At 38.7% G+C, this 288,358-nt stretch overlaps 4 protein-coding genes across 10 annotated transcripts; 2 read left to right on the top strand and 2 right to left on the bottom strand.

Annotated features, from left to right (window-relative positions):
* Nucleotides 1-185,192: 185,192 nt before the first annotated feature.
* On the bottom strand, nt 185,193-189,821 carry DNAJB9 (DnaJ heat shock protein family (Hsp40) member B9). The gene is made up of 3 exons (XM_055283709.2): nt 189,464-189,821; nt 187,645-187,871; nt 185,193-186,690 (listed from the first exon to the last, which is right to left on the bottom strand). The coding sequence occupies exons 2-3, from the start codon at nt 187,859-187,861 to the stop codon at nt 186,239-186,241; spliced, it is 669 nt and encodes a 222-aa protein (XP_055139684.1). The 5' UTR covers nt 187,862-187,871; nt 189,464-189,821; the 3' UTR covers nt 185,193-186,238.
* Nucleotides 189,822-189,864: 43 nt separating this feature from the next.
* On the top strand, nt 189,865-197,003 carry THAP5 (THAP domain containing 5). Of its 4 annotated transcripts, none has more exons than XM_055283704.2 (3): nt 189,865-190,074; nt 193,542-193,734; nt 194,446-197,003. In XM_055283704.2, the coding sequence occupies exons 1-3, from the start codon at nt 189,995-189,997 to the stop codon at nt 195,358-195,360; spliced, it is 1,188 nt and encodes a 395-aa protein (XP_055139679.1). In that variant the 5' UTR covers nt 189,865-189,994; the 3' UTR covers nt 195,361-197,003. The 4 variants fall into 4 exon arrangements, with proteins under 4 accessions (XP_055139679.1, XP_063498189.1, XP_055139680.1 ...); XM_063642119.1 differs by having other exon boundaries at nt 189,921-190,522; XM_055283705.2 differs by lacking the exon at nt 189,865-190,074 and adding an exon at nt 191,119-191,281.
* Nucleotides 197,004-206,006: 9,003 nt separating this feature from the next.
* PNPLA8 (patatin like phospholipase domain containing 8) lies at nt 206,007-285,971 on the top strand. Of its 4 annotated transcripts, XM_063642118.1 has the most exons (11): nt 206,007-206,091; nt 207,102-207,356; nt 243,439-244,577; nt 244,720-244,869; nt 253,398-253,549; nt 258,461-258,555; nt 259,264-259,435; nt 264,624-264,681; nt 268,065-268,259; nt 277,472-277,667; nt 284,919-285,971. In XM_063642118.1, exons 3-11 carry the CDS (start codon nt 243,522-243,524, stop codon nt 285,191-285,193), a joined length of 2,349 nt encoding a protein of 782 aa, XP_063498188.1. In that variant the 5' UTR covers nt 206,007-206,091; nt 207,102-207,356; nt 243,439-243,521; the 3' UTR covers nt 285,194-285,971. The 4 variants fall into 4 exon arrangements, with proteins under 4 accessions (XP_063498188.1, XP_055139676.1, XP_055139675.1 ...); XM_055283700.2 differs by lacking the exons at nt 206,007-206,091; nt 207,102-207,356 and adding an exon at nt 234,870-235,020; XM_055283699.2 differs by lacking the exons at nt 206,007-206,091; nt 207,102-207,356 and adding an exon at nt 234,870-235,020 and having other exon boundaries at nt 258,428-258,555.
* Nucleotides 280,219-282,183, bottom strand: LOC129484890 (protein cornichon homolog 1-like). The gene has a single exon (XM_055283702.2). It carries the CDS (start codon nt 281,643-281,645, stop codon nt 281,115-281,117), a length of 531 nt encoding a protein of 176 aa, XP_055139677.2. The 5' UTR covers nt 281,646-282,183; the 3' UTR covers nt 280,219-281,114.
* Nucleotides 285,972-288,358: the final 2,387 nt, after the last annotated feature.

The following is a 288,358-nucleotide window of genomic DNA, read 5'->3' as shown; positions in this document are numbered from 1 at the left end:
AAACTAAAAGTCAGATAAGGAAGCCCTCATAAGACAGAATGGAGAAAATCCTGTGAAAAGAGAGAAAGCCAAGACAAGAGAGAGACTGGCCCACCCAGAGACAAATACAGAATGAGGGGCACAGGTTGAGTTATACCCACAAAGATTCCTAAGGGCAGAGAAAAGTCTGAAAGAATGTATATTAAAAGATTAATCGTGATTGAGTCTGACTGGAGAGATTATAAGTAATTTCCAATTTCCAATATACTTCCGTGTTACCTGACTTTTCACAATGAAATGTACAACTTTAGTAACCTGAAATAATAAAATATAAAGCTACTTACCAAAAAAAAAGATCATTGGAACTCAGAGAATGACATGGACACACTGCAAACGTGGAAATAAACAAATAAAATCCTCAAATTCTAAGACGCTAAAATGTAATGAAAACTTCAATTATTCTTTAAAGTCCTAGAAGTATTAGACTCTAGTTAATAATGTATCTTAGTGTAGTTATGAGGAAAAACGTGAAGCCTGTGTTTCAAGTGCTTTTTAATTTATTCTTTAAGACCCAGTGTATGCCAACAAAGAAGTATATTTCTCATTCAGAATATCATTTCCATATGAAAACAGCACATACATATTTGCATTTCATCTTTTCGTTAAATCTCAGAACTTCAAAGCCTTGAAGCAATTTCAGCATGTCTAGGTAGGAACAAAGGTAATCACCATCATGTCATCCAGAATCAGATACAGAAGAAAGTTTTTCAGGGAGTAACAGAATTCTCGATCAGAATTATATATTTCTTAAAAGTAGCTTCAGAGACAGATCTAAACGTAAGGAAAAGTTTGAAATGGCACCCAATTTTTGCGTTAGAAAAGATCATAAAACACACAACTTCAGCAAAGCATAAAACGTCATTCTATGTGCCCCAGAAGTATTCACCAAATTATGATTTTTAATTCCTTTACTACACTGCGAGGAATTCGTAAGTCCACAAAACAAAGATAATCTTCTTTTTTAGTATAAAAAGGATTGGTATAGAATAAGTTTTGTTTCTGAGTTTAAAAATGAGTAACTTTTAATTCACTAGAGAAACTGGAAATCAATTTATAGAAAAAAATAATAATTTTCTGCTTAAACTTTATTGCAGATAAACATAGCTGTGTGAGTTAAAATAATAATAATAAATGTCAAATTTCTCAATATTAGACAAAATTAATGCTTAGAATGATACAGATTAGAGTTTTCATTTTAACCAAAACTTTTAGTAAGCCTCATTTAGAATCATATTACACTAAATATGTTCATTCCAAACACATGAGTAGAATAATTCTGAGTCACTAGAATTTTGTTACTAATTATTATTTACAGGAACCAGAATAATATTCTTAAAATACATCATTCACAGCATTGCTACTTGCTCAAAATGATTCCGTGGTATTTCATTGCATTCAAAATAAAATTCCGAAATTAAGTGCCTCCCATGATTTTTCCAAATAATTGTCCACAATTCCTTATCTTTATTCATGAGATTCATTCACAGTAATCTTTTTTTTTGCCATTCACACATTTTTATTGTCATGTAAGTTTAACTATAATATAAATAATCAAGTAGATATCTGATATTAAAATATAAATTAACTGTGTACTCAGAAAGAAAGCTGTACAAAATATACAGCAATCTCCAGGCCTCACTGTCAGGGAGTCTGATTTAGTAAATCAAGAGTAGGGCCCAGGGCCACGCATCCAAAATTTCAAAAGTACCTCAGAAGATCCTGATGCAGCAGGGTTATTAAAGGAATTCGGAAACTGTTCTAGATCTTTGCACTGATTACATCACCTCATGTTGTCATATTATACTTCACAGTTTTCAGAGTGCTTTATATAAATTAACCTACTTGACTTATGTCTCATTCAATCCAAGGGTCTTTGCACTGCCACTTTTTAGCATATTCTCTTTCTCCTTTGAACTCCACTTATTTAATAAACAAAATACTTTGGCATGATTTTATGTAGAGCCCTGAACAACTCTGTGAATATCTTGACGTACATGTGTATTCTCTCCCTAACTCCATGAGGTAGAGATGTTGTCTTGCATCCCTCTGGTTCTTTTTCCTCTCCTGTCCACTCCTCACAATGTGGTCCTACCTGCTTCCACATCCAGACCACTCCTTCCCTTCACCAGCCCTCTTTCATTCTCTCACAGATAACCTCCCACTCAACCCTTTCCAATTCTGGAGCTCCCAATTCTAGCACCAACATTATTCCCCTACCTCCTTAATGACTGTAGGATGCTCCTCCCATCCCCATGCTTAAATAAAAACAGAGGTCTCTTAGGATATAGCTTTTCTTACAACTCTTCTGAATGGAAGCTTCCCTGACCCATGTACGCTAGGGAAAGGAGATGGGATATGCATTTTCTTGGCTTCCCATGGGCACTTCCAAATCAATTCACTCCACCGAAGTATGAAAAGAACACACTCCTCCTTTGATTGCCATATCATCAAACTATACTAACTTCTTCCCTTTCCAGTGGGGTCATTTCAAATGTTTGTTTGTTTGTTTGTTTTAAGTTCAGCGGTACATGTGCAGGTTTGTTATACAGGTAAATTTGTGTCACAGGGGTTTTTGTACAGATTATTTCATCACACACGTATTAAGCCTAGTATCCATTAGTTGTTATTCCCGATCCTCTCCCTCCTCCCACCCTCGACCCTCCAATAAGCCCCAGTGTGTGTTTTGCCCCTCTATGTGTCCACGTGTTCTCAATATTTAGCTCCCACTTATAACTGAGAACAAGCACTATTTGGTTTTCTGTTCCTGCATTAGTTTACCGAAAATAATGGCCTCCAGCTCCATCCATGTCCCTGCAAATAACAGGATCTTGTACTTTTTTATGCCTGCATAGTATTCTGTAGTTGATATGTACCATGTTTTCTTTTTTTTTTTTTTTTTTAAGAAGGAGTCTTGCTCTGTTGCCCAGGCTGGAGTGCAGTGGCGGGATCTCAGCTCACTGCAACCTCTGCCTTCCGGGTTCACACCATTCTCCTGCCTCAGACTCCCGAGTAGCTGGGACTACAGATGCCCACCACCACGCCTGGTTCATTTTTGTATTTCTTTTTTTTTTGTATATTTAGTAGAGACGGGGTTTCAGCGTGTTAGCCACGATGGTCTGGATCTCCTGACATCATGACCCGCCCAACTTGGCCTCCCAAAGTGCTGGGATTACAGGCATGAGCCACTGTGCCCGGCCAATATGTACCATGTTTTCTTTATCCAGTGTATCACTGATGGACATTTAGGTTGATTCCATGTCTTTGCTATTGTGAATCATGCTGCAATGAACATACATGTGCATGTGTTTTTATAATAGAACGATTTATATTCCTTTGAGTATGTATCCAGGAATGGGATTGCCAGGTCGAATGGTATTTCTGTTTTTAGGTCTTTGAGGAATCACCACACTGTCTTCCACAATGGTTGAACTAATTTACACTCCCACCAAGAGTGTACAAGTGTTTCCTTTTCTCCACGACCTCACTAGTATCATTATTTTTGACTTATTAACAATAGCCATTCTGACTGGTGTGAAATGATATTTCATTGTGGTTTTGATTTGTATTTTTCGAATGATGAGTGATACTGAGCTTTTTTTCATATGCTTGTTGGCTGCATATATGTTTTTTTTTTTTTTTGTAAGTGTCTGTCCATGTCCCTTGCCCACTTTTTAGTAGAGTCATTTGGTTTTTTCACGTAAATTTGTTTAAGTTCCCTACAGATGCTGGACATTTGACCTTTGTCAAATGCATAATTTGCAAAAATTTTTTCCCATTCTGTAGGTTGCCTGCTCAGTTGATAGTTTCCTTTGCTGTGCAGTAGCTCTTAAGTTTAATTAGGTCCCATTTGTCAATTTTTGCTTTTGTTGCAACTGCCTTTGGTGTCTTTGTCATGAAGTATTTGCCTGTGCATTGCCTAGGTTGTCTTCCAGGATTGTCACAGTTTGGGATTTTGCATTTAAGACTTTAATCCATCTTGAGTTAATTTTTGTATATGATATAAGAAAGGGGTCCAGTTTCAATCTCCTGCATATAACTAGCCTGTTATCCCACCACCATTTATCCAACAGAGAATCCTTTCCGCGTTGCTTGTTTTTGTCAGTTTTGTCGAAGATCAGATAGTTGTAGGTGTGCAGCCTCATTTCTGGATGCTCAATTCCATTCCATTGGGCTATGTGTCTGCTTTTGTACCAGTACCATGCTGTTTTGCTTACTGTAGCCCTGTAATACAGTTGGGGTCAGGTAGGATAATGGCTCCAGCTTTGTTCTTTTTGCTTAGGATTGCCTTGGCTATTCAGGCTTTTTTTTTTTTTTTTGGTTCCATGTGAATTTTAAAATAGCTTTTTCTAGTTCTATGAAAAATCCCAATCATAGTTTAATAGGAGTAACATTGAATCTATTAACTGCTTTGGGCAGTATGGCCACTTTTACAATATTGATTCTTCCTATACTTGAGCATGGAATGTTTTTCCATTTGTTTGTGTCATCTCTGATTTTCTTGAGCAGTGGTTTGTAGTTCTTGTAGAGGTCTTTCACCTCCCTATTTAGCTATATTTCTAGGTATTTTATTCTTTTGTGGCAATTGTGAATGGGATTGTGTTCCTAATTTGGCTCTTGGTTTGGCTGTTGTTAGTGTATAGGAATGCTAGTAATTTTTGTACATTGGTTTTGTATCCTGAAAGTTTGTTGAAGTTGTTATCAGCTGAAGAAAATTTGGGGCTGAGATGATGGAATTTTCTAATATAGGATTATGTCATCTGCAAACAGGGATAGTTTGACTTCCTGTCTTCCTATTTGGGTGCCCTTCATTTCTTTCTCTTGCCCAGTTGCCTTGGCCAGGGCTTTCAATATTACGTTGAATAGGAGTGGAGAGGGCATCCTTGTCTTGTACTGGTTTTCAAGGGAAATGCATCCAGCTTTCACCCATTCAGTGTGATGTTGGCTGTGGGTTTGTCATTGATGGCTCTTATTATTTTGAGGTATGTTCCTTCAATACCTAGTTTACTGAGAGCTTTTAACATGAAGTGGTGTTGAATTTTATCAAAAGCCTTTTGTACGTCTATTGAGTTAATCATCTGATTTTCGTCTTTAGTTCTGTTTAGTGATGAACCACATTCATTGACTTGCATATGTTGAACCAACCTTGCATCCCAGGGATAAAGCCTACTTTATCATGGTGGACAGGCTTTTTGATGTGCTGCTGGATACAATTTGTCAGTATTTTGTTGAGAATTTTTGCATTGATGTTCATCAAGGATATTGGCCTGAAGTTTTCTTTTTATGTTGTGTCTCTGCCAGGTTTTGGTATCCAGATAATGCTTGCCTCATAGAATGACTTAGGGAGGATTCCTTCCTCCTAAATTTTTTGGAATAGTTTCCATAGGAATGGTACCAGGTCTTCTTTGTACATCTGTTAGAATTTAGCTGTGAATCCATCTGATCCTGGGCCTTTTGTTTTTTGTGTGTTTTTTTTTTTTTTGTTTTTTTTTTTGGTTGGTAAGCTATATTTGTTACTGCCTCAGTTTCAGAGTTCACTATTGGTCTATTCAGGGATTCAGTTTCTTCCTGGTTTAGTCTTGGCAGGGCATATGTGTCCAGAAATTTATTCATTTCTTCTAGGTTTTTTTGTTTATGTTCATAATATTCTCTTATTTTTGTTAGTAATTTTGTGGGGTCAGTGGTAATATCTCTCTTGTCATTTCTGATTGTGTTTATTTTCATCTTCTCTCTTTTTTCTTTATTAATCTAGCTAGCATTCTATCTATTATTTTTTCAAAAACCAGCTCCTGGATTTGCTGATCTTTTCAATGGATTTTCATGTCTCTGTCTCCTTCTGTTCAGCTGTGATTCTGGCTATTTCTTGTCTTCTGCTAGCTTTGAGATTTGTTTGCTCTTGGTGCTCTAATTCTTTTAATTGTGATGATAGGTTGTTAAAATGAGATCTTTCTAATATTTTGATGTGGGCATTTAGTGCTATAAATTTGCCTCTTAACACTGCCTTAGGTGCTTTACAGGGATTCTTGTATGCTGTGTCTTTACTCTCATTGGTTTCAAAGAACTTCTCAATATATGCCTTAATTTTGTTTTTTACCCAGAAGTCATTCAGGAGCAGGTTATTCAATTTCCATGTAATTGTATGTTTTCAAGTGAATTTTTTAAGTCTTGATTTCTAATTTGTTTGCCCTGTGGTCCAATAGACTGTTTATTATTATCTCAGTTCTTTTGCATTTGCTGAGGAGTGTTCTACTTCTGATTATGTGATCTTTTTTTTTTTTTTTTTTGAGGAGTCTCACTCAGCCACCCAGGCTGGAGTGCAGTGGTGCCATCTTGGCTCACTGCAACCTCTGCCCCCCAGGTTCAAGCAATTCTTCTTCCTCAGCCTCCCAAGTAGCTGGGACTACAGGCATGTGCCACCACACCCAGCTAATTTTTTTGTATTTTTAGTAGAGACAGGGTTTCCCCATGTTGGCAAGGATGGTCTCAATCTCTTGACCTCGTGATCCACCTGCCCCGGCCTCCCAAAGTGCTGGGATTACAGGCATGAGCCACAAGTCCCAGCCATATGTGATTAATTTTAGAGTATGTGCCATGTGGCAATAAGAAGAATGTATATTCTGTTGTTTTTGGGTGGAGAATTCTGTACATATCTATCAGGTCCATTTGATCCAGGGCCAAGTTCAGGTCCTGAATATCCTTGTTAATTTTCTGTCTAATATTATCAGTGGGGTGTTAAAGTCTCCCACTGTTATTGTGTGGGAGTCTAAGTCTCTCTGAAGGTCTCTAAGGACTTGCTTTAGTCTTACTGGGTGCTACTGTGTTGGGTAGCTACTGTGTTGGGTGCATATATATTTAGGATAGTTAGAGCTTCTTGTTGAATTGAACGTTTTACCATTATGTAATGTTCTTTGTATTTTTTTATCTTTGTTGGTTTAAAGTCTGTTTTTTCAGAAACTAGGGTTGCAACCCCTGCTTTATTTCTGTTTTTCATTTGCTTTGTAGATTTCTCTCCAATCCTTTATTTTGAGCCTATATACGTCACTGCATGTGAGGTGTGTCTCTTGAAGACAGCATACCAATGGGTCTTGGTTCTTTATCCAGACATGTAGCCCATTTACATTTAAGGTTAATATTGATATGTGTGGATTTTATCCTGTCATCATGATGTTAGCTGGTTATTTTGCAGACTTATGTGATTGCATTACAGTGTCACTGGTCTATATACTTCAGTATGCTTTTCTAATGGTTGATAATGGTCTTTCCTTTCCATATTTAGTGGTTCCTTCAGAAGCTCTTGTAAGGCAGGTCTGGTAGTAACAAATTCCCTCAGCTTTTTTTTTTTTTTTCTGAAAAAGATCTTATTTCTGCTTCACTTATGAAGCTTAGCTTGGCTAAATATGAAATTTTAGGTTGGAATTTCTTTGCTTTAAGAATGTTGAATATTGGCCCCCAGTTTCTTCAGGGTTTCAGCTGAGAGTTTCATTGTTAGTCTGATGGGTTTCACTTTGTAGATGACCTGGCCTTTCTCTCTAGCTGCCTTTAACATTCTTTCTTTCATTTCAGCCTTGGAGAATCTGATGATTATGTGTCTTGGGGATGACCTTCTTGTGAATTATTTTACAGGGGTTCTCTGCATTTCCTGAATTTGAATGTTGGCCTCTGTAGCTAGATTGAAGAATTTCTCGTGGATGATAAACTGAAATATGTTTTCCAAGTTGGTTCCTTTCTCCACATCTCTTTCAGAGACATCAATTAGTCATAGATTCTGTCTGTTTACATAATCCCTTATTTCTTGGAGGTTTTGTTCATTCCTTTAGATTCTTTTTTCTCTGTTCTTGTCTGACTGTTTTATTTCTGAAAGCCAGTTTTTAAACTCTGAGATTCTTTCCTCTGTTTGGTCTATTGTCCTATTAATGCTTGTGATTGCATTATGAAATTCTTGTAGTGTGTTTTTCAGCTCTATTTGGTTGGTTACATTATTTTCTATACTGGCTATTTTGTGTCTCAGCTCCTGCATTGTTTTATCATGATTTTTAGCTTCCTTGCATTGGGTTTCAACATATTCCTGTAGCTCAATGATCTTCATTCCTAGCCATATTCTGAAATCTACTTCTGCCATTTTAGCCATCTCATCAAATTCAGAACCCTTGCTGAAGAGGTGATGTGGTCATGTGGAGGACAAAGGGCATGCTGGCTTCTTGAGTTTTCCGCATTTTTGAACTGATTCTTTCTCATCTTTGTAGCCTTATCTACCTACAATCTTTGAGGTTGCTGACCTTCAGATTTTTTTTTTCTTTTATCCTGTTTGATGACTTCAAGGGTTTGATTGTGGTATAAGGCCAATTCAGCCAATTGGCTTCATTTCTGGGAGATTTTAGGGGACCAGCACTGAGCTTCCAACTCCTGGCCTGCCTGCTGTAACTCTGTGGAACTTGTATTGGGCCCTGACTTTGTTCTCTGACTCCTCCAGGTATAGAATCCACTGCTGTTGTGAGGGCTAAGGTGTGCCAGCTGTGGCAGAGTGTTAGTGGGTGCTGGAGTGCCTGCCTCCCTGTGGGCATTCACTAAGGTGGTGGAGACAATGCAGCTGGTCAGCGGTCAGGGGGCCCCTGCTGAAGACTCTGTGTGTGGTTGTGCTGGAGATGGTGTTGGCGAGGGGGTGAGGTGCTGGCAGATGCAGGTCTGGGTGCCTTCTCTGTACCCTGTAAGCAGGAATGATTGCTCAGGGTATGGGAGGATCCCATGTTCTCTAGCCAGTGTTAGCACAAGGGTAGGGCACTGGCAGGGGCAGGGTTTGCTCGCTCTGTGCCTGCTAAGGCTGTATCTGCAATGGTGGTCAGCAGGGGAAGGGGGTGGGTGTGGACTGCACTCTGCATACTGGTGGGGCAAATAAAGAAAAACCCACCTGTGCAGACATGTGCCAGCAAAGTGATGCGGGTAGTTGCCTGTGGACTTGGGGGGAAGTTGCAGTATGGGGAGGGAGGGTACGGGCTGGTATGTGGCTGTAGGGACTGCATTGTTGGAGCCCTCCACTGGTCAGGCATAATCTGCCATCACAGAAGCTATGGTGTGGGCCCCCAGGCACCTGAGACTGCCCTGCAAGCAGGCATGGCCAGGCTGGGGCCCCAGGAGAGGCCAGCAGACCAAGGGGTAATCAGGTTGAACCAGCCATGGTTCAACCTTGCAAATCTCGGGTCCAACAGTTCCCCTAGAGCTAAGTTATCTTATAGGAGCAAGTTGAGCCTAGGAGGATTGCTGTCCCTGGCCATGCTGTGCTGCAGATGCTCCTGCACCAGATCCTTTAGGCTCCACATCAGCTGGTTTGCTGATGTGAAGGAATGTAATCCATTCCATCCAAAACAGTTCTTCCTTATTTAGACTTTATAAACCATTATGGTATGATAGGAGTAACTGCTAAGGAGGCAGCCACCATCTATTTGAAAAACCCAGGTACTGTCTACTTTTCTTCTAGCCATTGATAGATAAAGCCAATTGATGCCTATTAACTACCAAATAAAGCATCCTAAAAGTGACTTTAAGGAGAGGCATAGGTGCCTCTCCCACAGGGAGGCAACTTTAGTGCCCCTACCACTTCTCTAAGCAGCCCTTCCTGATACCTCGAGTGTCCGTGGTGGCTGAGGGGTCCCCTCCTGTCAGGGTTCCAGAGGCCCATGGTAATAGCAGATTGATCCTTGCCAGTACAAGTCACCCAAAGTCACCCATTCTCCTGGAGCGGTTGTGATCCAAAAATGAGTCCCGGTGCATGGTAGCCCCATGCAGGGTTCCCAGCTTTCTTTCCCTACAGCCCAGCTTCTGTGTCTTCCCTCTGTTTACTCTCAGTGCCTTCCTTCTGAAGATCTGTTAATAGCATGCCAGTCATCTCAGTCCCTCCGTGGGAGCTGTTCCATTTGTCTACATTTAGTCAGCCATCTTGTCCTCTCCCCTATAATTTCAAATTTATTCTACATTCATTGCAGATGTTAGCATCTGGATCACTCAAATTACTTCCAGCCTTTATCCAGAAGGACATCAATATTAATGGAGATCCTCATAATCTCTTCAACTGCTCAGCTGCCATTACCTTTACCTTCATTCCTCTTGTATATTCCACTTTCAAGACTGTAATGTGAACCTTATCATCAGTCAGAAACCTCATGCCTCTGAAATAAGGTATTCCAACAGCCTACTCCCTGGTCTCACTGTCTTAAACAGCAGTGGTCTTCAGGCCTTGACTCCACCACAGACTTTTTCTCTTGACTCATTATTCTTTAGGTAATCTCAGACATGCCCATAGATTTACCTTCCTCTTATATTCTGATAACTACTAAATATGTCTTTCTAACCCAGAATTGTCCCCTAAACTATCAGACTGTATAGTTAGCCCTGCCAGAAAACTATTAAAATGCCTCACAAACACTTTAAACTCATAATAAAAGCCCAAATCCAAATCTTCTCTTCCATATTCAAATCCACTCCTTTCTTTAGGTTTCAATTTATTAACGTAATGCTACTATCATCTACCAAGCAGCCAAACACCTGAGAATTACCCTAGCCTCTTCTCACTCCCATGGCCCTGCTGCACAACCTTCCAATTCTGTATATTTTGCCAACCAAATATCTCTCTAACCTCTCTTTTCTATGATCCCCCTCCCCTGGTTTAGAATTGAGACCTCAATTCTCACCTCATAGCAACAGTAGCTTCCAAACTTAGTGGTTCTAAAAGTTTGTTTACATAAGAATTACGTTATGTGCATGTTTAAAATGAAGATTTATCAGGCCCCATCCTCAGAAATGTTTTTCAGTTACCTGGAAGCTTCATTATTAACAAACTATTTCACTATTTGCAGGAGATTCCAGTCCTGGTGACCCATTCAACCACACTTTGGGAAACACTGAACTGTCTTGTCTCCCTGCCTCTGATTATCCCTTTTCATTCCATTGTCCTGCTGGTCACAACCTAATCTCCTATTACATTCAGAGGTCACATCACAATCCAGTTCCAAATTCTTTCAAGGTACTTATGTTAATCCAGAGTCTTCAGTTGCAAATAGGAGAAACCCAACTCATATTAGCTTAAAAAATAACCACATGTGAGTTTGTAAATAAACTATGGGGCAGAAGGATAGAGTTTGTTTTTAGATACCAAAAGGAAAGCTCTCAAACACTGTCAAAACATTATTTTTCCATCTCTTGTTTCCACTTCTCTCTTTAGGTCACTTCCTTCTCTAAAACAATCTTTTCCAAAAGGCAATTGACTGGTAGCTAAAAATCCTGGCTCACATCCTAACAGCCTCTGACTAACAAGGAAAGAATATTCATCATCAAAATATAATGAGAAAAATTCTAGTCTGGACCATAATCCCATCCTTGGAAAAATCACTATAAGAGAGGAGCTGGGAAAACGATTGCCCCAGCTCATAAGAAAAGTCTACTCATCCACGAATCCCTGTAGTCAGAAGGATGTCATCCCATTGAATGCCCATGGCTAAAGATGCAAGAGGAATAATTCTCTGAAAGGAGGTAAGTATTTCTCTGAGGAGAATAAAGGGTATTGGACAAGCAAAGCATCAGTTTCTTATTAGACTAAAGTTTTAACTCCTCTATGGAGTATGAGAGACCCTTCATAATCTTATCCTTGCCATTGTCCTTAGTGCAACTCTGTGTTCCAGTCATGCTGGTTTAAGAGCTCCTGCTGCTGTATCTCCGTTGCACCTTATCTGTATCTCCTCTTTAATGCTTACCACATTGAATTCTATTTCTTTGAGGGAAGGAGAAGTGGTATGTTTGACTAGAAAACTACTAGACATTTTAAGTCTTTCTTGTCTTTTTACCTTCAGTGTCTCACAATGCTTGGCTTAAAGTAAGTACTCTATAATTAATTAAGAGCTATATACAGATCATACAAATAAGTTTCAAATAAAAAATATAAACACAAGATACTGGGGTCTCTGATCCAGGCCTCATCACTAGTGACTTAAACTGGAAAAATTATTTCTCCCTTTGGCTGCCAAGCCAGTCAAAGTGAATAATTCCTAGATCCTTCTGCTAGAGCTGCAGCAGGAAAAAATATATCCCTGGTATTCCAAAGTAGAAATTTGTTGTTTCATTAAAAATACATCATTATACAGAAATCATAATTTCTAAAATAGCTTTCAGAGAGTATATTTTCAACAGCTTGTATAATAAATTTTGGTTGTTTTTAACCTAATACACAACATGATTTCTATGAAGGTGAAAGAATGTGCTTTAAATTGCAACTCAACATCATATACCTGAACACAATTTTCCATAAAATGAAGATTTCCTTCTGAATATGCTCATTTATTTGGTTATGCTTACTGGATTCTCTTAGCATATAAAAATGATATTTATAATATATATTACTCTTAAGAGGAATGTAATCCATTCCAGAACAATTCTTTTTTTTTTTTTTGAGATAGAGTCGCTCTGTCACCCAAGCTGGAGTGCAGTGGCACGATCTCGGCCCACTGCAACCTCCACCACCTGGGTTCAACTGATTCTCCTACCACAGCCTCCTGAGTAGCTGTGATTACAGGGAGACAGGGTTTCACCATATTGGCCAGGCTGGTCTCGAACCCCTGACCTCTAGTGATCCGACTGCCTCGGCCTCCCAAAGTGCTGGGATTACAGGCGTGAGGCAAGGCACCCAGCCATAACAGTTCATTCTTATTTAGGCTTTATAAACCATTATGGTAAGCTAGCAAGTAACTGCAAAGGCAGCCACAATCTATTTGAACAACACAGGTACTGTCTACTTCTCTCCTAGCCATTGATAGATACAACAATTGATGCCTATTAACTACCAAATAAAACACCCTTAAAGTAACTTTAAGAACATTTCAGGAAGTATTGCTTTCACCGTTTGTTACTGTAATAAGTATTCCTTTCTGTATCAGTCAGGGTTCTCCAGAGAAACAGAACACATAGGATATACATACGTAAGGAGATTAATTTTAAAGAATTGGCTCAAGCAATTATGGGGGCTGGCAAGTCCAAAACTCATAGAGCAAGCCAGCAGCCTGGAAACTCAGGCAAATGTTGGTACTGCAGTCTTAAGGCAAAATGTCTTTCTCTTTTGGATACTTTGGTTTTTAGTTTTATGGCCTTCAAATGACTAAATGAGGCCCATTCACACTATAGAGTATAATCTTCTTTTTTAAAAGTCAACTGACTGAAAATGTTAATCACATTTACAAAATATCTTCACGGCAATACCTAGACTAATGTTTGATTAAATAAGTGGGTATTATAGACTAGCCCAGTTAACATGTAAAATTAACCCTTACATCATCAGTAGGACATAAATCTGGAAAATTTTTAGTATTTAACATTTTGTCCTCTGAGTTATTTATTTTGATGTGTTGTTATTAACAGAATACATTTATTCTGTCTTAAAAATGTCCCTCTTGCTAACCTATCTTTTACCCCAAGAAACTTCACTTTTTAGTTATTAGGGACTTTATAACTTCAGTGAAAAGGGCAAAAGAATCTATACCAAGTTATCAGACTGCTAAGTGAGGAGGTGGAAGAGGAGAAAGAGAATATGACAAAGAAGAGAAGGAAGGCAATGAAACTGACTAAGAAAAAGAAAGGAGTATGAGGAGGAGAGGAAGGAGGAATGGGAGGTGGAGAGAGGGGAGAAGAAGAAATTGGATCCTTTAGAGAAGAATAAAGAATTTCAAAACCTTGTGATCATAAATAATTTCTTGCTTATTTATATACTTACAAATTTGTAAAATATAACATGATATGCACAGCTGCTATTAAATTTGGACTTTTATCCAGATGCCTCAGTCATATTCCAAAACCAGAAACTGTCTTTGTTCACTGCACCATGATTATTATTTGATGGTGGTGATGTAAGTGTGAATGTGTGTGTGTGTGTGTGTGTTGGGGGTGTTGGGGGTAAGGGCTGTAAGTAAACTTTTTTTTTCGTTGGGCCTTCTTATCTTTTAAAACCCCACATAGAAACAAGACCAAACCATGTGTTTTTAGATGTACTAAAACAAAATAGATATGCAAACTGAAAATATCAAAATACTATTTAAATGAAAACAAGATTGTTTCATTTGGTGCCCATCTTTGATCCTAGATATGTAAACCTGGAAACCTGGATAAGATACAAGCTTCATTCAAGCTGTGTGCTTCATTCATGCTTCTCTACAGGAGGAAAATCCCACCTACAACATTCATTTATTTAGCAAAGAGGTATTGAAGGGACCAGTGTTAGTAGTCACTGTGTCAGGTGTCACATGGTAGGGAGATATGAGAGAATGTATTTGGGTTCAACAAGCCTATAGCCTAGTGGTGCAGACAAGCACGTAAACAACTAAGCATTACAAAGGGCAGAATGAAATAAAGGCTGTAAATAGAGGCCTAAGTACATTTCTGCCACTGCACAAAAGAAATAGCATTTTAAATGAAAAAGGACAGATTTCAAGGAGCAATTTTTGTAGAGCCTTTAAGAAAAGTTCTTGTTAAGGGGTAGAGATGTGGGGCAGTTGATGGGTTTAGTGGGACAGGAGAGAGACTGCACATATGTTCAGAGAATAGTAAATACTCCAATGTGAATAGGGTTATTTGTCAGCAGAAGCCCTAACTAACCTCTTCTCTCCATTGTAGTTAGATGTTCATTGTCCAGAATTATCTGTTCATACCCCTGGACCCCACCCCCTTAAACTAATTCTTCTGGAGTACAGAAAATTTGATTTTATAAAAAATATTCTCCCAAGTATATTATATAGTGATATACTTTTTCTTAAGCAACATTTCTCATAAATAACTCACATGAAAACATGCAAAATTGTTCACAAACTTCAAGGCCAAATGGTACAGACTGCCTCAGACATCCCTACCTAGAAGTGAAGCAAGCCCATAAGGGTCCTATGAAGTGCACAGCAGAGGTCCACATTGCCAAGACAATAAGCAGCTGGAAATGTGGAAAGGATTATTCCAGAAAGGAAGTTAAACCTTTACCAAGAAATGTGGGTTTATGAAATAAAAAGCCAGGAATTGAGGTCTCAGATACTGGAAAAAATTATCATTCTACCTCACCTGTCTTCTAATATCTCAGTTTGGAAAGCAAACTTGGATTCAATCTTCAAGAAGCCCTCAGAGAATCCCTTTGCTCTCCTCGCTCCTCCATTGTAGAGAATATCTGTGGTTTTCTCTCCCAGAATCAATTTTCACCTTGTTCTAGGAGCATCCCCTGGATTGCCTTTTAGGCAGGCACCTCTGGAGGTTTAGAAACATATGACAAAATGAAATCAGTGCTTGGCTGGGGACTAAAAAAAGAGTGTGTATCAACTGCTTTAAGGCATGATGTGAGCTTAAGGGTCAGTGGCTTGCTGGAGAAATACATAGTTACACATGATTTTTTGCTTTACATTATAGAGTTACTAATCTGTTTTTATCCTGCCAGAGATTTATCACGGTTATTAATAGGATAGCCCTTCGAAAACAATTCTGAGTAGCCAAAAGACTGATATGACCTGCAAGAGGAAACAAGGAACTGTTTTCTCCTCTTTTCAATAAGCCTGCTGTTCAGGTTAAAATGGAGGCACAACCACCTACATGAGACACACCTCTTAGCTGCCCCCTTCACACTATTTCTCCCAAGATCGTTTCACACCACATTGTTAACCCTATGACTTTGACCTCAGAATGACGACCATCATATTTTGATAAAATGTCTTGTTAAAGTATCTACTATTCAACCCGTGGTAAAGGCTTTTTTAAAGCACACATTCTTGTCTCTCATAATGGTAAAAAAAAAAAAAAAAAAATACAAAAATAAGTTTTTTAAAGCTATCCTAGGCTCATTTTCCATATCTGTAAGATGAGATAATAGACAAGGCAATTTATAAAGGTTTTTGGCTCTAACAAGCCATGATTTGAAAAGCACTAAGCATTTGAGTTGGTGGCAAACTACGGTGGAATGACCTCTCACTCTGGGTTACCATTTAAAGACAACAATAGCTGTGGTTCAAAGTGTGGCACGAGACAAGCTGACATTGTCTCACCAGGATATGCCGATAGGAAACCAAAGTCTGAGATCACAGTGTCGAAATGAGGATTTCTGGAGCAAAAGCATCAGGATTTACAAGCATGGGATGGGAGGGGGTTGATGTCTCACCTATAAATGTTAAGCAGTTCTTACAAATTCCATTTAGCAAAAAGACATAACTGTAATGACATTTTCCAGGAATCCTATAAAAGACAGAAAGCACAACCAGCCTTTGTCAATGTCTTCTATTATGATATGAGTGATTTAACGAAATTTGGAGTTGACAGTAATAATCTCATAATGTGACATACATTAAATCAATTTAACAAAGGTGAAACATAATAAAAATCTAGAACATATGCCTGGCATTTTAAAAGTACATACTTACAACCTATCACAGGAGTTCAATTATTCTGAGACATTCTGTTCACATATATTAGTGTATGTAAAATATGCACAAAATAAAGATTTCAACCTCAGTCATGCAGTAAGGGCTAAATATGAGCCAATCACCAGGGACAGTAGAGCAAAGACTCTTCATGCCATTACTTAATTATATTCACCAAGGGATGTAAAGAAAACTCCATTTTCTTCAAATGGAGTGGGTTGTATTTCAAAATGTTTCCAAAATTCAACCACATTTATTTTCCCAATTTCTATAGCTGCCATCCTGGACAAACATTATCTCTTCTCATCTGATTATTATGACAGCTTACTACTTGGACACCCTCCTTCTACCCTGGTCGCCTACTTCTATTTGCTGGACAATAACCACAGTCATGCTTTTAAAATGTAAGTCACTCCTTCACTCTCTTGCATCCCTTCGTTCTCATATTGGTCAACAAAAGCCCAAGTATTTCCCATGACCTCAAATGCCCTACAACTGCATCATCCATAACACCTAAGAGTTTGCTAGAAATGTTCTCAGGCCCTACTCCCCATCTACTGAATTATAAACAAGTCCTTCTGATGACTCAAATGAAGGCTAACGTTTGAAGACCAATGCCTTAGAGGACCTTACATCCTACCTCTCACTACCTCTCTGACTCATCTCCTTCTGTTTTCCCTTTTCCCTACTTTGCTCAGCTCCAGCTAAAAAACCTTAAATGTACCAAGCCTGTCCCAAGTTCAAGCTCTTTGTATATGTTTCTCTTCTGCCCAGAAAACTTTTTCCAGTGATATCCATGTAGCTTATTCTTTCACATCTTTTAGATGTCTGTACAAATGTCATCTTATATAGCGGCCTTCCCTGACTGTCCTATATAAAATAGTAAGCCCTGAATCCAGAACTTCCTTTCCTTCTTACCTTCTTTATGTTTCTTTATTGCATGTATTATCTCCTGATATATAACATTTATCTGTTGATAGCCTGTCTCATCCACTAGAATGTAAACCCATGAGGATGGAGTCTTTGTTATTAACAAATAACCAGTGTCAAGAACATTTTCTAACACAGAGCAGACCCTCCATAAATATTTACTGAATAAATGAATGAATGAATTCACCTCCCAGGTCTGAAAAGGAGGACATAGAGGCCAGATCAACATGTGACTGTAACACAAATGTCTAGAAAATGCTCTCCTTTCTAAAAGTGTATTCCTCTACAGCTTTCCTATAGCATAGATCCTTGTAGCATTAAGAATTGAGCCTCCCTAAGGAGTTTATTAAGGGAAAATGCATTTACCTAGTTAAAGCAATAACAGAAATATGTTTTTCCTAATTAAACTCATTATCATTCATGTCACATAGGACATAGAATATGTGCCATATAGCACATGAGCTTTTTTTTTGGAGAAGGTAAGGGGATGATTGAAGGGTTGCAGAAAATGCTGAGAACTCATGGTATATACCATGCTGAAGAAGTTATTAGTAGTAGTCAAGAAAAAATTATTAGCAGTAGTCAAGAAAAAAGTAGTCATCAAGAGCTACCCAATAGAGGAAGTTTATTAAGCTACACATACAGTTCTTTCATGGGTACTGCTGTGGGTATCATGAACCTGGGGTGGACAGTTAATATATTAGGTGCCAGAATCAGACTCCCAAGTGAATGGACAACAGACAAAACATAATCTGAAATTAAGAAATAAAAAGTGTAAAAGGAGTGGAATGTGGTTTAACAGTTTTATAAGGTTATGTTTTGTGGCAATGCCAATAAAGACCTTGGACACGCTTAGGATACGTGATCCACTGGATTAAAAGAGTCATTCCAAATCTGACACAAAAGGACACTTTCACCTACAAAACTTAAATTGTTGGAATTATGGTGCCAAAAAAATTTCAATTATATTTAAGGCATAAATATAATAACATCTTTAAAATTTCAAGGATCATTAGAGAGGTGACACTAAAATCAGAGTTGCACATTATGGACAAAAGCACTGTTCAAAAATAATTTTGCCAGGGGGTTGGCCAAGAAGGCCAACTAAAAGCAACTAGTCTGCACTGCTCTTACAGACAGAAATGGAAGAGATAAGTAAATACAGCACCTTCAACAGAAACATCCAGCTACTCGCATTGGGACTCACCAAGGAAACAACTTGACCCATGGAAAACAGAGAAAAGCAAGGCAGGACAACTGCCCTCCCAGGAGCAAAACAGAGCCAGGTGAACCTCCTCCACCCAGGGAAGCAGGAGTTCGAGGCAACTAGGTACTGGGGCAATCCCCCAGCACAGTCCAGCTCTATGGAGAAGCAGTAAGACTGCTTATTCACACAGATCCTAAATCCCATTTCTCTTGAATCTCCACCTGGGATCTCCTGTCACCCATGCTAGTATTTTCCAGCCAACAGAGGTTTTACACCTCCCTGGGATGGAGCTTCCAGAGAGAGTGGCAGGCTGTCTTCTTTGTTGTTTGGCAGTCTTAGCCATCCTTGCCTTCAGGCTTTGGAAAGCCTGAGGCGACTGGGGGCTGGAGCAGACCCCCAGCACAGCACAGCTACTGTACGAAAAAGTAGCCAGACTATTTTTGTAAATGGGTCCTCATTCCCAATTCTTCTGGGCAGGATCTCCTGACCAGGGTCTCCAGCCACTTCTGCCAGTGTGCTCCAGCCAACAGAGGTTTCAAACCTCTCTGAGACGGAGCTCCCAGAGGAGGCAACCTGCCATCTTTGCTGTTTAGCAGTCTTAGCCATTCTTTCCTCTGGGCTCTGGAGAGCCCGAGGCAACTGGGGGCTGGAGCAAACCCCCAGCACAGCACAGCTGCTCTATGAAAAAGTGGCTAGACTACTTTTTTACATGGGTCCCTGATCCCGTTCCTCCTCATTGGGTGGGATCTCCCACTTGGGATCTCCAACCACCTTCTGCAGGTGCATTCAGATAAGCTCAGCTCCATACCTCCCTGAGACAGTGCTCCAAGGAGGAAGGATAGGCTGCCATCTTTGCTGTTTCACAGCCTTCACTGTTGGTACCTTCAGGTAATGGAAAATCCAAGATGACTAGGGACTAGAGCAGACCCCCAACATACTGCAGCAGCCCCATAGAAAAGTGAAAGGAAATCCAAATAGGAAGAGAGAAAGTCAAACTCTTCCTGTTTGTAGACATCATGATTCTATACCTAGAAAACTCTATAGTCTCAGCCCAAAAGTTCCTTCAGCTGATAAACAACTTCAGCAAAGTTTCAGGACACAAAATTAATGTACAAAAATCACTAGCATTTCTATACACCAACAACAGCCAAGCTGAGAGCCAAATCAGGAAGGCAATCTTATTCACAATTTCCACAAAAAGAATAAGATCCCTAGGAATACAGCTAACTAGGGAGGGAAATATCTCTAAAAAACACTGTCCAAAGAAATCAGAGATGACACAAACATACAGAAAAACATTCCATGCTCATGGATGGGAGCAAAAGCAGTATCATAAAATGGCCAAACTGCCCAAAACAATTTACAGATTCAATTCTATTCCTATCAAACTACCAATGGCATTCTTCACAAAATTGGAAAAAAAGTATTTTAAAATTCATATGGAACCAAAAAAGAGCCTAAATAGTCAAGGCAATCAAAAGCAAAAAGAACAAAGCTGGAGGCATCACATTACCCATCTTCAAACTATACTACAGGGTTACGGTAGTAACCAAAACAGCAGTGTACCGTTACAAGAACAGATGCATAGACCAATGGAAGAGAACACAGGGCCCAGAAATAAGTCCGCACACCTAAAACCATCTGATCTTCAGAAAAGCAGACACACAGAAGCAATGGGGAAAGGATTCCCTATTCTATAAATGGTGCTATGATAATTGTCTAGCCGTATGCAGAAAATGGAAACTGAATCCTTTCCTTACACCATATACAAAAATCAACTCAAGATGGATTAAAAACTTAAATGTAATGCCCAAAACAATAAAAACTCTGGGCGATAACATTCAGGACATAGGAACAGGCAAAAATTTCGTGATGAAGATGGCAAAAGGCAATTGCAACAAAAGCAGAAATTGACAAATGGGATCTAATAACTAAAAATGCTTCTGCACAGCAAAAGAAACTATCAACAAAGTAAATAGACAACTACAGAATGGGAGAAAATATTTGCAAGTTACGCCTCTGACAAAGGTCTAAAATCCAACATCTATAAGGATCTTAAAGAAATTTACAAGATAAAAGCAAAAAAAAAACCCTTAAAAAGTAGGCAAAAGACATGAACAGACACTTTTAAAAAGAAGACACACATGTGGCCAAAAAGCATATGAAAAAAAAGGTCAATATCACTAATCATTAGAGAAATGCAAATCAAAACCACAATGAGATACCATCACACACCAATCAGAATAGCTATTATTAAAAAGTTAAAAAATAACTGGTGAGGATCTGGAGAAAATAGACCACTTATACACTGTCTTGGGGAGTGTAATTTAGTTCAATGATTGTGAAAAGCAGTGTGGCAAGTCCTCAAAGAGCTAAAAACAGAACTACCATTGAACCAACAATCCCATTACTGGGAATATACCAAAAGGAATATAAACCGTTCTACCATTAAGACACATGCATACAAATGTTCACTGAAGCACTATTCACAATAGCAAAGACATGGAATCAACCTAAGTGCGCATCAACTACAGACTGGCTAAAGAAAATGTGGTACATATACAACATGGAATACTATGCAGGCCTAAGATAGAACGAGATCATGTATTTTGCAGGAACATGGATGGAGTTGGAGGCAATCATTTGCATGAACTAATGCCAGAACAGAGAAACAAATACGACATATTCTCACTTTTAAGTGGGAGCTAAATTATGAGAATGTATGGATACAAAGAGGGGAACAACAGACACTGGGGTCCACCAGAGGGTGGAGGGAGAGAATCAGAAAAAATAACTAATTGGTACTAGGCTTACTACCTGGGTGACCAAACAATCTGTATAACAAATCTTCATGAGACGAGTTTACCTATATAACAAACCTGCACATGCACCCCTGAGCCTAAAATAAAAGTTTAAAAAAGACTAAACTTAAAAAATAAAATAAAACAAAATAGTAATTTTTCCAGCCAGAGAATCAAACATCATAGGTCTAATGCACAGAGGATATCTACATACTAAGACAGTAGCAAATTTCAAATTCGTTTTTACTCCAACATGGTTATACATGTTGTTTCTTAAAAGATGAAGTCAGTTTTGGACACTGAGAGGAAATAGATGTCAGCTTGGTCTGCTTGAAAACACTGCATGTCTCTAAGGACAAAGTCCCGATCCCAAGGGACTTGATGGTGGCTATTGTACCTACATCAGACAGGTGTTGGAACTGCTGAGACATATACTTCCCACCAGAAACTTGAGACAGTTATAGACTATTCCAGAGTCTAGAAAAGAGACCTTTAAATCATGGTTAGAGAATACCATAGACAAAGCTTTGGGACAGATAAGAAGGAGAGGTATGCCTCACTTACAGGACTGTTTGCAAGTCTCTGTCCCAAGAGCTGTTGATAGACTCAAAGCCATAAAAATAAACATATCCATGTAGCAGGATCCCACTGCCCTAAAACAAAGCTATGCTACCATGAAAAGTTACTGAACTTATATGCCAAATTTATCACCAAATGTCAATGAACAGGGAAGCATTTACTTTGTCTTCTCACATTATCTGAGAAAGGACTATAATTTGTGATCCATTTGGAACTACAAACTGAGACCTGAAAGTCCGTAATTGTCTGAGTAGGGTCTACAGATTGTCTGTCATTAATAATCAATAATAGACTTCAGCCGGGCGCAGTGGCTCATCCCTATAATCCCAGCACTTTGGGAGGCTGAGGCGGGCGGATCACAAGGTCAGGAGGTCGAGACCATCCTGGCTAACACAGTGAAACCCCGTCTCTACTAAAAATACAAAAATTAGCCGGGCGTGGTGGCGGGTGCCTGTAGTCCCAGCTACTCGGGAGGCTGAGGCAGGAGAATCGCATGAACCCGGGACACGGAGCTTGCAGTGAGCCAAGATCACGCCACTGCACTCCATCCAGCCTGGGCAACAAAGCGAGACTCCATCTCAAAAAAAAAAAAAAAAAAAAAAAATATATATATATATATATATATATATATAGACTTCATTGCTTTCCCAAAAAGCTACCCAAATTTTCCTCAATACTGAATCTAATAAGGACTGAGGAGATAACTGGCTGATCTCTGGCCAGACAGACTAATGAGACTCAGATATAACACTCTTTGAGTGGTCTTGGAAAGCTAGAAGCAAAGGAGATGTATCTCTTTCCCTTGAAGATAAATTCCAACAGCAGGTAGAAAAAGGCTGATTTCTGCCATCACGGCCAGGCAGCCCTCAAGAGCAATCCAGGAGTCCTTGATGAAGATTGTGTCTCTTAATTTATAAATTGGAGTGAGGCATAAGTGGAAATAATGTAGCTATTTCACCATTCCTTCCCAGGAGGTGTGCACATCCAGCATTGTGGGGATATATTTGTCACGACAGCCTTTGTTTCTTGCTTTACTGTGTCAAAGACGTTTTCCCAAGCTCCTTTCTCTTTTCCAGAGTTAAAACACTGGAAAGGAGACCAAATGCCTAAAATGCACGTTTGCTCTTTGGGAAGCTAATCAGTCCTCAACCTCAAGGTTTTCAAGAAGGGACGGCAATGAATTCACATAAAGTCTACTTTGCAGCACCTACAGAGGAAACTGAAAGATGTATACATGCCCAATAGGAAAAAAAAGAGTGGAGACACTGAACTGTAAACAGAGCTCTACTAATAGAGCAGGTAGGCTGGGAACTTGAGATGAAGACATGTAGGTGTTCTGGACTAATATTTTGCAAACTTTATAAAGACTGACCCAGCATGAGTGAAACTGGACAATTATTAACACATGAAAATTCCCATAACCACAGCTAAGGATGTACATTCTACAGGATTCTTTCCTTTTTAAAAGGCAAAAGATCAACCTAAACTAGCTGAAGAAAAAAAGATGGGATTTATTAGTTCATGCACTTGGATGAATATAGAGGGACATCAACTATCAACACTGTTGGACCTACAGACTCATATTGTCCACTGTTTGCTGGTTTCTCCATTTTCTAGTTATGTTCTCCTCTTTTAGCAACTTTATTCTGCTGGCAGCTTGTTGCATCCAACCAAAGAAATGGATTCTGGCAGTTCCACACTGTGTGATCCTTACAGCTTGTGATAGACAAAGGAAGAAAGAGGTTCACTCTTTCCTGGAGTCCATATATCCAATCTCCTGGAGACCCTCGGATTGACTCCATTTAGGACATCAGCATGTCCTTGAACCAGTCACCTTGGCCAGGAGAATGAAGAAGTCTGATGGCCAGTCCTGAAGCATCTCTATCCCTGTGACGGGTGGAGGGTGAAATAAGTTCCTAAAACCACCTGAACATGTTCCCCCTAACAGGAAGCTCTATAGTGGATAAAAGTGAAGGGAAACAGTGGGGAAAACCACACTACAGCTATCACAGATCCCTGAAGGAACCTTTTATCTTTGCTGGCTTAGAGTCGTTTTCTCTTCTGTACTCAGACATTGATTTTCCCCTAGTTCTTTCAGATTTTGTTTTACAGAATTAGAACACAAGAGAGGGTGGGGAGGAAGAAGAAAGAGAGACACAAAATGTACAGTAGCGTGACATGGGAAATTTTGAAGAGAGAGGCACCAGATTTGGGAGTGTGTGAGGAAAATGGATGAGAGAGAAAGGATGTGTTTAAAGTATTACTTTAGATTATATTATGCCTTTCATGTGGTTAAGCAAAAAGTAAGAGAGCTATTCTGAATTACTTTGGGGTTTCTAAATTATTCCTTTGCCCACTTCAATAAGATTAGATCCATTATTGTACAAATACTATATTCTATTACTGTTTACACATCTATTCTTGTACTACATCAAAGTCTCCTTGAATATAGTGGGGTTATGTCTCACACATTTCTATAGTGCTGTGTACCCAGAAAGGACTCCGAATTGTATTTGTTGAATGAATGACAAGTTCTTGATGTATGATTTTTCTACCCTCAAAGCGCTCCAAGAGAGTGGGTCCTTCAGATTTTTAGATAGTTTCATGGCCTCCAATCATAACTCTGCCTTTAAGTAAGCAAGAATTTTCTTTGTACCTTTCAGACATTCATTCTAAGGCATTTTCTCTTTTCATCTAAACTCAAGATAGCTAAGTCAATAATAATCTTTCAACATCATAGAATTAAAGTAATTCAGACTTAGAAAAGAGCTTGAAACATTGAAACCAACTCCTCCATTTTACCAAGAAACAAATGGGACTCTTTGTAGTTAAGTTGTTTATTTACCATATAGAGTTATTCAGTGACTAAAACAAGGACTTGGGTTTCTCAAATTCAGTTTCAAAACTATTTCCATGCATCTCCTTCCCTCCTAAACATTATACGTTCTTAAAGATATGTTCAGTTCTCTCCTCTTCAGACTAAATAAGCACAATTGCCCTTACCTTTCCCTTAGTTCCCCATATGCAAAATGTGGGAATGACATGAAGTGGTACAATGGACTGAATGTTTGTGTCCCCCTAAAAGTCATAGGTTGAAAGCCTAACCCCGACTTCTATAGTATTAGGAGGTGAGGCCTTTGAGAGGTTATTGGGTCATGAGGGTTGAGGCCTCATAAATGGAATTAGCACCCTTATAAAATTGACCCCAGAGAGCTACCTTGCTGTCTTTCCACCATGTGATGACATGATGAGAAGAAAGTAGTCTGCCTCCCCAAAAAGGGGCCTCACCAGAACCCGACTATGTTCAGACCCTGACCTCAGGCTTGAATACTCCACAACTGTGAGAAATAAATTTCTGTTGTTTAAGCCTCTCAGTCTATGGTAATTTATTATAGCAGTCTGAACTGATACAGACTGATAGTATAAAAACATAGCTTTACAGTCTGAGAGGTCTTGAGTCTGCTTCTTTAATGCTGTATGATTTGGCATTGGCAAAAGTTTGCTTATCTAAAAAATGAGTATGATACTACTCATAGGTACTGGACACCTATAAGGTATGGAGTTGTGAGCATTGAAGAGATAAAACACCTAACACATCATAGGCCCTGAACAAGTACTGGGTTTTTTCCCAAGCCCACACCTCTTTCCATAGTAAAATAATATTTATGAAATACTCTGAGACATATAGAAGCCTATGCTGAAATTTACAATTTTAACTCAATGAAGCAGATTTTGTTGGAAGTTGCGATATCTAGAGATTTAGATACTCTATGCCAAATTAACAATTATTGTTAGTTAATAATACTGCTTGGCTAACTCATAGTCCCATAATACTAATGAAATGAAACATTCCTTTTATTGATTTTTATCATGAGAATTTAATAGCATCAAACATGTGCAGTAGCCCAGACTGCAAAGTACTCAATGGGGTCTTACTGGATTTACTTAAAAGATAAAGTTATTTTGTCAGCAATAGAAATAGAGATTAGAAACTAGTAACAAACTCCCCTTTTCAAAATTAGCACCTAATTTACAATACCATGGCAGCAAGCAGAGCAGTTTTGTAGATAAAAAGTAAATTGATAAAATAATGGCTGCCATTTTTCTACTGCAATTGGTCTACAACATAATTTATAGGAACCATATTTAACCTCTTCCTGATGACAGGTACTGGAAAAAATTTCAGCAGCAAACATTTATAGCATGCTAAGAACATTTGGATCAGTACAACTAAGTCATTTTTAACTGTTCCCTCAATTTTTTTACAAGTTTTACTCCATTTAATCAAAAAAAGGACAAAGGTTGATTATTTTTGAAATCTTTGCTCAAAGCTGAGATTTTTAGATTAAAATAGCAATAAAATTATTATGACCCTATATTGTAAGGATATTGGTTCATCTGCTACATTGAGATGTTCATAAATTAGTCTACAGTTTATCACCATGAACATTAAAAGTATGCAATACAAAATTACACATGCAGCAATTCTGAAATGTGACTCACAGAGTTTTGTTTTAATTAACATCATGTCCTATTTGTTTCAAATAAATTCTGAATATCTTTAAAGATATCACAGAATGTGAAGTATGATATTTAAGAATAAAAGTCATATAGACCATCTAAAGCATGCAGAAGAAATATGACTTTTAAGCTCCTGAGTTGAGTTGATTAAATGTCTTGAATCCTAAATTTAGCTCTTACGTTTCTGGAATCAAAGAATAAAAATAATAGACAATTGCAGTAACTGTCATTTTTAGCTGCTCACACCATCCCTTCACTCATATTTTGTATGGATCCTAAATTTTCCTTACTACTTCAATTACTCGTTTTCTCATCTTGCTTTTGGAATTATGAGGATAATAATAAGAAGTGGATAATTTAGACCTTTGATCTTGAATTTGTTTTACTACTGATAGGGATCACATCACTAGTGTAATGTGATAGGCTGTCACATCTCTATGCAAGATAATAGAAAAGAGACCATTTAAACACCAAAAGTTAGAAGTTTAAACTATTGAATAAGTTCAGAAGTGACAATTATATTGTGTAAATATGTAGTAGACAACTCAAGTTGTGCTATCACTGTGCTATTAAGGTTCAGCTGTTCCAGAATAAATCTAGCCATTAAAATTAACTTCTCAGAAATTGCTCCCAGAAAAAGACAACATGCCGTGTATTGAGCATAGTCAAAGAAGTTGGCATCATTTTTCTACAGCTGAAGAACACCTATGCATTCCATCTAAAGACACTATTCCAGAATATTTAGATAAAGATCCATATATTCATTCTCTCAATAATACTCAGTAGAGAACTTCAGCGTTCTAAGCACCATTCTTGAAGCAGGAGGGTCAGTTGAAAGTGACTTGTGTGGCATTTCCTTTCATTCTGGTAGAGAATATGGACAGAAGGAGGGGCTATGCAATATAAGGGTAAGTGCTCTGAAGCAAAATAAAGCAACATGGAGAAGAGAGAGGTGCAGGTAATTTTCCATTTGAGAAAATTTAGATTAATATTTTCCAGGATAATTACATTTTAGAAAATTTAGATTAATATTTTCCAGGATAATTAGAGAAAGCATCTTTAAGGAAAAGACTTTGGAGCAACAATCTAAATGTAAATATCTAGGGAAAGAGCATGCCAGGCAGACATAACAGCATGCCCCAAGGTCTTGAGGCAGGATATTACAAAGAAATGTCAAGGAATAAACCAGAGTAATGCTAATTAAAAATAGAACGCCATATAGTTTTATATTCTTCCTCTCTTTATTTGGGTTTTGACAGCAACGTTTTAAAACAGACTGAAGAAATAGGTAGTTTGGATCAATTTCCTGGGCACAATTAGGCCAATATATAGGTCCTGAATGTTGAAGAAAAGGATTCTGATAGGCCAACTAATCATTAAATAGCCTGTAATTATCCTTGGCCACTTTTACAATAAAATGAAATTGCTTTGTGCATTGACCAATAATAAAAAACTTGTACTCTTAAATTCTTCTTCTCATATAAAACATAATTTGGGGAAATGATGATTCAATTGTCTCTAAGCTAATAGAGTTTGAAATGTGTCTTTCAAACTTTGGCCATAATTTGGAAGTAATAAAAGGATAACCATCATGAGAGAGGCATAAAAAGAGAATTAATTCATCTTAATAACTTGACAAAGATCACGGTGTACCGCTCAAGAAAAACATTGTGTGGTTTTTCTGCAGTGAGATCTTCCCTTGGAGTTCTGTTTAATTTGACCTGTGAGAAACTCAGGGAAATGAGGCTGAACTTGGCTAACTATGCTAGAGGTGCTGATGGACGGCTATATAAAGAGACAAAGCCTGTCATGTACATTTCTCAGCAAAGCTCTCCAGGCTTTCTAGAGAATTTGTCAATAACTAAAACTGTTTCCTCTGGCACCCTAGTTTGCCATCTCAAGGGAAAAATTTCCAGACTGACTTTTCTACTAGCAGGTAGACCAAAAAATATGCTAATAAAATTTATTATACTTCATCCAATAAATATACTAATAAGATTTTCTAATCTCAAATTAACTATAGTTTTTTAAATCCCCTTCAGCCCCTCTCTTTCAATTCTGTTTTTACCTTTGTCATTTGACTCAGTCTACAACTAACTTTCTAACATTGGAGTGAACAATTTTCATTCAAACTAACTGTGAGAGTGCAAAAGTACCCAACTAAATGTCTGAGTTATTCTTTAGTTTATCTAAACTTTGAAACATTGTTCTTAATCTCAATTGATCCATCAAGAATCTGATAAAAGTTATTGAGTCTCTCCCCAAAAACGCAACACATCCAACCACACCAAATTTTACAGATTCACAGGCTTCCTGAAGTGTCCCGTTGTGTCTGCATTCCCCAAGGTAAGAAGCCCTGGCTGATGGGAACTTACAAACTTTTCCAGGACATCCAGAAAAAGCTTTAGAGACGTTTACAGGTGAGACAGAAATTTACCCTCAAAGTCATTTGCAAATATTAGCCCTTCTCATTCTTTCTAGCACAAAACCAAACAACAGGCAAGATATCTCCACACCTGCCCTGAGCCTTTCTTGAATACCTGATAAGATCCACCTCAGAGAATGCAATGTGTCTAAATTGTTATATGAGATGACTAAGCCTTTGAATGACTTCTATTGACATGCTTATGACATTTCCCGATAGTTTTGCCTAATAGTTCTAGTTTCCTATGGGACTTTGCCAAATAATAAAGTCAATATTATCAGCTTTGTTTCTTTAATCAAATCTAACTATGGCATATCTACTTTTTGTTACATATAATTAGAATTGCTTCTTTCAGACAACACATGAGAAATGTTATCAAAGCCCAAGAAATTCTCCAATGAAAGGGCAAGATTCTCACTGCACTTTGGCAGCCTTCTCTCTCCCAGCCTTACCTCTCAATTTTAGCACAGGCCCAGCTTCATGACAAGATACATAACATTTAAATTGGAAATGATCATTTTTTTGTGCTCAACAGTATCAATATACCTTATTGAAGTTCAATAACTTATCATATGTGAATCTACACTGTGAATATTTGCCTATAGTGAAGTTGAGATTAACTTCAAAAAGCAGAATCCTACTTTTCTTGGTCATTCACCTTGAAAAAGTAAGTAACTTTAGTGCTTTCTAATGCTTATAATGCATCCTATTTGTTAAAATTGAATAAATGGTAAGTAATTGATGTGTGTGTTCTAAATGCTGTTCATTGTCAAACTGAGTCTGGCCCTTATTTAAAGACATCCTGCGTAAGTAATTGCATCCCTCGATACCTGATTTTAAAAAAGTAGTTGAAGTAACCACAGTCCAAAAGACCTCAGCCAGTTCATTATTAAAGCTTAGCGTTGAGGAGCTATTCTCCAGAGAGGTTCAACATGTCTTGTGACAGTTTTCATCTGGACTATCTTCCCCAAGAATGATTATATAGTGAACATATTGGAAGTTAAAGATAGTGTCTCCCTCTGGGGCAGAGAGCAGAATTTTTTTTAGTGACAAGAATAATTTTTTAAGTCTCCTTTCAGAACAAAGTTTTGGCAAATTGGCCAGAAGTTTCTTTATAAGACTGGGGCTCAGGGATCTTCAGCTGTGATGCAGACCCACTGTGTGAACACCATTCATCTAGGCCACTCCACATATCCTCATAGGACTTGGAGGACAAGAGGAACAAATGGGACATGAAGCTCAAGTTCTTTGTTGTGCCATGAGCAATATATCCTTTTTCTCTGATCCAGGTGTCTCATGTCTTCTGCCAGCACTGTAACTGGGGCAGACTTACTCGTTAGTTTGCAAGCAGGGCACAGTTCTTGACACTAAGCTAAATAAGCAAAGACAATCAGGATAGAAAATAATATCTAGGGACTTCAACATCTGGCCAAGATGAAGTAATGGGCCAAATTTATCTTCATGCCTGGAACATTGGGAAAAAAATATATGAAGGCAATGGTTGTTAGACATTGGACATCAGGTGGTATAAGACAGTGCTCTCTGCAAGAAGGGAAATAAAGGGCCTGTAAGAGTGTCCAGGATGAATGGAGAAGAACCCAGAGAGATCCCAACAATCTCCCTAAGTTAAGGACATAGAGTTGAGAACCAAGGGAGGGAGGGCAATTAGAGTGTGCAAGGCAGAGTAGAGGGGAAGAGATTGCTGCACAAAGACAGAAATCTAGATATCTGCAGAGGATTTGTCTCAAGTCATCAAATGAGTCCTGATCCATGCATTTGTGTGAAGAAACTACCAAAGGCAGAAAGAAGAACCACCTTCCTACAGTGATTGTCTATGCCTCTCTCTCTCTCTCTCTCTCTCTCATATTGTGTATCTTCCTCTTTCTATTCTGGGAGATTTTCTACTCTACTCTTTGACTTTAATTTCTGACCTATTTACCATGTTCTCGTTGTTAGTTTTGAAATAATATCCTTAGTTTTTAAGAGTTCTTTCTTGGTTTCGCTTTTATGAGATATTGACCTTGTTTTCTCAGTCTTTATCTTCTTTATCCTGAAGCTCACACAGGACAAGGATAACAGCCAGATTGAAAAATTCATAATGGTTAGAGTCTCTGGTAGAGTACTCAGAAGAGAATTGCCTTAGTAATGGAGTAAAATAAGTCCTAAATTAACAATGCTCTGGACCTACCTAACAAAGTTTAAACACAAGCCTCAAAAGGCTTGAATTATTTCCAAGCAGCTTAGCTGCATCCCAGAACAAAGCTCAAGAATATTTATAAGAATATACAAAATCCAGCATCCAACAAGGTAACACTCTGGCATCCAATCAAATGTAACCAAGCATGCAAAGAATCAGGAAAATACAACTCATAAAGCAGCAGCTAGGGAAATCCAGGAATATCCTTCCTACTCAAAATATGGTTCACAGATCAGTAGCATTAGCATCACCTGGGAGCTTGTTAGAAATGCAGAAAATCTTGGGCCCTGCCTCAGTGCTGCTGAATCAGAATTTGCATTTTATTAAGATCCTCTAGGTGAAAGTACACACATTAAAGTTTGAGAGTCAAAGAACTAAAACTTGGAAGTCATGGAGTCACTCTAAGGAGTGACTTAGAAGAACCATTTGCTCAGAGACTTCTATAAAGAATGAGGATGTGGGAAAAAAAAACATATTTTTCAAGTACATTCTAGGGTGGATTTCTTTAAGTTTCTTAGTTAAAGTCCTAAAAGTCTATCGTAAGTCGAAATTACAATCCAAAGCAGAAGCCTGAGAAGCATGCTAAGCTCACACTGAAATCAGTAAAACAGGGGAAGCATGTCATTCCAAGACAGTACAAAAAACCCTTTTATACTCTGCCACGTGTTCAGAAAGGAAGAATAACACATTATAGGACAAAATGGAAATGTTATCTGACTTCTTTTTAAGTCTGGATAGATTTGGTCTTTAAACAGATTTCAAAAAATCATCATGCTGTTTCTACAACAAAAGAGTAGACCATATTGTTGATAGCATATAATATCACTAAAAAACAGAGAGAATGTGTGGTGATTAATCACCCAGAATTTGGCAAATACATCCTGATTCTTTTTTATGTGCTAAAAAAAACTCATGGGCCCTGTCATGCCTCGTCAGTTTTCTACATCAACTTGACTTGCAAGGGTAAGCCAGTTTCATGGCTTGAACTAGTTCTCATCTCCAGGATTGAATATTCGCTTACAAAACTGTTCTGTGTTAGACCATAATTGTAACTGCCTCTGTGCTACCAGATTATCAGCATTGACGTGAAATTTGTGCTGGCTAGAAATAATGCTTCATTTTTGCCACTTGAGCAGTTCAGTTCCTTCATTAAACAGAAGGATAATTAAAGGAAGGCATACAAGAATGAAACATGTCCAGAGCAAGTGCCTCCTTGCCAAGATTAGACTGTATTAGGAACACATCAGCCAGCTGAGTAATTTAGAATCACATTCTGAGACACAGTTCACAAATGCAAACCCTAAACCTCTTTCCCAATTACTATAAGCTGCATATACACTCAGCTCAGAGAGTGTGAAAATGCAAGTCGCCTGTCTGAAAGGAGGGGCAATGGCTCAGCACAATCCAGCACCACTCCTGGAAAACATATTCCAGATGTGCGCCATAATTTCTGTCAAACTAGGAAGGGAATATACTTGGGGACATTCTTATTTCATATTCAGGTTCAGATCACAAAGGCTGACATGTGTATACAACACTTCCCCAAAGAATCAGGCATGCCTAAACAAAAATATTGTTTATGGTAGTCAAATGATTTACTCACTCACCACCTCCTTTCCACATCTGGAGACCTAAGAAGAATTTTTACTTTTCTTATAATTTGAATAGAAAAGCACATTTTTATTCAGTAGCCAAAACACTGGTCTTCCTCGGGTCTCGAGAGCCATCATTAAAACTGACACTAATTGGCGTTATTGCTGACAGCACAGAGTGACAGGGTAAGTTCTGCAGATGGAGCACCGTTCATTCCCGGTTGTACATGTAGCTCACTCATGGATGGGGAGATTCAGGGAACTCTACAGCTGAGCCTGCCCTTGTCATTCATGCTCTGTCAAGACAAAGGATGACAGGACTTTTGATCCAGCACTTCCTCCAAACACTATTTACTGTCTTTGCCTCTGTGCACTTTGCTTCCCTTCCCAAGCTGAACTGAAGGGTTGGAATTCAAAGGCACTGAAAGCTTGGCTCTAATCAGTGATCCATGCATGGCAGGTGCTGAGAGGCCCACGGCTGCACTCACAGCTGCATTTGGGCTTTATGACAGCAGCTCAAGACTGTGACGCTAATGAGCTCCATATAACAGAATGCATCTTCCAGCCCAAAGAATCACCACCCACCTGAGTGATAGGAATCTTCTTGGGCTGTATTGTTGCTCGTTCGTGGTGTACATAGCAAACTCATCCCATTGCTGATTCTGTTTTATTTACACCCTTCTTATCTGCTTCTGAAATAAAACTCAGCTTCTTTCCACTGTAGTTCTCATATTCCATACCTTTGTGACTGTGTTTGAATTGTAGTATTGTATCAGAAAATTTACATGATAAATCCAAAAGAACATAGACTCTTTGCCTGGGCTTTTCTTGCACCTACTCACAAGAAGAGCAGAATTTGTTCTTGTCAGGGCATGATCTTAAGACAATATATCTATAGATATACTTATTAATAAAACAAATATAGAAAAAAATAGCTTTGAAAAACATTTTATGTAAATAACGAAGATTTGTGAAATAAGGAGAATAATTTCAAAATCAAGTACTGAGCAGTCACTAAAAAATAGATATGCATGGAAATCCATAACAAATGCATAAATATAGTACCTCGAAGGTATAATGCACTTGTATGTACTTGGGTTTCTTTTGTCTTATCTGTCGTTTACCTGTACTGAGCTCATAGAACAGCAAAGATTTCATGAGTCATTTCAGAAGTCCTTCTAGTCATCCCACTGCCTTCATATATAATATGGCAGGTGAGGGGAACAGGGAAATCTCAGTAGAAACCCAGTGTTTATCACATGTTTCTAGTCTACTACACATAGCTAATCACATTTAGAAGAGTATTTTACCTTCTGATAATTGCCAGGCTTAGGATCATGCTAAATCCAGAGAAGAAGAGACAGTCATATTGAATATGTGTTTCTTGAGCTCACCCACTTAAAGTCAATGAATGAGGGAGAAGTCAGACCAACATATAAATTCACCACCCAAATAAAATAAAGTAACGAGAATGGTTAGGAATGCTTTCAGCCAAACTCATAATTAAAAGACACAGTGGAACTTTACATCAAAAAAAAAAAATTCATATAAAAAAAAAGACTGTTGCTGAGAGAAATGTATCTGACACTCTACATGCAACTGTAGAGTGCAAGTGATTTTTCAAACATGGTTATCAGCAGAGCTAAAGTAGACATTCTGGATTACTCAGTAACAGATGAAAGTTAACATCCCAACACCCAAAACAAAGTCAGCCAACATTTTATCAAACGTTTAGGCAAAAATGAGGAAGAAAAGACACAGGAAGTGAGATGTTAAGTACACTTTTGTAAGTTAGCATCCCACATAGCATCTTCCACATTATTTCATTGATTCTTGTTGATTAATAATAAAGACCTTAGAAAGGCACAAAAAGCTTTATCAAGAAATCTAAAATGATTTACCCCAAGGTGAGGAAAATGGTTAATTCTAAGGTTGAGATTAAATCCTAGAGATCAAAATTCAACTTCTCATTTTTCTTATTGAAAAATTTGGGTCTTGAGTGGCAAAGGACCTTCCCCAAGGTCATTCAGTTACTTAGCTTGCCAGAAATGTGCAGTTTCTTCAGAGATTCAAGGTTTCTTTTGCTCTTGCTATATACCAGGACTCAGCAAGGTACTGCAAATACTAAGGTGGTATTCTTGCCTTCATGAGGAGTATAATCTTTGCGGAGGACATTGAAAATAGCTACAGCAATGGATAGTTACAGAGAGTGGACTTCAGTACAGATCCCAAAGAGAGCACATGCCATGACGGCAGTGACACAGAGAGAGGACATCCACCTGGTGGGGGACAGAATTGGTTAGGAAGGAGAGGACTTCAAGGGAGCAAGGAGAAGGAAAGCTGAGACAAACTACCCAATCTCAAAACCAGCCTCAAATGAAGCACAAATTGAGATGCATCCTATTGAAATCATTAAATACTTTATTGGTGACATGAATATTTATTGAGTGATTTCTCTGGGCCAACAACCTGCAGGTACTAGGGATTAGCAGTGAATAACTAAATGCAGCCTCTCTCCTAAGTGTTTCAGAGCAACAGGGAAAGCTAATCTGAAACAAATAGAAAAGCAACTGGATTGCCATTGACTCTAGTGTTCCCTGAGAAACCAATGAATTCTACAGAATGGCTATAAAATCTGTCTCTACTCATCTTCTTCTATGCTTCATCCCCTAATGGCAAGAACCTCTGACAGTTTTACAGACTTCTGTTGCAAGTTTCCTGACAACATCACCTTTGAGGAAAGGGGACTAATTGAGCCACTATTTATAGGAATCCATGGATGAGATCTGGGGTCACGAACAAAGTCTTTCTGTATACATATGACCAACCAGGCTGGTCACTGCTTATAGCCAGGCAATCAGTGAGTGCAATTCCAGGATTGGTGGCTCATCTCTCTACTTCTCAGTCAAGGAAGTTCAGAATAATATTGTCTTCAAGATCTCCAAAGGAGAGCTCTCTAGAAAATCACCTGTAGAGTGGAATTCTTGCTGGATACAAGCCATATGTCATCATTGAATGCATCTGGCAAAGGCTACCAAGTTGACTAGCATCTACAAAACCCTTTCTGATTGGGCCCTAGTGTTTGAAGGGTAGGATCTAAGAATCATCTCTGATGACTATGTCTTTAATAAATGCAGACATCCAGAAGGCGAAGGTGAATATCAAGAATGTGTTTCAATATTGCAACATGCGGCCTCTGGCATTTTCAATGCTCAAAGTCAATCTGTGAATGTTAAGCTCTTAATAACCCATAAATTTTGTCTAGAAAGAGCCCTAAAGACCTTTGGGAAATTCATAGAGGGTTTAAAGCTAAAATCCATGCCCAAGTGCAACTCCAATAGCCAAAATGTCTGATGTTCTGCTCTCAATCTTACCCTCTCAGCATTTCAGAGACAGATGCCTGGGCAGGGTAGCCTCTGATTAAGAAATTCCTAATGAGTGGTAAAAAATAAATTAATATAATACATTAAAACCAGAGGGCCCTATACAGAAGAGGTGGTGCGCCTTAAAAACAAAATTAGGGATGGCTTTGGAAAACTTGTAGCCGGGATAACATGTTCATTCAGAGCAAAGTTCAACAAAGGAAGACAAACCAGGCAGAGTCTACAAAATCCCCATCTTCCTAGCATGCCTGAGTCAAGTAAGGAGAGAAATGTGCTATTGCTATTAGGATTCTTGGCTTTACCATATCTGTGGCCAGGAGGGGATGTGAGAGGAGGAGTGGCGAGTTGTCAAAAGACAAGTTCATTAAGTTTTATCTGACCTAGAGGTCAATTTTAATGGAAACTCATACCCCAGGGTCTCAGATGGGAAGCTGTCTGTGGTTTTGAGCACTTTTTGATTTGAATATAAAAGAAGACTAAGAGAAGAGACAAGACTGTATGGAAAAATAAAAGAATTCTATATTAATTTAGACCAGACTTTTCTTTCCCTGAATGTAGAAATAAGTTGCCAGGAACCCTGTCAAAATAAAAGTGGAATAAGAATTATGATAAGAAAAGTATAGTGAGCTCTGCAAATATACCACAGGGGGGTCTTCCAAGACATAAAGTCATCCCTGAAGAGATAAAATTTAAACTAGGTCCTAAAGATGAGGAGGAATTAGTCTTTTGAAGAGAGAGTGCAAAGTGGTAATATCCCAGGCAGAGGAAACACCATGCAGAAAGGCCCTGAGGTAAGATAAAACAGAGCACATTCAAGGCATGAAAAAGTTCAATGTGATAAACGTGAGAGACCGAAAAGAGATGAGGTCAACTATCTGGACAGGGTGCAGGTGGCAGAACTTCCATGCCAAATTAAAAGATCTTGACTTTATCTCAAGGCAAAGAGAACCAACAAAAGCATTTTAAGTATAAAATTTAAATTATGACATTTTATAATGTAGCCCTAACTAAAGAATGGAGAGTGAATTTAGGAGGAACATGATTGGAACCAGAAAGGCGAGTCAGTGGCTACTGCAGAACTCCAGAGGAGAGATGATAACCAGGATGAGAGAAGTGGCAGTGGGGTTCTGAAGAAAGGGATAACTCATGTATTTAACCACATACTTGACATCTGCTTGAATAGGTCAATCTTGGTGTCTTCTGACACAAAGCATATCCAAAACCCTAATAATGAGCATCAGTCTTCCCAAGTTCCATGAAAAGCATCATCCTCCTAGATGTGGAGGTCAGAAACCTTAGAGACATAGAAGATTCTTCCCTTTTCTTTATTTTGGCCGCCATACCCTTCCCCCTCTGATCTGTTCACAAATCCCATTAATTCTACCTCCAAAACTGATTTTGCATTCTCTTGGTTCAAATTGGAAACAGAGTCAGAGAGATTTGCATGCAAGAGGTTTACTGGGGTGTACTCAGGAGAACATATGTAAGGGAACAGGAAAGCAGGATGACAGCAGGAGCAGCTGAACTGCAATGCAGTGGCGACACGGGCCTCAACTGATTCCACAGGAAGCTATGGAGCTAAGATGGTCTTTCAGGGTTGTCCTAAATTAAGGCAAGGGCCTTTGTACTTCCTTCTCACTGAGCAGTTAATAGGGGTGGCCAACCCAGAGGCATGATGGATGAGGCACTTCCCTTAGGAAAGGACAAGTCTTGGAGGTAGACTAAGCTCTGGGTTGTTGGCAGCCTACTCTCCCCAGTGCTGAGGGAACGAGCGTCTCAGTCCTGAGGGGAATCTGGGATGGACAGCACAGCTTCTACCACATCAAAATATATCTGCCTCCTTCTTTACTGCTACCTACATTATTCAAGTCATTATTATCTCTCACCTTGAAAATGTGTGATAGCCTCTGAACTGGTTTTCTCTGCCTCCACTAATGATGCCCTCAAAGCCATTTACTACTAAACAACCAGAACTATCTTTTTGAAATGTGAGACTAATCATGTCACTTTCCAAAATTCAATAACCTCACTGCAATGAAAATGAAATCCAAACTCCTAATCCTGCCTATGTCTACTACTTACTGATGTGCCTTAAAGCCAACTTCTCTCTTAACAGGCAATTCCATTAGCTTTGAGTTACCTGTATCAGCAAACACATTGATTCCACTTGCTTTCTTAAGCTACACCTTGACCAACTCTTGAGACCCTTCAGCCTCAACTACATGCCAAATTATGCCTGATATTGGGGAAAAAGAAGGAGAATTAGACAAAAATGTAGAATTTAAAAGAAGAATATGAAGTTGGATATGGGAAGGGACATAAAAGGGGGAGAAGAGCAATCTAAGAGGAAAATAAATCCTTGCCCCATGAAGAGTAAGAGACGAAGACTCAATTCTGTTTTGAGGGTACAGACCCCATGGGAAGCAGCCAATGACTTCACTAATGTTATCTTTGACCATCCACAGATGCTGATTTTTTTTTTTTTTTTTTTTTTTTGAGACGGAGTCTCACTCTGTCACCCAGGCTGGAGTGCAGTGGCGCGATCTCGGCTCACTGCAAGCTCCGCCTCCCGGGTTCACGCCATTCTCCTGCCTCAGCCTCTCCGAGTAGCTGGGACTACAGGCACCCACCACCGCACCCGGCTAATTTTTTGTATTTTTAGTAGAGACGGGGTTTCACCGTGGTCTCGATCTCCTGACCTCGTGATCCGCCCGCCTCGGCCTCCCAAAGTGCTGGGATTACAAGCGTGAGCCACCGCACCCAGCCCACAGATGCTGATTTGCAAGCATATGTTGTAAGAGTAGCATAAAAACATTGCCATTCTGCAGTACTGGAATTCCAGCAATCCCTCATGCTTCATGTTTTCATTGGTTCCAAATGCATACATTTAATTTCATATCATAAGACTATAACAGACTGTTTACACAAAAGACATCTGTGTTTATGTCAACTTGCAACTAACCTTGTTTGCTTTAAGTGTGATATTATGGATAATCCTAAGCAGTGGTAAAACTACATTCACAAATACATGACTTTTATTATTAAATTGTTGGCTGTGGATTTGCCTTTTTTTTTTACACTTTTATATTTTATTAGAAATTAAGAAATCAAAAATCCTACACAATGATCTGTAGTTATAAGAAAACAATAAAAAATATAATACCCAAATGATATATAATATAAAAATGTGCTTCTGAATTGGTATAGAAATACCGTCTAGTTCAGAATAATATCAATATGGATACTTCCTTTTATATTAAATTCACAAAATCTGAGTTAATGGGTGCAGCAAAACAACATGGCACATGGATACATATGTAACAAACCTGCACATTGTGCACATGTACCCTAAAACCTAAAGTATAATAATAAAAAATAAATAAATAAAAAATAAAAATAAAAAAATAAATTCACAAAATCTAGCAGTTTTCTATGGTATTTTACATTTTCTTAGATTGTTTTAAAATTTCTTCATTCTTTCTTTGGTTTTGGATAAACTAACAGGCATTTTAATTAATGTAATTAAATTAGTATAAAATTCACTAATCTGAATTTAAAAATCTATCTCAGAAGTAGTTCAATTTATCTTTTTTATTTATTTTTTATTATACTTTAAGTTTTAGGGTACATGTGCACAACGTGCAGGTTTGTTACATATGTATACATGTGCCATGTTGGTGTGCTGCACCCATTAACTCATCATTTTACATTAGGTATATCTCCTAATACTATCCCTCCCCCCTCCCCGCACCCCACAACAGGCCCCGGTGTGTGTTGTTCCCCTTCCTGTGTCCATGTGTTCTCATTGTTCAATTCCCACCTATGAGTGAGAACATGCGGTGTTAGGTTTTTTGTCCTTGCGATAGTTTGCTGAGAATGATGGTTTCCAGCTTCATCCATGTCCCCTACAAAGGACATGAACTCATCATTTTTTATGGATTTGCCTTTCTTAAGTAAATATTCTAGAAGTCATCTGTGATTCACTTGTGGTTACAATGATGCTTACAAGTTTTGGCAATAAATAATCTTTTTTATATTACAAATGAGAAAACAGAAGTCCACAGAGTCACAGTAACTCACCTGAGTCACATGGAGCCAGAATTCACAATTCCCAATGCCCTGTTCAACGCGCTCAATAGGAGAACGAACCAAAACTGCATGCATGGGATATTTCTCATGACCCAGTGATTTCCAGTCTAAGATAACTGAAATGCTATTGGTGGCTTTTTTGACATTACCCCCGCAAGATGACTTAAACCATTCTTTAGAAAAATTTTAAAACTCTTTCAGATAACTGGGAGAATTTCAAGGTATGTTATAATATCTGAGAATGATGGAGTGTGCAGTTATTGTTCATTTAGTGGCCTAAATTTATTGTCAGCTCTTCTCCTCTCTGCTTTGTCACTGGGAGACTGGACCAACTGGTTCACATCATCTGAGCTCCTTTGCGGCCTGGCTTAAGTAGGACTTGGCTAATGGGCGTCATCAGAAGGAAGCCAGAGCTGGGGAAAAGAACGAGATCAGTATATTTCTTCTCCTTGCACTCTATGCTTTGGACTACCTTTCCGCCAAGTTATATTCCTCCAGGACTACAACTAATATTAAGCTAATTCCTTCTCCAAAGCATCAATTCTCACCAGGCTTAAATAATGCCATTTTCCCTTCAACCCTAGGAGCTGTAACGGCTTCCCTTGCTGCTAGTTTCTGGATGCCTCCACATCCCATGTTGGTTTCCTTAATATTAATCCTCTCGGGGTGGGGGCGGGGGTTCTTAAACTAAATGATTCGCTTTTTTTCCCCTGGAACCTGCCTGACCCATACATATGGAAGCTGATTATTTGTGTGAAGGTGACTCAAATGTTCAACCTTGAAGCTGCAAAGGTATATACATAACCATAATTAGCTGAATCTTTACTAGAAATGCCAAGTGAAAATAGCTTTAAGTTTACTTAGGAGATATTGCCTGTGCTTTTCATCATAATAAGTGCCAGCAGTAGGTCTATGAAGACTCGTTCAGGTGAGAAAGAAAAAAACAGAGAGAAACAAATTCAGATGTGAAAGTATCACCTCTCTCCTTAATCTGGGACTTACGAAGTCATTGCAGTTCACATCTCAGAAACACCAGCCAAATAGCACTAGTATTAATTATATATAAAACACGATGTTATCAGAAAACACCAGAACGCTGTCTGAAAAATTGCTACATTCCTGCAAATCCCTGACAGCTCAATTCGATGCGAAGGTGTTTTCAACCAAAACAATGGGTTAATCACTCCATTACCAGCAATATTGCTGTATTAGCTGATAAGGCTTATGGAGTACTATCCCTTATCCCTGGCAGCAGCATATAGGTCGACCTATGAAAGGGTGACTCCCAAGAATGTATATCATAAATCCATGCTTAGAGAAATGTCCAGCTTCAGCACTTCCTGCATTTCTCAGTGACTGCACTCACTTGAAGATTGGGAGACAAAACATTGATATTTTACGTATCATTTAGGGGCACTTATAAGCCAGCACTGCCACCACTGTGTCATCTTCTAGAATGCACAACTTATGAAACTGCCTATATTTGAAACACTTTTTTTTTTAGAATGCCAAGAAATGACCATGTTAAAGACTTCTAAGCCTTACTCATGCAGGCTGCTTGTATTTTATATGCATTTCTTTCACATTTCATCACCTAAAAATTATATGACTTAGTTGTCATTCCCTATCTGGTTATTATTTGTTTGTCTGTTTACTTGTTTGTTTGTTGGAATTATGGAAATTAAGGCTCAGAATAGTTAAGAGCTTGCCCTAGGTCAAACACAGCCTAAAGGAAAGCCTGGGTAAAGAAAGATCTTCAGACTCAAAGCCCAGTACTCTTTCCCTTCCACCACAGCCATTTGTGTTTGCTCAGACTGTGTTTATTCAAAAGCACATGATCTCTTATAACAGAAAAATAAATCCTTTAATTATACTTCAAAACATGTCCCTTATGAGATTCCTCATTTTCTCCATTCCTATTACCCTATTCCCCACTACCATCCTCTCTCTCCTGGACTCCTCCAATTGCCCCTTAATTCTTCTCCCTGCTTCCACCCTCACCTACCCTTACTCCCATGGCCCAGAAGCCACTCAGCAACAAGATATTATTTTAAACTTAGATTGCGTCACTACCCTGAGTTGAAAGCCCAGTGTTTTCCCATTGCAATAAGATCCAAACTCCTTGCCTGGCATACACTCCCCTGTGTGATCTGGCTGCTGCCTGCTCTGAACTCCTGTCTAGTCACCACTATTGGCCAGGCTTCAGCCACTTTGGTCTACTTTCCAGCCTGGGAGTAAGTCAAGCTCATTCACACCACAGGGTCCTTGCCCTTATTGCTGCTGAGGTCCAGAATGCCTATTCCCCGGGCCTCATGTGACTTGCTCTTGCTCACCATTTAGATCTCAAGTCCAAAGTCACATCACCTCTTCCCTGGTCACTTTATCTAAAGAAATTTCTTGCTCTATCCCCAGGTACTCTATCCCATTACCTGGCTTTATTTTCTTTCAATACACATTACTCTTGAAGATCCTACTCTTACATACTTTTTGTTTATTTTTTGAGGTAGACTGGCTGATATTCAGCAAAGAATCAGTCTTTCCCACAGCACTCCCAATGGGAAGTGTGTACTTCCTCAGTCCCTTGAGACTTGGTCATGTGACTTGCTTTGGCCAGCGAAATATGGTTGGAAGTGACCATGAACCTCGATGGGCATGGTAAGTCTCCACAGCTCTCTTGTGCTCCTGAAACCCTTCCCCGACAATGAGAAGAGTTTGTCTGAGGTAACCACTGCCGCTTCAACAGAGCTGCTGGAATTGCAAGCGCATGGCGCAGGTCAGAAACCACCCAAAGCATCAAATAGATTAACCCCAGCTGATCCCAGATCTGCAAGTAGGAAATCAATCTTGTTCCTTTAAGCCACTGAGAATTTGCTGTTCTTTATTGCCATAGCAAAAGCATAGATCATTTATCAGTCTAAGGATCATTTACTGATTTGTTTATTGGGTAAATGTCTATCTCCCTCACTGGAACTTAAGCTGCATGAGGGGCAGAGACATTGTCACATTTATAGCACTCGAAATGGCAATTTGGTATATAGTTGGTACTCAATGATTACTTGTTAAAACTTATTAGCGTGCCTGATACAATCTAAACCTATAGAAAATTTAAAATTCATTAGACAATATGAGACTTTAAGATGTAATATTTAAATGTTAAAATAGGGGACAATTTCCTAAATTTTTATTTTCATTGATAGAAACTGGGGTTGTTATATTGTCTAAAGTAAGACCCATTGAAAATTAAAACAATTAAAATGTAAATATATTAAGCGGCAACAAAACATGCTTGAATTATTTTTCCAAAAATAAACGAGTTGCTATGTGCTAAGAGTGTTTCTCGGTCAAAACCTAGAGTAACAGTCCAGGCCTCGACCTTTCTTCCACCCAGACCCTCCAGCTACACCCTCACTCATCCTCTCCTTTCCTGCCTCTGTATTCTCGCTCACATACCTCTTTTATCCAGAACACCCTTGCCCAACATCTCCACATTTTGAAGTTACAGCTATTCTTCAGATGCTACACTGCTACCCTCTGTAAAGCATTTTCAGCCTTTGCCATACAGAATTAATCTTCTCCTTGGAACTCAGGGAGGCTATTTGTACCTCCTGTGTAACATTTATCACATCCTGCTTTCTGGGTGGAATGAGAGCTTCTAATAAGCTATGTGAGGACAGGAATCATGTCTTACTCGTTGCACACTGCCCTGAAAATGCTATATTTTCAACAAAATACTAAAGTTTTCAAACATCCGTTACCACCACGGTATGCGTTAGGGCTGGAGAAAAGGTAATAACCCACATTACTAACCAAACTTTCTCATAATATGAGATTGTTGCGAGGGTAGAAATGGAGGTCAAAATGTAAACCAGCTTCTTGTAAGTTCAACTATACATGAAGAGCTGAGATTTTGCCCTTATGCCTGACCTCCACAGATAAGAATCACCCTACTTGATTTTGAAATGCTTTGTACATCTTTCACTTTGCCAGTAAATAATATTAAGTTTATTGCTTCTTTTACAAATGGATCAACTTGAACAGTTAGACATTCAAGCAAGGCTGATTTGTAGGAAAGGGAATTGGCATGCGCATTATTTGATGATTAGAAAAATATCAAGATGCACTACCCACTAAATGCAATGCATCATTCAAGCTTCATTCCTTAGGGTAATAAGTATCCTCTTATAAAATTTAGATACTCTTGAGACAGTTCACAGATTAAGTTAAATAACAGTATTCATACACTAATTAAATTAATGTAATGAGGTTTCTTTCCTCTTGGTAGTCAGTAATAAACGGTGGCCCTGGAAAAAGGGTGGACTGAAAGTCAGAGAGTGTAGAGAGGAAACCTTGTAACAAGTGAAATTGCCCTGGAGCACAGAGTGCTCTGAGCCTCAGCCGACCCTAACAGCAGCTGTAGAGTATTAGGAATCTGAGTGGCAGGGGGACAAAAAAATAAAGCCAGAGATGAAAGGGGAACAAAAGAGAAGATACACCAGGTACTAATGTAATTTCCAAAACTTTATCTAAGAGTGCCCTAGGACAATGCTGCATGTAAGCTGAGTTTACATGATACCAAGCAAGTCCTTTGAGTTCATTTAATTGTGTTGAAAGTAGCAGGGGCAGGGAATCAACACTATTTTCTGTTTTAACTGTCATATTCCCTGTGTAGATTCACATTAAGAAACTTCCCCCAAAGTGACCCAGAGATTGTGTTTACATGATGACAAAAACATATACATTAAATATATATCAAAAGGCCTCCAGAACAAATGTCTAGATGCCCAGCTGAATCTAAAACCAACATTAGAATGAATATTTGGCATCACTCAAGAAGATATTTAGATAAACTTCTTTCCTCACCATTTCAATTCAAACATTTGAAGCCCTGATATGCTCCAGAAATTGGATTAGAAACAAAAATAAATAAGATGCATTTGCTGTTTTCAAAGAGCTAGCAGTCTACTAAGACAGAAACATAGAGAGAGATGCTCCAGAAAACGTGAAAGGATTGGCTGGGCAGGACAATGCACATGCAGCTGGGCTCATGCAGAGCCAGCAGCTGAGCGTGCTGTTTGGGGAACCACAGTTTGGTTCTGCCTAAACTATGAAGTGGCAAGATTGGGCTTGGCACACATGTGGGTGACAGAACTCAGACAGCATTCCCTGGTATGCTGAGCAACTTAGAGGAGCTCTTTTCTAAGGAATGAAAATCTACAAAGAGTTTTATGCAAGGTAGTGAAACAGTAAATTTGTGGTAATATGCTTTGTGGATTAACATGGACATACTGGGGCACTGAAGTCTATCATGAGGCTATAGCAATAAAGTGAGATACAATGGGGGCATGAACTAGGGCAGGGATAAGAAGGGCCAAAAAGGATGGCAAAATGCTAATAATGTTCTGGATCTTGGAAAAGTTCTAGGTTTACCGGTGTTCACTGTATCATTATAACAAGCACACATACATAACTATATACTTTCACTGCATTAACTAATATAAAGGACAATTAAGCAGAGAAGAAAAAGGTGTTGCAGATTACAGGATATTTGTGTGTTGAAAATTGATCGTATGTGAGTTAGAAAGTAGAATAATGCAGAATGAGGATTGTTCCATAGTTATGCATGTCATGTGCTGAACAAGGATCAGCAGGGGAGGGGAAGTGAGGACTAAAATTCAACATAAGCTTTGCTTATCAGGTAGGATCTGTATGCCCAAAAGGTCAACTCTTTCTAACTTCCACAAAAGCACTACAAGGGCAAGCAGCAGCCCCGTCCAGGAAAACTCCCAGTTTTCTATCTTGAGCAAGTGAATGAATGGTGATGTCATTAACAGTGACTGGAATACTGGGAAAAAAGACTGTTCTTGGATAGCAGTGGGGGAAAGGAAGAAGGGTGGAATATTAATTTAAGATCATGTAGGGCATCCATGTGAAGATGTTCAATGAGAATGTGTATCTATGATTCTCAAGGTCAGGGGAAAAATCAAGGCTCAATACAGAGATCAATGGCAGACATAGGAAATTAAAGCATAAAAGTTATAGAAAGTAGTAAGTATAAAACTGAGCTCACTTAATCTAGCAAAGATGAACCCAAGAAAATGATTTTTGGGCCTATTGCTCTGACCCAAGATTTAACATTCCCTAATACTTCATTTCAATGACATCTTATTGCACTTACAATTTTCCTGAAAACTTAAACCTCTTTTTCTACAGAAAACCCATTTCATCCCCTAAAGCACCAGCAAGCCCATTTCTCATCAACATTAAGGCTTTTAACTATGTCCTTATCTCTTCTTGAGAAACAACTGATTGCCTGTCATTGGCTTATAATTTTCAAGATGGATTCTGTAAAAGGTATTTTATCTTACACATTGCCTTAGTCGACCAAGGATGTATTGCCTCTTGTTTCAAGATACATTTAATTCAAAACAGAAATTTAAGTCTCTGTCTTTAGCACTTTGTCCTTTTGCCCCCATGGGAAATGAAATTTTTATATAATATTTTTGGTGACATTCTTGCCATTCAAATGGCCCAAACATTGTTTAAAGCAACATTGCACTATAACACCTTATTAAGGGAAGGGAATGATATCTGAAATGGATTTCTGAAGAAATCTGAAGTGCTTCCACTCAAACAATCACAAAGATCTTAATGGGTGGGTTCTTAGCCAAAAAAACTAGGTTATCTGATTAACAAAGGTTTAACTATTATTAGTTACACTTTCCTGTGAAGAGAGAATGAGGCCATACTTTGTGTTAAGCCCCTACCTTTCACCATATACAACAACAAACTCAAGATGAATTAAAGACTTAAATGTAAGACCTCAAAATATAAAAATCCTAGATGAAAACCTAGGAAACACCATTCTGGACACTGGCATTGAGAAGTAATTTATGACTAATTTCTCAAAAGCAATTGCAACAAAAACAAAAATTGACAAGTGAGACCTAACTAAACTAAAGAGCTTTTGCACAGAAAAAGAAACTATCAACAGAGTAAATAGACAATCTACAGAATGGGAGAAAATATTCACAAACTATGCATCCAACAAAGGTCTAATATTCAGAATCCATAAGGAACTTAAATAATTCAACAAACAAAAAAAAATAACCTCATCAAAAAGTGGGAAAAAACATGAACAGACACTTCTCAAAAGAAGACATACAAGCAGCCAACTAACATATGAAAAAAATGCCCCACGTTGCTAATCATCAGAGAAATGCAAATCAAAACCACAGAGATACCACTTCATACTAGTCAGAATGGCTATTCTTAAAAAGTCAAAATGGCAGATGCTGGTGAGGCTGCAGAGAAAAGGAAAAAGGTTATACACTGTTGGTGGGAACGTAAATTATTCAGCCACTGTGAAAACCAGTTTAGAGATTTCTCAAAGAACTTAAAACAGAAATACAATTTGACCTAGCAATTCCATTACTGGATCTATATCTGAAAGAAAGCAGTGTTCTACCAAAGACAGATGCGCTCACATATTTGTTGCAGCACTATTCACACTAGCAAAGACACAAAATCAACCTAGGTGCATGTCAGTGGTGGATTGAATAAAGAAAATGTTGTACATATAAACTGTGGAATACTATGCAGCCATAAAAATGAATGAAATCATATCTTTTGCACCAACATGGATGCATCTGGAGGCCATTATCCTAAGAGAATTAATGCAAGAAGAGAGAACCACATGTTCTCACTTATAAGTGAGAACTATTGAGTACTCATGGACATAAAGATGGCAACAATAGAAACTGGGGACTTCTGGGCGGAGAGGGAGAGAGGGGAGAAATTGGTTGAAAAACTAACTATTGGGTACTGTGCTTAGTACGTGAGTGATGGGATCATTTGTGCCCCAAACCTCAGCATCAAGCAACATACCCAGGTAACAAACCTGTATATGTACCCCCTGAATCTAAAATAAACATTGAAAAAAGGGACTTAGGAATTCAAAGAAGAATGCCACGTAAAAACAGATATCACATGTTCTTACTCACGTGCAGGAGCTAAAAAAGTGAGTCTCATGAAGATAGAAAGCAGAGTTCTGAGTACCAGAATCCAGAGGTTGGGATCATGGGAATGAAGGGGTTGGGGGAATAATATAAATGTATTTAAACTCTACACTTAAAATTGGTAAAGATAGCAAATTATGTATGTATATTTTTACCTCAAAAAAATTTTAAAAATAAAAGGTTGTTTGGGTAACACATTATCCCTACCCTTTAGAAACTTAATCTAGCAGATTATCAGGAGTAAAATATCCCAGATCATCAACTGACAACTTCCCCAGTTCTAATTATATGAGAAAATATGAAGATTATAATTAAAATTTTATTTTAATTTTACTATTATAAAATATGTTACTTCATAATCCAATTCATTCCCTTTCTTCTATTGTACCCTTTCTTCTTTAAGTTTTTAATTTTAAAATTCCAGAATAAAACAGGCTTATCTGACTTATTATTTATGATAGTCTAATACACTTATCACTATTCAAGGTAAATGTCATATGAAAGGAAATAAATTATGTATCCAGGAAGGCTGCAGTTCATAATTCCTTGCCTCTTTAATGTCGGTGTGTTCTGGACAGGTTTTCAGGGTCAAACTAGCAGTTAATGTAGATTATGTAGATTCAGCCCTGACTATCATTTAATGACCCAGAAACTCCTGAGTTTCCAAGTCTGAATTACAAATCAATTTGGTATCACAATTATTTTTATTTTACTCACCTGATTATACCCTGAAAAGTAAAATAAAATGTCCAAGACAGTGTCTCATGTCATTTATTCTCCTCGGAACTAACAGAACATGTACCTTGTCTACTCAGCCAACAAATAATTGAGTACATATATTGTTCCAGGCACTGCATTAGTTAGGAATGGTATCTACATTGGTAAGTAATATAATCTCTTACTTCTTAGAAACATATTTTTCCATGTCATAGTATATTTCTATCACATTTCTTTTATATATAGAGAGAGAGAGAGAGTGCACAGGGCAGTGAGAGAGACAGGGTCTCACTATCCTGCCCAGGCTGGTCTTGAACTCCTGGCCTCAAGCAACTCTCCCACCTCAGCCTCCCAAAGTGCTGGGATTACAGGCATGTGCCACCACACCCAGCCCTATCACATTTCTTTATGAGTCTGTGAACTCCCAAAAACACACTAGTTGAGTATCTCTTAAAATGATGTCTAAGAGGGGAAAAAGAAACTCTAGAAGTCAGAGCTATTTCTCAGGATGTAAATTATCCTAACTGGAGTTCCTTTAAATGAAGTCACATCACATGACATAACATAAACACCTGAAGAAGATTACACAGAAGAACCCTATCTATAATTCAATTCAAAATGATCTTATTATATATTTCGATAGTTATCACGATATGGTTCAAGAACTAGAGAATCCACAATCAATTTGTGTGATAAATACAAAAGTGACAAGCATTAGGAAGTTGAGCAGTATTAAAGGGGTAGACCATCTTCCCAACAAAAAATGCAACATATTTTAGATTTTTCTTTCTAGTCCTATTCCCTACACCACTCTTGCCATTCCCTTTAAAGAAAGGAAGAGAATAATTCATCGCAGGTTTTCTTCTCCCTTCTCAAACCGTGTCTAAATGTATTATTGCCCTTAGATTTTCAACAACTCCCATAGAGATCCTCTACAAATTGTTCTGGATCTCAAAAGAGCTTCCAAATCTGTGACTTGTTTCTGTCTTTTCTGGGAAATGGGGGTATTCTCAAATTATTTCCTCAGATTCTAGTTTTCTAGTCCTGAGAACACATTTCCCTTAATACCTCGAAATATTTTCCTTCTCCTCCTACACCTAGACACACACACACACACACACTTGCATTTATTTGTCTTCTCTTCCTCTACCTAGTAGTCAAAAGAATCTGAATTAAAGATACAACATAGATTGCCAAAATAAGATAAACCAAGGACAAAAACAGACTCCACAGACACTTAGTTGGATAAAACATCTGATACAGGCTTATAGTCAGTAGCCATCTCAAGTAGGTCTTGTCCTATTCATAACGGATTGGCCCATTCATTAAATCAACCTATAAGCTGGCTTCTTTTTGGCAACCATCATCTACAAGGAGTCAGACTTTAAAAGGTCATTTTTTTTTTTGCATCTTATATTTGGCACACACTGGCTGGAACAAAGCATTAATCCACATTTAGTCACTCTTTCGTACAGACCATGGAAAGAAAGCAAATGCCACTCTAGCATATTACATAAACAAAAGGTTAATATGAAGACTAAGGTTTTTTTGAGTCGACTTTCATTTTACAAAAAGAGAAATAAACAATGCCATTATTGTGTTTTAGGACCTAAGTTGTTGGTGTGACCCAAAATTCCATAGTAATTCATGGCCCAGTAAAAAAAAAAAAAAAAAAAAAAAAAAAATACACATACACAGAGAGAGAGAGAGAGAGAGAGAGAGGCAGGTATATACATATATATATAAATATATATGAATATATATATTTATAGCAGTACTAGAGATGGATATATATTCTCTTTTAGTCTTTTCCTTCCTATATTACTTTTTTTTAACTTTCATTTTATGTTCATATGCAGGTTATATAGGTAAACTCATGTCACAGGTGTAGTTGTATAGATTATTTCATCACTGTACTAAGCCCAGTACCCAATAGTTTTTGTTTGTTTGTTCGTTTGTTTGTTTTTTCTGATCCTCTCCCTCCTCTCATCTTCTGCTTTCAGGTAAGTGCCTTCTACCTTCAGGTTAAGTGCCAGTGTCTGATGTTCCCTTCTGTGTGTCCATGTGTTCTCATTATTTAGCTCCCACTTAGTAGTGAGAACATGTGGTTTTTGGTTTTCTGTTCCTGAGTTAATTTGCTAAGGATAATGGTCTCCAGCTCCCTTTATATTCCTGAAAAGAATATAAATGTTCTTTTCTCCCTTTATATTCCTGAAAAGAACATGATCTCATTCATTTTTACGGCTGCATAGTATTCAGTGGTGTATATGTACCACATTTTCTTTATCCAGTCTATCATTGATGATAGATTTACATTGATTCCATGCCTTTGCTGCTGTGAATAGTGCTGCAATTAACATATGCATGCATGTGTCTTTATGATAGAACAATTTATATTTGTTTGGGTATATTCCCTGTAATGGGATTGCTGGATCAAATGGTAGTTCTTTTTTATCTCTTTGAGGAATCACCAACCGGCTTCCAGAATGGTTGAACTAATTTACACTCCCACTAACAGTGTATAGGTATTCCCTTTTCTCCACAACTTCACCAGCATCTGTTATTTTTTTACTTTTTAATAGTAGCCATTCTGACTGGTGTGAGATAGTAGCTCATTGTGGTTTCAATTTGCATTTCTCTAATGATTAGTGATATTGAGCTCTTTTTCATGTGCTTGTTGGCCACATGTATGTCTTCTTTTGAGAAGTGTCTGTTCATGTCCTTTGCCCACTTTTTAAGGAGGTCTTTTTTTTTCTTGTAAATTTGTTTAAGTTCCTTATAGATGCTGGATTTTAGGCCTTTGTGAGAGACGTAGCTTGCAAACATTTTCTCCCATTCTGTAGGTTATCTGTTCACTCTGGCAATAGTTTATTTTGCTTTGCAGAAGCTCTTTATAGATCCCATTTGTCAATTTTTGCTTTTGTTGCAAATGCTTTTGGCATTTTTGTTGTGAAATCTTTGCCCCTTCCTACATCCAGAATGGTATTACCTAGGTTGTCTTCCAGGGTTTTTTTAGTTTGGGGTTTTACACTGAAGTCTTTAATGCGCCTTGAGTTTATTTTTGTATGTGATGTAACAAAGGGGTCCAGTTTCAATCTTCTGCATATGACTAGTCAATCATCCCAGCACGATTTATTGGATAGGGAGTCCTTTCCCCATTGCTTGTTTGTGTCAGCTTTGTCAAAGATCAAGTGGTTGCAGGTGTGCAGCTTTATTTCTGGTCTCTCTATTCTGTTCCATTGGTCTATGTGTCTGTTCTTGTAACAGTACAATACTGTTTTGGTTACTGTAACCCTGGAGTATAGTTTGAAGATGGGTATGTGACACCTCCAGCTTTGTTCTTTTTGCTTAGGATTGCCTTAGCTATTTGTGCTCTTTTTTGGTTCCAAGAGATTTTTAAAATACTTTTCTCTAGTTCTGTGAATAATGTCATTGCTAGTTAGATAGGAATAACATTGAATCTGTAATTGCTTTGAGCAGGTTGGCCATTTTAATGATATTGATTCTTCCCATCCATCTGTACGGGATATTTTTCCATTTGTTTGTGTCATCTCTGATTTCTTTGAGCAATGTTTTGTAATTCTCATTGGAGAGATCTTTCACCTCCCTGGTTATCTGTATTCCTAAGTATTTTATTCTTTCTGTGGCAATTGTGAATGGGATTGCATTCCTGATTTGGCTCTTGGCTTGGGCAGTTGTATAGAAATGCTAGTGATTGCTGTATACTGATTTTGTATCCTGAAACTCTGCTGAAGTTTTTTATCAGCTTAAGGAGCTTTTGGGCAAAGACTATAGAGTTATCTATATATAGAATCATGTCATCTGCAAACAGGAATAGTTTGACTTCCTCTCTTCCTATTTGGATGTTCTTTATTTATTTCTCTTACCTAATTGCTCTGGCCAGGACTTCCAATACTACATTGAATAGGAGTGGTGAGAGAGGGCATCCTTGTCTTATACTGATTTTCAAGGGAAATGCTTCCAGCTTTTGCCCATTCAGTATGATGTTGCCCGTGGGTTTGTAATACATGGCTCTTATTATCTTGAGGTATATTCCTTCAATACCTAGTTTATTGTATTCTCTCTTTTTAAGTAATATATCCATGCCCCATTCCCATAGAGTATACTGTCACATCCCAAACTGACACCTTGGCCAAAGCTAACCAGAAGAAAATTTTCTAGCTGAACCAATTATATTGTCTCACACTGATTGTATTTGAGTTCACTGAGAGAACTCAGTCACTAAGTATTTGGGCTTCGAGGTAATTTAAAGGGAATTAGAATGGTCATTATTCGACTTATGCAAAATGACAAGAAAGTCAGTTAACAGAAAAAGTAACAGAATGAAGCAAATGCAAGAGAATTGCAGAGATGGGGATTTTGAGGACAGGAGAGGCAGAGAGAGTGACTGCCTTGAATTTGGATGATTTTTTTACAACTAATGGCAATGCCTCCTGTGGTTAAACTGCACCTCCTGCCTTTAGGTTCTATAACCCAAATCTTTTTGGCTCGGCATATTTTTAATAGGCTTTATTTGTTATAGTCAAGTCATCTTTGATCAAGACATTGATTTCTTTTAAGTACAGAGGTAAAAACAAGGTGCCAGACATTGTCAGAAGGCCTGACTCTCATCTTGTCTTAAAATTAGTATCTACTGAGCATATGTCATTGTTTAAAACAACCGTGTGATCCTAGGAAAGTCATGTTAATTCTGAGTCTGTTTTCTTACCTTTGAAATAAAAGTAGAAGGATTTCTGTACTTGACAGTATGGCAGATTAGATACCCTGAACAATCCTTTCGAATAAGATGTCAGGTAAAATTTTTTAAAGTATTTTTTAAATGAATCACTGAGCTAACACAAAAGCAATGAAGACATCAAGCTTCAAAAGTAAAGTAACCTGGAAAGTCTAGGAGATAAAAGAGTGTCAAGGCTGACTTTTGATCTGAAGACTATTACTAAAGTTGGAAGGCCTTGAGCTTCCACTCTGACACTTGCTCAGAAGGTAGGGAATGTGACATAAATCCCAGGCCTCCTCAAGGATGTGTAATCTAAGTGATTCCTGCTATACCCATGATGAGGTGTGGGTGAGACATAGGCTCCATAGCACAGAATGGAACAGAAAAGAAACTCACCTATTTCATCTATGTTCCCTTGAAGACGAAAAAATTTATATTTACTCTGGTAATGTAGAGCTATGAGCCATTCTTATAGCATGTTTGCAACCTGAAGCCATACTATTTGTGTGATTTGAAGAAGAAAAAAAAAAAACCTTAAGAGGAAATTTTAATTTATGGTGGTTCCAGCTTGGTAGCAGCCTCAGAGAACTGGCAGAGTAAATGCAAATCTTACTTTGAGGTGTATTGATCACCAACTAATTAAACAAAGAATAACTCAGAAAGTAAATGTAATGCAGTACTGTTTTCTAAATACAAAACTGAACCACGTCACCCCATTGCTTGAAATATTTCATGGCCTTTCAAAAGTTGAGCTCAATTCAACGTCTTCCCAATAACACAATTTTCTACTTATGATGCACTTTATCTCCAAAATTACATATCTGAGTTGTTTGGGAGTTTTAAAACACATGGGAGTGGAAGGAATTTCTCCAACAGAGCACCCAGCAATTATCTGCTGAAATGAAAGTTATGAGTACTACTTGACTGTTTAGAGATCTTTATACCACTGGGAAAAGAAGCAAAAGGAGGTGTTACAGTGTTGACCGCTATGTTGAAGGAGCTGCTGCTATTATATAGGATCAGGGAGAATGGCTGGAATTCAGGTAATTCCCTGGACCCCTTCTTTTACAACTATGCTTAAAACGTGGTTAAAAACAAATATGTAGTAGAAACTAAAGAAGGACCAGCAAGGTTTCAGATATTTAAAGAATGAATATTTGGAGCGTATCCCTGGGCAAAGGGTTTCAGATATTTAAAGAATGAATATTTGGAGTGTATCACTGGGCAAACAACCCCTACCAAGGGCAAGGGAACTGGAAAAGGTAATGCAGAAGAAATCATAAATGCCTGAGATGAAACTCTAACCCTGCTCATATTCCCTTCATTGCTGAGTCATTTTTCTTTTAGTAATTTCCTTTCTCTTTCACATTGCCCTCCACCAATATTGAAAATGGCATTTAGTGATGGTTATTAACCTTGCCACTTAGCCCATAATGTGAGTATTATGAGGACAAAATTGATCTCAACGAAACCACACAAGGAATAAACATTGCCCAGATATCCCCATACTTGGTGCAAGATGCAGGAACCGATCACAATTTTAGTCTATTTCCATTTGGGAAAGGGGTGAGTATAGTTTAGGTTGGTTGTAGATAACGTAAGAGGTAGAAATATTTGTGAAACTCCATATCAGGGTTTCTCAATCTTTTATTATTACCTCCCTCAGAAAGAAAAATCCAATTCAATTCAAATCTCCCTAATGAAGATTTTTGTCATGTAGAGTTAAACTTTGGAGGACCACAGACCTTTGAAATACTGTATTTGTTTCCTATTCCTGCTAGAACAAATTACCACAATCTAGCATCTTAAGGCATAATTTTTTTCTCTTATAATTCTGGAGGTCAGAAGCTCAAAATCAGGCTGACTGGGCTAAAACCAAAGTGTTAACAGATCTCTTCAATATATTCCATTTTTGCTTGAGTTAGCCAGTGCTTTCTTTTGCGTATATCCAAATAACTCTAACTCATTCAGAATAAGATAATTTCAGATACTAATCTAATACTTTCGGGGTCCAGGATTTCAAGAAAAAAAAAAAATCATCACAAAAGTCATTTCACTTCCACTTTGAGTCAAAAGAAAGGAAAGAAGTTAGGCAATTAACAATTAAATAACTAGAGTAGCACTATCCAACAGAATTATCTGTAATGATGTCAATGTCCTCTATTTCTGCTGCCCAGTACAGCAGCTACTCGCCTCATGAAGTGAGTGAGCACTAAGGAACTAAATATATAATTTTATTTAATTTGTATGTATCTTGATTTAAATGGTCGCATGTACCATACTGGACAGAGACAAATTCAAATGCTTATATTTTTGCGATTAAAGATAGTCTTACATATGAAAGAGCACCTTAAATAAGTGATTAGATCTTTAAACATGAACATGAATACTAATTACTCTAACTTTTTTTAAGACAACATCTCACACTATTACCAAGGAAGGAGTGCAGTGGTGCATTCATAATCACAATTCACTGCAGCCTCATTCACTGTAGCCTCAATCTCTTGGGCTCAAGTGATCCTCGTGTCTCAGCCTCCCAAGTAGCTAGGACTACAGGTGTGCATCACTGCACCTAGCTAATTTTTTTTTTTTTTTTACTCTTTGTAGAGATAGGGGTCTTATTATGTTGCCCAGCTGGTCTCAAACTCCTGGCCTCAGGTGATCCTCCCACCACAATCACCCAAAACTCTGGGATTATAGGCATGAGCCACTGTGCCTGGCCTACTTTAATTTTTACAAATACTCTGTATTAGTCTGCTCTTGCATTGCTATGAAGAAACGCTTCAGATTGAGTAATTTATAAAGAAAAGAGGTTCAACTGCCTTACACTTCCACAGACTGTACAAGCATGGCTCCAGCATCTGCTTCTGGTGAGGCCTCAGGCAGCTTCCAATCACGGCAAAACGTCAAAAGAGAGAAGGCAATATCATGTAGCAAGAGAGGAAGTAAGAGAGAGAGAGAAGGGGAGGTCCCAGACTTTTAAACAACCAGATCTCCTGTAAACTAACTGAGTGAGAATTCACTATCACTAAGGAGATAGTGCTAAACCATACATAAGGGATCCACCCCTATGATCCAATCACCTCCCCCCAGGCCCCATCACACTGGGAATCACATTTCAACATGAGATTTGGAGGAAACAAACATCCAAACCATATCACTCTTAAATTTTATAACAAAGATCCATGATCAGTAGGCTGGATATTTTGTTGCTCATATAGATCAAGACTCTTTCTCTTCACTACTCAAGGGCCCTTGGGCTGACATGTATAGATTAAGAAAATGGACTCCCTTGCCCTCTAGCTTCTATTTTGGGGTTAGTTTCTGGGAATTTCCTGCAGAAAGATGGAAGAGAGGAATGAAGTTAGATTATTTATCTCCAAGGCCGCTGTGGGCTACCAATTTCCCTCAACCACAGGCCACATTTCCTTTCCCACAGCCTTCTCCAAATGCCCTTTCTGTTTCATGCTTCTGGTAACTACTCCTCCATTTTTGCCTCTTCGGGCCTACAGATCATGATGGTGTCCCACTATTACTAATTCCCAGGTCCTTACTGTGCTATGGCTTTGCTGGTATGCCTCCACATACCCTGTCCTTATTTACTACCCTGTGTATTTATTACTCAGTTTGAGTATCCCATCTGTTTCCCCCCGACTGAAAAAAACAGTCAACATTTCCTTTTACTAATGATTGAGAATTAGGCTTAAGACCATAAGCTAACAAATTAATAGATTTTACCATCGAGCTAAAAGAGGACCCTAATCAAATATTTTACTGATGATTGCTATAGATATTCATCATTATACACACACACACACACACAAATATACACAGACAGAGTTAGGAATAAAATTTAACTAAAAACTCAAAGGGGAAGTAACAATGTTTCTAGTATTCAAAGTAGATAGCAAGGTTCTTCTACAAAAGTGTTTACAAATATATTGACATGAATACTAGATTGCACTTCGGTCAGACTCCTGGGAAGTTGAGGTTTTCAAATGCACTTGAAAAACAAGATAAAATGTCATTGGATTCCCATTCATTCAGTCTAGTTAGGTCACTATTAATCAAAAAAAGAAAGTGGAAATAGAATTTAGTGTTGTCAACCACACACGGTTGGAAACAAAATATGGAAAAACTTATTTTCTTTCCAAGATGAGAGTATGCTATATCCCAAAGAAACTTTAGAGCTCACCTAATCCAAGATGTTCCAGATTGTGCTGTGAGTGGTCCTGGGGTCCCTACAATGCTTCTACAGAGGATTCATTAGTCTGATAGGATTCAGCCCTTCACCCACCACCCTTATTTCAAGAGAAGCAATTCCAATTCTGATGTTAATCCCCAAATGTTTTAATTCGAATAAATAAGTCATTGTTAGACAAAAACAAAAGAAAAATATAAAAGCCATTTCTGATTCAAACCCATTTATTTACTTCCCATTAACTAACGGAGTTCTATCTAAGTAAGAAATTTCCTATCAAATACTTTGCTCCTCAACTTAGGTCCTAGAGTACCTTCCAATTGTTCTTACTGTCATATTACAGTCATTCTAATGAAAACATCAATGATTTCCTTTTACACACACACACATGCACACACGCGTGTATATATATATTAAACATGTATGTTAAGATCTAGATAATGTGTATTATATATATGCTTATTTATTTATAAAATTTTTAAGGATCTCTATTAGGATGTATGGTCCAAAGTTTAGTTGCTGGCTAGAGTAGTTAAAGTAACACTAGCTTCTCTAACAAATAAATCCAAAATATATTTTGCCTCAAACTCAATGGGATTTTATTTCTCGCTGGAAAGGTGATCAGCTCAGTGGAGCTGTCCTCCTTACAGTCATTCAAAGACCTAAAGTGACAGAGGCTTTGCCACCTTCAATATGTAGGGACCAAGGCCATGATGGTCATTTCCCTCCCAGCCAGGCCTAATGGGAAAGTAACACGGAAGACCACATCTGGAAGATTTTTCGAGGCCAGGAAAATGTGACATATATCACTTCTACTCACATTCCGTGAGCTAAAACTCAAGTTACATAGCCACCAAACTGCAACTGAGAATGGGAAGAAAGTCTAGACGTGTGCTCATGTAGGAAAGGACAGGGACTTGGAGACTATCTAGCAGCTCTGTCACAATGGCATTGAACCTCTCTTTCTTTCGATTCCCAAAACATATACCTAGGACACTGGAAGAAAGAGTCATCCCCATTTTCTAAATGGGAAAGCTCAAAGCACAATGTGCTGGCAGGAGAGGCCTCTCCCCTCTCTTAGGCCTAAGTCTTGTATTAAGTGTTCCAAACTGTCCTGATTATGCTAGGGAGAGGAGTCCATAGAAATGAGACCTAGCTCCACCACTGGCTCAGAGAATAACACTGGCTTCATTCGTTGCTTTATTTCCCAGCACACCATCTATGAAATTCACCGCCCTCTACAGGAGACATTTATCCTATTGACTTATGTCAGAAAACTATACACGTACTGCTTATTTCTCAAGTAGTGGTCTGTGGCTAAACCCTCTACCATAGTTATCAAAATGTACAGTAGTTATTTAAGATAACATCGGCTGCTTTCGAGAAATCCTGAAATCTCAGTGGCTTACCATATAATAAATGTATCTCTCATTCATATAAAGAAAAATAAGTGTTCCTGATCTGCTGCCAGTTCTCCTCTGAACATTAATTCAAGATCCAGCCTCCATTCAATTTACTGCTTTTCTGTTTTCAACATGTGGTTTCCAAGGTTACCCCAGGGATGTTCATCCAGACAGCCAGTGAGAAAAAGAGAGGATGGAGAAGGTGTGTCTCATTCTTGACCCTCTCTTCCTGCAAATGACACATAAATCACCACTGCTCACATTTTACTGACAAAGCTATTAGTATAGCCATGCCTAAACGTAAGGGAGACTGGGAAAATAGTTATTTCCCAGCAAGAGTTCTATGCTATAATAAGAAAGGCATAAGTTTTTGATGAAGAGCTAGCTCTCTGTGTTACAACTCACTAGGAGCCAGTAGAAAGAATCCCTTTACTTGGCTAGTTGTTATCAGTGCCACAAACAGTTCTATTTGCATAAATAATCACTTCCAGAGGGTTTTCTTTAGCCTGGTGTGGCCAAGCTTTCAACGTTAAGAGAACACTTTGAAATGTAAGCAAATTTTTATGAACAGGTATGCACTGCATTCTTAAAGGATCCATAGCTTTTACATTAGATTTTCAGAGGGCTTTAAGATCCACCAAACATTTTTTTAAAAAATCATTGCCATAGTAGGGTTTTTTTGGTTTGTTTTTGGTTTGTTTGTTTGTTTGTTTCGAGACAGAGTCTTGCCGTCGCCAGGCTGGAGTGCAGTGGCACGATCTCGGCTCACTACAACCTCTTCCGCCTCCCAGGTTCAAGCAATTCTCCTGTCTCAGCCTCCTGAGTAGTTGGGACTACAAGCACCCAAGCACCCGCCACCACTCCCAGCAAATTTTTTTTCTTTTTTCTTTTTTTTTTTTTTTTTTTGTATTTTTAGTAGAGACAGGGTTTCACCACGTTAGCCAGGATGGTCTCGATCTCCTGACCTCGTGATCCACCCACCTCAGCCTCCTAAAGTGCTGGGATTACAGGTATGAGCCACCAGGCCCAGCAGTAGGGTATTTTTTTTAAGTAGCTCTGCCCTTCTAGGCACCATTCCCTAACCCAGTGGTTCCCGTCATCAGACCCACTGAAGATCACTTTGAATGCACAGATTTCAAGACACTAACCAGTCCTATTTATTAACAATTAAGTTGGGCAGAGGGAATGACATTAGGCATCCTGGAAATACGTATTTTTTTTACAACTCTTCAAGGAGTCATTGTCCTTACTCCTTGGGCTAATCTAAACAGATGCATCGTTTATTGCAGAGAGGTGAGGATGCTTACTCCTCACTAATGCCAGCGATTAGCTGCCCGACTCAGAGCACATCTGTGTTCCCTACAGCCTCTTCAATGTTCCCAGATTGTTTCTAACATAAGCAACTTTCAGTACATTTATCAGACCCACTTTCCATTTCATACATCTCTTGAGTGCGCCTTTTTAATTATAATGACTGACATTGATTAACTATCTCTCATGTGCTGGGCATCATGCTTTTCACTCTATGTTTCATTTAAAATTCACAGCAACCCATTTACAGGGGTTTATAGACATGTATAACTTATGTGACATCACAGGGCTAAGGGCCTAAACCTATATTCAAACCTCGCTGCCTGATTCCAATCCATTTGTCTTATTCAAAAACCTACTTTTTTTTAAGAGACAGGGTCTTGCTATGTTGCTCAGGCTGGTCTCTAACTCCTGAGCTAGAGTAATCCTCTTGCTTTGGCCTCCCAAAGTTCTAGGATTACAGGCATGAGCCATCACATCTTGCCCTCAAGAACCTACTTTTAATCTCTCCTCTCCTCTTCTTTAGAAAATTGCAGGAATTTTTCATGGTTTTATTATTTGCTTCTCTAACCCTCAGCAGATTTTGCTTTCTCTCTCTGCTACTACTTTAGGTTCTTATCTTTCCTAGTTTAAAATTTTAATTCTGAGTAGTCTATGTGTAAAACAGGGAACCTTTATAAGTTTCTTAGTGGTAACAATGCATGTATAATTCTTCATCAATTTTTCAAGTCAGAAGCACCAAATGAAGTCGATGTGAAACATTCTGGGTCTTACCGGAATTCCAGGTAGAGCTACAAAGTCCTTTTTTCTGTTTTAACAGAAAGAGGAAAATGTTAGCTGCTATAAATCCACAGATATCCTTAGAGCTTTGATCACAACATGCATAGCTGAGTGAGGCTGTTAATGACAAACACTTCAAAAAATAATTAACTGTCATATCTGACTTGATGTCTCAAGGAATTCAAGATGTGATATCAAGAACTTGTGTTGAAACTCTAAATTATTTTGCAGCAGATGGCACATGGTTACATTTCCTTAATTCATTCTGTATAAATGCCCCACACTGGGAAGCGGCACAGCAAGATGGCAGAATAGAAAGTGCCACGGATCTTCCCCTTCACAAGAACACCAAGTTAACAACAATCTACACAAGAAAACACCATCATAAGAAATAAAAATCAGGTGAGCACTCATAGTACCTGGTTTTAACTTCATATCACTGAAAGAGCCACTGAACTGAAAAGATAGGGAAAACAGTCCTGAATCTCCAATGCCACCCCCATCCCACATTGGCTGCATGGTGCTAACAGCGGCTCTGGTGCTGGGGGAGGGAGAAGACTGCAATTGTTAGGCTTTGAACTCAGTGCTGTCTTGTTAGAGCAGAAAGGAAAACCAGTCCAAACTCAGCTGATACCCACCCACAGAGGGAGCATTTAAACAAACCCCAGCCAGAGGAGAATCGCTGGTCCCTGTGGTCCAAACTTGAGTGCCTGCAAACCTCGCCACCAAGGGCTACAACACTCTGTGTCTCCAAGTGAACTTGAAAGACAGTCTAGACCATAAGGACTGAAACTCAGGTGAGTCTTAGTGCTGAACTAGACCCAAGACAGTGGACTTGGGGGGTGTGACATGAGACATACTGAGACACCAGCTGAAGCAGCCAAGGGAGTGCTGGCATCACCCTCCCCTAACCCCAGATGGCACAGCTTGCAGCTCCAAAAGAGACACCTTCCTTCCTCTTGAGGCAAGGATAGGGAAGAGTGGGGAGTACTTTGTCCTACATCTAGGATACCAGCTCAGCCATAGCAGGATAGGGCACCAGTCAGAGCCACAAGACCCCCATTCAAGGCCCTAGCTCCCAGATTACATTTCTAGACATGCCCTGAGCCAGAAGGGAACCTGCTGCCTTGAAGGAAAGGACCCAGTTCTGGCAGCATTCATTACCTGCTAGCTGAAGAGCCCTTGGGCCTTGAACAACTAGCAGTGATACCCAGGTACTACATCAAGAGCCTTGGGAGAGCCTCTGAGACTTGCAGGCTTCAGGTAAGACTCAGCACATTACCAGCTGTGGTGACTACGGGGCAAAACTTCTTCCACTTGAGAAAATCAGAGGGAAAAGTAAAGGAGACTTTGTCTTGCACAGCCACAGGTAGGTAGAGCACCAAGTGAGCTTTTGAGGGCACTGATTCCAGGACTTGATTTGTGGATGGCATTTGTGGACCTCCCCTGGGCCAGAAGGGAGCCCACTTCCCTGAAGGGTAAGTCCCAGGACAGACAGCATTCACAAGCTGACTTAAGAGACCTTGGGCCTTAAGGGAACATCAGCAGTAGTCTGGCAATACTCCTCATGGCCTGGGGTGGCAGTGGCTACAGGATGAGGCTCCTATGCCTTTGCAAAGGGGAGGGAAGAATGGAAAGGACTGAATCATGTGGTTGGAGTTCCAGCTAAGCTGCAGTACAAGAGAGCACCAGATAGACTTCTAAGGTTTTTGACGCTAGTACCTGAATTCCAGACAGCACTTCTGGACCGACCCAGGGCCCCATCATCCATTCCCTGAAGGGAAGGATGCAGGCCTAAATGGCCTTGCAACCCGCATATTGTAGAGCCCTGGGGCCTTGAGTGAACATAAGTGGTCAACAGGGAGTAGTTTCAGCCAGCCTTGGGTGAGACCAAGTGCCATGCTGGCTTCAGGTCTGATGCAGTACATCATAGTGGTGGTGGCAACAGGTCACATGTGTCACTCCAGCTGCAGCTTTAGGTAGTTCAGAATAGAGCGCAAGATACTCTGTATGTTTGGAAGAAAGCAAGGGAAGAGAACAAGAGTTTCTGGCTGGTAACCCAGAGAATTCTCCCAAATCTTGTCCAAGACCATCAAAGTGGTATACCTCTATAAGCCTGCAAGAACCACAGCGTTCCTGGGCTTGGGGTGCCCCCTAAAGCAGATATAGTTGAGGTCACAACACTCAAGTCCTTTCAAATATCTGGAAAGCCTTCCCAAGAAGAATGGCCACAAATAAGCCCAGACAGTACAGACTACAATAAATACCTAACACTTCAATGCCCAGATGCTAAAGAACATCTATTAGCATCAACACCATGCAGGAAACCATGACCTCACCAAATGAACTAAACGAGGCACCAGGGACCAATCCTGGAGAAACAGAAATATGTGACCTTTTAGACAGAGAATTCAAAATAAATGTGTTGAGGAAACTCAAAGAAATTCGGGATAACACAAAGAAAGAAAACAGAATTCTGTCAGATAAATTTAACAAAGAGATTGAAGTAATTAAAAAGAATCAAGCAAATTCTAGAGCTGAAAAATGTAATTGGTATACTGAAGAACGCATCAGGATCCTTTAATAGCAGAATGGAGTAGGCAGAAGAAAGAATTGGTGAGGTTGAAGATAGGCTTTTAAAAAATACACAGAGGAGACAAAAGAAAAGAGAATTAAAAACAAGGAAGCAGACCTACAGGATCTAGATAAAAGCGCAAAAGGGCAAACTTAAGAGTTATTGACCTTTAAGAGGAGGTAGAGAAAGAGATGGGGGTAGAAAGTTTATTCAAAGGGATAATAATAGAGAACGTCTCAAACCTACAGAAAGATATCAATATTCAAGTACAAGAAGGTTATAGAACACTGAGGAGATTCAACCCAAAGAAGAATACCTCAAGGCATTTAATAATCAAACTCCCAGAGATCAAGGAGAAAGAAAGGATCTTAAAAGCAGCAAGAAAAAAGAAACTGCCTACAATGGAGCTCCAATACATCTGGCAGCAAACTTTTCAGTGGAAACCTTACAGGCCAGGAGAGAATGGCATGACATTTTTAAAGAGCTGAAGGAAAAAAAGTTTTATGCTAAAATAGTATATCTGGTAAAAAAAAAAAAATCCTTCAAACATGAAAGAGAAATAAAGACTCCCAGACAAACAAAAGCTGAGGGATTTCATCAATACCACACCTGTCCTACAATAAATGCTAAAGGGAGTACTTCAGTCAGAAAGAAAAGGACGTTAGTAACCGTAAATATTCACCTGGAGGTACAAAACTCACTGCTAATAGTACACAGAATATTATAACAGTGTAACTGTGGTATGTTAACTACTCTTAAGTGGAAAGACTAAATGATGAACCAATCAAAAGTAATAACTACAATAGCTTTTCAAGACACAATACAATAAGATACAAATAGAAACAACAAAAGTTAAAAAGCAGGGGGACAAAATTAAGGCATAGAGTTTTTATTAGTTTTCTTTTTGCTTGTTTATACAAACAGTGTTAAGTTGTTATCAGGTTAAAATAATGGGTTATAAGCTAGTATTTGCAAGCCTCATGGTAACCTCAGACCAAAAACTCTACAATGGGTAAACAAAAAAATGAAAAGCAAAAAACTAAATCATATCACCAGAGAAAACCACCTTTAATAGAAGACAGAAAGGAAAGAAGACCATAAGACAACCAGAAAACAAATAAAACAAAGTGACAGAAGTAAGGACTCACTTATCAACAATAGCATTGAATATAAATGGACTAAACTTTCCAACAAAAAGACATAGAATGGCTAAATGCATGAAGAAGACCCACTGATCTGTTGCCTACAAGAAACACACTTCACCTATAAGGACATATATAGCATAAAAATAAAGGGATGTAAAAAAATATTCCATGCCATTGGAAACAAAAAAAGAGCAGGAGTCACTATACTTACATCAGACAAAATAGATTTCAAAAACAAAACTATAAGAAGAGACAAAGAAGGTCACTATATAATGATAAAGGGGTCAATTCAGCCAGAGGATGTAACAATTTTAAAAATATATTCACCTAACACTGGAGCACCCAGATATCTATAACAAGTATTATTAGAGATAAAGAGAAAGACAGGCCGAAATACAATAATAACTGGAGACTTCAGCACCCCACTTCAGCAATGGACAGATCTCCAGACAGAAAATCAACAAAGAAACATCAGACTTAATCTGCACTATAGACAAAATGGATCTAATAGGTCCAGAACATTTTATCTAAGACCTGCAGAATACACATTCTTTTCCTCAGCACATGGATTATTCTCAAGTATACACCATATGTTAAGCCACAAAACAAGACTTAAAATATTTGAAAAAAATTGAAATAATATCAATGAGCACAATGACCACAATGGAATAAAACTAGAAATAAGTAACCAGAGGGATTTTGGAAACTATATAAATACATGGAAATTAAACAATATGTTCCTAATGACCACTGGGTCAATGAAGAAATGAAGAAGAAAACTGAAAATTTTTTTAAACAAATGGTAATGGAAACACAATATACCAAAACCTATGAGATACAACAAAAGCAGTACTCAGTAGGAAGTTTATAGCTATAAATGCCTATATCAGAAAAGAGGAAAAACTTCAAATAATCAATCTAATGATGCATCTTAAAGAACTAGAAAAACAAGAGCAAACCAAACCCAAAATTAGTAGAAGAAATAATAATCAGAGCAGAAATGAAATTGAAGTAAAAAAATACAAAAGATCAATGAAAAAAATGACTGACTTTTTGAAAAGTTAGAAAAAATTGACAAACCTTTAGCCACACTAAGAAAAAATGAGAGAAGATCCAAATAAATAAAATCAGAGATGAAAATGAGATGTTACAACTAATACTGCAGAAATTCAGAAGATTATTAATGGCTACTATGAGCAACTATGTGCCAATAAATTGCAAAATCTAAAGGAAATGTACAAATTCCTAGTTACATACCACCTACCAAGATTGAAGAAATCCAAAACCTGAACAGTCCAATAAAAAATAACAAGATTAAAGCCATAATAAAAAATCTTCCAGTAAAGAAAACCCGGGACCTGATGGCTTCACTGCGGAATTCGACCAGACATTTAAAGAAGAATGAATACTAATTCTACTCAAACTATTCCAAAAAACAAAGAGGAGGAGGAAAGGCTCCCAAACTAATTTTATGAGACCAGTATTACCCTGATACCAAAACCAAAGACATATCAAAAAAAAAAAAACTGCAGGCCAATAACTCTGATGAATGTTGATGCAAAAATCCTCAACAAAATACTAGCAAACCAAATTCAACAATACATTGGAAAGATCATTCATCATGACCAAGTGGGATTTATTCCTGGGATGCAAGGATAGTTCAACATATGCAAATCAATCAATGTGATACATCATATCAATAGAATGAAGGACAAAAACCATATGATCATTTCAATTGATGTTGGAAAATAATTTGATAAAATTAAACATCCCTTCATCATTTAAAAAACCCTTAAAAAGCTTGAGATAGCAGAAACATACCTCAATATAATAAAAGCCATATATGACAGACCCACAGCTGGTATCATACTGAATGGGGAAAACCTGATAGCCTTTCCTATAAGATCCGAAAGAGGACAAGGATGCCCACTGTCACTACTGTTATTCAACATAGTACTGGAAGTTATAGCCAGAGTTGCTAAAATGTCCATACTACCAAAAAATCCACAGATTCAGTGCAATGCCTCTCAAAATACTGATGACATTTTTCACAAAAATTTACAAAATCTAAAATTTATATGGAACCATGAAAGACCCAGAATAGCCAAAGTTATTCTAAGCAAAAAGAACAAAACTGAAAGAATCACACTATCTAACTTCAAATTACACTACAGAGCCATAATAAAAAAACAGCACAGTACTGGCATAAAAACAGACACATAGACCAATAGAACAGAATACAGAAACCAGAAACATGTCCACACATCTACAGTGAACTCGTTTTTTACAAAGATGCCAAGAACAAACACTGGGGAAAAAACAGCTTCTTCAATAAATGGTGCTGGGAAAACTGGAAATCCATAAGCAGAAGAATGAAACTAGACCTCTGTCTCTCATCATATACAAAAATCAAATCAAAATAGATTAAAGACTTAAATTTAAGATCTAAAACTATGAAACTACTACAAGAAAACTTTGAGGAAAATCTCCAGGACATAGGCCTGGGCAAAATTTCTTGAGCAATACCCCAAAAGCACACGCAACCAAAGCAGAAATGGACAAATGAGATCACATTAAGTTAAAAAGCTTTTGCACAGCAAAGGACACACAACAAAGTGAAGAGAGAATGCACTTTTGCACAACAAAGTGAAGAGAGAATGCACAGAATATTTGCAAACTGAGAAATGAGAAAATATTTGCAAACTATCCACCTGACAAGGGATTATTAACCAGAATATGTAAGGAATTCAAACAACTCTATAGGAAAAAATCAATCCAATCAAAAGATGGGCAAAAGATTTGAATAGACATTTCTCAAAAGAAGACATACAAGTGGCAAACAGGCATATGAAAAGGTGCCAAACATCACTGATCATCAGAGACATGCAAATCAAATTTACAATGAGATACCATCTCACCCCAGTTAAAATGGCTTATATCCAAAAGACAGGCAATAACAAATGCTGGTGATGATGTGGAGAAAAGGTAACACTTCTATATTGTTGGTGGGAATGTAAATTAGTACAACCACTATGGAGAACAGTCTGGAGGTTCCTCAAAAATCTAAAATTTGAGCTACCATATGATCCAACAATGCCACTGCTGGGTATATACCCAAAGAAATCAGTATATTGAAGCAATATCTGCCCTCTTATATTTGTTGCAGCACTGCTTACAATAGCTAAGATCTGGAAGCAACCTAAGCGTCCACCAACAGATAAATGGATGATGAAAATGTGGCACATATACACAATGGAGTACTATTCAGCCATAAAAAAGAATAAGATCCAATCATTTGCAACAGCATGGATGGACTGGAGATCATTATGTTAAATGAAATAAGCCAGGCACAGAAAGACAAACATCACATCTTCTCACTTATTTGAAGGATCTAAAAATCAAAACAATTGAACTTAACGGACACAGAGAGTAGAAAGATGGTTATCAGAGGCTAGGAAGAGTAGTAGGGGGCTGGGGAGCAGGTGGGGTTGGTTAATGAGTATAAAAAATAGAAAGAATGAATAAGATCTAGTATTTAATAGCACAACAGGGTGAATATAGTCAATACTAACTGTACATTTTAAAATAGCTTAAAGACTATAATTCAATTATTTGTAACTCAAAGTATAAATGCTTGAGGGGATGAATCCCCGTTCTCCATGACATGCTTATTTCACATTACATGCCAGTATCAAAACATCTCACGTACTACACAAATATATAACATTGTGTACTAGAAGAATTAAAAATTTTTTAAGTAAAATTAAAATGTCCCATGTTACATCTTTCTGAGTCCCTGTCTCTGATTTCTGGCCCTGCTGACCTGGTATGACTAAGCTCCGTTAGCATCTGAAAGGCAAGTCTAGAATCACCAGTACCATAAGGAAGTAGTTACAACTGTTGAAATGGCACAAAGCTCCTAATCATAAAAATTTACTTTAATTTTCCCATTGAGTAAGCCACTTCCATCACTTGATTGGCATTAGGAGATATGAGTGATGTTTGTTAGTTTTTTTCTATTATTTTTCATGGGAGTAAGTAGGAAAGGAAAGGAAAGGAGAATAAAGCATACGTCAGTCAATGACACTATGTTTTGCATTTCATTAATAGATCAAAATGGTTAAAAGGTTAAAAATGGTTTATAATGAATTTTTCAAGGATTTTAGTTGTTTCTGCTATTTCTAAACACCATAATAGCCAAGATAAAGAAAAGGAATATATCGCCTACACATTATATCACCTGTAATAAGAGATCAGAGACAGAAAGACTTGAGTACATATGTCAATGGTTTAATACATTAATTTAAAAATTCATTAAACATTGTACCTTACATACATAGATACTTCATAGTTACTTCTGGCAGCCAGCACAGTTTTAACTGTAACAGGCCAGCAGCTACCTATCAATGCAGAATCTTCCTCCACATCATCTTTCTCTTGGCTTTGTTTATACCATAACTTTTAATCCTTTGGTCTTCTTGTACCCTCCAGTCTTTTACCCTGAGCTAATAAATATATTTAAATTTCTTCTATCCTAAAAGGATATCCCTTTCATTGGCCCAGGCCCTATCTTTAACTCTGTGCTTAATTTCCTTCTATGTTCAGCTGCTTTGGAAGAATATTCTACTCTAGTTAATTCTACATCCTCACTTCCCATTTCCCACTCTCCACCAACCATGAAAAGCTGGTTTTCACCTCCCACCTACCCACCACACACTTGCTTCAACTCTAAAACTTGCTCTGCAAATGGCCACCACCTATCTTCATATGTCAAATTTGCTCATTGTCTGTTATTACAGTGTTAGTCCCCTGTGTTCTACTTGGGAATGCTAGAGGCTCACTTCTTTCTAAAATTATATATCATTGGTTTCCATGGGATTATTCTCTCCCGGGTTTACCTCTACTCTGACTGTTCTGCTATCTCCTGCATGACTATTTTTGCTTCTCCTCCGCCTGTCTCTTGATTGCTGGTGTTCTACACGGTTTTATTTTCTCCTCACTTTTTCTGCACATTGCTCTTCTCTGTATATATTTTTCTCAGGTGATATCATTTGAGCTAATGATTTGAACTCTCACCTATGTGCTAATGGCAAACAAAGCAAGTTCCACAGCCCTGCCCTCTGCCCTGACCTTCAGATGCAATTAACCAAATGTCTTCTAGATATATTCACCTGAATATCTAGTTATCTCTGTTTAATACAAGCAAATCTGAATATAACATCTTCTCCTCCTAAGACAATAGAAGCTCTCCAGATTCATTCCTCCTTGGTTCCCAGTAACATTTGTGGTAACAATGTCTTTGGGGATAATATCTGAGCTAGACTACCAAGGAGTCATTTTTTATCCACAGCCCTCGCTGTGTGGATGGTAGGCCATTGGTTCTCTCTGCCCTACAGTTGGTTGGAGCAGGAGACAGAAAGATGCAGGCTTTTGTGGTGCAGCTGAGTCTCAGGAATGGCTCAACACAAGAGGAAAGATGCATGAGCTCCTGACACTAAGACTCAAGGGTGGCCTTGAATCCAGAACCACCACACCTGTGAAACCCAGACCTCTTTTGACTCCTAATCTTAGAAGAGAGTTATCTTACGCTCCACACAATTGAGAAGGGTCTGTTTCTTGCAACAAAAATAATCTTGACTAATAATATAATTTAAAAAACACTTGTATCTTTAAATCAAAGGACCTCAACACCTAAACAGGACAACAGTGCAATTTCTATACTATACAATGTCTCTCCCGCCTACAGGCCCCCATTGCTAAAAAACCCCCAAATTGACTCTAATTATCCATATAATTTATCTAGCTAAGTAAAATCTTAGGCAACACACTAGCTCTATTCCAATTCTCTTCTCATTCAGCAGCTCAGAGTCTAAAATGTCGAATATAAATTATTAAAGAATGCATTTAAAAAGTCATTTCTGTAGGTTTCCAGAATTTCTGAGGCTGCACTTTTGCTAGCTGTTTTAATAATCCTTCTTTAACTTCCATTTGTTAAATTATCTTTAATCAACAAAAGTGCTGTTGCATGAGGTATACAAATGGGAAAGAACAAAACGTTCCTCAAGGTGCCTTCTCTTGGAATGAGCCAAAGAAGTGACTCTTAAGTCGTGCTGATTTTAAGAAAAGGTACACTCTGAGTTCTAGCATGAAATGACAGATTCCATCATAAAAGGAATCCAGATGGTCTAGGTACTGCCTGACATCTAATGATAATATTCATAATTGTTAAGTTTAAAAGCGTTTCACGTGTAATCACTTCTTTCAGGAATAAAATGGAGTCCTGTCTGAGATAAGCCTGGGCTTAGCTATTTTTTAGTGAGTCAGAAGCATTACAAAATATCTAAAGGTGAAAGCGATTTGTCACAGTAACATGTAATAATTGAAAGTTTTTAACTCTTGCATTCTGAATGGATGTTTTCCTTAAAAACACGCTCTGATATTATTTGACAGCAACTAAGTAGCTCACAGTAGACATTTGAAATAGAGGCAGTACCAGCTCCCCTGACAAAATTTTAGAAGGAATAAATACAATCTTCCAGTCTAACTAATTTTCAGAAGTCTTAACTGATTTTTTTTTTTTTTTTTTTTTTGAGACGGAGTCTCACTCTGTTGCCAGGCTGGAGTGCAGTGGCACGATCTTAGCTAACTGCAATCTCTGCCTCCTGAGTTCAAGCGATTCTCCTGCCTCAGCCTCCCAAGTAGCTGGGACTACAGGTGCCCACCACCATGCCCAATGAACTTTTTGTATTTTTAGAGAGACGGGGTTTCACCATGTTGGCCAGGATGGTCTCGATCTCCTGACCTCGTGATTCACCTGCCTCGGCCCCACAAAGTGCTGGGATTACAGGCATGGGCCATTGCGCCCAGCCTTAACTGATTATTTTATTAGGGCTTCCATCCCAGAAAAGTGATAAATATATCCAGCCTCTATAATGCAAACTATAAATAGTTAATCCTGTAGTTTTCCAAACAACTATGACTCACCATGAATCATGGTGAAGGAAGGGGAAATAAAGGAAAAGGAAGGGGGAAAGAAAACACGATGTTGAGCTGTATTTTCTCATTCAACACCTGGGTTATTCATTAGGCTTTTTTTAATATCTCTGTAGTCATATCCCTAAAAGCTTAATTCTGTATGCAGAGCAAAAATTAAAAGTGAGACATGATTCAACAAAGGTTTGTTAAACTTTTCCCTTACACTTACCAGGAATCCTATTGTCCAAGTCATCATTTGAATTCATTTAAGCTCAGCTGAAATCTGCAGGCAATTATTTTCACTAAAAGGCTACAGTCTTATTTTTTCCACTTATGAACTCAGAGTGTCATAATCTTGGCTTTCAATTTTGGGATATAAGAACTTATTATCATACAGTAAAATCACCAGCCTAGCTAATCTAGGATATCACTCTAGCAATTAAAAGATCCACATTGGCCAGGCACGATGGCTCACACCTGTAATCCCAGCAATTTGGGAGGCGGAGGCGGGCAGATCATCTGAGGTCAGGAGTTCGAGACTAGCCCAGCCAACATGGCGAAACCCCGTCTCTACTAAAAATACAAAAATTAGCCATGCGTGGTGGCACACACCTTTGTCCCAGCTGCTCCAGGGGCTGAGGCAGGAGAATCACTTGAACCTGGGAGGCAGAGGTTGCATTGAGCCGAGATGGTGCCATTGCACTCCAGCCTGGGAGACAAAAGCGAAACTCTGTCTCAAAAATAATAAAAAATAAAAGATACACATTGATGATACATATTAATAAATTTTAATAAAATCATAAGCCTCTGATCATCCTGAGTGAAAAAATAAATTCATGAAAAATGGCTACCAATAACATGAGATAATTAAATCAACTTTCCCTCTACTGTTTAATATGCTGCTTTGGAATTTCAGCAAACTCAAATTATGTATATATTTATTTGTGCACACACACACACACATACTAATGAACATACACACACATAGGTCCACATTCTCCAATACACCTTGTACCAAAAATAACAGATTAGGATTACCAAATCATAAACAATATGGATTATATCCTACCAATGTTGAAATATGTTTAAGCAATCTAGGAGAAGAATGGTTCATTACAGGTATGGTAAACTAGTAAACTACTATTTATCTAAAATATTTATGTATATCAGAGGTAATTTAATAAATTATATTTAAAAACTCGTTGAAGAAATACCCCCATAAGCACATGGAGTGTACTTTCAATTTAGAAAGACAAAAAATACAAAGATGTGAAAATATATTGAATGCAAAAGGAATTTGGCAAAGAGACAATTCAGGTGAGCTGGATAAATCAAGAGAATTTTTAAAGCAGTGGTTCTCAACCTTGGCTACACATCAGAATTACCTTGGGTTCTATTTATTTAGGTTCTGATTTATTTGGTCTTAGTTGTAGGCTTGGCATTGGAAGTATTTTAACTCTCCAGATAATGGTAATATGCAGCCAAAGTTAAGAATCACTGCTCTAACTGATACAAGCTGTGAAACTGTCTCTCCGACAGGACTGGAATGAGTAGAAGAAAGTGCATCAAGAAAAGGGAATGGGTAATGTAAAATCAGGCACCGTCATTCAAAGGAGAGATAACCTGAGAAGGAAATACTGTTGGCAAAAGCTCGAGCCACACTGTATCTCAGCCAGAGCACTCTATAATGGCATTTACTTAGTGAGGGCCTAACAGCTCAGAGCACAGACTTCAGTATACACATTGAGAATATCAATTAACAGATGATCAGTCTCTCAGAGACTTTTCTCAATAATTGGACTCACAAAATATTAAGATATCAGTCAGAACGCCAAAGCATGCCTTTATAATAAGAGACCTAACAGTCCCGTGGATTGTATGTCATATTGACACTGGGACAAAGCTATATGAGAAGCCAAATTATAATCAGAAGGTAGTGTAAAGAATCAGAATAAGGGCAACCAATTGTATGGTTTCAGTACCTAATACAGCAAGTATGGAGAGCAGGAGGCTTCCACTCCACTACATACACATTCCTGATTCATGGACCAGATACTCATGCAATTTTGGAGCAACTTTTCTCTAAGATGGTGCCCTTACTCCTCGTTTGTCTCTGCTTTCATGCTACTGCCTGCCTCCATTGGTATCTCCTTCCTTTATCAATGTTCATGCCATAGATTATATTACAATTAAGCTTGATTTATTCTTCCAGATTTGGACCTGGAAGCATAATATCTCTAATCATTATATTTGGATTTTATTTTTCTAAGTCTCAGATATCTGAAGAAAACTTAGATTCTGAGTTTTTGCTACCTCTAAGAGAGAATTGGGAATGAGAAGGCAGAGAATTGAAGCCAAGGGGACATATTCAGCAGCAATGAGAAGTCAGTTTGTACAGATCTGGTAAGGACAATAAACATGATGTACTATGCATAGGTTGAGTATCCTTTATCCAAAATGCTTGGGGCCAGAAATCTTTTGGACTTTGGATTTTTTTATTATATTTACTGGTTGAGCAGTCCAAATCTGAAAATCTACAGTTCAAAATGCTCCAATGACCATTTCCTTTGAGTGTCATGTCAGCACTCAGAAACTTTGGATTTTGGAGCATTTTGAATTTTGAATTTTCAGATTAGAGATATTCAACCTGTATTCATTTGTTTATACCTTCTTCTTTCTCTATCAAAATGTTGAGCATAAACAAGAATTATCAATTATTATTTGGACATTTGAATGTTATGTGTGAATATATATACAAGTATTACATATATACACATATATATTATTTAACTCAACAAGAGCTTATTTATTTGCCTTTGCTTCTTCTTAGAAAATCAGTTGGATAGTGAGTAGGGCTCCCTTCTTTCCTTCTTGCAACTATTATTTGTAAAGGAACTCTTCTCACTGTAGTGCTGTCCCAACACTCCAGATCAGATTGGCTTTGGAATCACAGTGTTTATGCTATTTCATGATTAATCTCTTTTTCATTTCAAAAAAAGTTACTGTTAAAAGATGAAGTCAACACTTTGGTTTTGAAAAATTCAAATAAGAAGAAAATATCATAACTTACCTAGATATCATCTATGAGTATTGCTCCTGAAATATAAAAAGGATGGAAATATAATTTCTAATCACTGAACTTTAAAAGTAAATTAGTTATTTTAGCTCATCTACTGGGTGGAATTGAAGCCTTGGTTCATTTTTTTAAAGTGAAAACAGAGATTTAGACATCATATACACTTAATGTTGTATTAGAATTAGTTAACTTGTAGGTGACACTTGACTTTTTGTCATTTTATATTTAAGCTTAGTTACAACTCACAGCATCTCTGGAAGGTTAGCATGTAATATGATTTGGCTCTGTGTCTCTATCCAAATCTTATCTCAAATAGTAATCCCCACATATCAAGGGAGGGACCTGGTGGAAGGTGATTGGATCATGAGGGTGGTTTCTCCCATGCTGTTCTCATGATAGTGCGTGAGTTCTCACAACATCTGATTGTTTGTATGTGGTGCGGTCCCTCTCTCTCTCATTCTCACTCTCCCGCCTCCATGTAAGACATGCCTTGCTTCCTCTTCACCTTCCACCATGATTGTAAGTTTCCTGAAGCTTCCCCAGCCATGTGGAACTGTGAGTCAATTAAACTTCTTTTCATTATAAATTATCCAGTCTCAAGTAGTTCTTTATAGCGGTATGAAAACGAACTAATACAGCAGGATTCATCCAAACCTCAACTAAGAAATTTATTCAGAGGAGCTACACTCATAAGTTCATACTCTAGGTTCCAAGTTCTATCCTTAGCCTATTGCCCAGGTTAAAATCATGCTGCAAGACTGAGTTTACCCTCAGATAATTCTGACTGATCAACTCTCTGGTTGGATGCTCTTTTCCGCTGTTAACTCTGATGCCCACTCAAGAGTTACCACTGACCTTGATCACTTTGGTTTGCCTTTATTCCATTGAGGACCTCACTTTAACAGACACAATTAGTATTCATACCCAAAACGTTCTGCTTGTTCTCTTCCCTACTCCAATGCTTGGCATCTACCAGACACATCATAAACTAATGGTAACACCCTTTCAATCTTTTCCCTACTTGATCCTCAAACCAAAGATATGTAATCTTAAACTTGATCTCCTTATTTCCAATTTCCAACACTTGCTAATCCTATCTCCTCAGAATATATGAATTGAATGTGCTTAATGTCCTAGGTTGATTCCAAGGAAGAAACCAACATCCATTTCTCCTCTACACTTGTAAATATAAGAAATATTGATGGTTTCAAAAAGTTTTCAAGTGTATTCAACATTTTTTACAGAAATCAGTTGTGCAGGGTATGATTAAATATATTTATTAAAACACATTTTTGAGCTATCACTTCAAGGAAAATCGATATTTCAATTTCCATCAAATATTTAAGTAATTCAGGAGGCTTAAGTGAATACATTCTGCATTCTAAAAATAATCTTTCTTTTCAGTGGACATTTTCAAATTCTATAAGAATTTTCATCTGAATTAATACAAATCACTATTAGATCATTAACAGTAATTAAGGATATTCTATTTTAGTCTTTTTTCTGAGTTTTTTTCTTTCTTTTTTATAACTAATATAATTCTGATATAGTCATGCTGGAGAACTTCAGCCAAAGAATTCTCAGTCAGAAAAACAAAGTCATAAGATACAAGGGAGAGAGAGATAGAGATAAAGAGAGAGAGAGAGGTTAAAATGAAGTACACGCATGTTTCTAAGACCAGAACAGCACGGTAAATTCACACTCCTTAGTTAACTTCTTTCACACCCCAAATTCTCTGTAGACCTTCCCAACATATCAAGAACAAAAAAGAATCACTTTTTTGCATCTTTCCATTTCCGCAAAACTCTAGGGTAACAGGTCTTGTTCATACTTTTACAGACACATCATTTTTTAGCTCCCTTCTTGCTGAGAAAATTGGTGAAGTTAAAAACCTGCTGGGATTCTGATTTGAAATAAGAGGTACCACCATAATTCAAAAAGTAAGACTTAATTTGTAAAGCTTCAACCACATTTGCAAGAAATCAGTTGTCCTGTCCGTTTCTCCATCTGTAAAACAAGGATAATAGCACCTACCATGGTTATTGTGAAGCATGAATGAAAAGCCTGGTGCAGAGAAGGCAGCTGTTGGAGTTGTTACTTCTGGGTGATGCTTTTAGATGTGAAACTGAGGGAAACTTTTGTCTCTAGTGCTGCCTTGAGCAAACAATCACTTTGCCAAGTAATGAATTCAACCAGAATTTATACTCCCTATATATGGCAGAGTTGAGAAAAGCTCACAAATACTCTAATGCTTCAGGAGAGGTGGTGGCTTTGTGCATATATTTTCTTTTCTTTATGGTATAATGTATATGGCAATCTTATTCTTCAAGTTAAATATTATTTTGAATCATTAACAATATCTACTATGTATTGTTTCATAAAATAATGAGCTCTAGTGTATATGTTAGAGTTCAGCAAGCTCAGATGTGTGTGTACAGACTTTCTTAAGGCAATTTTCTCTGTATGTCATCTCAACAATTACATCCTGTATATGACAGGCACAGATATCCTCTCAGAAACAAGCAGTGTTTGGTCTAAAAGATTAAACATGCCTGAAAATGTGTCCAAGGCTGACTCTTGAAAATCTGATTACAAAACAGTACATTTCTTCATTGTTCTAAAGACAAAAAAAATGGGAGGATACTTTAGAGAAAATGTGTAATCCCACTTCTGAACATATATCAAAGACAATGAAATTGTATCCCAAAAAGATATCTGCACTCCCATGTTCTTTGCAGCATTATTTAGAATAGCCAAATGTGAAAATAACCTAAGAGCCTGAAAATTGATGAATGAACAAAGAAATTATGGTGTGTGTATACACAATTACATACATAATGTACATATGTATACACACACACCATAATTTTTTTGCCAATTGATTCGTGTGTATGTGTGTGTGTGTGTGTGTGCGTGATGTAGAAGGAACATGAAAAACCTGGCTGAGGCATGTCCCAAACCTCATGCTTTTGGCAAGCTTTTGGCATTACAATTCTTTAAACCAACCTAGCTCAACCACATTAAATACCTGCTCTGCTTCCATAATAAATGGCCTCAAAAATCCATACTTCAACTCTAAAATTCACCCATACCATTCTCACTGGGCTACACTATATCATTGATCTCTTCAACACAGCTTCCCACCAGCCACAACAATTTTAAGTCCCAATTTTGCTCCATGCTTCAGCTATGCTTTCCTGACAAATAAAATTGATTGATAGCTTGTTTTGATCCGCAGTCTTATCTTTTTGATACTAACACTTTCCTAAAGCCAGTCACCATTTAGAGGAACCCAGACTAGGGACAGGAAGTCCCCAGGCTGGAACCTTACCCCAGGATCCTGAAGGAACAACTGTCTTACCGCAGATCCTGAAGGACCAACTGGCCAGATCCACTGCTCACCAGGAGCTCCCCCGCAAGAAGTCTGATGGAACGTTCCTCAGAAGAGGAAACAGAAATTATGGAGTGGATCACCCGAGCAGTAGAAAGTGCTCAGCAGTGCTTTTGGAAGTGGGAGTTATCCCTGGATGTTGAACTATTTATTCAGTTGTCACACAAATATTTATTGAGTCTTTTGTGTTCTAGGCACTGTTCTATACACTAAGGATAAAGGAGTGACCAAGTCAGAGAATGTTTCTTTTCTCCTGGAGCTAGTATACTACTTGGGGGAGGCAGACACCAAACAAACAAACAAAAATACTACATACATAAATACATAACTAAAACCATGATAGTGCAAAGCAAACCACCAGGTGAGTGAAGGGACCTCATTATATTGGACAGTCAGGAAAGTCCTCTGGTGATATATAACACCTGGGCTTAATCTAAATGTGATGAAAAAGATAGTAATCAACAAAGTGAAGAGACAACTCATAGAATGGGAGAAAATATTTGTAAACTACTCATCTGACAAAGATTAATAACCAGAATATATATAAAGGTCCAACAATTCCATAGGAAAAAAATGAATAATCAAATTTAGAAATGGACAAAAGATATGAATAGATATTTCTCAAAAGAAGACATACAAATGGCAAACAGGCAGATGAAAAGGTGCCAAACATCACTGATCAGAAACATACAAATCAAAACTACAATGAGATATCATCTCACCCCAGTTAAAATGGTTTATATCCAACAGACAGGCAATAACAAATGCTGGAAAGGATGTGGAGAAAAGAGAATCCTTGTACACTGTGATGGAAATATAACTTAGTATAACCACTGTGGAGAACAGTTTGGAAGTTCCTCAAAAAACTAAAAATTGAGATACTATATAATCTAGCAATTCCACTCCTGGGTATATACTTAAAAGAAAGGAAATCAGTATATTGAAGAGATATCTGTATTCCCATGTTTGTTGCAGCACTGTTCACTATAGCTAAGATTTGGAAGCAGCCTAAGTGTCCAACAACAGATGAATGGATAAAGAAAATATGGTACATATACTCAATGATGGATAAAGAAAATGTGGTACATATACTCAATGGAGTACTACTCAGCCATAGAAAAGGATGAGATCCTGTCATTCGCAACCACATGGATCGACTGGAGGTCATTGTGTTACGCGAAATAAACCAGGCACAGAAAGACAGACATCACGTGTTTCCACTCGTGGGATGGTTACCAGAAGGATGGTTACCAGAGGTTAGGAAGGGTGGAGTGGGGAGGGGGGATCGTTAATGGATGCAAAAGAATAAAAAGAATGAATAACATATAGTATTTGATAGCACAACCAGGGCGATTATAGTCAATAATAATTTAATTGTACATTTTTAAATAACAAAAAGAGTATAATTGGATGGTTTGTAACACAAAGGATAAATGCCTAAGGAGATGGTTACCCAATTTTCCATGATGTGATTGTTGCACATTACAAGCCTATATCAAAATATCTCATGTAGCCCATAAATATATATATATACATTATAAATATAGCAGTTTATTAAGTATTAACTTACATGATCACAAGTTCCCACAATAGGCTGTCTGCAAGCTTGAGGAGTAAGGAGAGCCAGTCCGAGTCTCCAAATGGAAGAACTTGGAGTCCGATGTTTGAGGGCAGGTAGCATCCAGCGTGGGAGAAAGATGTAGCCTGAGAGGTTAGGCCCGTCTCTCCTTTTTCACGTTTTTCTGCCTCCTTTATGTTCACTGGAAGCTGATTAGATTGTGTCCACCAGATTAAGGGTGGATCTGCCTTTTTCCACCCACTGACTCAAATCTTAATCTCTTTTGGCAACACCCACACAGACACACCCAGGACCAATAGTTTGTGTCCCTCAATCCAAGCAAGTTGACACTCAGTATTAACCATCACAAGTCTACCCCTTGTCAACTTGAACCCATACACACCTCCTGAGATAATACATAATCTTCAAATAAAGACAATAATGAGGTCATAATTATGCCTAACATAATACAACTATCCTTTGTACAACCGGAAACGCACCAATCCCCAACCCAAATACTATTACATAAAATTAACAATACTTAAATGCTGATATGAAGTCAATAAATCTTATGCCATATAATAAAGGAAAAGGAAATAAAATGAAGGTTTTTTTTAGTACAGGTGTATACATGCACAAACATGTTTTTAACAAAAGAAGGAAGAAATACTCATGACAGAGTCCTCATTTCTGCAGCTGGTCACATGGTTATAGTTAGTATTGATGACTACCTTCTTCTACTACCGATTCTGTATTCCATTTGCCTTCAGCAAGCACCTCAGCAGTCATGGCTTTTTTTCTGACAGAGTGACCAAAACCTTCATTCCTGAAGGGTCTGGGTCATTTGTAGTCCTGCCTGGATTGGCTGTTGTAGTTTCCCATTGATCTTAATCACAGGGCATGGTAATACTAAGAGACGCCCTAATGGATCTCCTGTATTCCATGTGTACTCTTCCTTACCTCTGTGTGGAGCGGTAGACTGATTTCATCTTGATAGTCTGGGTCAATCACCCCAGCCAACACTGTAACTCCCTTCTTAGCCTGTTGACTTAAAGGTAGGAGGAGGTCAAAGTATCCAGGTGGCAATCTTAACTTCCAGTTTAATGGAATCATTGTCGTGTCTCCTGGTGGCAGTGTTCCTCCATCTGGAACTAAGACCTCTAGGCCAGCAGAACGTAACATCGTGGGAATAGGAAGCACAAATTTTGCTAGTGGATCACTAGGGGTGATGGTGAGTGGTACTATTTCCACTTCCACCCCTTGATTCCTGGACCCAGGAATCCTGGCTATGGGAGAAACAGTACCATATATTGGATGCTGATTCAGAGCACATATGGCCTTCTGGAGAACTTTGCCCCAGCCCTGCAAGGTATTGTCACCTAGTTGGCATTGTAATTGTGACTTCAAAAGGCCATTCTGCTGTTCTATCAGTGCAGCTGCTTCAGGATGATAGGGGAACATGGTAAGACCAGCAAATTCCATGAGCATGAGCCCACTGCTGCACTTCTCTAGCCATGAAGTGAGTTGAGTGCCTTGGTCAGATGCAATGCTATGTGGAATATCATGATGGCGGATAAGGCATTCCGTGAGTCCACAGATGGTAGTCTTGGCAGAAGCAAGCATTGCATGCAGGATAGGAAAACCCATATCCAGTGCAAGTGTCTGTTACAGTGAGGACAAACCTCTGCCCTTTCCATGATGGAAGAGGTCCAATATAATCAACCTGCCACCAGGTAGCTGGCTGATCACCCCGAGGAATGGTACCATATTAAGGGCTCAGTGTTGGTCTCTGCTGCTGGCAAATTGGGCACTCAGCAGTGGCCACAGCCAGGTCAGCCTTGGTGAGTGGACGTCCATGTTGCTGAGCCCATGCATAACCTCCATCTCTGCCTGCCACCATGGCCACTTTGTTCATGGGTCCATTGGGCAATGACAGGGATGGCTGGGGAAAGAGGCTGAGGAGTGTCCACAGAACGGGTCATCCAATCCACTTGATTATTAAACTCCTCTTCCACTGAGGTCACCCATTGGTGAGCACTCACATGGGTTACAAATATCTTCACAGTTTTTGACCACTCAGAGAGGTCCATCCACGTACTTCTTCCCAAAATTTCTTTGTCACCAATTTTCCAATCATGCTTCTTCCAAGTCCCTGACCATCCAGCCAAACCATTGGCTACAGCCCATGAATCGGTATATAATTGCATATCTGGCCATTTCTGCTTCCATGCAAAGTGCACAACCAGGCACACTGCTCGAAGTTCTGCCTGCTCGGAAGATCTCCCTTCACCGCTGTCTTTCAGGGATGTCCTAGAAAGGGGCTATAGTGCTGCAGCTGTCCACTTTCGACTGGTGCCTGCATATCGTGCAGAACCATCTGTGAACCAGGCCCTAGTCTTCTCTTCCTCTGTCAGCTGATTTTAGGGACCTCCCCATGAGGCCATCGATGCAGGTTGGGGGAGAGAAGGGTGGCAGGAGTGGAGATAATGGGCATTTGAGTCACTTCCTCATGTAACTTGCTTGTGACTTCAGGACCTGCTCGAGCCTGATCACGTGTATACCACTTCCATTTGATGATGAAATGCTACGATGCATGACCCAGTTTATGCTAGATGGGTCAGAAAGTACCCAGTTCATGATAGGCAGTTCAGGTCACATGGTGACTTGATGACCCATAGTCAAACGTTCGGTTTCCACCAAAGCCCAGTAACAGGCCAAGATCTGACTCTCAAAAGGAGAGTAGTTATCTGCGGAAGATGGAGGGACCTTGCTTTAAAATACAAGGGGCCTCCACTATGATTCACCTATGGGGGTCTGCCAAAGACTCCAAACAACATCCTGTCTGCCACTGACACCTCAAGCACCACTGGATCTGCTGAGTCACACAGCCCAAGTGGGAGAGCAGCTTGCACAGCAACCTGGGCCTGTTGCAGAGCCTTCTCCTGTTCTGGACTGCATTCAAAACTGGCAGTCTTTTGGGTCACTCAATAAATGGGTTGGAGTAACACACCCAAATGAGGAATGTGTTGCCTCCAAAATCCAAATATGCCCACTAGGTGTTGTGCCCCTTTCTTGCTTGTAGGAAGGGCCTAATGCAGCAACTTATCCTTTACCTTAGAAGGACTATCTCAACAGGCCCCACATCACTGGACCTCTAGAAATTTTACTGAGGTAGAAGGTCCCTGAATTTTAGTCAGATTTATTTCCCATCCTCTGGCACACAAATGTCTCACCAATAAGTCCAGTGTGTTTGCTACTTCTTGCACACTGGATCCAATTAGCATAACATCACCAATGTAATGGAACAGTTTGATATCTGGTGGAAACAAAATGCAATGAAGTTCCCTCCAAATAAGATTATGACACAAAGCCAGAGAGTTGAAATACCCCTGAGGTAGGACAGTAAAGGTATATTGCTGGCTTTGCCAGTTGAAGTCAAATTGCTTCTGGTGGGTCTTATGGACAGGAATGGAGAAAAAGGCATTTGCCAAGTCAATAGCTATGTACCAGGTACCAGTGTCAATTTGCTCAAGCAATGAAACCACATCTGGTACAGCAGCTGCATTTGGAGTCACCACTTGGTTAAGCTTACAATAATACACTGGCATTCTTCAAGATCCATCCATCTTCTGCACAGGCCAAATGCGAGATTTGAACGGGGATGTGGTGGGAATCACAACCCCTGCATCTTTCAAGTCCTTGATGGTGGCACTAATCTCTGCAATTCCTCCAGGGGTGCAATACTGCAATTATGGCCCAGGGGCCATAATTCTCTGTTGTCGTTTTTTTCTTTTTCTTTTTTTTTTTTTTTTTTTTTGAGACAGAACTTCACTCTTGTTACCCAGGTTGGAGTGCAATGGTGCGATCTCAGCTCACTGCAACCTCAGCCTCCCTGGTTCAAGTGATGATTCTCCTGCCTCAGCGTCCAGAGTAGCTGGGATTACAGGCACCCACCACCACGCCAGGCTAATTTTTTGTATTGTTAGTAGAGATGGGGTTTCACCATGTTGGCCAGGCTGATCTCAAACTCTTGACTTCAGGTGATCCACTAGCCTCAGCCTCCCAAAGTGCTGGGATTACAAGCGTTAGCCACCACGCCCAGAAATTCTGTTTTTATCAATCAAATTAGTCTTTTGTCCATTTGACCTAGAAGTTTTCTATTTGTATAATTAAGTAGGATTGCAGTAGGCTTTCTATCAATATCACTTCTAGGAACACTGCAATTAATTAGCCAATGCCAGGGCTCTGTATACACAAGTCAGACTATTCTGATTGCTGCTTTGCTTCAGCTGTCCATTATGGTTGCTATGTCCACCTTGCCTTTGATGATTGAGTGCTGCCATTTGGCCCCTGCCACCTTGGGATCCAATTATTCCCATCGTATTTAAATTTTGTAGTGGAGTGACTGTGGTTCCCACCGTTAGATCTGACATACAGAGAAGAGCAATTACAAGGCTCTTCAAAGACGCAGGTGTTGCCCTTACAAATTTATTTCACAAGGCATTGGTCAACAGTATATCTTCTGGACCTTCCCAGCTTGGATGCGTAGTTTTAAAGTGACTAATCCATTCCACCATCCTAACCTCTCTAAGCCTTTGGATCCATTCCTCTACATTAAACTAAGGGAGGTCAGGCATTTCCAGCTCACTCACAGTGGGGCACCTTTTAATCCATATTTCAGCTAACCAAGCAAATAAGCTATTAGAACTTTTTTAACTCCCTGAGCTACAACATTAAAAGCAGAGTCCCTACTTAGTGGGCCCAAATCAATAAATTCAGCCTGATCCAATTCTATGTCCCTTCCATCATTACTTCCATACCTTAATATCCATTCCCATGCCTGTTCTCCAGATTGATGTTTATATAAATTAGAGCAGTCAAAGAGTTCTTTTCAAGTGTAGTGCACCTCCTCATGGGTCACACTCTCAAGCTCACCTCCAGGGTCCCACCGGTACTTTAGTTATAGGTCTAAAAGCAAACAGGGGTGTTGGAGGTGGCTCCTGAGGAGAATCAACATTATTTTGCATGGAAACTGCCTCGGGCAGGCCATTACTGTTGCCTCAGGCAGTGCAGTGTTTATCTCCTCAGACAAAGGTGGAAAGGCTGATGGCAGCATGGGTTGGGGAGGGGATGTTGCCACTACTGGGGATGGGGAAGCTGTTCCTTCTGGCGAAAAAGGTTTATCAGAGTTTACAAACTCAGTGTCCCCAGCTTCATCAGGGTCCTCCCACACATCCTTATTCCAAGTTTCAGGGTCCCATTCTTTTCCAATCAAAGCCCTCACTTTAACAATAGATACCTGGCAAGGTTGGGCATGCATCTTTCCTTGCAGGTCAGCCACTCCCATGATAAGAGCTTGTGTCTCTTTTTCTTAAATTTCAGCTGTTTCTCTACAGGAGATAAGACTCTCACTCAGGGCAATCTCAGCAGATTTGAGAATCAGTATCTGCTTCTGAAGCCTGGAGGTCAAATCCCTGAATTCATCATTTTCTGTCATCACTTTATCTACTGAACTTAGGAGAAACCCACCAGCTTCATTATGTTCCTTGGTTCTCCACACATGGTCAAAGGTATTATGTATAGAGTCACGAAACTCCTTGCCTCTCAAGAGTGGTGAATCAGGAGTGTCAAATGCATTTATTTTGCCTAACTCTCTAAACAGTTCATGCCAAGGACTATCAGTGTTCTCCATACTATTAGAGGTAGAGTCCTTAGCAATTTTGGGTTGAATCATATTAAGCAGACAACTCCAGAAACCCCAAAACAAACAAAAGAGCTCCATCCTTAATATTCTGTTTCTCTAGAACCACTCCTGGTACCAAAATCTGTATTAGTCAGGGTTCTCTTAGAGGGACAGAGAATTCATGAAGTATTAACTTATATTATCACAAGGTCCCACAATAGGCTGTCTACAAGCTGAGGCACAAGGAGAGCCAGTCTGAGTACCAAAACTGAAGAACTTGGAGTCCAATGTTTGAGAGCAGGAAGCACCCAGCATGAGAGAAGGATGTAGGCTGGGAGGCTAGGCCTGTCTCTCCTTTTTCAGTTTTCTACCTGCTTTTAATTCACTGGAAGCTGATGAGATTGTACCCACCAGATCAAGGATGGATATGCCTTCCCCAGCCCACTGACTCAAGTGTTAATCTCTTTTGGCAACACCCACACAGACACACCCAGGATTAATACTTTGTATCCCTCAATCCAATCAAGTTAACCCTCAGTATTAACCATCACAGTATCCACAAAATTTTTTTTTATTTTTTTAAAAAGATAGTCATGGGGGAAATATAGGATAAAAGGATTCTAGGCAAAAGAGATGGCAAAGGATATATAGAGTCTGCTGAGTATATTAATTTGACTAGGTTAACAAACAGAAAGACATTCAGTGTGGCCGGAGCACAGCAAATGAAAGTAGTGGATAATGACAGAAACATTAGTGGGGCCAGGATATATAGGACTTTGTAAAAGCATGATAAAGTGTTTGGATTTTGTGCTAAGAGCTATGAGAAGCAATTAGAGGGTTTTATGTAGGATAACACATGATGTGATTTATATTTTAAGACCTCTCTGGCTTCAAAATGTAGCATCCATTACAGGGGTCGAAAAGTGGAAGCAGGAACGCGTAAGAAGACTTGTCCAGAAAAGAGAGGATGGTGGCTTGAGTTAGGGTTTGTAGGCAATAGCAAAGAATACAAGTCAAAAGAATCAGAATGCATACATTTTTAATGGAGCATGAGACTAACTGATGCGCTGAATGCAAGTTGCAGAGTGAAGTATGAGGAGAAGTAGGGAAGGAACTGCAACCCCACACCAAGGAGGAATGTAAAAATGTCCCACCAGCTTCAGGGGAGTGAAAGAGGCAGAGGGGAAAACTGCAGCCAGATGACCATTTTGAAAAGGTGTCTGAGCATCCCCAGATAAAGCAGCCCCTCAAAGCTTTGCATTTCAGCTCAGTAACTTGGGCTGCAGAAAAGGTCCCCTGCCCCCACATTTTGCTCTAAAAGGCTTACCCCATACAACACTAGCAACATTTCAGCTCATGCTACCCTGAAATGAAAGGTATTGCTAGATCTGGCACATATAGCCCCATCTTTGGGATTCAAACCAAGTCTATTTGGTTTGACAGGAGAGATGGTAGGGACAGATGACAATGATAGCTAGCCACAGAGGAGAGGAGTTTTGTGACAATGAAAGTGATTCTGGCTCAGAACACATAGGTGTTCATCGAAACAACTGCAGCACTAATGTCATCTGCCATGAGGTGATAGAAAGGAGAAAGAAGAAGAAAAGAGAGGAGAGAGAAGAGGAGAGAGAAGAAGTGGAGAAAGAGAAGACCTACCAGCACTACTACCACAACTAGTTTTGTATGGCTACCATTTATAGTGCATACTCAGCGAGGCATTTTTAGATGTTGAGAAGTGTTATGATGAGCTAGGCACTGTGTTAGGTGTTTTATATTGTCTTTAATTCACACAGCAATCCTAAAAGTTCGATGTTGTTTTCTTACTTACACGGGTGAGAAAACTGAGGATCAAAGAGAGCAAAGGATTTGCTCATGGACACAGAGGCACTAGCAAAGCCAAGATTCAAACCAAGGCTATTTAGCTTCAAGGCCTGTAGATGCTGTGGGCAGAGAGTGGAGGAACTTGGGAGACAGCATCTGCCAATGAAATCTGCCTGGCCTGGCTTGCCGAGCAGCAGTGGACACAGTCAAGAGCCATAGCATGAACAACAGGGACAGCATCTGAGACTCTTCCCAGGAGGGACACAACATACAGACCATGGAAGATGCAACATTTGACTGATAGGTAGAGATTATGAAGATATTCTTTGATGTTGCTGCTTTTATTGTGACCCTGATGCCTGTCCCTTTGGGTTAGAAATACTGCTACAAAACTGCATAATTCTGGAGCTAAATAAGTGCAGTGTAACTTCCCACCCTGCTCCCAAGTTGCTGCAGCTAGAAAGAAGAAAAGGCTTATCTCTGTGTGCACAATTAAATCTCTACAGAGGGCCATGTTAGTCCTACTCAAAGACATCCGCATTCCCCTCGTTTTATGAAAGAATTATGAAAGTGTTCCTTGCTGAGTTGAGTTACGTCCTGAAATCTTTGAAGAAAACTTAAGTCTCTCTGGACTTGCATAACTCTCTTGAAGTCTGTAAAACCAGAAGGAAAGATAAGGTTTCATAAGCTCCAATTCTTTTCTTTTCTTTTCAAACATCCACAACTTTATGCACATAAGAGCAAGAGTAGCTCTCATTATTACTTGCTTACAATGCAAACATTGATAATGTTTCAAAATGGGTTTTTCACAGAAGGAAGATATTTTCATACCTTCAAAATTTCACATTTTCCTATTTAAAAAGTTGTTCTTAATGAAAAATATGTTCTCTGGCTTCTCTTTTCACCAAACTCAACAAGCTACCAGTTTTTCATCTCTAATACTTCTTCCCACCATTAGTCACCCCAAAAGGAATGAGACAAGAGCCACTAGGCCTACCATACACCAAAATCAACTCAAAAATTGATTTAACTTTTATATTTGTGGCAATGAAAGTGATTCCAGCTCAGAACACAAAGGTGTTCATTGAAACATATGCAGCACTGATGTTATCTGCCATGAGGTGATAGAAGGGAGAAGGAAGAAGAAAGGAGAGAAGAGAGAAGAAGAAGAGAGGGAAGAAGGGAAGAAAAAGAAGAGTTAACAAATGTAGAAGACCTAAATGTAAAAGCAAAAGCTATACGGTTTTTAGAAGAAAACTGTCACGACCTTAGGTTCATGAGAAACAAAATTTCTTAGAAAAGAACAACAAAATCATGATCTACAAAAGAGAAAATTTATAAACTAGACTTAATAAAAATTAAAGTATTTTGCATCAAAATACTTAAATAAGAAAATGAAAAGCCAAAACAAAGACTAGAAAATATTTGCAAATTATATATATAATAAAGGATTTGTACCTAGTATATAAAACAACTCAATAGAAAAATATAACCCAATCTTAAAATGAGCAGATTTGAATATGTATTTTACAAATGAGATATATGAATGAAAAGTTGCTCGATATCATTCGTCATTAGAGAAGTCATCATTAAAACCACAATGAGATGCCACTGTTGATCCACTAGAATGGATCCACTATAATCAAAAAGACTGACAACACTATAATCAAAAAGACTGACAACATTGGGGGGATGTGGAGAAATGAAACCTTCATATACTGCTAATAGGAATGTTAAATGAAGCAGCTATTTGGGAAAATAGTGTAGCAGTTTCTTTAAAAAGGGAAATGTAATTCATTAATTTCACTTCTAGAAATTTATTCAAGAGAAATAAAAACATATGCCTCTGTAAAGGCATGTACACAAATATTTGTACCTGCATTATTCATAATAACCAAAAAGTAGAAACAATTCAAATTTTCAACAACTTGTGAATGGATAAACAAAATGTGGAATTATTCATATAATCAAATACTATTCATCATTAAAAAGGAACTGATTGGTGCTAAAACATTGATGAATCTCAAAACCATCATGCTCAAAACCATGAAGTCAGATTTGAAAAACTACAGATGGTATGGTTCCATTTATATAAAATGTATTGAAATGATGAATATACAGAAACAGAAAGCAGATTAGTGGTTGCCTGGGGCTGAGGGTGGGAATGAGGATTATCTGCAAGTGAGGATGAGAGAACTTTGGGGGATTGCTCTAAAATTGATGGGATTGCTTCAAAAGTGAATTATTGTGATGGTTGCAGAGCTCTTTAAATTTACTAAAAAATATGAAATTATATACCTATAAAGAAAGAATTGCATGCTACATGATTATACCTCAAAAAAAGCTGTTCAAAAAAACTTTATAAAGAACGAGACATTAGGTCCCCAAGGGCCAACGAGATGTATCTATGGCTTTAAAAACAGAATGAATTGCTTCCCTGATAAAAGATACTTTAAGACATCTATCAGATTGGCCAAAAGCTTACAGCCGGACAATACCATATGGTGGTGGGCATATTAGTCAGGATTTGTTATGTTATATTGCATAACAACCCCAGGATCTCAGTGGTTTGAAACAAGGGTCAGCAAAGTTTTTCATCAAAGGGCTAAATAGTAGGTATTTTCAACTTTATAGGCTACATGGTTTCTGTCTCAACTACTCAATTCTGCCTAAATGATATATAAACAAACAGGTAATGAGCCAGATTTGGCCAGTAGGCTATAGTTTGCCAACCCCTGGTATAAAACCTCAGTAATTTATTTATAGCTCATGCCTAATCTTTATTGCAAGTCAACTGGAGACTTTACTCCATGTCATCCTCACTGAGACCCCATTCGATGAAGTCATCGTATGGATCGTTAAAGTTCACTGAGGCAGAGGCAAAGAAGGAATGTGGCAAATTCCTCCCTGCCTCTGAAGGCTGTGCTCATATTTCATTGCCCAAAACAAATCAAATGGCTACACCTAACTTCAAGGCGATTGGAAGAATACAATTCTACCATGTGCTTAGAAGGCAGAGCGCTAGAAGTAGTAGCAAAATTAAACATACTGTACAAACCAAAATTTCTACTCTTAGATGGGTGCCCTAGAGTAGCTCCCACATAAGTGCACTAAAAAAATGCATACGAGGATGTTCACTGCAGCGTAGTTTATAATATCGAAAAAATTGAATACAACTTCAATGTCTATCAATAGTGAAAGATAAATTATGGCATTTTTTACTAAATGGCATCATGCATGGCATTCCAAATGAATAATGTACAGATCAATAAAAATAAATTACTATATAAGTATAGATATATCTATAGAAACTAATTTTGAGTTTAAAAAAGGAAATCTGCAAAAGAATACATACACAATGACTTTATATATGTAAGTTGTTAAAAACACATTTTTGTGGAGACATAATATAAAGAAATGGGCATACATTAACTTTAAAACAGTGCTCATCCTTGAGGAGACTGAAGGATTGAGGAAAATTCTAATGTATTTTGCAACGTTTAAGATAAAATATCTGAAGAAGTTATGGCAAAATGTTAATGTGCATTAAATCTGGATGGTGGATAATGTGGGTATGTTTTCTCTTTCTCCTGTTCTTAGGTGTATGCTTGAAATATTTTTAAATTAAAAAGAAAAATAATTACTGCAACTAGAGTATGATTTTCAGCAGAGCGAAGTGACATTAAATGACACTAATGATCCAGGATGAGCTGAGAGCAAGACAATGAGTTGCCCTTACAAGCGTCCAGCTATCAAAAATGAGCCAAGAAAGAGAATGACCTAATATCACTAACTGAGCAGTCTCAAAGAAAAACTGTCAAGACTCATCTCTCTGATCTAGGGAAAGTTAACAGTGAATAAAATCTTCAAAAAATAAAGTCTATCTTTTCATGCCCTTTAATAATACACTGTGGTCTTTGAAGAGACAATTGTTAGGACTTTCATGATATAAAGATTGCTGTGTCTTCTACATTGTAAAAGTGTTCTCACATAGCAGAAACAAAATGGAAGAAGAGAGAGTGGAGGAAAAAGAATGGAAAGAATTGGAGAAAGAGAATGAGAGAAATTTTGAATGAAGCAAAGGACGGAGGGCCCATACTCAATTCTGGGAACTGAGTTCCCATCCTCGCACTGTTACTAAATCTGTCTTGAGCAAGTAACTCCAGTTCTGTGAGTCTCAATTTCCTCTTCCCTAATAGGAGGACAATGGCCTCCATTGAAGCTCAACATTCTATGAACCTTGAAATATCCACTGGGGGTCATGTTTGGAGAAGAGGTATTATCCTGGAACTAAAACCCTCAGCATCTGTCTGATTCAGTGAACAACACAGAAGAATAAAAAGTCAGGGTGACAATTCAGCATGAAGGTCAAAGCCACATATCATTCCTCAGGGCAGTCAGTTGTGCTAATGACAACTGGGAGACTGCTGGGCTTCCTATTCCACTGATAACAAGCAGGATTCCATCCCATCAAGGTGGCCCAACAGAGAGGTGTGAGAAGAATCAAAGATCTATGCCTACTTCCATCTTTTCAGGATTCCAGAACAACATAAACCCAGGAGACCCTGGTATACTGAAACCTTTCATTTTCTCCTAAATTTAGTGTAAAAAGATAAAAATTATAGGATATGGGACAAAGCCTCACCAGAGTGGTTTCTAGAACACCAACTGTGTGCCAAACACTGCACTAACAAAAACAAAAACAAAAAACAAACAAACAAAAAAAAGAGCCACATCTGTTCTTTTCCTATTACCCGTTCCTCCCCATCACCATCCCTGTGGCACCTTAGCCCCTTTCTTCAGAAGGCATAATGACTCCTAGGATTTCTCTCCAGCCTAAGCCCTTTGCCTTTTAAGTGGGATTAGGCCACATGAAGTCATTTCCCTATGACTATCCATAAGAAATCATCCATAATTTAAAGCAGTGAAGGCAGCATACAGGACCTGTGAACTAGTGAGGCTCCCTTGGGAAGCAGAATGTCACTGGATTAAAACAAATTTTCTTCAGAATTACAGACAGACATTCTCAGAGGAAAGTTTTCCAAGCAATCTGACTATCTCTACTTTACATTTGGTATGATGTCATCACAAACCAGGATGTTTCCATTAAAGTGTCAACACTCAGATTTATACAACAGACAAAAAATAAAAGCTAAACACTAAGGCAAAGAACGTTAATGGAAGTTATGTACATGCATTAAGGAGAAAATGCACCTCTGAGTGCTGTTTATGTAAAAGGCCGTTTGCAAGTTTGATCTTGCATTTCCTCTGACATTTTTTGAAAGTGTCTATTTTACTGGTGTGCTAGAAACATTTCTTACATTTTAATTATGTTGTGTAACATGTTGATTCCAATCAACACATTGAGGACAGTTTTAAAGTCTATGAGCAAGAAAGAACCGCCATTCATAACAGAGTCCAGGCCTTTATTCATACAGATATGAATATACAGTTAGTACCTACTATGTGCTAGTGTCTGCATTAGACACAGCAATTTAGATACTACTCTCTCTCTCTCTGCTGCACGAACAATAGGTTTCCCCTTTGTGCTCCGAAGTTTGCATTAGGACAATAGTTTTTGTGCAGCAGAGAGAATCAATAGGCGGCACAGTGAGGCAAGCAGGGTCCAGGTCATCAAACCCCACATAACCTTGAAAGCTATAAAAAATATGGAATATTTTTAATCTGAGGAAGTATGGAATCAGACTTGCATTTGTAAAAAAAAAAAAAAAAAATCATTCTGGCCAAAGTAAAAAGAACAACGTACAATCAGGGGCAAGGAGATTGGTTCGGGGCCCCTGTGGTAATTAAGGGCTTGCATGTGGAAGAAGTTTTAATATGTACGTTGATACGATTTGATAACCAAATGAATTGGAGGTGAAGGATTGAAGGCAAGGATAGCTCATTATTTCCTGGCTTTGGCTTCTAGACAAGAAATGGTACCATTGGCTTAAAGAAGGAATAGGAAAAAAAAAAGCAGGTTTGCAAGAAGGTGAGAGATGACGAGTTCAATTTTGAACATATTAAGTCTGAGGTACATTGGAACAGTCCAGCTGGCTATGTCTAGAAAGCCCCAGGAGATGTACCTAAGGCTCAGAAAAGATGTTCAGGGGATAGTGGAGACTTTAGATGCAAATAAGTTACTGCAAAGAAAGTCTATGGTGGAAGAGGTTAATAACAACAATAATGATGCTAATGGCCAAGTTTGAAAGAGTATTTCCCATGTGTCAGACTCTATTCTAAGCCCTTTACATATATTAACTCATCTTTTCCTCACAGAAATCCAATGAGGGTGGGCATTATCACTCTTCCCATTTTGCAGATCATAAAACTAAGGGACAGAGAATTTAAGCAACTTACCCAAAGTCACACAGTAGCTAGTCATTACTGGAGCTGAGATTGTAAACCAGACAAAATGTCTCCGGTCCATGCTTTTAATCTCTATACAACACATCCTTCCTAAGACAGCAGGGCCACAGAGGTGACCCTGGACAGCAATGACATGGGAGGAAGAAAGGATTGCTTGAAGAACATTGAGAATGGGAAGCTAAAAAGGGTAATGAGAAAACTAAGGAAAGAAATAGCTTTACGAATTAGGGAGGAGTCAGGAATGCCAAAGATTGAAAATATCATTGGCTGATGATACCATTTGTTAACTCACAGGAGGAGAAAGGAAAGTGTTCTGAAAAGAAACTAAATAAAATTTACAAGTGATCCAGTAACAATGTTGCAAAAATTTTCATGGAATGATAAAGGATTTCTGTCCCCACTGACCACATAAACATGAGGAGGTCAGGCAATTAATATGGATCTCAAGGTACAAATAGACACTATTTAGAATCAAGCTTCCCTCTGTTCCTCCTGTATACAGTTACCTGCAGTTCCGCCTTGCCTTTTGATAGGTAAAGGCTCCTGAAAACCAAAATGATGTATTCTGCTGCCACATCTTGCCCAAAGGAGGCAATGAAACTAGTGAGGCCACTTCCCAGCAAGGACTATAAACTCAATTTGGGCAGCACTAACTCTCTACTGCCACTGCCAAGAAAATGAAAAGGAGAGATACAGCAAAGGTAGCTTTGTAATCCATCCTTGAAAGAACCATAATCAGATCAAAACCAAACAAACAAAAATCCTTTAAGCTTTTAGATAGGCTCATTGAGGTTGTCGATGCATCCTAAACCTTGACATGTCATGCATATTCCAGCAGTCTGCAAATAACTGAGCATCTCTAAATCTAATCTCCCATCCCAAAAGAAAATTGTAAAGCCTATCCTTTTCTCATTTTCAACTGGAGAAATACACTCAAATATTCTGCTCTGAAAAATTAGGAATTGAGATCTCATTAGCTCCCTTCTCTGCTTCAATGGCAATATATCCCCCTCTTGTGGATTTTTAGGATATTTCCACCCGAGAGCCCTTTCCAATTTATACCCCCACCCCCGCTTAATCATTAGGTTCCATTTCATAACTGTAAGCATTAATAAAAGATAGGTTACTCCACCATAACCTTCTACTAACTCAAGTACTAGAGTACATACCCTGGCAATTCACATACATTCTCCTGGGAATGAAATCACTGTTAACAAACTGTGACCATGCATCAAATATTTATTGGGCTATTATGAAGAGCATGGACACAGAGCACTTGAAAAGGCAGAGCTGGTTTCTACAAAAATTTACAACCTAAAAGAGACCAAATAGGCTGCTGAAAACTGTGAATCAGTTGTTCTGGTGGGAAAGTTGGACTTAGATGAGGACAGCTGCACAGGTGGACTTCCCCACCTGTGACAAATAGTGCCAAACACCTGGATTCTAGAAGATCATTGAAGTGGGTAAAGTATGCTGATGTCCTGTGACTAGGAAAGTAACATTTTTTCCTCTATGCACCAAAATTCAATACAGGAATTAAATTTCATGAGTGTTTGTAGAGATAACACCATCAGACAGAAACACTACTGACTTCTTGTACTTCGACCTTAAAATGTGGCAATGTGTAGGCCTAACTTTCCCTCGTTTCAGAAAAGAAGGTGTCATTCCTTCCCAAGATTGACACATTTACTTTCTCGGGTTCATTCTCCTCTTTTGGATCCTTTCCCTCCACCTCTGATATTGTTCAGGTCTCTTTTATCCCATACTCTGATACTTTGAATCATGAGAAGTGAATGAACCTAATTTATTTCAAATAAAGCTATGACATAATTTACTACCTAACAGAACCTACTTGAAAAATGAAATGACACAAAGCAACTTATACCCATTCAAACACATCGCTTGTTGTTCTATTCTCTGTCTAGTGGTCATTTGTCTCCATTTGATGTTTAGAACAAATAAAAATCTGATGTGGTCTCCCTCAGGAAAGGCAAAGGAACAAATGAATGAGGTATTTACAACCTCTATCTCAAGACTCCAAAATAAAGGATACTGTTGATGAACTAAAACGTATTTCATTTTTAAATACCGAACAGTGGTGTTTCTCAACCTATCATGGTCTAATTATGCAAGAATTCTATCCTAGAGGAACACAAGTGCCAGGGAGCTACATGGTTTATTATCTTTCCACACATCCACTTCTCTAGAATGTGGGATTCCCAAAGGAATAGATACAATTTCCTGACAGCCCCTAAGCATAAAATTATTATAGAGGGTAAAAGAAATTTTGCTATGGAGATTCAGAGCTGATTAATGTAAGCCATACCCGTCAGTCACTCTCTGGAAGCCAATTAAGCGAAGTACTCAGATGTAACACTTTAACACCATAAATTAAAGTGGGCAAAAAGTTTAAATTCTATCATAAAATTAACCATTGTAAGTGAAGTAGCTTTGAAAACGTACCTTGTAAAAATAAAGTATATTAACGCCTCAATTGCTATGCAAATAAAGGAAAATTTTATTATGAATCAGCCAAAATGACCTCATCAATCTTTTCTAGCCTTCCATTTGGAGAAAAGAGGATCTTTGCACCAAGAGGTATGCGAAATTAATCTTCTTCAAGAGTAAGATTCTGTAGAACCTTGTGAAAAACTTCATATAGAGTCCCTTAAAAGTAAGAATGGACAACTCACCAGATGCCATCTTCCTTCTCTGCTAACTCATGAAGTTGACCCATGGCTGCATCGTGGTCAGAGCAGAAGGAAAAGGGTAGATGGCCTGACTTCTTTCTCTCACATTAAATTGTTTGGGCACTTTTTTAATCCTCTATGAAATTTATTTGAGGTAAGAGACAGTGCCTCCCTCCACACCTTCATACAATAAAGAAATTGATTGATAATTAGATAAGATAAAGTACTCCTGTAACTCTCGGTCTTATATACATGCTCTCAATACATGATTTTTGTTTGTTTTTTGCTTTTAACTTAATTGTTAAACAATTGGCTACTGAACCGTGGCTTTTATGACATAATCAGGAAAAAGTCATTATGATTAGGGAAGAATAGTACTGTGTTCTGAACCTGAAGCACCCAGAAACAAAGAACCCTGATTAATTGCTTATGCCAGGTGACTCTAACATTACATATTACCTCAAACACCGACACCACGGCGTCCTAATTCCATGCCCTGGGTTCTTCAAGCATCAGCTAATACCACTCTTCTGCCTTTTCCACACTATCCTTGACAAGAAGAGGAAGGTTTCCAAACTTCATGTGCTACAGATAAAACCCCACTTTTCTTGTTCACTACACCAACTCTCACTACCTTTCTATCTACTATAAAACTTGAACAGACTTATCTCTTAATTCCTGACTTATTGATCACCTCAAGAAGCTCAGCTTCTCACCTTCCTCGCTTCCTCTCCCACCCCGTATGCCTTCATCCTCAGACTCTTATTAGATAGCTGCCTACTTTCCCGTTTATGAACTCATCTCCCACACATCCCAATACCTGAAACAATTTCAGTGTGCTCTATGAAATCCACACTCGATCATCAGCAGGATGCCCTGTATCTTTAATGTCCTCAACTTGACCTGAATCTCCTGACAAGATATAGTTTCCATTTATCTCATCAGACCATCAACCCACTACCCTCCCTCCCTTGTTGTAATTATCTACACACCTGGGTCCTTTCCCTCACTCCCTGAAGAACTGAGTTCCTTATTCACTGCACGTCCAGCACACTACTGACCATCGTTTTTGGTGACTTAAATATCCAGCCTGGATGATCCTTCCTATACACCTGAACTTATCTCCTCTAATGCTCTTGTCTTCCACCTAACCTAGCCACCTACAACAGCAATTCCTCTATAGGCTCAATATCAAGCATTCCACTCTCCCACCACCACCCCTTGTCCTTCCAGCACTTTCCCTCTACTATCCCAAGCCCAACTAGGACCTATCAGTTTTTCCCACATCCTATTTATGTATTCACTTCCATTTTTACCTATTTTTAAATCCATAGCCCATCCTTTCTCTTTTACATAAACCTCAATTCTTTATCCTCTTACTTCGTGGTTCTAACTTGGCAAAACTGTAATCATGGTTAAATCCAACTCTCCACATGTTCTGTCCTAGCACCCATGAAGCTGAAGGTAGCTAGTAGCTAGAGAAAAAGAGTTTTTCTATATGTTTAAATCATAATAACTAATCTCAAAGAGACTTTTAGTGCTGCCCAGAGAATGAACTGTATTTCTCTACTTATTCTCTTTCTCCTAGAAAATTCTTTTGTATCTCTTCTTCCACCCCAAAATACCATCACCTCATCTTCACTCTCAATTAATTACTTTCCTTCCTACATCTCTTAGAAAAAAGTAGTTCTAGAAATTACTGCCACCACCTCTATCTACCCAGCTGCAAGTATTGCACCTTCCTGTCTGTTAACTACAGGTGATTTTTGCATGGCTTCATCTAGACCCAACTCCTCTATTTGAGCACTGGATCCCATAATCTCTCATCAAATAAATTATATTGCTCCAAAAATTTTTCCTCTTACTCTTTCCTAATTTAAAAAAAAAAAAATCTCTACTAAATCATTTTGTTAAGACACAATCATCAGTTCACCAAAGCTGTTGTCAAGGTTACCTCCAGGTTACTAAATTAGGTCTCCATTTTTCACCTACATGACAAAGCTGCAATATTTGACTTAGCTGATCACACCCTCCTCCTCAAAAGACTTTTTACACTTGTTTTCCAGGACCGCACATTCTTCTAGTTTTTCCCCTATCCACGGGCCACTCTTCAGGTTTTTGGGGGAGTGTTTTGTTTTGTTTTGTTTTTTGCGAGCCCCTCCTCCCCTTTATGACAACTTCACAGTGGAGAGTCCCAGGGCTCATTCTTGGGATCTCCTCTATCTTCACTCATTTCCTTGGTGATCTGTCAATCTACAAGCTGACAACTCCCAGATTTATATTTTTAGCATTGACTTCTCCCATAAACTCCAACCTCAAATATCTAAGAGCATTCATCATGTTTCTGCTTTAATAACATTGTAACAAACAACTCACAAGTTCAGTGGCTTATGATTTTAAAAAATACTTAATTTTTGCTCATTTATCTGCAGGTTTGCCCAGGCTTCTCTACCTCAGGTTACAGGTTTAGTTCAGGTCTGCTTCACCTCTCTCTCATTCTGGTTCCAATAGCTCTTCAAGGGCATGCTTTTCTCATGGCAGAGAGTAAAATCTTCAAAGGAGCTGTCACATTTTTGCCATAGTATTTATGCCTCAGCCAAGTGTGCACACTATCACTTCCATTCACGTTTAATGGGCCAAAACAAGTAATGTGGCCAAGCCCAGAACCAATGAGGCAGAGAAACATACTGCACCCAATGGAAGCCATGACAAGGATGAGGATGGGGAAAGAAAGAGCTGTGAACAAATATTATAGTCTACAACACCAGCTCCCTACTCAATGTCTTCACTTAGATGGTCAATGAAAATCTCAAAACGTCATGAGCAAAACTGATTTTTACCCCCAAACCTGCTTATCCTGCAATCTTCCTCATATCTGCAATGGGCAGCTCCATCATTCCAGCTGTTTCAAAAGCTTTGAAGTCGTCATTGACTTTCTTTCTGTCATGCACCCATACAATCCTATTGGCTCCGCCTTCAAAATAAATCTAGAATCTATCCCCTTTTTATCACCTCTGTTGTTACCACCGTGATTCAAGTCATCAACATTTCTTGTCAGGAGTATAATCACAGTCTCCTAACCAACCTCCATGTTTACACCCTCAACCCCCTATGGTCTATTGTCAATATGACAACTAGAATAATCCTTTAAAAGTTAGATTGGAGCATGTCTCTCCTTTGCTTAGTCTACCACTGATTCCTTTCACCACTCTGACCTCATCTCCTACTATTCTTCCCCTCATTCTATTCCCACCACACTTGTCTACTGCTAATCCTTGAACACAACAGGTAGGTACATTTTTTCCTAGTGCCTTTGCATCTGCTTTTATCTCTTCCTAGAATATCCTTCCTCAGATATCTATATGGCTCTCTCCTTTGCCTCTTTTGGGACATTTATTCAAGTGTCACCCTCTCAGTAAAGCCTCTCTGAACACCCTAATTGCATAGTGCAACGATAGGTGCCAAGATGAAGTAAGCAAAGTAAGCATGAACTAAGTGGGAACCCTAAAGGGCACCCAGTCTTGACTATGAGTCAATATATTAAGTCCCTGTTTAATAGGGAGGTACCAATGAAGAGCAGTGGATCATTATGCCATGTGTAACTCTGAAATTCATTACCAAGAGATACGTGGTTGCTATCCTGATTCTGGAGGAGGTGTGTACTCTGACCCATTGAGGTTGAACTAAGCCATGCGATTTTCTTTGGCCAGTGGGTTGTGTAAGGGGACATTATGCAAGCAGAGGCTTTATATGTGCTGTGGTGGTTTGGCTTAAACACTTGTGCTTTCATCATCTTCCTTGAAAAGAGCATACCTGGGATTGGACCTGGTCACTGAATGAGAATCATGTAGATCAAAGCTGAACCAACCCACAGACAGCACCCAAGCCCAGGCAAGCCCAACAGAGTCCAGCAAGTAAGATCTAACCTCCAACCCCGTTAGAAAAAAACACTTGCTGCTGAAAGCCACTAGGCTTTGAGGGTGTTTGCTATGCAGCATTATCGCAGCAAAATCCTTAAACTATTTTTATATATAGCATCAATAACATCTAGAAAGATTTCTGCAACCATTTCTCCATTAATTTTTTTTACCATATCCCATAAAGGCTTTCATCCTTTCTCTACTACCCAGCTACCACCCTCACTCTTTCTTCTTCAGTGATAATTTCTTGAAGCAATATCCTACACATTCGTCTCCTCTTCCTCATTTATTCACCCACTTTAACCCCTCCAACATGTTTGAGGCAGGAGAATAGAGTCTGGAGGCAGAGAACCTAAGGCCAATTCATGCTGACTTCCTAGAACTAAATCAAAAGGAAAGCCCCAACTTTCCACATCCAAGTAACAAAAGTACCAAAAGTACCAGAGTTGACTCCCTTGACAACCGCGCCGGTGCCCCCATTTTCTGCCTGGCAGATGAAAAATTAAAAGTACCTCTGACTCTGATTGGTCCCCTCCCACAACAAATCAGACTGCTCGTGGGCCACTTTTTACATAGGGTGTATACCAAGTAACCAATGGGAAACCTCTAGAGGATATTTAAACCCCAGAAAACTCTGTAACCAGGCTCTTGAACCCCTTGCTCAGGCCAACTCACTCCCTATGGAGCATTCTTTTGTTTTCAATAAATCTGTGCTTTTGTTGCTTCATCCTTACCTTGGTTTGTTTGTGCATTTTGTTCAATTCTTTGTTGAAGATGCCAAGAACCTAGACACCCTCTAGCAGTAACATGTTTACACCTTGACACAGAGCCATTTTTTCAGACATCACTTGTTTCTGTTCCAAAGGGTAAACACGGGCAGATAAGACACAAAGCTGGGCCCGTAGCAGTCATGACAACTGAGTCCATCAATAGTGACAAGTAAGAGGTGGTTGTGTCAGCGTGGAAAGCATAACGCAAGCTGAGAAGCACTTTTGCTCGGTACATTGAGGTTTGTTTCCTACCCTTCCCTTTCAATTTTATATTAAAATAATTTATTTTATAAATGAGAAACTAATCCGTTTTCTAAACTAGTTTGGTAATGTTATGTATTGTCACAGAACATCTCTGGAGCCTGGTATTTTATCAATTTATAAAGTTACTACTCTTCAAGCAGAAATGCCCAAGAAATTTTCAAAATTCATGTAACCGATGACTGCATACTCCTCCATCTAATTCTGGGCAGGGCAAGGTTTAGCAGTCTAAAAATGCTCAGCAATTAATTGCTTATCTTTTCAAGCCCCCTTGAACATCTCCTGCCATACATGCACACTGGCCATTCAGGACCACTGAGCTAGATGTTCTCCAACATTGCCTTGAATACTTGGTAGGTGTCTTTATTGCCTATGGAATATGGTCTGAATTCACTAAATGAAAAAATGTTGTGTATTTCTAAAGCAAATTATGTCATCTAATGAATATAATCTTTTTTTCTTTTATAATCTCCATCAAAGCACTAAGTGTTAATAAATACCTTCCCAAGCCTCCAAAATACCAAATATGCAAGGCCTCTCATACCAAGCCAGCAACTTTGCAGTAACATATAATAATTTCTTCATATAACCCATAGCATAGAGGCTAAGAAAAAAAACTTGAAAACTAGTATGATTAGGATTTACATATGTTAGATATAAATTTTTTCCACCACATAAACATTTGAAAGAATTTCAATAATTGAATGTTTTTCTTCTCTTCTTTATATCCTTATTCTGAAAAAAAAAGGTCAGATACTTTTAATTTAATTTGAGGTTTTAGGACACAAATGCATTTCCCTTTTCTATACTAATCTTCAGTCATTTCAATATGAATTCACAGACATACACATGCACCCAACTTCTAAATCTGTAAATGTACAGACAGACATCAAGCAGTTTCCAAGGGAACATTGCTTCAAGGCAATGATCCTATTAAAAAGACCCTTTTGAGAACAAATATCCATTCCCCTCACTATCATTCAGAAGCATTAAATTAGAGCCACTCCTCTTGAAATGAAAAGAACAATCCCGTAGTTAACGATCATAGGGTAGCAGAGAATTTTCCTCTTAAAAGCATAATTATTCTACAGGGTGGCAGTACTGGTATGGACCATTAGCTCTGACAGTGAAAAGCTTCCAATTCCTCTACAATTGAAAAGCTGCTTGAGATGACAAGAGATCTACAGATCATGATAATCTTAAAATCAGAGAATTAGGCCATGTAGTTGAAAGGGCCCTCCAGAGAACTGACGTTCAAGTCCTCTGGCTTAGGCAGGGAAAACAGCCAGAAACTAGACTTGTTGAGTAGTCTTTAAGGGGTGCTGCTTGCCTAGTGTTAGCCCTTGGAGCATAAGAATGCCCTTAAAAATAGTTATTTTTAGTATTTTTCTCATTATACAACAATAAAATTTAGAAAACAAAGAAAAGCACACAGAAAAATTAAAATCAACCATACCCCTATCACCAAGAGAAACACTGTTAACATTTTAGGGCATAGTTCTAAACTTATTCTGTGATTTTATATTTACTTTTTAGAGACCCAAGCAAGGTCATAGCCTATGTACTATTTCATAAGGTACTTTTTTCAAAGAACACTTTATTGTAAACATCTTCTCTACATTACCACATATTCCAATAAAGATTTTTAATGACTGCAGTGAATTCCAGATTACCATAATGAAACTCATTTAACATATACTTATTTAGGACACTCAGATTGTTTCTGATTTTTTACCCTTAGAGCTAATAGGGTGCTAGACATCCTCATACATAAATCTTTATGCACATCTGTGATAATTTCTACAGGACACATTCCTAGAAAAATTGCTGAGTCATAGAACACAAGTATGTTATGAGTGTTTATACAGTTTGCCAAAGCATTGCACAGAAAATTCATAACAATTGAAAGTCTGCCATCAGTGTATGAGAATGGACAACAGAAATGGCGCTGTAATTGCCTGACAAGGTCCACCTGGGACAGTTATACCTGTACATAGCAATGACTAAGAGGGATTCTGCCACCTCCTCAAGGGCCAAAAATTAATTCACTGAGAAATATTAGATGTACACTAAAAAACAAGAAGTAGGGTTTACTAATAATGTTAATTTATATATACTTCTAAGCATCTGTGAATATTCCACAGTGAGATTCTGGCACAAGTTCCAGTTTCTCCTCAAGAATGGGAATACCGAGAGAGAGTTAAAGGAGGGGTCTCTCTTGGATTTCATCAGGATACTTCCACCTGGCTTAACAGAGCCTCCTGTTAGGGCTCCGCCTCACTCTTTGCTTATACATCTCTAATGGTATAAAAGGACTTTTAATACAAATAGCTGATTATCAGGGAACATAAATTCGATCACCTGCAAAGACCAGAAAGCTATATAAAGATATAAACCTTCACAGTTTCAAAGCATTAGGGAGTTAGTGGAGCCTGTAACAAACTGAGTGATAACTGTCTTGCCTAAAGTAATTCACATTCATTTTTTAAAACCATCCTGGCAGTCAAGCAAAACACATTGCAGGGCAAATGTCACTCATGGACCTCCAGATTGCAACCCTGGTTTATTTGTTTGTATTACTCCTTGTAGATTATTCTGTCTCTGATTAATGATTATTCAAATATGTTTTGGGCAACAAACATTCGTTTGCTCCAACGTGCTCCTTAAAAAGAAGTATTCAGACCAAATCTGTGACACTTATTTTCTAAAACGGAAATGGAGATTTCTTCCTAATGTGCACATCCTTCCTGTGTTGTCTGTGTTCTGCCTTGCTGTAGCAACTGGGGCTCTGAATACCCTTGCAAATGAAAAATCATTATAAGGTATTTTTTTTTTAGTAATAATAATATTAGGTAGTATTTATTAAGTACTTACTGGAGGCAGGTCAACTGGCTTCATCTAAGCTGAAAAGGCCTTTCCTCATTACCCATCTCCCCCTAGCAGCTCTTGGAGATGTTTCTTTTAACCGTTTTACCCACAAAAATATAGAGCCTATCCTTATCGTAAGAATGAAGTAACTCAACTCTAAGAGATGAAGTGAATCACCCAAAGTTAAATGATGCTCTTTACCTTGGGATACTGCCGCACACTCCTGTCACTAATTATAGAGTTTAAATTGTTACAAGTCTATACACAGATACAAGAGAGTGTGCTTAGTCCCAAGGTCTCCTAAAATGAGTAAAAGCATAGGCAAGGAAGGAAAGGTGGCATAGGAAAGGAAATGTAACTGGAAGCGCTTGTAAAGTTTGATTTTGAGTTGGCGAGGCTAAAGTCCCAGGAGAGTAGAATGCTATTTAAGCCTAATGTTTTAGGAGTGGTGAATTTATTGAACTCACAGGCTGAAACAATCTCAAGAGGGTTGTTTATTCAGAGGAGGCATATTAATCCATTAAGCTAATGCTTTTACATAAACGTCCAGGCTTATTACATTAGCTTCGGTGACCCAAGTGATTTGACCTATTTAAATAAAATAACCTTTGGTGTGAGCAATATTTTTTTGTTAAAAAAAAAAAGCATCAAATTCCATCGTGTGTGTGTGTGTGTGTGTGTGTGTGTGTGTGTGTGTGTTCCATCTGTTAAGTTAAATTTCTAGACTGGGCTTTTAGATTACTCTGAAAATCACAAACTCTTCCATACTTTGAAACGTGCATCAGACCTAAAAAAGAAATTGCAACCAAAGGCCTGTACTCACCTACATAAATTGAAAGTTTTATGAATGTGTTTAAAGGAAAAATGCTGCATAAAGGGAAAAATACATTGTGACAGCTTGGGGCTCCAAAATAATAATGAAATGAAATTATATATTAATTATAATTAGAAAGGTTAGGTAAGTTCTGAAATGTGAGTAAACCATTTATGCTTTCAACAAAGTTTGCATCTTAAATGTGTTTAAATATAATTTTCACTAAATCTTAATAAATCATTTGTGGCAGATGTTAAGTGTATCAATATAACAGGATCATGCAAAGAAGTTAGAAAATTCCATCCTACTAATAGCATAAAGCAAAACAAATGTGCATGATTAACAGCGACAGTTTGAGAGAATAGCTTCAAGCAATTTAAAGACCCAGCAACCAAAAGGATCAAAAGAAACAAGTTACTTTCATTGGATGAATAGAAGTAACTCTAAAATTGAGATTGTTGTAAGATACCACTTAAAATGAGCTACAGGAAAGAAATGAAAGAGGACTTATTCTATTCTCAAAAAGCCTATTCTGTCAAGGTTGTTGGAGAACCAATTATTCTTAGGAGTTCGTCAAATAAACACCTCACAGCCTGTCTCAAGCTAAAAAATTACATACAAGCATTTAGCATGTATTAGTTTGACCCTGTGAGCTGACCTCATTCATGATATTTCAACAGAGTTGTGGAAAAATACTTCAACATACTAGCACACCTTAATTGAACATGGCACATATTATAGCAAAGGGTATAATGTGGGAAATTGCACAAAATGAGAGTGAAAAAAGAAATTAATTTAATGCTGTTCTATATCCCTGTGCCATTCTAGAATTTAACAAAGAACACAAACCATATAACCACTAAATTCTCGTTGCATCGATCCAAATCTCCTCCAAGTCACCCAACCCAACCACCCACTTGTCTTGTTTTAAATATTTATGAACACAGCTTTTATCTGTAATGACTATCAATCACTAATTGTTATATTAATAATAGAAAATTAAAATTCAACACTGAAACAGATGGTCTCCCTTCTACTCCACTTCAGTCTTTTTATCTTACTAAAAAAAAAAACCCTAAAAGCCAAAAACGGCTAATCAGTTAGATGAGTTTTATAATATGTTATTACTCAAGATGGGGTGTCAGTGAAAGCTTTTCTTACTGAAAGGCAATTATTTTGATCTGGAAAAAGTTCAGAGCATGTTTGATAATCAACGTTCACCTAAACATAAATATTTTCTCTTTTTTTTTTTCATTTAGCATTGACTCTTGTACCCTCCAATCTCTTACTCTTCAGTGTTTTATGAATTGTTAATCTGGTAAATATTTATCTGATACTCAGTGAAAATGGAGATGGTACATTCACATAAATTTGAGAAAGTATCTCTTTAGTGTGGCTTGTTTGGGGTTTTTATCTATGTGACCTTCTCTCTCCCTTCAGTAATCCCTTTCTGGCTGACCATGCCTCCCTCACAAAATAGACCTATGATCCTATTTGGGGCTCCAGATACTTTCTCAATTAAGTCATCCTCATCCACACATTATAAGCTGCATGACTGAATGCCAATAAAAGCCCTTCCAACTCTAAAGTATTGTATATTACAAGTTTAAAAATTATAACAAAGATATAAACACAAGTTTGATTTTCTTTTACTTTTTTCTTTTTTCTTTTTTTTTGTTTTTTGAGACAGAGTCTTGCTCTGTCACCCAGGCTGGAGTGCAATGGAGTGATCTCGGCTCACTGCAACCTCTGCCTCCTGGGTTCAAGTGATTCTCCTGCTTCAGCCTCCCGAGTAGCTGGGATTACAGGAGCCCATCACCACACCTGGCTAACTTTTGTATTTTTTCAGTAGAGACGAGGTTTCACCATGTTGACCAGGCTGGTCTCAAACTCCTGACCTCAGGTGACCTGCCTGCCTCAGCCTCCCAAAGTGCTGGGTTTACAGGCATCAGCCACCGCACCCAGCCACAAGTTTGGTTTTTCAAGGCCTACATTATGCATTTTACAGCACCACTTTGTTTCAACATTAAATTCATATTCTGTGTACATAAAAAAATTGAATTCTTATTATTTTCATCCAAAAGCTAATCAAAACTAAGTTCTTATAAAATAACTGGCTCTAAAGCCCTTCTGACTCAACAGGTAAATTATAAATATTTTAGTTATATTATATTAAGGTAAATAACAGTAAAGTCAATTACTGTTGCTTAAATGCTTAAAATGCATTTATTCTGGATATTTTCTGTAACTACAAACATTAAGAAGTATTTTAATAAGATAAATGTTATTTATATGAACAATATTTTTGCTTCCTTTCATTAACCAATTGCATTTTTGCATAGAAACATTAAAATTAGGATAGCCAGCTCACCTCAAACATTGTTTATTTATTAATAGACTAAGCTATCAGGCAGGAAATAATGCTTTCCTGCTTTTTCAAATTCTAAACCATTTTTCAACTGAAAATAATTTAACAAACTAAAAATATTCTTTCTAAACCATTCTGTTACTAAAAACTTAATTGTCTCTACAGCACTCCCATGATACCTTTCTAGGGAAAATCTGCAAATGAGACAAAAGATTTATACAGAGTTTTGCCTCTAAGAACCATGGTTGGCCTTGGCTCTGGTTCTGTAGAACCTCAGTCCTGGCACTCAGGAAACTGAGCCCCTTTGGACAAGTTTAGCCTGTCCCCATGTGTTGGGAACAAGCCCCCCCAAAATATGGCCATAAACTGGCCCCAAAACTGGCCATAAACAAAATCTCTGCAGCACTATGACATGTTCATGACGGCCACAACGCCCACGCTGGAAGGTTGTGGGTTTACCGGAATGAGGACAAGGAACACCTGGCCCACCCAGGGTGGAAAACCACTTAAAGGCATTCTTAAGCCACAAACAATAGCATGAGAGATCTGTGCCTTAAGGACATGATCCTGCTGCAGTTAACTAGTCCAACCTATTACTTTAATTCGACCCATCCCTTCATTTCCATAAGGGATACTTTTAGTTAATTTAAGATCTATAGAAACAATGCTAATGACTGGCTTGCTGTTAATAAATACGTGGGTAAATCTCTGTTTGGGGCTTTCACCTCTGAAGGCTGTGAGACCCCTGATTTTCCACTTCACACCTCTATATTTCTGTGTGTGTGTGTCTTTAATTCCTCTAGCACCACTAGGTTAGGGTCTCCCCAGCCGAGCTGGTCTTGGCACCCATGCTTTGGGCCAGCTGTGCCTATAGTGAAGGTGAATTTTAAAGCACCAGACAGGTATCAAATCAGCATTACTTCTAGTTTCACTCTGAACAGATGCCCTGATTCTAGTAGAACTCTTGATATCTTTTTCCATGGTAGCTTATGGCAACAAGGACAAAGGGGGATTCTCAATAATAGTTAGAGTAGGGCAAAAGAAATCAAAGCCAGAGAGGCAGTGCTGAGCATAATGTGGGAAGGTTAAAGAGAGGCCGTGGCTATGATGATCAATCATAAATCAAAGCATGAGGGATAAGACTAAGACTGACTATGGTGCCTCAGATGGGCAAAGGTAAAACCATGGTTTTAAGGATGAAAATCATGACCAGTATAAGGGTGTGCTCTGTGATAGAAGCTGTGTGACATGGCAGAGGGCTCCATGGCTCAAAGGACAACATAAGACTGAACATAGGCATAGGTTCTATTCTGTAGGCGAGAGGAATCTATTTAAAATTATGAACAGGAAAATGACATGACCCGATACATGTTTTAGAAATCTCACTCTAGTGTCAGTGTGATAGATTAGAAAAGAAAAGGTGGAAGGTAGCAAGAACATAAGGAAACAAGAAATGACAAAGGTGTAAATTAGGGCACTGGAACTGGAGTATGTTTGAAAGATATTGAAGAAATACAATTGATAGCAATTGATAAGCAGTTGGCAGCTGGATCTGGGTAAGGGCAAATTGTGGTATTTTGGGATCATTCCCAGGTCTGGCTTGGCAAATGTGTGGATGGTGATTCTATTCACAAAGATAGGAAAATTCACAAAGAAGAGCAGATTTTTGAGTAAAGATAATGAAATCATTTTCAAAGACTCCTTTAAGCCAGCTAAAAGTATCCAGACCAAATCAAAGAGAGAGCATTCCTTCAGCTACTCTGGATTGGTATCCCAACCTCAAGGAGTAACTAGAACTTGCTGCCAACATCTCACTGTGGGGTATTCAGAGCTGCTTAGAAGTATTTAAAAATAGACATCATTAGTAAACCTTATTTAGTTTTTACTTTTTAGTGTAAATCTAATATTTCTTAATTTCTGGCCTTTGAAGAGGTGACAATCTTTCCTGTTATTGCTATGTCTATATATAACTGTCTTGGGTGGACTCGCCAGATGATTACAGTGTGATTTTCAGTGTTCATTCTCATACACTGATGGTGGACTTTCAGTTGCTGTTACCTTTCTGTGCAATGCTTTGAAAAAAGTGTCCCAAAAGTCTTAACATACTTATATTCTATGACTCAGCAATTCTTTTAAGAATTTGTCCTGTGGAAAGTATCAGAGATGTTCACGAAGATTTATGTAAGGGGATGTCTAGTACACTATTAGTCATAAGAGTAAAAAATCTAAAGGGTAACAAATAGAATTGGTCACAAGCAACTGGAAATAAGCTGACTCCTTACTAGTCCAGTTTTCTCCAGTTGTATGGGTATACTTAATCTGCAGATCCCGCTTTTTCTTTATCTCTTCCATCCTCCCCCAACCCAGATCTTAATCCTATTGTCGTGCTGCTTCATGTGTATTTCATGTTTGGTTCAGTCCTGCCGTTTCCAAGACTATTCATTCTGCACTCTAAATGTTACCTGCCCTTTCTTCATCTAGCCTTCACAACTCTGTTCTTCTCTAGATAATAGACTGTTAATCTGAAACTTAAGTGCATATAACAATACAGGGAAGGCCAAGCCCATTATATGTTCTCAACTCTTCTCCACAATGAGATGTTTATTTTAGCACTAATCTTCTAAACCCATGCCCTGCATTTCTTGGGTTCACAGAGGATGGGAATTCCAAACAAAGCAGAAAACAGGAATGCTGTGCCAGTGAGTCAGACAAACGCTCTAGAAAATGAAGTTTCCTGGCATTTTGCTTCTGTTTGGGCATTTATTCCTATCCACGATTGGGTTCATCCTGGCCTCTGATAATATTTGAGGGATGCTGATGTACTGCTTTTCTGGAAAGTTAAACTAAATCAATGTTTCCAAGACATATTTCACTTGAAAAGAGTTACCATTATCCCTGAGGTAGATGGAAATCATTATAAAAGGATGTTTATTGAATGTATTCACACAGCTAATATTTCCTCCACAGTTAATGACTAACAATACCAAGAACTGAAAACACTGACAAGAATTTACCTTTACATAGTTAATAAACTGTAAAAGGGATGTATAAAACCTTGTAAAACTGCACGAAGCCCCCCAGGGGAGCCACAGCACATTTACAAAAGTGCCACAGGATGTTTAGTTTTCAGGAGAAACACAGTGACATCTGTAGGACACCACACAAACTACTAGCTCCAAGATGGTTCAGTGTCAGCATTAGATGAATTTACAGTCCTTGTGATGACATCATATCATTCTGAAACATTTTCAACAGCGATAAAAAGTACCAAATGAAAATCAGTGTGGAACAAGAAATGAGAGCAATAATGTTCATCTGTTTCCAAGGTTTGAGAACTTCCTCAGTGACCAGTAGATAGTTGTAGTTATTTCAAAATGACATGCGAGTTTTCTCTGCCTTTATATAAATTATTTTTCAAAATAGCATTCATGTTTTAGGATATAAATAGTTACTAAGTTGTTTGAGCCTAACTACTTAATAAACAGATCCACTGGGTATTTCTTTGGCCTAGAGACTCTGTAAAAAAAATTACTAGACACTAAAGGTACTGAGGCTAGAGAAAGTTAAAGAACCTCTGCCTAAATGCTATGAAATGAGATATAAACTACACATTGTTATTATATATTGGCCCTTTTGCAAAATTCAAATGAAAAACTTTCTATAAAGATTTATGACCAAGCACGGTGGCTCACACCTATAATCCCAGCACTTTGTGAGGCCGAGGTGGGTGGATCATGAGGTCAAGAGATCGAGACCATCCTGGCCAACATGGTGAAACCCCGTCTCTACTAAAAATACAAAAATTAGCCGGGCATGGAGGCACACGCCTGTAGTCCTAGCTGCTTGGGAGGCTGAGGCAGGAGAATGGCATGAACTGGGAGGCGGAGCTTGCAGTGAGCTGAGATCGCACCACTGCAGTCCAGCCTGGGCTACAGAGTGAGACTCTGTCTAAAAAAAGAAAAAAAAATTATTTTGGTATTACAAAAAGTATTTAACCTCCAAATACAAAGAAATTCTTTGTTTTTTATCTTTATGGAACTAAATATTGGCAGCCATAGTGTAGGATTTTATAAAGGTAAACACTAAGTCTTTAGTTTCAGAAGAATTAATTTTTTCTACTATCTTTGATTTCACATTTCTGTAATTTAAGGCAGTACAAACTTTTAGGCAAAGTGCCCAGTAATTAGTTGCCAAAGGATTTATTTGTGTGGAAATCTCTCTTTAGCTCTTTTCACTGACGCACAAAAGTAGTAAGGAAACTTTAACCTCACTGATATCGGAAGAAACACCTGAGGCAGTGCCAATCAAGTCAAATTCTTTTACAAAATTGCAGGTGCACATTTTGTTTTTAATATTCAAACCAACACCAGTTATTCAAATCAGCTTACTTTATGTAAATTAGTCCCTTCAAAAAGCCTCCTTAATGCAGGCAGTTATTAAATGAAATGGGATTTACTTTAACTAATGTCTGCACAAAGAGGTAAAAATGCATCAGAGAAATCCTTTCATAGCTTGGATTTACTGGGCTCACCCTTGTTTACTTACAACCCCTCCTCTGGCAAGAACAAAGAACAGAGTGTAATTACTTTCTTGACTGTCATTTTTACAGTTCCAACTTGACCCTGCATTTAAGGAGAAGAGGACCCTGCATTTAAGGAGAAGAGGAGAGGCATACAAACACAGAGCCCTTTTTCCTCTACCAGTCTGGCTTAATGATTAGGAAAAGGAGACATCAATTTTGCCATTAATTTCCAAAGGGACATATTTAAGGAAGCCTGTACCATTGTGCTTGGAAAATGCAGTAGACTGCTTTTCCAAATGTCCTGTCTTATTGCTCAAAATCAAAATTATTTTTATTAAAAAATAGACTTCCATTTAGAAGGAAATAGGTTGTATTTAAAAAAAGAAGAAAGAGGAAGCAGGGAAGGAAGGAAGGAGAGGGGAGAGGAGGGGAGAGAAGGGAAGGGAAACAGGAAGGAAGGAAGGAAGGAAGGAAGGAAGGAAGGAAGGAAGGAAGGAAGGAAGGAACGAAGGAGGGAAGGGAGGGAGGAAGAAAGAAAGAGAGAAAGAAAGAAGAAAGAAAGAAAGAAGAAAGAAAGAAAGAAAGAAAGAAAGAAAGAAAGAAAGAAAGAAAGAAAGGAAGAAAGGAGGGAAGGAAGGAAGCAGGGAAGGGAGGGAGGAAGAAAGAAAGAGAGAAAGAAGAAAGAAAGAAAGAAAGAAAGAAAGAAAGAAAGAAAGAAAGAAAGGAAGGAGGGAAGGAAGGAAGGAAGGTAGGAAGAAAGAAAGAAGAAAAAAGAAAGAAAGAAAGAAAGAAAGAAAGAAAGAAAGAAAGAAAGAAAGAAAGAAAGAAAGAGAGGCAGGGAGGGAGGGAGGGAGGGAGGGAGGGAGGAAGGAAGGGAGGGAGGGAGGGAGGAAGGAAGGAAGGAAGGAAGGAAGGAAAGAAGGAAGGAAGGAAGGAAAAAGAGAAAGAAGGGAATAAGAAAGAAGAAGGGAAAGGAAGAAAGGAATGAAGGAGAGGAAGAAAGAAAGAAAGAAAGAAGAAAGAAAGAAAGAAAGAAAGAAAGAAAGAAAGAAAGAAAGAAAGAAAGAAAGAAAGAAAGAAAGAGGGAGGGAGGAAGGAAGGGAGAGAGGGAGGGAGGGAGGGAGGGAGGAAGGAAGGAAGGAAGGAAGGAAGGAAGGAAGGAAGGAAGGAAAGAAGGAAGGAAGGAGAAAAGAAAAGAAAAGAAAAGAGACTTCCAGCAGGATGGATGTTTTTTGTTGCATTAAACAGCTATGTACAAAAATATATATATAAGACATCTCAAGATTTATAATCTTGAGACATGAATCAAGCATGAGTTTAAAAGTATCAAACTGAAGTTTAACTAGGAGATGAAGGTGAGTTTTAAGGTCTCTCTTTTTTTAATTTTTCAATTGCTATTTATCATTATTAAAGAATAGCTTGAGAGAAACCCACTAAAGTTTGGAGCCAAATCCACAGTCATTGGTTACATTGTTTTGTCTTAGTGTCATTCTTTTGTAACTAAAGAAATGTTGATTGTAAATTAGCATCATAAACTGTTTTGTTTTAGTTATATTCTTTTGTTCAGACATTGCATTTATTAATGTAATACTGATAAGCCAAAACCTTGTCACTTAGAAAGCTGGGAAAATTTCTTCTCACGGTGTCTTTTTGAAGGTAGCAGCTCACATTCCATACTCAATAGAAAGTGACACAATTTGGCAGATCCTGGTTTTAGGAACCCAAGAGAATAAAACTGTTCTGGTAACATAGGTATACAATGGAGGCTGAGCCAGGGTGAAATTCACTTTGCCAAAGTGTCATAAACTACCTAAGTTGGGGACAGGGGTGGGGTTGGTACAAGACGGATTTTGAGGGAAACCATGGAATTTATGTTTTTATAATTAGCTGTATTTATATAAGACTTCCATTTTGTCAAGGGACTTATTTTTATTTAATATATTTGACACCTTCATTTCAGATCCTAAATAATCAGTATAGAATAAGCTCCAAAGACCGAGAGTCACTCCCAAAAGTTGGAAACAAAATCAGAAAAGTCATCCTCTAAAACTGAAGTTAATTAACGTAGGATGTGATTAGCCTTCTCCAAAAGCGACCCACAACAGGCGCTTTGAAGTGAGTAGTGCAGGAGACTGATGTGTCTCTAACTCTCTTCAGGGGGCTAAGTCACTATAACCTGAGCTTTGACTTTGAATAATCTGGAAGACCACATTTTACTCATAAATGCTAACAAAATGACCTGGCAATCTGCATGAAGTTTAGAAAACAGTATTGAAAAATAAAATAACCATTTGTTAGAGTTTATCCAGAGACCTGGAATCTAGATAATAAAAGATACATACTCCGTGGTAAAGCAGGCATAATTCTTCAATTTCTGCCATAACTCAAAAGAAATATCCATCAAGCCTACTCAGTTTATTTTACCATGATTTCATATATTCATGTTTGCCTCACAATTTCTTGGTTAGCAACCTGGATTCCAGGAAAGCCTGATAATGGGAAGGGCTACATGAGATAAGGTTTTCTAGTGACAAGAAAAGCAAATCCCCACTGAATATTAATGTTGGCACTTGTTTATACATCAGTCCATGTGCCTTGTTAGCCTGAAGTCAATCCCCAGAAGCTCATTATTCCTAAGGGAACTGATAGCAATAAGGGTCTTGAAACTGGATTCTGAACCTACAGAGATTTCATCAGTCTGCAAAAGAACTCTGCCTGAGCAAATGTGTGAAATGGTAAAAAGTAATACACAGGATACACCCTGATGCCTTTTTGCAAACCCCTGGAATCTACAGCACTGAGAATGAGCCCTAATGTAAACTAGGAACCCTAGATGATAATGATATGTCAATGCAGGTTCACTGGTTTTAACCAATGTACCACTGCTGTGGGGGATGCTGACAGAGAGCTGTGCATGTTGGGGTGTATGGCAGCTCTTTATACAGTACTTTTCATTCAATTATGCAGTGAACCTAAAACTCTTCTAGAAATATGAAATCAATTTTCTGTAGAGGTTCAGCACCACTTTATTAATGAATTTCAGCCACCTTAGAAAGACCAACATAAAGGGTAGCTGGGCTGGGCACTGATGAAGAGATGTCTCTGGTCTGCAAGTTTATAATAAAGAGTTTGACTCCATTTTTGATGTTTCCCCATCTGGGCAAGCTAATAGGAAAGCCCAAATGTTCCCTCCTTTGACACCACGGCAACCTGGAGTTCAAAGCACACACTTTGGCATGAAAGACAACCTAGTGAAAATCCTGACGTGCTCCTCCTTGGGCGACATCCGGTAGTTCATTTATCCTCTCTGAGCCTCAGCTTCTTTATCTGTAAAATGGAGGCAATAAATATATACCTTCAATGCTGTGAGAGTTAAATGAAATAACATACGGAAAGCATATGTCAAGGTGCCCGACACATAGACTTAATACAGTAATGGCCATACTCTGCCCAAAGTGAATCCTGTGATGTTGGACCTGATTTAGATGCTATTCTTCATGCCAAAAAGAATATATCTTCCCTGACTTCTCAGAGGGTCTAAAGTACACAGAAATAAGCGCAAGAGATGGCAGACTACAAGACGAGGCCCTTGGATTTTAAAAAGGCATTCCCAAGTAATAAGTTGTTAGGGTCAAAAATTTTGTAAAGCATATTGGCTGTATCAAGTTTTCTTATTAATACAATTGATATAAACTTCATTAATTTGACTCTAAACATCAATCATTGTGTATATCAGAAGACCATGAAATTTCTGCAATTAATAATAAATGTGATAATATAAGAAAGTTATTATTGCAGCAAATACCAAATGAGGACACAAAACAACAATGGAACACAAAAAAGAAGGTCAAGCAGAATTTGGATAAGGAAAGAAAAACTTGACAGAGATAACGCTTATAACGAAATCTAGGTAAGGTGTTTGTTAATTCATTGATGCAGAACAATGGTAGTTAATATCGGCTTACATCAAGCCATTATACTAAACAGCACAATGAAATTAAATGTTATATTAACTGTAGGATGTCGTTGAGGGCGTCAATCACTACATCAAAAATGGTCCTATTGTCACAGAATCAGAAAGAGTTGTACTTTTCCTAAATGGTCTGTTTGTGGGTGCCTTAAGGGCCCTGTGAATATAATGGTTGTGTTTTCTTCTTCATGATGGCTGCTAGAGAAAACTTGTTGACTACCCCTTGCAAAGATCTATGATATCATAATTAGCATTTGTATATTCTGGAATTCCTCTACTTCTATTGTACATATTCCCTTTGTCCAAATTCCCCAATTATTTTTAATTTATTCCAACATGATATAATGTATGTATTTTTGCAAACCATCTTTTAATAATAATATGAGGTAAAAACAAATTTTTGAATGTAATAAGCAAGAAACTCTCAGGATGCGATCCAAAAAATGAAATAGATGCTATGTGGATGGCTAGGTCTTGTTAACATAGCTTTCAGACTTGTAAGTGTTTGTTTGTTTTTTTTTTTTCTTTCTGTTGCTGGTCTTGTGTCTCATCTCACCTATACCACAATTCAGGGCCCATAGCACAGTATTACATGGTATGACTCTTGCATTTGTTAAGGAAAAGAGAAATCAGGAGAAGCCAGAAGGAAAGGAAAGTCCTGGGTCCCACCGTTTCTGCCCTTACATCAGAAGGATGCATACTTAGGCAATGGCCCTGCTGGGCCCACAGCCGGGGTTTGCATTCCCATGGGCCTTGCCACATGTTATTCTATCTTCTTTATTGAGCCAACTGAGAAAATAGCCTTGTCACTGGGGAGTACACAGGTGGCTTGCCCCAGGTAGTCTGTTTTGGGGAGCCAGCCCTTACAGTGTTTGTCTGGAAACACCAACTGCCCAGCTTCTGGAGACTTTGGAGCACATGAGATGTTGCCATCCACCTGCTGGAGAGAAGTACCTGGCCCATGGAAAGTTGTGTCTGGTACAGCCTCACTCTCACTGCACACTGGGAAAAGGGTTCTTCCAGGACATGGCTGGTTTGTTTTCTAGGCCATCCTGAATGAGAAACCAACCCTGACAGCACCTTGAAGGGCCACTTGCAGCCACTTCTGCTTGTTGCCCCCGTCATCTGTGGGTAAATGTTTAAGCGCAGGTCTCCAGTGGAGAGAACAGGAAAGCTCAGGTTTGTAGTGTTTGCCAGTTTCCATCCTATTTCAAGCTGCTAAGGTAACAACCCTGCACACACATTTGGAAGGAGCTATGCAGCCTCCCACCATTAGGTTTATTCCTTTGGGCAGACACAGCAAATGTAAACAACCCCAGGATTATTAATAATCATGAAATGCAGTGCAGTAATTAGAAAATGATATGTTCTGAGTAATAACCTGTGCTTTAAATTTAATTTTTTAATTGTAAGTTTATATCATTTAGTTTTTAATAATAGTTGTGCTTAATATTAGGCTCATAAAATTCATAAAAATATAACAATTGGCTCTCACAAGCCAGTGCAAACTGGTTCCAACAGAACACATTTTGGTTTGTCGTTGTTTAAGCTTTGTTGAGATGTAATTGATATACAAAAATTGCACATATTTATTGTATACAATTTAGTTTGGACATACACATATACCTGTGATGTCATCACACAATCAAGGTACTAAACATATATGTCACCTCCAAAATGGTATTGTGTTCTTTTGTGTGCAGGTGTGTGTGTGTTGGTAAAATTTAACATAAGATCCATTGTCTTAGCATATTTTGAAGTGCACAATACTGTATTGTTCATTGTAGGTATCATGTTGTACAGCAGATCTCTACAACTTAATCATCCTGTATAACTGAAATTCACCACACCTTGTTTCATAAAGCTTCCCTAAAAGTTCATGGATTGCTTGGTGCCTCTTGGCAATTTTTTAAATCTTTCTTTATTTGTTTATTTCTTACAAGGATTCAGGACAGAAGGAAGACATCAATACCAGATTGCAAGGAATGGCATGCATTACGTTTATTGTTGATGACATTTAACATAGAAAACCTGGGAGAGTTCCACAAATTTTCATGTGAAGCAACTGAAATATAAATATGAGATGATCTTATGTCACTATTTTTTGAAAAGCCTGGGAAGAAACAGCTACAGAAGTTGAAGAAAAATGACAATCATATTTTTTATTCCCTAAAATACAGATTTCAATATGTGTTAATTACTTCTGCAGTCAATAGTAAGAACTATTATTTCTGGACCTTGTAGTCTAGCAAGAAGTCTTCACTAATTCACAATAAGAAGTCATCGAATGAGTGCTTTTGTTGATGTGAGTAACCAATATTTTAATAGTATTTTGTAGTCTACATATACTCTCCTATTTACCCTTCCCTAAAAACCTGAGAAGGTGGTCTTATTTTCATCTGCATTGTGTCCATTAAGAAATAGAGGCATCTGGGCAGGGCACGGTGGTTTACGCCTGTAATCCCAGCACTTTGGGAGACTGAGGAGGGTGGATCACGAGGTCAAGAGATCGAGACCATCCTGGCCAAATGGTGAAACCCCGTCTCTACTAAAAATACAAAAACTAGCCAGGTGTGGTAGCATGCACCTGTAGTTCCAGCTACTTGGGAGGCTGAGGCAGGAGAATCACTTGAACCCAGGAGGTGGAGGTTGCAGTGAGCCAAGATTGTGCCACTGCACTCTAGCCTGGCAACAGAATAAGACTCGGTTTCAAAAAAAAAAAAAGAAAGAAAGAAAGAAACAGAGGCATCTTCAGTGATTTGCCCAAGACCACACGATACAGTAAGTAGAAAAGATAAATCTCTTCTCCTTCCTGTCTTTCTTCTTTCCTTTATTCCTTTATAAAGATTTAGTGGGTAGTGTATTAGTCTGTTAGTGCTGCCATAACAAAATACCACAGACTGGGTGGCTTAACCAACAGAAATTTATTTTCTCACAGTTGTGAAGTCGGGGAGAAGTCCAAGATCAAGATGCTTTGGGGTTGGTTTCTGTTGAGGCTTCTCTTCCTGGCTTATAGACACTGCCTTATTGCTGTATCCTCACATGGCCATTCCTTTGTGCATGAGCAAGAGAGAGAGAGAGAGGGAGATCCGATCTCTCTTCTGCTTCTTAAAAAGACACTACTCCTATCAGATTAGGGCCCCACACTCTGACCTCACTTAACCTTAGTTAACTCCCTAAAGGCCCTATCTCCAAATAAGGTCACGTTGGAGGTTAGGGCTTCAACATATGAATTTTATGAGGACACAATTCAGTCTGTAATATATAGCTATTACATGGCAGACACTAAACTAGAGCTGGAAATGCAGTGACAGACAAGAAAGACCTGGTCGCCGATTTCATGGCATTTGCAATGCAGAACAGACACTGAATGCATCCACATTTTCTCACACACAGCATTATCTATAGAAGACACAATGTTCACCCCGGTCTTCTTCATACTATGATTTTACCCAAAAAAATTCTTTTTGTATACCTATAAAGGATAAACTTCAGACCACCTTTTGTCTCATTCATCTGTCTTTAAATTTGTGGAGGCTGACTTAATACAATTTGCTTGGAAATGGAAGGAAAGAGGAAGAGGAAGTAGGGTCCTCCCTGAAAACAGAGGCAGCGTTAGGCCAAGACTTGTCAACAGGAATGCTGTGTTGCCATCATGAAAGACAAGGAATGTTTTTGTGAATTCTGTGCAGGCAGATGCTTTGCCTTCTTATCCTACCTAGACCAGTGAAGAGCAGAAAAGCTTTCTCTTTTCATGAGTCCCAAAATTCAACAGGTACTATATCTAAGAAGTCTCTGCTGTTAAGCTGAAGCAAATTCACAAGTGATTCAGAAGTTTTTTTTAAAGAACAAGAAGAACTGGACTCAACAACATCACAGCCCTTTGAGTCCATGATTCTGCATCATCTTTCTGCAGTGCAAATGGTAGTTTAAAAAAAAATGGGAGAAAAGAAAAAACGTTATAAGACCTTCTGTTTAATGATATGCAAATGAAACAGCTACTAGGTAACCAAGCACCATGGATTCTCATGGATTCTAACTCTGCAGTGTTTTCCGAATCCAGCTCTGCTTCCCAGCTGGTGAAAGCTTATATTGAATCAGATATAATATTGGCTATGAGTCAAACAAATCTGGCTTCAGCTTCTGTCTCTAGTCTCATGGTTACTAGTTCTATGAGCTTGAGCAAAACACCTAGTCTCGAGGAGCCTTGGTTTCCTCACCTTAAAAATCATAATAAAAATAATAGTGCTATCCTAGGCTCTCTCAAGGAAGAAACACACATTTCTAGCTATCTCAGGATATTATCAAGATATTACATATGATAGAAAAATGTTCTGCACAGCAAAGGAAACAACAGTGTGCAGAGGCAACCTATGGATTGAAGAAAAATATTTGCAAGCTGTACATTTGATAAGGGGTTAATATCCAAAATATATAAGGGGCCCAACGAACTCAATAGGATAAAAACAAACAAAATAAACCCAATTAAGAAATGGGCAAGGGACTGAAATAGACTTTCTCAAAGGAAGACATAGAAATGGTCAACAGGCATATGAAAAAAATGTTCAACATTGCCAATCAATAGGGAAATGCAAATTAAAACTACAATGAGATATGTCTCACACCTGTCAGAATGACTATTATCAAAAAGACAAAAGATAACAAGTGTTGGCGAGGATATAAAGAAAAGTGAACCCTTGTACACTGTTAGTGGGAATGTAAATTAGTCCAGTCATTACATAAAACAGTACGCAGTTTTCTCAAAAAACCAAAAATAGAATCACCATATGAGTCAGTAATGCCACTTCTGGATATTTAACGAAAAGATTTGAAATTAGTTTGTCGAAGAAATGTTTGCACTCCCATGTTCATTGCAGCAGTATTCACAATAACCAAATTATGGAATCAACCTAGATGATCATCAATGAATTGGTGAATGAATAAAGAAAATGTGGTATACTTACACAATGGAATAATATATTTGGCCTTAAAAAAGAAAGAAATTCTGTCATTTCCAACAAAATAGATGGAATTGGAAAGCATTGTGCTAAATGAAATAAGCCAAGCACAGAAAGACAAACACCTCATATTCTCATTTATATGTGGAATAAAAACAATCTAACTCATAGAAACAGAGAGGAGAATGGTGGTTAGAGTGGCAAGGCCGTGGGAGGAATGGGGACATGATGGTCAAAGGCTACAAAATCTCAGATGGGAGAAATATGATTTATTTTAGTTCTATTGCACAGTGTGGTGAATGTAATTATTAATAGACTGTTGTGCATTTCAAGATTGCTAAGAGAGATTTCTAAACTTCTCATCACAAAAACTGTCAAGTATTTGCGGTAATGGATATGTTAACTAGCTTGATTTAATTATTGTACACATCGTACTAAAAAATTATAATATCACTCGGACCCCATAAATTTAACAATTATAAATTTACAATTTTAAAAATATAAATAAACAGGAAGAAAAGGAAACAGTCACCACCCAGATGACCAGGATGTCATTGATCATGATTCAAAACAGGGCAGGTGTGGCTCTGATGACCCTGCAGGACCAAAATTCATCTGTTTAAAAATGAGAGTTTGTTACTCCCTACACTAGCAGCTCTGCCTAAATGGTGACTAGTCCCTTTCTCTCTCTCTGCTTTTCTTATACCTGCTCCCTTCTATTCTACGCCAACTAACTTCCCTCTGCTCTTAGTGTTATGACTCCTGCTAACGTCCTTCTCCTATTGCCTTCCTTCTATTGCCTTTTCTATATGTATTTTTCTTCTGCTTCCACTACCCACTGCACTCTTTTTGTGTGTTTCATTTTTAAGCTGTCTGAAGACAGGGTCAGATCTGATTACTACTCCATATAGAATTCTGTCTTTGGGACAGAGCTCGGTGCTGTCTCTTGTAGGCACTGGCCAGCCTATGGATGGCTGTCTTGGAGATTGATGATGCTTATCCTCAATACACTCAAGTGTGGCTAAAGTGCTGAGGCCACACAGGACAAAGCATTGTTACATCTGAACAGAGAACTTGCTAAAAGAGAGCTGGTAACAGGCAGGTGCTCTGGGGTTTATCAGAAAGGGATAGTGTAGCTGAACACTAGCTTACATGACCTGCCCAGTACAGGTGTTTGTGAGAATAGGATAAGACTTATAGCAAGTTGTCTAGTGTCGGGCCTATAACAGATGCTCAGTAAATCTTAGCCCCTCCTTTTGATCATCATTGCCACTATGCCACTACAAGCCTAAGTCTTCTCTTAAAACTGCAATAGGTTCCCACAAGTCTCCTTGCCTCCACGGTCTTCTCAAATTCATCTCCCACAACTCTACCATAGTTATTTGTAGAACCCAGGTAGAATTATTCATTTGTTTAATATATTTAAGATAAATCACATCCTTGCTATGTGCTAGACACTGTCTTAGATAACAGGAATAAAGAAATTTACAAGGTATGTATTCTATTCTCAAGAGGCTCAAAGAACAGTAAAGAAAACCAGTCATCATAAATATATATTATAAAAGGTTCATTAGAGAAAAAAAGAAACAAATAGTTCCCTGGTTAGAAAATGAAGATATTTCTAAAGAGAAGGCAGAAAGTGAGTCTGGAGGAATACAGCAGCTCAGAAAATGCTTAAGGGGAAGTTCGTTTCACAAAGATGACCAGATCATGGAGAATTTCAACTCCCATGCAAAGAATCCAAGTATTCTGAGACAAAGTGGAAAACTAATTTTAAGGGATATTAATGATGGTCAATGTAAAAAAAAAAAAAACAAAACTATTTCATAATCCATTTGTCCAGGAAATGCTGGGTTAAATGAAGAAAACAATGATAACAGGTTTCTTTAGGATTTCTTAAAGCTTTTAATAGGCAAATGCATATTGTGAATCTCCAAGAACTTGATGAAGGAGAATTTAATGTAGGACATTTTCCAAACCTATATGACCAGGAACTTCTTTTTTTTCCCCATGGGACACCGGGCAGGACATGCTACGACATTCCAGTGTATATTAAGTTGTTGTCTAAGAGGAGTCATTGAGGAGTTTCAGCAGAAGAGTGAGGTGAAAAAAATCCACTCGTGGACCTCAATATCCTGTAGAATGAAGTGCAAACTCTTTGTGCTGCCCTCCCAGCTTGGCCTCATCCTGCCTTTTCATCTCCAGCTCCTGGCTTCTTCCCTCCATGGTTTTAAACCCCAGACAAACTGGACATTTTGGTTTTGCATATGTGTATTCCCTTGCTTCTGAGCTCTTGCACAATCTCCTTTTGAAATTCTACGCTGCATCTCAAAGACATCTCTATCTTCAATAGAGTTTTCCATGAGTCCCAACACAATGTCAGTAGTAACTTCTGCACACTCTGTTGCTTATATTCCTAGTTAGCCCTATTTCATTCCATTTTCTCTAATAGACGGCAGTGTTCATGTGTAATGGGGGGAAGTTGCAGGTGGAAACGCTGGTCACTGCTTGCCAGAACCTCCATGTACCAATTCTAATTTTTCCCTTGTATGTTCCTACTTCCTCTTTGTATTTTGAGACGAACCCTCCTCCCACCTATCCCCACTACACAAACATACCACACACAGCAGAGGCTTCCAAAATTTCTCTCACTTCACACAAATGTGCAGAAGAAATTCAGCTTCTTTATTTTGTCTGTAAGCAATCTAATCTTTCTCATTAGCACCCACCTACTGAGTGGTGACAAAAACTGAGTTCATTTCTCTCTTGTAAAGTAATCTATTTCTCTCTAGAGAGCTCAGTCTTTTTTGGCTAGATGTTCTCTGTCTTTTCTTCCCCAAGGGGACATCTGGGTATATGAAGCATGGTTTCTGTATCCTCCTGACAGTAGGGAGTGGAGGTCTTGGATTAACATTTTCCATCCTTATGCTTCTCTCTGGACAGGCCATCATGGAAGTGCCACTGAGCCTGTTTCTGGTCATTGTACTGGCAACTGCTGTTAAACTTGGCAGCTGGTAGGATTCATGGCCTGTCCTTTTCCAGTTTCATTAAGACCCTGCGGTCTGATTTAAGTCTATCTTATGTCTCACTGAGGCAGTTGGTCTTGGCTCAGGAGGATTATCCTGCCACTCTCAGCTACAGAGCCATCCCACTCTGCCACAGCAGCCCTCTCCATGCCAGAATCCCAGCTCATTTTCTCTTTCCCTTTCCTCTCCAGGGCCTTCAAGAAAATCTGGGGCTCTGTCCAAGTAGGACTGGAATGAAAGACCACCTGGGAGAGCTAAAGCCAGTATATAAGGCACAAGACAGTTAGTTGCTCAATAAAAATTTGAATGGAGGGCTCCAAGAGGAAAAAATAATTTTTATGAATTTTAATTTTATCAGTGCCTATGATGGCTTGTTTTCAAGAAGCTATGACATAAATGATCATATACTCTTTATCCAAAGATTTTAATGTTTCTTATAACCATTTTAACACATTAAAAAAATTGATTTCTTTCTTCTTTTAGCTTATTATCACCATCCAAGAACATCATTTCAGCAGAAGGAAGTCCTCTACCCTCACATACTTTAAATTCTAAGAAAAATAATCATGGTATAAAACGAAACAAGCAAAAGCATCATTTTAGTAGGAGCAAGGACCCTATTCTAGATATTTTAAATTTTAAGAAAAATAATCTTAATACAAGATATACAATGCAGAATAAGCAGACAAGAATTCTTGAACAAAGTATTACCTTTTTTTTTTTTTTTTTGAGACAGAGTCTTGCTCTGTCACTCAGGCTAGAGTGGAGTGGCATGATCTTGGTTCACTGAAACCTCTGCCTCACGGGTTCAAGTGATTCTCCTGCCTCAGCCTCCCGAGTAGCTGGGATTACAGCACCCACTACCATGCCCAGCTAATTTTTGTATTTTTAGTAGAGACGGGGTTTCGCCATGTTGGCCAGGCTGTTCTTGAACTCCTGACCTCCAGTGTACCTCCCGCCTTAGCCTCCCAAAGCACTAGGATTACAGGTGTGAGCCACTGTGCCTGGCCAAAATGTTACTTTTAAATTGGAAAACAAACTGAGGACCTCACAGACAAATCAGTGGGCAGGCTGAGAGACAGAAAGTCTAAAAGTGAGATGATGGAAGAAAGAGCATGAGAGAGGTGGACTTTGGAATTTGTGAAATGAATAATCAGAACATTTCTCTCATTAATTATGCTCCATAAAGGTAACAGTACAATATTATTCAGGTGAAAATAGTATCTCTAAGGAGGACTATCTGTAATAAATGGATTCCAAATTAATAGAATCTTTTAAATAGTTTTCTAAAACATAGGTTCAGAATAAAGATAGTTGAAGAATAAAGAACGCTGAACCCTGATTAATAGGTTGATTGCATCTGTTCTTATTCTTCTGTATTAGTTCACTGGTCAGAGACTGGCTTACAGCTTCCTGTTAATTGTGACATTAGCAAAATGCCACACTTGCTATTTAAGGAGAGAGAGAAATCCAGACAGCTTTTAGCATATGAGTAATCGGCCATTTAGTGGGCAGCACTAAAGGTTGGATGTGAGGAAGGGTGAATTAGATATCCTTTTAATAGTGGGTCAAAGGAAAGTAGAAGCTTTAGATATCATTTTCCTTCATGGGAATATTCTGGAAGTTTTGATTTAAAAAAAAAAAGGTACTTTATATCAAATACAGAGTCATGAGTTCACTGGTTTATTTCTTTTCATTTCTCTTTTTAAGTAAAGCCTTCCTGGAAGATTGCTGCAGCATGTAAGTGTGAAGCCAAGCATTGACTATTCCATCACACCAAATATCATCTCTTTTCCTGTGGAAGGTGTTGAAAGGTTCATTTAATCCAATGACTCAATTGGAACCTTTTATAATGCATTTTATATGACACACAATTTATCTAGGTTTTAAAAATGCATTGGAAGAATACCTTTGTATATTTCAATGACCCTGAGAGAGCCTTGGTTACTTTAGATTATATGGATATTGTGCTATGACCTGCCTGCTTAACGGTAAACTTTTATCTCCAATTAACTTCTGCCTATGATCTATTTAAACCCTCAGAGAAGCAGAGAGAGGTAGAGAGTCAGATAGAGGCAAAGGGTGAAACTGCCTTTGGGAAACTATGACTGAGACAGTGAAAAAACCTAACTTAACCACCTCCGTCTTGCTTCCAACCTCCAAGCCATACTTATTCATCCCTGGGTGTAGGCTGAACTAACTTTGGGATAAACTTAACTTATAATTTATAGTCTAAACAAAGACAGTAACAGACCTTTCCCAAAGCAGGCATCCTTCTTGCCTGGGGACTAGACTGCTTTTGTAGGACTAACATTAGCCACAAGATTAGAAATTATGGTTTAGGAGTCATGCAGCTAGAGGCTACAAGCTTCTCACCCTCCCTAAACTGCTACTAAGATCAGTGGTTGAAATATTTTGCAGACCCTGCCCCGATAGATCAGCTGGCACCACCCAGATCAATAAACTGGCTCATTTCATCCTGTGGCCCCAACCCAGGAACTGACTCAGCACAAGAAGATAGCTTTGACTACCTATGATTTCACCCCTGACCAATCATCATGCCTGGCTCACTGGCTTCCCCTCATCCACCAAGTTATCCTTAAAAACTCTGCTCCCTGAATGCTCAGGGAGACTGATCTGAGTAATAACAAAACTAAACTAGGGTCTCCCACACAGCTGGCTCTGCATGAATTACTCTTTCTCTCTTGCAATTCCCGTCTTGATGAATTGGCTCTGTCTAGGCAATTGCCAAGGTGAACCCCTTGGGTAGTTATAAATTTGGGGGCTCATCCTGGATTGCCCTTATGGCTATCTATCCATAGTTCAGTGGCCCCCCACTCCAGCAATGGATCCAGAAGCCAGCCCAAGTGGCCGCCTAGCTATCTTGGACTGGGGGCTGACTCTGGTACTCTCTCTACTGGTGGGGCACTGCCGACCCAATGTGAATAGATTTAATTGCAATGGAGAAATAGTCCTTGGGAGATGTTGCTTAACCGCAGCCCCATCACAGAGTATCTGTCTGTAGCCGCATGGTAGGGTGTCTGTCTGTAGCCCCATTGTAGGATGTCTGAATTGGTGAGTATCCTAGGCACTGCCAATGCTTCCTTCCTTCTCCCGACTGGTTCTGTAGCCCTGTGGTAGGGTACCTGCAGCCCCATTGTGGGGTGTCTGTAGCTCCACCATGGGATATCTGTGTCTGTAGCCTCATTGCAGTGTGTTTGTTCAGCTCCTGGGAGGTCTCAGTTGGCTCTTTCTAACTAATAGGAAGAGTCCTGGTTTGGGAGACTTCTCCTAAATCAGGAAGATTTTGAAGAGGTTTCTCAGACGGAGAATAGGAGGATAGTTTGGAAGGGATACTTTTGGAGTTCTTGGTTAGGGATCTAATTTGGAAGGCCTTCTGTCTGACTCGTCTTTGTGTGTGTTTGTATATATGGAAGAGGTCTCAGAGGGGATGCTGATGGAAGTCCAGAAGGCCTAACTCAGGGAACCCTCTTTATTTTTCTGGTCACATTCAATGAGCCCTAAAGAAGGCTAAACAGGCCTGTCTCTCAGGGTGACTATCTGCTCTTCCCCTTGCCCAGAGACCCCATTGTGAACTACAGTTCAGAGGTCGCCTGTCCCCACCTGGAGTGGATCAAAGACAACAGGGACCAACGGGAAAAAGTCTGAGTTTTGCCAGGCTGATATTGGGTGTAGCTAAACAAGTGACTAATGTTTGTTTTGTTACGTGTATTTTGCTGGTTGGAAAATGTTAATTCGATTCCCCATGCAGCCCATTGGGCAGCATCTTGCAAATTAAGAATCTTGTCTGTGTTTCCAGAAAATAGTAAAGGGTGATTTTCTCTTGTAAAGTGGATTGAACTCCACAGCTATAGCACAAGTCAGCAAGGACATTAGAAGCCACTCTGTTCTTCTGGAAGCTGCAGAGAAAGGGAATCCAGAAACCTGGCATGCCAGCAGAAAGGGTAAGAAATTCTTACCAGCCAAGTTTCTGTTCTCTCTCTTTCTCTTTCTCTGTCTGGGTAAAACAGTAAACTATTGGTCTCCTCTGCAAGAGTTTGACGAATAGAAAAAGAGACTAGTCTTAGTCTCTTTTTTTAGAAAAAAAGTGAGTCTTAGGGACTTGTGAGTCTTAGACTAGACTTGTGAGACTAGTCTTAGGCTGCAGCAAATCTGGTGTACTTTGTGCTAAGAATTTGTCTTTCTGTGTTCCGTAATGGAGAAAGGGGTATCACAGGCTAGAACATGGGTTTAGACCCCTATAAGCCTGCTTTTCAAGCCAGCTTGGCAGGCTGGTCATTTACAAACTTTGCTACGGATCCCTGAAACCAATACGGTACGAAATGCCTCTGTCTTGTTTTGTGTCTTTAAGAGCTTAACCTTGTGACCATGTGGGGATACTTTCTTTTGGTTTCCACCATCCAGAGGACAGGAATTTGGGGGTTCATGTCATAGTTAGTCCTAAAAATTTTTCTTGAGCAGTTAAAAGCCTAGCAAGCTTGAAATTGGCTTCTCTAGGCTCCTTCTGGGAAAAGTAATAGAAAACTGCTCAACGCTGTTTAGCTCAGTAGCTAAGTCTTTATCTTTTGACAGTGGTGGCTTGGGTTCAATTGTTGGCTTCTGGATTGATTCCTTTCTGGTTTGTTATTTGTGTAACTTGGCCATTTATTGAGTTTTTCCCCCCATAGTTAGCTTCTGATTTCCTCTCTTGAATTTTCCTTTCTCTGAACTACCTTGTGGAGATTCTAAATCTTATAAAAAAGAAACTGCTTACCATGTCTTTGAAGCATGTAAGAGGTTACCTTTGGTAAAGTTCAGAAACTAGAAATATTGGCTGCTTGGCATGGCTAAAGTCGGGTAAGAAGAGATCTGAAAGCATTTCTTTTTTAAAGAGCACTATCGTTAAAAGTCGGCTTAATTAAAAGTGGATAAACAAGCTATAGATATATTTTTAAAACCTTTATGTTTTTCTCTTCTTGGAACTTGTTTTTCTGGAAAAAGTTTTTTCTTCTCAGTCGGCTGAATTATTTTTCTCCATTTTTTTTTTTTTTTGTCTTGCCACTCTTAATGCACATGAAAGGCCCTAAGATAAATTCTGGTAGCCTGGGACTCATTGGGAAAAACAGAGGAAGTGCCAAAAACCCCGTTTGGGGAAAAAACCCTCTGTTTTCCTCACGAAATCCCAGGAATTAAAAGCGGATAGATCTCTCTCAAAATCAAAGGCCCCGTTCTGTTTTGCATTGTGTTATCTGATGGTTTTGAGTTTTGAGGGTATCAGAAATTACTTTGCATTATGAGAGAGCTTTGGTATGTAATAACTAGGTAGGAAATATACTTTAAGGGATGGCTAATAGTTATTATGGAGGGGTACTTGATTCTTTGCACACTTGAATCAGAGAAGCACGCTCTTGGCCACCTGGAAGGAAACATCCCCACCTGCCCAGGGAGATGAGACTCCCATGAAGATGGGCTGATTATAAAATGGGCTGATTGGCTTTGGTCTGCCTTTCAATGAAACGCAGGGTAGAAGCTCTGCACTGTCCTCTCCCATAGTATTTCCCTCTTTTGGGGAGCCAGGATCCAGTATAAAATGACACCCTTAATTGTGAGGATCTGTCTTTGCCTTCAACTGCTTATTTGCTGCTTATTTGACCCTAGACATGCATGCTTTCCTGGCCCCATTCCCCCAAGGGCTCCACCCTGAAGCCAGTAATCCAATTAAGAATCTGGCAAATGAAAAATTTTACAAGTGCTGAATCTTCTGTCTGTCCATATATTTATATGTGTTGTATGTTTATATATAATAGCTCCGATTAATTGGCTTAGAAAAATAAGCAGGATCAAAGGACAAGGAGGCCAATAAAAGCTGCAAAAAGGAGGAGGATCTTGCCTTTATTCAGCCTCCACTGAACCTGGGTGGGCATGAGCTGGCAGGTTGAACTGATAATAGAAACATGCCAAGTTAGCAAAGCAACACAGAGAAGAGCCTGGACAGTTCTCCCCAGACCCTACAAACACTGGCTCCATGTGGCCACTGGGATTCAGGATCAGAAGATCCAAACCACAGAGGGGCATTCATTTGCAGAAATGAGGACAGAGACAGAAATAAAATCCTAGAGTCAGTACAAGGGTGTGCACATCAGTTGGAGGAAGGCAGTATCAAAAAGGCAATGAACAGTTGATCCCATAGGAAGAGAGTCAAGGTCAGCAACAAGCGAAGCCAAAGAAACAGTAGCAGACAAGATGTCACCTCCAAAAATGACCTGAGTCCACAGTGCTTGTAGATCAGCAGCACGCTTTTACCAAAGTGAAGAACTTCCCTTAGTATGCCCACAAGGACGTGATTCCTTCTACCACATCTTATTAATGATGTGGACATTTGAAACACTAAATTCCACAACAATTTAATTGGCACCTGCAGCCCTGAATTACCCTTCTGGAAAGATCTTGTCAGCCCGCACTGAATGCTTCTTCTGAATTGCCAAATAGCACTTAGAAGTGTGGGAAAATGGTCTGCTGCCCTCCACTAAGTCATGTCATGCTTTCTTCTTCATGTTGCCCCATGGTCCGCTGCATCCTGGCCTCCTGTTTACAATAGACATAAAGAAGATATCCAGCAATTTCAGGTCATAGTTCCTCACCAAAGAGTTAATGATCTGGTTGAGGCTGAAACCCCTGCTGTACATTGGAATCACCTGGGGACCTCTCGCAAAACAGCGTGTAGAGTCCAGTGGATATGGGTAAATTTTGTAAACTCCCCAGAAAAGTCTAATATCCATCCAGGGTTGTAAATGACTGTCCAACTCAAGGCATTACACATAAGCAGCAAACAAATGCAAGGCCACAGAGAGCACAAGCACAGTGTACCACAGATCAACGTCATTGCTGTTGCAAGTCAACCACACTAAAGCATGCACAGAGTCATTTTGTTCTTTGTTTAATAAAATGGCAAACCTGAAAAGCCAAAAATAAACTTAAGTTTACAGTCAGTTGGAAAGTAACTGGGATAAGTCAGTTGGCTTCAGCCTGACTACAGTTCTCCATGAACGGCATTGCTCAGGGACTGTCAGTCAATTCCTTGGCATAGAGGCTAGCTTATGCTGTGGTAACAAACAAATCCAAAATTCCTCAGCAGCTTAAAGCAACAAGTTACTTCTCACTAATGCCTCACATCTGTTACAGTTCAACTGAGGGCTTTGCTTCTTCATCGTTAGTTCAGGACCCATTTCCCAGGAATGTCCCAGATAACAGAGCAGCCGTTATCTGGGACATTCCTGGGAAAGACAGCATGATGTGCCACGTGAACACTTTTAAAGCTTCTGCTGAGATGTACCACACCTCATTTCTCCTATTTCATTAACCAAAGGAAGTCAGGTGATCACACCTAACAAGAATCCTACTATGTACCAAAACAAAAAGCCAGAAAGACTTGGTGAACAGAAAAACTGACTACTTAATGCACTAGATAGGTATGGACAAAGCAAAGCAACATAGACAAACCCATCTCTATTGTGTAATTTTTGTATTTCCTAATGATAGCTAAAATGTATTGAGCACTTATTATGTGCAATGGACTGCAATAAGGACAGACAAGCACTATTTAAGATTCATAACAACTCTACAGTAGATACCCTTAACATGACCACTTTATAGATGAGTAAACTAAGACTAAAAAGAAGTGAAATAATTTTTCCAAGCTCACAGAGCTCGGGGCAAGCTGTTGAGTTGGGGTTGAGTAGCTCCAGAGCTAGCCTACTGGTAAAGCAGTCCAGTTTGCTCAAGACTAAGAGGTTTCCTGAGGGGTTTTCAATGCGAAATCCAAGACCATCCTGAGTATTACAGGTATTAATCACATTACCATCTTATTGATCAGGTTTATAGTGAATGACAGTGCTTACTGTTTTCCACACCGGGGAAGAGCTCTGAAATCTGCTAATCCCTGTGCATAATAACAACACAGCATAATTCATGCCCTCCAGAAAAATCATTCCAAGTCTCATGTTTTTATTTTGATTTGTGTCTGTTTGTTGGGTTACTGTAGTGGTGATGATAGTATTAACATATCAGCATCCTATCATGAATATGCCTAAGAATCTCCCACCAAGATATCCTCAGTGTTATGTGTTCATTTAACCCAGGCTTCTGTGAACCACATAGACTTTCAGACCAACATTACCGTGGCCTTGGGGATTATCACAATATGACTGATTCTATCCCAAATATCCCCATTCTGTCCTCTGGTTCCCTGGAAGTTCCAAGTGGCTCACATCCTTCCTTAACAATCATTTCCATTTTTAAGCAGCCACTGTCATAGTTGTCAATTCTCCTACCGCTGCCAGAATGGAAGCCTAATGACATAATTCTGTTTATTGACCAGTCCCTACATATCAAGCCAGAGGCTGCTGCCGTTACACATTGTTTCATGTCATCCCTGACCAATCAGGTTGGGTTATTAACCTTCTGACATACCCAAATAGTTCACTCTACTTTCTGACAAGAGCTTCTCTTCCTTCCCAGATCTGGTGATTGCCTGTTTTCTTGCCTGTATATCTCATGTATGCAGCATGAGAGGAAGTCTATGTTTTAAGCCATCATTCTATTCCCAACAATCCCTCTTTCTCCCTTTAGTACAAAGCAGGACACTCTTAGGGGCAGCCCTCCAAGAGACAATCTTCTAAGAAGCACCCTGACACTGAACCAAACTACCTGACTTCAAATCCTGACTCTGTTACCTACTAGCTATGGAACCCTGGACAAGTTTCCTAACCTCTTTAAGCAAGCATTTCCTCATCTGCAAAATAGACATAATAATAGTACCTACCTCACAGGGTTGTTGTGAATATTAAATGTGTTAACAAATATAAAGCTTTAAAACAGAACCTGGCATCAAACACCAACGTTCTGGCTTGCCTGGGACTTAAGGGCTTCAAGGATGCAGGACTTTCAGTACTGAAACTAGAAAAGTCCCACGCAAAGCAGGTAACTCCACCTGGCACATAGTAAGCAATGTTTCTATGTAAGCTTTTGTTGAAGAAGTGGTTGGTGATACATGGAAAGATAGTACCCTCTTTTGAACCATAACTAGATTATTACGTATCTCCAATTTCTGTTTCTTTTCTGAATTATGTCATCTGAGCAAGCAGCATGCATACACACCTCCTAAACTAAGCACCCAGCTTATGGGCTCCTAAACTAGGCACCCAGCTCATGGGCTCTTTTGTCTTCAAATATATCATCCTAAGCAGAGGCCCAATCATCTCTGGTCCATCTCTCCCAAGGTTTTTACATTAGAATCACAGGTTCACATCTCATTCATTTATTTACTCCTAAGGTCTGCTTAGGAGAAGCAGAAATGGGGCTTTCTTCTTATTGGCTCATTTGTTTGATCTTGTTTAATGAGGCAAATTTTTATAACACTAGGATGTGAAATATTATTACTGTCAACAGTGCCCGATATTATTTGGCTTTCCAATCACAGTGATTGCTGTGCATAAACAAATGACATTTGTTCACCTATCCTCAGCTCTCACAACTACATAATCACTAACAGAATGTTAAATATATCTCTGATGCACTGGCCCAAACTTACATAGGTATGTACATGGTCAACATAATTAAAAACTATTGTAAATTTTCACAAGCACAACAGGACTTGTAATTCCAAAATGATATTGTCACCTTGAATGGAGATGACAGCTGTAGAAGAAAAAATTAAAATTTAGTCCCAGATAACTCCCAAGTCTACACTAGTTTAAAGAGACCTTAAATTACTTAAACATTTTAAGTCTATTTCCTCATCTGAATAACATGAATAACACCTGCTTTATAGGACTTTGTGAAGATTAAATGAAACTAATGCATATCAGTCACCCAGCTTACTCCTTCCCAATTTTAAATCTAAGTTATCCTGGGGTAGGAGAAGAGGCACATAGCCAATCCAGAGAGAGTGATGTTGCACAAAATATTTGGACTTCCTTGCACCATATCCTTGTAAGTTTCTAAACACAAAAATTCACTCCAAGTGAAGCTTGGTGAATAAAGTGCCCCAGCAAGGCAACACCATCTGTAACAAAAATGTAATTCTAAAGTGATAAGGAGACGCAGATGAAAAACTAACTCTGAGGAAATTCCAAAAGAAGAGTTTCAAAAACATTTTGAGAAATGGTAGAATATTTCAAATTAGTTCAGAGCTTCTCAAGGTGACTCCTTGAAATAGCAACCCTGACCTGAATGGTTGCATCTATGTTTATTTTTTTAATCACATTTATTTTCATTTCTCTTATATAATTAAAATTAATCCTGATTTCAAACATCAATTTAGATATTCTAATCACTGTCTATGCTTGAAAGCACCCTGATATGTCATAAATCAAAGTTGAAAATTTTTTCTTGTTGTGCAAACTTCAGGGTTGGTGTAAGAAGGAATAAAGTTGTGTGTGTTACACATATGGTACTCCTGCAGATGGCCACGTGGAGGGCAGATTTCCATAGCCAGAATGTAGAATAGATTGTGTTTCCCATCCTAACATTTACAATAAAAACACCCACATAAGTTGGTTAAAAATATTTTGGTTTCAGCATGATTAAATAATATGTTTGCAATTAATATCTATTCACTTTGCTGTGAACTCTTTTTTTTTTTTTTATTATTATACTTTAGGTTTTAGGGTACATGTGCACAATGTGCAGGTTTGTTACGTATGTATCCATGTGCCATGTTGATTTCCTGCACCCATTAACTCGTCATTTAGCATTAGGTGTATCTCCTAATGCTGTCCCTCCCCCCTCCCCCCACCCCACAACAGTCCCCGGAGTGTGATGTTCCCCTTCCTGTGTCCATGAGTTCTCATTGTTCAATTCCCACCTATGAGTGAGAAGATACGGTATTTGGTTTTTTGTCCTTGCGATAGTTTACTGAGAATGATGTTTTCCAGTTTCATCCATGTCCCTACAAAGGACATGAACTCATCATTTTTTATGGCTGCATAGTATTCCATGGTGTATATGTGCCACATTTTCTTAATCCAGTCTATCGTTGTTGGACATTTGGGTTGGTTCCAACTCTTTGCTATTGTGAATAGTGCCGCAATAAACATACGTGTGCATGTGTCTTTATAGCAGCATGATTTATAGACCTTTGGGTATATACCCAGTAATGGGATGGCTGGGTCAAATGGTATTTCTAGTTCTAGATCCCTGAGGAATCGCCACACTGACTTCCACAATGGTTGAACTAGTTTACAGTCCCACCAGCAGTGTAGAAGTGTTCCTATTTCTCCACATCCTCTCCAGCACCTGTTGTTTCCTGCTTTTTTAATGATGGCCATTCTAACTGGTGTGAGATGGTATCTCACTGTGGTTTTGATTTGCATTTCTCTGATGGCCAGTGATGAGGAGCATTTCTTCATGTGTTTTTTGGCTGCATAAATGTCTTCTTTTGAGAAGTGTCTGTTCATGTCCTTTGCCCACTTTTTGATGGGGTTGTTTGGTTTTTTCTTGTAAATTTGTTTGAGTTCATTGTAGATTCTGGATATTAGCCCCTTGTCAGATGAGTAGGTTGCAAAAATTTTCTCCCATTCTGTAGGTTGCCTGTTCACTCTGATGGTAGTTTCTTTTGCTGTGCAGAAGCTCTTTAGTTTAATTAGATCCCATTTGTCAATTTTGGCTTTTGTTGCCATTGCTTTTGGTGTTTTAGACATGAAGTCCTTGCCCACGCCTATGGCCTGAATGGTATTGCCTAGGTTTTCTTGTAGGATTTTAATGGTTTTAGCTCTAACATGTAAGTCTTTAATCCATCTTGAATTAATTTTTGTATAAGGTGCAAGGAAGGGATCCAGTTTCAGCTTTCTACATATGGCTAGCCAGTTTTCCCAGCACCATTTATTAAATAGGGAATCCTTTCCCCATTGCTTGTTTTTGTCAGGTTTGTCAAAGATCAGATAGTTGTAGCTATGCGGCATCATTTCTGAGGGCTCTGTTCTGTTCCATTGATCTATGTCTCTGTTGTGGTACCAGTACCATGCTGTTTTGGTTACTGTAGCCTTGTAGTATAGTTTGAAGTCAGGTAGCGTGATGCCTCCAGCTTTGTTCTTTTGGCTTAGGATTGACTTGGCGATGCGGGCTCTTTTTTGGTTCCATGTGAACTTTAAAGTAGTTTTTTCCAATTCTGTGAAGAAAGTCATTGGTAGCTTGATGGGGATGGCATTGAATCTATAAATGACTTTGGGCAGTATGGCCATTTTCACGATATTGATTCTTCCAACCCATGAGCATGGAATGTTCTTCCATTTGTTTGTATCCTCTTTAATTTCATTGAGCAGTGGTTTGTAGTTCTCCTTGAAGAGATCCTTCACATCCCTTGTAAGCTGGATTCCTAGGTATTTTATTCTCTTTGAAGCAATTGTGAATGGGAGTTCACTCATGATTTGGCTCTCTGTTTGTCTGTGATTGGTGTACAAGAATGCTTGTGATTTTTGTACATTGATTTTGTATCCTGAGACTTTGCTGAAGTTGCTAATCAGCTTAAGGAGATTTTGGGCTGAGACAATGGGATTTTCTAGATATACAATCATGTCATCTGCAAACAGGGACAGTGTGACTTCCTCTTTTCCTAATTGAATACCCTTTATTTCCTTCTCCTGCCTGATTGCTCTGGCCAGAACTTCCAGCACCATGTTGAATAGGAGTGGTGAGAGAGGGCATCCCTGTCTTGTGCCAGTTTTCAGAGGGAATACTTCCAGTTTTTGCCCATTCAGTATGATATTGGCTGTGGGTTTGTCATAGATAGCTCTTATTATTTTGAGATACATCCCATCAATACCAAATTTATTGAGAGTTTTTAGCATGAAGGGTTGTTGAATTTTGTCAAAGGCCTTTTCTGCATCTATTGAGATAATCATGTGGTTTTTGTCTTTGGTTCTGTTTATATGCTGGATTACATTTATTGATTTGCATATGTTGAACCAGCCTTGCATCCCAGGGATGAAGCCCACTTGATCATGGTGTATAAGCTTTTTGATGTGCTGCTGGATTCGGTTTGCCAGTATTTTATTGAGGATTTTTGCGTCAATGTTCATCAAGGATATTGTTCTGAAATTCTCTTTTTTGGTTGTGTCTCTGCCTGGCTTTGGTATCCGGACGATGCTGGCTTCATAAAATGTGTTAGGGAGGATTCCCTCTTTTTCTATCGATTGGAATAGTTTCAGAAGGAATGGTACCAGTTCCTCCTTGTACCTCTGGTAGAATTCAGCTGTGAATCCATCAGGTCCTGGACTCTTTTTGGTTGGTAAGCTATTGATTATTGCCTCAATTTCAGAACCTGTTATTGGTCTATTCAGAGATTCGACTTCTTCCTGGTTTAGTCTTGGGAGGGTGTATTTGTCGAGGAATTTATCCATTTCTTCTAGATTTTCTAGTTTATTTGCATAGAGGTGTTTGTAGTATTCTCTGATGGTAGATTGTATTTCTGTGGGATCGGTGGTGATATCCCCTTTTTCATTTTTTATTGCATCTATTTGATTCTTCTCTCTTTTCTTCTTTATTAGTCTTGCTAGCGGTCCATCAATTTTGTTGATCTTTTCAAAAAACCAGCTCCTGGATTCATTAATTTTTTGAAGGGTTTTTTGTGTCTCTATTTCCTTCAGTTCTGCTCTGATTTTAGTTATTTCTAGCCTTCTGCTAGCTTTTGAATGTGTTTACTCTTGCTTTTCTAGTTCTTTTAGTTGTGATGTTAGGGTGTCAATTTTGGATCTTTCCTGCTTTCTCTTGTGGGCATTTAGTGCTATAAATTTCCCTCTACACACTGCTTTGAATGTGTCCCAGAGATTCTGGTATGTTGTGTCTTTGTTCTTGTTGGTTTCAAAGAACATCTTTATTTCTGCCTTCATTTCATTATGTACCCAATAGTCATTCAGGAGCAGGTTGTTCAGTTTCCATGTAGTTGAGCAGTTTTGAGTCAGTTTTTTAATCCTGAGTTCTAGTTTGATTGCACTGTGGTCTGAGAGACAGTTTGTTATAATTTCTGTTCTTTTCCATTTGCTGAGGAGAGCTTTACTTCCAACTATGTGGTCAATTTTGGAATAGGTGTGGTGTGGTGCTGAAAAAAATGTATACTCTGTTGATTTGGGGTGGAGAGTTCTGTAGATGTCTATTAGGTCCACTTTGTTTAGAGCTGAGTTCAATTCCTGGATATCCTTGTTAACTTTCTGTCTTGTTGATCTGTCTAATGTTGACAGTGGGGTGTTAAAATCTCCCATTATTATTGTGTGGGAGTTTAAGTCCCTTTGTAGGTCACTCAGGACTTGCTTTATGAATCTGGGTGCTCCTGTGTTGGGTGCATATATATTTAGGATAGTTAGCTCTTCTTGTTGAATTGATCCCTTTACCATTATGTAATGGCCTTCTTTGTCTCTTTTGATCTTTGTTGGTTTAAAGTCTATGTTATCAGAGACTAGGATTGCAACCCCTGCCTTTTTTTGTTTTCCATTTGCTTGATAGATCTTCCTCCATCCCTTTATTTTGAGTCTATGTGTGTCTCTGCACGTGAGATGGGTTTCCTGAATACAGCACACTGATAGGTCCTGACTCCTTATCCAGTTTGCCAGTCTGTGTCTTTTAATTGGAGCATTTAGCCCATTTACATTTAATGTTAATATTGTTATGTGTGAATCTGATCCTGTCATTATGATGTTAGTTGGTTATTTTGCTCATTAGTTGATGCAGTTTCTTCCTAGCCTCGATGATCTTTACAATTTGGCATGTTTTTGCAGTGGCTGGTACCGGTTGTTCCTTTCCATGTTTACTGCTTCCTTCAGGAGCTCTTTTAGGGCAGGCCTGGTGGTGACAAAATCACTCAGCGTTTGCTTGTCTGTAAAGTATTTTATTTCTCCTTCACTTATGAAGCTTAGTTTGGCTGGATAGGAAATTCTGGGTTGAAAATTCTTTTCTTTAAGAATGTTGAATATCGGCCCCCACTCTCTTCTGGCTTGTAGAGTTTCTGCCGAGAGATCAGCTGTTAGTCTGATGGGCTTCCCTTTGTGGGTAACCCGACCTTTCTCTCTGGCTGCCCTTAACATTTTTTCCTTCATTTCAACTTTGGTGAATCTGACAATTATGTGTCTTGGAGTTGCTCTTCTCGAGGAGTATCTTTGTGGCGTTCTCTGTATTTCCTGAATCTGAATGTTGGCCTGCCTTGCTAGATTGGGGAAGTTCTCCTGGATAATATCTTGCAGAGTGTTTTCCAACTTGGTTCCATTCTCCCCGTCATTTTCAGGTACACCAATCAAACGTAGGTTTGGTCTTTTCACGTAGTCCTAAATTTCTTGGAGGTTTTGTTCATTTCTTTTTATTCTTTTTTCTCTAGACTTCCCTTCTCGCTTCATTTCATTCATTTCATCTTCCATCAGCGATACCCTTTCTTCCAGTTGATCGCATCTGCTACTGAGGCTTCTGCAATCTTCACGTAGTTCTCGAAACTTGGCTTTCAGCTCCATCATCTCCTTTAAGCCCTTCTCTCCATTGGTTATTCTAGTTATCCATTCTTCTAATTTTTTTCAAAGTTTTTAACTTCTTTGCTATTGTTTTGAATTTCCTCCCATAGCTCAGAGTAGTTTGATCGTCTGAAGCCTTCTTCTCTCAACTCGTCAAAGTCATCCTCCATCCAGCTTTTTTCCGTTGCTGGTGAGGAACTGCATTCCTTTGGAGGAGGAGAGGTGCTCTGCTTTTTAGAGTTTCCAGTTTTTCTGCTCTGTTTTTTCCCCATCTTTGCAGTTTTATATACTTTTGGGCTTTGATGATGGTGATGTACAGATGGGTTTTTGGTGTGGATGTCCTTTCTGTTTGTTAGTTTTCCTTCTACCAGACAGGACCCTTAGCTGCAGGTCTGTTGGAGTTTACTAGAGGTCCACTCCAGACCCTGTTTGGCTGGGTGTCAGCAGTGGTGGCTGCAGAACAGCGGATTTTCGTGAGACCACAAATTCAGCTGTCTGATAGTTCCTCTGGAAGTTTTGTCTCAGAGGAGTACCAGGCCCAGTGAGGTGTCAGTCTTTCCCTACCGGGGGGTGCCTCCCAGTTAGGCTGCTCAGGGGTGAGGGACCCACTTTAGGAGGCAGACTGTCCGTTCTCAGATCTCCAGCTGCGTGCTGGGAGAACCACTACTCTCTTCAAAGCTGTCAGTCAGACAGGGACATTTAAGTCTCTGGAGATTCCTGCTGACTTTTTGTTTGTCTGTGCCCTGCCCCCAGAGGTGGAGCCTACAGAGGCAGGCAGGCCTCCTTGAGCTGTGGTGGGCTCCACCCAGTTCGAGCTTCCTGGCTGCTTTGTTTACCTGAGCAAGCCTGGGCAATGGCGGGCGCCCCTCCCCCAGCCTCGCTGCCGCCTTGCAGCTTGATCTCAGACTGCTGTGCTAGCAATCAGCAAGACTCTGTGGGCATAGGACCCTCCGAGCCAGGTGCGGGACACAATCTCCTAGTGTGCCGTTTTCCAGGCCCGTTGGGAAAGCGCAGTATGAGGGTGGGACTGACCCGATATTCCAGGTGCCGTCTGTTACCCCTTACTTTGACTAGGAAAGGGAACTCCCCGACCCCTTGCGCTTCCCGAGTGAGTCAGTGCCTCGCCCTGCTTCGGCTCACGCACAGTGCGCTTCACCGACTGTCCTGCACCCACTGTTTGGCACTCCCTAGTGAGATGAAACAGGTACCTCAAGCAGAAATGCAGAAATCACCAGTCTTCTGTGTCGCTCGGGCTGGGAGCTGGAGACCGAAGCTGTTCCTATTCGGCCATCTTGGCTCCACCTCTGCTGTGAACTCTTGGCCCCAGTGTGCATTATCAGAAACAGTAAGACATGCTCCCCAATTCTCTGATTTCTCAAAGCAAGAGGTTTTTCTTCTAGTACTGACTGCCATAACTGTCTCAAAGAAAAAAAAATATGTCCCTGGCCACAAAGTTAAATTACAGGAGAATTTTTTTTAAGTTAGGTTTGCTGATTTAAAAGGCCCTTGGTGAGCTTTCAGATCTCAATTAAGGCTGTGATTTGAGAAAAAGAAAATGAATTTTCCAAGCAATTAGGTGGTAATAGATCTAATGGCTTTGGGGGAGAGAAATGGGTATATTTCACTTTGACAAGTGGCTGCCGTGCATGTGTTATATAACCTCTTTTGATAAGTTTTTTTGCTCCATAGACCAAATACCTTTTTTAATTATCTGAAAACGTCTTTCACAGGGAATTATAAAGAGTAACAACCACAAAGCAGACAGGCATCCTGCCCTACTGAGTCAATAGCATTCACTTTTCTAAAAACATCTCACGTTAATTTCATAATACTCATTTTAAAAGGTCTAAAAATATGTGCTTACTGATAAACCATATGGTCTCAGAAGGATATTTTACAAGAAAATGTGTCAGCTTTCATAAACTTCCACAGGGGACCCTTTTCCTTTTGAAAGAAAAAAAACTGACACTGAAAACACTGTGGAATTTGAACATGAAAAGACTTTTTAGCAGCATGAGAAGGTAATAGAACCCAACAAAATCAGTATATTTCATATTAAAGTAAGGCCCTGTCTTCAGCTCATTTGTGGGACAAAAGAACATACCATTGGTTACAGTGATGTAGCACAGGTATTCAAAATAAATGGAGGTTTAGATGTTTCATTGATTTGTTATTAAAGGATAGGCTAAGACTGATTCATCTAAAAACAGAGCTGCTTTTCTATGGCTAATTCTATAGGTAAAAACCCCTTTAAAGCTTTTTTGTTTATAGTGTGCTATTTTCTTGATTATTTAACTCTACTTTTTTCTTTGCCAGTTCTTCAGAGAACCAAACTGTGTTCTACAAGGTCTTACAAGGGAGGAAATTCTCCACCCAGCTGCTGTGTACGAGCAGGAAATAAATTCTGTGAGTTTTTGTTGCTTTCCTCTTTCAGGCCCCAGAAGGCTAACCTCTAACCTACAGGACAACAAAAATACTTGGCTTTTGGGTGACGGTAAATATTTCAAGCTAATGACTGAATGAGAGTTCCCTAAAAGACGGCATACACAATTAAAACAAGTCATGGTCAACCTAAAACATGGCTGGAAACAAAAGAACTTGAATATCCACATTGCTGGCATTAGAATCATTGCCCATGGCATGAATTCTGCAGGCATACCTTCAATTAATCAATGAGTGATGAATAGAGCCATAGTAGCCAAGCGAGTCCCACCAATGATGAACATGGATTTCTAAAGTTGAATCATTCAGGAGGTGATCTATAGTGTTTATTCAGATGACAAAACCAACAGGTCAGTTCCACTGGTAACCTGATCTCTTACCTGGTAAGATCTGAAGGGTGTTTGCTATTGCCTGAGATTGAAGAGCAATGATACTGAAGCAGCTCTCCTAACCCCCGGGAACCCTCTGCTTCCAGGAGTGGAACTGAGGGAGAGAAGCAGAGGGTACACTCAGATTGAAGAAAGCTAGGACAGGACATTGTGCCACAGAATTAAGCAGAAGACAGCAACACCAGGTCACAGAGCCACAGTAGCGTAAGGTCAAGCTAAAAGCAAAAGCACCCTAAAAAAAGTAATAATAATAATAATAACAACAACTGGCATGTATTAAGCATGAATATTTACCAGAAATTGTGCTTATCTCAGTGAATATTGACAACAACATTCTGAGATGGGTTCTATCCCTGTTTTAGGGAGAAGGAAGCTGAGACTCAGAGAGCAAGCAATAGAACAGGAAATAAACCCAGGCAACCTGACTTCAGAGTACATGCTTTTGCCAGAAACTTTAGAAAGCACCAACTAGAAGTGAGGAAAATAGCCAAATTGAGAATGAAACTGAAATGAATCAGGGAAGCAGTGAGGGAGATACAAATGGAGTCAGATGGGCATACATTCAAGGGGCAGAGCCCAAAGCCAGGATGAGCAGGTGGCTGTGTGATGCGACTTTTAGAGCCTGTGCTCGGCCTCATCCAGAACCTACGATCTGTTTATCTTTAAGCATTTACAATTATAAGCCACCATCAGACAGGTACAACTGGACATAGCCATCTTAGTAAGTATAGATAATTCAAATGCAAATTCTGCAAGTCAAATAAAATTCTTTCATTTCTCCTCACTTTGTTTTTTTTTTAATCTCTTTCTCTCCACACTTTTAGAAAAAAAAATTATTATTTTGTAATCTATTTGAAAATCTCACCTGAAAAGAGTGTGTCATGTATTTTATTTGAGGAGCTCAAAACATTTCATGAACACTCTCCCCACAGCCATTATAAAATTAAATAAATACTAGTGCTTATTATTCAGTGCCTCGAAGCTATGGTTAAAGTACTAGAAAAGAATGCAGTGTCTTTCCATGGCCCTGTGGGTATTCTGCACTTTCACCTAAGGTAGAGAGGAGACTATGATGATTTAGAAATTGGAATTTCTCTGATTGTTTTATAGAAATTACACGTACTTAGGAATGAGGGAATCAGTGGCAGAGCCTGTAGGGCATACCAGATTGTTATGCCTGAGTTGATTTGTTAAATAATTAGAACATGTATCATATAAAGTCTTTCACTCACTATGCCATGCTAGTAAACAGCCAGCTTTAATCTTCAGTATCTTTAAATGGTTGCCATTATATTATAATGTCCTCAGTGGATCCATGCATTTCTGCTTACACTTCTTTTATTTCTAGAAGTGTGGTTTATAAAGAAATATATCTGACCAGTAAAAGCCATGATATGGAAATGATTGTCTTTATTAAATGTATCTATAGCACTTCATGTTTACAAGAGTTTTTGTTGTTGTGGATGCTAGTTGAATTTGTCAATGGATCTGTTTAGGTGAGCATGGCTATTTTCATCTTACTCCTGAAGATTAAAGGAGATCACATTGCTACAATTCACCCACCAAACTGATGACCAAAACAGTTAGAAGTCATATGGGGCCACCCGGAACAGTGTTGGCCCATTTTTTCTTTTATTGAGGCAAAAGGTAGAGGAATTTGGACAATGAACCAATTTCCATTTAACTAATGATTATATATATATAATGTGATGGTTTTTTGTCAACTTGACTAGGATGTGCAGTACCCAGGCATTAGGTCAAGCATAATTCTGGGTGTGTCTGTAAGGGTGTTTTTGGATGAGATTAACATATGAATGCACAGACTGAGGAAAGCAGATTGCCTTCCCTAATGCATGTGGCCCTTATCCAATGAGTTGAAGGCCTAAATAGAACAAAAAGGCTGATTCTTTGTAAGAGGGCACTCCTCCTGCCTGATACTTGAGCTGAGACATCGGTCTTTTCCTGCCTTTAGACGCAAACTGAAACATCAGTTCTTCTTGGATCTTGAATTTGGCATCTTTTGGACTGAAATTTACACTATCATCTCTCCTGGTTCTCAGGGCTTTGGACTTGGACTGGAACAACACCATCAGCTCTCCTTAGTCTCCAGCTAGCTGACTGCAGATGCTAGGGACTTCTCAGCCTCTGTGATTGTGTGAGCCAGTTCCTTCTCATAAACCTCCTTCTCTCTCTCTCTTTCTGTCCCTTTCTCTCTCTCCCTCCCTGTCTCTCTGTCCCTGCACTGCCACCACCATCACCACACACACACACACACACACAAACACACACCCTATTGATTCTATTTCTCTAGAGAACCATGACTTACACATATGAATTGAGTTATTCAGGCCAAATCCTTCCCTAATCCTAACACTTATTTTACATCAGTACTAGTATTTCTGGCAAAAATTACTCACTAAAATAGCACGTATACTGAAAGATTAGTCTTCAGTGATTAAGGACTGATCGCCCCTTCAGTGATTAAGGACTGACTGCTGGAGACTGCTAGCTCCGTGGAAGAGTAAGGACAAACAGGGACAAAAGGCCCAGGCCCACCTCAAGTGACAATGCACTTAGAAAGAGACAACATGTACCCATAAAATATCCTGAGAAACCAATGTAACCAAAATGTGAGACAATATTCAGCTCAAATTCTAATAAATAAATCCAACCACAGCGCTACAAAGAAAACAGTTTCTGAGCCACAATCAACAGCCATTCAGTTTCAAATAATATTTAGCAAAGCCAAACTCAGTATAACAAACAAATAAGGAGCATTCTTTGGACTTTGCTGTGATAGTAGTTGATTGCATAAGCTGGGTGAATACACGCTAAAACAGTGGCTCTCAAAGTGTGTTTCTAGACCAGCAACATTAGCATTGCCTGGGAGCTTGTTAGAAGTACATATCCCAGACCTTCTCCAGACCTGCAAAATCAGCAACTCTTGGGGTGGGGCCTAACATTTTGTGTTTTTACAACTTCTCCATAGGATTCTGCTACACATTACAGAGGCACGGGCTTCAGGTGGAATGAGATCATGAGTGTTTTCCTGAAAGAAAAGAATCCCGAGTTAGACTTGAAATAGAAGACTGGCCTGATTTTCTCTCTTGATTAAAGGCTCTATAAACAAGACCAGAAAGACAGATTAAATATTTACCTTTTCATGTAAGTTTAGACTCTGTCTAAATGGTTAACCACATGCAACTACTTTGCCCAACCTATTTTCTACTGATCTTCAAGCCTCAAAAATATACGTTCCCCAGCCAGACGGCCAGACAGCCAACCATCTTGAGAAAATTCATAATCACTCCCAAAACACTTGAGACCTCACATATTACCGCTCAAGATGAAATGTGTAGTATTTCCCTTCACTGGCAATTGTTTCTTTTCTTTGTCCATTTTGTAAACCCTGTATTTAGTTTGAAGGTGAAATTTGTAGAAAATTTACAAACTATAAAGAGGCTGAAATTAATGTGAACATGAGGACACAAAGATTACTAATTTTTAGTAGACTTTTTAAAATTCTTTTTTCTTATTTCTTGCTAGAGTATGGTTTTTCTTAACACAAATATGTGACACCTTTTCATGAGGGCCATTTCAAAGCACTTTTGGTGTTCTACTCCCACCTTGTGGAGAAAATTAGAATTTCTCTCTTTCTGAACTCTAAAGGCTGACAGTGAACAGCAAAGGCTTTAATATCCAGTGTGAAGTTTAAATAAAGATTGACAAATTCCATCGATCATTTCATTGATTTTTCTATATCATCCAAATTCAGATATTTTTGAAATATCTGATGGTTGGTAGAGTTTGTTCTCTGTCATTCAAGTGTATAGTACTATCTAGAGGCAGACAAAAACAACCTGTGGAAGTGGCCTGCACATTTTTCTCCAACATTCAACTGTTTACTTTTTTAGGGTGACTGAAAACAGAATTGCAAGATAATGCAATTATTACTGTTAAATATAGAGTCGCTAATGACTACACAGAAGGATTTGTAGTGGGTTTTTCACCATTCATTTTCTACATACTGTGCTAGTTCATAGAATAAATACCACTATTTTTAAAAAGCCCAGTTTAATCAAAATTTCATTATAAATCTAAAACTTACAGCCCTAGAATTGACTTATCACTGGTGCCAGATTAAGTGTCACCACAGCAATAAATTTTAGTCAGTTATCAGAATGTACTTCAAGTTGAATTACTAGGGCTATGAATGTAATGCTGCTATGATTTGAATGCATCCCCAAAGTTCATGTGTTGGAAATGTAATCTCCAGTGCAACCATGTTTAGAGGTGAGACCTTTAAGAGGTGATTAGGTCATGATGACTCTGCCCTCATGAGTGGACTAATATCATTATGGCAGGAGTGGGTTTGTTAAACAGTAAGTTTGCCCTACTTTTGCTCTTTCTCATGCTCTCTTGCCCTTCTGCCTTCCACTGTGGGATGACACAAAACAAAGGCACTTGCCAGATGTGAGCCCCTTGACCTTGGACTTCCAAGCCTCTAGAACTGTAAAAACTAAATCTCTATTCTCAAATATTCTGCTATAGCAGCACAAAACAGACTAAGACAAGTGTCAAGGTCAAAAACTTAAAAATATAAAACCCTCCAATGGAAAAAAGTAGGAGAGATGATCATTTCAACAGCTAATTTAGTATTCATCATATGCCAAGCTTCCACTCCCATGTCCTATGTAGGGTCCATGTGATAATCTCAGGAACATGGACGATTTATAGGAGTCTAGTGATGCCACACCAGGTAGGGGTCTGAATGAGAAATGGGTCTACCTCAATCCAGGCAGAAAATGGAAAAACAACAATGGACTTAAATTTCAAGGAATTCTAGTTTCCTCTATCTTTGAGGTTATTAGGCAATGACATTTATTAAGGGTTTGCTGTATTCAGGATGCCAAGCTAATGAGATACTGAGAAACCGTCTTGTCCTCCAAGGCTGAGCTCAAATGCCAGTGTGTCTCTAAAGCCAGACAGAATTAATTTTTTCTACTCTCAATGATACAATGGCCTTTTATTGCTACAACTAGGAATGGACTTCACATTATTTTGTAACTATTGTGTGCCCATAATTTCCATCTTCTCCACTAGGTTCTGTGTTCTTTCAAGACAAGAACCACATGTTAATGATTTAGAATCTCCAACATCCAGCACGGCATCTGGCACATAGAAGATGCTCAGAGAATGTTTGCTAAATGCATTGAATGAATTAGGCTGAATGGTGTGATACAAAGGCATTGAAAGCATAATCATTGCCTTCAGTTAGTTTACGGTTTATCTGTCAACGCTCCTGAGTCAATTTCTGTCGCTTCTTCTTATACCCTAGTGTATATTGGTTTAGCTTTTTGTAGAATTGTAAAAAGCTCAAGAACATGGAAGGGCATCCTCTGGGTTTAAATGCATCTGAGAGAGGGTTTAAATGCTCTGTTGGCTAAATGCCCTCTGAATCAACTTTTCTGTGGCTCCTTCCACAAGCTCCTCCCTGAAGGCACAGAACTTGTTATGCAGCTTGATCACTTTTCGTGCTTCACATTATTTTCCTCTCTCCACAGTAGCTTGGAAATGCCCCACAGCAAGGTAAGTTCGGTAGCACATGGGAGGAATTAGGAAGTGGTCAAGATCCTGTGTTTTGTAAGGATATGAAGTCCCCTGTTATCCAACAATATGTTCCCCCACAATTATGGTAACTAAAAATCCCTCCAGAAGGATTAATTTCATTGTTTTATAAATCATCCTAACCTCTGTCAAAGGAAATTTCTCTTTGAAGGGGCAGCCCATGCAGTTCCTAACACCTTCATGTATGTTTATGAGACTACCTCCCATCTGCTCTAACAAGAACTGAGAGAGAAAGCGCAAGGATTCTGGGCACTTAATAAGGGAAGCTATGCGAGGTGGGATGAGAATGAACAGAAATGCTCTGCCAGTGAGGCAAGGAAGCCCTGCCATCCTAAAGCCCTGCACTCCTGGGGCTGCTCAGGGACCCATCCAGGTGGCCTTCCTGTACATTCTGCACTTTCTCCTGTGCACCCACAGTTTCTCACTGCTATGCCCCCCTCTTCAGAGCAGATTCAGGGTTAATTTGAGAAAAGATATTCTTCATACTATATAAACCCTCAGAATCTTCTTTCCCTCTCAAGTAGCATGTGATAGCCTACATGGTGTGGGCATGCTCTGGTTAAACCAAAATGGCCTGAGCTTAGCCTCCGTGCAAAAGTGGCCATTTCCAACAAGAAGGACTAGAAGCCCTTATCATCTAGCCTTGAAGAAGAGTAGCCTCATTGTCCCACGAGAGACAGCCAGCTGAGAGCACACAGACCCCAGGGCAGGATGAAGAGAGAGGGACTCGCACAGTCATGTTTCCTCCAAAACTCGTGCAGCAGGCATCCAGCAGCTTCCAAAGGGTCCTGGAAGGACACTGTACCCTGCAAATTAGCTGATGGTAATTCTGTACTTTAAACTCGCTCTGAGCAGAGCATAAATAAAGGCTAACCACGCTCTGTGATAAATGGCAACAGGTAGACATCTTCTTTCAGATAGGGGGTGCCAAAAACAGCCTACTAGGGCCAGGCACAGTGGCTCATGCCTGTAATCCCAGCACTTTGAAAGGCTGAATAGGGAGGATTGCTTGAGGACAAGAGTTTGAGACCAGCCTGGGCAAAATAGTAAGACCCCTGTCTCTACAAAAAATAAAAAAGTAGCCAGGCAGGTGACATGCCTGTAATCCCAGCTACTCAAGGGCTGAGGTGGTGGGATTGCTTGAGCCTAGGAATTTGAGGCTGTAGTGAGTGTGACTGTGCCACTGTACTCCTGCCTGGGTGACAGAGTGAGACCCTGTCTCTAAAAGGAAACAAATGTAATTGAACTTAAAACATCCTAAGACAAACTGGAGAGGAGCCACCCTCATCAGATCACCAAATCAGAAACAAGGAGTTAAAATTCAGTGGACATTTCTTGCTATTATTTTTGTCATTGTTGTTGTTACTGTTTGGCCAACCAAGATTGCTTCCTTCTTCCTAGTATTATATCAAGTCCTTTTTGGGAGAATTACTTCTCCACCTCTCCATGCAGCCTTAGTCAAACTGTACCTTACCCTAACCAGAGATTTGTCACCAAGTCATGGAATGAGATTCTCCCTCCCTGGACTTTGAACACAGAGAGAAGTGATACAAGGATAGTTTTTTAAAAATTAAGTTTAGGGCACATTCATTGCAGGAGCAGAGCCTGTAAAAGATGGTCAGATAATTTCCACTGCCTAGAGATCTGCCAAACTATTCTGATTTCTATTATTGTTCTGTGATAGCATGGAAGCCAACATATTTCTAAGCTTATACATTCTATGGTGAATACCTCCAATAAAGTTTCTTTTTGCTAGCGTTAACAAGAATTAGCTTAGGTTACTTATAACTAAAGAATCCTGGTTGACATACTTTATAGCCTTTAGAGATTATGGCAGATCAACAGATGATATATAGTTAGATAGACACACATACAAACACATGCATACACATACACATATATGATTAAATAATAAGTCTAGACATTACTATATTTGAATACCTATACCAGCTATCTTAGCTGCTTAATTGAAGATGCCCATGGTAGGCAAAACCAGGTAAGCCAGACACAATTCTTAGCACAATTGTGCTGGATATGCCATGTGCTACATTTTAATTTTATCAGCTTACTTCCAGCCTCTCATTGTGAATGATCCCTTAGTGAGCCAGGAGAGGTAAAGCAAAGATAAAATGTTGAACACAACTCTCTTGACCTCATCACATGGGCCTATTGAACTGAGAATTCTATTCCAATCTCTTGAAAGGGTGAAAGAGGTTAAACTTTAGATCAAGGAAAGGAATCAATAGACACCAAGCCTTTAGTCTATCTCATCTCCAACTCTCCCACTCCCAAAGAAGGTAATTCTTGTGGTTGGGATGTTCCACCCTCAAGGTACATGTGGCTGGCAGCAGGTTCACATTAAAGGGATTTTTTTTGGATTGTCCCTGGACTGAGTCACCACTAAGGCTCCCATGCAAGAGTTGAAGAGGCCAGTCAGCTTCTCCAAATGGCAGAAACACAGCAGTACCAGGTTAAGACTCAAGCTCAGTTTTCTGGTCCATCTTCTCCAAATTACCTTCTGCCCCCAAAAAAGCAGGGTTCATTTTTATTGGCTTATTTAACCATAAGCTTCACTCAGAAAAATTGGAGTTTAATAATTATGAGATTAATACTTCATTTTGCTTAAGAGAATGAAGTTTATTAATTAATAAAAACATTTTTTTAGCCACACTTTGCTGGCTTGCACATTTTGATACCTTTTTTTTAATCACTGCATTTGCAGTTTAAAACAGGATAACACTTACTCCTTTTTCTTCATATCTACAGATGAGATCAGCACAAACATGGTTTGCTCCAACAAAGATTTAAGGCACCTCTAAAAACATCCAAACAATAGAACAAGGTAAATGTATTTGTTTGCTAGGGCTATATGTTAGTCCACTAGGGCCAACACAAAATACCACAGTCTAGGTGGATTAAATAACAGAAATTTATCTTCACACAGTTCTGGAGGCTGAAAGTCCAAGGTCGAAGTGCCATTGGGACAGGTTTCTAGTGAGGACTCTCTTCCTAGCTTGTAAACAGCTGCCTTCATACTGTGTCCTCTCCTGGCTTCTTCTCTACATGGAAAGAGGGAGCTCCCTCGGTGTTTCTTCCTCTTCTTCTTACGTCACCAGTCCTATCAGATTAGGGACCCACCTTTCTTAATTACCTCCCTAAAGTCCCTATCCCCAAATTCAGTCTACACTGGAGGTTAGGGTTTCAATATATGAATTTTGGGGGAACATAATTTAGTCCATAACAGGCTGCCATAATAACATACCATAGACTGAGAGGCTCAAACAAGAGAAATTTATTTTCTCACAATTTCGGAGGCTATAAGTCCAAGACCAAGGTGCCATTGGGGTTGATTTCCAGTGAGGCCTCTCTTTCTGCCTTATAGATAGCTGCTTTCTCCCTGTGTCCTCACATGGTCTTTTTTTCTGTGTATCTGTTTCCTAATCTCTCCTTATAAGACACCACCAGTCATACTGGATTAGAGCCTGCCCTAATGACCTCACTTTAACTTCATTACCTCTTTAAAGATCCTATTTCCAAATACAGTCACATTCTGAAATACCAGGGGTTATGACTTTGACATATGAATCTTAAAGAGAAACAATTCAGAATATACCAGTAAAACAGTAAGTCAAGAAATTGGGCAAATGGGCCGGGCGCGGTGGCTCACTCCTATAATCCCAACACTTTGGGAGGCCGAGGCAGGCAGATCACCTGAGATCAGGAGTTCAAGACTAGCCTGGCCAACATGGTGAAACCCCGTCTATGCTAAAAATAAAAAAATTAGCCGGGCTTAGTAGCAGGTGCCTGTAATCCCAGCTACTCAGGAGGCTGAGGCAGGAGAATCACTGGAACCTGGGAGGCAGAGTCTGCAGTGAGCTGAGATCACGCCGCTGCACTCTAACCTGGGTGACAAAGTAAGACTCCATCTCAAAAAAAAAGAAAAGAAAGAAACTGGGCAAATGATAAGGATAGGAGAGATGTTAAGACAATAAAGGGTGATGATATACTTACTAGGACTGGGTCACAACTCTGGCTCGGAGGCTCATAGCTGCCAATGCACAGAGGGAAATTTGATCAGTTACAAGACTCATCCTACGTTGAGTTTGGATTTAAACAATGATCCTCCAGAGGCAGTATGCTTTTGTTGTCTAAAAAAAATAGTGACTTTACTTGTAGGAGACTTTGGCCAGAGAGGAAAAAAGAAGAGCACAATGGCAGCCCAGTGAGAAATGTATTCGGATATAATCATAATCTTATGTATTCCTTAAAAGCACAGTAATTGGGGCAACCATCTATGCTTCGAGATTCTGGGGAGACAAATAGTGTCCCCAAAGAAATGAATGTTTTGTAAGTAACATGTAGTATAGTTATATATGTTTACACAGAGAATTTTCAAAAATTATCTACTGTGGTCACTTTAAACATTCTCCTAAAATTAACTGCAGTTCTAATTTCTCAATCAAATCACAAAAGTCATAAGCAATTCTTAGCTCTATATAGGCTCCTCATAGTCTTCAGCATGTCTGTGTCTCTCCATTACCACTCCAGGTCAATGGGCCAAAGATGATGGATGTCCAGGTGCTGGAGCACAAAATATAACGTGAGACCCCATGTCCCCATGTCCTGCAGGCCACACAGATTACCTTTAAGGGGGAAGTGGATATTTGGAAGTGAGTAGACAGGAAGATATAGTCCCAGATGAATGGTAGAGGCTGGGGATATCTCACTGGCCCTTCTAGTCTCATTCACAGATCAAGTCTATCCTCCAAACTAAAGGGACTTATCTAGTTAGCTTCTTTTCTGCCACAGACAGGGAGTCTAGTGTAGTGCTAAAGGAGCATGAACTCTGGAGATCCTCTGCCTGGGTTTGAATCCCTGAATCACCATTTATTCATGTGTGACCTTAGGAAGGTCGTTAAGCTCTCTGTAACTTGGATTCTTCATCTACTGAAAGTGGGGAGACAATTGCACCTATTGAGGGGGCTTGTTATGAGGATTTATTTACTTAAATATATAAAGTGTTTACAAAAGTGTCCAAAACATAGTAAATGTGATTGTTATTAAATAGTTCTTTACAATCTGAAAATTACAGTTTGGGATAAACAAGTTTCTATAAAATTATTTGACTAGAAATGATAGTTGGAGTTAGAACAGTTTCAGCTACATTTTGCGTATTCACAAATCTCAAAATGCATTGTATATTGTGGGCACGGTTCATTTATTCAGATATGTAATGAGGATCTCATTGTGTTTGCAAAGAGACATGAAATCCTTTATCAAGGTTTCATAATGAGACACCTCTGCGTTTAAAACCATAGAAGGGAATTCTCACCTTTCTGAGCTGTTGTAATCCCCTGCAACTCAAAATTTTTCTATCTGCTTTTACTCCAGGTCCAGGCTTGACACATTTTTTTCTCCATCTGAGTATCTTTATTTAAGATTACTTTCCCCAGATGTGTTTGTGTTCACTTTTCTCAGCTGAATATTGTTAATCTTTTTTTTTTTTCTCTCAAATATCTGAGCTGCATTAAGCCTTTGTAAACTATCTCGGTCTGTGGTGTCGTCATCACCAACCTTCAGAGCTATACGGTAAGCCCTGCTGGCACATCTTCTCCTGCCAAATCATTCAAGATCATTTCAATATTTACTCCCAAGGCTTTTCTGAGTCTTTTTCTTGCATCCCATATGTGTTTCACTAGAAAATGTCACTGGCAGACTGGTTCTATTCTTTTTTTCATTCTCGTTGATTCTCTCACTTATTCTCCCCCTTTTCTTTGTTCCTTTAAGAATTAAGAGAAACTTTGTTACTGAGAGTCCCCAGCTAAATTGGGGTTCCAGCACGAGGGCAGCTAGCAATCCTGCCCTAATGGGAAATGTAGGGAAGCTCTATGTGGGTGTTTGCAGTGGGCCTTTCAGGGGATGCTTCTTTTACTTGGCTGATGACCTAGTGCCTAGTAGTCTGATCAGTGACCAAAAGTGGGTAGAGAGATGGTCCCTCACGTGGGAAACTTGTTTAAGCCAGCAGATGCCCTATGGCTTTTGTCTGACCTGCATCCAGGTTATACCTGCCCAACCATTGCCCTGGCACTGGGAGCCCAACCTTGAGCTCTCCCTGGCTTCCTGGGAGAAACCCAGCCTGGGGCAGCCCCTGGTTCCTCAGATGGAAGGTGCAAATCCAATATACCACCACCATCATAGGAAACAAGTTCCAAGATTTTTATTTACAGACACTGAGTAGGGAGAGCACAATGAGTCAAGAACAGTCTTCATCCCTGGGTCACATCAGGCAAGAACGAAGAGTCAGGCAGAGAGAGACAGAGAGGGCAGCCAGCAGTATATGTAAAGGAATAGGGTGTGGGGCACTTTCAGTTCACAGGCAAATGCCTGACTGGTTCATTTAAAGGAATCAATGAGAAAGCAGGGAGCCCTGGTATGCAGAAGAGATGCCTCTAGGTTCTTATCTCTGGCCACGTCTTGAGCCATTTGGGTGTGGTGTAGAACCAGAAACTGTGTCAAGGGTGATCGAACTCTGCTTCTGGTATAACAAACTTAAATTTGTATTCAAAATGGATGCCAAGACAACATAAAATTATAAGAATTCACTGCAATTACCCAAATCGGCCCTGTTCTTCCAAGATGGCTTTTCTCTTAGTGTACTCAGTGTAAATGCGTAATTACTATAGAACATATTCAAATGGGATAATTTGTTTTTTAAATCACAGCCATAGGCTCATCTGGTTTTGCGTTCTTTCTCTTTTCCTTACTATCTAAGGTAATCAGATTTACACTGCCGCGTATATTGACTCCTGTTGTTCTTGTGAGATGTGTGACATCTGTTATTTTACGGTACTTAACTCATGTGCACTGACAGCCAGACACCTACTGGAAATAACAATTAAAGGCATAAATAACACACATCTGCATGTGTTCTGGCACTCGCCCACATATTAACACTGCTTACCACTTTACAGATTTACTTCTCTTCGGCAGTGTGATAAGCATTTTGTTTTAAAGAGTTTAGCTTTCCTTCCTGTGGAGATTTTGGCATATATTTTATATAATTGTCTATTTTTGTGAGTTGGGCATGTGTGGTTGTGTGTATACCCACGCGAGCGTGCACTTCAATAACTGAACATTCAGGAAAGGGAGGCACTCCCCACCCTATTCTCTTATTGCAGCGCCTGCCTGCCTACCTGCATAGTTTTTACAACATGAAGCATGACTCATTGGTAATCCCCGCTGATATAAAATTCATAGGCCCCTGTGCTTCCTTCTGAAGGCAGCAATTTGCATTTCTATAGAGCTTTGAAAGAATAGGAGAGAGTTATTAACTGTTATTATTTGCTGACCACCCACAGCACTCACAGTGGGGTACAACAGACAAGAAGGGGGAAGGTCAGCTCTTTAATATGTATGTGTAACTAGCTCAGAGTCGCTGGAAGCATCTTGGTGGCACTTTAATTAGCAGCTTCCAGGGTCAGAGGACTCTAGAAAGCTTCGCAACATCTACTCTGAGCCCATGGAAACTGTCACTTCACAGACTCATGAGACATGAGGACTGGCGGAGAACAGCTGTGAATCCCTCTGCTTCTCTGTGAAACAGGATGGTTAGCTCTACCTCACCCCTACTTTGTAGAGCTTGGGACTGGGACTCTCCATGAATACTATTGGCATCTGCTGAGCATCACACATAAGTATTAAATGCTTGTTTCCGGCCAGGTACAGTGGCTCACGCCTATAATCCCAGCACTTTGGGATGCCGAGGCAGGTGAATCATCTGAGGTCGGGAGTTTGAGACCAGCCTGGCCAACATGGTGAAACCCCATCTCTACTAAAAATACAAAAATTAGCCAGTCATGGTGGTGCATGCCTGCAGTTCCAGCTACTTGGGAGGCTGAGGCAGGAAAATCGCTTGAATCTGGGAGGTGGAGGTTGCCGTGAGCTGAGATCACACCACTGCACTCCAGCCTGAGCAACAGAGCAAGACTCTGTCTAAAAAAAGAAAAAAAAATTCTTATTTCCTCTCAAGAAAATAGAAGTGAGGGAGGAAAGGATGAACTCACTGATTGAAGAGATGGTGCTGCAGTGGATGGCATTATAATGGCAGGGAGAGAATGGAGCCGGAACAGAAGCCTGAGCAAGAAGCTCCTGTGGTAGTGAAGTCAGACTGGAATCGAAAGCCAGCACTTGATAGAACTAGGAAGAGAACAAAAAGATGTTTTTCCTTTGTTTTGTTTTGTTATTTTAAAAAAGCATAGCTTCTAACATGTATTTAGAACATCCTAATTTTTTTTTTCTAAAAACCTTTCAAATATTTCTAAATGGCAGAGCATGAGGTCACAGAGTTTTCTGTTGATTTTTTGGAGGATAATAGATGAATGAGCAGGTTGCAACAGGTTATAAAAAACTACTCTTTCCAAACAATACCCAGGATTCTAGCATTAGAGATAAGAGTAAAGCCTTCCATACTAAGATACATCACAACATGATCATATTAAAACAAAAAATCTAGGCCAGCCATGGTGGTTCACACCCCAGCACTGTGGGAGGCTGTGGTGGAAGGATTACTGAGTCCACGAGTTGGAGACCGGCCTGGGCAACATAGTAAGACCTCGTCTCTACAAAAAGTAAACAAAATTAATCTGGGCATAGTGGGGTGCACCTGTAGTCTCAGCTACTCAGGAGGCTGAAGTGGGAAAATCTTGTGCCCTAGAGGTCAAGGCTGCAGTGAGCCAAGATCCCACCAGTGCACTCCAGCTGTGTGACAGAGTGAAACCCTGTCTAAATAAATAAATAAATAAACATCTAGATATCTACATGTCCAATGACAGGGAAATGTTTAGTGATATCTATATGATGGGATTATTAGACAACCATAGAATTATGCTTTCAAGTCATTTTAATGAATTAGGGAAATGCTTGCTATATAATGTTAAGTAAATGCTTGCTATATAATGTTAAGTAAAAGAATCATGATAGAAAACTGTACCTGCAGTTTGATTTTATTTATATCTATGCACGTACACTCATACTGGAAGGAAACACATCAAATTGTCGATAACATATCTCCCAATGGGGAAGTTATGGATGATTTTAATTTTCTTCTTAAAGAAAGATTATTTTTCTAATCTTTCCATGATGAATGCATTGTACTATGAAAATCAGAAAATACAAAAAAAATTTAAATTCCAGGCCAGGCACTGTGGCTCAGGCCTGTAATCCCAACACTTTGGGAGGCCAAGTCAGGTGGATCACTGGAGGTCAGGAGTTTGAGATCAGCCTGGCCAACATGGTGAAACACTGTCTCTACTAAAAATACAAAAATTAGCTGGGTGTGGTTATTGTGACTGTAATCCCAGCTACTGGGGAGACTGAGGCAGGGGAATCACCTGAACCCAGGAGGTGGAGGTTGCAGTGAGCCGAGTTTGTGCCACTGCACTCCAGCCTGGGCAACTAAGTGAGACTCCATCTCAAAAAAAACAAAATTAAATGTCTGGCCTACTGTGAAGAGATGATTCAACCCATCAGCAGAACAAACATTCACTTGGATGATAGAAATTCCAGGTTTTATAAAAGTCCATCTTACCCAAAAATCACTTCCACCAGTATCCTGCAGGTACCCAAAATTCCCACAATTAGAGATTTACCCCACAACAGATTTTGAGCAGACCGTGTATATTGTATAATCCTATTTTTTGTTGTTTTTTTATAGGAGCGTGTATTTTCATGTCTGTTTATTATTTATTCATCTTACTATACATACGTTTGAAACTGACCCAAATCAATTTGTGCACAATCCTCAGATTGTTCTTGACAGCTGTTGCCTGTAACAATTAGAAGTGGGGAATAGTTATGATGTCTTCTCCTACAACTCCTCACGAGGCAGTGCAATGAAAGCAGGTCTCAGACAGACTTTTGCTGAGGGAACAAAAATTTTATTAGCAGGCAGGCACAAACATAGTCACCATCTCCCCTTGTAAGACCAAGTGCCAGTTCTCTGTTCCTTTAGACACTCCAACTGACCTTGTATTAAAGGTTCATCAGAGGCAGATGTGACAATAGTCTACCTACAGTACTCAGTAAACCTAGTTGGAAGTAAATGATATAATTCTCCCTTTTAAATGCACAGAGGACAGAACGGACTCTTAGACCTAACATGCTATGCAAAGTGTACAGAATTGGACTTAACTAGACTCTTGTTCCCTATTCACCAAGGACAGGAGTGCCTATATAATATTTCTAGCCAATTCACCCATCTTAATCTCTAGTAATTTTACTAAGGAAAAAAATCTCTAGTATCCATTATACTAAATAAATTAAAAAAATAACTGGAAAGCTTGCAGTGTGTTCTAGGTTCTTCTAGAGTGTGGCCTTCTAATTAGTTTTTTATTGGTAACTAATCATCTCTGGAGTATTTGCCTTGACTAGGGCATGTCAAAGGTTAACTAATCAGCCCTAAGGTATTGATTAAAGCTAAAATACAGATATTAAGTATTTTAGAATAAATTATAGACTGTATAATGACATGCATTTTTTAAAGTCTAAAAGAATAACCAGCTAATTATTATTAGTGGTTATCTCTAAAAGAATGGAATTAAGAAGACAGAACATTTCTCTTGGCACTCTTTGGTGTTATTTGAAGAAAAAAAGCAAATATTACCTTTGTGATATAAACATACTAATAAAAGTTGTTAAAGGCTAGGATCAATAATAAATGGAGATTTATTTGTTTGAATTAAAGGTTTACCTCTGCCCACCTTCAGAAGAACACAGCAGTGTGCCAGGTGTGTTGCAAAAGCACAGGATGAATAAGGCATGTCTTTCTACAAAGTGAATTTTGCTAGAAATTTTAGAAGGGTCAGGCCAAGTAATTTAAAGGGTAGGCAATTTAAAACAGATTTTAAGAACTTTCCCTCAAGACTTCTTTCCCCAAAGTCTTCTTTCCCCCAGACTTACTCCCTTACCTCCTGGTATGGCTGTGTCAGATTTTGGCTGTGTCCCCACCCAAAATCTCATCTTGAATTATAATACCCATAATCCTCACATGTCAAGGATGGGACCAGGTGGAGGTAATTGGATCATGGCAGCAGTTTCCCCCTTGCTGTTCTTGTGATATTAAGTGAGTCTCACGAGATCTGATGGTTTTATAAGCTTCTGGCATTTCCCCTGCTTGCACCCATTCTCTCTCCTGCCACCCTGTGAAGAGGTGCCTTCTGCAGTTACGATTGTAAGTTTCCTAAGACCTCCCAAGCCATGCAGAACTGTGAGTCAATTAAATCTCTTTTCTTTGTAAATCACCCAGTCTTGGGTATTTCTTTATAGCAGCATGAGAACTGACTAATACACCTTCCATCCTACCTCCCTGAGCCCCTTTAGAGATACTCATTCACTTTTTTCTATCATTAGAGGATTTTAGTGGGAATGTTTGAAGAACAATGCTCAATTTTATTATTTTCTATTAATACTTGTGAATTAGCAGACTCTCAGAAATTATTATCAATCATTTACCTACAAGGGCCAGAGAATAACTGAAAAAGATGAGTAACTGGTGGCAGTTGGTGGTTGGGGGAGTTGAGAAGGAAATGCTTGAAGGAGAGGAAGAAAGAATAGCCTGAAATTCACGTAAACTGAGAAGGGGTACCCTGAACCCTGGGGACAGCCAAGCCATTAGCCCTCTGGGGACTAGAGCTCTGAAAAGTTGCACAGAAGGAATGAAACAGAGAAGGAGGAAGTGGAGCCAAGAGGTCAGGGAGCATTAACACCAATTAATTTTCCTTCCCAATCTTATCCTTTCCCAGGAAAAATATAGACATACGTTTAGCGGCAGTCGGGGCCATGTCAGTTATAAGATTTGCTGCCAATGATACACATCTGTCAGCTTATTTGCATCAAGCAAAAGAGCTGAAGCTACAATTTGTGTTCATGATAAATGAATATTTGGAAGACATTTGCTTTCCCCCATCTTTTGCTTACTTAAGCACCATGCAGATACAAAAGACACTGCCAGAATTTGCTTAGACAACACTGAACATGGGGGTAGGCGCGAGAAGGAAGGGAGAAAATCACTATGAAATATTGCCACTTTCACTGCAATTCTGGACCCATCATTTTAAATTGTGAAATGCCTGCTGCTGCACGCGAGAAGCAGGAGCCCTTCCTGATTTGAAGGCATTGGCAGGAGGCTTCATTTGTCAGGGAAGGAAAAATGCATAATTCAAAGCGAAAGTCACCTGGCCCTGATAACCTGAAACAAATGAAGCAAAACTTCATTCTTTGGTTCAACGCCAAGGAACCAATCCTGTACCTCCAGATAGGGCAAGTTTTTCCCCCATTTCTTACTCCCTGTTAGGTGCTCTAAGCACCTAATGAAGGAAGAGAGATGAGAGTTGACATCAGAACATCATCAGCATAACTGCTTTTGTGTATTTGACTCCAGTGGTCTTAGGGTTTCCATCTGTTTCACTCGCACTTGCCCTCTCTCCCTCTTCCTCTGCACAAAGGCAGATTTAATTCTGTGTCCCTGTGTCTGAATGATTATAAGCCACTCCAGAATGTTTGCTTGCTTCTCTGATATTCCTCTCTTTCCCCTGCCTTTTCTTTGCTTCATCACAATTTCTGTCCCAATACCCCCCACCCCCTGCCACCACAAATCCAAAGTTTAATTCAGGTAGCGAGCACATGACAATGAATCACCATTCATCCATCCCCCATCTTTTTTACAAATATTTATTTACAGCCTCTTATGGATGAGATGCTTAAGAAGGGAGAAAAAGCACTCCCTGCCCCCACCCCCATTTTTGCAATCTATATTCCTAAGAGATTCTGAAAACTCTGCCCCTAAAGTGACTATAAGCTGTTCACAGTTGTTATCTGTATAGATTTATAAGGAGAAGGTATTACATAAAAATTACAAATCTATTCTTACAATGCTCAGTGATCCCTGGCTGAATGCGACTCTCCTCCTTCAGCAGCTAAGTAAAATGAGCCAGCTGAGCAAACAGAATCTGGTGCCCATGGCAACATGCATTTACTGCTTTGAACTTGTCAATCTGTCACAAGGAAATCACATTAATGGGATGTTTTTCTGCTACAAATAGCTTTTGTTTTCACATTTTAATTACAGGGCTAGATTTTTCTTGATTTCTAAATTCTTCAAAGACCTAGGCAAAAAGGAAAATAAAAAGTAAAGTTGTATCAAAAAATGTCTTTGAAATTCCAAGCAGCCTTTTAGTTGGGAGAAGGAGGGGTAAAAGGGAGAGACCATGTATATTTGTCCCCATGCTTCCAGCGACATGACTAGAAAGCCAAAGGCTTAAGCAGATACTTTACCATTTTTCTTCTTTTGGATAGTTTCCTCATCTGAACAACAACAACAAAAAAGACATCTTCCCCACGAGAGTGTTATGAGGTTTAATTAAGGATAACTGCTAAGGATTATCAATTAATATTGCTAGTTAGTGCTGGATAGGGGAGCCTCCCTTTCCCCATAGGCCCTGAGCTACTTTATTCAGTCATTATAGGCCAGAAAAAAATGTTCTTTTTTTACATCTTTAATTGCTTAAGGGTAGTCCGTGGTTGTAGAAGTTTATGAACACATTTTCTGAACAAATTAGTAAGTTCATTAAAAGGGCTAAATTAGAATTAATTTCCACTACTGAGAAAGCTGGGGAACCAGGAGGTGGCAACTATGTACTGCTGTGTTTTCCAAGGGAAACTCCAAGGAAGAAAGAGTTGGACAAGATAGAAAGAAACCACGAACATTTCTTTTAAGTTGCAAATCTTAGTACTCTTCCTTCTGACTTCAAAACTAGCTATACGTTAAAAGGCGGGGAGGAACCACTCTGATTAAAAAAAAGACAGTTGGTAAACTGAGTTATGAAAGTCTATCTCTGTAACTCTTTCTAAATCTTATCATTCTGATTTCTGAAATGTGTGAAAAGAATAAATCTATGCAAAATGTTTTAAATTCACTCCCAGGCCCTGGATTTACTCACTTTGCCCACCAGCAGGTGTTTGATTGAGATATAGATACACAAAGAACTGTATATGCTGAGTGAGTGCAGTTGGATGAGTCTGGACATCTGCACTAACCCATGATACCAGGACTGCAATAAAGGTAGTAGACAGACGCAGCACCTCCCATAGATTTTCCTTAGGACATTGTTGCCAGAGGAAATCAAACCAGCCTCAGCTACTTCCTAACAGTCAATGCCTCCTGAATAGTGCCTCCCAGTAGAACAAAACCTTTACAGGGTTCAGAATTCATTGTTGGACGAACTGGACCCATGGGTCCAGTTTGGTCATGTCGTGGGAAGTATGGGGACAAACATACATGGTCTCTCCTTTCTACCCCACCTCTCCCAACTAACAGGCTGCTTGGAATTTCAAGGACATTTTTTGAAACAACATTATTTTTTATTTTCCCTTTTGCCCAGGTCTTTGAATAATTTAGAAATCAAGAAAAATCTAGCCCTGTAATTAAAATGTGAAAACAAAAGCTATTTGTAGCAGAAAAACATCCCATTAATGTGATTTCCTTGTGACAGATTGACAAGTTCAAAGAGTGCAAGCAGAGGACAGCCATTCCTGCTCCCCTCAGTGACTCACACTGGCTCTCACAGCTTGCTCTTCTGTGTCCTTGAAGGAAACCCTAAGCAGGCCCTGTATATTTTCAGGTCAGTCTCAGGTAATTTAAAGCCCTCTGAGCATTTTAGGCAATAAAATATCTGACCAAATTTACTACTAACACTTTAGTCTTTTATCCAGTTTTGCTCTCTTCTTCCTTCCTCAGGCCAAAAATCCTGCAGTGGAGAAGTGCAGAACGTCCCACTTCTTTCTCATCCTTGCTATACTTAGTATGACACTCTGGGACCTCTGGATGGAGCCACAGTGAGAGAAGAAGGAGGAGTGAGAAGGTCCCAAAAGGCTTTACACCTGGGTACAGTTGTAATCTTGCCTTGGGGCCCACTGGGCTGAGAAAATGGCCCAAGAGAACTCTCATGGAGGACTTCAGTAGTATCTTTAGAGGCTACTCCCCATGACTCAAAGGATCTCTTCTCTGTAGTTCCTTTGATGCTGGGGGACTCCTCCAGCAGGTGCTGTTCAACTTCCTGCTCAGCCCCCAGTACTCTGCTCTTATGTTGGGGTGACTTTGACCTGCAAAGCATTCCTCTAGGATGAAGACCCTCTCAAGGCAACCCAGTCCAGTTGCCTTCCACAGTATCCATATCTAGCCAGATACTGATGCACCCCTGCTCCCCAAACCCTGGAAGAAGAGGCCATCCCCAGCACAGTCCTGTCTCCTTCCCCGAAGTCCTGGGGCAGCTCTAGCCATACCTTCTCCCATGAGATCTTTCAACAGCGGTCAGATTTCAGTTTTCCTGAAGTGCACGTTGGGTGGGGACAACAGAGCCAGGTTAAGTGTCTACAAAGTCATCCTCACTCTGCATCTTCCTTGCTTCTCTTCTGTAGACCTGAGGTGGTCATTGGAACAATGGCGGCAGAACCAGAGGTCGCATGTCTTTGCATGTCTGGTCCATTGCTTTAGACTGCGGAGTACTTGACACCGCTGTATTGCTCCCAGCCTTGTGGCCTCGGCCTTCCTCTGACACAACAGGAAGTGTTGCATTTAGTATCCTGTTACAAGAAGTTGTTTTTGCTTGTTTGGGGCTTTTGATAATAAGATATCCAATGATGCAGAAATACAATAAATAATATACATGTATATGATGGGGGTTGTGGCAAAGTGAGACTTCTGAAGTGTCCTGAAGGATATGAACAAATTTGCACAAGTAGCTCAGAGGCCTTCTAAGAAAGAAAGGATCAAGGCCGGGCGCAGTGGCTCACGCCTGTAATCCCAGCACTTTGGGAGGCCGAGGCAGGTGGATCACAAGGTCAGGAGATCAAGACTGGCCTGGCCAACATGGTGAAACCCTGTCTCTACTAAAAAATACAAAAATTAGCCGGGTGTGGTGGCGGGTGCCTGTAGTCCCAGCTACTCGTGAGGCTGAGGCAGGAGAATCACTTGAACCCGGGAGGCGGAGGTTGCAGTGAGCTGAGATCATGCCACTGCACTCCAGCCTGGGTGACAGAGTGAGACTCAAAAAAAAAAAAAAAGAAAGAAAGAAAGGATCAAAACTCCAATACTTTATATCAAGATTCACCACTGAAATCTGTGAACTGCATTGGTACCAACCAAACTTAAGGGGCAAAGAAGGCCGAAAAGCCCCTTGATTTAAAAACAAAAAAAGAAGAAGAAAGAAAGAAAGAGAGAGGGAGGGAGGGAGGGGGGGAGGAAGGAAGGAAGGAAGGAAGGAAGGAAGGAAGGAAGGGAGGGAGGGAAAGAGAAAGAAAGAAGGAAAGAGAAGGAAGGAAGGAAGGAAGGAAGGAAGGAAGGAAGGAAGGAAGAAAGAAAAAGAAAGAAAGAAAGAAAGAAAGAAAGAAAGAAAGAAAGAAAGAAAGAAAGAAAGAAAAAGAAAAGAAAGAGAAAGAAAGAAAGAGGGAAAGAAAGAAAGAAAGAGAAAGAGAGAGAGAGAGAAAGAAAAGAAAAGAAAAAGAAAATAACCAAGAGAGAGGAAAAGAGCCTGTGAGCTAAGCCTAGCATCAAGTCAGGCAGTCAGTGAGGGTACTGATGTTAGGTCTTATCTGAAGATGACTCCAGCATTTCTAGGGCAGAGTTCCAAAGATCCTTGTCCTTGGAGAATTTGGAAACTCACAGTTTTATTTTCCTCATCTCGATAAGCCTCAATGTGAAACGGAGTATTTGATTTACTGAAACATGGCTGTTTAATAGCTCACACAATTCAGCCCTTAGATGAGAAAGTATATGTTAATATCCATGATTTCCAATAAATATAGCCATTAGATTCAGGACAACCTGGGACAACTGAAAGCCATAATCCATAATCTAGGAATTGACATTAGAGGAGAAGAACTTTCCAGGTAATGCCAGTCATTAAACCTGATGAAGTACTAGAAGATACTGACCTCCTAATATATATGCTATGAAAAGTGACACAAGGCCAGCCATAGTGACTCATGCCTGTAATCCCAGCATTTTGGGAGGCCGAGGCAGGCAGATCACCTGAGGTCAGGATTTCAAGACCGGCCTGGCCAACATGGTGAAACCCCATCTCTATAAAAATACAAAAAAAAAAAAAAAGCCAGGCATGGTGATGTGTGCCCGTAATCCCAGCTACTCAGGAGGCTGAAGCAGGAGAATCTCTTGAGCCTGGGAGGTGGAGGATGCAGTGAGCCAAGATTACATCATTGCACTCCAGCCTGGGCAACAGAGTGAGACTCAGTCTCAAAAAAAAAAGAAAGAAAAAGAGAGAGAGAAGAAGGAAGGAAGAAAGGAAGGAAGGAAGGAAGGAAGGGAGGGAGGGAGGGAGGGAGAAGAAACAAAGAAAGAAAGAAAGAAAGAAAGAAAGAAAGAAAGAAAGAAAGAAAGAAAGAAAGAAAGAGAAAGAAAGAGAGAGGAAAGAAAGAAAGAAAGAAAGAAAGAAAGAAAGAAAGAAAGAAAGAAAGAAAAGAAGGAAGGAAGAAAGGAAGAAAGAAAGAGAAAGAAAGAAAGAAAGAAAGAAAGAGAAAGAAAGAAGAAGAAAGAAAGAAAGAAGAAGAAAGAAAGAAAGAAAGAAAGAAAGAAAGAAAGAAAGAAAGAAAGGAAAGAAGGAAGGAAGAAAGGAAGAAAGAAAGAAAGAAAGAAAGAAAGAAAGAAAGAGAAAGAAAGAAGAAGAAAGAAAGAAAGAAAGAAGAAAGAAAGAAAGAAAGAAAGAAAGAAAGAAAGAAAGAAAGAAAGAAGAAAGAAAGAAAACAAAAGTGACACAATAAAGATGCCATCGTTGGTTGCTTCCATCCTACTTCCTGCCAAGAAGATTGACAATTCACCTGCTATTCTGGGGATTTGGCTCCCTGCTGATCTCTTTCTTCCCTGTAAGTGCTGTGAAGATGCTGGCTAGAACTAGCAGTATTCTGAGTAGCATTTTTAATGGGAACATTTGATCTTCCAGAAGAATGTTTGTTCTATATTAGGACGTCCGTAGACACCACAGACACCTAAGGAAGAGTTTTGCATCCAAAGGTAGTAGAAATATCATTAATGGGATGAGTGACAGGGTGAGGACTTTCAATGGCCATTAGTCACTGTTAAAGAATCAGGGAAGTCCTACAATAAATAGGCCTTTTTAATAATGCCTGTCCCCACATACTCTGAATTTATTGGGCCACAATATTGAAATATTGTGGAAATGTTCACAAGCATGCCAATTTAGAAGACATGTTTAGCATATTACCTTTCCAGAATAGCTAACTGCCACCTGGCTGAAAAATGGATCATAACCTCAGCTCCACAGAATTGTGAGAATGAGATGGCTGATGTGAAAATGCTTGGCACTGTACCTAATACATAAAAGCTGCTCAATGAGCACAGTATTTGATGAACCCAAATAGGAATCCAAATCTATGTGAGGAAACAGGACACTGCAAAGGTATATTTCAAAATATACCAGGTGCACCCAAGAAAGACAGGCCCCAGGCAACCAGGCACAACCGTACACCCAAAAGCAAGGCAGGGGAAACCAGTGAGGAAAATAGAAGGAAAATCTCAGCCTTTCCACAGTGGAACTTAGGCTAGCACTCGTTCTACCCTCTGGTCCCTCCTTCTAATTTAATCCTCTCTTTTATGGCCCACTCCAAAGGGCAAAAGCATGCATGAGGCACAAATAATAGCTAACAATAGAAAGACAGCAACAGAACATAGAAGGAAAAGAAAAAATCTGTAGATCATTTTACACCACACTGCAGCATCCAGGCTCTACACAGCTTTACAGCAAAGCACGGCCCCCATCTAGTGGGGAAGCAGAGGTGTCTAACATTGGTATTTGCAAATGTGAACCCCTCCTCCACCCTCCATATTAAATTTGGCAGCTGTTCCAAAGCTATACACCAACCAAATCATGCTTGACAATCATATTTGTTTCTGGCTACTTAATTCATTCATTTAGTCCAGTAATAGATATTAACAACATTATATTCCCTACAGCAATGCAAACAATTACAGACATTTGTAATGTTCCAGCTTCTGCTGTGTCACAAATGCTAATACATCAGTGAAATTAAATGAAAAAAACCCTGTCCCTCAGGCAGTAAGTTAAATAGAATAAGGGTGATTTTATCTTCTTTCCTAGTAATAGTGAAAAAAAATAAAGAATTTGACAATTTTGAAAAAAAGTTTTCACCCTTGGGCAACATATTTTTTAATCCAGCTGATTAAAACAAATGCTACATCTTAAACTGCAATTAGGACAATATATACCAAGTGATTTTTATAAGAAATAATAGCACTAAGACTGCAAAGTTACTCTTTACATGGTAGTTTATTATAGAAAATACTTCAACATAAGTGAAAAACAGCAACCGACCACCCAGTCGCAGTCAACAAATAAAATTAAGTATCTGAGACTTTAGTCTACAGTTTCTCATCACTACTCAGAGTAAATGGAAAAATAAAAGAGACTTTGGCAAACATGTGACTACATACCACCAATACAAGAGCTTTCGAGCCAATTAGTAGTATGCTCCTTTCTGAAATGAAATTGAATGTAATGTTTCTGCATTTTTATTATGCAGCAGCAACTATATAAACTGTTACAAATCAACTTCTAATTAAAAGCTTTAGGCTATCAATAACAAAATGATAATCATTTTTAATAATGTGGTGCTTATAATTCAGTGGAAAAGTAGTAGGAAGAAAGTAAAGTCAGAGACTAATAAAAAGAAAGCTTTAAACAAACTGCAACAACAGAGTTTAGAGAGTAAGAAGTTTGGTTATAACCATAATAAAGAATAAATTCATAGTCTTTTATGATGTTCTGTGCCTTTAAGATAGCAAGACCACACAACGTCCTCAGAAATGAGAATGGAAAGAGGGATGAGGAGACTTTGAGCCTAAAGACATTCATGCAAGTAGGAGGGGTGGTCAATAATAGGAGAAGAGATGAGTTTTGTAGTTAATTGAGTGCTGCTCAAAGTGGAAGCAAGTTGAAAAAGAGATCACCAAAGTTTAGTGACAATCAACACAGATGAAGTAGTGTTATTGCTGCTGAGAATAACATCAAATGGGAGAAGTGCATAAAATTCAAGTAGTAGAAATTCTCCAGAAAAAAAGACAGACACATTTGTAAAGACATGATATTCAGTCTGGGAGTGGTTGCTCACACCTGTAATTCCAGCAATTTGGGAGGCCAAGGCGGACGGATCACTTGAGGCCAGGAGTTTGAGACCAGCCCGGCCAACATGGCAAAACCCTGTCTCTACTAAAAATACAAAAATTAGCTAGGCATGGTGGTACACGCCTGTAATCCCCATGACTCAGGAGGCTGAGACATGAGAATCGCTTGAACTAGGGACGCAGAGGTTGCAGTGAGCCAAGATCACACCACTGCACTCCAGCCTGGGCAACAGCGTGAGATCCTGTCTCAAAAGAAAAAAAAAAGACATGATATTGGTAATTGGTTCAAAAAGTGACTTCAAGAGAGTATGAGTGAATAAGATTCAAAATTGATGTTACATAATTGATAAGGCATATTATTGGGTATAAATTTGTTCCATGACATTCTGGTCCAAGAACCTAACTTTCCAAATCAACTTAAATCTGGTTTGGATCTCCCTCCTACCTGCTGATGGATGGTCAACATCACCATTATGGATGCACCTGCCATCCCTCTGAGAAATCTACAGGAATCCTAGGACTAACACAATAATAGCAAAATTGGGCAGGCCTGGCCCTTAGTCCACATCTGTCATCATTGTTACTGATCCTCTTGCTGTTGCCTGCATTGCCATCAAGCACAGAACTTCCATCCATAGGACACTTTATGAGTTTCCTATTGCAGCTGTAACAATGTGCCACATACTTAGTGGACAAAAACAACACAAATTTATTAATTAGAGTTCCAAAGGTCAGAAGTCCACAGTGGGCCTCAGTGGTCTAAAGTCAAGGTGTCAGGAAGGCCCATGTTCCTTTCTAGAGACCATGGGAGAGAATTCATTTTCTTACCTTTTCCAGCTTCAAGAGGCTGCCTGTATTCCCCAGTTAGTGGCCCCTTCCTCCATCTTCAAAGCCAGCAAGGGCAGCTCCCGTCTTTCTCAGGATGATGCCATCTCCCAGAGATTCTAACTCTTCTGCTTCCCTCTTTCCCATTTAAAAACCCTTGTGATTACACTGGGTCCACACGGATAATCCAGAATAATCTCCTTATTTTGAAGCCATCTGATTAAACAAACTTAATTCTATCTGCCACCTTAATTCCCCCTTTCCAGGTAACCCAACATATTAGCAGGTTCTAGGAATTAGGACATGGACATCTTTGGAGGATGACGATTTGCCTACTACAAGCTCTACGATAGAAACCTCACATGGCAATCTTCTTCTAGTGCTTTCCAATCTCTTTTTTTACATCAGGGAATACAGTAAAAATGAAAAAAATTTTACAGCACACTGAGGCAACTGGATAACCCTGTCAGGCCATGGCACAATATTTTGGGAGCCCTATACCCTACACTGACCACAGGATTGGTCACAGGCGTTACTACTGCTCTTAAGGCTGAGGCACTTAAGGAACAAATCACAGGCATGCATGTGCCATCTCTATGGAATCCTCCAGGGTAGCTGAGTAGGAGGAAAGCCCTGCCATTTATTAATCAGATACCCTGCGTCCTTCCAACCTCAGGGGATTTTTCTCTCCACCTGGGCAGCAGTTTCTATCTTGAGATATAAACATTAGCTTCCCATGTGCTTCTATCTTTCTCCTTCCTTCTATGGGGAAACTCAGTGTAACTCCTTGTTGCTCTTGACACTTGATAAAGGGTCCATGTGAGTGGCAAGTGCTAGAATTCAATTCAAATTGGCTTAAGTGAAAAGGAGACTTTTTTGTCTCACATAACTGAAGTGTTCAAGGAAAGATGGCTTCAGGCATAGCTGGATCTAGGGCTAAATGGCTCTGAAATCCTCTATGAAGCTCTTTTTCAGGTCCCATAAAGTAGCCATTGGTGATATCAGGTTCACATCAGTCTTTTCTGTTAGCAGTCCCAGCTGAAACATACTTTATAGATTGTCTAAACATGAATTCATAGAGACTTCTTTTGACCTCCTATATGACCAATTTGAAAATATTCTAGAAGTGGAGGAAAAGAAAGAATTGTTTTGTTTGTAACTAACAAATAGGGGAAATTTTCGGTATACCATTTATTATGGCTTGAAAATGAAATTTCAGTTGCATGTCACTGTGCCAATACAAGCAGCTCAGAGGAATTGAGACAGGGAGGAGTTGCTCTTTTAAAGGTCCTCAGCTGGGCATGGTGGCTCATGCCTGTAATCCCAGCACTTTGGGAGGTGGAGATGCAAGGGTTACTTGAGGCCAGGAATTCAAGACCAGCCTGGGGAACATAGTGAGACTGTCTCTACAAAAAAAAGAACATAAAAATGAAAAAATTAGCCAGGTGTGGTGGCATATGCCTTGCAGTCCAGGCTGAGGCTGAAGGATGGCTTGAACCCAGGAGTTCAAGATTGCAGTGAGCTATGATCATGATCATGCCACTGCCCGGCTGACTGTCTCTGAAAAAAAAATAAATAAATAACTAAAAGTCCTTAAAAAATAAACTCACAGAAAAGGTGTCTACATAAAAAGAGTTCATACTTGATTTTAACTTTCTAACAAGGTAAAAGTCTTTTTTCTTTTAAGTTCCCCTCTGATCTCATAACTGACGGGATGTGTCCTAGTTTTCTAAGTATCTCAAGATCCACCAGTGTTGATATATAAACTGATTTTGTTTCCTTCCAATCATAATTCCTTATAAGATAGTATCTCTGACAGTTTGGACAATGGCATTTGAACAGAAAATTATTTTCTCACACTAAAATATCTGGAAGAAAAATAATGATAGAAAAATTATAGAAAAAGAGATGTTATCATTTGGGATTAAAAAAGCATTTTGTGAGCTGGGCACAGTGGCTCATGCCTATAATCCCAGCACTTTGGGAGGCCAAGGTGGGTGGATCACCTGAGGCCAGGAGTTCCAGACCAGCCTGGCCAACATGGCAAAACCCCGTCTCTACTAAAAACACAAAAATTAGCCAGGTGTGGTGGTGCATACCTGTAATCCCAGCTACTCAGGAGGCTGAGGTAGGAGAATCTCTTGAACCCAAGAGGCGGAGGTTGCAGTGAGCCGAGGTCACATCATTGCATTCCAGCCTGGGCTATAGGGCAAGACTCCATCTCAAAAAAAAAATTTTTTTTTTAAATGTAAAAAAAATTTGTGGATGACTAAATCTAAATCCCAATATCTTTATTAACAGATATCATTTATTTGGTGTAAGGAAGATGTCCCAATGCAGATGAATCTATTATATCATATAAGTAAAGGATTTTGTAATGTTTCAGAAAATCAAATTATGAGATATACACATATGACATCTAATTTGCTTATTCACTAAATAGTTATGGAAAATTAGCCCTATACCAGTCACAGATATAGGCACTTGAGACACAACAGTGAAATATTCCTACCTCCAAGTAGCTTATATTCTATCAGGAGGAACCAGATAATAACATAATAAGTAATCAAATAAGGTGATAAGTGTCGTGTGAAAATAAAAACAGAGTAAGATAAAGGGATAGAGAATGTGAGAGGAGGGACACAGTGTGGTATTAAATAGGGTGGCCAGCAAGGCCCCATTGAAGAGGTGACAGGTGAGCCAAGACTGGAAGAAGCTAAAGCGATTGGCTGTATAATGGAAGAATGCTCCAAACAGAGGGACCAGCTTGTGCAAAGACCCTGAAGAGAAAGCATGCCTGGCATGTTCCTGGAAGACTGAGGATTCCTGTCTGGCTAGTACAGAATGAAGAAGGGTGTGATGGTTAATACTGAGTGTCAACTTGACTGGATTAAAGGATGCAAAGTATTGTTCCTGGATGTTCTGTGAGGGTATTGCCAAAGGAGATTAACATTTGAGTCAGTGAACTGGGAGAGGCAGACCCATCCTCAGTCTGGGTGGGCACCATCTAATCAGCTGCCAGTGCAGCTAGAATAAAGCAGGCAGAAGAATATGGAAGAGTAGACTTGTTGAGTCTTCTGGCCTTCATCTTTCACCTGTGCTGGATGCTTCCTGCCCTGGAACATAAGACCCCAAGTTCTTCAGCTTTTAGAGTCTTGGACTTATACCAGTGGTTTGCCAGGGGCTCTCGAGCCTTTGGCCACAGATTGATCCACCACTGGCTTCCTTGCTCCTCACCTTGCAGACAGACTATCATGAGACTTCACCTTGTGATCGTGTGAGTCAATTCTCCTTAATAAAGTCCCTTATTTATAATATATACCCTATTAGTTCTGTCGCTCTAGAGAACCCTGACTAATACAAAGGGGAAAAGCAGGCAAAGATAAAATCAGTGAGGTAAAGAGAAGGTAAGCTGATTGTGTAGGACTTTGTAGACTATTGTAAATGATTTAGCTTTTACTAGGAATGGGGAGGGAGTGAAAGTAAGGCTTTAGGCAGAAGAATAACAAGTTCTCATGTATCTTTAAAAAGAATAACTCTCATTGCTGGCTTGATAACAGACTAATAAGGGGTAAAGAATGAAAACTTACTTTTACCTAATAATCCATATGAAAGATGGTGCTGGTACTAACATTGGAGTTGATAGGAAGCTGTCAGATACTGAAAATATATTGCAGGCAAAGCCAGTGGGATTGCCTATGGAGTTTGAGTGCTAAGAGTATGAAAGAAATCAAGAATCACTCTGGGGTTTTAACCTAAACAACTGGAAGGATGGCTTTACAATCAGCTGAGCTGGAGCAGGTCAGAGTTGGAATATCCACGATACCACATTAGACATGTTAAGTGGACAGTTGGATATATGAATCTGCAGTTTTGAATATATGAATCTTGGCTGGAGATAAAAATTTGGAAGTGGCAGGCATGTTGATGGTTAAAACTATGGGATGAAAAGAGTTCACCAAAGGAATGAGTATAACCAGGAGTAGAAGAGAATGGACATGATGAAAGGAGAAGAGGAAGGAAGGGAAAGGAAAGGGAATGGGGAAGGGGAAGGGGAAGAGACTCAAAAAGGAGAAGAGGGAAAAGGAGGAGATAAGAAAGAACTGGAGGGGAGAGAGGACAGAAAGAACCAGAACTGAGAAGATGCAAAGGAGAGGAAGAGGAATCAACAAAAGACACCGAGAAGGAGCAACCAATGGAGGAAGGAAAAACCCAGAGATCAGTGTTCTGGGACATAAGTAAAGAAAGACTATCAAGGAGGAAAGTGTTGAACTGTACGTAAGATTAGGTCGGAGAAATGACCGATTTATTCATTATCTGACATTGCTTTCACAATGTGCAACGCATTGATAACCATGACAAGGGAAGTTTTGGTGGCATGGTGGGATTGAAAACTCTTAGAAAAAGTTTTGCTACAAAGGAGAGCAAAGAAATGAGACCACAATTGGTTGAATAAGTGGAGTCCAAAGAAAAATTTGTTGACAGAAATGGCAACAGCTTTGTTTGCTGGGGAACTATTGAATGGAAAGAAAAAAACAAGTAACATAGGAGAAGAAGGGAGAAAGGAGAGGGGAATAATCTCTGGAGCAGTGCCCTTGAAAGCCCTGAGTGAGGTGATCCAGTGTACCGTGGAGGGGACAGCTGTAAGTGGGATTATTAATAGTTTGTTACTGGTAGTGCGACTTACAGAAAGGCAGAGAAAGTGAAGCCACTGCTATGGAAGGATGATGGGGAAACTTGGGGAGTTCTTTTTAGATTACTTCAATTTCTTTATGAAGAAAGAAGAGCACAAGCTATGAATGAGTGAGTGCAATTATCTTTGTCCTTTTTTTCTATCTAGGTGAAGTTTCTAATTTCCCCAGTACTAGCCTTTTATATTCATAATTTTATATCATTTTCCAGGTGGCAGGCAAACACAGAAGTTAATAAGCACTCCAAGAATAAGAAAAGGACTTTCATGCTCCTGCTCACTAAGATGGATGTGTATTGTATCTCTTAAATCACGAGTATTCTGTCTTTAGGACCAGTATCTAACTTTAATCTGGAGTTTCCTAGTGTTCGTAACAAACAAAAGCAAGGTAATACTATACACACATACTTTGCACTTTAAGGTCATGACTTTCTCGTCAAATCACTCTTTTAGTAAATTTGCTTTAGTGCCCATAGTAGCTCCATAAGAAACATTCATTCTAACACTTGTTCATGGCAAGCTTTTAAAGTAAAGTTTTTAGGGGTTTGCCCTTACCCTTACTACAAAAGTTAGTTCTTTAATTAGGTTTTTAAAGGTATGTCTAGTCTAGAGTTTCCGAAGAGCATTACACAGAATTATTCTTTTACTTAATTGGTCCACAGAGATGCTCCTTGAAAAAAGTTTTCTTGATTATATATATTTAGAAATGCCTCAAACTGTATCTGCTTCAGGACTTCCAGTGAAAATTAGCATATTAACCACTTTGAGAAATCTTCATGTAATAAGGAAATTTTTGAAACGGGGAGTTTCCCATACTTCACTATAAAATTCTTATTTTCATTTAACATAAATAGAGCACACTTTGGAAAATGCTGGTTTACAGCTATCCCTTATGTAAAAATACAAAATATAGAATTTATCTATAATAAAGTTATTAGAAATATTTTATTTTGATAGTACTATTCCATCATTTAAGGAAATGAATTTGAAATACATTTTACTCTAGAATGTTCTATTGCCCTTACCTATTCTATTCTTGTATAGAAAACACATACATTCCATTGGTGTAGCCCTGTTTACTTTCACACAATTACTATGATGTGTATATTTACTGTTGCAAAATTGGAGATCATCTGTCTCCTGAAAAATTTTCTATGACCTAGAAAGTACCTCTCTGAGGTAGATACTGCTAACATGTACCATTTTCCAACTCTACTCTACCTCCCAGTCACATAAAAGATTACACTTCCACATCCCTTCTCTTAGATAGCATAATAAGACCATACCTGGCCAGTGGGGTGAAGTATATGTGTCACTTCCAGGCCAAAGCATTTGACAATGGGAGACTCTTATTTCTTTCTCTGATAGCCAAAAAAGCCTTGCATTAAGCTTGTAGAGTCGTAATTTATGAGTCAGCACTGATGTCTTATCAGGTGGGAGACAGCTGACATGGAAAGAAACCTGGACCCACAGCAGATTTTGTATGAAGGAGAAAAAAAATGTTTATAGTGGAAGTCACTAAGATTTTGGGGTGGTTATCACAGCATCAATTAACTGATGCTGACTAATAGACTCTTTTACCTACACAGAGAAGGGAACAGAGATGAATGGATCATAACCCTCCCTGATAAGCAAAGAAAAATGTTGTTCTCCATATCTTATGTCCCAGATCTATATGGGCCTATATTACTGATCTATGTGTCAGAGAATAAGAACCAGTATTACCTAAAAGATAAAAATGAACAGAAAGAACCAAATAATATTCATTAGCAAACACCATCCCTTCCATTTCTAATTATGAAATATGTAATGTAAGACCTATCCTAGAATAATCATTTAGAAAATGCTAAGGTAAAATTTACTTAAAACAAGAAAATATTGTAACACTTTTAAATTATTACCTACATATTAATACACTTAGTTGTAACTAAAAGTAAACTGTGAAATGTCAGTGGAGAATTGTAATGACTTTTCCCTAATATATGTAATGAATCACGTAATGCTTCTTCAAGTAATTATTATATGAAATTATATTTAAATAATATGAAATTATATTTAAATAATATGAAATTAAGCCTAAAGTTGAATGGTTGAAAGTGTCTGCAATACTGATTGAAACTGAAAATTTAGTGAGTGATAATTGCATAATGTGTCACAACTCAAAAAGACACGACCAGAGGCATCCTTGGGACCTCAACAGCATCAATTGTTTGGGAAAGAGTGAAAACAAGGAGTTTCCAGGGCCAAGGCTAAGGGAAATAATCCAGGTGTAGATTTGACTCCCTAAAGGCCAGTAGTTTCAAATTCAAAGCCAGTATTCAAATTGATGAGGGAAATTTAGGTGTGACCATGGCAGGATGAGGCAGAGTGGAGAAAGGTGGGCAGCAAAAGATTTGATTGAGTAAAGGAGCCATGATCACAACCAATTCCAGGCAAAAAAAAAAAAAAAAAGTATTGACCTTGATTAAAGAGACTCGGATCTCTAATGTAATGAACACCATTTATCAATGCCTACGTAAAGTAATCTTTACCCGAAGATAAAGATCATTTTATTTACAAACCACCCAAAGACATCTTTATACATAGATGTTGAATTGGTAGCTATGCTCGCTTACCACCTGAGTGAAGAGTAGACTATTAAGGCATGCAATTGCAGTTCAATTTTATACTTCAAAAAAATCATAAATTATTACATCATGAAACTTTGGAATCTGTCCCAAATAGTTGGAACCAAAAATGTCATCTACCAAGGCCAAGATTCCATAGTATTTAAGGTGAGGTTTGTTCCTAACTGAAAAAAAAAACCCAGCCGTCATTCATGGGTACAAAAAGAGCCCAATCCTTTTTAAAAAATATAAATAATCTAATAGTAAAGAAGAAATCATAAAGAAAATAAAGATGTTAAAAACCAGTGAGGTCTGTTTTTAAGTTTTAATATTCAACTGGTTGTAGGATACACATCCTTCTCTCATTCCCCTCTAATATAATGTCTTTTTTTCTTGGTATCCACCTGCTACCATTTGAATGTGTCTCCCAAAGTTCATATGTTGGAAACTTAATCCCCAATGTTACAATATTGAGAGGTGTGGCCTCTAAGAGGTGACTAGGTCATGAGACGTCTGTCCTCATGAATGAATTAATGCCATTATCATGGGAGTAGGTCCCTTATAAAAAGATGAATTCTCTCTCTCTCTCTCTCTTTCTCCCATATGATACCTTCTGCCGTGTTATGACACTGCAAGAAAGCCCTCACCAGATGCCAGCACCTTGATCTTGGACTTCCCAGCATCTGGGCTGTGAGAAATAAATTTATCTTTATTATAGGCTACCCAGTCTGTGATATGCTGTTATAGTAGCACTAAACAGACTAAAACACCACGCTTTTCCATGTAATGATGAGTTTTAGGGGAGACTAGACCAGACCACAATTCTGGGTCTCAACTGTTGACCTACATCAGTTGTGGTCATCATATTCCACTTACTAGTGATTAGTTTGGGCACGGACTTGTAGCAACAGGTAGCATTTCTGGCCAATAAAGATGGGAGGGAAAGTGTTTTGAGGACATTCTAGGAAAGGTTTCATTTCTCATAACAATCATTTTATTACCAGCCTGAGGATGCGGCCAACACACAGAGAGGTCAGAGCCAAGACAGCTACTAAGAAGCAAAACCAGATTCCTGGAATACCATTCCTAGAGCTGCCTGACCTCTGTACCCCTTGTTAGAGAAGAAAATAAGTCTTTTATTGCTCAGCTTATTTTATGTATTAAATTTAATTTAGGGTTTTCTGTTACCTGCTGCTGCAGGCATCCTCACTGATACACCAGCGTTTGTGGTTGTTGTTTTCCTTAAAAGTATACTAATGTGGGAGACATGCATTCACAAACAAAAATTCAAACATTACAAATTGAAGTAAAATGCAAAGTAAATCTTCCCCTGACTCCCAGTCACATTCCTTAAAAGCTATCATGTTACCTGTGTCTGTTGTCAGATCTTCCATTTGTCATTAAAATTTAAAATAATGTGCTTAAATCACCAGTCTTTGCTTTATAACTTTAGATAGAGTCAGTTGATTACCTACTACGAAAGATAATAGAATTAATACACTAATCTTTTCTTACGCTTCACCTTCCATTTTCCTTTCTCCTTCCATTTCCCGATGTTAGGTGCATTTCACATGATTATCCTATAAATATAATTAAATCCTCCCTTCTTTGTTTACACAGATTGGAAAACATTTATAATATAATAATGCAAACAACTTCATTGTAAATTGAGTAATTAGATCCATGAAACAAGATATTTCTTGTTTCCCAAAAGAAACTTTCAAGTGTCAAATTCTAATATATACTGTCAATTTCCTTCTAGCTTTATTTTCTCCTGAGGGTGTATAACTCAGCTGCCATCATCTCTTGTCCTCAATATTGTTCCTTTTTTTGTACATTGTCATGTAGAATAAAAGCCAGGTTTTTTTTATAAAGGGTATGTGGGTGGTAATCTTTCAGTTCTTACATTTTCAAAATGCATTCATTTGGTCTCATCCTCGATTAATAATGTGTGTGTTTAGGCCTCAGTTCAAAAGCACTTTCCCCTCAGATCTTTGAAGACATTGCTCCATCATTTCAGCACCTGATATTATTTTTCATAAATATGTTAAACTAATTATTACTGCTTAGTAAGGAAACTTGACCCCACTACCCCACCAAATACTGCTCATTTATTTGCAACTTTTCCCAACAAAACTCTACACATTGCTTTTCTAGATTTGTTGTTTTTCATTTCTTTCCCTTTTTTAATTATTTATTTTTTAGTGAATCCTTTGGGTTCTCCCACAACATGAGACCATTTTGTAGGCACTTACTGGAAACCTTATTATAAAAGTGTACATGGAGTACAAGATGAATAATTTTTCATTTATGCATATATGCAAAGTAAAAAAATTTGTTAATTCCAGCAAGACTCTGTGATTAACTATTCATTTATATTAGTATTTTAATCTGTTTCTGTTCATCACATTATTTTGCAAAACCGAAGGATATTTCACCAAAATATGTATAGAGAGAGGTGTAGTAAAAGTGTCACAGGATCCTTAGGGTGTCACTTCGCCAGCTGGAAACCTCTGTGGCCGGCAGCCCCTTCTTCCTGAGTATTGCTCACACCCACTGGGGTCATTGTGCCCACTTGGCCATGCAGACTGTGCTTAGCTCGTGCTACTGGCCCAGATCCCAAACCAGCCAAGGGCAAGCCAGGTGCAGCATGGTAAGGGGTGTGTGAGTGAGTGCAGGGTCCAGCCACTGCACACAGCCAGGAACGCCAGCTGCTGTGGTGGGGTTGGCAGCTCCAGGTGCCGGCACAGGTGCCAGCTCTGTGCAAGGCTACAGCTGGACCAGATGTACCACACACAGCTTCTGCTGCAGGCACTCATGTCTGGACAAGGGGAACACAGTGGCACCCAGAAGCTTGGAGACACCAGGAACTATAGAGCCCCAAAGAGGGTGTCACAGCCATGGGTTAGGGAGCCCCTAGGTCTGGGTTCCCCAAAGGGTGCAGCTCTTCTCTCTTCATCTCCCACAACATGGCAAGTGGGAGAGTGCGTGTTTCGGCCCTGTTTGTGTTACGGCTCTTTCAGTCCCGCCATTTGGTGGATCTGGAGTTCTTGTCCCATGTCCCGGAAAAATGAGGTATGCAGACAACTGGAGGGTGACCGAGGCAGAGAGGACCTTCATTGAGCAACAGAACAGCTCGCAGGGAACCCCAAGTGGGTAGCTCCTTTCCACAGGCAGGTAGTCCTTACAAGTTAAGAAGACCCGAACTAGGTAGCTCCTTCCTGCAACTGGTAGTCCCCACATCTGTGTAAGTCTGGCTGAATCTGGGATTTTTATGGGCTCAGAAGGGAGGAAGCGTGTGCTGATTAGTGCATGGTTAGCCATGGGTCGGGGGGGGGTCCAGAAAAAGCACCATAACTTCTCACTCCAGGAGGCAGACTACACCTGGAACTGGCAGTCCAGCCCCCAGGCTTCACGCTGTTCCTGGCTTGAAGGAGAGGTTTCACTGGGGACCGGCCCCTTCCTACCAGGAACCTGTCTGCCTCTTGCCATCATCAACATGTTGGCCATGGCACCATGGCTGTCCGTACTGAGGAGCACCTGCAGGCCCATGCTAAGCCACCCTCAGCCCCACCTCAGCCTCCCTGCCATGCTCATTGGCACCCAAAGTCCAATGAGGACTGAGGCAGCAGGGAGCTGGTGTGTCAGTGCCATCCCAAGTACATGCACACACCTGGCCAAGTTGTGACAGCATGTGGGCTGGGCCTCAACATTGGTCCAAAATTGGAGCAGGCACTAGGAGCAGGGAGTCCACGGAATGGGAGCAAGCACTTCCAAGCCTGGAAGGGGAGGGGTCTTCCCAGGTACCCTAAGAGCACAGGGTGGCTGCAGGTGTGCCTGGGAGCAGAGGGCTCCCACCTGTTCCCAGCCCCTGCAGTCTCCATGGAGCACACAGCCCAGCTTTGCCTCCCCCACTGCAACTGGCGTCCCTGCAGCGGCTGTTCCAGATGAGCCATTGCCGCCACCAAAAGGATTAGACTGTCTTGGTTTGTTTTGTGTAGCTATAAAGAAATACTTGCAGCTGGGTAATTTCTAAAGAAAAGAGGTTTATTTGGCTTACACTTCTGAGGCTGTGCATCATGGCTCCAGCATCTGCTTCTGGTGAGGGCTTCAGACTGATTCCACTCATGGCAGAAGGCAAAGGGGAACCAGCATATATGGAGATTACACGATGAGAGAGGAACCAAGGGAGAGAAACAGGGGAGGTGTCAGGCTCTTTTTAACAACTATCTCTTGTGGGAATTAATAAAGTAAGAACTCACTCCTGAGAAAGGGCATTAAAGTATTTATGAGGGATCTACCCCTATGACCCTAACATTTCTCATTAGGCCCCACTTCCAACACTGGGGATCAAATTTCAGCATGAGGTTTAGAGTGGACAAACATCCAAACCCTAGTAGACTGTAAGATGATTTCCCATTTATCTTAATCAAAAGTCACAGTTTGATTTTTCTGTCTGCAAATACTGTCTTGTTGTAAAAATATAACAACAAAAATTACTAGCTCTTATTTTCTTGGGAGAATAATAAAGGAGTTTTCATTTACATAAATTATCCTCTTATAATTTGCTTGATAGTGGCTATTGTAGGTGTAAAATAGTCCTGAGGAAACAATATTATTCAAGTAGCTACAACAGTGATCAAAAGAAGGAAAGCTTGTTGATGAAATGTAGGCTAAAGCCCATCATAATGGGCTCTGATAGGATAATCTTTTTCAATCATAGTAAATTCAAATACTTTTTTTTTATAATGCAACACAGTTACCAACACAATATATGCTATCATCCTTGCTTTGGTACGTGTTCATGCACATGTTCCAAAGGTTTATTATATGAATTTTTTTCACTTTTATTTAGGCCAGTATTTACCAAGCTCTTACTGTGGCACACTTGAATATGGTTAAGGGTACTTAGTAAAAATGTTTCCACGGTCCAGTAAATTGGGCAAACAATATTTGGTATCCCTACCAAAGATTCACAACATAGATTAGTATGTTGAGAATTCTGAGCAGCTCACTGTCTCAGTCTGTTCAGACTCGCAAAACAAGATGCCATAGACCGCGTGGCTTATAAAAAACAGAACTTTATTTCTCACAGTTCTAGGGGCTGAGAAGTCTAAGATGAAGGCACTAGCAGATTGACTGTCTGGTGACAGCCCTCTTCCTCACAGATCTTCTCTAACCTCACATGGTAGAAAAAATGAGTGATCTCCCTTGGGCCCTTTTTAGAAGGGCACTAATCCCATTCATGAGAATTCTGCCTCCTGACCTAATTACTCAAAGGCCCTATCTCCTAATACTATAGGAATATGGGGAGGACATAACCATTCAGACCCTAGCACTCACCTAAAAAGAAACATATTTAACAAGGTTTGAATCCCAACCCAGATTTCACAAATCTATTTAAACATGATTTTTTTCATAGCATACTTCTTACTCCTGTAGAACATCATTCTGAAGAATAAGCTGTTGCTACATGGATTGAATCATAGCTGATACTCTACTAAAAAGTCCATGATAAAAATTCTGTCCAGAAATGTTTTTTCAAATGATTTAAGAGCACTTAATCTTGCTGCCATTCTGTTTTAAACCTGCTTCAATCAGGCTCACCCCTACAACTTGATAGAAATTGGCATCCAGGTCATTTTTGATATCAGTATTGCTAAAAACAACAATGGTTAGTTCTCAGCCATCATCTTACTGGATTTAGTGGCAGTATTTTACAAAGTTGATCACTTTCTTTTTTTTTTTTTTTCTTGAGATGCAGTCTCACTTTGTCATCCAGGCTGGATGCAGTGGCATGATCTCAACTCACCGCAACCTCCACCTCCTGGATTCAGGTGATTCTCCTGCCTCAGCCTCTCAAGTAGCTGGGATTACAGGCACCTGACATCACACCTGGCTAATTTTTGTATTTTTAATAGAGACAGGGTTTCATCATGTTGGTCAAGCTGGTCTCGAACCCCTGACCTCAAGCAGTCCACCTGCCTCGGCCTCCCAAAGTCCTAGGTTTACAGGCGTGAGCCACCATGCCCAGCCGCTTTCTACTTCTTGATATATTTATTTCACTTCCTTCCAAGACACAAAACTCATTACTCACTGCCTGCTGCTTATCAGATGCCTTTGTAGTCTCCTCATTTTCTTTTTGCATTTTTAGAGTACCAGGGGACTCAGTTATTCAATTGCTTTTTATATCTCTACACATTCCCTCAGTAATTTCATCTACTCTCAAAGTTTTAAGTATCACGTATTTTGACAATCCCAAAATGTGTATTTCCAGCTTCACTCTCTCTCCCAAACTTCAGACATATCTCCACCCATTTACTCATCATCTCAAATTTGATATATCTAAGCTGAACTTCTGATTTTTCCTCCTAAATGTCTTCTTTCTGCAGCCTCTCCCATCTTAAAGGCAACTCTGTATTTCCAGTTACTCAGAACATGAAGCTTAGAATCACAGTTTCTCCTCTGTCTTTCACATCTACATCTAATCCATAAGCAAATCCTGGTAGCTGTACTTGCAGAATACATCTGGAATCCAACCACTTCCTACCACTTCCACTGCTGCCACCCTCGTGCGATGCACAAGCTGCAACAATTTCTCATCCTAGAATACTGAAATAGCCTCCAAACTGTCTCCCTATTCCACCATTGCCCCTCTGTCTATTCTGAACAAAGCAGGTGGAGTGACCCTTTTAAAATGATTTAAAGATCAAGTCATTTATCTGCTCCAAGCTCAGCCATCACATCACATTCCAAAGTCAAATCCTTTACAAAGGTTGACAAGGCCCTAGGTGATCTGTAGGGCTGCTTTCAACCCCTCTTATCTATGAATTCATCTCCTACTACTCTGGTTTGCTCACTGGCCTCCAGTTACGTGCGCTTCTTTGCCATTCCTACAACTTCCAACATATGCTTCCACCTTCGGTACAAACAATTCCCTTCAAGTATCTGCTCAAATTTACCATCTCAATGAGGTCAACACTGACAATCCTGTCGAAAATTGCAACACATCCTCAACCTGCCTGCCCTCACAATTCTCCTCTCCTGTGCTACATTTTCTTTTTCCATACTTTATCAATTTATAACTTATTCCTATGGTTATTGCTTGTCTTTTTCCACAAGAATGTAATCACCCCCAACATCCTGCTCACCACTTACGGTGTATCATAATGAATAACAGTAAAGAGAACTGCACAATATTTAGGTAGCTCCACATTAGGGCAACCTCTGGAGAGAAGTTTGCGAGGGAGTTGAGTAACAAAGTTAAGATATGAGGAAGAATATGAATTTCACAGAAAAAAGTAGGCCTGCATGGTAGGGAACACACGTACCACACATCTGTTACCTCCCATTGACTTTGGTTGTTAGATGTAAATGTAAACCAAATGTGAGTTCACATTACTTCATCTGTTCTGACACCATCATTAGAGAAAAGAAATCCTGAAGTAAGCAGGTTAAGAACTGTCCTCATCTGTTAATGCAATATTCTATTAAAAAATCTGATACTAGAATCTTAAATTCTTTCAATCTCTGAATTATATTGTCAGGGCTAATAGTTGGGGCTTCTTTTCCTAGCTGTCAGTTTTCCTTAAATGTCTGACATTCTTTGGACATCAGTATGTGTTTATGAAGGATTAGATCAAATTGCACAGATAGCTGAGAAAAGCAGTTTCTTCAGCAGTTATTTGTCTGCATTAGATCTCCTTTTTGAATAGGAGCGATGGTTCTCAGTAAATTGTCAGGCAGTGGCCAATCATAGCTCACTGCAGCCTTAAACTCCTCCCACCTCAGCTTCCAGAGTATCTGACATGTGCATGTCATCACACCCGGCTAAATTGTCAGGGTTTTTTAACCAGCAGGTGCCCACAGGTGAGTATGTGGTCTGCATGCAGTTGTTTCCCACCAAGCCAACATAAGGAGGCTTTACTCTGGGAGTGCTGCCATTTCTCACCAGCACCTTCTTGACCTTCAAGTGAAAATTCACTTCACCTTTACTCTGCCTTCACCTCACACCCTAATACCCTCAACTGGGAAGTCTTCCCCCAAATAACCCCTTTCTTTCAAGACTTGTTTAGTCCCTTGCCTGAGAAAAAGTTACTTTTGTTAAAAACGGTTTACCTGGAGGGAGTAGCAAAGAGCAGAGCTTTCCAATGCAGTTCTTCAATAAATTAATATGAATGAATTCTGCAACGTCACCCAAATCCAATCCTTGAAGCTTCTCCAGGACATCCTGATTGTGGTTTTCTGATTTATCTCCCAAACCACACTCTTCTGCTTTATATATTACTGGAATGTCTCAAAACTTGATTTTTTAAAAAATAGGCTACAGATAATCCTCAGCCCAAAATTCAAGGTATAGCTAATTTTATTATTACCAAACAAAACTAGTAGATATAACTTCCAGGAAATAAGTTACATAAATATAACAGAATAAATTCATTTTCTTAAGTTTCAAATTAAAGATGATTAAGAAATACAGCTTTATGTAAAGTTTCTGCTTTTTCTCAACCACGCCTAAAGAGGAAAGAACTGGCAGCAAGAACACTTACTCCTAGCAAACAAATACAACAAAATTATAATTAAAAAGATTCTTAAGCTATCAAAATTTGTGAGAGGAGGATGGTAAGAATGCAGTAGAAATTACCAAATGACAAACAAAATCCTATCAGAGTTATCAGGTTAGTCAAAAGTAACTTCATGAATATAGCCTGTGATCAGCGTATGTCCCATAGCTTATATGCCCTCTATACCTCCGCAGTTGCATAATAAACTTTTACCAATAAAACAACAACGAATATCAGGTTGTAAATATTTATATTTCTCTCACATACAATGTTGTATGAGACATTTAATATGTATCCATAGGATTAATACTCATATGGAGTATAATGTGGAAAAGTGCAGAACTAAAGAAAGAAATAAGTCTATCCAAAAACAAAAGCACACATTTCTCAGGATTTAAAAATATTGCACATAGTAAGGTTGCACAGAAATTACTGGCTGGTTTTACAAACAGAATGAGGTATTAGTCAATCTCTAGATAAAGATGAGTAGAGAGAGGATAAACTAAACACACAAACACATAAATCCGTATTAAGACCTAAGAGTGCCAACAACTAAGAAAGAAATGTGAAAAAGATATGTAAGTAGCTATGATTTCAACACTACAAAATCATTTTTAGCCTGGGACCAAACACATGACAATCTCTTGGCAATATTTCGTTAAGTTTTCAACTTTTTTCCAGCCTAAATGACTATGGGCAATAAAACCATTTCCTTTACCCCAGTTCTACTGTAGAAAGGCACAGGGCTGTGGTAAGTATCAAACCATCCCTTTCTCAACCTTTCAGTAGCAATTAACCAAGATACTGTTCTCCTTTGCTGAATGACTCAATTATAGTTTCATGTACATTCTGCAACCCAAGTCACAGATGTTACAGAACATGCAACTTCGAATTAGTAAAGGTTTCACTGCAAAAATCATTAGGTTCACACAATTTAAATCTACAATAACTTTTAAAGTTTAATCAGGTAAACTCAATATTTTCTTGGTAATAAAACTGGTGATATTAGTGAGCCCAAGGGCAGGTAGAGAAAAAGGACTAGGCAAAATTACGTGTTTTTTAAAGAAACTTTCCTAATCAGGGAAATAATTAGCATTTTGTCTACTCGTTGAATGTTGAATTTGTCAAAAAAAAAAAACCCTTAAATATATTTAATAGCTATATCAAATTGTTTTAAGTGAAATCATGCACTTGTCGAAATAGTTCACAGAAAATTGTTTAGCATCAAAGATAATGAGGAAGAGTCAACTAGTTGGATTTAGTGAGAACAGAAAAAGAACTACTGTCCTGAACAGTCAGTGTATGTAGTAACCATATTTCCTCTTCGTTGAGTGACAGTCCTGCAGTGCTTGCTAGAGCCATGAAACCTATTTTCAGTCTGTACTGTATGCCCATTGGTAGAGTCAAAACCACTAAAAGAAAACATTTTCTCCATATCTTCAAACATGTCATCAAATAATCCACCTCCAAAAGAAAACTCTTGGAAATGATGCCTTTGTCTACTGGAACCATCCTGGCGTGTCTGGAAATGATTTTCAAAATGCTTCTTGGATCGAGCATTTTGGTTCTGACCAAAAAAGCCGAAGTCTTTAAATAAGTCATCAAAATTGAAGTTAAATGACTGCTCAAAAGAACTTCCACTACCTCTTTGTCCTTTACCGTTAGTAAAAGCACTGTGTCCAAGAGTATCATACTCTTTTCGTCTATTAGCATCTGAGAGTGTTTCATATGCTGAAAGAGACAAAAATATTTTTAGTAACTGAAGGTAAAATATTCAAAATTACATACATTCAAATCTCTTCAAGTAAGTGAACCGAATACTATTATTTTAGGGAAGAATTTCACAACAGAAATAAAAGCAAAACACTACAAATATAAGCATCAAGTTAATCAAAGTTATAAAATAAGGCAGAAACTGTCTTATTAACTGCTGTATTATCAGCAGTTGGCACAATGCCATCCGTAATATTCAATAGTTATTAAATCTTACCATTACTACAAATAAACATGTGGGCAACAATTACAGAGTTCTTTAATCTTCATATTATTTATGTGAAATCATTAATTGTATTCAAAAATTAAACCATCAACTATAACCAATTAATAGGAATTAAGATTTTGCACCTCCTTACTAAAGTAAATTGTTTAATTCTAACTCCCCACTCAGTTACCTCCACCCAACAATAATTACTGAATGCTCAGCAGGTGCAATTTGTTTTAGAGCTAGTCTGAAGTCAAAATTTGTTTCAATTTTTTCTTTAAAGACAAATACGGCTTTGAAACGCAGATCAAGTGAATAAAGCACTTTAGAGTCTAGTTTAATTTTTAAGTATTTAATGTTTAAAATGTAAAATATTCTGTTTCATAAGTTAGTTGATAAGAATTTTGGGTACCTAAAATTCTTTTTGTCATAGAAACAACAGTGATCTTATAAATAATATAGAATAGATTTCCAATATTTTTAGATACGTATACCAATAAAATTATCTATTATTCTTTCATGTATTTATTCAGGAATCAAAGCATCTGTGATAAGAAAATAATCTCAGAGAATCACCCAATATTTATACATAAATCACACTCCACCTCCCATCTCCACAAAACCTTCAAATACAAACACTTCTTAGCTATCATTCTCCTTACTAGTTAATACCCATGACACTTCAGAGATTGTCATTTATTTACCTTCTGCAATCTCTCTGAATTTTGCTTCAGCATCCGGGCTCTTATTTTTGTCAGGGTGGTACTTCATGGCCAACTTGTGAAAGGCCTTCTTGATTTGGCGCTCTGATGCCGATTTTGGCACACCTAAGATATCATAGTAGCTTTTTGAGGCCAGAATTAATTCTGTTATCATTAAAATGCAGATTGCAAAGATGAAAATTGACTGGGGAGTAGCCATTTCTAATATCCTAAAACAGAATAGAAAAAAAAATGTTATGGATGGAGCTAATCTTAAAACTTCTTTCTTTTAAAAGAAATCCAACACAAGGTAAACCTAATGCAGTATCAAAATAGTAAGCATACAGTATCTATTACCTGTTCACATGTAATTTCACTTATAGTTTTATAACTCCCAAACTGGCTTAACCTTATTGAGAACAAAAATAATTCTTGGCTTTGTCTGTCTACTAATACTCTGGCCATACACAGAGGAGATAGAAAATTATCAATAACTGACTTTTAACCAGTTTATATTGAAGATTCATCACATGCAAGCATTATAAGAAAAAAAAGAAAACCAAATAATATAAGATCCCAACTTTCCTTTCAAGAATTCATATCCTGAAAGTAATATTCAACTTCACAGAAAAAAAAATTTAAAAAAAAGGTGGAGCACCAAGGTAAATAGCCCAGTATATCTAAATTAGTATTAAACTCGCTCTAAAAATTCAGCTTTCATTTCAGCAGGTGAGCCAAAGACTGCAAATAGAGAATCTTAATATCACAATACTAATACTGACAATACAATAGAATGTTGTCTTTTTCCCAAATGTAAGATCCCAAATGTTTAACCAGGAAGCATGGCTAAATACTGTTTAAAACTCATGATGAACAGAATTTAAGATTTCTGCTAAAGCTGCCAGAAAAATGAACTTTGATAGTTTGTACTGTGGTTAAGGCAGATTCTTTCAAACTCAGTAGTTAAAATATTTCTTTTACCTTTAAACCATTAAAGAAATGTTAACTTAGAATTCTTGACAATATGTATTCAATGACTTGAGATTCAAAATGAAGGGATGGATCCTGTTTTTTGAATACGGTACCACGAGAATCCTTAGTAACCTATGATGCCATAATAATGCTGACGAAAAACACTACGGTTTGTGGAAATTGCCTGGCTGCCTCTCCAGCGGCCTTTCCTGAGAGTAATTAGCAGGCAGGTAGATTACTTATTTCCAGAGAGTCACTCGTAGTCACGGGTACCAAGGATCAAGAACCACCTCTCGGTTTAAGGAACACAGTGTGTCCCATGGACGCTGCGTCAACTGCACGTTGCTCCCTAGTCAAAGGGCGGATCTAAAACTGACAGGGAGGCGCCTCACTGGTTCAGTAGACGTTATTCCACGGTCTCAAGGTGGACATCTAATGATTTTTTTTTTAGCAGACTAGTTCTGTATTGTACAGACTTCTCATCCCCAAGACGGCCCCGCCAGCCAGCAGCCCGTGCCTTATTCCCCAGCCTCGGGAGGCAGCTGGGCTGGACCCTCCAACCTTCACCTAAAGGCGACTGGCACCTTCCCTGCCCGCCCAGGCCCCGCCGTAGAAGCTGCCCGAGACCCGGGCTCTAGTCCGGCGCCCGTGAAAGCCAGCGCCACAGCCCAAAACACGATTCTGTGATGCGGCTCTCTCCGTTCTTCCATTCTCTCGGTCAAAGCCATGCAGCCCGTTGTCCCTGCGGCGACCGTGGCGGACACCGAGGCCAAGTCAGCTCACAAAGACAGGCCTGGGCTACGGGGACCCTCCGAACTCCCCTCTCCACGACCCCGGCCTCGTCACTCACCTGCACCCTCCGACTACTGCTGCTCCTCCAGAGCTGAGGCGCTGGCGACCCTGACGATCGGCTCGGGTCGGCTGCTTGGGCCCGGCCCCTCACCGCGGCCTCCTGGAGCTGGCGCGCGCCCTAATCTCGGTCGTACACCGACCTAGCGCTCCTCCTTCACCGCTGGCGCCCAGTCCCCTCTCAGCCAGCTCCTCACTGGCAGGAGGTAGCCGCTGGCGCCACCACCTCTGAAGACCCACACGAAACGCTTCCCCATTGGCTTCTGCCTCCCCACGTGATCCCGGCGCCCTACGCGCACGTGGAAAACTGTTGTTGCCGCTAGGGCTGTGCGTCACTTCCGGCCCCAACCCCCGAAAAGGCGGTGCTTAAACCGGCGGAGGCGGAAGTGAGTAGACAGACAAGGGGGCTTTACCGGCGGATGCCAGCGCAGACGCAGTGGCTCGAGAGGCCTGGACTTGTGGCGCAGCCTCAGTGAGGAGGGCCGCGCTGCACCCGTCGCCGGCCCCGGTCTCCAGGGGCCTCACCCGAGTGATGCCCCGCTATTGCGCAGCGATTTGTTGTAAGAACCGCCGGGGACGAAACAATAAAGACCGGAAGCTGAGTTTTTATCCGTAAGTTGTTTCTGGAGCAGAAGCGTCAGCCTCGCCGTGAGGCCTTGGACCTGTGGCCTTTCGGCTTGGGTGTCTCCTGTTCGCTCTGCCTGAGTCCTCAGCTCTCCGTATGTCGCCCGCGGCAAGATGGAGGGAAGGCGCTAGTTCAGTTTACCTAGCTATGCCCTTCTTGCGCGAGGACTACGGGCTGGTGGCGAGGCCCAGGAGCCTGTTTGGGTGTCAACAGTTAAAACAGTAAAGTTTGCGCGGGCTTCTGTGGTTTTCAGTCTTTTCTCCACCTTACGTGATCTCATTTCATTGAACAACATTAACCACCATTTAAGATACGTGAAACCTGCGAAGTGGAAAGATGCATGCGAAGTTAATTTACACCCCCTGCGAATTAGGTCGCATAGGTATAATTTCATCCCACTTTTCTCCTGAGGAAACTGAGGCCCGGAATGACTAGGTAACCGACCTTGAAAGTTTAGTGTCAGAGCCAGAATTATAAACCAGTCTTCTGCTTAGGGCTGTAGATAACTCTGCAGAGAACAAGGTTTTATTCTGTTATTCTGAATTACTAGAGCCACAATATATTTCCATCAAACTATTGAAGCACTGATTTTTATTCAGAAGTATAGAAAAGCAGTGTCGTATAATAATTAGGGGTCCAGGCTTCAGTGCTAGATCCGGGTTCCACTATTCTGTAGCTTAATGACCTCTTGGAAAGTATTTAAGCTTTGGTGTCTCACATATCTCATCTATAACGTGGAGGTGTTAATAGTACTTACATGATTAATAACACATGAAAAGCAACATATTTAAAATACTGCGTTTCCATTTTTTCTTGTATTTAAAAACAATTCATTTAGATCTAACCTGGTTCAGATTTTCAGCAGTTGTTTTGTGCTCATTTTACTTTAGACATGAAGGAATTATTCACTAATGATTCAGCTGCTTTCCAGTATTTTAATTAATGGAAAAAAAAAAAAAAACTGGTAACCCCACCAGGCGTGGTGGCTCACGCCTATAATCCCAGCACTTTGGGAGGCCGAGGCGGGCAGATCACCTGAGGTCGGGAGTTCGAGACCAGCCTGACCAACATGGAGAAACTCCGTCTCTACTAAAAATACAAAATTAGCCGGGCGTGGTGGCGCATGCCTGTGATCTCAGCTACTCGGGAAGCTGAGGCAGGAGAATTGCTTGAACACGGGAGGTGGAAGTTGAAGTGAGCCGAGATCACACCATTGCACCACAGCCTAGGCAACAAGAGCGAAACTCCGTCTCAAAAGAAAAAAACACTGATAACCCCGAGTAATTCACAATCCTTTCACAATCCATGGCAATATTTCCAGGATTGTCTCCCTTGAAGCCCAGCCTCAAGATGCAAAGAGATGTTTGGGGGAGGAAAACAATCTAAAACACTTTATAGGGAAATACTACTGTACTATGGCTCTATCTCTGAGAATGTTTGTAGCAAAAGATCATGTTGAACTTGATTTAACCCCGTATTTCCCAGATTTATTTGGCCTTTGATATTGGAGATGGGGTATAACTCCACACTAAAATGTTTAACTAACCTTTGTGGACCTTACAGTAACTTTCTAGGAAGGAAAAAATAATGCAAGTGAATTGTAAAGATTTTTTTCACTGAAAATGTGAATTTAGTAAAAGTCGTATTATTTCTAGGGTTTTTAAAAAATTTCTTATGTAATCCACAAAATAAAAATTGAATTACTTTTATTCTCCAGTAGCGTCAAACTTGAATTGAATTTGCTCATGTTAACACTACAGCAAACTGTAGTTTAAATGTATATGAATTTGAGAATTCAGTTAATATAGTGTCCAGTTTGTACTATGATTATGTTATGCTTTTTTGGCAATTACATAAGACAGTGAAACAAAATTATCAAATGAATTGAACCAATATAAAGACATAATTTATTCAGGAAACATGATCAAGATTTCTTAGAGATTTACCTATTGAAGTAGTACAATCCAGTAACCAGTAAGGATATTCACAAAGTATTTTTTTAAAGAGTTGATAACTTAGCATATAGGTACAATGGAAATAATTTGCAAACAGCATCCATATACATGAATTTACAGTAAAAAGCATTATTGTAAAAGGCCTATTTTCATTTCAGTTGTAACAAAAGAAATGAATTTACCAATGGCCAGAAGAAGTCAGGTCCTCTAAAAGAAAATTTGTTTGCCTTTAAAATTCCTTTTCTGGTTATGCTTGTCATACTTAAAATCTAATATTTGTAAAGTTAAAATATTTTTAAAACATGATTAATATTGTTTCCGTGGTTAGAATTTCCAAAGGTAGTTTATCTGATTTTTTTCTGTATGAGGATATCAGGATTAAAAGTTATATCTTACAGAGTACCCAGACTTTCCATGGCATCTTAAAAAGTTACCAGAATTTAGGGGGAAAAAATGATGCTACTACAAAACATAAGCTAAATGATTGGGATTAGAGGAGGGGAATGTATAACAGCTACATTTTATATGAGAAACCTTATGTTGTTACTATTTTTAAAAACAGGAAATTATGTGGTGTCTTGGACTGTGTTCTTGGAAAATTACCAAATGGAATATAAACCATTTTCAAATATTGTTTTGTATACCTTGACCCAAACCTTTTTAGATTGATAGGAAAAATTTTCTATCAAATTCTGCCATACATTGTAATGTTAGCACCAACTCTAAATCCAGATTATTGTCAGGTACAGGAACAAAATGTATACAGCGCTGTCTTGCCATTTGTATTTGATTTGTTTCATATAAAATATCTGAGACTGTCCCTTTTAACATGTTCCATTCTTTTCTTGTATCAGAGTTTCTCCTTCAGAACTTGAAATTTGGAGTTCCCAGTTCATCGGTTATAGAAGTGTAGTACTATTAGACTAGATTACTTATAGATAGAATTAAAGCTGATGCTAGTAAAGAGAATATTTTCAGTACTCTTTCAGCTAAATCATTTGTTTGAAATAACATTTTTTAAATACTAACAAATAAGATTGTAAAGCTTAATACTGCCTTGAATTATAGACAACAAGCCATTTGACGTGGTGGTATTATGAAATACATTTGAATAGGAATTTATAATTTATACAAAGCTCTTTTCTAGTTCTAGGCAAACTGTACAGCAATATAAAAATGGAACATAATCCATAGAAAATACAAATAGATTTTGTCCTTTGTAGGAACACATATATTTTACTTGTAGGGACTCTGAATTATGTTCAGCTCTTATCAGATAAGAGCCTTGGCTACGTGTCTTACATCTTAGGCCTCTTACTGCAGAGATGATAATGGTACTAGTTGTCATGAAGATGCTCTTATTTGGTAGGGATGGTTGCCTTCCTCTTGTAGTACTTACTTGATGCATAGTTTACCCAGATATATAGGGTTGGAATTTGGCAAAATTGTAAAAATATAGCAAAGTTTTCCCTTTTTTCTTCTTTTTTTTTAAATTCCAGATTTCCTCTACATGACAAAGAAAGACTGGAAAAGTGGTTAAAGAATATGAAGCGAGATTCATGGGTTCCCAGTAAATACCAGTTTCTATGTAGTGACCATTTTACTCCTGACTCTCTTGACATCAGATGGGGTATTCGATATTTAAAACAAACTGCAGTTCCAACAATATTTTCTTTGCCTGAAGACAATCAGGTATTGCAGTATGGGAGAGGGGTAATGCTGAGCAGAGTGGCAGATTTCAGGGCGGCAGGTGATCAGGTGGGAGAGTAAGAGGGAACTAACTTGGGTAAACAGATACTTGGAAAAAAGGGAGCACTAATTTGTGCTTTTACTAAAAGTGATAATTAAAAATAAACGAATGAAGCACAGCTTAAGAGAAGCAAGAGATAATACATTATTAAGTTATTAACACAAGTTCATGAGTTTCATTTTTTATACTTTTTTTTGAGACAAGGTCTCATTCTGTCACCCTGGCTGGAGTGCAGCGGTGTGATCTCAGCTCACTTCAACCTCTGCCTCCCGGGTTCAAGCCATTCTCTTGCCTCAGCCTCCTGAGTAGCTGGGATTACAGGTGCCTGCCACCACGGCTGGCTAATTTTTGTATTTTTAGTAGGGATGGGGGTTTCACCATGTTAGCCAGGCTGGTCTTGAACTCCTGACCTCAGTTGATCTGCCTGCCTTGGCCTCCCAATATACTAGTCTTTTGAATGATCTGAAATGTTTCTGCCGTATATTGAATGGGATTAATGCTTTTTAGAAAATACTTTAAGGTATATGTACGCAGAACTTTTTTTTAACTAATTTGCTTGGCCAGTGTACTGCTTAATATTATAATTAAGTAGCACTAGCATAATAAGCCAATAAAGGTCATCTTTTTCAGAACATGAAAATATTATTTTCTAGGGAAAAGACCCTTCTAAGAACAAATCCCAGAAGAAAAACTTGGAAGATGAGAAAGAAGTATGCCCAAAAGCCAAGTCAGAAGAATCATTTGTATTAAATGAGACAAAGAAAAATATAGTTAACACAAATGTGCCCCCTCAACATCCAGAATTACTTCATTCATCTTCCTTGGTAAAGCCACCAGCTCCCAAAACAGGAAGTATACAAAATAACATGTTAACTCTTAATCAAGTTAAACAACATACTGGGAAACCAGAATCTACCTTGGAAACATCAGTTAACCAAGATACAGGTATAGGTGGTTTTCACACACGTTTTGAGAATCTAAATTCTACAACTATTACTTTGACAACTTCAAATTCAGAAAGTATTCATCAATCTTTGGAAACCCAAGAAGCTCTTGAAGTAACTACCAGTCATCATGCTAATCCAAACTTTACAAGTAATACCATGGAAATAAAGTCAGCACAGGAAAATCCATTCTTATTCAGCACAATTAATCAAACAGTTGAAGAATTAAACACAAATAAAGAATCTGTGATTGCCATTTTTGTACCTGCCGAAAATGCTAAATCTTCAGTTAATTCTTTTATATCTGCACAAAAAGAAACCACGGAAGTGGAAGACACAGACATTGAAGACTCCTTGTATAAAGATGTAGACTATGGGACAGAAGTTTTACAAATCGAACATTCTTACTGCAGACAAGACATAAATAAGGAACATCTTTGGCAGAAAGTCTCTAAGCTACATTCAAAGATAACTCTTCTAGAGTTAAAAGAGCAACAAACTCTAGGTAGATTGAAGTCTTTGGAAGCTCTTATAAGGCAGCTAAAGCAGGAAAACTGGTTATCTGAAGAAAATGTCAAGATTATAGAAAACCATTTTACAACATATGAAGTCACTATGATATAGAATAACTAGGTTTTAAAACTGGCTGTTAAATAAGCTTTTTCCAGCCAAACCAAACTACATGTAAAGTGAACTTTTTCCTGTATAAAGTTCTCATCTTAATGAACCTATGAGAGTGTTGTGAAGTTACGAACTGTATCCTATTCTTGTAATGCTCATTTAAGAAAAACCAGAGAGTTGGGCTGGAGAGAAAAGCGGTTTTATTACTTGATAATTTTCCAAATTAAAATTTAGCACATAGAAGGATTCAGTTATAACATGAGAAAACAAAGAAGTGTTCAAAGAGCACAGACTAGAAGTCAGGTTCAGGAATCAGTCCTGGTTCTACCACTGGCATATGACAGACAAGTTACTTATGATTGTGCCTCAGTCCCTAATTTGTAAAATAAGCACTTACTAGATTTCTAATTGTCTGGTTCTTTATAGTCCCTTCCCTTTTTATTAAGATACTTCTATTAGAACACATTTTCTGTAAGATAATATATACTTAATACTAGAAGTTGGCTAGAATTTGATGATATTAACTATTATTTTCAATATTTATTGAATTCTGTGGTCTTTGACCTTTTGGCTGTAGTTACTTATTGCAGTTATGTTATCTGTAATAGAAAGGAAGATAAACCTTTTTTTTTTTTTTTTTTGAGATGGAGTCTCACTCTGTAACCCAAGCTGGAGTGCAGTGCAGTGGCCTGATCTCGGCTCACTGCAGCCTCTGCCTCCGAGGTTCAAGCGATTCTCCTGCCTCAGCCTCCCAAGTAGCTGGGATTACAGGTGCACACCACCACATCCAGCTTATTTTTGTATTTTTAGTAGAAACGGGGTTTCACCATGTTGGCCAGGCTGGCCTCAAACTCCTGACCCCAAGTGATCCACCTGCCTCGGCCTCCCAAAGTGCTGGGATTACAGGCGTGAGCCACTGCACCTGGCCAAGATAGAACTTTTATAATTTTATTCCAGTTGAACTAAACTAAGGAACCACCCATTAGCCCAGTTCTTAGGAGAGGTACTTCAAACTTGAAAGAATATGTATTTCGGTTAACTTATATGTGGCTAACCATCAAATACATAGTCATCTAAGCTAAACTTTCTGTATTTATACAGTTATAAACCAAAAATTTTAATGAGGTTAATTTTAAATATATTTTAGAAATCACAGTTTGTATCTGTTTCTTAGTAGGTGTGGCCTTTAAAATATGTGCTTATTCATTGTTAAATTCCAGAATAATAGAGTAATACTTAATACTGTACATTCCCACTTATGTATATTTTATTAAAATTTGTAAGCAAGAAATACATAAGTGGTCATTATCTTACGGAGACAAAGAATTTCTCTTAGGAAAGAGAAGTGATGGTAATGTAAATAAAAATGCTGTTTATATTCACATGATTTTAAGAAAACTGTAAAAGCAAAGACTTTGTAGTAATGACACAAATGTAACAAATAGATGTTTTCTTAAAATTGGCAGTCAGTATAATTATGTTTCTCCCTATGATGTTGAGGAAGTTCTATCAATCTGTTCTCATCTGTTAAGTAGAACATACTATTACTTACCTTAAAGCGTGGCTTTGAGAATTTTGTAAGGAACAAACATGTTTTTGGTTCTGGAATATAGGAGGTGCTCAATAAAAGTTGACTGAATGGCAAATAATATTCTAATTGTTTTGTAAATGCATGATTATTTTTGGCCATATTTGACTTAGTTTCATTAGGCTACTATTAATTGGTACTATATGAAAGTGAGTCAACTAATAAAAGAAGTGTCTTAGGTGATGATGGGGGAAAAACTTAAAATTTTTGCATAAATTATGGGCAGATAATTGATAGTTATTACAGTGTTATTAAGTATTCCCATGTTGCATTTTGCAAATACTTACAATACAGATGAAAATAATCTTGAGTCACAATAAAGTAATGATATATTAACTCAGGTTTCAACAGTGTACATTGTAGTAATTTTCTGAAAGTTACAGGTTCCTCAGGAAAAATTTAAACTAGCTGTATTTCTTTAATAAATTATAAGTAAAAGTTGACTATCTCTTCTCTGAAAATTCAAAATGCTCCAAAATCTGAAGCTTTTTGAGCACAAACATGACACGCAAAGGAAATGCTCACTAGGGCATTTCAGTCTTCAGATTTTTGAATTGGGGATGCTCAGCTGTTAAGTGTACTGCAGATATTTCAAAATCTGAAAAACAGTACCCTTTCTGTATTCACATCCATCCTTACTCTGATTCTCTGGACCATAATAATCATTCTCTGGTAAAACTTTGAACAACATTGCTCTTTTGCCTATTGTTCTCACTTGCCTAAACTACATTCCTGGTTGAGTTCAAATATCTCTTTGCCTTTTCTCTTCCTACATCAGAAGAGCTGGTAGAATAGAAAAAAATCACGATTGGACAGACTTGATTATAAATTCATGACCACAAATCAGATTAGCCCAGCAGTGTTACTGTATTTTTCTAGTAAGTTCATAACCCCACACTCATTCTCTCTCTCACTCCTCCCTTCCTTTCCTGCCTCTCCTTCCCGCTTGCCCAAGATGAGGATCTCATCACATGCTTCATTTAAAAAATCAAAACAATCATTAGCTCATCCTGTCTCTTACAAAGTCATTAATGGTCTTAAAACTAAAAACCAAAAATTATTTTTATTCCTGTATTTATTTGTTGAGGCCTAATGGATACAGGGTACAGTATTTATTGCTGCCCACATCAGAATGAAAAAAATTGTCACTTCACAATAATTTGTTTCTGTGGAAACCCACAATCTTCCATGTAAGGGAATGGGCTGATGGAATTCAATACTTGTGTCACCTGAGGTAAAATAAGCAACAAATTTGTTCCTAAAACATACATTCTAAAATTGAAAGATTTCCTAGGATTTGGAGTAAGAAAGTCTTCAGAAATTTGTGAACCTCCTAAAAACTACAGTGAATATTCCTCAAAATCTGTATGGAAGAAAGTAAGGGTAAATGAGATGGATGAAAGGGAAGAAATCTGGATGAAACGGAGGGAGGGAAGGAGAGTGGATGAAAGGATTGATTGATGGATGGATAGATGGGTGTGTTTAGGCTCCACCTTTTTGTTTAACGACTGTTCTTTCCTAGGTAGTAACTAGAGTTCGAGTCTGTGAACAAAATCCAGTGAGGATTCTACAGTCCCCTCAACCTAAAGGAGCAAAGCAGGAAATCCTGTGAACTGAATCTGGATTCCTCACCCCTATCTCAGTAAATAAGATAACCTAATTACTAAAAGACCCTCATCCGATATAGGATGTGTATCTGAGATAAGTCTCAAAGTTTATTTTGCCAAGGTTAAGGATGTGACCTTGACACAGCCTCAGGAGGCCCTGATGGCATGTGCCCAAGGTGGTTGGGGTTCAGCTTGCTTGTATACATTATAGGGAGACATGAGATATCAGTATGTGTAAGATGTACATTGTTGGTCTGGAAAAGCCAAGCAACTCAAAGAGGGGCTTCCAGGTCAAAAGTAGATAAGAGACAAAAGGTTGTGTTCTTTTGAGTCCTTGATCAGCCTTCTGCTGAAAACACAATTTAGCCTGGCTCAGTGAATCTGCATTTTTACATAAATAGTAGGGCAGGGGAAACAATCAGATATGTAGGTCTCAGGTGAACCTCAGAGGGATGACTTTGAGTTCTGTCTGTCCTTTTTCACAAGGAATTTCCTTGTTGGCAAATTGTGAGGGAGGCATGTAGCTCTTTATCATTGTGGCTGTCTTATTTAGGAATAAAATGGGAGACAGATTTGCCTGACATAGTTCCCAGATTGACTTTCCCTTGGCTTAGTGATTTGGGGGTCCTGAGATTTTCCTTTCCCAGATGTCAAGAACCAAGTCTGTTTGGATCTGCTTATCACTAAATCCAGATTTTTGAATAATAAAAATAATACTGGCCAGTTGCAGTGGTTCATGCCTGTTACCCCAGCACTTTGGGAGGCCCAGGTAGACAGATGCTTGAACTTTGGAGTTAAAGACTAGCCTAGGCAACATGGCGAAACCCTGTCTCTACAAAAAAAAAAAAAAAAGCCAGGCATGGTGGTGCGTGCCTGTATTCCCAGCTACTCAGGAGTCTGAGGTGGGAGGATTGCTTGAGCTCAAGAGGTAGAGGCTACAATGGGCTGAGATCGTGCCACTGCATTCCAGCCTGGGCACCAAAGTGAGACCGTGTCTTTAAAAAAAAAAAAAAAAAATGGTATGTTGTTTCCTAATTTAGAATGTGTTTCATTGTCATCACTACCATGGCACATGCCTAAGGTTTCAGTCAGTGACCAAAGCAACACTTTAATAATGCAAGAGAGGATTTGAGTTAGGGTTCTTTGGGTTGCAAGGAACAGAAACTCAATCCAGCTCAAGAAAAGAAACAGGGAAGAACAGAACTGAAAGGCTCAAACCAGGGTCTCAGGAATCCAAACACAGAAGTTGCAGTACAGGCAGGCACAGTGGCTCACACCTGTAATCCCAACGCTCTGGGGGGCCAAAGCAGGAGGATCATCTGAGGCCAAGAGTTTGAGACCAGACTGGGCAACATAGTGAGACCCCATCTCTACAAAAAATTTAAAAATTAGCTGGGCATGGTAGTTTGTGCTTTTAGTCCTAGCTACTCAGGAGGCTGAAGTGGGAGGATCTCTTGAGCCTAGGTCAAGGCTGCAGTGAGCCATGACTGCACCACTGCACGCCAGCCTGGGCAACAGAGTGAGACCCTGTCATGAAAGAAAAAAAGTTGCAGTACAGTTGTGCCCCATAGTAATTGGTTCTGGAAGACATCTGGAAAAGAGGCTCCGTCATGTCAGCTGCCTCCTGAATGGCATCTGTTTCATACTCTCTCTCCCAGCCAAACCTTATAATCTCAGTTTACAAATAGGCCCCTAAGTTTCTCTACATTATGAATCTTCAGCTTCCTGTTAATTAGCTCAGTCATTCCAGATTTCCAAAAGAGGGATCCAACTGGACCTTGCATATATTTTTAAGCCAGTGGGTCTCTAGTAAACCTGTGAGTTGGCATCCTTTGGGTCCTGTCTTACAGGCTGCAGTTGCATCCAGTGAATAGGATGGGGAAGGGTCACATGGTATAGAACAGACTCATCTACCTCAGTAAACCCTTGAAAAGGAGCAATTTCCCTTTGAAAAAGAGGCTGTGGGTGAGCAAGCAGGTAACTGCTCTAGTTCTGTGCTGCTGTAAAATATGAACTATATGAGAATGACATCATTTGTACATCATTCTCTCCTTTGCAAACAAGGTCCTTCATGCCTTTCCTTAAGCTTGTAACTAAAGAAGTGGCCTACTAAGCCATTTCTCTGTTTCCAGAGAAAGTAAGAACCAGGCAGTACTGTACAAGATAACATGTAATCTTATAAGAGAGTAGGTTCAAAGCTAATATGAACTAATAGTTTTAACATAATAAATTTAGAGCTATTCACATCCCCAAACAATTCTGAAATAACCTGAAGACTTTAAGATCAGACTATAAGTATTTAATATTTTAATAAAAGAAGCTCTAAAATAGTGATATGGTTTGGCTTTGTGTCCCCACCTAAATTTCATCTCAAATTGTAATCCCCAGGTGTTGAGGGAGGGATCTGGTGGGAGCTGATTGGATCATGGGGGCAGTTTTCCCCATGCTGTTCTCGTGATCATGAGTTCTCATGAGATCTGATGATTTTTATAAGGAGCTCTTCCACCTACTCTCGCTCACTCTCTGTCTCTCCTGCCACCATGTAAAATGTGCCAGCTTCCCCTTATGGCATAATTGTAAGTTTCCTGAGGCCTCCCTAGCCATGCAGAACTGTGAGCCAATTATACCTCTTGTCCTTTATAAATTACTCAGTCTCAGGTATTTCTTTATAGCAGTGTGAGAATGGACTAATACAAATAGTAATCTCACTTCATTCACAATCTCTTTCGTAGAAACCTTAAGGAGAAGGAACAATACATCATTAATCTGTTAGCACATCAGTCGTTTGGTTCCAAGGTTCAGGTTTTTAATAGTGTTTGTGGCATATATACGAATAGTATGCAATGTCTAATTAAATTCGGTGACCCTTTGTTCTCCTGCATCACTAGTGAATGTATTCACTTATTTCCTCTCTCCATAGAGACTACACTTTCGTATAATAAGAGAAAACACTGTCTTATATGTTCATGGTAAAAAGTCATTTTCTAAAGCAAACATTCCTATTCAGACTTTCATTCTGTCTTTGACTCCCTCTAGCTCCCACACCCTATGTCAAGGGCCTCCAGGCTGCCCTGCATCCCAGAGCTTTTGGCTGTGATACTGACTCAATCTCATGTATCTATGCAGTAACTTTTACCAAAGTGTTAGCTTTTCCATCCATGACTGTATTTATCTGTGTTTTGTTCACCCTTTAAGCATTGTGATACAGCACTGTATTTTTGTCAGCATTACATACATTTCAGAAGGGCTTGATAGCATACATTCAGGTAATAGAAACATGAATATTTCACTATAGCAAATGGAACTGACAGATCTTAAATGTATTTTAAATGTTCTTATAGATGTCTTTTAAACTATATTTTAACATAAGCAAGCAAAATATGTTGGATGAATTCTTAACAAGTTATTCCCTTTACTTTCTAATAACATTATCTAAGAGGATAAAAATATTAAAACTTTTTATTTCATGATAACCACACAGATATGCTGTATCAATGAACACACATTTAGATATTTCTGTATATTTGAAATAGAGATTACAATAATATTTAAAAGAAAATATAAGATTAAAAAATTAGAGGTCAAGCACAGTGGCTCAAGCCTGTTATCCCAGCACTTTGGGAGGCCGAGGCTGGCGGATCACAAGGTCAGGAGTTCAAGACCAGCCTTTTTGTATTAAAAAACCAATTTTGTATTAAAAATACAAATATTAGCCAGGTGTGGTGGTGCATGCCTGTAATCCTAGATACTCAGGAGGCTGAGGCAGCAGAATTGCTTGAACCCAGGAGGCGGAGGTCGCAGTGAGCCGAGATCATGCCACTGCACTCCAGCCTGGATGACAGAGCAAGACTCTGTCCAAAAAAAAAAAAATAAAATAAAATAAAAATATATATATATATATATACATATATATATATATACACACACACACACACACACACACACACACACACACATAAAACTATCTACAAGTGGCCCTTAAAAGGGCAGGAAAGTTTTATTGATTAATAAAGTGGAATTTTCAAGATTTGCTAGGTTGAAAATGACATGGGTTTTGCCCTTAAAAGAACTTAAGTATGATTTTCATTTTAGGCATTTGATGTGATTTAACTCTGACCCCACCCAAATCTCATGCCAAATTGTAATCCCCATGTGTTGGAGGAAGGGGGATCTGGTGGGACATGATTGGATCATGGGGGAAGACTTTCCCCTTTCTATTCTCGTGGTAGTGAATGAGTTTCCACAAAATGTGGTTGTTTACAAATGTGTAGCACTTGCTGCTTCACTTACTCCCACTCCACCAAGTGAAGAAGGTGCTTGCTTCCTTTTCGTTTTTACATCATTATTGTAAGTTTCCTGAGGCCTTCTCAACCATGCTTCCTGTACAGCCCATGGAATTGTGAGCCAATTAAACCTCTTTTCTTCAGAAATTAACCAGTCTTAGGTAGTTCTTTATAGCAGTGTGAGAACAGACTAATACAGAAAATTGGTACCAGGAGTGGGGTACTGCTATCAAGATATGTGAAAATGTAGAAGCAGTTTTGGAACCGGGTAAGGGGCAAAGGTTGGAACAATTTGGGGGGCTCAGATGAAGACAGGAGAATGAGGGAAAGTTTAGAACTTCCTAGAGACTTGTTGAATGGTTGTGACTAAAATGCTGATAGTGATATGGACAGTGAAGTCCAGGCTGAGGAGGCCTCAGATGGAGATGGGGAATTTATTGGGAACTGGAGTAAAGGTCACTCTTGCTATGCTTTAGGAAAGAGACTGGTGGCATTGTGCCCCTGCTCTAGGGATCTGTCGAACTTTGAAGTTGAGAGAGATGGGTTAGGGTATCTGGCAGAAGAAATTTCTAAGTGGCAAAGCATTCAAAATTTGATCTGGCTGCTTCTAACAGCATGTACTCCTATGTATGAACAAAGAGATTACCTGAAACGAGAACTTATATTTAAAGGAAAGCAGAGCATAAACCTTGGGAAAATTTGCAGCCTGGACATGTGGTAGAAAAGAAAAACCCATTTTCTGGGGAGGAACAAAAGGCTGCAGAAATTTGCGTACATGAAGAAGAACCAAATGCTAATAGCCAAGACAATGGGGAAAAGGCTTCCAGGGCATTTCAGACACCTTCGTGCCAGCCCCTCCCATCACAGGCCTGGAGGCCCAGGACAGAAAAATGGTTTCGTGGGACAGGCTTAGGGCCCTGGGACATGGCACCCTGCATCCCAGCTGCTCCAGCTCCAGCTGTGGCTAAAAGGGGCCAAAGCACAGCTCAGGCTGTTGCTTCAGAGTGTGCAAGCCCCAAACCTTGGCAGCTTCCATGTGGTGTTGGGACTGTGGGTGTGCAGAAGGCAAGAGTTGAGGTTTGGAAGCCTCCACCTAGATTTCACAGCATGTATGGAAATGCCTGGATGTCCAGGCAGAAGTCTGCTGCAGGGGAAGAGCCCTCATGGAGAACCTCTACTAAGGCAGCACACAGTGAAAATGTGGAGTTGGAGCCCCCACACAGAGTCCCTACTGGGACACTGCCTAGTGGAGCTGTGAGAAGAAGGCCACTGTCCTTTAGACCCCAGAATGGTAGATAAACTGACAGCTTCCCCCATGCACCTGGAAAAGCTCCAAGCACTCAACTCCAGCCCATGAAAGCAGCTGTGGGTGCTGTACCCTGTAGAGTCGCAGGGGAAGAGCTGCCCAAGGCCTTAGGAGCCCACCCCTTGCATCAGCATGCCTTGGATATGAGACATGGAGTCAAAAGAGATTGTTTCAGAGCTTTGACATTTAATGACTGCCCTGCTTGGTTTTGGACTTGCATGAAGCCTGTAGCCCTTTTGTTTGGGCCAATTTATCCCTTTTGGAAGGGGAGCATTTACCCAATGCCTGTACCCCCACTGTAGCTTGGAAGTAAATGACTTGTTTTTGATTTTACAGACTCATAGGCAGAAGGTTCTTGACTTATCTCAGATGAGACTTTGAACTTGGACTTTTGAGTTAATGCTGGCATGAGTTATGACTTAGGGGAACTGTTGGGAAGGCATGATTGTGTCTTGAAATGTGAGAAGACCATGAGATTTGGGAGGGGCAAGGGGCAGAATGATATGGTTTGGCTTTTTGTCCCCACCCAAGTCTAATCTCAAATTGTAATCCCCATGTGTGAGAGGAGGGGCCTGGTGGGAGGTGATTGAATCATGGGGTGGACTTTCCTCTTGCTGTTCTCATGATAGTGAATGAGTTTTCACGAGATCTGGTTGTTTAAAGTGTGTAGCACTTCCTCCTTTCTCTCCTGCCCTGCCATCTGAAGAAGGTGCTTGGGCCGAGCACAGGGTCCCATGCCTGTAATCCCAGCACTTTGGGAGGCTGAGGCAGGTGCATCACCTGAGGTCAGGAGTTCGAGACCAAACCTGGCCAACATGGTGAAAGCCCATCTCTACTAAAAATACAAAAATTAGCCAGGCATGGTGGTGCTCGCCTGTAATCCCAACTACTCAGGAGCCTGAGGCAGGAGAATCGCTTGAACCTGGGAGGTGGAGGTTGCAGTGAGCCAAGGTCATGCCACTGCACTCCAGCGTGGGTGACAGAGTGAGATTCTGTCTCAAAAAAAAAAAAAAACAAAAAGAAGAAGAAGGTGCTTGCTGCTTGCTTCCCCTTCACCCTTCCACCATCATTGTAGGCTTCCTGAGGACTCCTCAACCATGCCTCCTATACAGACTGTGGAACTGTGAGTCAATTAAACTTCTTTTATTCAGAAATTACCCAGTCTCAGGTAGTTCTTTATAACAGCGTGAGCACAGACTAATACAACATTAAAGTTTATGCTGTCTTTTTCCTTTGAAAGAAGGTGTTAAAAATCTGTTGTTTGGGGCCGGGCACAGTGGCTCATGCCTGTAATCCCAGCACTTTGGGAGCTGAGGTGGGTGCATTGCCTGAGGTCAGGAGTTTGAGACCAGCCTGGCCAACACAGTGAAACCCCTCCTCTATTAAAAATACAAAAAAATTAACTGGGCGTGGTGGCAGGCACCTGTAATCCCAGCTACTTGGGAGGCTGAGGCAGGAGAATTGCTTTAACCCAGGAGGCAGAGGTTTCAGCGAGCCAAGATTGCACCATTGCACTCCCCCTGGGCAACAAAAGCAAAACTCTGTCTCAAAAAAAAAAAAAAGTTGTTTGTAAGTAATCAACGGGTTTGACCGTTTTTAATGGTCACTAATTAGCATATTGGCTCTCTAACCTAGGTAGGTATATTTTAACAGTGCAAAAGCCAGTATTATATATAACAACAATCAAATAGGCTCTATAATGAAAATGTTTAAGTGATTAATGACTAACTGAGGATTAGAGGTGTAAATAAGGCCTGGGAAATTTATGACTAAACACAAAATGGATTTTGATCATGTTTGAAATCTGGAATATTCAGTACAATTTATTGTTTTTAAAATCTTTCTATTTCTCTTTGTCTTGATAGATACAGCTAAAACGTAAAAGGAAGGTGTTGAGAAGAGGGACATACACCAGAAACAGACTACAGTCGTGAAGAATAAGGAAGTTAGGTATGAAAATAAAGAGGAAAAGATGATTTCTCTGAGTCACAAATGAAAAAGTGACAGTACACTTCAGAGAAATAGACTAAATGGATGAATGAATGATGCAGATAAATGAGGCTACTTAAAGATCTATATATAATATTGCACTGAAATTGCTTACCATAGTCATTTCTTTCCTCTCTGGATACTAGTAATGTAACAAATTTAACATATTAAAGTGTTATTAATTTCCATGATATTTTTGACAGTATTTTTAATCTAATTTCTCTAGATAGAGGTTGACCTGGAATTGCCTAAAATGAGTCTGCACTAAGTTTAAACATCTGTCAGTTATGTCACGGCTCCCACCCTTTATCTTGGTGTCTCCTATCTTACCCACATCACTCTCAATGCAGCCCATCTTGAAAAACCTACTCTAATCAATGAAGACTTTCTATCCTTTTTGCATGCATTACTTCCCAATATTTTATTGAGAAAAGCATATAAAGATCACTGTAAATACACATCACATGTTGTTTTCATCCAATTTATGCTGTTGTAACAAAATACCTGAGACTGGGTAATTTATAAAGAACAAAGTTTTTTGTTTTGTTTTGTTTTTTCACAGTTCTAGAGGCTAGAAAGTCCAAGATGAAGGCACTGGCATCTGATAGGACTTTCTTGCTGCCTCATTCTATGGCAGAATGGCAAAGAGAGGGAAAGTTAGAGGGCCAAACTCACCCTTTTATAATGAATCTACTCTTGAAATAACATCACTAATCCATTCATTCTGCCCTTATTGGGGATTGTTTCCAATACATGCTCTTTGAAGGACACATTCAAAATATAGTATATGTCATGGTTGAAAAGTCTGCAAATTCTAAGTCTCTTTGCCATCAATCACATGAATATTTTATTTCATGGTCACTAGGTGGCAACCAGAGAGAGGGCAGTTAGAGGTTGATGGACAACAGGAATTCTGCAGGGCTAGGAAGAGAATGGAGCTGCCATTGAGAAATATGCCCTCTTGTTTTCAGGACAGAAGCTTCTGGCAATCCTCAGCAAGGTTCTCTGCCACTACTACGAATAGCAGCTTACCTCTGTCAAATTACCCTATGTCTGAGAGCAGCACCCCTGGATTTTATTCTTGACTGAGTTTTCAGGAACTGAGACCTATGTTTTTGGTATGGACAAAAGGAAACTGAAGTTCTTACAATTCAGTCACAATGCAATCACAGGAAACAAAGATTCAAAATTTCAAATCCATGGAAGGAGAAGTGGAGTTCCAAAGAGTAAGTACAAATAAAGGTTCCTGGACAGAATTAGGCAAAATATAGTTGGGAGCACTAAAAGTGCAATTACAGTTATGCTGGTTTATGGAGGGCCTTCAGCTAAGTTAAGAACTAGAGACAGAGCTGTCGGACAGAGCTATTAAGAGTGGCATCAGCCAGGTACACTGGCTCAGTGCCTGTAATGCCAGCACTTTGGGAGGCCAAGGCAAGAGGATCACTTGAGGCCAGGAGTTTAAGACCAGCCTGGGCAACATAGCGAGACCCCGTCTATTAAAACAAAAAATTTAAGAGAGCAGCATCAAGGGCCTCAACTGAAGACATTGTAATTTAGTAGACCTAGGAAAAAATGTTGCTGCATTTTACTAAGTGTCAGGTAATACTATTGTGTGTGGTTCTTGGACCACATTTTAAGAAACAGAGCCGGCCGGGCGCGGTGGCTCACGCTTGTAATCCCAGCACTTTGGGAGGCTGAGGCGGGCGGATCACGAGGTCAGGAGATCGAGACCACGGTGAAACCCCGTCTCTACTAAAAATACAAAAAAAAATTAGCCGGGCGTGGTGGCGGGTGCCTGTAGTCCCAGCTACTCGGAGAGGCTGAGGCAGGAGAATGGCGTGAACCCGGGAGGCGGAGCTTGCAGTGAGCCGAGATTGCGCCACTGCACTCCAGCCTGGGCGACGACAAAGCGAGACTCCGTCTCAAAAAAAAAAAAAAAAAGAAACAGAGCCTTAGAAAATTAGTGGCTCCATTCCTGATGGGAATGCCTCTTCATTTATTTCTACTAGTTCTATTTTTTATGCCACTGCCAGTTTTTCATTCTTTTCCAACTCTTCTGAAATACAGAAATCTATGTACAAGCTAGAATATAATAAAGTATTATTTTATGTATAAAGAGTTTATGTAATTTGCCATTTGAGATAGCAAATGCAACAAATATATTTAGCTCTTCTCCCAGCTGATATCCTACTATAACAACTGTAAAGAGATTTTTTTTTTTTCCTGAGACAGAGTCTCTCTCTGTCACCTAGGCTGGAGTGCAGTAGCATGACCTTGGCTCACTGCAACCTCTGCCTCCCAGGTTCAAGCGATTCTCCTGCCTCAGCCTCCCGAGTAGCTGGGATTACAGGTGTGCATCACAACACCCGGCTAATTTTTGTATTTTTAGTAGAGACAGGGTTTCACCATGTTGGCCAGGCTGGCCTCCAACTCCTGACCTCAGGTGATCCATGCCCCTCGGTCTCCCAAAGTGTTGGGATTACAGGCGTGAGCCACCATGCCCAGCCTAAGAGATATTTTTAAAAGGTAAAACCCACAAGGGCAAAGTGAAAGAGGAAGCAAACACAACAACATTTTGGAAGCTGGAAAGTAGATGTACGAGTGGTAGCTGTCTTTGTGGTCCTGAGATTCCTAAGTCAACAAGAAAGAAAGCCAGCAAGTAAACCCAATTATTATTACAGAACCCAAAAGGCTTAGTAATTGAAATCAACAGATACCTCTGGAGTTGGGGAGTGTGGGGTGCTTAAGGCATGTCAAAAAAAGAGGATTGGTTAAAGTTTATTAAGAAGCAGTAGTCACCCCACACAGTTTGGTAGCTGTTTTGCTTCTTACCTGGCAAAAGATTGGAAGTTTATTCTCTAAAGAGGTTAAAACAGAGGGTCTCTAGCTGGGCAGGGGCATTATACTGAAAACAGCGATTAAGTGAAAGTGTATATACTGAATGGTGAGCTCCAACCCCCACCCCACCCAGCCTCTATCACATACTCAGTTCCCAGATCTCTAGCAACCAAGTGTATACCCTCCAGGCATAAGACTCCAGGTGTTTTCTCTGGAGAATTTGACAAGCCCCAAGAGAAAAGAACAAAAATATTTTACATCGGGTAGGGGACTCCAAATAGGTCCAGCTAAGTCACTCTGCAACAGTGATTCTCAACACTCACTGTGCATTAAAATCACCTGGGAAGTTTTAGAAACTTTTCCTGGCCTGGGCTCCACTCTCAGAGAATCTCATTCAATTGGTCTGGTTTAAAGCCTGAGCATCTATATTTTTTAATGTTTCCCAGGTGATTCTAATGAACAGCAAAAGTTGAGAATCATTGCTGTACAGTGAAACTTAGGGCAAGACTCATCCATAGGTACATAGTTTTTCACCAGCTTTTAAATGTTCTGTCCACTGATAGTCAACAGACAATTGAGAAGAGCAGTTAATAATAAAGATATGGCCATCTTAGTCTATTTTCTACTGCTATAACAGAATGCCTGATGCTGGGTAATTTACAAAGAAAAGCATTTCTCTGAAGGCCAGGAAGTCCAAAATTAAGACACCAGCATTTGATGAGGGCCTTCTTGCTGCATCCTTATATGGAAGAAGAGCGAGAGAGGATGAACATTGTGTCCTCATATGGCAGAAGAGTGAAAGAGAGGGAACACATTCTTGCAAGCCCCTTATATAGTGACATTAATTCATTCATGGTGGCAGAGCTCTCATGACCTAAACACCTTCCAAAAGGCCCCACCTCCCAACACTGTTGCACTGGGGATGGAGTTTCCAACACATGAATTTTGGGAGACACATTTAGACCATAGCATGGCCCAAATAAATAAGTAAAAAACAGCAACTTAGCGAAAACAGATTATGTAGTCATAAGAAAACACAGGGGAAAGAACCCAACTACAGTTCATGTTCTTTCTGAGCAAAAGCTATATTGCATTTCTGAAAACAAAAACATGATACCTTTTAGAAAAGGAATATTATAAAAAAATAAAGAGCTCTAGTAATTTAAAATGTTATAAATGAAAAGTTAATAGGAGAGTTAGAAGATTAAAGTTGAAGGAATCTCCCAAAAAGTAAAACAAAAAAGCCAAGAGATAGAAAGGAAGAGACCCAAATAAGAATTGTGTCCCCTGAAAATTCATGTGTTGAAGCTGTAAAGCCCAGTACCTCAGGACATGACTGTATTTGGAGACGGGGCCTTTAAAGAGATTAGGTTAAAATGAGGCCATTAGGGTGAGCCTTATTGCTATCCAACTTAGGTCCTTATTAGAAGGGAAAATTCGGACATACAAAGAGACACAAAGGATGCAAGGGCATCCTAGAAAGACCATGTGAGGACACAGTGAGAAAGTAGACATCTGTAATACAGGGAGAGAGGCCTTAGGAGAAACCAAACTTACTGATACCTTGATCTCAGAACTGTGAAAATAAATTTCTGTTGTTTAAGCCACACAGGCTGTCCTATTTTGTTAGTTAGTCCTAGAAATCCAATACATCCAGGAGACTCAATATCCACATAATCGGCATTTTAGAGAATTGTAATAGAAAAAAAAAATGGAACAAAGAAAATAGTAACAGAAATAATGCAAGTAATTTTTCTGGACCTGAACATGTATTTCCAGACGGAATGACCCATTATGTCCTGAGAACAATGGGCAAAAACAAGTACTTACCAAGGCACGTTATTTTTTAAAGTCAGAGCTATAAATATAAACAGAAGATTTTACAGACCTTCAGCAAGAAGAAAAAAAAAGACACAAAGGGTCAAGAATAGAGTAGCTCCAAACTTCTTAATAGCTACACTGGAAGCGAAAAGTAAAAAGATTAATAATCTGAAAATTCTGAAGGAAAAACATAGAATTAATTCTGTATATCCAAGGTCTCAAAAAATTGCCTCCTCTGGACCCTTTCTAAGGAAGCTGTTGGAAAATGTATTCTAGGGAAATAAGGCCATAAAAGAAAATCAAAAAATTGTTTATCTTCTAGAATGATTGCCTAGATGATAGTTTATTATTCAATTGATCTAGAGATGAAAATAGGAAAAAAGGAAATTCAAATCAAGAAAGAAGCAAAAGGAATTCCAAGCTGGTGGTGAAGGAAGGCCCCAGTACAATGTGCCTAGAGAGCCACCAGTCCAAATAACAACAATAGGTCTGGAGGCTCAGAAATATCGAGTTCTTCAAAAGAAACATAAAGTTCTTCAAAGATGAAAATCGTTAGATTAACTAATGTGTTGAATATCTGGAGAGGAAACTCATCTGGGGTAGAATTTAGGGTTAAATTAATGACAAAGCACAGAGAAAACTATGCAAAAAAGCCAGACTAATATTGACATGAAATGTGCATGGAAGATCAAACTGTCATTTCTTCGTACATAGCTGCATTTACATGGTCAAAATAATGTAAATAGAGTATAACGACTTACACATGTATATTAGGAAGATAGAAGGTAACATAGAAGGGTGTGTGTATGCTCACGTTTGCGGTTGGGTCAGAAGCAAGGGGTAGAATGACAAGGTAATTAAACACAGCAAATCCTCATCTACCATAGTGGAGTGTCAAAAGATAGTGCCTAAATCTAAAACTTTAAAAATATAGGTCAGATGCGTGGCTCATGCCTGTAATCCCAGCACTTTGGGAGGCCGAGGCGGGCGGATCATGAGGTCAAGAGATCAAGACCATCCTGGCCAATATGGTGAAACCTGTCTCTACTAAAAATACAAAAATTAGCTGGGCGTGGTGATGTGCGCCTGTAGTCTCAGCTACTCAGGAGGCTGAGGCAGGAAAATCACTTGAACCCGGGAGGTGGAAGTTGCAGTGAGCTGAGATCGTGCCACGGCACTCCAGCCTGATGACAGAGCGAGACTCAAAAAAAAAAAAAAATACATGTGTGTGTGTGTGTGTATTAAGCATGTTATTTTGAGAAATATAGGTAAATACACAAAGAATCTGCAATATCATTAGAAGGGGTTGACTCTGGAGAGCAGAAAATGAACTAGGACTGCAGGCTTTTGTTTTGTTTTGTTTTGTTTGTAATAAGGCTTGTAGAACACTGGGTTTTTAAGAATATGTGTAAGAGCTATGGGCTCGCTCCTATTCATCCTTCAGGACTGATACGGTTTGGCTGTGTCCCCACCCAAATCTCATCTTGAATTGTAGCTCCTATAATTCCCATGTGTCCTGGGTGGGACCAGTGGGAGGTAATTGAATCATGGGGGCAGGTCTTTTCTGTGCTGTTCTCATGATAGTGAATAAGTCTCATGAGATCTGATGGCTTTATAAAGGGGAGTTCCCCTACACAAGCTCTCTTGCCTGCTGCCTTGTAAGACATGACTTTGCTCCTCATTTGCCTTCAGTCATGATTGTGAGGCCTCCCCAGCCGTGTGGAACTGTGAGTCAATTAAATCTCTTTCCTTTATAAATTAGCCAGTCTTGGATTATGTCTGTATTAGCAGCAAGAGAACAGACTAATACAAGGGCTGACCTATTCGTTATTTTATCTAGAAAACCTTCATTTGCCCTTCCAGGTAACCTTCATATTTAGTCTGTTAGCTCCTTTTACTTAATCCTATTATCATTTCTATCATCCAGTGTCATTATTGCTTCTTTACTTGTTTTTTTATCCCCAAAGTATAAGCTTTTTATGAGCTTTTTAGCTTCATTGTCTAGCACAATTCCTAGTACAAAGTCAGAGCTCCATAAATGTTTTTCAGGTGAACAACAGCACCCACTAAGCCATATTTCAAGAGCTGTTTTGCTGGGTCTAATTCTGGCTCCACACTGAGACAGTCAGCATATAAATTAACCAATTTGTAGCTCCATGAGTATATTATTGTCCCATTATTCAGGCAGGTCCTGTTAAATTATTAACTTGAATTATAGTGTAAATAATACTACTTTAAATCTCTCCTGGCATGTTATAACCAGTACCTAGAAAAGGTGCAGTAGCATTCCCTCCAGGGTTGGGGACTGGACCATGGGAGGCCTTTAGGAGGCTCACTGGATCCTCTAAAATTTAATGCAAAATTTCATATGCATAGGCATTTTTCACAATTTCTATTAAGATTAAGAAAGGGATAAATTACCCCTCAAAATTTAAACACCACTGCTCAGGGCAATAATATCTTACATCTTACCTTGTGCCTTTCTTTAGAGAAACAAAAGCTCTTTACATATTTTATTATCTAAAAACCCTGAAACATAGAAATGGAAAATCGACTATTCTAGACAGATTTTAATACACAAACAACAGCTCAACTATGTGATTTTAATTAATCAGGAATAGAACTAGGACTAAAAGAAAAAGTGTCCCATATCTAAAAGCAGGCTTGATAAACTGTACAAAGAATTCTTACAAATCTTAGACGAATACTGCCTCATAATTTTATGGAAAATAACTTTTAATGTTCAAATTACTATATAGAATATCAGAAAATAAATTTAGGGATTAAGTAAGTATTTTTTTGGATTGCTGGAAAATAATATGTAAGTTCAATTCTTGCTTTTGGTTACAGAAATATAATTCAAAATGAGAAGAAATGGAGCAGGAGCTAATTTCAGAGAGAACCTAATCTTTAGTTTTATTCAGTGCATGGTTCATATTTTCCATTAATAAAGATGTGTGGTGTTTAAATATGCACAATGAACTTGAATATTATAAATGTGAAATGAGGTTAATTTCATTGAGCTTGCTACCTTGGTTAGTCTAAGTGAAAATGAATTCACTAGCATGAGACTAGAATGTACCTGAACCACGGATGAAAAATAAGTTAATCTGTTCATCAGTGTGGTATTAAAAGATGAGAAAGAATTTTTGAAGGAGTAAAGAGTGACAGATAAAGGACACTATAAATTGTTCAAACAATTCCCAGAATGTCATTAAATAAGAAATGTCTATTCCTTTTTTGGAACATTAAATAATATGTTTAAGAAGCATTTGTTTTGCCTTGTTAAAACTTGGTGCTTTGAAACACCCTTCAGCATATCAACTTCCAGTCCACCTGGATAGTTTTCTTAATTTGGGAAATGATAAAACACAAAGGGAAAACAATGTTCCTTAATATGGGAGGGGCATAGAGCTGGGATCCAGCTGGGATTTATTTTATTACCAATGCAAGCGAGACTGAAACATCTGGTTTGCATTGGTAATATAATTTAGTGAGTAGGTAGAAGCACATTACTAGGTATCACCACAGAAATGTATTTCTGAAGAGTACTGTAAACAAAGCTTTTTAATAAAAAATAGACAACAACATAAGCTCAAGTCATGCAAAGGTAAACTGCTCATTCCTTAGCAATAACAAAATACTGAGTGAGGCGACAGCACTACTAAGAATAGAGAATGGAGCACCCTGGTTTTAAACAATAATTCTTGATATGGGAAAAATTGCTTCCAAACTTAGATAAAATGATCCCACAAATTCCTCCTTCTCCTTCTCTTCTTCCTCCTCGTCCCCTTACGATTCCTCTTCCTATTTTTGTTGTTGTTGTTGTTGTTAATCTGGAGCAAAACTGAAACCAGAACTTTTCAGGGCCAGCGGTGTGGGTAAGAGTCCTATGTATCACTGAAGAACCAGTTCAAATATCACCTGTTCCAGGTGTACACACCAACTGATTGTTTATGCCTCTGTCTGAACACATTCTATTATTATAACTAAATCACACTTTGCTTTAATTGCCTCTTTATGTATCAGTCTCTGTGACTGCTCTGCAAGTTCCTAAGAGGTGGAGGCCAAAACTTGTTCGTGGCACCTAGCAAGCCCTCAAATTTTTACAGAAAAACAGGATAATAATAATATGCTATCTCTTGTGGCCTTATCTGATTGACGGATGGTTGATAAAGTGAACTGCATCATGCTTAGATCTATTTACTATTTAATAAATGCTATTTAATAAGTACTATTTAGTAAATGCTTAGATCTATTTACTATTTAATAAATATTGTAGATCGTTAACCTAATGGGAACTTTACATTACTCAGTCTCTAAACCTGTTGCTAACTTTGTGCTGGCTCGTTTGCCCTACTGTGTATCTCAACTCTACCCATTTTAACAGCAAATAGAGGAGAAACCATAGAAATTACAATGTCAAAGGAGATGGGAAATTTAGAAAATATAAGACTTAAATGAGAGAAAAGAAATTTAAGATGGTTAAAAATACACATATCACTATTTTCAATTTGGGGTCCCACTCGGAAAGTCACAAAATATTGACTCTAAGACTCCTATTTTCAATTGCAATATATAGAATGATTAACAAATAAATCAATGAAACTCAAAAATGTAATAACCCAACAGTACAAAAGGTGATTTATCAGCCACTCCTAAATTTTCCTTATGTTGGGATTATCTAAATTCTAAATTGAATTTTTAAGTCAAGACTTTGATATTTTTCTAAATAGATATTTTTCTAGACAATTATCTTCATCTTGAATGACTTATCTCTTGATTAGGATTTTATTCTATGAAGCTTAAGCTCTACCTAAATTTATTCTCTATCTTCACAGATATATTATTCCTAAAAGTGTTTGTAAATATTTCAACTAGTTACACTTTTCACAATGGAACTGACAGCAAATTGTCACTTGAGACTTAGAGAGAAGCTGCCATTTTATCTTAATGCCATGGAATGTTTGCTGCCAACTCCCTCAAAATAACAAAAATTTGCGGTTTACGATTGTTCTGGGAACTATACTAATCTATTAGACATGAAAAGTCACTTTCACTACACTTTAAAAACAGTATAGACATTCTTAACACTACATAGTAATATGAATAATGCTATGCTTCATTTACTGGTCTTTTTAAATCTTATATCAATTCATTTTATGGAGCAATTCAACTGTTTTTGTTATTCTTGGCAGTGTGTCTGTTTTTAAAAATGTAGCCTCAAATTCAACAAACTATAGTAATCTATATTTCTCTAAATAAGACAAAAATAAAACTAAATATAATTTATTTTTTTTCTGAAAATATCTCTACTAGTTTCCTTTGATTGCCTCTTCCTTCTAAACTTGCATTACTGCATTTCAAGTGTGGAATTTACAGAGAATCTAGGCCAGGCATAGTGGCTCATGCCTGTAATCCCAGCACTTTGGGACTAGCAGATTGCTTGAGCCCAGGAGTTCAAGACCAGCCTAGGCAACATGATGAAACCCTGTCTCTACAAAACATTACGAAAATTAGCTGGGCGTGGTGATGTGCCCCTGTAGCTCCAGTTATTCAGGAGGCTGAGGCAGGAGAATTGCTTAAGCCCAAGAGGCAAAAGTTTTAGTGAGCTGAGATTGCACCTCTGCTACTCCAGCCTGGGTGACAGAGTGAGACTCTGTCTCAAAAGTAATTAATTAATTAATTACTAAAGAGAATTTATGGAGAATTTGTTTCATAAGCGTTTTTTACCCCCCCTCTTGTTGTTGTTGTTTACCTATTCTACATCAATGAGCTTCTTTGTTTTTTTTTTTTTTGGAGATAGAGTCTCGCTCTGTCACCCAGGTTGGAGTGCAGTGGCGCGATCTCAGCTCTCTGCAACCTCTGCCTCCTGGGTTCAAGCGATTCTCTTGCCTCGGCCTCCTGAGTAGCTGGGATTACAGGCGCCTGCCACCATGCCCGGCTAATTTTTGTATTTTTAGTAGAGATGGGGTTTCACCATGTTGGCCAGGCTGGTCTTGAACTCCTGACCGACCTCAGGTGATCCACCCGCCTCGGCCTCCCAAAGTGCTGGGATTACAGGCGTAAACCAGCATGCCTGGCCCAATGTCCTTCTTTATTTAGAAGATTATTGATAGTTTGGACCATGAATTGTCTCCTTTTCTTCCTTAAATGTTTAGTAGACTTCATCAGGAAAATTACTTAGGCTTAGAATTTTCTTTGTGGAGAAGTTTTTGAAAACAAATGCAATTACTTTAATAGAAAAAAGATTATTCAGAATTTCTTTTTGATCTTGTGTTAGTTTTGGTAAGTTATATTTTTCAAAGACTATCCATTTAATCTAAGTTGTCAAATTTATTAGCATATAGTTGTTCATAATTTGTTTTATATTTTAGCCCATCCTACCCCCCCATTATATATGGGAAAATGAGGTCCCAGTGGTGACTTGTATAACTTCCTAGCTCAAACTGGCATGATTTGCTGTTAACTTCTGATGTGCAATACATTGTGTTTACCTATGTGTATGTTTACCTAAATATCCCACAAAATTTTGTGTGCCAGATGGTCAAAACTATCACTGGGATAAAAAAAAATAGGGCCAACCCAGGAAAATCCAGATCACATAGGTCTTGGATCTCCTTGGCTGGAGCAATTTAGTATAGCAATAAAAAATACTGGGAGATATTTCAGACCTAGATATGAAAATCTGAAGATCACAGCTACTACAAACTGCAACATTTTAAAGATGACTTTCTCTTGGAAAGTAATCATTTGGTGATAGACTGCTTATCATCAGTCCCTAGTTGTGATGTTTGTAGTACCATCGTGATGGTAGATGATGACCATCAACCTCTTTTCTTCCTGGGTAAGCATGCCATACTCCATCAAGAGATAGAGGGCAGAACCTATTCTTCCCTTCTCTTGAATCCGGACTGGACTTAGTGACTTGCTTGATGTTCTAGGACTCCCAAAGCTAGCCCATAAAAAGCCTTGCAGCTTCTACCTGGGCCTCTTGCAACACTCATTCTTGGGAAAGCAATTTGTATATAAGAAGTCAGACAACCCTGAGCTCACCATGCTCTGGAAGCCCTGTGATACTGCTCCAGTCAATTGTTTTGAGCCGGCCCCAGCACTTTGGGAGGCCAAGGTGGGCATATCATGAGGTCAGGAGATCGAGACCATCCTGGCTAATACGGTGAAACTCAGTCTCTACTAAAAATACAAAAAAATTAGCCAGGCGTGGTGACAGGCACCTGTAATCCCAGCTACTCGGGAGGCTAAGGCAGGGGAATTGCTTGAACCTGGGAGGTGGAGGTTGCAATGAGCCGAGATCATGCCACTGCACTCCAGCCTGGGTGACAGAGCGAGACTCCGTCTCAAAAAAAACAACAAAAAAACAAACAAACAAAAAAATTAAATAAAAAAAAAAAGTTTTGAGCCTAGTCTTCTAGCCATTCCCACCAAGGCACCAGATATGTAAGTGAAGCCATTTTGAATTCTCCAGACCAGCCCATCTGCCAGCTGAATGCCACTAAGTGACTTCAGTCAATGCCATATGAAACAGAAGTTGCTTGGCCAGGCACAGTGGCTCACGCCTGTAATCCCAGCACTTTGGGAGGCCGAGGCAGTTGGATCACCTGAGGTCAGGAGTTAGAGACCAGCCTGGCCAACGTGGTGAAACCCTGTCTCTACTAGTAATACAAAAATTACTTGGGCATGGTGGCACGTGCCTGTAATTCCAGCCACTCAGGAGGCTGAGGCAGGAGAATCGCTTGAACCCAGGAGGCGGAGGTTGCAGTGAGCTGAGATCACGCCATTGCACTCCAGCCTGGACACCAAGAGCAAAACTCTGTCTCCAAAAACAAAACAAAACAAACAAAAAAGAAACAGAAGATGCCAAGCCATGCCTAAATATCCGACCAGGGAAATTGTGAAATATAATAAAATGTTTGTTTTTTTTCAACTACTAAGTTTCAGGATTGTTATACAGAAAAAGATAACCTGAGTGCCATGATTATTTTATAAATGGAGGCAAACATCTTTACCATCTAGCCTTACAGACATTTGTGATATTACAAATTAGTTGGCAAAGAACCTGGAAAAATGCCACTCAAGTCCACCATGCTACATAATATATATCTAAATATAGATACAGATATAGATATAGATCCTAAGCAACTTTGTTATCCCCTCCACAGTGACAGAATAGCAATACAAATTCCACAAACTATAAAAGTTCTTGCCAAAACATTTGTTTGAATTTAAGTTTTTTTTTCCCGATCTTCAGCCAATTCAGACTTATTTTTGTGTACAAGGTGCTGCAATGAACAGGACTGTCAGATTATTGAATGTCATCTTGAAGAGAAAAGAAAAACATTCACATATAAGGAAATACTTCAGTTGTAACTTAAGGGTTAAGCTGTAAAGTTTTGGCTGGTAAACATAATGGGCTGGCTCAATTTCAGAATGCTTTGAAATGCATTTATATGATTGAATGAACCTGCAACAGGGGATTTGCTTCTTGAGGAATTCTATATTACTGCTGTATTAAAGACCTTTTCACTGGATGCATACAGAGCCCCATACAATTTAAAAGTTACTTTGAGCTTTGCAACTGCTTTTGCCAAGAGAATCATTAGCAAAACAACAAAAGTGAGCATATACATAAGAATGCTAAATTTAATCAAGTCTCTAGTGCTTTTTAAACAATCTGGATCATAAATTACTTTTGGTAAAAGCCTAATAACTAATTTGGTTTAGTTAGAATTTATTTAATTGGCAATTATACATGAAGTAATTGAATGTGTCTATTGTGAGTTTTTAATCTTCCTTTTAATTCTTTAATGCAGAATAACTATCGCAACAGAAAATACAGTCAATATCTAAACTCACTGATTCCTTTTCTGCTTAAGGAATGATCATTCTTATTTTTTTAAAACATAGAAATGGTTGCCATTAAACATTCATCTCCTTAGGGCATATTAAAAATCATTACTAGGCTCAAATGGATGCCATGCTTCTATAAACCTAGGTCTTTTTATTTTAACTCTAAAGTGGTGTTGTCAAATTGCTCAGATTACTAGAGAAAATAAAGAGCAGAGTAACTGGAAATTGACTTGAACAACTTAAACTTCCAGCCTTATTTTTAGCTCCAAAGAACAATTTTCAAAGTATTTTTCAAATGCCTTAACAAAAGTCATTAACTAGAGTGCATATTTATAAATAAAATGGCTTGTAAATACTAAATTGTATATACATTAAAACTTAATGATGCCGGGCATGGTGGCTCACGCCTATGATCCCAGCACTATGGGAGGCCAAGGCAGGTGGATTGCCTGAGGTCAGGAGTTCAAAACCAGCCTGGCCAACATGGTGAAACCCTATCTCTACTAAAAATACAAAAAATTAGTTGGGCGTGGTGGCAGGTGCCTGTAATCCCAGCTACTCAGGAGGCTGAGGCAAGAAAATCGCTTGAACCTGGGAGGCGGAAGTTGCAGTGGGCCGAGATCATGCCATTGCACTCCAGCCTAGGCAACAAGAGAGAAACTCTGTCTCAAAAAAATAGAGAAAAAAAAAAAAACCTTAATGGCTAGATGAGTTCATGACGATGTTAGAAAGAGTTCATTTCTCAGAATACACAAAAGTCTATGTCATTAGTAGAGTGTCTTGTATTTGGCAATCATGGTCAGTAACTGAGTAGAAAAGCTATCTCATCACTTGAGACTAGCAAAATATAGAGATATTTTACTCACTGAGCAGACTAAATTGATTAATGGCTTATACTTGCATTGTGATGTAATAAAAGTTATAAAAAAATAAAAACTGGGTTTTTTAAATAGATGTATAGATCAAAAGCTACGTTGTGGACTATTCATCTGCATTGTGGAACCTATTTCTCACGCCCATACCTTGGGGGATTAATTAATTCTCTTATCAACAAATACGTAATGGGCATTTGTATTAGTCAGGGTTCTCTAGAGGGACAGAACTAATAGGATAGCTATATATATTATATATATACACACACATATATATCTATATATACATCTATCTATCTATATATAAAGGAGAGTTTATTAAATATTAACTCACATGATCACAAGGTTCCACAATAGGCCATCTGCAAGCTGAGGAGCAAAGAAAGCCAGTCCAAGTCCCAAAACTGAAGAACTTGGGAGTCTGATGTTCCAGGGCAGGAAGCACCCAGCACAGGAGAAAGATGTAGGCTGGGAGGCTAGGCCAGTCTAGTCTTTTCATGTTTTTCTGCCTGCTTTATATTCTAGTTGCTTTGGCAGCTGATTAGATGGTACGCACCAGATTAAGGGTGGGCTTTGGCAACACTCTCACAGACACACCCAGGATCAATACTTTATATCTGTCAATCCAATCAAGTTGACACTCAGTATTAAACATCAAAAGTCCACCCCTTGTCAACTTGAACCCATACAAATCTCCTGAGATCATATATAATCTTTAAGTAAAGACAATAATAAGGTCATAATTACTCCTAACATAATACGACTATGCTTTGTACAACCAGAAATGCACCAATCCCCAACCCAAATACTATTACATAAAGTTAACAATATTTAAATGCTGATGTGAAGTCAATAAATCTTATGTCCCATGATAAAGGAGAAAGGAAATAAAATGAAGATGTTTTCTTAGTACAAGTTATACATGCATAAACATGTTTTTAACAAAAGGAGGAGGAAATATTCATGACAATTGCAGTCCTCATTTCTGCAGCTGGTCACGTGGTCGTAGCTGGTATTGACGACTACCTTCTTCTACCACCATTCTGTATCCCCTTTGCTTTCAGCAAGCACCTCAGCAGGTCATGGTTTTTTTTCCTGATGGAGTGACCCAAACCTTCATTCCTGAAGGGTCTGGGCCATTTGTAGTCCTGCCTGGATTGGGCTGTTGTAGTTTCCCATTGACCTTAATCACAGGGCACGGTAATATTAAGAGACGCCCTAATGGATCTCCTGTATTCTATGTGTACTCTTACTTACCTCCGTTGTGGAGCAGTAGACAGATTTCATCTTGATAGTCCAGGTCAATCACCCCAGCCAACACTGTAACTCCCTTCTTAGCCTGTTGACTTAAAGGTAGGAGGAGCCCAAGTGTCCAGGTGGCAATCATAACTTCCAGTTTAATGGAATCATTGTGTCTCCAGGTGGCAGCATTCCTCCATCTGGAACTAAGACCTCTAGGCCAGCGGAACGTAATGTCATGGTAACAGGGAGCAAAACTTTTGCTAGTGGATCACTAGGGGTGATGGTGAGTGGTGCTGCTTCCACTTCCAGCCCTTGATTCCTGGACCCATGAATCCTGGCTATGGGAGAAACAGTACCATATATTGCATGCTGATTCAGAGAATACACAGCTCTCTGGAGAACTTTGCCCCAGCCCTGCAAAGGATTGTCACCTAGTTGGCATTGTAATTGTGACCTTCAGCAGGTCATTCCACTGTCCTATCAATCCAGCTGCTTCAGGATGATGAGGAACATGGTAAGACCAATGAATTCCATGAGCATGAGCCTACTGCCACACTTCTTTAGCCATAAAATGAGTGCCTTGGTCAGAGGCAATGCTGTGTGGAATAACATGACGGTGGATAAGGCATTCCGTGAGTCCATAGATAGTAGATATAATATAGATATAATTCCACATCTGGCCATTTCTCCTTCCATGCAAAGTGCACAACCAGGTGCACTGCTCAAAGTTCTGCCCAGTGGGAAGATTTCCCTTCACCACTGTCCTTAAGGGATGTCCTAGAAAGAGGCTATAGTGCTGCAGCTGTCAACTTTTGGGTGGTGCCTGCACATCATGCAGAACCATCTGTGAACCAGGCCCTAGTGTTCTCTTCCTCTGTCAGCTGATTATAGGGAACTCCCCATGAGGCCATCAGTGCAGGCTGGGGGACAGAAGGCAGGGTGGCAGGAGTGGAGACCACGGGCATTTGAGCTTCATACCATTTCTTATTTTCTGGTATTACATACTTTTTTTTTTTTTGGAAATTTTGGAATTAATTTCTCTCTTTAAGAGAACAGTTTTTTTTTTTTCTGGTTGTCTTACTGCTGCAAACCCAGAATATAGAACAATTCTTTCACCAATAATAAATGCTGTGATGTGATTACCAATAATAAATGACTTGTGCTCCCAATAATACTGAGCATCAAGTTGATTGGATTGAAGGATGCAAAGTATTGATCCTGGGTGTGTCTGTGAGGGTGTTGCCAAAGGAGATTAACATTTGAGTCAGTGGGCTGGGGAAAGCAGATCCATCCTTAATCTGGATTTTCTGTTGACATTCCTTTTAAAATTTTCAGTTTTGACATTTTCCTGGATCTGAGTTTTAGAAGCAGTGACTTAGTATTATCATACAAGGTCTGTTGTAACCTAAATTTCTCTAACACTAACCAACCTGCGGCTATAAAGTCATTGCTTCTTTCATTAATTTGTTTTTTCATTATTTATTTAACAAATAATCAGCGAGTACCTAGTAAGTGAATGGCACAATTATAAACACAAAATATTCAGCAGTAGACAAAACAGACTAAAATTCATGACTCCATGTGCTGATGAAGGGTTTCTATACTGCTGCTAACCTCTTCCCCAACCACTTTAAGCCTGAATTGCCATAAGACATCTCTTCTACTCCCATGGTTTGTGCATGGCTGGTGGCCAAGTGGTGGACTGTGGGTCCTCATACAGAATGGGCCCCAGCTTTATATGTCACAAGTGGCAATGCCACTTGTGCTCCTAACAAGTTACAAAGTTTAATAGAAGAGTTCTTACACTTTTTATCGACAGTCTTTGTTCTCGAGGCATGAACTGGAGAAACACTTCACTATAACTATCAGTCTATATGCAGAGAGCTACCCCACACCCCAGGCTTTGTTCAGCTTTGTTACAGCATCAAATCAGAGTGCTTGGCTCTTTCTTCACTTGAATTGCCTTGTCTCCCAAGAAGCACCTCAGCCCAGTTGCAAATCAAATTTTCACAGTTTACCAATTTCACCAGCTCACTGGACACACTCTGGCCACAGAGTGAATTCCTGCTCAGGGCTACTCAGCCCTCGAATGTGTACTCTTCTGAGGGACTTGACATTCTCCTTTGTCAAACCTACCTGAATCCCCAACAGTGGACACTCAGTCCAAGCTAAGATATTCCAAGAAAGGATCCACTGACTTTGCCAGATTGCCAAAAGAGTCTGTAAACCAAAAAGTTATAAATCCCTAGTTTGGTCATATAGTGTTGACAGCACCACCCTAGACATTCTGAATTAGAACTCCCAGGAGCAAGGTCTGGAAATCCATATTTTCAGAAGGCTAAAAGTAATTATTTGCATCTGGCAAACACTAACTCAAAGGCTGCCACGTCATTTTAATTCTGTATTTTAAAAATACTGCTTCTGCTGCTTGGTGCCTCTATTAAGTTGACTTAATTTTGTTATTTTGTTAAAGTATTTGTTATTTTCTTTTATAATCTGTATTTTTAATTAAGTTTGTTAGAAGTCCAAAAGCTTAGTAAGAAATTAAACAATACTTTGTCACTTCTCACAGCTAATATTGGTTCTTGTTTCATAAAACTGCAAAATATTTTAAAAGTTGGCTTAACATAAAAAGCTCAATTTTGGTACAAAAATAATTCATAATAGTACCTATATTCTAGAATCATCAAAGTTCAGTGGAGAAAAAGGAAAATTAAGAATTAAAATACATGTATTCTCCTACTTTGGTTGAATTAACTAGGTATGTGCAAATGGGTAAGTCATTTAATCTCATTGGGTCTCACTGAAATATTGAACTTATCTGTTAAGTAACAGATTTAGACTAGATGATTTTTAGGATCACTGCTAAGTCTAAATGATAATATGGTTCTAAATATCATTAATAGGCAACAGAGAACCAGATGAGATTTTAAAAGTTACTATGTCATAATAGTTATATTTTAATATGAGTAAAAAGCAAATCATGCAAGAGAGTGAAATTCAATTGTGAAATTCAAAATGAAGTAAATATAGTCACCAGATCTTAATTATTTCAGTCTTTCCTAAATGCTATGACTATTCTATTAATGTTATTCTCATCCTCAAAATGAAGTTTAGGAAAACTTTAAGTTCCATAATGTTGGGAAATATAATACACATTCTGTTGAAATTCTAATTTTTTCTTTTATTCTTTGGTTACAATTATGTGTGCATTTTACAAGTAGAAAGTTAGAGTCCCCCAATTAAGATAAACTTCCTCCTCTAAAGAAAACGTTCAGAAGTGTCACTTCCTAAGACTGAAGTCAACAAAACCCATACATCATGTAGAAGATTAGTTATCAAAAGGAAGGTTTTCGAGAAGTAACTTCCTACCACATGATTTATAAGTTTATAAATACCTCACTGGTGAAAATAAAGAGCATATCTGTATGTCCTTAGGAAAGAATCAAGAAAAATGTGAAACTAACCTGTAAATTATAGTTTAGGGATTACTATCTGTTAGGAAAACATGTTAAAGAAGATAAAGATATAGTGAGTAAAAAGGCAAAAATGGATAAAGTTTTAAAAAAGGAGACTGACATTTCTAAACACTTATCCAAGAGTTGGGGCAGGGGAAATTGAGAGAAAGAATGAGAGGGAAAGAGACAAATATGGAAAAGTCAATTACAATCTGATCTCAAATTGTAATCCTTGACACGTGGGAGAAGCCTGGTAAGAGGTGATTGGATCATGGGAGCAGATTTCCGTCATGCTGTTCTCATGATAGTGATTGAGTTCTCATGAGATTTGATGATTTAAAAATGTTTGGCACCTCCTCTCTTCCTCTTTCTCCTGTTCTGCCATGGTAAGACAGGCTTACTTCCCATTCGCCTTCCGTCATGATTGTAAGTTTCCTAAGGCCTCCCTGTCATGCTTCCTGTAAAGCCTGCAGAACTGTGAGTCAATTAAACCTCTTTTCTTCATAAATTACCCAGTCTCAGGTAGTTCTTTATAGCAGTGTGAAAAATGGACTAAAACAGAGTATTTCATTTAAAAAAAAATTGTGACCAATAACAAGCTAAGCAAGCAACCACGTATTGAGTCTAATGTTTCAAGGTAAATCCAAACACCCCAGGAATACATGGTTTTAGAAACATAATAGTTAACAAAATCAACTATGTAAATAGGGAAATCTTTTTTTTTCTTTTTGAGATGGAGTCTCACTCTGTCACCCAGGCTGGAGTGCAGTGATGCGATCTCGGCTCACTGCAACCTCCACCTCCCAGGTTCAAGCAATTCTCCTGCCTCAGCCTCCCCAGTAGCTGAGACTACAGGCGTGCACCACCATGCCTGGCTCATTTTTTGTATTTTTAGTAGAGACAGGGTTTCACCGTGTTAGCCAGGATGGTCTCGATCTGCTGACCTCGTGATCCGCCCATCTTGGCCTCCCCAAAGTGCTGGGATTACAGGTGTGAGCCACCACACCAGGCTGTAAATAGGGAAATCTAAATCACAGTTATCCTTGATCTGCAAGAGTGAAAAAAATCATCAAATGTTGCCAAGACAGACCTAAAAACAAAGAAAAACTTTGAGAGACTTCTTGTGAAAAAGTCTACCACAACTTTTCTAAGTTTTCTGTGAACACTCTCTCCCAACCACTTTTCTGTGCCAGCCTCTTTCCCAGGTATGTTGATTCTTTTAAGCAGAAAATTTTTTTAAAAAGTCCTAGATAGCAAATATTAATAAAAAACCACCCATCTCTCAATGTAAGCAAAGACTTTGACATTCTGGCTAATTAAAATCTCTTATGAGTCTGATTAGAGTGAATCCATTTCCCAAAAGATTGATCATACCTGGTAAACTCTAAAACTAGTTTCTGAATATACACATTTGAAACCTAAGTCAAGCAACCACAGGAACTTGCCAATCGCATGCATCACAGTAATACTAGCTGGGAGAGATGTATAGGGGTAACCAGTACAAGGAGTTGTTTTGGAATTAGTGAGAATTAGTTGAGTTTATACCAAGTCCCAATATCCCCAAAATTTTATTTTTTAATCAAACATTAGAACTATACCAATTTTTTTCTAAAGTCTAATTGAATGGCCCTTGAGAGTGGTTCAGTCTTTACCATATCAACGTACCAGCAATTAATACTATTTAATTAGGATGCTTAAAAAGAAATGTAAGATATTTGTATAAGTATTATAAAGCTAAGTAAATTATCTAGTCAAAGTATCTTAGAGTTTTGGTTAGGAGAGGCTGGGAAGGGTAGTGGGGGGCAGGGGGTTGGGGGAAGGTGGGGATGGATAATTGGTACAAAGAAAAATAGAAAGAATGAATAAGACTTACTATTTGATGGCAAAATAGAGTAACTATAGTCATAATAACTTAATTGTACATTTTAAAATAAAGAGTGTAGCTGGATTGTTTGTAACTCAAAAGATAAATGCTTAAGGGGGCAAATACCCCATTCTCCATGATGTGCTTATTTCACATTGCATGGCTGTATCAAAACATCTCATGTACCCCATAAATATATACACCTACTATGTTCCCACAAAAATTACAAAATTAAAAACAAAGTATCTTGAACTATTTAGATTTAAAATATGTTATATGGAATATATACATCTCAATTTTCTACCTGGCATAAAGTGAAGCCAAAAAGCTTGGTGGAAATTTTAAAACTCTGTAAATATAATGACCTATGTAGTCTATAGAGACTATACACTCAAATATATAGTCCTACTACCCTTTTGTTAGTTGGAGAAGCAGTTGCTTTAAATACAGAAAATAGTATAAAATGTACCTTTTTCAGCAGCCAACAGCTTTCCTTAATTAGGGTGGCCAGATGAAATACACGATGTGTATTTCAGTGTATTTCAATTAAATTTAGGTTTCAGATAAACAACAAATAATATTTTTAGTATGAATATGTTCCATGCAATGTTTACTTTGCTAAAGCTGACAACTCCATCTCTAACCCCCTTTTGGAATCAATAACTGCTTCCTCTGAATTCTCACAGTACTTTGTTGGTTCTTCTGTTACATGACACATTTCATTTTTCCTTGTTTCATGGTGACTGTAGACATCTGACTCTTCTATAAGACTACCACACCTTCGAGGGCAGGAACTATATCTAGCTCACTGTTTTGCATATAGTTGGCGCTCACAAATGCCATTTCTTTTGAATTGAATTTAGCATCCTACTACATTGATTCAAGCTAGCCTCTTACTTCAAATAATATAACTGGCAACACTGTGAACTTCTTTTCAGCCCCATTTAGTATTGGTATGCCAATAATATTAGCCAAATTTACTGTTTATCCTCTGTGTGCATTCTACAAAATTGTGTAGGTCACGAGGGCTAGGCCTACATCTGTTTTATTGACTGGGGCATATTCAAAGACTAACACAATAATCAGGTCATTAAATGTGTACAAGAAATATGTTTTATAAATATTAGGCATTTTACATGTATTATTTCATTTAATCCTCCATAAACCTTATGAGTATTAGTGTGCCCATTTATTGGATGAGAAAAGTAAGACTCAGAGAGGTTATGAATCTTGCTCACTATTGTTTTGGGAGTGATAAAATAATAACTCTGATTCATAGGCTGTAACATCTATACTTGAATGATTTTATGATACAATATAAGCAAGTATTGCTGCCTTTTAAAAAATAGACATTCTGTCTCAAACTGAGTCAAAATGTCCTTGAAAAGGTCCTCATAAACTATATCTTTTTCAACTTTTGGAACTGAGACTTAAAAGTTGGATAATTTGTTCAAGTAAGTGGCAAAGCTTAGCACTGGAATCTAAGTATTGCCTACAGTAAAGCACATGTTCATCCCTGGCACTGTCCTTTCCAAACATTGTTGGTCCCCAACAAACCTCTAAGTTCTTTGGAACTATAGATGGCATTAAAAGAAAAGTGCTACTTGTTCCATTGCATTTAGGCACTGGTTCATTCATACATTCCAACCAGTGTTTATCTGCTTGCTGTGTTGCCTGGCCTTTTTGTTTTTCTGCCCTGTATTTCTCTCCTTCTGTGAAAAACTTTTCCCCAAAACAAATTCTGTGGTTCTATGAGAGATGCTGTTTTCACACTAGGACCCCGTTGAGGGGTTTGGAGTAGTATGACCATGCTGTTTGATCACAGTACCTCATTCTCTGACCATAGATCATAATGCACTTACATTACTGAATTGGGATTCTGAAAATTTTACTAAAGAAAACAGGGAGGCTTGTGGGAATTATTTGCCCACAGTATCACAACCAGTAAATGGTGAGGGAGGACAGGACTCCAACCTTGCCTTAAGTCTGAAGTTAAGCAATGCAAACATTGATACTTGCCTATAAGAAACTAACATGTGGCAGGGCACAGTGGCTCATGCCTGTAATCCCAGCACTTTGGGAGGTTGAGGCAGGCAGATCACAAGGTCAGGAGGTCAAGACCAGCATGGCCAATGTGGTGAAACCCTGTCTCTACTAAAAATATAAAAATTAGTCGGGAGTGGTGGCACGTGCCTGTAACCCCAGCTACTTGGGAGGCTGAGGCAGGAGAATCGCTTGAACCTGGGAGGCAGAGGTTGCAGTGAGCCAAGATCGCACCACAGCACTTCAGCCTGGGCGACAGGGCGAGACTCTGTCTCAAATAAAAAAGTAAAAGAGGCCGGGTGTGGTAGCCCACACCTGTAATCCCAGCACTTTGGGAGTCCAAGGTGGGCGGATCACCTGAGGTCAGGAGTTCAAGGCCAGCCTGGCCAACATGGTGAAGCCCTGTCTCTACTAAAAATACAAAAATTGGCTGGGCGTGGTGGCAGGCACCTGTAATCCCAGCTACTTGGGAGGCCGAGGCAGGAGAATTGCTTGAACCTGGGAGGCGGAGGTTGCAGTGAGCTGAGATCGTGCCACTCTGCACTGCAGCCTGGGCGGCAGAGTGAGACTCCGGCTCAAAAAAAAAAAAAAAGTAAAAGAAAGAAAGAAAAGAAATTAACATGTAATTGAATATGGGGGCATTTTTAGACTTATTCCAACTTTTCAACTGGATGAGTTGTCATAGAAATAAGCAAGGCATGGAATAACCTACAAAAGTATTAGGTAAAAGGTAAAATCTAATTCAGATTCAAATGTAAGTTGAAGAAAATATAATTATGTGTTTTAATATCTTAATTTTATGTTGTTACTCTTGTGCCAAAACCTTAGCTATAGCCTGTCTATTAATAAAACTATTCTTTCTTCACCCAGAAAACCACCTTATATATAACTGGTTTATTTCCCACTGGTTTAGTTCCTCTAAGATGTCCCAGCAGGAAGCTGGATAAACTGGTCTCAAGCCTGATAGAGAGGCCTGAACTGCAGGTATAAATAGGCAAATTCTTTAAGGCAGTTTTTAAGGTGGAGAAAGAATATTTTTTTATTAAAAGTTTAAATAGGAAAACAGTAAATATGACAACAACAGGACTCCTCATCTCCTTCAAATCTTGCCCTCTCATGGTACCAAAAAAATCTACTTAAAACTTAAATTCCACCATGTTATTCTTTTGTCTTAGAATCTGACAGTGGTTCTGATCACGCAGAAGATCAGGTCCAAGTTCTTCAGCTCTCACCCAATCCTTATATTACATTTCCAGTACAACCATGGAACACATAGTTCCCTTCATGCATTATGTTTTTTCCTGCCTTATTGCCTTTTATTACAAACATTACTTCTCTCTGTAAAGCTCTCTCCTTTCTCTTCCCACTTTTACCACTCCACTACTGCCATCTGTCTTGCTAGCAACATCTTTTAAGACTTGGCTCAGAAGTTCCTTCCTGACACCACAGGCTGGGGTAGGTATTCCTGTTCTAGACTCATAATACCCAGTTCAAGTCTCCATTAGTGCTCTTTCTACATTAGTAGTATTATTACCTAAGGTTATATTTTGAGTTCCCTGACAGTGCTTCAATTTTTTACCTCCAGCAAATAGTTTGGTGCCAGGCACATAGTAAGCACTCAGTAGATAATGGCTGAATGAATAAATTCAATTCTTTCAATATGCACTCACCAAATAGTTACTGAACACTTAACTCTTTTTTTTTTTTTTTTTTTTTTTAAACGGAGCCTCACCCTGTCACCCAGGCTGGAGTGCATTGGCGAGATCTCGGCTCACTGCAACCTCCTCCTCCTGGGTTCAAACCATTCTCCTGCCTCAGCCTCTTGAGTAGCTGGGATTATGGGTGCCTGCCACCACGCCCAGCTAATTTTTGTATTTTTAGCAGAGATGGGGTTTCACCATGTTGGCCAGACTGGTCTCGAACTCCTGACCTCAGGTGATCCACCCGCCTCTGCCTCCCAAAGTGCTGGGATTACAGGCATGAGCCAACGCTCCGGGCCACACTTTATTAATAATTGCTGTGCCTTGGTGCTAAGGATCAAAACAGAAAATCCTTGCTTTCATGTTTTCAAACTACATAAAGCTAATTATATTAATTTCCTATTGCTGCTGAAACAAAACACTTCAAATTTAATGGCTTAAAACAACTCAAGTTTATTATGTCACTGTTCTGTAGGTCAGAAGTCCAGCAAGAGTTGGCTGTTTCCTCTGTTCCAGGTCTCATAAGGGTGAAATCAAGGTGTCAGCTGACCTGAGCTTTTGTCTGGTACCTCTGGGGAAAAGCGTGCTTTCAGATTTATTTAGGTTGTTGACAGAATTCAACTCCTTGTGGCTGTGTGGCTGAGGTCTCCGTTTCCTTGCTGGCTGTCAGTCAGGAGCCTCTCTTGGTTCCCTATGGCCACCTGCATTCCTTGTCAAATTGTTCCTCTCATTATCTTGAATCTCTCTGACTTTCGCTTTGCCACATCTGTACTGCTTTTAAGGATTTATGTGATTAGATTGGGCCCACAAAGATAATCCAGGATTATTTTCCTTTCTTAAAATCTGTAACCTTAATTACATCTGCAAAAAGTCCCCTTTGCCATGTAAAGTAGCATATTCACATGTTCTAAAGATTTGGGCATGGGCATTTTTTAGAAGGCCATTCTTCAGCATACCATGGTGATGATTCTTCTAGAATTATTTTCTGGCATATCCCTCCCTTAGGTGATCTGGAGAGATATCTTGCATCAATATGGCTTAATTTATTTTAGTTATAACATTAAGTTTTATTTGAACAATAAAGATATTAGCAGTTCTTTTAAAAAGCTATGAACCAGACCAGAAAGGAGTGACTATGGATGTAGAAGAAAGAGCTAAAATAGATAAATCAATAATAAATCTTATAAATAGAATGAGCATAGCAAGTAACTAATACAGGGGCAATGTGATGTCTCTTTTACCCAGCTTCCAAAGAATATAGCGTTGAACAATTACTGTATTTAGCAGTATTTCAAGTATAGATGATTTCCTGAAGGCATTAGTCTGCTATTATACACAAGATAATCTCCAATTTTGCATACTACTGAATTTGTTTGAAATTAAATATAATTCTCTTTTCTCTCAAAACTGCCCAACATCAAAAGAATCATAAACGGGTTTTATTTTCTATTTTTAACTTATCAAACTAGTAATCTAAATGAAACGAAAAATCAATTCAATAATACAGAATTTTAGAGAGGCTACTATTTGTTGGATGTTATGCTAGGTCCAGACAATACAGTTTACCTTACACTCCTTTACTGCAGGAAACTGGCAGGCATATAAACAAATTATAATACTGTGCAGCAAGGACAATAAGAGAATTGAGCACAGGTGGAAGGAATGATTTATTCTATGAGTAGTGAGGTAAGATTTTCCTGGCTGAAGGACAAACAAATCCTTAGGACGACAAGGTGGAAGGGGAGCTAAGCCAACAGCATGACCAAGGCACTAAGTATGAAAAGGAACAAGAGTATCTGGGGAAGTACAGGTGTGGCTGGAGGATACAGAGTGAGAGGCAAGTGGTGAAAGTAAAGGCTGGAAGGTCAGCAGGGTCAGAACCTATAATTTCATTCGGTTTATTCTATGAAGATGTAGTGCCAGCAAAAGCTTTTTAATTTGGGAAAACACGATTGGACTTGCCCTTTCAAAAGATTACCGTGGTTGCACAGAAGAGACTGACTGGGTTAGAGGTTAGCTACAGGCTGGAAAACCAGTTTAGATGAAACTGAAGAGCCAGGATAAAAGCCTAAACCAGAGCAGTGGAAATGCAAATGTGGAGCAGGGGAACGATTCAAGAAATTCTGCGGTAAAACTCATCAGACTTCATGACTGATTAAAGGTATGGTGGTAGACAAGGGAGGGAGAGGAAGGGTAAGAACGGAGAAGCAGGAATTGGGCGTTATTTGAAAATTTCTGACACGGGAGGAAAATCCGGATATTTAATAACATCTGACTAAATTAGGGGATGAAAGAGCATAAGCGGAGAGGGAATGGTGAAGCTCTCTCCTTGACCATACTTTAGTTAGGCTACTCTGAGCCCTCTTCCCAACTAGGCCTCATACTTGGGCCCCTGTCTTAGGCCTGCTGAGTCCAGTTTTAGCAGGAATCTTGCAAAGTCAGTTTAGAGAGTACTCCTAGCCTTGATAATTGATCATCTCCGCCTGTCTTCAGCAAGAATCTTGTAAGTCAGTTTAACAAGAATATCCCCTACCCTTGATATCACTTCTTAGTAATTTTCTATGCACTGACCCCTCAGTCTGCTTGCTGGCTATAAATCCTGGCTGTTTTTGTTGTATTAAAACTTGAGGCTGATCTCTCTCCCCCATGGTGATAGTCATGGCACCTATTGCAATAGTTCTAAATGTCTTCCTTGCCATTTTAACAAGTGTCAGAATAATTTTTCTTTAGCAGCAAGGAGGAATCTCTCTCAAAAACTAAAGCTCCTTCCACACGCCTGTAAGGCTTAATTGGTGCATACATCTTTTAACTCTCCTGTAGCTAAATAACATGTCTGGCTTATCCACCGCTGGGGTTTACCAGGCATTATGATGTACATAATCCAGACACTGTGTCCCAAGAACATAGCAAGCTGGCTTTCCCTCGATTTAAAAAAATCAAAACAACGCAACTATCAGGGTAACATCCACTACATTTGACAGGTAAGAATCCCCTTCCTTAAGGACTTTACAATAACCTTACAGGAGGCTCAAGCATACATACCCATAAGTAGTGGGTAAGCCTTGAGAGTACAGTATAAGTCTTGATAACATTTTGAGGTTGATAACTAGTTGAAACTGATCTGTTTTCCTGACCTCAACGTAATTGCAAGGTCAGTTCAAGAGGATAAGGGGCTATTGCAACTACCTAAGTTCGCTATTGTAGCATAAAAGCTTTAATTGACAGCATGTATAGGAATGCAAAGCTACGGTCTAATGAAACTTTAAAAAGCAGACACAAATATGTCATATAATTGTCGTGTGTCGCAAAACATTTTTTTTAACCTTTGAAAAATGTGAAACCCATTTTTAGCTCCCAACTATATACAGCAGAACCTGCGGTGGGCCGGATTTGCCCTGAGGGCTGTAGTTTGCCCCTGTGGTACGCATGAAATGCCAGGATTTTAAAAAGATGTGTTACGTGTGGGACCATTTGTGGGGCAGTTTATGCTAACTTCCAATACAGTAATATATGTCAAATCGCTTTTGAGTGACATTTAGTCTGAGTGGCCATGCCCAGGAATGGATATAGAGAAAGGAGCGCTGCCGCGCCACGCACCACCCTCCAAGAGACTGGTATCGCAGCCCCCAACTCCGAGGAACGGAGACAGCGCGGGTAGGGGCTTCAGGGACGCGGAGAGGGAGGCTTATGTCTGCTGAAAGGGGATAGCGGCCCGCAAACAAGCAAACCAGGACACTACTCCGAGGTCCCGCCCACGAAGGCAAAACGAAGTCCCACCGCTCACACACCCGGGAAACAACCAAGGCACAGCACGCCCCACCGGCAAGCCACGCCTCGCGCATCACGCACGCACGCACGCACACACGTCTGTCGCAGCTTCCCGCCTTGGGCTCTGTCATGCTCTATTGCGCATACCTCGGGGAGGGGAAGGAACGCAGATTGACAAGGACGCAGAGGCCTGAGCGAGGCGGAAAATCCTCACCCGGGCAAGCGGGTAGACCCAAACGGCTAGTGCGTCACTTCCGCTGGGGGCGGAGCGAGGCGGGGCTGAGTGGGTGGTGACCCAGCTGCTGCGCCAGTGTTTGTGTTGGGAGCTCAGCTGATGCAGGCCGGTTGGAGTGGACGTCATTGCCGGGAACGAGCGAGTCGCCGCTGCAGCCCTAGTGACTGCGGCCTGCATCCCGGTAAGTCGCCGCGAGGGGACAGGGGCGGGACGATAGGAGGCTGGCTGATCGTTCTGGACCCTTGTCCGGCGCTCCGGGTCTTCCTTTCTTTCTTTGGAAGGCATGTCCCGAGCGAGAGGGTAGGGAGACGCCAGGCTTTGGGGAGGACCTGGCGCTGGAAGGAGCCCGCTGGTCCTGGAGCTCATTGGTACTCGGCGCCCTCCGCCCCCGTGGGCTTGGCTGCCCCAGAAGCGCAAGCCGTATTTGGTTTCGCCGGTCCCGCCCTGCTCCCCCTGTCCCATCCCCACGACTCCCTCCCCAATTTCCCAGAGTCTGTCTGCCTTCCCCTGGACTGTAGTGTTCTCCAGTAGTTAACTGGTCACTCTCGGGAGGGTTTCCCTAGTCTACATCATTCTCGACTGTCAGTGTGCACCTGGTGATTCTACTGCCTGATATTTTTTGTCAGCGATCTCTTTCCAACCCCATCCACATTTGATTCTATCCCTGACCGCTGTTGCTTAAGTGGATTCAGGTGTGTGCTTTTTAAAAGGTGAAGGTGTATGAATCACTGTGTTGCAGTGCTTCCTATCCGTGTATCATTTCTATCATTATGCTGGAAGGAACGTGCTTTCCACGCCTAATACAATGATAACTTTAAAATGGTGACTCATAGGAAAAACTTAGGAGAGTTGTGACATAAGAGACTATCATATAATCCTGTTTAAAATACTGTTTTCAATTCCAGTAACAGTTGTATCCTGGTTCTGCAGTCCTAATTTCTAAGAGTTCAAAAATGACAAATGTTTCAGTATATTAAGAAAATGCTGTAAAACAGTGAAACATTAAGAGCTTATGCCTTGTGAACAGTTGTATCAAGCCCATTGTAGCTATTTTGTTAAATTGCTTATGCAAATTAGTTGTACTTTCAATATAAGAACATGTTTTTATTTTGTAATTATAATCAACTTTTTCTTAATGTTGATCTCTTTTTTTATTTCTATATCAAGACTAAATTAAAATCTTGTAAACGCCCTTTTAATGAGTGATGTTGAATGAAAGGGCCAGTTTCACTAGTTTAGATATTCACTTGTTTCACATGCAAAGTTGTTACAAGAACAGCCTGTACTTTGAGTTGTTTTTTTTTTTTTACCCCAGTTAGAGGGGTTGTGCTGAAGCTGCATATTGCTTCACTCGTGGAATATGTATTTGTAAAAAGGTCAGAGTTAGAATGCTGAGCCATAGACACCTTCCTGTCCTGCCATTTTTGTTGTTGTTGGGAGTCTCTCTCTGTCGCCCAGGCTGGAGTGCCCTGGCGCGATCTCGACTCACCGCAAGGTTCAAACGATTCTCTTGCTTCAGCCTCCCGAGTAGCTGGGATTTACAGGCGTGCGCAACCACACCCGGCTAATTTTTTTTTTTTTTGAGACAGAGTCTCGCTGTCGCCCAGGCTGGAGTGCAGTGGCGCGATCTCGGCTCACTGCAGGCTCCGCCCCCCGGGGGTTCACGCCATTCTCCTGCCTCAGCCTCCCGAGTAGCTGGGACTAATTTTTTTAAGTAGAGACGGGTTTCCCCATGTTGGCCGGGCTGCTCTCAAACTCCTGGCCTCAGGTGATCAGCCCGCCTCGGCCTCCCAAAGTGCTGGGATTTCAGGCGTGAGCCACCGCACCTGGCCAGTCATTTCTTAGTTCTTATCTTTCTCTGCAGGACTCAACGTATTTTATTCTGTTCATTATCCATTACTTGAAAAAATTTGGTCCTGTCTTGGTTTCCAGTGTCCTGATTTTTTAAGGGTGGCTTTTCGCCTGTTTTGTTTCCTGTAGAGTCTTTTCTTCCTCTTCCTAACTCTGGGTGGCACTCAAGACTCTACCCCTGTCTCTCTCTCTAAACCAGAGTTTCGTATTTGAAACCCAAGTATACTTCAATAGGCATGTGAATATCCTGAAATGTTATGGAAAATATAGTTTGTATTGCAAATACACATTTTTCAAGGAAGAAAAGCTTTTCTCAGGTTCCCTGATCCCAAAATAGTCATGTATTATTACTGTAAACTATTATCTGGTAAATCCATCTAATGTTGTGGTTTCTGCTGCCACTATGCTGGTAATTCCATACGTAAATCCACAGTCTGTGTACATTTCCATTTGAATGTCCCACTGTTACTTCATCCTGTGAATCCAAAACAAAATGTGTTTTTCTCTCATATTAAATTGGCCCCTTCACAGTTTTCTCATATTCGCAAATGGCACTCTCCATATTTTCAGATTTAAAACCTTAGAGCTCTCTTAACACTTCCCTCTCTTTACCCCATTCTTGGCTGTCAAGTCCTGTGTTTTGTTGTTTTCTCTTTTTTCCCTTGCTTTCAAAGTGTTCAGAGTGGCCCTCTTCCCCACACTAGTACTTGCTGGGTGAGGTGTCAGAGCCCCAGCATCGGAAAGTGGTCAGCTTGGGGTAGTAGGGTAGTAAGAAAAATTTACCGACAACAGTATAGGTTTGAAAAGGAAAGTTTTATTGGATAGAAAGAGTGCTGCAGAAGAGTGCAGCCAGGCGCCTCAGCAAGTGAGGACAGCTCACCACAGTGGATTTTTTCTTAGGGGTATTTATGGACCTTAAAGCAGAAGCTGAAGGATAACTTGGACCATATTAGCCACGTAGGTCATGATCAGTGATTACATTTGTAGACATTTGGGTGCTTTGATATCAGCAAAGTTTGCACAGTGAGTTTCGACATGCATACATTCTGGACATGTATAGAAATTCTAGTTACTTACAAAATTTCTGGGAAAGAATCCTGGTACCAGATGCCAGCTTAAGCTAATAGAGAAGTCTAATTGTTTCTAAATTCCTCATATAAGGAGCTTCCCTCTAGATGGTCTGCTCGATGGCCACCCGCAGATCTTTGCTCTCCTCAGTACTGTTGTCTTCAGACGGTTGTCACCCTTTTGACTGTGTTGTATTAATAATTAAGTGACATCCTGTGTAAATTCATTCTTTCCATCCTTAGCTGGGTCTCCATCTAACCATTTCCTTAATTCCTGTAGTTAAAACTCCATTCCCTTCTCTAGTGTTTGGTCCAAGCCTCTCCGTTTTGTTTTATTCGTACCTCCGTTGTATTTATACTACCTCTGTTCTTCCTTGCTCTTTATTCAGTTGATGTTAGCATCTCACTTTACATTCTTCTTCCTGTGTTTTTGCAATCTAACTTCTGGATGAATGTACTCTGGAAACACTTATCTTGCATTTACTAGTGTTGCGATTTGGGGGCAATTAAACTTATTGATTTTGTTGGTCATCTTTGTTTTGTAATTTTTGCTTGGTACTTGTAGTTTCTGAGAAAGATGTATTAAATCTCTCATGATTATGAAATTGTCTAATCTTGTAATAGTTCCCTTATTTTGGCCTTTTGTACTATATTTTAATGCCAAGTTGATAGGTGGTTTCATAAATTTGTCATACTGGAAAGAAACAATGCAAAATTCTTACCATAGTCTAGTCTCCATTTCCTGCCTGAATTTTGGAGTCTGTGACCCCAAAATATCTGAGACAGGTCTCAAAATTTTGTCGAGTTCAAGGACACACCCGTGACACAGCCTCAGGAGGTCCTGCTGACACGTGCCCAAGGTGGTCAGATGCCACTTGCCTCTGTACATTTTAATGAGACATAATGCATCAATCAGTCACATCGGTTTGATTTGGAAGGGCAGGACAACTCAAAGGGGACGGGGCCTCCGGGTCATACAAAAATTTTCTGATTGGCAATTGGTTGAAAGAGTTGCTATCAGTGGAAAGTAATGTCTGGGTTACCTTAAGGAGGTGTGGAGACCAAGGTTTTATGATGCAGATGAAGCCTCCAGGTAGCAGGCTGCAGAGAGAATAGATTGTAAATGCTTTTTTTTTCTTTTTCTTTTTTTTTTTTTTTTGAGAGGGAGTCTTGCTCTGTCACCCAGGCTGCAGTGCAGTGGCACGATCTCGGCTCGCTGCAACCTCCACCTCCCGGATTCAAGTGATTCTTCTCCCTCAGCCTCCCGAGTAGCTGGGAAGACAGTCATATGCCACCACACCCGGCTAATTTTTGTATTTTTAGTAGAGACGGGGTTTCACCATATTGGCCAGGCTGGTCTTGAACTCCTGACTTCATCATCCACCCACCTCAGCCTCCCAAAGTACTGGGAGTACAGGTGTGAGCCACTACGCCCGGCCTGTAAATGTTTCTTATCAGACTTAAGATCTGTGTTGATGTGAATGCTGGAGGGGGATAATGAGGCACATCCAACCCCCCTTCCATCATGGCCTGAACTAGATTTTCAGGTTAACTCTGGAGTGCCCTTGGCCAAGAAGAGGGGTCCATTCAGATGTAATCAGCAATAACTGATTACTAGGGAGAAGGAGTGGAGGGCGGGGAGGTTGGAAGGACAGAGACCAACTTGTATTCTCTTTGAAAACTGAATGAGCCTAAGAGACAGACTTTATTTTGTGAAAGTGTCGTTTGGGTGTGGTTACATTCTTCAGTCTTCTTTTCTGCAGCAAATAATAAAATTGTTTTCCCTTCTCCCTGAGGAGGAGAAGGGAAAACAATTGTTCCCCTTGGGGAATCTGTCTGGTCTTTTTGTAGATACGGGAAAAGTCTCTTCTAGCATCTGTTGATCTCTGATGGGGCTTTCATTCAAAATACTTATACCAGGGAGCCCTATTTTATGGTAGAATTCCCTGGGCTCCTTCAGCCTGGAAGACAAGACAGGCTTTGCTTTTTTTCTCTCTCTTCCTTTAGATAATTCTAAATGGCACGTGCAATTTAGAAGGAAGGATGTTACTTCAGGCTGTTTTCTTCTGGACAATTGGAATAAGTTCTCAGTTCCATCTTTCTCGGCGTCATCTTTCTCTCTCTCAATCTCTCTAGGTCCTGTAGTAAAACTAGACTACATGTAATCTCTGCACATGAATTCCTTTTTAAATTTGGCCAGTTTTGAACCTCTTTTTTTTTTTAAACTTCCCTCGATTTTATCTCACTTTGTCTTTCATTCACGTGGTACCTTGTTACAGTGCTTTAAATATTTTGCTTTTTCTAATTACAAAATAAAACCTCATTATAAATAATTCAGATACTAGAAAAGTAAAAAGTAAAAACCTTTTTCATTCCCTTTTGGTCCCATGCCTTAGTTCATAAGAATAAACAAACAGGTGCTTATCCTTTCAGAATCAATTTGTGTATGTATATGTGTGTCCATAAGATTTCAACTGCATATGTAGATTTTCATTTTTTAATTTCTTAATATATGTGTGTATATATATATTCATGTGCGTATAGCATATCTAGAACTGCAGATTGCTTTTTTTTAAAGACTTTTTTTAGAACAGTTTTTAGGTTCACAGGAAAATTGAGAGGAAAGTACAGACATTTCCATATACCCCCTACCCTGACACATGCATGGCCACCTCCATTATTGGCATCACCCACCAGAGTGGTACAGTTGTTATAATTGATGAGCCTGCATTCACACGCAGTCCCCCAAGTTCATAGTGTACATTTAGGTTCATTCCTGGTAGTGTACATTCTGTGGGTCTGAACAAATGTATAAGTGTACTTATCCATCATTATGATACTATACAGAGGACTTTTAGGGCAGTAAAAATACTGTCCTCTGTCCCCTACCTATTTATTCCTTCTACACTCTGCTTTTGGCAACTGCTGATCTTTTTACTGCCTTCATAGTTTTGCCTTTCTAGAGTGTTATACAGCTGGAATCATACTTCTATGGTCTGAATGTTTGTGCCTCTCAAAATTCATGTGGAAATCATAACCGCTAAGGTGATGGCATTAAGAGGTAGGTCTTTGGGAGGTGATTAGGTCAGGAGGGTGTAGCCCTTAGGAATGGGATTAGTGCCCTTCTAAAAGACAACCCATAGAGCTAGTTAGTACCTTCTACCATGTGAGGACACAGTAAGAAGACAGCCATCTGTGAACTGGTAAGTGGGCCTTCAGCAGATACCAAATCTGCTAATACTGATCTTGGACTTCTCAGCCTTCAGAACTGTGAGAAATTTTGTGCGAAATAAATTTCTATTGTTTATAAGCTACCTAAGCCAGGCATGTGTACCTGTAGTCCCAGCTACTTGGGAGGCTGAGGCAGGTGGATTGCGTGAGCCCAGGAGTTCGAGGCGGTAGTGAGCTATGATCATGCCACTGCACTCCAGCCTGGGTGACAGAGTGAGACCCTGTCTCTATAAAACACACATACACACACACACACAGACACCCCATATTGCATATATATATGTAAGCTCCCCAGTTTATGGGATTTTGTTGTAGGAGCCTGAACAGACTAAGACACAGTATGTAGCCTTTTCAGATTGGCTGTTTTCAGTTAGTAATATGCATTTCAAGTTTCTCACAGTCTTTTTATGGCTTGATAGCTCATGTCTTTGTAGCACTGAACAATTTTCCATTGTCTGTCTGTAGCACATACATATACCGTATATTGATGTACCACAGTTTATCCATTTACTTACTAAAATACATCTTGTTGTTTTGAAATTTTGGCAATTATGAATAAGGCTTCTGTAAACACCCTTGTGCAGATTTTATTATGGACATAGTCTTCAGCTCTTTTGGGTAAATATCAAGGAGTACCATTGCTGGGTCATATGTTAAGAGTATGTTTAATTTTGTAAGAAGCTTACCGAACTATCTTTCAAAGTGGCTGTACCATTTTGTGTTTCTTCAGCAATGAGTGAGAGTTCCTTTTATTTACATCCTCACCAGCATTTAGTGTTCTCAGTGTTCTATATTCTGGCCATTCTAATAGATATGTAGTAGTATCATGGTTATTTTAGTTTGCATTTTCCTGATGACATATGATGTGGTACAACTTCTCATATGTTTATTTGTTATCTATACATCTCCTTTGATGAGGTGTCTGTTACGGCCTTTGGCACATTTGTAATTGAGTTTGTTTCCTTATTGTTGAGCTTTAAGAGTTCTTTGGATATTACGGATGACAGCTCTTTATCAGATATGTCTGTTGAAAATATTTTTTCCCAATCTTTGCCTCATTGTCTTATTCTCTTGACATTGACCTTTGCACAGCAGAAGGTTGGTTTTCTTTTTTCCTTTTTTTTTTTTTTGAGACAAAGCCTGGCTCTATCACTCAGGCCGGAGTGCAGTCGCATGATCTTGGCTCGCTGCAACCTCTGCCTCCTGGACTCAAGTGATTCTCCTGCCTCAGCCTCCCGAGTAGCTGAGATTACAGACGTGCACCACCATGCCTAGCTAATTTTTTGTATTTTTAGTAGAGATGGGGTTTCACCATGCTAACCAGGCTGGTCTTGAACTCCTGACCTCGTGATCTGCCTGCCTCAGCCTCCCAAAGTGCTGGGATTACAGGCATGAGCCACCATGCCTGGCCAGAAGTTTTTAATATTAATGAAGTCCACCTTATCAATTTTTTCTTTCGTGGATCGTGCATTTGATATTGTCTCAAAGTCATTGCCATTCCTAAGGTCATCTAAGTTTTCGCCTATGTTATATTCTAGTTTTATACATTTGCATTTTGCATTTAGATCTGTAATCTGTTTTGAGTTAATTTTTTTGATAGGTATAAAGTCTGTGTCTAGATTAATTTGCATGCAGATGTCCAGTTGTCATTTGTTAAGGAGACTATTTTTGCTCCATGTATTACCTTTGCTCTTTTGTCAAAGATCAATTAACTGTATTTAATTGGGTCTGTTTCTGGACTCTCTATTCTTTTCCATTGATCTGTTTGTCTTTTACCAATACCACATTTTTAAATTGGATTATTCTTTTCTTATTTGTATGTGTTCTTTTTACATAGTGGTTAAGAACCCCTTCTATGTTATATGCTGTTGTTTCTTCTAGCCTGACTTACTTGATTTAATGAGCACTTATTACTAAGGTAGTGAAATCTTTTTCACATGGCTATCAGCAGCTCTAGACTGGAAATTCTTTCATATCCTGTAACTGTGTGGCTTCAGCATCTAGCACCATGTCTGGTATAGATTAAGTATTCTGTAAATCGTTTGCAATGAATGATGTATAACACCTGACCTTTTTCTTCAAGGAATTAAAGTCTAGTGTCACATAAAGTAGTCCAGAATTTAACAATGAGGAAGGGAAAAAAAAGCATAGTATATACATTGCATATTAAATTATGTGTTGTAGGAAGACTTATCTATTGGGAAACTTCCCTAAATTAGTTCTTTTCCCTAAACATTCTGTTCCTCATTTTCTTGTTTTATTTACCTCTATACTGAAAGTGAATTATTTTCTATTAGCTTAAAAATGAATTTTCTATCAGCTGTAATAGGAATATTTTATCTGCTTTTTTTGAGACAGCTTGCTGAGTTTAGTCCAAATAGTCTTGTCTTTTCTATTATACCCAATTTCAATTTTTAACGTGAATTCTAATTTTTTTCTTGCCATTTCAGGTAAGACCATGAATTATGGCATTTCTTAAATGAAGCATTCAAGAAGTGAGAGAATGTCATAGAAAATAAATGATTTTTAAGTTATGTCTATTAATCTGACTGTAGATATATATATTTACCTCCTTAGTAATGCAAGAAGTATTTGTGGGAAGCAGAGAAGCAAGCAGCTGTATTTCTTGTTCTCACCTAAGCATTACTGGAGGATAAGCCACATCAGTCTACAAAGAGGTTTTCATACAAACATAATAAGATGTAAATGGACCAAAAGTGAAGCACATTCTTGCAGTAAGCACTGTTACTCTCCAAGCAACCATGGTTTACATATTGGGATTTTGAAACTTAGCACTTCTGCTCCCAAAGGACTTACAAAAGTGAACATTTGTATGTCCCGTATTAAAAGTACTTTGAACTCTGTTTCAAAGGCTGTTTTTGGCAATCAAAATGAAATGATTTCACGTTTAGCTCAATTTAAGGCAAGTTCCCAAATTTTAAGAAAAGTATCAGATAGTGGCTGGTTAAAACAGAAAAACATCAAACAAGCCATCAAATCTCTGAAAAAATATAGTGACAAATCAGCAGAAAAGAGTCCTTTTCCAGAAGAGAAAAGTCACATTATAGACAAAGAAGAAGATATAGGTAAACGCAGTCTTTTTCATTACACAAGTTCTATAACCACAAAATTTGGAGACTCATTCTACTTTTTATCAAATCATATTAATTCATATTTCAAACGTAAGGAAAAAATGTCTCAACAAAAGGAAAATGAACATTTCGGGGACAAATCAGAACTTGAAGATAAAAAGGTAGAAGAGGGGAAATTAAGATCTCCAGATCCTGGCATCCTGGCTTATAAGCCAGGCTCAGAATCTTTACATACTGTGGACAAGCCTACAAGTCCTTCTGCAATACCTGATGTTCTTCAAGTTTCAACTAAACAAAGTATTGCTAACTTTCTTTCTCGTCCCACGGAAGGTGTACAAGCTTTAGTAGGTGGTTATATTGGTGGACTTGTCCCCAAATTAAAATATGATTCAAAGAGTCAGTCAGAAGAACAGGAAGAACCTGCTAAAACTGATCAGGCTGTCAGCAAAGACAGAAATGCAGAGGAGAAAAAGCGTTTATCTCTTCAGCGAGAAAAGGCAAGTTGTTCAGTGTGCTTTTCGGTTCTATTACTTTTTGTCAAATTTTTAAGTTTTATTTCTTAATGAGAACTAAGAAACTTTCATTGTTCTTTAGAGCAGTTTTGTATTCTAATCATATCTATTTAATATGTCTTTGTAGATTATCGCAAGGGTGAGTATTGATAACAGGACCCGGGCATTAGTTCAGGCATTAAGAAGAACAACTGACCCAAAGCTCTGCATTACTAGGGTTGAAGAACTGACTTTTCATCTTCTAGAATTTCCTGAAGGAAAAGGAGTGGCTGTCAAGGTAATTTCTAATTTAATTAATCTAGTTTTGTCTTGGAATAGAAATACTAAAAAATCTTCTAAAATGGAGAAGGCAAAGCCTTTCATTTTTCTATTTGAATTTTGTGGTGTTTATTATACATATGATGTATATTCAGTAATTACCCTGTTTATTTTGTGACATACATTATGCTAATCAATTCATTTTATTTTGTTAGCACCAATATGTATACTTTGAAATTAAACATTTATAAAATAGAAAATAATCAGTGTATTAATTGAATTGCCTAACAGCTGCCAGATTTTTCTTTAGTGCAATGTAAATATTTATACTATGTAACTGTTCTTTTAAGATAGGAGACATAATTCATATGTAAGGCTGTTGTTTTTATTTCATGGTCCTTTCATATTTGAAAGTCTAAAAATTTTAATGACATTACTCATAATTGAATTAGTAATCATATTAAGTAAAACAATGAGCTTTTCTTTGCCTCAATTTTTTCAACTATAAAATAATGAAGACAGTTTTGACCCATTTAAATGGACTGTTTTCAGAGAAGTGCTATAAAATATGACTAATGTGATTGAGTCTCTTTACATCTATATTATTAAGATTATTTGTAATATTTAATGAAAAATTTGAAAATATCATGATAGATGTTGCTTAAATTTCATTAGAAATCTATTAGTGCTTATTTTTAGCTTGCCATTCAGAAAATTGTTTTAACTTAGATCACATTTATTCTACTTTTTAACAATTACCTTGCTGAAAAATTGTCTTTGAATAATGTACCCATCCTTAATTGTGTATTGTATAACACATACATTATTATAGATAGCTTCACTATTTTACGGTCCTGTAATTTGGGGTTATATTTTATATTTATATAATCTCTTACATAAAAGATAAGATTCTCAAATATACATATGCTTTTAAGTATATTTCACATTTCAGTGATATACTGAAAGCAAAGATCTTAAATAGAATTACATACTGGCTTAGTCCACTTGGGCTGTCATAATAAAATACCTTAACCTGGGTAATTTATAAACAACAGAAATTTATTTCTCATAGTTCTGGAGGCTGGGCAGTCCAAAATCAAGGCACCAACAATTTGATGTCTGGTGAGAGTCCCGTTCCTCCTAGACAGCAGCTTCTTGTGGCCTACTTACATGGCAGAAGGGGCAAGGTAGCTCACTTCAACCTCTTTTACAAGGCCAGTTGTACTACTGATGGATTTCTGAGTAGTTTTCAGTTGTAGTGTATTATTAAATAGTCTTGCTAGTTGAAACTCTGAGGACTCTTTTATCTTGCATAACTAATCCCAAATCTAAGGACCTTTCAATACTATGAAAAAATGTAATATAGGAATGTATATTCAGATCAATTATGAATAAAAATCTAGATCGTCTGAAAAAAGTTGTCACCCTTCCCTTAAATAATCATCTGAAAAACAGTGAACTGGACAAATTGCATAAAACATGTCAGCATGTACACTCTAGTGTGAACTTTTCCAGCTCAACTCTTTGTTATTATCAAGAGTTGAGCTTTTTAAAAATGATAGAATTTTTATAAAACATCTGTATGAATTTTACTTTTTTATATGTCTACCATATTTAAGGTAGCTAAATACAGGGAATTATGTCTGATACGTAATGCCCTAAAAAAAATGAGTTACTTATTTTGTATGCTACATTTATGGCAGCCACATTTAGGGAATTGTCTGTGATAATTTTTTCATTGTGATGAAGGTGGTCTCCTTTCATTATGTTTTTTTTTTTTTTTTTTTTTTTTTTTTTGAGACGGAGTCTTGCTCTGTCACCCAGGCTGGAGTGCAGTGGCGTGCCCTCGGCTCACTGCAAGCTCCGCCTCCCGGGTTCACGCCATTCTCCTGCCTCAGCCTCTCCGAGTAGCTGGGACTACAGGCGCCCGCCACTACGCCCGGCTAATTTTTTTGTATTTTTAGTAGAGACGGAGTTTCACCGTGGTCTCGATCTCCTGACCTCGTGTTCCGCCCGCCTCGGCCTCCCAAAGTGCTGGGATTACAAGCATGAGCCACCGCGCCCGGCCTCATTATGTTTTTTAATTAAAAAGAAGAACTTTGACTATTTAGAAAGAAGGCAGCACAAAGCATTGTAGGGAATTAGAAGAAAGAAAAGATAAGAAAATAAAAATAATGTATTTTAACTACCCTCAGATTACCACTGTAATGTATCAGAGTTTATTTGTGTTCATTGGATTAAGCTTCCTTAAGCTCTAATAGCAAACAACACTGAAATCTCAGTGACTTAACAAAACAGTTTTATTTCTGGCTCATGCAAAGTCAACTGTGGGTTTGGGTGACTCTTTGGCACAGTGAATCTCCATGTGGTGGTTACTTAGATCCTGTCCTGTTGTCTGTATTTTAATTGAGTCTTCCTCTATGATTTCTGTGGCAAGGAAAGAATATTTCAGCAGAAGTTGCCACAGGTTTCTTCTACTTACAATCTGTTTATCCTGTCCGATTGCATGGGCCTGAAAAGTACAACCTTCTGTATGCTTGGAAGGGGAAGCAAACTGGGTACTGGTGAACATTAGTAATGTCTGAACAGTATTCCTTCAGAAATTATTCTATGCACATATATACCAAAATAAACTCATTCTGTATATGTTGTTTCATAATCTGGTTTTTTAGCATATAATGTATACCTTTCTATATCAGTGAATGTTCCTTCATCCTATACCCAGTTTGAAAATGTTATTTATGTAACTGATTAGGTCCAAATGAGGGTTCAGTCTAGATCACACATTGCATCTGACTATTTCTCCAAGTCACTTAAAATATAACGCAGTCCTTCAGCCACACCTTCTTCACCTGCACCTTTAAAACTGATTTAATTGAAGACATTAGGCTGGTTAACAGGCAGAATGACTCGCTTTCTGGATGTACCTGCTTTCTTCCTTCTCAGTGTTATTTGAAGTGTTCGTCTTTCCTTTTCATTTCCTGAACATTGGAATTTAAATATAATGGCTTGATTGAGTTGAACATTTTGTTGTTAGAGCACATTGTAGGTAATGTCATGTGCCTCATAATGCATCATATCAAGACACACATGACAATTAGTTGAACAACCATTAGTAATGCTAAGGATGACCACTGGGTTAAGGTGATGACAATCTGCTTCTCATTGGACAATTGTGCTAGAAGCGTTATCTCATCAACCATTAACCTAATCATTTCCAGAACTAGTAATTTAATTAGAGTTGCAGAATGACCAATGTCTAGTTCTGTTACTCCTACATTATAATTGACATTCTTCTGTAAAGTAGAGCCTTCCTTCATCAACTGAAGCTATTTGGGTATTCTCAAAGGCAAATTTTACAGGAAAGGAAACAGAAATGCTTAATTTCTTTGTGTTTTGTTACCAGTTTTCAAAGTAAGGTGTTGCTTTAATAGTTGCCTCAGTGATTAAATGAATTTCTTTACACCTTTAAAAAAATATTATGGACTCCTTGTTTTTCTAAGTTAAATGTGTTTCTTTTTCTTTTTTTGGGAAACAGAGTCTCTGTCACCCAGGCTGGAATGCAGTGCCACAGTCTTCACTCACTGCAACTTCTGCCTCCCAGGTTCAGCCCAGCTCAGCCTCCTGAGTACCTGGGACCACAGGCATGCACCACCACACCCGACTAATTTTTGTATTTTTTGTAGAAAGAGGGTCTCACCGTGTTGCCCAGGTTGGCCTCGAATTCTTGGGCTCAAGCAATCTGCCTGCCTTGCCTCCCAAAGTACTGAGATTATAGGTGTAAGCCACCTCACCCAGTCTGTTTCTTTCTTTTTTTTTTTTTGTTTTTTGAGACGGAGTCTTGCTCTGTTGCCAGGCTGGAATGCAGTGGTGTGATCTCGGCTCACTGCAACCTCCGCCTCCTGGGTTCAAGGGATTCTCCTGCCTTAGCCTCCCGAGTAGCTGGGACTACAGGCGCCCACCACCACGCCCAGCTAATTTTTGTATTTTTAGTAGAGATGGGGTTTCACCATGTTGGCCAGGATGGTCTCGATCATCTGATCTCAGGTGATCCACCTGCCTCGGCTTCCCAAAGTGCTGGGATTACAGGTGTGAGCCACCGCTCCCAGCCTCACCCAGCCTGTTTCTATGGTCTATTTTCTCCCCCTCTCTTTTTTAAAATGGTGAATTTGTCACTAGGATTCATACATCCTTTGGGTTTATTAAAAAACTTTTTATAAAAATATTATATATAGAAAACAACACAAATCGTAAGTTTACAGCTCCATGATTTTTCACACATGAAATACATCTATATAACCACTACCCTGAATGAGAAACAATCTTATGAACACTCCAAACACTGTCCCCAAAAAGGTTGAGCAGTTTTTCAGAATTCTAGCAGCATAATTTAGTTGTGCCTCTTTTTGCATGTTCTGTGAATGATACAGCATGTATTCTTATATGTCTGTTTTTTTTTTTTTTTCACTCAGTATTATGTTTGTAAGAACCTTCTGTATTGTTGGGTATACTTTTCATTTTTCCCTCTACTGCTAGACATTTGGATGGTTTGCAGTTTGGGAATATTTAGTAGTAGTACCTCTGGGTTATATCTTTTGGAAAACATAGGTCTTCGTTTCTTTGGGGTATATACCTAAGAGTACTATTGCTGCTCACAGAGTGAGCATATTTGTATCATTAGTAGATACTGCCAAATGGTTTTGCATAGTGGTTGTGCCAATTTATTCTTTCACCAGAATTCTGTGAGGCCTCTGTGTTCTACTTTCTTTCCAACACTTTATTTTGTAATTTTTTTTTTTTGAGACTGAGTGTCGCTCTGTCGTCCAGGCTGGAGTGCAATGGTGCGACCTCGGCTTGCTGCAATCTCCGCCTCCTGGGTTCAAGCAGTTCTCCTGCCTCAGCCTCCCGAGTAGCTGGGATTACAGGCACGCACCAGCACACCCTGCTAATTTTTGGTTTTTTAGTAGAGACGGGGTTTCACCACGTTGGTCAGGCTGATCTCCAACTCCTGACCTCAAGTAATCTGCCTGCCTCGGCCTCCCAAAATATTGGGATTACAGCCATGAGCCACTGTGCCCAACCTTTTTAAATCTTTTTAATTTGAGCAGTTTTGTTGGGTGTTAAGTGATACTAAATTGTGGTTTTAATTTTTTATTTCATTGATAGCTGTGACATTCAGCATCTTTTCCAGGGTTTATTGGCCATGTTTATACTTCCTTTTGAAGTACCTATTCCAGATCTTGCCTATTTTTCCATTGGGTTGACCAACTTTTTCTTCATTATTTGTAGAATTTTAAAAATATATCATGGTCGTAACTCACTTGTCATATGTGTGGTGTGTATGTGTATGTCTTACAAATATGTTCTCCTATTCTGTGGCTGACCTTTTCACTCTTGTGTTTTTTGATGAATAGATACTCTTAATTTTGTCCACTTTATAAATACTTTTCTTTATAGTTAGTACTTTGTGTCCTGTTTAAGAAATCTTTGCCTATCCTAAAGTCATAAAAGTATTTTTGGCCGGGCGCCGTGGCTCAGGCCTGTAATCCTAGCACTATGGGAGGCTGAGGTGGGCAGATTATGAGGTCAAGAGATCAAGACCATCCTGGCTAACATGGTGAAACCTCGTCTCTACTAAAAATACAAAAATTAGCTGGGCTTGGTGGTGTGCGCCTGTAGTCCCAGCTACTTGGGAGGCTGAGGCAGGAGAATGGCTTGAACCCGGGAGGCAGAGGTTGCAGTGAGCCGAGATCATGCCACTGCACTCCAGCCTGGCAACAGAGCAAGACTCTGTCTCAAAAAAAAAAAAAAAAAAAAAAAAAAAAAAAAATATATATATATATATATATATATATATATATATACATTTTCCTGTGTTTTCTTCTGAAACCTTGCTTTGCCTTTTGCTCTTCTATCTACTATTCATCTAGAATAGATTTGGTTGTGTGGTGTGTGTCAGAAGCCCTGACTTTTAAAAAATACACTTATCCAGTTGACTCAGCACCATTTATTGAAAAGACCTTTATCATAAATGAGATGTATATATGGATCTGTTTCTAGACACAGTATTTTTTATTTATGTATTTTTTGAGATGGAATTTCGCTCTTGTTGCCCAGGCTGGAATGCAAGGTGCAATCTCGGCTCACCACAACCTCCACCTCCCAGGTTAAAGCGATTCTCCTGCCTCAGCCTCCCTAGTAGCTGGGATTACAGGCATGCGCCACCATGCCCAGCTAGTTTTGTATTTTTAGTAGAGATGGGGTTTCTCCATGTTGGTCAGGCTGGTCTCGAACTCCCGGCCTCAGGTGATCCACCCACCTCGGCTTCCCAAAGTGCTGGGATTACATGCATGAGTCACCGTGCCCGGCCAGACACAGTATTTTGTCCCTCTGGTATATTTGTCTGTTGTTGCGCTGATAGTGCACTGGCTAAATTTTTGCAGCTGTATAAACTTAATATTAGGTAGTATAAATCCTCCAACCTTGTTCTTCTTAATATTGTTGGCTTGGCTATTCTTGACATGTTATATTTCTACATGAATTTTAGAATCAGCTTATCTAAAAAAAATTTTTTTAAAGAGAAAAACATAGTGGGATTGCAGTGAATAAGTGGAACAATTTAGGGTGAATTGGGTCTTTGTTGAGTTTCCAAGCCATGACATATGGCATATTTTTTCAATTATTTGGGTCATCTTTATTTTCCTTCTGTGTTTTAAAAATTTTCAGTTTGGGTGTCTTTTACATCTTCCACTGGAATGATTTTATTTAACTAATTCATAGGTATCTGATATATTTTGATAATTTTATTTTGTTATTTTTATTTCAACATCTTTTTGTGGTAATTCTGATATGAACATCAATTCTTGGTTTTTGTCATGCGGTACTGGATTCACATACATTATAGTTTTTCTGGATGCTGGACATCGTAAGTTTAAAAATTGCATAAGCTCTAGATTATATCAAATTATATCTTTTTTCCAGGGTTTATTTGTTCTTCTGTTTGGCATTTGAGTGGAGCCCTGATAGCCTTAATTCAATTAGGGTCAAACCTGGATCAAGGCTGTATTACAGTTTGGATAAGACCTCTAGTTTGCCCTGATTTTTGGGCATATTCTTCCAGGGCTTTCAGTTGAGAGCCTGGTGTGTTCACTTAACCACCACCTCATTGGGTCATAAAATTTCAAGAATAGAAAGCCTTCCACTCTGATTTTCAGAGGTCTTCAGCTTACCTTTCGCCTTCCACACCTCATGATTTTAGAATTCAGCAAATGTCTTGAGGTAAAGCCAGCTATGTGTTTGAAGCCCTTCAGGTCTTCCAATTTTTTCACTCCAAACCCCTTAGATGCTAAATGATCAGCTGGTTTCTCTGTCTTTTATTTGGGACCCTCTGTCTGAGTCAGACTCACTTTTTTGGTCCTTTACTTTTTCCTGGAATCAGCAAATGCCTCAAGGCAAGAAAAGCTATAGTTTACCAGCTCACTTCCTAGCAATTACTCCTTCTCCAGATTCTTGGCTCCATCTGTTCTTGTTGCTTCAGCAGTTCTCTGTCTGATGCCTTTTAACAGATGGTACTTTTCTTGTATTTCATCAAGATTTTCTTGTTCTTGATGTGAGCGTTGATCTCTAACAGAGTGTTTCATCTTAACCGGAAATGGAAATTTGCATTATTCTGCATCATTGCTCAAGTTCCTCCAGTGGGGCCTCACAGCTCAGTATTAGGGGAAAAAATATTGAGAAAGAATTTAGAGTATTTCAGATTGATTGATCATAAAAAAGAAACAAAATGAGTGATACCTAGATAATTATTTGATTTACAGAAGGTTACACAGCAGAATTATAGCTGTCACTCAGCCATTCCATTAAACCTGGGGTACTGACTATGTAAGATGCTTCTATGTACAGAAGCTAGAGAATCTTTGGTAAGCAACATAGAACTCTGGGATTTAAGCTTTGGTCTGTGATCAACAATATGATGTTGAGTGCTTAGAATCTTGAAGTCTCAGCTTTATTTAAACTGATTATTTAATTGTAGTGGCCTGCTTTTACCTTCTCACATCAGTTACCTTTGTTAACATTTGTTTGTATTGCTTTATGAGGCACCCTTGAATCCCATATGCAGTGTATACAAGATGGTTCATTATTTCTTTTTAATAACAGTTTAACTTCTAGTAGTTACTATGAATCAGTTTTAGACTCTTAGTCTCAAGATTTGGACAAAATATTATACAAAATTTATAATGTTAACCTTTTGTTGTAATAATTTGTAAATTTCTATAATTAAGTAAATTATATTTTCTTTAGTTAAATGTTACATCTTTTAATGAAAATATTTGAATATTGGTTAATTTTTGTCCTCAATATTAGAACAAATCTAGAAAAATTGACATTAATATATCAAAAACTAATCTGTCTTATAAGATTACTGAGAAAATAATGAACACTGTCACCTTGATTGTCATGTGGTGAACTGCATGTATTGGTTAATAATAATCATACATTTTCAGTCTTGATTTGACAAAAGCAACCAAGTATCTTTTCTCAATATAGGAAAGAATTATTCCATATTTATTACGACTGAGACAAATTAAGGATGAAACTCTTCAGGCTGCAGTTAGAGAAATATTGGCCCTAATTGGCTACGTGGATCCAGTGAAAGGGAGAGGAATCCGAATTCTCTCAATTGATGGTGGAGGAACGAGGTAAGGCTAGGAACATGATTCTTTTTTTTTTTTTTAAGATGGAGTTTCCCTCTGTTACCCAGGCTGGAGTGCAGTGGCACAATCTCGGCTCACTGCAACCTCTGCCTCCCAGGTTCAAGCGATTCTCCTGCCTCACCCTCTCAAGTAGCTGGATTTACAGGCTCCCGCCACCACACCTGGCTAATTTTTGTAGTTTTAGTAGAGACAGGGTTTTACCATATTGGCCAGGCTGGTCTCGAACTCCTGACGCCAGATGATCTGCCTGCCTTGCCCTCCCAAAGTGCTAGGATTATAGGCGCGAGCCACCGCGCCCAGCTGGAACATGATTCTTAAAAACTACAGATTCAATTCAGCTTTAGGAATTAAAAAAAAAAAGATTTAATTATATCATTATAAAATCAAATTTTCAAAATAAAACATGAAATTGTTTTAATTAATACTTTATTAATCTATGTGCTACTCTGACGTATACTTCAGTTCTTTGGTTTGATTTAGTATTTATATTTTCATATTTGATTTGATTTGATTTTAGTATTTATATTTTTATATTTGGCCTTTTTAGACCTTTTTGGTAGTTTAGAAGCTTATCAACCATTATTCTCATAAAATCTTGACAGTGTTTTATAATTTTAGCTTTCTTTTATTATTTTATTTTATTTTTTTGGAGACAGAGTCTTGCTCTGTCACCCAGGCTGGAGTGCAGTGGTGCGATCTCAGATCACTGCAACCTCTGCCTCCCAAGTTCAAGCAATTCTCCTGTCTCAGCCTCCCAAGCAGCTGGGATTATAGGTGTCCGCCACCATGCCTGGCTAATTTTTTGTATTGTAAGTAGAGATGGGGTTTCACCATGTTGTCCAGACTGGTCTTGAACTCCTGACCTCAGGTAAACCACCTGCCTCCGCCTCCCAAAGTGCTGTGATTACAGGCGTGAGCCACCGCGCCCAGCCAGCTTTCTTTTATTACACTTATCTTACCCATATATATCAACTAGTCACTTGATAAAGTGATGGTTACAAAATGAGGCTATATTTACTTCCTGACTTCTGATGTCTTCACTTGGAGATGCCAGTTCTGGTGCCATATAAGAAATAAATCCTTTCTTTGTTCAGAAGGAGATAATTTCACTATTAAGCTCTATTTTTACTACTGGCAATCCATCCATGCTTCCTACTCAGTCTTTGTTTATCTAGTTCCTTCCAACTTGTTGGTTAGATTTTTTGGCTTGGTTTTTCAAACCTTTTCCCCAAAATCTTCTAGCTTGTTCTCTAGTTCCCTGCCATCTCTACTGTTACTTCGTAATTCATAGTACATGCCCTGCCTATTGTTCTTAGCTTTAACTTACCTCTCTGATTTTGCTTTTTGGTGTACCCAACTTGCCAACCACTCTTCTGTGTGTTCAAGTACTACCCTGTATCTTTTTGTTAAATTCCTTGGTTCTGTATTCACCCGAGTCCTTTATACTTTGACATCAATATGAAAGAAGGAGTAAGTAATGAGAGAAGGAAGCTAACCTCAGATGGTGGCAGTGGAAGGCAGGAGGAAGGAAAAACGTACCAGTAACTTTTCTTTTTTTTGAGACGGAGTTTTGCTCTCGTTGCCCAGGCTGGAGTGCAGTGACGTGATCTCAGCTCACTGCAACCTCCACCTCCCAGGTTCAAGTGATCAATTCTCCTGCTGCAGCCTCCCCAAGTAGCTGGGATTATAGGCATGCACTACCACACCCGGCTACTTTTGTATTTTAGTAGAGACGGGATTTCACCATGTTGGCAAGGCTGGTCTCAAGCTCCTGACCTCAGGTGATCCACCCGCCTCGGCCTCCCAAAGTGCTAGGATTACAGGTGTGAGCCACCACGCCAATACCGGTAACTTTTAAGAAATATGGAGACAGGATATGGTAGACATAGGTCAAGATCACTCTAAGAGTAAACCTGTGTGTGACTGGGACAAAATTGCAGGGAATCTCAACAGATTGGTGTTGAGGAAAGACAGTTCTTTCTTGAACATATTTAATGTAAGATTATATCCATATAGAAGTGCTCGGGTGGCAAAAGCCCACTGAAGAGAGAAAAATCTTTAAAGATCTTAGAGGATATTTCTTAGGAAAGTGAAATAATCTTAAGAAGGTGTATGTCATTCATGTGATATAGATAAAGTGATAACTGGAGAGATTATTCTAGTTCATCGAATTGGTTCCAGATGGTGAAAAATAGGGAAAATGGCAGTTAAATGAGTAGGAGTATTTCACTAAGGAGCAGAAGGAATCCTCTCTGCCATAAAGTTCAGGGGAGTTGGGACAGGTAGTGTCATTCATTGAGTCAGCTAACAAATATTGGGGACCTACTATGTTGTAAGCACTGATTTAGATCCTGGGGATGGTGAGCAAACAAAACAATACAGTGTTTGCATTGTAGAGAAGGAAAAGACAACAAATAGAAAAACAAAAATATGTTATTCTGGGTGCTATGAAGAAAAATAAAGCAAAGTGAAGGGATAGAGAGGAAGAGTACTATTTTAAAGAATGCTCAGGACCAAGACTTCTTTTTAAAGAAGTTATATTTATGTAGAGATAGGAAGGAAGTAAGAAAATTAAAGAACATTCATATGTCTAAGATCAGACAAGCATGATGAAAAAGAAGTTTGTATCCAATAAATAGTTTATCTTGTAGAATAAGAGTTGTATTAGTCATATAGGGAGGAAATCAGTGTGAGGTAATTTGGGAAAATCTAGGGGTGGGTTAGGATGAAGTTAGGTTTAGATTAGTAATTCTCCACTGGAGGTGATTTTGCTCCCTAGAGGACATTTGGCAGTGTCTGGAGACATTTTTGGTTGTCACAACTAGAGCACTGCCACTTGCATCTAGTTTGAAGAGTACAGTTGTGATTAAACATCAGACAGTGCACAGGACAGCCCCACAAAACAAAGATTATCCAACCTAGAATGTCAGCAGTTCTGCTGTTGAGAAAACTTGGTTTAGGGGAATATGGGAAAGCAGCCCAGATGGGAGGTTTGTGTGGAAAGCAGTAATGTATGAGGGCTTGAGAGAAAAAATAAAAAACCCTATCTTTGACATCTTTATTATAAGAGAACCTACAGTGGTAGATATAGACAGTTGTGGCAACTTGGCAAATATATACGTATTTAAATTCATTCGGCATTTATGAGTACAACATTTTTAAATAGTTAATTTTCCCGATTATATGAGTAGTTAGAAAAACCTGAGAGAGAAAAAAACCCCAAAACCATAGTTCACAGCTCTAAGGTTATTTTAGTATTTTGATTTATTTTCTTCTAATCCTTTTCTATGTGAACGTATACGTGCCTATTTTATTTCCTTTTTGTGATAATAGAGGTCACATTGTTAAATATATTGTATCCAGCATTACATTTAATTAATCATGTCTTGCCTTGAATTAATAATGTACCTCTTTCATAAGACATCTTCTTAACTCTCCTCAAATCCACATTATTTGTTGTATTTAAAAAATCAGCATCTTTGGTTTTCTCCTTTAATCTTACAGAATTTTCTAGTTACTTCCTGTTAACATTATCAAGGCACAATGTGACACTCTAAATTTTTTGGTGCCTAACTACCTTTGTGTTCCAGGACTTACCTACCTCCTGCCTTGTGTTGGGAATAGAGCTTTTCATCGTTTTTTTTTTATTCTCCCACTGTTAAAAATTGTCATGATACACACATGACAGTTTACATGGTACATACACCCGCAATTGGTCTATATCTCCTAAGCTTTTTCATCGTTTCGCATTCCTTCATGAAGCTATTAACTGCTGTTGGCAAGGATTCAGAAATGAGCAAAGTCAGCAACATTAATTAATATACCATTAATGTAGAGGGTTAACCTAAAGTTATTGAGAGTTTTTAAAAATGAATAAAGAAAAGGGAGCTTAAAAATCTGACTGGTGGCCGGGCGCAGTGGCTCACACCTGTAATCTTAGCACCTTGGGAGACCGAGGCAGGTGGACCATGAGGTCAGGAGATCGAGACCATCCTGGCTAACATGGTGAAACCCTGTCTCTACTAAAAAAAAAAAAAAAAAAAAAAAAAAAATTAGCCGGGCATGGTGGCGGGCGCCTGTAGTCCCAGCTACTCGGGAGGCTGAGGCAGGAGAATGGCGTGAACCTGGGAGGCGGAGGTTGCAGTGAGCCCAGTGAGCCACTGCACTCCAGCCTAGGCAACAGAGTGAGACTCCATCTCAAAAAAAAAAAATCTGACTGGTGAAATATGTAAGACAAAAATGTATAGAGTCATAGGTGACCAGCTATATTAATAAGAGAAGAAACCAAGATATGGCATTCCAAAACCAGTGAGTGAGTTTTTAAGTGTTTTCCAGAGTTTTTTTTTTTTTTTTTTTTCAATTTTATATTGGCATATCTTTGTATTCTTATTTAGTTGTTTGTTGGTTTTTGGCATTCTTAAGAAGTGTATTTGGGTAGATTTCTTCTTCTTTTTACTTTTTTTTTTTTTCTGTAGAAATGGGATCTCACTATACTGTTCAGCTGGTCTTGAACTCCTGGCCTCAAGTGATCCTCTTACCTCAACCTCCCAAAGTGCTGGGATTATAGGAATGAGCCACTCACTGCCTGGCCAGATTTATTCTTAAAGAGATACTGTTCTGCAGAATTATGGGTTCAGTGAAAAAACAAGAGAAAGATACTAATATAAATTTTAAAATGTGCTGACTTAGTGTAGGTTTTGTATCATTTAGATATTAGATTTTCAAAAGTAATCCTAAAAATTTGGACAGGCAATTTTTACTGATTCTGATTTATATTATTAATTTTCATGTCAGCATATAAACTGCAAAAGCAATTCTTAGATTGTTTTATTCAACAGCTTAAATTATTTTTTCTTTAAACAGGAATTGTCATTTTGCCTTTAATCTTTTCTGTAGGGGCGTGGTTGCTCTCCAGACCCTACGAAAATTAGTTGAACTTACTCAGAAGCCAGTTCATCAGCTCTTTGATTACATTTGTGGTGTAAGCACAGGTAATTATTATTATATGGAAGTGGTGCATTCTGGCAGTACATTAAGGAAAAGAATATTAAGCATTTATGTTTAAGATCGTAGTCCTTTGCCTTCTCCAGCCCTCTTTCCATACCCCAAAATTTTCTCCTTCTTGTTTTTTGTTCATGGTTATGCCAGTTAGGCACACTAGGTGGCAGTGTGTCCTACCTATTATAGCTAGATATGGAATCAGCTCTTTAAAAGGACATCCAAGAGTACCTAATATCTCCTAGGACTAACTTGAAGGAGAATTGCTTAGTGACTTGGTGAGTTGTCAAATATACCATATTCTGTGACTAAAACTAAGTAATTCATTGATGTTAGAAAGAACATGAATTATCTACCATAGTATCTTATATATAATTTAATGTAAAACAACACATTTGTAAATATTTTTTAATTATTATTATTATCATTATTGGGGGTAGCATTTATTTAATCCTTTTTGAGACCTGGTAAATCCCTTTACATTTGTCAACCCAGTAAGACACATGAATTTTGGTTGTTCTTATTACTCCCATTTTACCCTTGAAACAAATGGGGCTCTGAGAAGGAAAGTCATTTGTCCCAGGTGACATAGCTAGAAAGTATCAACGCTAAAATTTAAGCCAAAACTATGATTCAGGAGATCTTATCATCATAAGGGCTATAACTGAACACTGATAAAAGCTAAGGATTCTTTTTTCCAGGTGCCATATTAGCTTTCATGTTGGGGTTGTTTCATATGCCTTTGGATGAATGTGAGGAACTTTATCGAAAATTAGGATCAGATGTATTTTCACAAAATGTCATTGTTGGAACAGTCAAAATGAGTTGGAGCCATGCATTTTATGACAGTCAAACATGGGAAAACATTCTTAAGTAAGTTACAATTACTTTTTTTAAATGTTCTGATTATATAGGTAGTATGTGCGTATTATAATTTGAAAAATGTCAATATTAAATTATATTCTTACATATTATAATTTGAAAAATATCAAGAATATTAAATTATTCGACTAATTAGAGATAACCACTGTTAGTATTTTGGTAAATCATAGTTTAGTAATTGTTTTGGGGGGTTCGTGTGTGTGAGATTTGCATGTAAAAGTTGCAGTTGCTTTTTTTAAAAATATGAGATATTTGCATCCTATTGTTTTTACTTAACATATTAAGTGTGTCTATTTTAGAATGACTTAAAATTAAAAGTCACTCTAAAATATTCAATTATTTTTATTTTTATTTATTTTTCGACACACGCTCTCACTCCCGTTGCCCAGGGTAGAGTACAGTGGTGCTATCTTGGCTCACTGCAGCCTCAACTTCCCAGGCTCAAGTGATCCTCCCACCTCAGCCTCCCAGGTAGCTGGGACCACACATGTGCACCACCATGCCCAGCTAATTTTTTCTATTTTTAGTGGAGACAAGATTTCACCATGTTGCTCAGGCTCCTAACCTCAAGTGATCGGCCTGCCTCCCAAAGTATATATAATCATAAAATATAAGCATAAAATCATCCACAATCCTATTATTCAGAGCTGTAGACTTTAATATATCTCCTTCTAGTTTATTAGACCGTATACATTTTGTATAGCTGATATTAGATTGTAGTTGTAAATTTGTATCCTTTTCCTTTTTTCAAACGTTCTTAAAATTTTGTGACATATTGTTAAAAACTACCTTATACTCCAGAGTGGGATGTTACATTTTCTTAATCATTTCCATTTAGGATTTTTATGGACATTTACGACATTTATGTTCCTAATTTTTTGGGATTATGAATAATGCTGTCATAGAAAACTTTAAATTTCTTCTCACATTTCAGAATATATCAGTAGGTCACTATATAAGAAGCATATTTATTGGGTCCGATGTTGATGTCTTCTTAAAATAATTATTATATAGGAAATAGAAAATATATCGAGAAAACAATAAAAATAATTTATAATCCCACTAAGAACAAAAGCAATATTAACATGGTGATGGGTTTTTTCTGTAATTTCTTGCAGATAGACAAGTGTATATGTGTGTAGTTGAGTGTGTGTGTATCCATTTTCTTTACAAAATTCAGATAATGCACATGTAGGTTTGTGTCCTGCATTTTCACTTAGCATTTTATCACAGATGATTTCCTATGTCAGTTAATATTTTTTGAAACATATATTAATGGTTCTTCACCATTTTATGGATGTACTATTTTTTATTTAACAAATCCTGTCTTAGAAAAGGATACTTCAGATACTCTTGCAGTTCAAAAATTTAGATAAACATCTTACATCTCTACTTAAATCTCTGGCTATATCTTTAAGGTAAATTTCTAGAGGTAAATTTGTGAGTCAGAGGATATGCATGTTTTAAGAATCTTGATACATACATAGCTGAATTTGTTCTTCATTACAGTGGTTTTAGCTTATTCATCTGCCAACATCAGTTTGTATTTCTGTTTCATGAAATATTTGTGAACACCAAATGCTTATTTTTAAAATGACATCAGTTTGAGAGATTTTGAAACTCATGTTTCAATTTGTATCAGTTTCATTATTGATAAGTTTGAACTTAAAAAAAGGTTTCGGTTTTTGATGGTTTTTTATTTTTTGTGTGTGAATTTTGAGGGCATAATTTTTGCCTATTTTCTTATGGGATATTCCTCAGTGTATTGTAAATATATTAACCATATATTGAAAAAGTGCTGATTAATAATTTCTTAACGTAGAGGATTGAAACATCTTCATTTAGCCAAATCTTTTCCTTTAATGATTTTTAACTTTTATGTTTGTAAGTCTTTTCTACAATCCTACTACTGGGTATATATCCAAAGAAAAATAATTCATTCTGTCAAAAAGACACATGCACTCATGTGTTCATCATAGCACCGTTCACTCATAGCACTGTTCACAATGGCAGATACATGGAATCAACCTAGGTGCCCATCAACAGTGGATTGGATAAAGAAAATGTGGTACATATACATTGTGGAATACTGTGCAGTTATAAAAAAAAAATCATGTCCTTTGCAGCAACATGGTTGGAGCTGGAGGCCATTATAATAACCTAACACAAGAACATAAAACCAAATACCCCATCTTCTTACTTATAAGTGAGAGCTAAACATTGAATATACATGAACGTAAGGATGGGAACAATTGATGCTGGGGACCATTAGACGGGAGGGAGAGTGGGAGTGTGAGCTGAAGAACCACTTGTTGGGTACTGTGCTTACTGCCTGTGTGATAGGATTGTTGGGACCCCAAGCCTCGGTGTCACACAGTTTACCCATGTAACAAACCTGCATGCATACTCTTTATACTAAAAGTTTAAATTTAAAAATAAATAAATAAGTCTTTTCTACTCTGAAGGTAGGTTAATATTTGTATTATTTCCTAGTTCTAAAGTTTTCCGTTTATATGTAATTCTGAAGTTACCTAAAACTTATTTTGGTATATGTTGTAAGAGAATCAAGCTTTATTTTTTTTATCAAATGTTAATCCAAATGTCCCAGCTCCATTTACCAAGTGTTTTTTTTAACTGATTTGAAACATCATCTTTATCATATTTGAAATTCTTATCTATATTAGAATCTGTGTTCAAGTTTTTGGTTTCTCTGTGGATTTATTTTCATACAAATTCTGTAAATTTAGTTGAACCTTTGCATAATATTTTTATAATGATACAGCATACCAAATCTTTTCTCCTTATTCTTTTACACAATTTTCATTTAATCTTCAAAGTTAATCTTAGGCTACTTTTATCACATAAAAAAAAATTCCACTGGTATTTGGATGGAAATTACATGAAATGTATCACTTATTTTGTGGAACATTGACATCTTTTCAATCGTGAAAGCTTCCCATCCATTATCATTGTATGTTACTTAATTTCACATCTTTTGTGTCTGTTAGAAAATATAATTCACCTTCCTGGCCTACACGGTGAAACCCCATCTCTACTAAAAATACAAAAAAAAAAAAAAGCCGGGCATGGGGGCGGGCGCCTGTAGTCCCAGCTACTGGGGAGGCCGAGGCAGGAGAATGGCGTGAACCCGGGAGGTGGAGCTTGCAGTGAGCTGAGATCGCACCACTGCACTCCAGCCTGGGCAACAGAGTGAGACTCCATCTAAAAAATAATATATATATATATAATTCATGTCTATTCCCAGTATTCGTACGATCAATACTTTTTAGTATTTAATGAAAATTTAAAAATTTAAAACCAGCTTCTCTACTATGAAATTTTTTTTCCTTTTGTTACTTATGAGAGTATCTTTGCATATTTGTGTATTGCTGTCTCATTTTTGCTCTTCTGGAAACTTCTTTATTTTTAATCATAGCACTGATAAATTTTATCAATGTAGTTAGTTGTTTTTTCTTTCTCTGCTTTTTCAAACTCAGCCTTTGCTGCAGAACAAGCCACTGCAAAACTTAGTGGCTTAAAACAATGATGATTTAGTCTCATGACTCTGTGGTTTGACTGGATGTTTCTTCTGTTCTTGCCTGAGCTCACTTGGTGGCTCCGCTAATGGGCCTGGGAAGCCTCTCTCTCCACCTGGTCATTCTCACTCAAGCTTCGTCTCATCATTGTGGTTTCAGAGTTCCCAGAGAGCAAGCCCCAGTGCATAAGCACTTATCAAGCCTCAGTTTAATGGCATGTTTGCTGAGGTCACATGGACGAAAGCCACGCCAACCAAGAGTCTGTGTAGGAAGAGACTATATACAACAACATGGATACCAGGACTGTGATTCACTGGGTGCCAGTATTGTTAATATTCTTCTGTATCTATCTTCTGGCCTTTTTTGTCATAGCATTTTTTTTCCCTCATTGTTTATTGAGAGGACTTTTATTTATTTATTTTGCTGTGATAATTTTGCGTTACTTTAAGGGAACTATATTATGGCATCAGTACAATCTAGGCATGTTGATTTTTTTTTCATATTTTGACATCTCGGAAATAAACAATTACCATTGCTTTTTTTTAGAAGTTTATATTCATAAGTTAATTCACTAAAAGCATTTTAGCTTTTGATAAAACCAAGATTTAAACAAAAATAAAAATAAATAAATATGAACTTTGCCAAAAAGTGTGAAAGCAGCATGCTCCTAGGATTTCTCTTGTAATTTTACAGTAAGAATTCTGTGAAAAGACAAAGAATCTTAAAAAGATAAAATGCATTGATCTTCATGTAGTAGAAATGTATAGATCAGGTTGGGAAAGACAAAAGATCTTGTCCATTTTGGAAAGTATTTTACATTGATATTTATTAAAGCTTATGAAGGGTAGATCACTAAGCAGTTTGTAAATATTCTTTTTATGAAATTCACTAATATTCTAGTTGAGAAACATGAGTATTGTTTGAAAAACACATTAGAAAATGGTTTTACTCATGAGGAAGTTTGGTGAAACCATAGTCTTTGTATTCAATGTAGGAAAATACATAATTTTTAAGTCTGGAAAAGTCTGCATTGAAATAAAATTCTCTTATTATGGAATTGCAAAAATTGCTGCCTAAGGACAATTTCTGTAATGTCATAGTAATTGAAATGCCAACTCTGATGATTTTCAAAGCCGTTTTCTTGATGACATTGGCTGTTACCAACTAAAACAAGCTTAAAGTCTCATTGTCCTCACCTGGTTACTCTAACTAGCCCATGCATACTTCTGCAGTCTTATCTCAACACAGCTCCTTTATCCTATTGGCAGGACCCTGAAAACAACACATTCATTTTGCCTTTGTGCCTTTAACCTGTATATGTCCTACCTTTAAATATATTGCCTTGCAGTCTTTCAGTGTCTTCCTCAAGCAACCTTCCTGCATCTTTTCCAGTTACTGCCCCTCTGTTGGTTGCCCCTCAGAACTATAGATACTTGCAGTTTGAATCAGAGGTTGATAAATAACTGCATATTGTTTCATGTGCATTAATGGGATTATAAGCCTCCTAGAGGAGAGTCTTACATTTTTTCCCTCATAGCACTTTGACAAAGCCATGGACAAACAGTAATTGCATACTGTGTGTTTCCTTGTTGTTAGGAGATAAAGTCATTTTGATATAACTTGTTTTTTCTCCTTTAATAAAGGGATAGGATGGGATCTGCACTGATGATTGAAACAGCAAGAAACCCCACATGTCCTAAGGTAAGCTTAGAGTCTCTTAAATATAACACCTAGTTCCATCTGAAGGTCTGGTGAAAGCACTTGTCCTGAGGGCCCTTTTATTTTATCTTATTTTATTTTATTTTTATTTTTATTTTTTGAGACAGAGTTTCACTCTTATTGCCCAGGCTGAAGTGCAATAGCACGATCTCGGCTCACCACAACCTCCGTCTCCCAGGTTCAAGTGATTCTCCTGCCTCAGCCTCCCAAGTAGCTGGGATTACAGGCATGCACCACCACGCCTGGCTAATTTTTTTTGTATTTTTAGTAGAGATGGAGTTTCTCCATGTTGGTCAGGCTGGTCTCAAACTCCCAACCTCAGGTGATCTGCCTGCCTTGGCCACCCAAAGTGCTGAGATTACAGGCATGAGCCATCGTGCCCGGCCCTGAGGGCTCTTTTATTAAGGTATTATAGATTATATTAATTCTTTATATATTGAGTCATTCTATGAAGAGATGGGATATCATCCTTATACCTTTTCTAAATTCAATAAAACTATAACAGAAATGGAAGAACATGAAAGATGGACTTAAGGAAGAATTATTTCATCATAATTTTAAAAACCAAATCTAGTGATTTCAGGAACATTATGACATTTCTTAGCTTAGATTTTTTTTTTTTTTTTTTTTTTTTGAGACAGAGTCTCACTCTGTCGCCCAGGCTGGAGTGCAGTGGCGTGATCTCGGCTCACTGCAAGCTCCGCCTCCCGGGTTCATGCCGTTCTCCTGCCTCAGCCTCCCAAGTAGCTGGGACTATAGGTGGCCGCCACCACACCCGGCTAATTTTTTGTATTTTTTAGTAGAGACAGGGTTTCTCCATGTTAGCCAGGATAGTCTTGATCTCCTGACCTCGTGATTCGCCCGCCTCAGCCTCCCAAAGTGTTGGGATTACAGGCATGAGCCACCGCGCCCGGCCTTCTTACCCTAGATTTTTAAAGGAAATTTTATATGCCTCTTAGATACAGTACAATCATGCATCACTTAATGATGGGGATACATTCTGAGAAGTGTATCATTAGATTATTTTGTCATTGTGCAAGTATTATAGAGTGTACTTAGACATACTTAGATGGTATAGCCTACTACACATGTAGGCTAAATGGTATAGCCTATAGTTCCTAGGCTATAAACCTGTACAGCAGGTGACTATACTGAATACTGTAGGTAATTGTGACACAATGATAAGAATACTTATGTATCTACAGATATACAAATATCTAGATAAAAAATATCTATAGAAAGATACAGTAAAAAAATACAGCATAGAAGCCCGTTTAGTCTTATGGGACCACTGTTGTATATGCGGTCCATCATTGACCAAAACATTGATATGCAATGCATAACTATATTAGATTATATTATTATACAAATTGAATCCCCATTAATATTGTAATGTCACTTAGATGTGTCTCAATGTGGCTCTTCATTTATTTATGTGTTTGAAACCCAATGATCTGAGTGTTGCTTGAGTTCTGTTTAATATTACTTGTTTAAAGAATAGAATTTATGTGCCTAGAAATTTCATGCAGCTTGTATTTATTCTCAGATAACAAACTGTAACCATGAAAAATCAAACAAGTGCAGCTCCTTCTGTTGCTCTTTAACTATGGCATACTCATACTTTGATTCATTCTGCAAGTATTAATTATGCACCCACTGCTAGGCACTTTGGATTCATTTGTGGGCAAATGCAGACATGGGGTTTACAGCTCTGTAGGGCAACATAGGTATTAATGAAATAATCACACAGATGACAGGTAGTAGTTTCCCTGAAATACATAAGTGCTATGGAGCATAAAAGCAGTTCTCTGAAAGCACATTTTTAAGGAGACATGAGGGACAGCTAATTTAAGGAAGTGAGATTTGAGATGTCAATGTGCAGGCCATTGAGTAGGAGCATTCCTGGCAAAGGGAATGGCCTGTGCAGGAAGAGTCATAGAGAATTCCAGGAAATGATAGAGTTCTTAAAGACTAGTGCCTTGGAATCCAAGGGCTGCATGTGGAATGAGGCTGGAGCAGTAGGCCGATTAGATCAGGCTCAGGGCCTCAGAGGCTGTGATGAAGAGATGACTTAGCTCTTTTGGAGAGGACACTAGGGTGCACTCTATGCTTCTTGCTTGTTCCCCTGTATCTCTAAGGCTCCTTGTTTGTTTGCTTGGTTTAAATCATGGAAGTTGTCAGTTTTGAATAAAAGTTATGGGGAACTTTAGCCATCTTAAGAAGTAAATCATCTTGATAAATGGAGAGCCACTCGTATGTTTTCTTAATCCAACCATATTTATATACCAACTATAGAAAGACTCTGGATTTTAGTGTATGGCCAATGCCTATCCATAGTGGCCTAGAGACAGACTTGGATTATTCATAGGAATTTGGCATGTGACCTTTGTTTATTAAATATCAAAACAATTGGCAGGACTTGGCACAGGACACTAACTTTGGCCTCATCAATACCTGTCAGCCTCTTAAGTTGGTATTACAGATCATTAATAAAAGAGCACATCTCATGTAAATTTAACTGACTGATAAAATTTGAGATCTGAGATGGATGACATTATAGTTTTTTAATAAACATTACCCAACTACCAGGTTTTAATAATTGTGACCTGAAAGCATTGATTGTGTAGTGTTACATTTCAGTTTTATTGAAGTCAAAATACTTTCGAAGGGCACAGAAACAAAGACTAATTTGTAAGTGATATTATGAAAATAGTGTACTTATCTTGAAGCAGTTTTTTTTGTTTGTTTTGAGACAGAGTCCCACTCTGTCACCCAGGCTGGAGTGCAGTGACATGATCTCGGCTCACTCCAACCCCCACCTCCTGGGCAAGCAATTCTCCTGCCTCAGCCTCCCCAGTAGCTGGAAGGCACCTGCCATCATGTTCAGCTAATTTTGTATTTTTAGTTGAGATGGGGTTTCACCATTTTGGGCAGGCTGCTCTTGAGCTCCTTACCTCAAGTGATCCACCTTCTTCAGCCTCCCAAAGTGCTGGGATTACTGGCGTGAGCCACTGCGCCCGGCCTTTAAGCAGTTTTTATTCATTACTACTGTTTTGTCAATTATCATGTAAAGGTCTAGAAATGTTTGCCTTTTTGAATTTTTTTAAATTAAATTGAATCATGGTCAAATAAATCTCTTTTATTATTCTCTTATAATAAATTTATCAGAATTGCTTCAGTCTTTATATCTATTATCCCACAAAGAAATGCCTGTTTAAAAAGATGTGATTCTCTTTTTTCAACATTATATTTGTTACACATATAGTTGTAGATTGTTCATTCATACTACTAAATAGTATTTAATTTTTACAGATCCCAAATATATTACTGCTAACGATGGAATTGTTCACTTTTTCATTCACTAGGTAGCTGCTGTAAGTACCATAGTAAATAGAGGGATAACACCCAAAGCTTTTGTGTTCAGAAACTATGGTCATTTTCCTGGAATCAACTCTCATTATTTGGGAGGCTGTCAGTATAAAATGTGGCAGGCCATTAGAGCCTCATCTGCTGCTCCAGGCTACTTTGCAGAGTATGCATTGGGAAATGATCTTCATCAAGTAAGTTGACTTGTATGTCTTATTTTTTAAAATTTTATATGATTAAAAGAATCAGCATTTATTAAATGTCATTGATCTTCAGAAGGATCAACCTAGGAGACTTTCTTCTTTGTGTCTTCATATGTCAAAAGAAGAACAATTTAGGATATTTTTATCTGTTGTTTTTCTTAACAAGCCTCTGACATGCAAATATATTTTAGGAAAGTTTTTGTGTTTTATGTAGTGTGATTCGTAGCCCATTATGATAATTTTATGATGGAAAAGTGAGAGTGTGTATGATTAGCTTTCCAAACATGATAAAAATTAAAAATGATATACACTCTGTGAAAATGCAGAATCCAGTCTGTTTGACGGTTTGGGTGGGCATATTTTGAAGAAAGGGATACAGTAAAATAATAGTAAATACTCATTAAGTTAGCTGTGTGCCAGACACTTATTTAGTGCTGTGCATGCATTATCTCATTTAATCCTTGCTACTTATGAGGTAGAGTTATTTGCATTTTACAAACAAGGAATTCGCACCTTAGGAAAAGTTAAGTAACTGGACTAGCATCACAGCTGTTAAATTACAGAGTTAGGATGTTGTCTGTAATTATACTCTTTTAAATTCATGTTTAAATTATTTATAAAAGTGAATATTATTTCTGGAAATTCTTTTTATGTAAACTCATTTACGCTTTTCCTCTGTCAAGTTTTTCCAACTCTTTATGGAAATCTTAATTCATAACTTACACTAAATGCTAATAAAGCTTTAGAGCTGATACTTTGAAAGCTTGCATTTTTATATATACTTAATTTTTTAAATTATGTCTCACTTAAAATTAGTCTCATTTGATGGAGTAGAATGAGAGGAATCTTGACGTTTTTCTCTAGTCCCTAAAGTACATCTACTCTCTTTATTTGGTCAGCTATCTGTTGAGAAAAAAATCTTATACTGTTGACAGAGATACTAAGACGGCATTCAAAAACTCATACATAGATCTATATAAACAACATGTCAGCAATATAAACTTCAAAACTTTCTAGTGGATCATTTAAACTAAAACATTTTTATCAATTTTATCTCATTTTGATACAATAGCTTATATATATTTTAAAATGTTATGGCCAGCTATTCCCATTTTCTTTTTAATCTTTAAGTAATATAATATTTGTAGTTAAGAGATTAAAATAGGATTCCTTTGTCTTTGGAGTCAGTTCAAACCATTTCTTACTTTGCAGAATCAGTCATTGTTGAATTATGTAAGGCACTTCCCCTTCTTGCCTTTCTTCTCTTTCTTCCACCCCCTCAGGGCAGAAAGTACTGGCTGCTGAGTTTCTGATACTGATTTCAGGACTTATTGGTCAAAACAAAATTTTTATTTTAATATGTGGCTTACTGTTTTTAACAATGATTTCCCCCTATTCTTATGTACCATGTCATAAATTGAGAAATAATTTAGACAATGTATGTAAAATACAATAGGATTTTTAAGTTATAACCTTAATAGTGCTATAAACTTGCAGTTATGCCAATTAGTGAAAGTCTCAAATACTAAATAATTACATTTGGGGATCATGTGTTTTCCACACTTCAAAAGAAGTTATTTCATTTGCTCTTTATTCTTTATCTAAGAGAAAGTAGTTCTGAAGTTTAATTCAGTATTTTTGAATATATATACCAAAGTAATGCAGTGGTTCCTTTTCCATTTCAGATAGATTAGTGATATTTCTGTTCACTCTTAGACATTTTTATATTGATGACCATAATCCTTTAACTTATTTTGAGCCACAGATTAAAATAACTTCTTAAGGTTATTTGAATAAATAAATGTTATTTATAATTTACATAAATTTTTATGTAAAGTATATAGCCACATGGGCAAAAAATGTACTTTCATATAAATCAATAAACTTCAGAAACATTGGCACATTTAATTAATAAAAATATTAAAATGGAATATAGAGCCCAAGAAACCTACTTAAGGAAATATTTTTCTTACTCTATATTCTCTTCCAAGACTCGAAGAAGAAATGGGATATTTTTCACTTCAAATGACAACTCAGAAGATTGATGGGAATATTTTAAGGTGTGAATGATCTTGGTTGCTTAAACAAAGAAAACGTTCAAGCAAAGTCCTAATTCTTTCTAACCACTCAGAAGTTTTGCCAAGTTTAAAGTATAGTACTACAACCTTCTCATCCTAAATTCTTTTAATAATTATATTCAATTATTATCAGTCTCATTTTGAAAATCCCTTTTAGCTGTCACATCTGACATATGTTTTAATGTAGTTACTTGGTATCCATTGTAGTAGAGGTTAATTAATATTCTATTTGAGCAATTATTGAAAGTAGTGATATAATTAAGAGTTATGGGTAGGTGAATGGGGAGATTTCGTTTGCCTTTGACTATAAGAAGAAGAAGATTATTACAACATTTATAAGGTTCATTACAAGTCCTAGAAAATTATAAAGTGAGAAGAATTCTTTGTGAGTAGCTCCCAATCTCTTCCCATCTGCCCAAGTAGTAGCATAATATGCACATAGAAGTACTACTTTTTAAACAAAATTATTCCGTCTCTTTCCATCTCCACCTTCAAAATTAAATTGTTAATTCCTGTCTTTGGAGAAAGAATCTGATAAATCAGTTTACACTAGAGGTTTTGATGACCAATTCTGATATACATATTATTCCTACCAGGCTTTATTTACATCATAAAAGTTTTTGTTCAGAGCTTAGGATACGTAAACATAAATTATGAAATTTTTATTTAAACATTCCAGGTAAAGAGTGTTTTTAGCAGAAAGAGCCTTCCCAACACCTGCCAAATTATGCCTATACCAAACCACAATTAATAATTTTCATTATAACTGGACAGAAATGTAGTGAGTGCTTACTCAGTGTCAGGCACTGTGCTAGCTGGGAAGGATATACAGATTTTTAACCATAGTTGGCATATTGTTTGTGCTTCCTGGATCCTGTCCTCAAATAGTTCAGACAAAAGAATGTAAACCCAGTTATAGAATGAGGTGAAAATTTAATCATCAACATATGTACAGGATTAAGAAGTACTATAGAGGTGATTTATTCTGTCAGGGTCAGCTTAACAAAGAAGTTGTCATCTGACTTGATGTATAAAAAATGGGTCATTTATTTATGCAGCCAAAAAACACACGAAAAAATGCTCATCATCACTGGCCATCAGAGAAATGCAAATCAAAACCACAGTGAGATACCATCTCACACCAGTTAGAATGGCCATCATTAAAAAGTCAGGAAACAACAGGTGCTGGAGAGGATGTGGAGAAATAGGAACACTTTTACACTGTTGGTGGGACTGTAAACTAGTTCAACCATTGTGGAAGTCAGTGTGGCGATTACTCAGGGATCTAGAACTAGAAATACCATTTGACCCAGCCATCCCATTACTGGATATACCCAAAGGACTATAAATCATGCTGCTATAAAGACACATGCACACGTATGTTTATCATGGCACTATTCACAATAGCAAAGACTTGGAACCAACCCAAATGTCCAACAACGCTAGAGACTGGATTAAGAAAATGTGGCACATATACACCATGGAATACTATGCAGCCATAAAAAATGATGAGTTCATGTCCTTTGTAGGGACATGGATGAAACTGGAAAACATCATTCTCAGTAAACTATTGCAAGGACAAAAAACCAAACACCGCATGTTCTCACTCATAGGTGGGAATTGAACAATGAGAACTCACGGACACAGGAAGGGGAACATCACACTCCGGGGACTGTTATGGGGTGAGGGGAGGGGGGAGGAACAGCATTAGGAGATACACCTAATGCTAAATGACGAGTTAATGGGTGCAGCAAAACAACATGGCACATGGATACATATGTAACAAACCTGCACATTGTGCACATGTACCCTAAAACCTAAAGTATAATAATAAAATAAAAAATAAAAAAAATAAAAAAATAAAAAATGGGTCATTGATTAGGGATAGAAAATGGGACGAGGAAGGGAAAATGGGGAGTGATTCCTCAATGGTTACAGAGTGTGGGTGATAAAAATGTTTTGGAAATAGATTGTAGTGCTGAGATACAGTGGCTTATGCCTGTAATCCCAGCACTTTGGAAGGTTGAGGCTGGAGGATTGCTTGAGCTCAGTAGTTCAAGACCAGCCTGCTGCAACATAGTGAGACCCTGTCTCTACCAAAAAAAGAAAAAAAATTAACAGGATGTGGTCTACAGGAACTACCATGGACCTAACATTAGCCCAATGACCTACTGATAGAATAGGCATCTGACAAGAGTAGGCTAACTATAAGCAGAGCTTAAAAGATAGTATGCCTCACCACTAGATTAGAGTGAGCCCAGAAACCTTAACTGCTGTACTTTTTTGATAAAAAGTGAGTAAAGTTTAAGGAACAGAAATTTACTTTGAAAAATGGTTAGCGAAACTACAAGAAACCTGCCGGTTTTTTGATTTGGGATTGATTTTGCAGTTATTGTTTCTTGCTAAAATTTGTGTGCCTCTTCATCTTTTCCCTTTTTTGTCTTTTCTGATCATCCTTATATAGGCTTTTATATAATGAAAATGTGTTTCATCTAAAATACCTACTTGATTAGAAGTTACACAGAGTATAACAAATATAGAATTTAAGATTTAAATGGTTTAGTAAAAAAGATAACTTTTCTGCCGAATTAGAAATTAAATGTTACCTCTATTGTGGGATAAATATCATTCTAATGATCTGTTAATTGAAAACAAAGGAAAAAGTTGAAAGGATTAAGTTAAAATTTGTACATGAGAAAGCCTTTAGGAAATAGCTTAATTATTACCACCTGCATTGAAGGAATCTGGATTTTTACAAAGTTCAGCAATAGAAATATAAGTACCTATCCAATTTATGACTTGCAACAAATGTATAAAGATAGCTAAATTTAAAAATAGTTCTTTTTAACTAGTGAATGGATAAACTGTGGTATATTCAAATGATGAAATATTACTCAGCAATAAAAAGGAATGAATTACTGACATTCACAGAGAACATAGATGAATCTCACAGGCATTCTTCTAAGTGAAAGAAACCAGACCCAAAAAAACTTATACTATATGATTACATTTATTTTGATAACAAAGTTCAATGTGTGACCTTGAAGAGTAGTTGGATGAATAGGTTTTTGAAGTAAATGTGGCAACAAACCACTCATGCTAAAATGGAGAATAGAGCAAGCAATAAAAAGACGTGGCAAACTGCTTTTCTGAATGTCAACACAGCCCTGTGCATCCCAGTTATCTCAAGGGTATCACAAAGCTACACATTGGTGATAAATGGTGATAAATGACATTTGCCATAATAAAGGTTCGTTAGACCTCAGACTGGCTATTCTATAACTAAAGAGCCAATTAACTTTCTCTGGGAAGTGTTGTTAGTATTTAGGAACATTTCTATATATTAATAGCTGCCTCCTAATGTGATCTTATTGATCCAACCAGAGTATTATTTGGAATACAAGTTTTTGAGAAAGTTGTTTTGCAATGCCAGAAATGAAGAGTTATCATAATCTATGGTTTGCAAAATACTACCACTCCCTCTAAAATAACTGAGCATAAATATATGAAAAGATGAGGAGTGTTCTTCACATTCCATGAGAAATTTTAGTAACAGTAGTATGCTTCATTAGTAGGGCAAATCCTACGTGATGTTTTTAATGGGACCTTCAAGCCAGAGCACTGATGGTGGGGTAGATGATTTTCCACAAAGAAAACTACTTGGGAGAATCAATTATATTCCTATATACAAGCAAAGAATAATTGGAAACCAAAATTGTAACAAAAGCAGTACAGTTTACAGTAGATCCAAAAAATTAAATACTTAGGTATAAATCTAACAAAACATAGAGAATCTGTATGTTGAAAACAGAAGATGAAAGAAATAAAAGAAGACCTAAAGAAATGGAAAGGCATACCATTATTGAAAGATGCTACATGGTAAAGATGTGAGTTATTCCTGAAGTGATCTATAAATATAATGCAATGCCAATCAAAACTCTAGTAGGACTTTCCAAAAATTATACAGTCAGATTCTAAAATTTATATGGAAGGGCAGAGGAATGAGAATAGTTTAAAACAATTTTATTATTTATTTATTTAGAGACAGAGTCTCGCTCTGGTGCCCAGGCTGGAGTGCAGTGGCACAATCTCAGCTCACTGCAACCTCTGCCTCCCAGGTTCAAGTGCTTCTCTTGCCTCAGCCTCCTGAGTAGCTGGGACTACAGGTGTGCGCCACCACCCCCAGCTAATTTTTTGTATTTTTAGTAGAGACGAGGTTTCACTATGTTGTCCAGGCTGGTCTTGAACTCCTGGGCTCAGGCAGTCTGCCTGCCTCAGCTCCCCAAAGTTTACTAGGATTACAGGCATAAGCCACTGCACCTGCCCTAAACAATTTTAAAAGAATAAAGTTTCAAGGAATCACACTACTCAATTTAAAAACTTACTCTAAAGGTACAGTAGTCATGGCTACTCTACCAGAGTGGTGTTTGCATAAAGATAGATATGTAGATAAATGGAATTAAATAGAGAGTTCAGAAATAGACTCATACATATATGGCCATTTGATCTTTGACAAAGTTACAAAAGCAATTCAATGGAGAAAGGATAGTCTTTTCAGCAAAAATTGTGTTGAAACAATTGGTCATCTTTCTGTCTCCCTCTCTTTTCCCCTAACCCCCCACCACACACACAAACACACCTCAGAAACTGTGACCTAAACCTCACACATTATACAAAGATAATTCATAATGGATCGTAGTTCTAAATGTAAAACAAAACTATGAAACTTTTAGAAGAAAAACTTGGTGACCTGGGTTAGGGGAAGACTTCTTACAATTATACTGAAATCATCATACATGAAATTTAAAAATTGATAAACTGGACTTCATCAAAATTAAAAATTTAGCTCTGCAAATATACTGCCAAGAAGATGAGACAAGTGACATACAGGAAGAAAATATTTGCAAATCCACATGTCCAACAAAGGAGTTATATCTAGAATATATAAGAAACCCTCAGAATTTAACAACGTGAGCCAAGGACTTGAACAGACACTTCAGCGGAGGATAAAGGGATGGCAAATGAGGGTATGAAAAGACATCCAGCATCATTAGGCATTGGAGAATCACAAATTAAAACAATGATGAAATGCCACCACATATCTGTTAAAGTGGTTAAAGTAATATGGACAGTACCAAGTATTACTGTAATAAGATGCAGAGCAACTGGAACTTTTAGACATTGATGGTGGGAACGCAAAATGGACAACCACTTTGAAAATGTTTTGGCAGTTTCTTATAAAGTTAAACGTATACTTACCATATGCTCCAACGATCGCACTTGTATTTACTCTAGAGAAATGAAAATTTATGTCCATGCAGAATCCTGTACTCACATGTTTATAGCGACTTCTTTATTCGTGACAGTCAAATGCTGGAAACAACCCAGAGGTCCTACAGTGGATGAATGGATGAACTGTGTGGTACATCCACACAATCAGCAGTAAAAAGGAGTAGACTATTGATACATGCAACTACTTGGATTAGTCTCAATGACATGCTCAGAAAGAGAAGGCAGTTTAAAGAAGTCCCATACTGTATTATTCCATTTCTATGACCTCCTTAGTGGCAGAAAACAGATCAGTGGTTGTCAAGGGTTATGGGTGGGAGGAGGGATGCCTACAAAGACAGCATGAGAGAGTTTTTGGGGGTGATGGAACTATTCTGTATCTTGATTGTGGTAATATTTACACAAATCTATATGCATTAAAGTTCATAAAGCTGCATACCAAAAAAGTTAATTTTACTGTATAATCTGAAAAATGAAAATATTTTACAATGAAATGAGCTGCTTTACAAGGTTGTATGCGCCATATTACTGAAAATGTTTAAGAATTCTGTCAAAAACTGTTTAAGGCTATATGTGGGAGACTGAACTAGGGTAATTCCAAGGTCTGTTACAATTCTCAGCAGTGATAGTGCTGATTCCAAGGAGATGCCAAGCACCAGTGACATCAAAAATCATTCGAGTTTATTCAGGTTGTTTACCACTGAAGAAATGCCTTTCCCTGTACTCAGCAGACGGTTAACTGACATGGATGGGAGCTGAACAGGAGAAGGAGGCTGAGCAGTCACTTAAAACATTTTAAATCAGATATGTTTTTCTAGATTTTATCTGGTTTGTTTTGGTTTGGTTTTGAGACAAGGTCTTGCTCTGTCGCCCAGGCTAGAGTGCAATGGTGTGATCTCAGCTCACTGCAGCCTTGACCTCCCAGGCTCAAGCAATTCTCCCACCTCAGCCTCCTGAATAGCTGGGACTACAGGCATGTACACCATGACTGGCTAATTTTGTTTATTTTTTGTAGAGACCAAGTGTCCCTATGTTGCTCAGGCTGGTCTTGAACTCCTGGACTCAAGCGATTCTCCTGCCTCGGCCTCCCAAAGTGCTGAGATTACAGGCATGAGCCACCATGCTCAGCGTATTTTTCTAGATTTTAAATACAATATAATGTTTATGATGTAATATATTTTAATATGGTTCTACAATACATTTTATTATAGTTGGACCATAATTTTATCTACTTTTACTCTACTACATTTTTATAGTGCTGTATCAGCATATTTTATTAATACCTTTGTTTCCTTTTGAAGTCTTCAAAATAATATTGATTATTGATACATACTTAGAAATATAAAGTTTTATCTATGTTATTTACATTATATCTGCATTATAATGAATGTGATCCATTGAAATTGTATTGTTAATAGAATTTCAACTAACTTAGAATTATTTGGTTATATTTGACTTGTGAGAGAAGAACTAATTTTAATTGTTTGGTAGAACCACAGTTCTTTTCTGTTAGGCTTTAAGTAGAACCTGTATTAACCACTAAATAAGATAATGTGTCTTTGAAAAGTAATTCAGTTTATTTCAATATTTTTTAGCAAAATATGCAAAGCAATTTAAGAAGTTCAAAGAACTTTCATAATAGGAAAGGAAAACTTAATAAGTTTCTTTATGAGGCCAATGAGTCTTCACATGGATTTTTTTGCAGCTGTAGTCTATAAAAGAAATGCACTTTTAAGGAACCTCTTGGTTTTAAATAATTTATTTAGCTTATTACATAGTTCAACTTTCCCCGTGAATAAGTTTTAAGAGTTTCTTTTTTTAACTTATATTTTGCAGGATGGAGGTTTGCTTCTGAATAACCCTTCGGCATTAGCTATGCATGAGTGTAAATGTCTTTGGCCAGATGTGCCATTAGAGTGCATAGTATCCCTGGGCACTGGACGTTATGAGAGTGATGTGAGAAACACGGTAACATACACAAGCTTGAAAACCAAACTTTCTAATGTTATCAACAGTGCTACAGATACAGAAGGTTAGTCTTGTTTGCTGCTTTAAAATACTTCAACTCCTAGCATTGTAGCAGTTTTTTGGTGGCATATGTTGGTCCTAACTGCAAAGGCATATGATATGTCTGTATTGTGGGTTTAGGAAGTACATGGGAGGAAACATTTTGTTTTCCTTTCTCACTTGTTTCTTGTTAGGTGACTCTAGAACAGAGACTGTTTTCCATTTGAGAGCTAGTGCTACCTTTGCCCACTTACTGTTGGAGAAGTACCTAAAGCTGGATAGCACATTTTGTTGGAGACTCTGAAGCCAGTTAAGAAAGGGAAAAGCAACAAAAGGAGTCAGATTGGTTCAAACATATACATGATAGCAAAGATTTAGAGTAAAGGGCATTCAATTATTTAATACTGTCAAGGCAAACTGGAATGAGAATGTGTTCTTGCTTTTACTCTTGCTGCCCTTATAGTTTAGTCTTCATACAGAGACCAAAGTCATCCTTTTAAAATGCAAATTAGGCTGGGCACGATAGCTCACACCAGTAATCCCAGCACTTTGGGAGGCCGAGGCAGTTGGATCACTTGAGGTCAGGAGTTTGAGACCAGCCTGATCAGTGTGGTAAAACACTATCTCTACTAAAAATACAAAAAATTAGCCAGGCATGGTAGTGTGCACCTGTAATCCCAGCTCCTTGGAAGGCTGAGGCAGGAGAATCACTTGAGCCTTGGGGGCAGAGGTTGCAGTGAGCCAAGATTGCGCCACTATACTCTAGCCTGGGCTACAGAACAAGACTCCATCTCAAAAAAAAAACAAAAACAAATAATGTCTGTCTGCTTCTCAGAACCCTCTTTCAACTGTGTACCTTCTCTAAAGTGTGTCCAACCACCCGATAATTCTTGGTGGTCACCAAACTTGCTAAGAACTCTCCTGCCTCAGGGCCTCTGCAGTTGCTATATCCTCTCTCTATAAGGCTATTTCCCCAGATAGGCACTTGACCCTTATTTCATTCAGGTCTCTGTTGAAATGTCAGAGGGACCTCAGAGAAACCTTTCCTGACTGCTTTTCCATTTTCCTTATCATCTCACTCTAATTTCTTAGCCTGCTTCTTTTTCTCTTAGAGTTTATCTCATTGTAATTATATATTACATATTTGATTGTTTACTTACTATCCTTCTGTCCTACAAGAATGCAAGGCAAGAATTTATCCAGTTTACTTTGACTTACCCAGTTTGCTGTTGACTACGGTGCCTGGCATATAGTAGGCATTCAGTGAGCGTATGTTGAATTTCAGGTTTTGGCCTTGAAGTGTTTGTGTGTGTGTGTTTCTTAGAAACAGGATCTCACTTTGTTGCCCAGGCTGGAATGCAGTGACAGTGATAGCTCACTGCAGCCTCAAACTCCTGGCTCAACCAGTCCTCCCACCTCAGCCTCCTGAGCAGCTGGGACTACAGGTGCATACCATTGCACCCAGCTAATTTTTTAGACCTTTTTTTGTAGAGATGGGGTCTCCCTGTGTTGCCCAGGCTGGTCTCAAACTCCTGGCTTTAAGTGATCCTCCTGCCTTGGCCTCCCAAAGTGCTAGGATTACTAGCATGGGCCACCGGGCCTTGCCTTGAGGTTTAGATTTCCTCATTTTACTATTTTGTTTTTAGTTATTGGGTGAAACGTTTTATTAAATTAAAAAAAAATTATTACCACTTAACAGCTCCTTGTATTTGAATCTCATTCTTTTCATATCAGCATATTATTGGCCAAGTCATTAACGTAAGTGAGAATCTTAAACTCTCCACTGAGGACTTTTATTCATTGAATGAAAACCAAAAAAATCTCATATGCTAGATTTTTCACTGTCTGAAATTTTGTTGCCAGATCAGTAAAATACTATTTTTTTCTCAGCTTTATTGAGGTCAGACTGACATAAAAATTGTATATATTTAAGTTGTACAACACGTTGTTTTATTATAAGTATACCTTGTGTAATGATTCCCACAATCCAGCTAATAAGCATATCTGTCACCTGACATAGTTACTATTTTGTGTGTGCCTGGTAAGAACACTTAAGATTTACTCCCGTAGCAAATTTCAAGTAAACAATACTTAATACATTGTTACTAACTATAGTTACCGTGCTGTACATCAGATCTCTAGTAGGCAGTCATAACTGAAAATTTGTACCCTTTGACCAACATCTCCCCATTTCCCCCACTCCCCAGTGTCTGGAAACTACCAGTCTCCTCTTTTTTTTAGTTCAACTATTTTAGATTCCACATGTAAATGTTACCATGCACTACCCATTTTCCTGTGTCTGGCATAGTTCCCTTAGCAGAATATCTTCCAAGTTCATCCATGTTGTTGCAAGTGGCAGGATTTCCTTCTTTTTTACAGCAGAATAGGATTCTTGTGTGTGTGTAAATAATTTTATAGGTTTAATCTGTGGTGAATTGCTAAATGAATGGTAAATGATTGTAAGTGATTAAGACTATGAATTAAGAAGAGGAATGAGAAAACTTGATTGGTGTAGACAGCTTATAAGACATAAAGTAGACTTGATATGGGTCTTAAAGGATGTATAGGATTTGGACTTTTTTTTTGAGTCTTAATTTCAGAGTTTTATTGTATTGCACTAAAGGAACAGCAGGATGGTTATACAATTTTCTCTCATTCAGTTTTGAAAATCTGAAGTACCTGCAAATTCTTAAGAATACCTTTACCACCAGATTAGAACAGTAAGCATAATAACCAATTTCTTAATAAGTAATGTCTTACAAATAAAAACACATTTAAAATAGCTTTAAATGCATTCTTCACAAGCAATTCAGCATATATTTTTATATCATGTTTACTTATGCTTAAGAATTAAAGCAAGTATATTTATTACTCTGATGGAAATATGGGAAATCTCTCATTCATGCAATATACAGGGATAATATTCAAGCGAAGGGAAAATTCCCACTTTTTATTTTTGCAAATGTATCCATATATAATCATCTACATGACAGATGAGGAAACCTATGAAGTTTCCCACTAGTCAGATATACATTTTCAGTTCATCAGAAGCACCTGATAATCTACAGCTAATTTATAATTAGATACTGTTTCAATGAAACCAAAATGAGCCCTACAAGTTCCTATAACCAAAAGCTTCCAATGTACTAGGACAGTCAGTAATTAATGCATCATTCAGAGGATTATGGCTGTTCCTTAAGAAGTGCAAGTTCAAACCTGTCAACACCAGAGGTAATCATTTTATATTAATTTATACGTAATACCATTTAAAATCTTTATCCGAGTATAACATATGAAAACAGTCTTTCCACAACCAAAAAATGTGGAAACATTTAAAAAATAAGGAGTCATTTTTTAAAGTAACTGATCCGATTCCACAGGCTACTCTTGGACAGGATCTTGCTGGATAGAATCCCTTCATTTGGTGGCTTTTTGCATGCACTTAACTGGACCAGTTATTCTGTGTGTTGTTCTAAGAGCTCACCAAAACATAGATCATGCCGTATAGGTAGTAAAAAAATGCTAGAAGATAAAAAGCTAATTCGCACCATCCTTCCTTCTGACAATATGCTAGAATATCTGCATTCATGATGGTTGTAGGGTCATAGAGTCCTGGGCCACTCATCACTGGTCTACTCATATACCTCCAAATATGATATGCCAAGAGGGGCATATTGAGACCCATTGTAAGCCACTCTGCTGCACAAAGAAACATGACACAGAAGAAAGCGTGGATGAGGTACTCTGGGAGTACAAGGGGATTCAGGGTATTGCACTGGTCTGTAGGATTCTTGTAATCAGTCTTCAGCTCATCAAATGCAATAATGTGCCAAATAGCGAAGAAGATGAGTGCGGCAGTGAGCAGCAACGAGAGCATGTAGCAGAAGGCCATGAATGTGAATGCCATGGCTGGGGAGGGGCGGGGAGAGGCGCCGGTGCCAGCGGAGAAAAAGCGATTTGGACATTTTAAAAGAGAGTTAAGACTTCCTCTTCTGGACATCATAAAATATTAGGGACCAGATATTTCCTCTTACCTTAAACAACTAGAAAAGTAGACAAAACAATGGTTTTCAGACATTAGATAACAGGTAACATAGGACAGTGATCTCTGAAAGGAGAATGAATGAGGTCATCACTATTATTGTCCAGCTTGCTGCCTGAAAAGAGTTTCTATACTATAGCATAGTTTCTATTCTATAGCACCAGAAAAGTGGGGTAGTCTCTTGGAGTTGGGGAAACAAAGTTTGCAGTTCAAGGAGGCCAATGAAACTAAAATTTGTGGGCTACGTGCAAGATCTGAACAGTGAAAACAACAAAACATTACTGAGAGAAATTAAAGACCTAAATAAATCAGTACATATACTGTGTTCATGAATTGGAAATCTCAATATTGTTAAGGTATCACATCACGAATTGATACATAGATTCAATACAATTCCTCTCAAAATCCAAGCAGGCTTTTGAGGAATAGAGATTAACAAGCTGACCGTAAAATATATATGGATATGCAAAGGACCCAGAATAGTGGTCTCCAACCTCTTTGGTCCCAAGGACTGGTTTCATGGAAGATAGTTTTTCCACACATGGGGGCGGGGAGGGGAGGGATGGTTTTGGGATAATTCAAGCACATTACATTTATTGTGTACTTTATTTCTAGTATTATTGCATTGTAATATATAATGAAATAAGTATACAGCTCACCGTAATATAGAATTGGGAGCTCTGAGCTTGTTTTCCTCCAACTAGATGGTCTCATCTAGGGGTAATGGGAGACAGTGACAGATCATTAGGCATTAGATTCACCTAAGGAGCACGCAACCTAGATCCCTTGCATGCTCAGTTCACAATAGGGTTTGCACTCTTATGAGAATCTCATGCCACCACTAATCTGACAGGAGGTGGAGCTAAGGCAGTAATGCAAGCGATGGAGAGTAGCTGCATATGCAGATGAAGCTTTGCTTACTGGCCCTGCCACTCACCCCCTGCTGTGCAGCCCAGGAGTTGGGGACCCCTGACCTAGAATATCTGACACAATTTTGAAAAAGAAAAAAAAGTTGGAGGACTTAATCTGCTGATTTAAAGACTATACAACTACATTAAGCAAGGAACTGTGATGTTTGAATAAAGATAGATATATAAATCAATGGTATGTAATAGAGAGTCCAGAAATTGATTTATACATGTGAACTCAAAAGACTTTTTACAAAGGTGCTAAGGTAACTCAGTGGGAAAGGACAGTCTTTTCAACAAATGGTGCAGGACTATTAGATACCTATATCCACAGCGTTGACCTTGACCCTTTGCACCATACACAAAAGTAACTTGGAATGCATCACAGTTGCTCATGGCTAATATGCAGAAATACAACTGATTTTTGTTATTGACCTTATGTAACTTCAAACTTGCTAAACTCACTTATTCTAGTAGCTTTTTATAGCTTTCTCAAAATTGTCAACATAGGCAACCAGGTTGTCTATAGAGTTTTACTTCTTTTTAATCTACATGCACTCATTTCCTTTTAATGCCTTACGGCACTGAAAAGGACCCTCCAGTACAATGCTTACTGGAAGGTGTGAGAGTAGACATCTTACTCTGTTCCTGATCTTAGATGGAAACCTGAATCTAAGAGCTGAAACTATTAAACATATAGAAGAGTATGCTGGAGAAAATCTTAATGACCTTGGGTAGGTAAAGATTTTTTTAGATAGGACATAGAAAATATGAATCAGAAAGGAAAGAAAGAGATAAATTAGACTTTGAATTATAAATTCTGCTTTTTAAAAGATACTTTTTATAAAATGAAAAGGCAAGTCATACACTAAAATAGTGATAAAACGTGTATCTGACCCATCATGAGGTATAATATATAATCAAGTTCAAAATATATAGAGAATTCTCATATAACATATGTATGTGTATATGTATGTATACGTGTGTATATATAAAAAATATAGGCCAGGTATGGTGGTTCACACCTGTAATCCCAGCACTTTGGGTGGATCAGTTGAGCCCAGAAGTTTCAGACTGGTCAATATAGTGAGATCCCATCTCTACAGAAAAATAAAAAACTATCTGGGCATGGTGGCACACACCTGTAGTCCCAGCTACTTGGGAGGCTGAGGCAGGAGGATCACTTGAGCCCAGGAGTTCGAGATTGTGGTGAGCCATGATTGCACCACTGTCATATATATAGGACACAGCAATTCAGTGAAAAAACTGGGCAAAAGATTTGAACAGACACTTCATTGAAGAAGATATACAAATGACTAATAAGTACATGAAAACCTTCTCAACATAATTAGTCATTAGGGAAATGAAAAACCGCAAGATACCAATACCTCTATAATGCAAAACTTAAGACTTGACATACTAACTTTGGGCAAAGATGTAGAGCAGTGAGAACTCTAATGTATTAGTGGTTGGAATACAAAAATGGAAGACAGTGTGGCAGGTTTTTTTTAAAATAAGCATACCCTTTACCATATGAACCAGCAATTTTATTCCTAGGTTTTTGCCCAAGGGAAATGCAATCATATGCACATGAAGACTTATGTGTAAATGTTCATAATAGGGTTATTTCTAGTAGCTAAAAACTGAAGAGAGCCAGACCAGAACTGCAGAGAACAAATTGTGTTGTATCTATACAATGGAACACCATTTTGCAGTGAAAAGAAAGGAACTATTGATATATGCTACAACATGGATGAATCTCAAAAGTATTTTGCCCATAAAAGAAGGTAGATACTTTTGATTCTGTTTGTATGAAATTCTAGGAAAGCGAAGGCAGGCACCAACTATAAAGAGGCTTAAAGGAACTTTTTACAGTGATGGAAATGGCTATGTCATGATTATTGTTGTGCTTACACAAATGTATACATTTGTCAAAACTTGTCAAACTATACAGTTAAAATTGGTGAATTGCACTGGATGTAAATGATATGTCAATGAAGATGATCCCAAAAAATTAAAAACAACAAAAAAAGGAAAGTTGGAAAGGGCATTTCAGCAGTGGTGAACAGTATGACCAAAAGCACAGAGAGAATAGAACAAGTATACTAATTTCACAGAATAATGTATCTTGGAAGATGAATTTTATCTTGTAGTTTTACCCATTATTATGGATTACTTCTACTGTTAGTTTGAATAATGAAATTAGTGAATCTTTGTAATGTGCCTAAAAAGAAGTTAATTTCAAATAAAGATAAATTAACAATTCATTGCTCACTTTATCCCCTCTTTTCTTATCCCCCTATCCTTTTCTTTTTTGCTTTAACAGAAGTCCATATAATGCTTGATGGCCTGTTACCTCCTGACACCTATTTTAGATTCAATCCTGTAATGTGTGAAAACATACCTCTAGATGAAAGTCGAAATGAAAAGCTGGATCAGCTGCAGTTGGAAGGGTTGAAATACATAGAAAGAAATGAACAAAAAATGAAAAAAGTTGCAAAAATATTAAGTCAAGAAAAAACAACTCTGCAGAAAATTAATGATTGGATAAAATTAAAAACTGATATGTATGAAGGACTCCCATTCTTTTCAAAATTGTGATGAGTATATGCTGATGTTCTCATAAATGAAGGCCTGTTCAGAAGATCAACCACATTCAATAAGGAATTGTGGGGTTTGACATGAGTTGACTTTGAAATACTTATGAATTCTGGAGAATCCTGAAAAAGACGGTACTTCGACCAGCTTGCACAGCACAGAGAATATTCTTGGTTACAGAATTCATATGGGAACCAGGCTTTTAAGATGTTAATAATTAACTAAGCTTTAGTAACCTTACTGTGCTAGTTGATTTTAGTAGATATTGGTGTTATATTGTTTGATGTTTGAAAATGTATTAATATATGTGCCAAACAAGAAACTGAAAGCTATATTGTACTGTATATTTTTACTTTAGTCCTCATAATCATGTTGAATTTATGTGATCATTGATTTTATTTCAAATGGAAAAGCTAATTTCTTCCTAAATTTACATTACCTAATATTCTCACTAGCTACATTCTCCAATCCACACTGCCTTTTATTGTAATATCGTCTAAATAGATGCAGAAAAATGGAATTTTCTCTATTAAAGTATTTTACATTTGACATGAAAAAGAACCAGATAAAGTTTTCTATTCAAATATGTTTATTTTAACATTGTTTGGTTAAAAAAGGTGAAGTTCCAGTCAACCACTTTCTACCCCTGAAGTTTCAAGATAATGCTGTATTAATTTTTCCAGATCTAACACTAGCTTATTCTTCCCTGTTATAAAATGGTTTGAACTTACTGAGGAGATATTCCTATCATTAACAAAAATAAACTAATCTGTTCTTAAAAGGCTAATGTCATTTTAAAATTAATTTTTGTTCATAATGTAGCTCCCCTTTAGCCTTTGAATACACCTGGCAGCAGTATGCTTAAAAATAAGAAGTTAGGGCCTGGCACGGTAGCTCACACCTGTAATCCCAGCACTTTGGGAGGCTGAGGCAGGCAGATCACCTGACGTCAGGAGTCCAAGAACAGCCTGGCCAACACGGTGAAACCCCGTCTCTAATAAAAATACAAACATTAGCCAGGCATGGTGGCGCACACCTATAGTCCCAGCTACTTGGGAGGCTAAGGCAGGAGAATGGCTTGAACCTGAGAGACGGAGGTTGCAGTGAGCCAAATAGCGCCAGTGGACTCCAGCCTGGGCGACAGAGCAAGACTCCATCTTCAAAAAAAAAAAAAAAGTTAGGCTTGTTTTACCTTATTAACTCCTTTGAACTGTCTGGATTTCACAGAAGTTGGTAAGATGCACTTACATGGAACATTGTTTATGCCAAACAAATTCATCTTTGTTGCATCTATTTGTCACATAAATCCTTACATGGAATGTTTAGATTTCTCAAGAAAAATGAAACAAAGGTTAGTGCCCCTTGTTTTAGACATATAAACTAAAGCTAGACCCTGTTGCCCAGATAGTCATAGTGCTTCTTTGCAATGTCAATTCACAGAGGCTGTGAGATGTGGTTCAAAGAGTGGAGTTGAGAGTCTGGATGCGAATCCTGCCTTTGCTGCAAGAACCCTTCTGTTTGTGACCTTGAGGAAGGCAAATGTCTGTAGGCTTTGCATATCTCATTTGTAAAATGAGGAAAGCTAGCTGTAAAATTTTCTAACATCCGAGTTATATAAACTTTAGACATAGTATATAATAGGAAACTACCAATTTCTAAAGATAATATAAAATAGTCCTTTCAGACCACAAATATTACATGCAACTAAGAACAACTCGTAAATGCAAGAAAAAAACAAATAATTGGAAATCAGAATATTCTTGGGAATTCTTCATAATAAAGCAAATTTCAAGCACAATAAAGTAATATTTATGCATATTTACATATTTGCACCTCATCATAAGGTCACTCTAGTCCTAAACTGATGTAGTTCATCTGTTTCACAGCTGAAGTTAAGTATGTCCCTCATTTGTGCTTGGCTTATTTCTTTCTTAAATAATACATTACACAAGTGAACTCTGGCCATGGCTTCTTTCTTTCTTTCTTTTTCTTTCTTTTTCTTTTTTTTCTTTCTTTCTTTCTTTTTTAAAGTTTCCCATATATACAACTCAGTCCTTTTTTTACTGACACCTAATATAAGCCACGTAGCATGGCACCTACCATCCCTATTTCTTTAGCTCTTTTCACTCTCCAACAAAAGGCAAACCCAGTTGTGTGGTGCATCAGTTTTTAGCCGTTCTTGTTCTCATTTGTACTTGAAACTGGTTATCTGAAGAACGGTAATTCACCTGAGATAACCCTCATTTTATAACAAGGCCAGCGCTTGCTTTATCCAAAGGAACCCAAAAAGTAAATTCTGCAAATAATACAAGACGGCAATGGAAAGAGATGTGAAAATGAATTTTCAGTCTTATACAGGTAAAATATCTGCCCTTTTCAAAAAGGCAAAGAGGAAAAATGGTCTATTTTATAAATGTAATAAATTCCTCAACTCTTATTTTTAAAATATAGAATAAAAATTGTTTTAATGCTCAGGTTTTCGTGAGTGTCTCAGAAGTCTTATTTCTATAGTAAATGGTGTACTGGTAATATTTCAGTTCCATTCTTGTTGCAGATACTATTCTCTATTAAAATAGTGCTTCACGCCCAGGGACAGTGGCTTACACCTGTAATCCCAGCACTTTTGGAGGCCCAGGCAGGCGGATCACTTGAGGTCAGGAGTTTGAGACCAGCCTGACCAACATGGTGAAACCTCATCTCTACTAAAAATACAAAAATTAGGCCGGGCACGGTGGCTCACGCCTGTAATCCCAGCACTTTGGGAGGCCGAGGCGGGTGGATCACCTGAGGACAGGAGTTTGAGACGAGCCTGACCAACATGGTGAAACTCCATCTCTACTAAAAATACAAAAAAATTAGCTGGATATGGTGGTGGGTGCCTATAATCCCAGCTACTCAGGATGCTGAGGCAGGAGAATCGCTTGGAACCTGGGAGGCAGAGATTGCAGTGAGCTGAGATCACGCTATTGCACTGCAGCCTGGGCAAAAAGAGCAAAACTCCGTCTCAAAAAAAAAAAAAAAAAAAAAATTAGTCGGGCACGCTCCTGTAATCCCAGCTACTCGGGAGGCTGAGGCAGGAGAATTGCTTGAACCAGAGAGGTGGATCTAGTTTAAACTAAATCTAGTTTACTAAACTGAATCTGTGAAATTTGGGGTTTAATCAGTGGA

Source organism: Symphalangus syndactylus, chromosome 6 (genome assembly GCF_028878055.3).
Source record: "Symphalangus syndactylus isolate Jambi chromosome 6, NHGRI_mSymSyn1-v2.1_pri, whole genome shotgun sequence".
NCBI lineage: Eukaryota > Metazoa > Chordata > Mammalia > Primates > Hylobatidae > Symphalangus > Symphalangus syndactylus.
Note: the sequence above shows the minus strand (reverse complement) of the source record. Positions and strands in the feature narration are given on the sequence as shown.

Coding starts and splice junctions, on each gene's coding strand:
- THAP5 (XM_055283704.2), top strand. CDS start 189,995: ATGCCCCGCTATTGCGCAGCGATTTGTTGTAAGAACCGCCGGGGACGA. Junction 190,075..193,541: donor CGGAAGCTGAGTTTTTATCC/GTAAGTTGTTTC, acceptor TTTAAATTCCAG/ATTTCCTCTACATGACAAAG. Junction 193,735..194,445: donor CTTTGCCTGAAGACAATCAG/GTATTGCAGTAT, acceptor ATTATTTTCTAG/GGAAAAGACCCTTCTAAGAA.
- LOC129484890 (XM_055283702.2), bottom strand. CDS start 281,645: ATGATGTCCAGAAGAGGAAGTCTTAACTCTCTTTTAAAATGTCCAAAT.
- DNAJB9 (XM_055283709.2), bottom strand. CDS start 187,861: ATGGCTACTCCCCAGTCAATTTTCATCTTTGCAATCTGCATTTTAATG. Junction 186,691..187,644: donor ATTCAGAGAGATTGCAGAAG/GTAAATAAATGA, acceptor TGTCTCTTTCAG/CATATGAAACACTCTCAGAT.
- PNPLA8 (XM_055283699.2), top strand. CDS start 243,522: ATGTCTATTAATCTGACTGTAGATATATATATTTACCTCCTTAGTAAT. Junction 244,870..253,397: donor GAAAAGGAGTGGCTGTCAAG/GTAATTTCTAAT, acceptor TTCTCAATATAG/GAAAGAATTATTCCATATTT. Junction 259,436..264,623: donor ACATGGGAAAACATTCTTAA/GTAAGTTACAAT, acceptor CCTTTAATAAAG/GGATAGGATGGGATCTGCAC.